The sequence below is a fragment of the Mustela nivalis genome (assembly GCF_964662115.1).
Source record: "Mustela nivalis genome assembly, chromosome: 5".
NCBI classification, from domain to species: Eukaryota; Metazoa; Chordata; class Mammalia; order Carnivora; family Mustelidae; genus Mustela; species Mustela nivalis.
This window is the reverse complement of record NC_139024.1, coordinates 147991110-148279467: the sequence shown is the minus strand read 5'-3', so window position 1 is coordinate 148279467 and position 288358 is coordinate 147991110. Positions and strand designations below refer to the sequence as shown.

The window sequence follows — 288358 nt, the reverse complement described above, 5'->3', positions numbered from 1 at the left end:
TTTTTTTAAGATTTTATTTATTCATTTGACAGAGAGAGAGAGAGATCACAAGTAGGCAGAGCAGCAGGCAGAGAGAGGGGGAAGCAGGCTCCCTGCCAAGCAGAGAGCCCGATGTAGGGCTCGATCTCAGGACTCTGAGATCATGACTTGAGCTGAAGGCAGAGGCTTAACCCACTGAGCCACTCATTTTAAAATTTTAATTAAATAACTAATTATTTAATTAACTATTTAATTAATAATAATTTAATTAAAATAATTTTATTTTAAAATTTAAAAATATTTTATTTATTTATTTGACAGACATCACAAGTAGGCAGAGAGGCAGGCAGAGAGAGAGGAGGAAGCAGGTTCCCTGCTGAGCAGAGAGCCCGATGCTGGGCTCGATCCCAGGACCCTAGGATCATGACCTGAGCCGAAGGCTTTAACCCACTGAGCCTCCCAGGCGCCCCTATTTTTAAATTTTTAATTTTATTTATTTTTTTGGAGATTTTACCCATCTATTTTTTTATTTAAAATTTTAAAATAGTTTTTTAAAAATTTTATTTATTTATTTGACCAAGAGAGAGATCACAAGTAGGCAGAGCAGCACGCAGAGAGAGAGAGGGGGAAGCAGACTCCCTGCCAAGCAGAGAGCCCAATGTAGGGCTCGATCTCAGGACCCTGAGATCATGACCTGAGCTGAAGGCAGAGGCTTAACCCACTGAGCCATTCATTTTTAAATTTTAAATAATTTAATTATTTAACTAATTTAATTAATAATAATTTAATTAAAATCATTTAATTTTAAATTAAAAATATGTATTTATTTGACAGAGATCCCAAGGAGGCAGAGGGGCAGGCAGAGAGAGAGGAGGAAACAGGCTCCTCATGGAGCAGAGAGCCCGATGCAGGGCTCGATCCCAGGACCCTGGGATCATGACCTGAGCTGAAGGCAGAGGCTTTAACCCACTGAGCCACCCAGGCGCCCCTATTTAAAAATTTTAATTTTGTTTATTTTTTTAGAGATTTTACTCATCTATTCTTTTATTTTTTTAAATTTTTAAAATATTTTTTAAAAATTTTATTTATTTATTTGAGAGAGATCACAGGTAGGCAGAGCAGCAGGCAGAGAGAGAGAGGGGGAAGCAGGCTCCCTGCCAAGCAGAGAGCCTGATGTGGGGCTCTATCTCAGGACCCTGCGATCATGACCTGAGCTGAAGGCAGAGGCTTTAACCCATTGAGCCACCAAGGCACCCTTACCCATCTATTTTGACAGAGAGTGTGTGCACTAACGGCGGAGTGGCAGGCAGAGGGAGAAGCAGTCTTCCCGCCATGTCAGGAGCCCAATACACGACTTGATCCCAGGACCCTGGGATCATGACCTGAGCCAGAGGCAGACGCTTAACTGAAGGAACCACCCAGACGTCCCTAGAGTATACATTTTTTTTTTAAGACTTTAAGTAATCTCTACACCCAATGTGGGGCTTGAACTCACATGCCTAAGATCAAGAGTCACATACATGCTTTAACTGAGCCAGCCAGGTGCCCCTACAGTACCTTCATTTAAACTTTTTAGAATTTATTTACATCTAAAGAAAGCAATGACACCCTCAAGTTGTATTCCAGTCCCCTGGTTGAATGTCCTGATCATTTTCCACTGAGCCAGGGTTGGGGGACAAGGCTGGTCAATGTTCAATTTTCATCTGCCTGGCAAGGTGTTTAAAATCGGAGGGGGAGACAAACCATGAGAGAGTGGACTCCGAGAAACAAACTGAGGGTTTTGGAGGGGAGGGGAGTGGGGGGTTGGGGGAGCCTGGTGGTGGGTATTAAGGAGGGCACGGATTGCATGGAGCCCTGGGTGTGGTGCATAAACAAGGAAATCTTGGAACACTGAAAAAAGAATAAAATTAAAAAAATAAAAGTACAACAAAACATAAAACAATGTAGAACATAAACTTAAAACGATTTAGGTAGTGTACATTTTCCAAAGGAAATTTATCCGCATCAGTACATATTCAAAATACTTAAAAATAAGTAACAGTACAGCCGTCATCCCTAATGGCTGGACATAAATCATCACCACGTTCCTACCTGCCGAATGTGTGCCCCAGGATAAAATAAATATGTGTCGAAGAGCATCCCGAAGTTTAGGGTATATATCTTTGTCCCTTTGGTTCACACTTCCTGTTTTGGTATAACCCCTCAGGGGAGACACCATTTGCATCAGATTGTGGAAATTGTGGAAATGCGATTTTTTTCTGTTTCCCTCCAACACCTTAATTAGTCCACGGTCTGTGGTGAGTTTTATGTAAAAGGAAAGAGGGAGATTAAAGGTGGTTTAGCCATATAAGAGTATTTAAAAAAAAACCATTTTAAAGTATTTTTGAAACACACAGAAAAAAAAAATTCCATAACATAAAAGTTGTTGAGAGGAATAACAAAATGCAAAACCTATGAGTATGCCCTCATCCAATCAGTAAAACACTTCTCCAATTTGTGCCCGGATAGGAGAGGTTAGGATACCGTGAAGTGGCCCTAAGGAGGGTCTTTTCTTTCGAATGTATTATTCATCCGTCATTCATTATTTAGGGCATTAGTAAGTGATACTCGTCCCTTCTGCACCACGATTCCTGCAAGGTATCCGTCATCTTCCCTTCGTTTATTTTCACAGCTTTTTAAGTTCAGTCAACGAGGAGCCAATCTGGACTGAGAAGACTGACCTATGGAGAGTGAACACACCAAAGGTGAGTCCAGGTCAGCTGTGGACCCGGCGGAAATTTCAACCGAGTTCTCCGAAATGGCTAGTTGTGACTATTTGTCAGAATTGAGCACTTTCTCTCCCCTTCCTCCTCTCAGCGCCCCCTTCTCTCTTACACACTCATTAAACAGCTCCCCTTTTTCTTATTGCTCACGTGGATAGAAGTGTTTAGTAAAGGTTGCTGAAAAATCCAAACGATCTGACCTGTCTTGTTCAGACGACATGGCAACGGCCACGGGGCGTTTCTTTTCCTTCGCTTGAAAAGAGGACAGAGAGCTTCTAAGAACTATTGAATTTCCTTTTTCCATCTCCGTTTTTAATACTTTTCAAAGGATCCAGTTCTAAAGTTAGTGATGGAACAAAGGAAGGGGAGAAGTCTGCTCCCTTTTGTTTGTAAACCCAACCCAGTCCTTAAGAGAAGGAAGATGCTGGTCCCCAAGGATGCCTAGGTCCAGAAGGGTCAGCCCGTGGGATGAGGAATTAAGGGAGAGGCGTACTCATAATGGCCAAGAGTAAAAACAGAAAAACGGCTTTTCCTTCCCGATCTCATCAACTCCCAGTGCCCCTTTATAGATTCGTCTCCTTACCACCCAGCTGCAAACCTTACCTGTTGGCAGTCCCTGCAGCTCTCCCTGGCCCGGTCTGGTTGCAGAGAGATGCTTGTTAGCAAGCATTAAGCTAAGATCTCAGCACTTCGGTTGCAAGGGATGGGCCTAAAAACAGGTGCTTCTTGTAGGAAGTGCTTATGAGTCACCGCTGACTCACAGCGGGGGCAAGATTTTATGAGCAAACAAGTGAAAGAGAGCTGGTTTAACTGTTACTAATTTAAAGCATCTAAGTTAGGGCTTGGATTTAATTGTGGCTGGCAGAAGCTGTTTGTTGCTTGGTTCCGGGCCGTGTGGAGACCTAGGTTCTGCTTTGATGTTTTAATTCTGTGCACGGTATACGTGCTGAACTTAAACCTTCCGGTGCGAGGTGGTTTTCCTTCCCCGGGGGTGGCGTGTTTAAGCAGACTTTGCTCCATGTCTGCGGGGTTGGTTTTTGTTTGTATGATAATACTGCCTACTTAGTATTGAATGTAGTAGCATGGTGAACGTCACTTGCATTTGCACTGGAGAATATTTGAAAAGTTCTTTTTTGGCTTTTGGATTTGAAGGACTGTATGTTTGGTAGCCCACGATATTCTATTGTCTCTGTAATGGATCCAGACAAGGTGAGATACGTTGAGGACAGAGGCCATGGGTTACACATACCAGCTTCCAATTCATCTTGTTAACCAAGCATTCTGTCTGTTAGATCAACTTGGCTACCCAGGATACTGGAGAATAAGGATGCATTAAATCTAGAACATCATTTCAGGTGGCATCTAGATTCCTTTGGAAAAAGAAGCCAATGAAAATAAAAAGAAAAAAAATGTGTAATTCTGTTTTGCTGTGGAGTAAGGTGAAACGTACCAAATATTAAATAAGGGGGGGAAAGATCTATATGCTCTATAAGCTGCTGGTTCATCAACTCTTAAAATTGTTGGTTGTTGTAGACTAAGGACGAAGGGGAATTCCTAAGCCTGCTCCTTAAAGAAACCTTGGATAGCTCATTGCCTTGATGCCTTGATCCATAAATGTTCAAAGGAGCAAATGTGTTCATGTTTGGCTTCCAGGACGGAAGGTGTATGTGAGTCTTTTAAAAATGATTTATTTCTTGTATTTCGTGTTTTATGCCTTCCTTATTGTAGGACGAAATAACTCTAGGTGTGGGGGAGGAGGAGAGAATTTTTGATGACCAGCTGCAGAAAATCTTTAGACTAAAGGATCCATTATGATTAATTTTTTTCCAGAAGTAATTTTTGGAGAAATTCCTGCATCTGAATATTGTATTGATTTCATAGCACTTACATAAGGGCTCGAGCTATTAGAAGTAGGTAATCTACTGAATTGTTTTTGTGATTGGTCAAATGGAAAGCTGTTATTTCTGTTACAGTTTAGGAAAGGTGAAAGCTATACATTTGACTCCAAGTTGCCTGACTTCTTTGCCTGCATTTTAGATACTGGATGCCAATGCAGTACTGTGAATCTTTGCTCTTAGGGTTTATTCCTGCTTGCTTTTCTACCTTAACAGTGATATTGTGAGTGCTTTGGGAAGAGGAAAGTCAGCAACTCTAAGGGAAGTAGTCTGGCATTTCTTTCTTGGCTCCTAGCTTCTTGGATTATGAGTGGATTTATTCTACATCCACATTCCTTGTTTCTCATGAGTTAACTCTAGAAAGAAAACTTGTACAGATAAGGATATTTGGGAATTAGCAAAATGTTCTTTAAATATCTATGCACAAGTATATTTCCTAACTAAGGTTTAGTTTCAGACACTTAACATTTCAGATGTGCTTTATAAATTCCAGTGCATAGTTAATTCTCAAATGGGATGTACGTACAAGTCACCTGGTACCTTGTTAAAATGCAGATTCTGACTGAGTAGGCCTGGGGTGGGCGGAAGTCCTTTACCAGCTTCCAGGGGCTAGTGCTGCTAGTCCATGAGTAGCAAGGGGCCCAAAGACACATTTCAACCCGGTAGGTTATGCCTTTCTTGTGGTGGTGGTGAGATGATGTGCACATTAGAGCTGTTAACATGTCAATTCACAGAATGCTCTTGAAAAGAAACATCATCATGAATCAGGATCTGATAAATCCAAGAATTCTCTACAAATGCTTTAAAAAAGACAAAAAATGAAAAAGTTTAGTCCAAGCAAATTGAGTTTTGCAGACATTATAGTTGTACACAGCTTGCAACCTTAATGATGAGTTTAGTTTTTTTAATGTAACTGGTTAATTATATTTTAAAAATGAAACTAAGCCAGTAGATTTATATTCAGTAAATGAATTTAGTAGCACGTGTTTAGAATTTAGAATGTAGAATTTTGGGGGTGAGTTATTAGTGTGAAGTTCTAGTGGTTAATAGATCATAATGCACTAAACTTTAAGAGAACTCAGGAAAATAGTCAAGTGTAATGCCCTCTATGAACAGAGGTTGTTTTGTTATTTGGCATACTGACATATACTAGAAACTACCATATAGTATGTCCTCAATAAATGTTTTTTAATATTTAGATTATGTTTATAAATGGCTTATAGCTATCCACATCTTCCTTTAGCCCTGGTCTCAATTGTTTATACTTAATACGAGTGTATATTTGAATATTAGACAAAAATGTTTAATCCTAGTTGATTCATTAACTGTCTTGTTAGGATGGAACTAGTCTTCCTGAATTTGGTTCTTATTCCATCCAATAGAACTGAACTTCTATTTAGAATTGCTAAGTTTAAAACATGCCTTAAACTGTAAAAGGATCTATGTAAACACATATATGCCAAAGGCTAGACTACATTGACATAAGTAGGAAGAGGAAAAAATTTTATATGAGATGTTAGAATTAAGTGATATATGTAGTTAATCAAAATTTGATATTAGTTGGTTCATTTAGTCTTTTTTTTTTTTTTGGTTCATTTAGTCTTAAGTATAACTTTATTCCCCAAAGAGAGAGAACACAGTAAGTTAATGAGAGCAATAATGAGATGCATCTTGAAATAGTCTCCCAATGTTACTGCCCTTCTTCCTTAAATATAAACAAACAAACAAAAAAAACCCAGTTAACTTTCTAGAATCTCAGCCCCACGTTGGATTTTCTCCAGTTAAGACTGAAGTGTATAATGAATTAAACAAAAGAAATGAATTTCACCTTATTTTCCTACACAATGAAATGCTTGATAATAATTAGCACATGAAAATGTGTGTGGAGATCTATCCAAAATTCTCAAAAAATAATAATTTGTTTCAATAGACATCACAGTGGATACTTCATTTTATGTTAAGATAAAATAAACACATAGTTTTCTAACTTCCTATAATTGTCATCTCTAAATACTCCCTTGGCCAGAATTGACTACCTTTTGAAGAATATACAAAGACTGTTTTCAATCCAGATTGGGCTTAGACTAAATTGTATTTCATTTGAAATGAGTGGGTATTTCTTATCTCTTAGAGCAGGGTCAGCAGCCTCCCTGTGTGTTCTTGTAATGGGCAGACAGTTACCATATCATATGGGGGGGGGGTAAGTTTTTTTAGGGGTGGGGCAGGGGCCCTGGTCGGAACAGGCTTTTCATAAATTGCCATCTCTCCCATAATATAACCAACCATTCTGGCTGATAAAACTGGGTCCAGTTTTAAGAAAAGTTTAGTTGGGCTAATCTTTGTTGGAAACTTGGTTATTGGGAAGGAATTCCTGTGTTTTTTCTGAGGTTCTGCTATTTGGTCTGAATATAAATAACTTTTAGTTTTTCTACTCATCCTTCACAGTAATCTTTTGTTTTTATAATATATTTTGAATTCTGTTGATCTTGTTTATGTGGCTTCTCTCTGAATTTGGAAGCCTGATATATGACATCCCTTCCACCCAAATGGCCCAGCTGATATAATATGCTTCCATCCTACTCCATATCCTCATGTCCCCATGCCATGGTGAGGATCAGTGCATTCCCATGTGATCCTAAGCCAGATATTTGAGTCTGGTCTTTCCAGTGCTATCATACCTTAAAGTTGGCAAACATCCATTCTCCCTACGCGGTAAGACAGAACAAATATCTAAACATTTTAGTTGGTGTAGAGGCCATTGGACAGAGAGAGAGAGAGAGCAAGAGAAAGGGAGAGGTTTCTAAGGTATGCTAGTCTCCATTAAAGTGGAAAATCATCTTTTCAAAGAAAAATGTTTTAAATGGTAGATGGGTTTCTAAATTGGCTAAAAAAATGACAAAGTGAGGGCAACAGGATGGGCTTTGCAGTTAGGAGGAGGAGAAATCACTCAAATATTGGCTCTGCCATTATTTAAAAAAATTTTTTTTAAAGATTTTTAATTAATTTATTTGACAGAGATCACAAGGAGGCAGAGAGGCAGGCAGAGAGAGAGGAGGAAGCAGGCTCCCTGCTGAGCATAGAGCCCGATGTGGGGCTCCATCCCAGGACCCTGGGATCATGACCTGAGCCAAAGGCAGAGCCTTTAACCCACTGAGCCACCCAGGCGCCCCTAAAAATATTTTTAAAAGATTTTTTAATCCCCTTAATACCCAGTTTCCTTATTTGTAAAATGATAATAGTTTCTCTAAGGATTGTTAGGATTACACAAGAGTCTCTCTAGTATATTATCATAGGGATTTGTTCATGGTACTCCGGAATGCTTCATCATCGAATAAATAAATGAATTTGAGAAATAACTTGTTACACAATATAGAAAACAAATGCGCAGACTCAGAAAGCTTATATAAAGCAGTTTAGCTATATTCATGAGTGTATTACTTATTATAATAAAATAGAAACAGCCAAAATTGGTAGTGATTAGCTGTAGTATATACAAAGTGATTGCTATGTAACGCTTTTCTGTGTGTTCAGGATATGGAAGTGAGGGGGAAAAATCCTGTCTTCATGGAGTAAGGGAGAAATGAGTTTCTATTAAAATACACTCAATGAAACAACCCAAAACTTAAGATAACTTCTTAGAGGTCTAAAGATTGATGGGAAGAGAAATTAATAATAAGGAAAAGAATGAATAAAAAAGATAGCTAGTTCATAACACTAAATTTCTAAGGGATATCCTCCAATTCTGTGAACTACAGAATCTTACTAGTTTTTAAGGGATTAAATTAATCATCTATAGGAATTGGCTAATTATAAGCACTAAATAATAATTATTCCCTTCCTCAAGAACCTGTTAATTCCTAATACGGCGGGGATGATTTTAAGAATCCCTATTATCGCTCCATGTCATTTGATACTTTTTTTTCTAATTTATATATGGTATCTGTTAGAGAAATGTTCATTGTGTTTGAATGTAGGCAGATTCTTTAAATTTTATAATCAGAATAACTTGGTTAAAATTCATTCTATTACTAGTAATTCCTAACTGAAGAACGAGTCCTGTACCAAAAATGTATGAGGAACTCTAGGTTTGGTGATTTGTAACTCCAAACTGAATTTCAGCATAGAAACAATGTTATTTTTGAATCCCAAACTATGCACAAGAAGTAATTTCATCCCACAGTAAGGCTGATACTATTTCAGGGTAAAATTAGGCTGTAGGAAGTTTTGAATGCGAATTTCTTCTTGCCTTTTATTTCTTCTCTGCTGTTAAGCCTGGTAACATTTCCAATAACTCAGTAACATGAATTTGGGACAAATGTATTATTCTTCTCGCAAATACTGTTTCACGTCAAAGAAATAGCTGTAAAAAGGGGTAAATAATTGAGATCAAGGCTAAAGGAGGATGTGGATTTTTTCATACTTCCTCAATTCCTACCACTTTTTTTTAAAAAAAAGATTTTATTTATTTGAGAGCGAGAGAGCAATAGCACGAGCGAGTGGCAGAGGGAGACGAAGACTCAGGGATGCAGACGCAGGCAGGGAGCCTGACATGGGGCTCCATCCCAGGACCCTGGGATCATGACCTGAGCCAAATGCACATGCTTAACTGGCTGAGCCACCCAGGTGCCCCAGTTCTTAACAGTTTGGTTGGCTTAGCTCTTTTTTACATGTTCATTTCAAATAGTTTTTTTTTTTTTTTTAACATGTTCATTTCAAAGCCTGGATATGAAGGTTGTCCTCCATACACATCAAATAATAAATCACCAAGAAAGGGATGACTTTTTGAGTCCCAGCCAGTTCATTCTCCTGTGCCGGAAATTCTGAATCTGGTAGGGTGAAAAGGGAAAATGAGATAGGGCTACAGTTCCAGCTTCCATATATGCAGCCCAGTGAAAGATTCAGGTACAGATCTTCCCCATGTGTTAGCTTATTAGGAACTACTTTGCTCTGCTTGTCAAAAACCTAGCTAAGAGCTGTGAAAGAGAAACAGTTGTATTTAAAAAGGATGAGGGAAAGTACGTACACCTGAGCGGTCTAGTGGGGCATTGCTGGTAGAGCCTAGGCATGGGGGTAGAAGACCAGGAAAACAGAGGAGGAAGTAGATTAATTTTGTCTGTCATAATTGGCAACTCCTTATAATCTTGGTGGTTATTGTCAGAGGCACCACGGAAAGCCCTTTGCTCTGTAAACCAATGCTTGATACAGCATGTTTCCTTAGGTGCTGAAAAGCATTACAAAATCCCAGGTACTGTACGTTTGGTTTGCTTTGAATGGTGCAGTTTGGTGGCAGAGACAGTATGAATGTCTTAAGGGTCCATTTGTATCTGATAGCTGGATATTACATGCTTCCCCTCTGAGCAGTTCTTATGAGCTATACATTTATTCATGCTTTGGTTGGAACCAACACTCTGTTGAGGTAAATATTCATTCTATTTGCAGATGAGGAAGCTGAAGCTTAGAAAGAGGATCAGTAACTTCCCCAAGGCCACACAGCTAGTAAGTGATCTGAAATTAAGTCTGAGTGCAAAGATACCATTAAGCTTTAAAATCAATTGTCTCAAATGGAACACTAGCCCATGTGTAGTGTTTGTTTTTTGTTTTTTTTTTCCAACAGGCTTCCCCCCGCGACTCATTTGGGCACTTGTTTCTACTGTTAAAAGAAAAACTGGGTTGTAGCCGTGGCTTTGACTGCCTGGCGTGAAGGCGCCACCTGAATTCTCTGAACCCCTCTCCGGTCCGTTGAATGGAAAGGCAGGACCATGAGACCACCAGGCCCTTTCTAACGGGTCAATGCCTACAACCTCTGTACTTTGTGGGTTCAGTGTTTGATCCCAGCTTACTTACTTTCCTAAATATAATGTTTTCTATTCGGAGCAAATATATTTACACTTGAATGACTGGCAACCTACCACTTACCTCTGATGGGAGCTGACTGCGTAATAATTGTAGCCACTTAGTCCCTGTCCTGGTAGACAAGAAATGCACTAAGTACTCTACCGAAATGAGCACAACAGCTCTGTCCCCCGGATTTTATGGTTCCCATCTGAGAGAGGAAGAAGCCAAGGCTCAGAAAGTTTTGACTTGTCCAAGGTCAAGCTAGAGAAGGGTGGAACCAGAATCCCATCCCCTCGTGTTGGGACAGCAAAGCCCTTACATGTTAGCGGGACGTTAATGAAACTGGATGCATTTTCTAATTCCGCTTTGGGCTTCACGATCTCGGACGTTGTTTTTTAACCATTAAAAAAAAAAACCCCAAACGGTTCTATATTAGCTTCTGTTTTTGATTTCAGTATCTATCCGTTTTACCAACCGATGGCGAAGCAGAGCGAACGGAGGTTAGTGTTTACGTTGAACGCCTCTTTCACAGTCTAAGTTTACCGCTAAGCGCCGCGGAAAGAATGGAGCCCCTGGCTTTGTGCCTCTGCGCGGGCGCGTGGATCTCCTTCCGCGTCCTCCTTTCCGAGAACTCGCCTTCTTCCGCTGAACTACTCTTCCCAGCGTGCCGCGCGCCGAGAGCGCGGGCTCGACCGGCCCTCCCTTCCTCTTGGCCTATCACTCGGTCGCAGTATGATGATGCAAGCGCGTCGGGCGCTGACGAGTGACGGCGTTCTGGCTCGCGACCGCGGCGGCGGCCTTAGCAGCGGCAATAGGCGCAATAGCGGCGGCGACTGCAGGGACGACGACGACGGCGGGGCGGGCGCTGTGCGCAGAGGGGAGGGGTAGGCGGGCGGCGCCGGCGGCTTCAACTGCGGCAGCTACGGCTAGGGCGACGGAAGAATCCCCATCAGCCGGCGGTCGGGTTAGGCCTAAGCAGCGCCTGGAGCGGCTCGCTCTGTCCTCTGCGGGGGATCTCCATAGAGACCGTGACATACACAGAGGCGGGGGTCCGCGGGAGGCTGCCGGACCGGAGCCAGCTCCTCGGCCTCTGTCGCCGCCACCGCCGTCCCTGGTGCCAGCGCGCATTTTCTCTTCACTCCTGCTCGAAACCTCGCGCCTCCTGGTGTGGCCGTGCTCCCGTGTGTGGGCAGCGAAGGCGGACTTTTGGGCCGGGGCCGGGCGGGGGGGGCTCTAAGGCCTCCACCTCTGCCTCTCCCGCCCCCTTACCCGCCCCGAAGCGGGAAGCCGCGGAGGCTCCGCCATGGCCTCGGGAGCCGGAGGAATAGGAGGGGGCGGTGGCGGCAAGATCCGGACGCGGCGTTGCCACCAGGGGCCAATTAAGCCTTACCAGCAGGGGCGACAGCAGCACCAGGTATGGGACCCCGACGCGGTGGCGTCTCAGCGGGTCGGGAACTCAGCGGGAGGGAACAGGCGGCGAGGGGCCCTGGCGCCCCACGTGGAGCGGACGGTGGGGCCTGAGGAAAGGCCCGAGCCAGGCGGCGGGATCTCAGGCCGCTGGGGTGGCGACGGGAAGTGGGCTGAGACAGGCCCATCTTTGCGGCACACACGTGTGGTTCAGGCCGCCTCCCTCCCCCCCAGCCCCCCCGCCTCCGGGCCAGGGGCTTCCCCAGACTGGCGTAGGGCGGGAACGGAAATTCTAGGCCTACGATGCGTATTTCTTTCGTTTTTGGCGGGGACTGGGAGGTTTGAGCGTATTACTCAACCTTCTCTCGAGGGAGAAAGGAGAAGATGTGGCTGGAGGTTCGTACGCTCGCTGTTTTCTACTCTCCCGCGTTTCAGTTTGTGTGGGGAGGGGGCTGTCCTAGGCAGTCTGCTTCCGAGGCGCCCGGGGGTGGGGATGGGGCGCTGTTAAACAGAAAGTGGAATAACTTTGTTTTCATCCTGTTCGTTCCGCGTCTCCCCCGCCGGTGTCTTTCGATCTGAGAGCATCTGCTTTGATTTTTTTTTTTTTTCCCCCGAAACCCCCGTTACCTGGTTGTAGTTACCTAGGCCCTGGGGCATTTTGAAAGTCCCTCTCCACCCTTACGTCTTTTCTCCGCTGCGAGACTCTTTCCTCTCTTCCTCTATCCTCCCCCCACCCCCATCTTATTTTAGAGGCTAGAATTGGCTATTCAGTACAGTTGACCGGGACTCCAGTTCTGATCTCATGCACGAAATATTTTAATTTTACGGGACGTATTCTAGACGTTTAGGTACTTTTGACACCCAGGAATGTTGGAGAGGAGGTCTTTTTTTTTTTTTTTTAAAGATTTTATTTATTTATTTGACAGACGGAGAGACAAGCAGGCAGAGAGGCAGGCAGAGAGAGAGAGCAAGGGAAGCAGGCTCCCCGCTGAGCAGAGAGCCCGATGCGATGCGAGGCTCCATCCCAGGACCCTGAGATCATGACCTGAGCCGAAGGCAGAGGCCCCAACCCACTGAGCCACCCAGGCGCCCCTGGAGAGGAGGTCTTAAATAATGAACCACCTTGCGTACTTAGGGGTGTTTAAAATTATGAAAAGGAGTTTATCCTGACTGTAAATGAGACATTTTGAGAAAATCCGATTTTAAAAAAACCTTTTTTGTTATGGGAATTGAGTAGGAAACTGTTAAAAATTTATTTTAATAAAGTCACTTACAAAACTTCTCAGTGAGACTAAGGTGCAGATATGTATGTGTCTTAAACTTGTTAAAAAAACAAAAGTATAGCAAAAGGGTCTGATAACTTGTTGCATCCTGTTAAAGGTAGAATTCCTAGATTACTTTATTCTGGATGGTGATGGTTTTTGAATAACATGTTTGGTGATGGTGTTAAATTGTATCATTAAAAACAAAACTTCTAAAGTGAAAATTTGGGGGGATTTTTTTAAATAGTAAAAATGGTGATTTACAGTATTAAGTAGCTCTCTGCTAATGGTTGGAAGTCTTGACATTACTTTCACCTCTCCCCCTAGTTTTCCCCCAGATATAAACAGAAAATGATTGTTTTTCAGGTTTCTTTGTGAGGAACCAGGGGTACTTGCAGGCTAGTTTAAGATTAGAATTCAGGTCACACGCCTGGCCATTTAACCTAATCCTTTTGTAGAGGGGAAGTTAGACACACATGCTTTCTGTTTCCCCTGAAGAATAAATGTCTTTGAGTGCTTTCTTAGATCTTAAAAGGAAGTTACTATATAAAAAGTGAACTGTTTTAAATACATGTATTGGATGGTCTGGACAGAGTTTAGAAAACACCTAATATATTCCAGGTGACAAAAGGTACAATCACAGCTTATTTTTAAATGTACTTACCTAAAAATCTAATTTTAGGGAGATGATGCTTTAACATCATAGTACCTACGATCAAGTTGTCTTAGAGCTGATAAGATTTTGGGCTGTTTAGTTTTGTTTTAGAGTTTGATAATTTATCATTTCTCCCTATTTAAAATAGTTTTAGCTTCTTGTCCTAGGCATTTAACTGAAGAAGAAAATACATTTTAGCTTTTGGACTGTGATTAAAGGGGTTTGGGGTTTCTTGATAACACTGCCAGTGTTACTTAATATTGGCAGAGGCTACTAAAGTGTCCAGGAGTATACCAAAAAAATGTTCAATTTTTAAAATCTTAAAATAAAGACTGTCTTTAGTCCTGGCTGGAACTTTGGTGGACTTGTAGACTACCTGCTTGCTGTCTACTGTCTTATGCTGTCACCTCTATGTTTTGCAGCAGCTGCTGAGTCATCATGAATAGCAAGGAGCTTCATGACATAGCATGTTTTAGACTAATGTTATTTGATTAAGTTCCAAGGGTTTCTGGGCAAAAATGAAGTTTTTTGGTTGTGTGGTAGAGGGTTGGAATAAGAATGAGCGGTCTGGCACTGTTCATGGGTGTTTGCCATTGCCTGTCAGGCCAGTTAGCTTGGGCAGTCATGCAGTACCTGCAATTTTTGCATGTGTTCCTCTGACTTGTAATTTCCTGTTTTGACTTCTGGTTTAGCTCTGCTGAGATACATCTAAAGATTACATTTTTTCTTTTAACTTCTGATCTTTAAAATGTCATCTTGCTTGGAAGTTTGGAGACAAATCCATTGTCTTATTCAACTAACTGAAGGGGGTAGTAACTTAAAGAATTGTAGAAGCAAAAATGAAGAACAGCCCTGAATAATGTAAGTTGATCATTTTCCCTTGCCTTCTGTACTACCCCCTAACTCAGCCCAGATGCCTTTAGGGAATGGTATCGTTTTCCTAGCTGGTAGTGAACATGACACTAAAGAAGATGTGGTTTTTTTCACTGTTTCAGTTTCCTTTCCCATTTCTTACGCAGATTGTCAGGTCCAGGAAGTCAGCTCTGGCTCTTAAGCTTTTCTTAATAGTCACCACAAAAAACTGGAGTCCGTGGGGAAACCAAAACCTTGCCTGGGAAAGAGTCTACTGCCACCTCCTGGTGAATTACTCATTTTTGCCCTTTTTTGGGGGGGTGTGTTTAAGAGGTTTTTGTCTTCTGGCTTGGAGCTGATGGAATCCACTCATTTTATCTGCCTGGTTGTGGTCTATCTTACACCAGGTCAGTTTTTGCATTTAGCTATTTTAGAAAAAGGAGGGAACCCCTTTTTTGAGTAGCCATATTAGATCAGGAATCAGCACACTTTTTTTGTAGATGGCCGGATAAGAAATATTTTAGGCTTTGTTGCTGCAAGTTTGTTGTTTTGTTTTTACAACCCTTTAAAAAATGTAAAAATTGTTTTTAGCCTGAGGCTTTTATAAAAACAGGCTGAGGGCTAAAATTGGCCCATAGGCCATGGTTTGCCTAACCCTGGTTTATATGTTAGTTTAGGATTTTTTTTTTTTTTTTTGCTTTGGTAGTTTCTATATGATACTGTCTCCCAATATGCCCCACTTGGGATCTGATGGGGAAAAACTATTCGCAGTTTTGTAAAGTAATGATATTCAGACATGGAATATTTAAGTCATTCCAGAGGTCACTAAGTAGTTTTGTCTTTATTTTTACCTTTTTTTTTGCTTTATTTTATTTTATTATTTTTAAAAGGTTTATTTATTTCAGAGAGCAAGTGAGCACGGGCAGGAGGGACACATGGAGGGGGAGAGAGTGAATGTCAAGCAGGTTCTGTGCTGTGCAAGGAGCCCAACTTGTGGCTTGATCTGCTGACCCTGAGATCAGGACCTGAGCTGAAACCAAAAGTCAGGTACTCAATCGACTGAGCCATGCAGGGTCGCTATTTGTTTTATTTTAGATGTTAAATACTATCAGTGGAAACAGAACTGGAAATAGTTGGTAGGGAAAAAATGGACTATAATGCAGTTAGAGCGTCCAGGTTTGAATCCTGTTCTGCCAGCACTTAGGGAAGCTGTTTAAATTCTCTCTGCTTAATTTATGCATCTGTGAAATGGGAATGGTTGGGAGGGTTAAATGAGATGAGTAAATCTCTTACAACAGGATCTGGCATATGTATAGTAAGAACTCATTTGAAATTGTTGGATTAAATACAACCTTTTGTTTGTTTTTATTTATTTTTATTTTTTATTTTTTTGAATTTTTTTAAAAGATTTTATTTATTTGACAGAGGGGGAGAACAAGCAAAGGGAGTGGGAGAAGGGAGAAGTAGGCTTCTTGCCCCCGTGCAGGGCTCCATGCCAGGACCCTGGAATCATGACCTGAGCCTAAGCAGAGGCTTAACTGACTGAGCCACCCAGGCACCCCTGTTTGTTTTTAAAGATTTTATTTATTTATTTAAAAAATTTTTTTAAAAGGATTTTATTTATTTATTTGACTGAGATCACAAGTAGGCAGAGAGGCAGGCAGAGATAGGAAGGGAAGCAGGCTTCTTGCTGAGCAGAGAGCCCGATGCGGGGCTCCATCCCAGGACCCTGGGATCATGACCTGAGCTGAAGGCAGAGGCTTTGACCCACTGAGCCATCCAGGTGTTCCAAGATGTTATTTATTTATTTATTTGAAAGAGAGAGAGAGAGAGAGAACACGGACAAGCAGGGGAGAGCAGCATGCTGAGGGAGAGGGAGAAGCAGGCTTCCTGCAGAGCAGGGGGAGTCCAATGTGGGACTCGATCCGAGGATGCTGGGATCACAATCTGAGTGGAAGGCAGTTGCTTAACTATCTGAACTACCCAGGTGCCCTAAATACAGCCTTTTGATTTACATGTTTGTCTCTGAATTTTGCTGCCTCTTAGAGATTTCTTTCCCTTTATGTACTCAAGCTCAATCTTTTATAGGCCTGTATTGGATTTAGGGACTTGTTTAACTGGGTGATGAGGTGGGACTTTAAACTGTTACCCTCTTAAGTACCTATTTTCAAATACATTGTCTTCATAGAAATGTCAGTTATGGAGTGTATCGAGGAAAATAAATCAAATTTTAAGTTCAGTGCATAGTAGTTTTTTTTTTGTTTGTGATGAGAGGCCCTTGTGTGTGATATTTTAGCAATTCCCTTATCAATGTTTTTAATAAAATAAATGACAACAAAGCCCAGGGATTGTCTCCATATCCCAGAAAGTCCCCTGGTGAGGCCAGTATATATTAGTTTGAAATAAAATCAAGACTTTGGTCTGAGGTCATTAATTAAAACCGTTTTCTTTAGGCACAGAATATTATTAGGACGATGTAATGACCTCGTGTTTTTAGAAATGTTTTGTAGCTACTTGATGTAATATATTTATTTTTAAGATTCTTCATGTTAGGAACCCTGATATAAAATCTTGCCACAAGATACAATTTACTTTGTTTGCTATCAGAAACAGGATGGTAGATGGGCGCCTGGGTGGCTCAGTGGGTTAAACTGCTGCCTTCGGCTCAGGTCATGATCTCAGGATCCTGGGATCGAGTCCCGCATCGGGCTATCTGCTCAGCAGGGAGCCTGCTTCCCTCTCTCTCTCTCTCTGCCTGCCTCTCTGACTACTTGTGATTTCTCTCTGTCAAATAAATAAATAAAATCTTAAAAAAAAAAAAAAAAAGAAACAGGATGGTAGAATGCCTTTCCTGTGTATACATGTTTCAGTTTGCTTGATTTTGCTGCTTTTCTTCATAGTGTGATTTGAAAAATAAACTCTTAAATCCAGTTTCAAATAGATTATTTAAGAAAAGTGACAATATCTTGCAGGTAACTTTTAGTCGGTTAAAAACTGCTTTGGTTAAAAACTGCTTTCGGCTTTATTTGGTCCCTATGGCTAGTTTGAAAGGATTTAGGGATTTCTTGTCCTTGTTTGATTACTTCTAATTGTTAATACTGGCTCTATAATACAGATAACTAAAAATAAGAGACTAAGTCAGGTCATGTTTCTCCTTATTGCATTAGGGCAGAGTTTTGAGGGATGTTGAAATTTGTGGCCAGTTGTAGTTTAAAATTTTTTTAGCCAGCATAATTTGTATGAGGTTTTTTTTTTCTTCATCTCTTGAGGTGGAGCAGAGCAATAAAAATTACGGATTTTAAGTGGCTAGCAGGATTTGGAATGTGGATAGGGGAACCTTGGCTGCTGAATGACTATTGGTAGGTTGTAAAATAAGACAAAGTAGCTTCGGTTTGGAAGTTAAATTCAGATGATTGAAAACAGATTCAGTATGACCACATTAGAATTTGAATACTTCATTACTTTTTTCGCTCATGGAAATAGCTGTGAGTTAAAGTTATAATAGAGATGCACTATTAAAATCGATGGTAGAATAGATACATTTTAAAACTGGAAATAACTGAAAGGTTATGATGGCATCTTGATTTTTATTATTTAGCATTTAAGATTTTTTATAATTGGATATTCTTTAAGTCTCATGTGAAGTCTTGGGTTCTTAGCCCTTATTCTTCGCTTGGGCTTGGAGGGAGCCAGGAGGAAAACTCATTAGGGAAACTCGGAAGTAAGACTTTCAAAAAAAGGGGCGCCTGGGTGGCTCAGTGGGTTAAGCCTCTGCCTTTGGCTCAGGTCATGATCTCAGGGTCCTGGGATTGAGCCCCACATCAGGCTCACTGCTTGGCAGGGAGCCTGCTTCCTCCTCTCTCTCTGCCTGCCTACTCGTGATCTCTGTCTGTCAAATAAATAAATAAAAATCTTAAAAAAAAAAAAAAAAGACTTTCAAAAAAAGTTTGGAAAGGAGAACCTAGCAACACAGGAGTTCAGTGGCTAAAGAGAGTGTTGCACAGAACATTGGAAGAAAAGGAAGTGACAGGTCTCAACAAAATAAAGGCATCCAAAGAGCAGATAGAAGTCAAAACAGAAGATGAATTGGGATGCCTGGGTGGCTCAGTCAGTTAAGCATCTGCCTTTGATTCAGGTCATGATTTCAGGGTCCTGGGATCAAGCCCCCTTTCGGGCTCCCTGCCCAGTGTGGAGACCGCTTCTCCCTCTCCCTCTGCCCCCTTTTTTCACTTGTGCTCTCTGGCTGCTGCGTGCACTCACTCGCTCTCTCTTAAATTAAAAAAAAAAAAATCTTTAAAAAAAGAACTGAAGACGGATTATATTTGATATTTATAGTTAGAGAGCCAGTGAAGTTATTTGAGAGAGGAGATTTTATAATCTGAATACTACTATTTAGTAGAGGATAATGTGGAGAAAAGAGTTGAACAGAAGTCAAGAAAACTAAAAACTAATAGAAATAGTTACATAAGGAGAGGGAAGACCATATACCCTTGGTAAGGTGTTGGCCATGTGGGAGAGATGTCTTTGGTAATTCTGAGATTACGAATTGGTGAAAAGATACACAAGAAAAGAATGTCTTTTTCATTACAAAAGAGTTCTGAGTTAGGATTGGGGAAAAGCCTTGCCCCTCCTCCACCCTCTTTCATTAATCATTGAATTCTGATTAAAAGTAATTTGAAAAGCTAATATAGTCACAGTGTCTTACACACTGATTGTGCTTAATATCTATTTAGTGTTGAATTGCATTTACTTCTGGTCCCAGATTATTTATTGTAAGTATCAGTGGTATTTCTGATACTTTGCCATGTTTGGCCAAATGAAGAACCCTGAGTTCTTGGAAAGAAAGAAAAGACACAGTTTAACTCATCCACATTTAAAGATTCACTCTTAATCCTTAAAATTAACATCGTTGTTTATGATTACCTAGTGTAGATTTTGCTTTAGGGTTAAAAAATTTTAATGCCGGGGGCGCCTGGGTGGCTCAGTGGGTTAAGCCTCTGCCTTCGGCTCAGGTCATGATCTCAGGGTCCTGGGATCAAGCCCCGCATCGGGCGCTCTGCTCAGCAGAGAGCCTGCTTCCTCCTCTCTCTCTGCTTGCCTCTCTGCCTACTTGTGATCTCTCTCTCTCTGTCAATAAATAAAATATAAAAAAAAAAAATTTTTTAATGCCGAATTTGTTTTGTTGATTTTTCTAAGCCCTTCATTAATTTGCTTTCTTTGGCCACCTTTCTTCATTTACTTGGCTATATTTGTCATTCCAGAGGATGGTTTTCCCATATTCTTGGACTGCTTTCACAAGTTGTTTTTTTGGAGGAAGGGGTATTAGTGTGACAACAAAAATTATTTTTTCTTAAGGTGAAAGTATTACATCAAGAAAATACATGGTTTATTTTCAAATTCTAGATTTGCCGAAGTCCTTTTTAGCAGTTAGTCACAGAATATTTTTATGTGGACATAAGAGATTGGTTGAGCAGTGCTGTTGTGGATACATTTTTTTTTCTTTTATTGCAGTTGTAGATAAATTAAAAGAGTGCGTCTACTTATCTGTGCACAGTGCAGTTCGGTGCCTGTCCTCACAGAGGTGATGCCCTAGTGGAGCTGATGGACAGGTTGCCTGTCATCCTGCTTGACAGTGTGCCATCGTGTGGGAAGTACAGGGGGTGCCTGTTCCAGACTGGAGGATCAGAGAATGTCTTCTGTGGAAAACTGACATCAAGTTACAGTGGTGGCAGTTTGGCTTACCACAGAAGCCTCTGAAAGTAGAGAAGTTAATCTTGTGTAAAGTAGGACTTCAGTATTCACACCGTAGTAGACCTTTACTCCATGTACCTCTCTTTCCCTGTTAGAGGTATTCCCCCCCACCCTCACTTAATATCATAAAGTGGTTTTCCTTCAGGTCCATATAGGAGGCTGGTTTGTCTCATTCCCATAAAGACTGGAAACATTGTCTCTAAAGAACTGAAAACGTAGACCTTCTTTAGTATTAGCGTCAGAAGAGCTTTCTCTTTCGTAAGAAAACTGCTTTTCCCCTTTTCTAGTTTCCTCACTCTCACTTTTCCATTTAGTGGCTGAAGTATCCTTTGGTAACAAGTAACTCTCCCAAGTATACTAGATAGACAGAGTCCCTTCCCTGGTTATAGTCTGCCCAGTTCTGTGCATAATCAGATTTCTATTTTCCTTAGCAATTTTTAAAAATTCTAACATCTGGGGCGCCTGGGCCTTCAGCTCGGGTCATGATCCCAGGGTCCTGGGATTGAGCCCTGTTATCGGGCTCTCTGCTCAGCAAGAAGCCTGCTTCCCTTCCTCTCTCTGCCTGCCTCTCTGCCTACTTGTGATCTCTGTCTAATAAATAAATTAAAAAAAAAAAACCTCTAACATCTGGTAGTTATTTACTGTAATGAAGTGTGTTAACTAAGTCTTTTTACACTGGAAATAGGTTCAAAAGTAGGCTTTTATGTTTACTGCTGGTTTCATTTTCAGAGTTGATATTATAAAGTAGGTATTTACGAAATTGATAAAATGGTATGATGTATTCGATAATAAGATAATCATGGAAATAGGATAGTTTTTTAGGCAAAAGTTTATATTGTAGTTAAACTTGTACGACAGTTAACGTTTACCATGGCCTTAATTGGGAAATGGGTCTCTTGAGTTTTAGATGATTTTAGTGCACTGGTTCTCAAACTTTAATTTGCATGAGAATCACCTCGTGAGCTCTTGTTAAAACAAATTTGCATTTTTCACTTGCTCAAAGGTGACATCAATGCTGCTGATTTGAAGACTTTAATTTTTTTTTTTTTTAAGATTTTATTTATTTATTTGACAGAGAGAGATTACAAGTAGGCAGAGAGGCAGGCAGAGAGAGAGAGAGGAGAAAGCAGGCTCCCTGCCAAGCAGAGAGCCCGATGCGGGACTCGATCCCAGGACCCTGAGATCATGACCTGAGCCGAAGGCAGCGGCTTAACCCACTGAGCCACCCAGGCGCCCTGAAGACTTTAATTTTGAGATCACCGGTTTAGTCCCATAATGGTGATGAGATAGGTATAAAACAAAAGATTACACATAGATTCACACATATGCACACACATGATTAAAGAGGAATTTTGAAAGCTATAAGTATTTATTTAAAGCTTATTAGATTTTGTATTTATTAATTAGTTTACAGAACCTTAGACAGCATGTGCCAAGGACAGTCCTATATTTAAGACTTTGCACTTTTTGTTCCTTCAGTCTATAATAGTTCAGTAGAAATTTGCATGGCTAGGTCTTTGCTTATATAAAATAACTATCCCATTTTGCTCTGCTGCTTTATTTTTGTTCATAGCATTGAATCACCATATTATGTGTTCCTATTATATTTACTGGTGTGTTTGCTCCCAGAGAGCAGGAACTTGTTTCTGCTGTCTCCCACTGTTCCTTGCCTGACATGTGTGTGATCAGTAAGTGTTGATTGAATAACTTGAATGGACAAAATAATGTCTGTGTTTACCTTTTTTTTTTTTTTTTTAAAGATTTTATTTATTTATTTGACAGAGATTACAAGTAGGCAGAAAGGCAGGCAGAGAGAGAGGAGGAAGCAGGCCCCCCGCTGAGCAGAGAGCCCGATGCGGGACTCCATCCCAGGACCCTGAGATCATGACCTGAGCCAAAGGCAGCGGCTTAACCCACTGAGCCACCCAGGCGTCCTGTCTGTGTTTACCTTTATAAGTTAGACAAGATTCTAAAATATTTTACAGAGATAAAGATTGAATGTAGCTTCTGAGTAACATGAGTGCTTCCCCACCTGTTGTATGTGTTTTCCTTTGTTGATAAAGCTACGGACTGACTCTTTAATTTTCATGTTCATTAGAAAAAAAAACTAACATGTAGCACTGCTTTATCAGCTAGGGACCCTGCAAGAAACGTGTTCACTTGAGATGGTTCATCTGAAATTATCTATAAGGAAGAGTCTACATAGAAATATGCTGGTGGTTAAAGGAGTAAATACTGGATAGTAAATACTGGATGCCCAGAAATTAGTAGTAGTGGGAAGCTGCTATTCTTCTAGGACTGGAAGGATAAGGAAGAAATGGTCTAGCTGGAGTGGAGGAATGGCCGCCTGGCTGGAGCAGGGTTTTAGAGGTGGGATCCTTGATCAGAGAGGAAGCCCAAGAACAACTTCTCTTTCCTCCCTTCCATGATCTCTAGTATCCCCTGGTATCTTATGGGCCAGTCCTACCTTCTGGTAAGAATCCAGTTTGGTGGGATGGCCTGTCAAGGATGGAATGAGGGAAGAGCAAGTGAAGACCAAGACGGCATCAAATCTGTGATTTCGTAGATTTCATTCTGTAGGAAGAGCTAAATTCATTGAGAGAAATGAATAAAAGAAAACCATTAATAATAGTACAGGTAAAAACCATGGCTAAAGTGTGGGATCATGGGAAGATATTTCTGTAAGCTGTATTATATTCAGCACAGTCCACTGTAAGATTTGTTTTTCTGATTAATTGTAGAGTATCTTACATATATCTTAATTACTGTCTGACTAATGTTCCACATACATATGTTTTCCAGAAAACTCTTAGAACTTAAGTATAATTTGTATTTGCCTGTTTCAGAGGGACCTTTTCCCTGAAATGTATTGTAATTTCCTGAAATGTATCTAATTTCCTAATATCTTTTACTAGAATGGTCATTCTCAAACTTAAGCTTACATAGGACTCACATGAGGTTTGTTAAAACAGGTGAGCCCTGTTTTTCTGAGTCTAGTAGGGCTGCGAGAGGGCTTGAGGGGAAGCTGACATTACCAGTAAAGGGATCACACTTTGGGAACCATTACATGAGAGTCCACTGAGCTTAATTTTCGTGGTTGCCGTAGGATCATTTACTGTCCAGAGGTATCCTGAAGTTAGGGATGTTGGTTTTTTATAATGGTTACAGGTCAGTTTAAACAGTGTTTCTTTTTACTGTCAAGATCTTTATGCTGCCCTTCCAGTGCCCCCAGCAACTCCTCTCTCGCTGTCCTTTTCTTGTGCTAGAGCAGCTGTGGGCCATGATCAGGTACATTGGTTAAATTTTAGTTGAGAAAAGAGAAGGATCCAAGCAAAGTTCATGAACTTTAGAACTAGAGTGAGCTTTATTTTACCCATTTTGACTCTTCAGTTTTGTTCACTGATTATTCTCCATAATTCCTAATGCTGCCCCATAAGTGACTTTTGGTGAAGTATGGTATTACTTTTAAGTTGTTCTGTACTTGCCTCCTCCTTTTTTTTTTTTAAATAATTTTTATTTATTTTTTAAATTTCTTTTCAGTATTCCAGAATTCATTGTTTATGTACCACACCCAGTGCTCCATGCAATATGTGCCCTCCCTAATACCCACCACCAGGCTCACCCAACCTCCCCCACCACCCCTGCTTCTCCAAAACCCTCAGATTGTTTTTCAGAGTCCATACTCTCTCATGGTTCGTCTCCCCCTCCAATTTCCCCCAGACCTCTCTTTCTTTTTTTTTTTTTTAAAGATTTATTTATTAGAGAGAGAAAGTATAAGCCATGAGGGGAGCAGAGGGAGAAGCTGGCTCCCCTCTGAGCAGGGAGCCCGGTGCAGGGTTCAATCCCAGGGTCCTGGGATCATGACTTGAGCCAAAGGCAGACGCTTAACTGACTGAGCTACCTAGGTGTCCCTAGAGATTTTTTATTTATTTGTTTGAGAGAGAGCAAGCAAGTGAAAGCAAGGGGAAGAGGCAAACAGAGAGGGAGAAGCAGACTCCCTGCTGAGCAGCCCCCCTACCCCCTGTGGGGCTCAATCCCAGAACCCTGGGATCATGATCTGAGCCACCCAGGTGCCCTGGACTTGCCCCCTTAAGTGAGTAGGGATCACAGGGAATCTCTGATACTTTTCATAGCCTAACACCTTAGAAGTTCACCAAAGAATTTATTTTACCTTAAATTCTTGCTGTCGTGCTTTAGCTAACTTATTGCTTCCTAGCAAGTTACTTTTTTTCAAGTCTTATTTAAATAATGTTATATCTTATAAGCACTTTCCAATCTTTTTTGAAATATATAGGAAGGGGTAAATAAATCTTTAAGTATAAATAATAAGTAAAAGTAATGAATATTATATTTTATAAATACTAAATTATGGATATAGTTATATAATCTTTCTTTCCAGAGGAACTAATACTGTGTAACATTAGCATTGAGGAGGGGAACAGTGAATTTGTGCTTTTCAGTAGGGAGTCTTTTTTATAGGCCTGCTGGCTTCCTGTGTTGCTGGAGAGCTCACATCGTTATAGTTGGGTTCAAAGTTTCTGTTTGGAGAATAGGTGGAAAAATAACTACATATTTCCCAATTGATACCTACACCTTTCAAATAGTGGAGAAAAATACTATTCAAGTGCCAGTATCAGAAGTGTGTTCTGTCTTTTCTGTTGACAGGGTATTTCAAGGGCCTCTTTGTCTTGGGTTAGCTTTTGGAGTAGATTTATATATTCTGCCTTGATTTTTTTTTTTTTTTAATATTCTGTCTGTTTATTTGACAAAGAGAGATATTGAAAGAGGGGAACACAAGCAGGGGGCGTGGGAGAGGGGGAAGCAGGCTTCTTGCTGAGCAGGGAGCCCGATGTGGGGCTCCATCCCAGGACCCTGGGATCATGACCTGATCCGAAGGCAGACGCTTAACCGACTGAGCCACCCAGGTGCCCCAGTGTCTTGATTTTTATCTGTTGTTTTTTGTACCTGTCAATTCATGTTTTTCCTCCTGTGATTCTTTCTTTGAAATATTACTAATGCTACTTTATGAAGGAAATCATTCCCTAAACTTGGTTATCTCACCCCAGCTTGTTTCTGCTAATTTTTTTTCTCCTCATTAGTAATAAAATTATCGGTATGGTTCTGTTCAATTTTGGAAATTGTGAGGTGCTTTCACCTTTTTTCATTTGGTCTTCATTATGGTTCTCTCAGGTTGGAGTGGATGTTACTGTTTTACCTAGAGTAAATCAAAGTACAGGGAGGTACTCAAACTTTTCCTAGATCCTACCAGTCCCAAAGCCCTTCCCTTAACTCTGTCCCTAGGTAAACCACAGTAGTTGTGTTTGTACCTTAGACAAATTACTTAAAACTTCACTGTCTCTCTTCATCCATAAAGTGACATTATTAATATCAATTTCATTAAAATTATTGTGAGGATTCAATTTAATATGTATAAACTACTTAGAACAGTGCCTGGCACATAGCAAAGCCACAATAAATGTTAAGAGCACTGATAGTTGTAACACATTTTTTTTCCTCCCCTTAACAGTTGTCATAATAAAATTAATTCCTTGGATTTTCAGACAACATGTGATGTAACAAAATTTTCCCATCAAAAAAACTTAGGTTATTTATTGAGTTTATTATGTTGGATTGTTATCTGTCTTAAAAAACCTCATTTTTAATTGTCCAGGTTTTTTCTTTATTAGTGTGCAGTAAAATAATTAAGGAAGCTGTTGAAGGTATTATTTATATTGCCTTTTTTTTTTTTTTTGGCAGTTCTATGCCTTTATTTGACAATCAGCGATTGGTTCTCATCCATATTAAGTAGATTTTTTTGAAAGTGGTGATGGGTACATAGGGAACCAAAGTGTAGAGCACGTCTGGTGAATCTTCATCCCCATTACAGCTTTCTGGGCAATGGTGCATGGGTATGGAACGGAACATTCCTTATTCCTTTGGTCCAGACAGCTTTTTTGAGCCTGGTGTCAGTGTGTACATCTGGAGTTCCCATCTCCTTTATGGGAAATTTCTGGATCTCTTGGAGTGCCTGAGGGGCACACCTGCTTCCCGAAACCCACTCCATGGTTGGGCTTGTGAATGTGGGTAACGCGTTCTCCAGTCACTGTCTCGTTGATGGCAGAAAGGCCCTTCTTCTTGCCACCCTTCTTTGTAGGAGCCATTCTGCTGGGTCCTGGTTGGAAAGAAAATGTTGCTTCTTTTAATATTCTAGAATCAAAATAGAGACTTCCTTTTCTTTGATACTATAGTATTTTAGTGCATTATTTTATTATTCAATCAAAAAAGTGTATGGCTTATTGGATGGTCTGTTGGAGTTTTTAAGGGTTAGAACATAGGCCATTTGGGGCAATTACTGACTCATGGATGTATGCATATGGAAGAAAGAAAGTAGTTATTTCATAATGTCTACAGAATTTGTAAAATACCAGCATGTCAGCATTAACTCAAATAATTGAACTTTAGGAAACTTTGTTGCAAGTAGTCATGATTTGCTTGATACGATTTCTGTAATTAGGTACATATTTAAAGAGATAAATTTCTAAAACTGTCTTATGTGTTTCTTCCTCCAATAGGGCATTCTTAGCAGAGTTACAGAATCTGTTAAGAATATTGTGCCAGGATGGTTACAAAGATACTTTAACAAGAATGAAGATGTATGTGGCTGCTCATCAGACACAAGAGAGGTTCCACAATGGCCAGAAAATAGAGAAGATGATCATCTGGTCTATGCTGATGAGGAGAACTCTAATATTCATGATGGGAGAATCACTCCTGAGCCAACAGTCAGTAATGCAGAAGGTATGTAGAATGTGAATATTTTGTTAGGTGTGATAGGTTTTCATAAATCTTTTCACATTCCCTTGCTGTAGTTAAATCTCATTGGGTAGTACATAAGCTGTATAGGAGGAGGGTGATCAGGTTCAAATGAGTTCTTTATCAGCTTTTAGTTTAGTAAGTTGATATATCAGTTAGAAATGCAAGCTCTGGGATTAGACTTGGGTTTTGAATTTTCAGACCATCAACTGTCATGTGGCTTTTTGGACAGGAGATTGTGTTTCACCCTCAGTATCCTCATAATTGTTTTGTATAGGTCGTGGCACTAAGGCAACACTATATAAGTGTGAACTCTTAGAGTGAAACTGTGATAATGCTCCCCCAACACTAGAATTTAGATGTAGTATAACGGCAGTTGGCGCCTGTCCTTTCCGCAGCACGCTCAGCTGGGTCATTTCATTAGTCTTAGAATTAAGTGAGCCTGCATTTTAATGGCTTGAACGTTTTTGGATCCTCTTACAGCATTTTGATGGGGTTTACAAATATTCAGTAGCTTCAGATAATCCATGAACATGGCATATTTGGAAATATTTTTCTGTTATTTCACTGTATATAGTTTTTACAGCTTTATTGAGATATACTGTTTCACATACCCATTTAAAGTGTACAGTTCAACGCAAAAGAATGAAACCAGACCACTTACACCATACACAAAAATAAACTCAAAGTCGATTAAAGATCGAGATGTGAGATTTACAACCATAAAAATCATAGAAGAGAGCATAGGCAATAATTTCTCTGACATTGGCCATAGCTACATTTTTCTAGCCATGTCCCCTTAGGCAGGGGAAACAAAAGGAAAAATAAGCTGTTAGGGCTACATCAAAATAAAAAGCCTTTGCACAGCAAAGGAAACCTTAACAAAACAAAAAGGTAACCTACTTGAATGGGAGAAGGTATTTGCAAATGATATATCCAATAAGGGGTTAATGTCCAAAATATGTAAAAAACTTTAGCAACTCAACACCAAAAAACTCCACAAACATTCCGCCTAAAACATGGACGTAGGACCTGAGTAGACACTTTTCCAAAGAAGATGTAAAGGTAGCCAACAGACATATGAAAAGATTCTCATTATCAATCATCACCAGAAAAATGAAAATCAAAACCACTATGAGGTATCACCTCACACCTGTCAGAATGACTAAAATCAAAAAGACAAATAATAAGTGTTGGCAAGAATTTGGAGATAAAGGAATTCTTGTATACTGTTGGTGGGAGTGTAAATTGGTACAGCCACTGTGGAAAACATTGTGGGGGTGGAAGTTCCTCAGAAAATTAAAAGTAGAATTACCACAGGATCCAGCAGATCCACTACCGGGTATTTAAAGAAAAAGAAAACACTAATCTAAAAAGATAAATGCACTGCTGTGTTTATTATAGCACTGTTTATAACAGCCAAGTTACAGAAGCAATACAATTGTCCATCGATAGAGAATGGGTGCGGAAGATGTGGAACGAACACACACACACACACACACACACACACAGAGGAATAGTATGTGACCATAAGAAAAGATGAGATCGTGCCATTTGTGACAACATGCATGGACCTAGAGGGTATTGTGCTAAGCTAAATAAGTCAGAGAAGTGAAGACAAAGCCATATGATTTCAGTCATGTGGAATCTAAAAAAACCAGATGAATAAATAAACAGAAAGCAGAGTCAGAATGATAACTAGAGTGAACAAACTGATGGTTGCCAGAGGGGAGGGTGTATGGAGGTGGGCAAATAGGTGAAGGTGGGCCGGAGATACAGGCTTCTAATTTAGGGAGAAAAGAAGTCACAGGCGTGAAAGGCACAGCATAGAGACAGTGTTGTTGTCATAGTGTCGTGTGGCAACAGATGGAAGCCGCACTTGAGAGCATCCCTTTATGTACAAACTTGTTGAATCATATGTTGTACACCTGAAACTAATGTCATGTTGTGTGTGAACCTGTACTCCCAAATTTAAAAAGATAAAGTGTCCAATTCAGTGGTTTTAAATATATTCACAGCGTTGTTAAACCGTCACCACAGTTCGTTTTAGAGCATTTTCATTACCATCCCTGTCACCACCCCCAAACCCTAGACCCATTAGTAGTCATTCCCCATCCCAGGCAACCACTGATTTGTCTTTGTCTCTCTGTAGATTTTCCTAGACTGGACATTTCATATAAATGAAGTCACAGAATATATGGTCCTTTGTTGACTGGCTTACTTCACTTAGCATGTTTTCAAGGTTCATCCAGGTCGTGGCATGCATCAGAGCTTCTTTTTATTGCCAGGCAGTATTCCATGGTAGGGATAAAACTCCCATTCTTTTTATCCATTCATTAGTTACTAGACATTTGGGTTTTTCCACTTCTTGAACATTATGAATACTGCCGCCCTGAATATTCATGTGTGCAAAGTTTTGTGTGGCTATGTTTTTTCTTGTGTGTATACCTAGGAGTAGAATTGCTAGAGCACATAGTAATTCTGACATTTTGAGGGATAGATGTTTTCCAAAGCGGATATATCATCTTGCCTTCTCACCCACAGTGTATGAAGATTACAATTTCTTTAATCCTCACTAGCCTTTTCCATCTCTAAATGTTTTTTTTAAAGTTAATTTTTTGTGGGTTTTTTTTTGTAATCTCTACACCCAGCATGGGGCTTGAACTCATGACCGGGAGATCAAGAGCCCGGGCTGACCCAGCCAGGCATCCCTTTAATTTTTTTTTATAGCTCTTTTAGTGGGTCGAAGTGGCATCTTGTGGTTTTGATTTGCATTTCCATGATGACGAGTAATACTGAGCATCTTACCATATGCTCATTGGCTGTTTGTATATCTTTGGAGAAATAACTATTCGCATCTCCTTTTTCCATTTTTAATTGGATTATTTGTCTTTCTGTTGTTGAATTGGATGAGGTCTTTGTATATTCTGGGTGTAAGTCCCTTATCAGTGTAGGATTTACAAATATTTTCCCTCTTCTATGGATTGTCTTTTTTACTTTCTTGATAGTGTTCTTTGAAGCATAAAAGTTCTTAAATTTTTTTAAAAGATTTTATTTATTTATTTGGCAGAGAGAGAGATCGCAAGTAGGCAGAGAAGCAGGTGGGGAGGGGAGCAGGCCCCCCGCTGAGCAGAGAGCCGGATGCAATGCAGGACTCAGTCCCAGGACGCTAAGACCATGACCTGAGCCAAAGGCAAAGGCTTAACCCACCAAGCCATGCACACGCCCTAAAAGTTTTTAATTTTGATGAAGTCCTGTTTATCTCTCCATATGTTTCCTTATATTTATTTTCTTTCACTATGTTTTAGCTTATAAAAGTTTTCTGACTATGTGTTGAAGTCTTGTCTTGCCTAAATAATTGAGGTGGGTGTATGGCCTGTTAATTTTGTTGGATATAGTAACATCTTTTCTTGCCTGATTTGCTTGTCATGAAACCCAGTGAGAATGAAGTGGGCCTGAAAAAGTGATTCCCAGTGTGGACAAATGGCTTCCCTAAGTGTTCTTAATAATTCTCAGTTTGGCTTAGTCTTTAAATGTTTGCTTATTTTTTTGTTAGAATAACTTGGGAAGTTCTATTATCTATACTTTGGACAGATTTCTTTCAGATACATTACCAACAACCGCCTTGAGGCTTTATCTAGTAGGTCTATGCTGACTGACTTCATGTCATTTTTTTTCCTGGGCACTTAAGGGGGACCCTGGCTTCTCCTTTCCGTTAGAGACTTCCAGTGTTCCCCGGCCAATATCCACAGTGACTGACACTATTTTCCATCTTAATGAGCATGCTTTTGAGGATTAACTATCTTGAAGATTTAATTTAGTTCAGGGGTGAAATAAATGGAGTGTTTCTTATTTCACATCTGTAAAGTTCTTTTTTGTGTGTGTTTGTATTTTCAGTAAAATAATGGAATTAATTCGGTGGTTTGCCGAGGTCATTTCCAACTTGGATTTTATGCATTATGTCACTAAGGTTATATCATAGCTTTTCTGTTACATGTACAGTATACATACCTTTGTGATTTAGTGTCTAAAATTACCATGGAAGATTTCAAACTGCGCAGGTAAGGAGGATAGTGCAGTGAAACTCCCACGTACCCATTACCCGGCTTCAAAGACAACCCACTGATGGCTGATCTTGTTTTCTCTGTTTGCACACTTACTCACCCTAACTTCTCTAATTATGTAGAAGCAAATTATGAGCTGCTTCTTTATAGTAATTTCAGGAACTTGATAGCATTTCCCACCTCATTATTACCTTAAATCTGAATCCTGCTCCTATCTTTTTCTTTCTTTTCTTTTCTTTTTTTTTTAAGATTTTATGTATTTATTTGAGAGTGAGCATGAGTGTTGGGAGGGGCAGAGGGTGAGGGGAAAGCAGTCTCCCCACTGAGCAGGGAGCCCAATGAGAGGTTGTTGGATCATGACCTGAGCCAAATGCAGACGCTTAACCAACGGAGCCACCCATCTGCCCCAATCCTGCTCTTATCTTAAATTTTTAGTCCCAGGGACACCTGGGTGGCTTAGTGGGTTAAGCCTCTGCCTTCCGCTCAGGTCATGATCCCAGGGTCCTGGGATCGAGTCCCCCATCGGGCTCTTTGCTCGCAGGGAGCCTGCTTCTTCTTCTCTCTCTTTCAGCCTGCCTCTCTGCCTACTTGTGATCTCTGTCTGTCAAATAAATGAATAAAATCTTTAAAGGAAAAAAAAAAAAAACTTTTAGTCCCATATAGTTCTTTTCTGGGTATTGGATTATTCAGTAGTTGTAATCACATAATATGTAATTTAAAATACCATTGATAACTCCCCAGTGTGATGAATATAGCTCTTACTAGAGAAAGAACTGTTTACTCTGAAACACTACATTTAAATTTGACAGTGCATTCTCAAAAAACAACTTAGACCTCTCTGCTCTTAAAGTGGTGTCAGATTATTCGAAGCTTAAAATAATGGAAAGCTTAAAGCAGTCCTGAATGTTGTTTACTCAATATTAATTTTGCCAGTGTAACTTTTGTATTAATAGTAACTGGAGCTGGAGGGGATTGTGCATTCTTCAAATAGTACAGGGCAGTACGAACAGTTACAGAATCTGTGGCCCATTTAAAATCTGTTCTCTGCAGCTTTCTGCCTGTGTACTCTGTTGTGTTGACTATCTTAATGATGGTGAGCCTTTGGGTGTCTGGATTTCTTCTGCTAGGTTAGTGGAATCTGAAATAATGTACAGGTTTCATTGAGTTAGTTATGAGTTCAGGCCTCCGAAAGACTCCACAATGGCATATCTAGTACACTAGTCAGCAGTAGATTGAAGTTGTGGACTGCTTTGTCTAATTGATACCATGTGATTATAGGTATATTCTTAGAAACTGAGCATTTGTGGCTGATAGAAATCTATAGATGACATTGCCTTATTTACTCACATTATCCCAAACTGTCTTTGGGCTTGGTTTTGGGGGTAAAGTAGTCCTGTAGGTATTAAAAAGTAACACTGCTTTTAGCATCATGCCTTCAAGGAGACATAGGTCATAGTAGATTTCTTTTTTCTTTATAATTTCTGTGTAGACTAGATCTAGCAGATGTCTGCCCATAGCTAGAAAATTGTCCCCTTGCTTTTCCTCCTATAGGATAAACTGCTGCAAGGATGAGAGAACGAGATAAGTAAAAAAACAGTTTCATGGTATAGTATACTACAAAATGAGAATACTAAATACCCCAAGAAACATTTCAGCCTTTATGTATGTGCATCCTGACTGCAGAAAAATTGAAATAATGTGTAAATGCCAAAAGGTTTAACTGTCAGTACCAGTAGATTTTCAGACTCGAGCCATTATCTATCTTGAGTGAACTTGATAAGAAATTATTACATAAAACAATTTAAATGTTCTATTGGATTTTTAAAATATGGCTTTTTGTGAATAGTGATTTTTTAAAAAGATTTTATTTATTTGACAGAGAAAGAGAGTGAGTGAGACAGCACAAGCAGGGGGAGCAGTGGAGGGAGAGGGAAAAGCAGGCTCTCCTTTGAGCAAGGAGCCCAACATGGGTTTCGATCTCAGGACCCTGGGATCATGACCAGAGCCGAAGGCAAATGCTTAACTGACTGAGCCACCCAGATGTCCCTCTTTTGGTTAAATTCTAAGTGTTTTATTCTTTCTGATGCCATTGTTAATGGAGTTTTTTGTTTTCTTTACTTTACTTTTCTTCTTTCTTTTTCCTTTTCCTTTTTTTTTTTTTTTTTTTTTTGATTTTAGTTATTTATTTGAGAGAGAGCAGGAGAGTCGGGGTGAGGGAGAAGCAGACTCCCCACTGAGCAGGGAGTTTAATGCAGGGCTTGATTCTGGGTCTCCAGGATCATGACCTGAGCCAAGGGCAGACGCTTAACCCACTGGGCCACCCAGGCACCTCTGGAATTGTTTTCTTATTTTCTTTTCAGAATGTGCATTGTTAGTGTGTAAAAACAGGTCACTTTTGTGTAATCTGCTATTTTGCTGAATTTGTTTATTCCAGCAGGGTGTGTGTGTGTGTGTTTATGTATGTGTGCAATATTTAGGAGTTTCTGCATATAAGCTGTATCATTTGTGAATAGAGATATTTTACTACTTCTTTTCCAATTTGGATATCTTTCTTCTGCTTGCCTTACAACTCTGTCCAGAGCTTCAAGTACTGGTTCAATAGAAGTCGGTAGAGCAGGTGTCCTTGTCTTGTTCCTGATTTTAGAGGAAAATCTCTTTTACCACTGGGTTTGATATTAGCTGTGAGTTTTTCATATATGGCTTTTATTAAGTTGATGTTTCTTTCTAGTCCTAGTTAAGTGTTTTTATCTGCATCTTATTTTTTGCATAATAGTATTCTGAAACTAATCCAGAATTGTTTTGTATTGCCTATGCTGTTAAGTTATTTGAAGACCTACTTTGGGAAGAAAATTACAGCATAGCAAATACGGTTCAGCAGTACATTAAAGAATAGTAGAATCTTCTTACTGGGAAGAATTAATCTTGGGATGTTAGGAATCATTCATCGTGAGGGTTTTAATATAATCAGCATATTTAATTTTTTTTTTAAGATTTTATTTATTTATTTGACAGATCATAAGTAGGCAGAGAGGCAGGCAGAGAGAGAGGAGGAAGCAGGCTCCCCGCTGAGCAGAGAGCCTGATGCGGGACTCGATCCCAGGACCCTGAGATCATGACCCGAGCCGAAGGCAGCGGCTTAACCCACTGAGCCACTCAGGTGCCCCTATAATCAGCATATTTATAGGTGAAGTGATCTTACAATTTTTTTCTTTCTGGTAGATATTTAATAGGCATTTACTAAAACTTAAAATCCATTCTTTATTTCATTTAGAAATTGGATTCCACCACTTCTATAACATGTTAGTCAGTCGTCCGAAGGCCACAATCACATGTAATGTTAAACATTAGAAACATTCCCATTAAAATCAGATGTAAAATGGAAGCCCATTGTTACTACTTCTAGATATTAAAGCTATAATTATAGAGGATGTCTGTATATGTGTAAGTATTGGGAAGAAGGAGGCAAAATGATCCTTGCCTGCCAGTAATAGCCAGAAGACCTAAGCCAGTTGATTAAACAAAACAAAACTTGTTAGACTAAGAGAATTGTAGAAGAGAAATTAATCACAAAATTAATACAGGAAAAAACCCCAATAACTCTTACTTACTTTCTACTATCAAGTACCCTTAATTCTGGTTTCTGCCTGCATGTTCTGCTTGGACTCCAGTTTTCTCTTCCAGGTCCAGAAATGTGCCTAGGTAGAGAGCGGGATAGCGATAGGGCTCGCTTTTTGAGTTTTCTATTTATTTTGAGTTTTTCTATTTTTGAGTGATGTTTTTTATTGTCCGAAAGATGTCCATTTTGTCTAGTTTAATTATTATTTAAAATACATAGAAGGGCTAGTCTGGAGGCCTAGTTATTCTAGCCTGTCTTTTTGTAAACTTGAAAAACGATTTTTTAAAAAATTTTTTTTAAAGATTTTATTTATTTATTTGACAGAGATCACAAGTAGGCAGAGAGGCAGGCAGAGAGAGGAGAAAGCAGGCTCCCCGCTGAGCAGAGAGCCTGATGTGGGGCTCCATCCCAGGACCCTGGGATCATGACCTGAGCCGACGGCAGAGGCTTTAACCCACTGAGCCACCCAGGCGCCCCTTGAAAAGTGATTTTAAAGTTCTTGAAAATATACCTGAAGATGAATAGAGAGATTCTGAAAAAGAATAAGGGGAATGTGGGGGGTAGGTTGGAGTAACTTCTACAGTTACTAAATGTGTTCTAAAGTTCAAGAGTAAGTAAAACATTGTCCTGCTAGTACAGATACATCACTGGGGAAAGGAGTGAAAAGCCTTTTGGAACTTAGTATTGTGGTAGTGGTGGCTTTTCAATCAGTGATTAAGAGATAGCTTGTTTAAGAAGGTTATTTTAGAATATGAACAGGCTAACCGTTTGGAAAACAATGAAGCCTGAATCATTCTTTCACTACTACATCATAACTGATTCCAGATGGACTCAAGATTAAAGATTATATTGAAATAAAAGTGACAGTGCAGTACCAAAAAAAAATGAGTAAAATTTTTAATTTCTTACAGTCTTGGAATGGTAAAAGTCTTTGTAAATAAGGTGCAGGTTATTTTCTGTACTGTAAAAGACACCCATCAACAAAATGAATAGGTTCAACCAATGGTGAAAAATTATTTCAGATCGTATCACAGGATCTTACTGATCAAAAATTAGATTTTAGCTTATTTTATTAGTAAGAGGGACTATATCAGTAAGCAATTAATAGAAGAAATGTAAATGACCAATGAATATAGAGAAGGATGCTCAGTAGCCCTCTCATTTAAGTAAATGTAAGTAAGATAATGATGCCATTTGACATAGTAGATTGACGGAAATCAAAAAAGGTTAATACCCAGGGTTAGGATGGCGGAAATGTACTTTGTCATTTGCTCTTTGTGGGAGGTTAGCTTGATAAGATCACAGTATGTCTCATAAGCAGAAACGAGCTCACACTCTGATCAGTCCCCAGAGCAGTACCAATGTAACTGTTTATCCCACGGAATCTCATACCTTGGTTCCTCAGGCAGCTCTAGGGGCTCAACCCAGGCTTACAGAATCAGATATTTCTTTTGAGTAGCTTAAGAGTATTAGTTTAATAATTTCATGTTTTTGTTATAGTTTTAGAGAATTGTGGATTAATCCAAAAGAATATTCTGAAAAGTACGCAGGTATCAGTGCATATGTTTGATGGAGCATTGGGGAAATAATCACATAAATATAATCAATGCCTGTGATAAAATACAACGTGGTCTTTAAAGCGAATGCTTTGTATATAGAGGAGTTATATTGGTAAACAGAAAAACAAGTCCTAGAACTGGATGCATCGTGTGATCATGTAATTAGGGACAGCATTTATGTGTGCATATAAAATATCTGGGAGGGATACACAAATTTAATAGTGGTTGTGCCCGGAGGAAGACATTCTTTTTGTTTCATGGCTTTCTTTTTTGTTGTTGTTGTTTTTTTTTTTAATTTTTTTATTTTTTATAAACATATATTTTTATCCTCAGGGGTACAGGTCTGTGAATCACCAGGTTTACACACTTCACAGCACTCACCAAAGCACATACCCTCCCCAATGTCCATAATCCTACCCCCTTCTCCCAACCCCCCTCCCCCCAGCAACCCTCAGTTTGTTTTGTGAGATTAAGAGTCACTTATGGTTTGTCTCCCTCCCAATTCCATCTTGTTTCATTGATTCTTCTTCTACCCACTTAAGCCCCCATGTTGCATCACCACTTCCTCATATCAGGGAGATCATATGATAGTTGTCTTTCTCTGCTTGACTTATTTCGCTAAGCATGATACGCTCTAGTTCTATCCATGTTGTCGAAAATGGCAAGATTTCGTTTCTTTTGATGGCTGCATAGTATTCCATTGTGTATACATACCACATCTTCTCGATCCATTCATCTGTTGATGGACATCTAGGTTCTTTCCATAGTTTGGCTATTGTGGACATTGCTGCTATAAACTTGTTTCATGGCTTTCTGAATAGCTTCTTTGATTTTGTTTTTTACAAGCAGGTTTTACAATAGCAATTCAAGGAAAAGAAAAGGACCATGCACTTTTAGAAGTTGTATGTGAACCCTGAAACATGGTTTGATACTCACTTAAGTAAATTCATTGCAGTGAGATGAAATCTTGTTTAGCTAAAGAATTGCCTAAATTGGGCTTATCATGGGAGGCTTCAGTGACTTGCATTGAACATATATTTATTATATAGTATTTTTTTTTCTTTTTAGACTCTATTTGTTGTGATACTGTATTGCTTTTTCTAAGCTGTGTATTCATAATATATTATATATTTTTTTAAAGAACCCTCAACAACTAGTACTTCTTCAAATTACCCAGATGTATTAACAAGGCCTTCTCTTCATCGGAGCCATATGAATTTCTCCATGTTGGAATCTCCTACGTTACACTGTCAGCCCTCCACATCCTCGGCATTCCCAATTGGCAGTTCTGGATTTTCCCTTGTAAAGGAAATTAAAGATTCTACCTCTCAGCATGATGATGATAACATCTCTACTACCAGTGGTTTTTCTTCAAGAGCTTCTGATAAAGGTATTCTTGGCATTTGGTAGTAAAGTTAAATTTCATGGGATAGGTTTTCTTCTGACTTGTAATTTCCATTTTCTTGTAATTAGTGCTCTTACTATGCAGTGCATATTTTTGTTTCAGATATAGCTGTTACGAAGAACACTTCAGTGCCACCTCTGTGGTCCCCAGAGGCTGAACGTACTCCTTCTCTCTCACAGCACACTGCCACCAGCTCGAAAAAACCAGCATTCAACTTGGCTGCCTTTGGAACACTTTCCCCTGTGAGTGTACTAATAGGATTTGATTTAATCACATTAGTTTTGAGTGTTCATTGCTCATAATTTATTGTTGTGTTTCTGTGCAGTCACTTGGGAATTCTTCAGTCCTTAAAACAAGTCAACTTGGAGATTCTCCGTTTTATCCTGGAAAAACAGTGTATGGTGGGGCAGCAGCTGCTGTAAGACAGCCTAAACTACGAAACACAGCGTATCAGGTTGGTTTGAATAGAAGGACCGAGAACTTAAAAATAGTAATAATAATTGACAAGTAACTCATGGACCTCAAGTGGAGTTGTGGTTTGGCTATTTGTTTTGGTAAAGTGATAGAGCTGTGGGTTAGAAACATTCTTTTTATTTAGGGACTATCTGAACATTATTTTGACCCAAGTGAATATTTATTCATTACATTTGTGAGTGTGTTCTATGCATCTGTGCTTTAGAAATTAATTTGGGAGTTAATATTCCTCTTAAAAAAAATTGAGGTGTAAATTATGTTTAGTGAAACTTACCCTTATTAGAGTAATTGAATTATAACAGAATATTTACAGTCGTGTGCCCACTCTGCAAAGTATTGAATAAACACTTCCATCACCCCAAATGTTACCTTATGCCTGTCTATAGTTGACCCCTCTTTCTGCTTTCCACCCTTTGGCAACCACTGATCTGTTTTCTTTCCCTGTAGTTTTGATATTTCCAGAATGTCATTTAAATATGATCCGTATAATTTCTAGCCTTTTGAATATGGCTCATTCTACTCAGTGTAATGCATCTGAGATTAATATATATTTTTGCCTGTATCAGTAGTTCTTTTATTGCTGAGGTGTAATTTGTTTATCTGTTCCCTAGTGAAAGGACACTTGGGTTGCTTCTGATTTGGGGCATTTCTGATTAAAGTGGTTATGAACATTTTGTGTGAACATTAATTTTCATTTCTCTTGAGTAAATACCTAGAAGTTGGCTGCTGGGTCTTATGTTAAGTATAGATTAAACTTTTTTTTTTTTTTAATATTTTATTTATTTATTTGACAGAGATCACAAGTAGGCAGAGAGGCAGGCAGAGAGAGGAGGAAGCAGGCTCCCTGCTGAGCAGAGAGCCCGATGCGGGGCTCGATCCCAGGACCCTGGGATCATGACCTGAGCTGAAGGCAGAGGCTTTAACCCACTGAGCCACCCAGGCACCCCACATTAAACTTTATAATAAATTGCCAGACTGTTTTCCAGAATGACTGGCACCACTTTGCATTCAGTTCATCTAGTTTCTTTGGTTTTTCTTTTCTTTCCTTTTCTTTTTTTTTTTTTAATTTTAGTCATTCTGATAGGCATGTGGTGGTAACTCCACATTGCTCTGGTTTTTATTTATGAAACTGAGCATCGTTTTGTGTGCTTAATTGCCATAAATGTATCATCTTTGGTGAAACATCTGTTCAGATCTTTTGCCCGTTTTTTTGTTTTAAAGATTTATTTATTTATTTTTAGAGTGTGTGTGCACACATGTGAAATAGGGGAGGGGCAGGGAGAGGGATTCTCAAGCAGACTGCCAGCTGAGCTGGGAGCCCAAGTGGGCTTCCATCTCATGACCCGGAGATCATGTCCTGAGCCGACATCAAGAGTCAGACACTCAACCAGCTGAATAACCCATGCTCCCCTTGCCTGTTATTTAATAGGGCTGTTTTCTTATTAATGAGTTTTGAGAGTATGTTCTTCCTTTATTAAGTCCTTTGTTAGATATATGTTGTGGAAACCTGGCTTAAGTCTTTTGAAGAGAAGGTTTTTACTTTTGATGGCATTTAGTATATTGGTTTTTTTTTTAAATTTTCTTAAATGGTTCATGCTTTTGGTGTAGTATGTAAGACATTTTTGTCTAAGCTGGGGTCACAGATTTTCTTCTATGTTTTCTAGAGTCTTTATAGTTTGAGGTTTTTTTTTTTTTTAAAGATTTTATTTATTTATTTGTCAGAGAGAGAGGGAGAGAAAGCGAGTACAGGTGGACAGAATGGCAGGCAGAGGCAGAGGGAGAAGCAGGCTCCCTGCCAAGCAAGGAGCCCGACGCGGGACTCGATTCCAGGACACTGGGATTGTGACCCGAGCCGAAGGCAGCTGCCCAACCAACTGAGCCACCCAGGCGTCCCTATAGTTTGAGGTTTTAATTTAGACTTCTGATCTGTTTTGAGTTAATTTTTTTTCTGTGGTATGTATCATGTCAGGGATCAAGATTTTTTTTTTTTTGACATAAGGGCTGTCCAGTTTTTCTAGTACCATTTGCTAAAAAGTTTATACAGTCTACATTGCTTTGCCTTGGCCTCTTTTTTTTTTTTTTTTTTTTTTTTTAATTTTTAATTTATTTGGCAGAGAGAGACACAGCGAGAGAGGGAAGAAGAGAGACAGAAGCAGGGGGAGTGGGAGAGGGAGAAGCAGGCTTCCCAATAAGCAGGGAACCTGATGTGGGACTCGATCCCAGGATCCTGGGATCACAACCTGAGCCGAAGGCAGACGCTTAACAACTGCGCCACCCAGGCTTCCCTTGGCTTGCCTCTTTATTTGAAAATCAGTTAACCATATATGTGGCTCTGTTTCTTGACTTGCTATTATTTTCATTTCATGTATCCTTTGGCCAACTCGAAATTCTCTTGACTACTGTAGCCTTACAATAATCTTGAAATCACTAATGTGAGTCCTCCAGCTTTATTCTTTTACAAGTTTTTTTGGGTTTCCTAGATCTTTTGCTTTTTCGTAATTTTAGAATCACATTACTAGTTTCTGCAATCTACTGGAATATTGATTAGGATTGCATTGAATCTAAAGGTGAATTTAGGGGAGAATATACATCTTAATAAACTTGAATCTCCCAATCCTTGAACATAACATGGCTCTCCATTTACTTGTCTTTTTGAAATTTCTTTGATCAGTGTTTTATAGTATTCATCATACAGAACTTGCACATATTTTGTTAGATTTATACTTAAGTTTTCATGTTGTTTGATACTAGTTGAGATATAATAGCCCAAATAGTCTGTTTAGTAAATTGAATATGTAAAGATATCTTCCAGCAAAGAAAACTTCAGGCTCAGATAACTACCTTGGTGAATTCTACCAAATATTTCAAGAAAGAAAGAATACCAATTCTACACAAACTTTTTCATATAATAGGGCACCCTTCCCATCGTATTTGTGAGAGCAGCATTACTCTGATACTGAAACAAACTCAAGAATAAAAACCATGAACATCTCCACAGATGCATAAAACACATTTGACAAAATTCAGTGTCCAGACATGATAAAAATTTTCTGTAGCCTGGGGAGTAAATGGAGATCTCCTCAACCTGTTAAAGGGTGTATCTATAGAAAATCTTCAGTTAGCATCATACTAGTGGTGAAAGACTGAGTACTCTTTTCATCAGGTCAGGAAGAGAACGAGGATATTTAATGCCACGCTGCAGGTCTAGCCAACGCAGGAAGAAGAAATGCAAGGCATAGACATTGTGCTTATCTACATAGACAAGCCCAAGAAATAAAAAAACAATTATCAGAACTTATAATTGAGTTTAGCAAGATCACAGAAGACAAGGTCAATATACAAAATCACTTGTATTTACATAAGTATTAGCAAAGAACAAGTGGAAATTGATAACTTTAAAAAAAATAAATTCAAGGTGAATTCCATGATTCTGTGTTGCCCTTAAGAGTTTTTTGAAGCTCATAAAAATGGTTTTGTTGTGTATATTACTGTGCTTGCTTTTACAGATTTTGACATTTTAAAGATGGAGAAATAATTATACTTGCAGTGTGTAGGCTTTTCGAGAAGGGAGTCTATGTGAAGATGACAGTCCATAACAAATACAGCAATGGTATAGAAACAAGTATATATATACATATATATATATTTTTTTAAATTTAATTTAATTTTTTCAGTGTTCCAAGATTCATTGTTTATGCACAACATGCAGTGCTCCACGCAATAACATGCCCTTCAAGATTTTTTTTGTCTTTAGTTTCTTGCTTTCCTAATTGGAGGATGATTTCATGTATATAGTTAACAGTAATTAGGAGTTTTATATCTGAAAGTGTTCATGAAGGGCAATATTTTGTTATTTTAGGAAGTGTTAACTGGATGTTAGAGTTACATGGGGAGCTTTTTCTAGAGCTTAACTGGATCATAGATAGTATTCCTTTAAACATTTTTTTTTTTAAGTTAAAAGAATAATTAAGCGTCTTAGAAGATAGGATGATGCAAGCCTATGATTCATAGAATAGTCCAAGTGAGAGTGTCCTCTTGCTATTTCTTCCTTTCTTACATTGAATCTTAACACTTTTTAATGCTAAGTTGTTTTTTACCTTTAAAATCCTTCTCAGCACAGGCTTCCAAATGTTCTATCATTGATATTTGGGATGAGTCTATTACTCCTTTCCCTAGAGTGTTAGAGCTGGGAGATACATTAAAGATCTCTAACTCAGTTCTGTTCTGTTGATTAGCGAATCGAGGCCTTGAGTGACCCTTGGCAAGTAGAATCCAGTGACAGGACAGACTATCATAATTTCTTAGAGGATTTTAATGTTGACCTCGTGTTTGCCAAAGATTTTGGCCTGAACAGCAGTCTTTAATGGGCATCCAGTTCTTAATAAAACTGTTAAAGAATACTTGAGGCTACTCTGAAAATGTCATTAAATGTTTGGTATCAGAGAAACATTATTTATAAATAATTATTATGACTCAATTTTTCGGATGTTATAGCTATTTGTAGAAACTGCGTTATGTTTCGATTGTGATAATATCTTTATATCAAGCATTGCCAAATTGTTTTGTGGCAGTCACTTGGTTATTGGATTGTTGTAATGGATTCTTGAGCAAAGAAACTGTTTTAATTGGAATTTGAAAACATTGTTTGTACATTAAAGGATACTTATCTATTCTTTTATAAGGGGTTTTCCTTAACTCCAATTTTTTTTCAAGATTTTAATTATTTATTTGATAGAGAGAGAGATCACAAGCAGGCAGACAGGCAAGCAGAGAGAGAGAGAGGGAAGCAGGCTCCCCGCCGAGCAGAGAGCTGAGATCATGACCTGAGCAAAAGCAGAGGCTTAACCCACTGAGCCACCCAGGCTTCCCTTTAACTCCAATTTTAAGAAGGTTAAAGATCATGAAGAAATAGCCCGAGTGTTTAAAATTTTTCTTATGTCAAAATTTGAAAAAGTTAGTTTAAAAAATTTAAATTTCCTTTACAATAGCTACCATAGCCTCGTTTAGTTATCTTGGAATTTAATTAACTAATACCTAGAGTAATATTTCAATATAGTTCTCATTAATTTAGTTCTCTCTTTCACTTATTTATGTATTTTTTATTGAATTACAGTTGCCACAATGTTGTGTTAGTTTTAGGTGTACAGCATAGTGATGGCATAGTGATTGAACAGGAAGTGTTCTTTGATGTAAATATCAGGGATAAATGGCTCAAGGTAACGGTAAAACTTTATAACAATGATCTCACTTTTCCTACTTAAATTAACATAGCTGCAGATCTGTAGGTGTGGTGCGTGCTTATTTGTTTCTGATTGTAAAAGTAATTGGCTTTTCAGTAAAGGTATAAAGAAAAAAAGTTGAACTTCATGCTTGATGACACCACCCAGAGATAAATTGTTTTTACCACATTAATTCAGTTTCTCTTTGAATATCTATTCTGTTTTGTAAATATTTTCATCTCCTGAAATATGGGCTTTAGAGTTAAGGGTCCAGAAAAATAATACAGTGTTCACTTTATAGGCACCAGTCAGAAGACAGATGAAAGCTAAGCAGCTCAATGCACAATCCTATGGTGTGACCAGTTCAACAGCTCGGCGAATATTGCAGTCTTTAGAGAAGATGTCAAGCCCTCTAGCGGTAAATTTTTAGAATCACAATTAAACGTGGGTGTGTGACAATTGGATAGTTTCGTGAAAAATCTTAAATTTTGTTACTGTTTCAATATTAACAGGATGCAAAAAGAATTCCATCTGTTGTTTCTTCTCCCCTGAATTCTGTAAGTTGACTTTTAAACCTCTTTTAGAGATACATTTTTATATATTGGTGATGAAAGTCATACTTTTCAAATTTCCAATTTATTCTAATAGTATTTTTACTTTTTCAGCCTCTGGATAGGAGTGGAATAGATACTACTGCGGACTTTCAGGCCAAAAGGGAAAGGGTAAACCTTCTTCTGCATTTATTAAAGTTTCAGCAGTTTTGTTATATTTAAGTTAGTAAATATCCAAATTGAATTTGATAGTCATTAGGGAACATGTTTGAAAGATAAGACTGTTTTGCTTGGACCTTGTAGCTTCTTATGAGGGCCTGCCTTAGTACAGATCTGTAAGTGCAGTAAATGCTCAGTCATAACTTTTTGGTTAATTGGCATTTCCGTTTTCAGCATCTTGGTAGTCTACCTTCCGATAAATAAAAGTAGGAGTAAACAGTGCATGAAGTGTTTAGTAATCATAGAAGTTCAGTGAACTAAAACCCACATCGAGCATAGTTAGTGTTGTAAACTTTCCTCATTAACAAACAAATCAAATTTGTGGTGTGTAATAGAATTTCAGACTGCTAGATCTTTCATTAGTCAGCCCAAAATACTGTTTCAAGGTATGGGAACTACTACAAACTGTAAGTTAGTATCTTGATAACACTTCTTGTGTTCTATTTGGTAAAAATTAGCTTTGGAGGTTACTCTGGGGGAAAATGAAATGCTTTAGAGTTAAAGAGGTGTATTTTTTGTTAGTTATACTTGTGGCTAGTTAAGTATCCTTCAAGAAAGCAGATTCCCAGATCTTATTTGTGAAAGCATATATTGCAACACCAGTTTCCCCCAGAAGTAACTGATAGCAAGAATCATAGTTTTCTGACTTAACTGTGGGAACTGTGTATAAGATATTGGTAAATTATAATTATTTTCACTGAAACTTTGCAGAGAAGGGGTAAAATTGAGGGGTATTGGGCGAATAGTGTTGCTTTACAGGTTTTAGATGTCTGTAATCAAGCAAGAGGGAATCCATTATTAGCCATTGTGATAGGATTAAATTATGGTATTAGCTGCTTTTCTCAAACTCCTGGTTTATATCAGATTGTCTAAAAATAAGTAAATGTAAAAAAACTGTGCTGTAATACAAGTTCTCATTGATTAAATTATTAAAGGTTGAGTATAGTAGCAATAGAATTTTATTAATGGGTGTTAGGATATATAAAGGCCAGAATATAATATCGTAGTTCATGTTTCACAGATGTGATCAGAGCAGTCTGCAGAATAGACTCTCTCATTGAGTTGAAGGATCACAGTTGTGATGAGGATTTAGGGAAGAGCTAGAATACAGAGGCTTTGCCTTGGAAACCAATGTTGCACACAGCTGCTTCAGAGTGAAAGGACTGTATTCATAGCATCACAGTGTTTGGACAGAGTAGAAGTTTTTGGCTTTATAGTCATCTTACACCAATAGGACTTTTACTGTGTTTCCTTTTTGCAAAGGACTGTTGACAAAACACTTGTGTGCTTAGATAATAATGCCAGTTTATTTTAGGATTTGAAATTCTTAACAGAGTTTTATACTCTGTTTGCTTTAGTTTTTTGATAATAATAGAGGAAAATAAACTTGGAGAGAGGTTTCTCATTTTTTGGGCAACTATTTTCATAGCTAGTTTAAAAATAATCTTATTTCCAGTTGAAGGATATCTAAAAAGTAATTTGGGGAAAACATGGCAAAATCAGTTTTAGTTTCTGTATTCAAAATTCAACTTGTAAAAGCTTAGATTTGTAGAATAGTTTTGAATATAGTTTCCATTTTGTGAATGTGCACATACATATGAAAAGTCATTCAGTCTAGAAAAAAATGGTCTGTGAAACCCATTTGGAATTTTTTATATAGGTTTATAAATATATATACCTTTGGTTCTGTTACTGTCAGTTTTTCCTTTTAGTGTTTGTTTGCATTCTCTGGGTATTTCTCTAAGAAGTGCTCGTAGTCTCTAGGTGACATAAGCTATTGCCAGATAAGTTTTAGATATGTGCGGATACATATTTGAAAGTAAAGGTTTGTCTTTGATTTCTGATTACCTATTAGGTGGACTCTCCGTATCCTCCTGTTCAGAGACTCTTGACCCCAAAGCCAGTTTCCATAGCAAATCGAACTGTTTATTTTAAACCATCTCTGACTCCGTCTGGTGAATTAAGGAAGACTAATCAAAGAATAGATAAAAAGCACAGTGTGAGTATGTGTTTATTTTCACTCGTCTTTGAATATTGATTAAAATGAGTAAGAATAAGATACAAGTACTCTACCATTGCAGTGTAACAACTAGATAATGCATAAAGTCTGTGTTAGTGATTACAAATTGGTATGCCTTTCAGATGGCTAGCACCTTGATCAAATCCATAGTATTTACTAGTAACACCATTTTATGTACTTATGATTTAGATTAAATAATTTTGCTCAGAATTGCTTTATCTGTGTGTTTTGTTTGGATTATTGTTGAACTGTTTGAAAATAAAATGTCATATATCTGTTCATCCCTAAAAGTACTTTGATGTGCATTTCCCAAGTACTTTTTTCTGTATTTATCATATCTGAAGAAACTGATGTCTGTTCCTTCCTAATATTATATAATATGTAGACCACACTCCAGTGTTGTTTGTAGTTTTTTGAATCAGAAGCTAAGCAGATTTCACACATTGCTCTGGTTTTGTCTTTCTAGATCTCAGGCCTTGACCCTCACCACATTGTTTTTGTTTTAAAATAACTGCTTTATTTAGATGCGATTCACATACTGTACCCTTCACCTGTTCGAAGAGTACTGTGGTGCAGTGGTTTTTAGCATATTCAGAGTTGTTCTGTCATCAGCACAGTCGATTTTAGACCCTTGTCCTCCCTGTTCCCCCTCCCCTCTCCAAAGCTACACCTGTTTGTAGTCACTCCCCACCCCCTCCTCACCAGCCCCAAGCAACCACTGATGTGTCTCTGGATTTGCTTCTTCCGGACATTTCGTATAAGTGGAGTTTTAAAATATGTGGTCCTTTGTGACTGACGGATTGCACTCAGCATAATGTTTCAAAGGTTCATCCATGTCATCAGAACTTTATTCCTTTTTTATGTGGCTGAATAATACTTCCTTGTTTGGATAGACTAGATTTTGTTTATCCTTACTTCAGTTGAGGGACCTTGGGTTCTTTTTATTTTTTGATTGTAATGAATAATACTGCTGTGAATGTTTGTCTACAGGTATTCTGTAGTCCTATGTTGTCATTTTTCTGGGGTTCATACCTAAGAGTGGAATTGCTAGGCAAAATTGGTTTTTGAAGAGACCAGGACAGTTACCTAAAATGTCCTGTGTTTGGGTTTGTTTTCTTGGGCTGTTTAGCTAGAGTGTATTTTTTATATTTATTGTATTTATATAGTATCTTATGTTTATGCCTTTACTTTAGTTTCATTTGGTCTTCATAACCTAATTTATTAAAAATTTTCAAACTGAAGTTGAGAGAATAGTACAGTGTTTACCGATTACTCCTGCATTCACCAGTCATTAACACTTTGTCATATTTGCTGTATTAAAATTTTAAAAATGTTTTGAATATAATTTTGAACTTACAGACTCTGTAAGAACAATTATAAGGCTTCACGGTTTACTATATTTGTTCTTCCTTTACTGTGTATTTCTTATAGATAGGAAATTCCCATAATGTAATAAATACAGAATAATTATCAAAACCAGGAACTTAATATTTTACGATACTATTATCTAATGTACAGATTTTATTTAGATGTTGCTAGTGTCCCAGAGGAAAAAAATTCAAGATTATGTATGCATTTAGTTTTCTTTCTTCCTTTCTTTTTTCTTTTTCTTTCCTTCCGTCTTTCATTTCTTAGAAAATAAACTTTTTTTTTTTTTTTTTTAATTTGAGAGACAGAGAGAGTGAGAGAGAGAGCATGAGCAGGGCAGAGGGAGAGGGACAAGCAGACTCGGAGATGAGCAGGGAGCCTGTCGTGGGGCTTGATCCCAGGACTCTGGGATCATGACCTGAGATAAAGGCAGATGCATAACCCACTGAGCCCCCAAGGTACCCTTGCATTTAGTTTTCATATCTCTTCATCTCCTTTAGTCTAAAATAGTTCCTTAGGGTTTTTAGTTTGTTTTTTGTATTTTGTAACGTCGGTATTTCTAAAGTACAAATAAGTTACTGTGTAGAATGTCCTGCAGAATGTGTAATGTTTCCTCATAATTAGATTCCAGTTACATCCTTTTTATTTTATTTTTTATTTTAGAGGGTGTGCAAGCATGGGGAGGGGCCGAGGGAGAGGGAGAGAATCTCAAGCAGACTACGCACGGAGTGCGGAGCTTGAGGTGGGAATTGATCTCAATGACCCTGAGATCATGACATGAGCTGAAACCAAGAGTCAGGTGCTTAACAAGCTGAGCCGCCCAGCGGTCCCCCAGTTATGTACTTTGGTAATAATATCAAAGAACAGATGCTGAGCTCTTCTCAGCCTGTCCTCTCAAAAAGCACATGCTACCAGTTGATCTCAGTACCAGCAGTAGTGTTATTAAGGTGGTGGTAGTAGGATTTCTCCAGTGTAGAGTTACTCTTTTTTTTTATCTTTTGTAATTAATAGGTATATTGTGGGTAGATAACTTTGAAAGGATAAATATCCTTTTAGTAGTTAATATTATTGGTGATTTTTGCCTAAATCTATTGTTTATAGATTGCCAAAGGGGGGTTTTCTAACTCCCCCATTCTTTCTACATTTATTAGTTGACATCCTCCTGGAGGAGAAGTTTTTCTTTTTTCTCATTTATGTGCCTATCTGTGTATGTGTTTAAGTCAGCCTTATTTCTCACACTCTATAGATTATAGTTCTTTATTGGTATTATTATGATGTTCATATTGTGCCATTTGGCCTTTGAACTGGCTCCTATGTCCTTTTTGTATTTCCCTTAAGTTTTTGAACACTTAGTTGCTTTTGATATAAAAGAATCAAGGCTCCAGGTATCTGAGTGGTTCCGTCAATTAAGTATCCAACTCTTGGTTTTGGCTCAAGTAGTCGTGATCCTCGGCCTCGTGGGATTGAGCCAATAGTGGGGCTCCGCAATCAGCAGGGGGTCTGCCTGAGGTTCTTTCCCTCTCCCCCTCCCCCTCCCCTCTCCCTCTCTCTCTTGCTCTCAAATAAAAAATGTTGAAGAAAAAATTCAAATTCATCTTACAAGTTTCAGGTCCCTGCCTTGTATTTTGCTGTTTCTCCAAAGAGCCATGATATCCTTTCAATGGAGGAACTTAAATTGTAGAGAATCATTTCATAGAGAATATCCTTATAAACTTGCTTATACCTTTAATAGGCCATCATGAGAGATGGGGAGCAAAAGTATTTCTGTGATTTCTAAGTATATTAACTTTGTACACTTACTACCTTTTTGGTGAAAGGGCAGTGACCTTTTATGAGTGTAATCCTGTTGTAATTCAGTTACCATTCAGAAAGCAGAGTATAGGTCACAAGTTTTAGGATTCACTAACTAAAAACCCATCAAATTCCTGATTGCAAATATTAAAATGGACGGACAAAAGGGAAGTATTCATAAAATTAAAATGAAGAAGCAGGCATATAAATTTGGTGTGCTCATTTTGTTCTAGACCGGGTGTGAAAGACCTGTGACGCCAGGACAAAGTAGAGAACAGCGAGAAAGGTAATGTCGTCTTGTAGCTAAAGCTTCTTTATATTTCATTTGTAAGGCCTGTTTTTATGTGTTTTTCTTTTTTGACATTTAAGAAGGTTAAAAAACAAACTTCATGCACAGAAATCTGTCACCTTCTAAAATCACATTCAGCTGTATATTTCTTTTCTTGTTAGCAGTTCTAATTTTTAGGTATTCAATTAGTTAATAAGTTATGAACCAGAGTAATATATCATTTGTTTTAATTTTCTTTTTCTTTGCCTAGTGGCTTTTCTTATCCAAATTTCAGTATGTCTGCAGCCAATGGTTTATCTTCTGGAGTAGGTAGTGGAGGCGGCAAGATGAGACGAGAGAGAACGCGCTTTGTTGCATCTAAGCCTCCGGAGGAGGAGGTAAGGTTCTGTCCTTCATATTCTTGAAGTATATGGGAAACTTTGGTGTGGTGGTGTGGGGAGACCCTCAGGGGTGGGGCTTGGGGGAGACCCAGCACAAGAACGACTACTCTGCCATTGGAGCAGTCCGTTGCCAGTGTGAGTGTGCATGCACGTACGTGTGTTCAGTACCCCTTTTACTGTGATGACACAGAAAACCTAACCTAGGTTTTTAAACCCCATGGATGCCGCTAAAAAGCCATATAAGAGAATTACAATTGAAATTATTTGACCTTGGGAATGTTATTGTATCATTAGGTAGGTTTTGCCTGTTTCATAAATGGATTAACTGTGCTCTGCTCCCTTGTCATTTTCTTCATATTATTTGTGAAGCTTATCAGTGTTGTGAAAGGTAATTCAAGTTGTGTAATTTCATTGTTACAGGTTATCCAATCTGAAAATTTACCCCACCCTGTTCCGCAGGGTGCCTGTGGGTTGATTCCTGATATGTGCTGAGGTGAATGTGTATGCACTTCTGCTTCGGCGCGTGTAGTGTATTCTCTAGGCTTTTTCTAGATTGGCCTCGTTGGGTTCTAGGGGATGATACACATCTTCACACGTGTTAGATGTTGCCCTGTTGCTCCTGAAGGTAGTTTAAATACTTCCTTGCACATGACAGTTGGTGGATATGCTTTTTCTTCTATCTTATGGGTACTTTTTTTTTTTTCTCCAAAGTCTTTGCCAAGGTGATGGGTTTGAAGTGTTATGCCATTGGACTTTCATTTTGCATTTCCTGTTTACAAGGGAGGGAACCCTCTTGTTAGTCTCTTGGTCATTTGGGGTTTCTCTTTATTCACTTTTTATTGGATTATTTATTTATTTATTATTTATTGGGAAGATTTTTTGGGAAAGATTTCTGTATATATTCTGCAAATGAAAGTTAGAAAAAGAGGGACGCCTGGGTGGCTCAGTTGGTTAAGCAGCTGTCTTCGGCTCAGGTCATGATCCCAGGGTTCTGGGATTGAGTCCCACATTGGGCTCCTTGCTCGGCAGGGAGCCTGCTTCTCCCTCTGCCACTGCTGCTCCCCTCCCTACTGCTCATGCTCTCTGTCACCCACTCTCTCTCAAATAAATAAATAAAAAATCTTTAAAAAAAAAAAAAAGAAAGTTAGAAAAAGATAAGGACTAGTTGAAGATTGGGTAAATTAATCTTTCTACAGGCTATATTTTCTAACTACTTGGAATTGAATGCAGGCCTTCTTTCAATCTTTTTACAAGTGAATTTCAGCCTAACTGGATCATTTAAGTTTTGATACATAATGCTTTATTTTTTGTTTGTTTCTAATTAAAATTTCATTTGTAACTTCTTCATTGACTCATGAGTTTTTAAGGAATTTTTAAACAGGAGATCTTCTATAACAGTTTCTGTTGACTCTAAAGTCATGTTTTGGTTGAAACTGTACAAGTCAGTATTGCTTTCCTTCTTATCTCTTGGTGTGTTTTCCAAGGTTATTTAGAGTAGGCAGTCTATTTTGTTTTCATTTCCTTCATCATCCCTTTTCCCAGTGGGCAGTTTGGTAGTTGTGCCTCTCTGAAGGTACCAGAACCGTGACTGCTTTGGTCACTTGGACTTTCTGCCCCCTGGGCTGTCTCACGGTATATGGCATTATGCTGGGGGCTCCGCTCCTGGACTGGTCTAGGGGTTCTACGTGTTGCTCTCCTGCTGGAGTGTTGTGAAGGGAAGGAATGTATTAATGTATTCTCTTATTTTGAGAGCAAAAGTATTGAAGGCCATTAATGACACAGTATAACAATATTTGTAGCTTTCTTAACCGATTTTCTTTTAAATGAAGCTCTTTATGTAAACTTACCTTTAAGAAATGGGTTGTCTTGCTTTATGTACATAAGGAAATTAGTATCCGAGGATAATATAGCTCATTATATATCCTGTTCTTTACATGAGCTTTTATATTTCTCAGTAGAATTTGTGTTTCTAGCTTTCTAAAGTTTATCCCTTGATGAGGAAAACATCTTGGTTTGGTGTTTGCCAGATAACAGATTTGTGAATTTTGCTTATTTCTGTTCAGTTTCAACTTTTTAAGAATATATTCCCACGATCTTTAGCTGAAGTTCAGGTTGCTATCTGTAGTTCGGTTTTGGCTGTCTTACAGGTGTGTGTTTATGTGACTTTGCTATATCAAGATGTTGGGAGGGGGATGAAAATTTATTGATTTACTTTTACTCTTACTTGGTATACTGTGAGGAGCTTTATGAAAGTCTAACCCTGCAGACCTTTATCACCTCCCCCTTCTCTGCCCCCTCTCCATTCCGGCCAACTGCCAACTGCCAACTTTGCATCCCAGGATGCCTCACCCAACTCCTGTCCCTAGTTCTGGTTCTGTTCTACATTGGAGTTAGTCTCCACGTTTCTGAGGAAAGAGGTACCAATGGGTGGCTGCCCCAAATTTCTGCCCACCCTGTGTTTTTTTAATCTAGGTAGAAGGGGTTTGGGGTGGATGCTTTTTACTTTGTTTTCAGTGCTGGTTTTGTTTCAGATAACGAATATGTTTAGACCACTAGTTGTTCTTAATTCAGAGTTAATAGGAACTTTTGATTAAGGATGGAACACTCATTTTTTATGGCTATTTTAATGGGCTTTTGGGATAGGTCAAATGAAAGAAATTTTATTTTTAGTGGAGTGTAAACAAACTATGCTAATTTTAGGTACTGTTGGTATGTAACAGAGAGTGCTGGTACATTTTGATTCACTTCAACAACCAGGTTAAACAGAACTTTATATTGTAAATAACCCATTTTGCATTATGAGATAGTAGAAGTATGGTTTTGCTCTCATTTCTTGTTAGATCTCAAAATGTGTAAGGGTTGTGTGTTAGTCACTGAACATTTTGGCATTTTGCCTCTACTGTGATACTGGTTTGATTTTTATAATGAAAAAGCTTATTGATACAGAGCAATGAGTATGTAATACTGCTGAGCTGCGGAGATTTAATTGCTTAATATCGTCATGTCAGGTACAGGCCTGCTACTGACTGACTGTGAATGATGTTGGTCAGATTAATTCTTTTGTACATCAGCTTATCTGTAAAATGGGGATAAGAAAAATAAGTAGATTGAGTTTGTGTCTATGGGATGTGTGCCATTTAATGCTATATGAGCTTAGACCATACATCTCCCAGTAGAAACTTCCTTATGGGAGATAACCCGTGTAAAGATACTACAAAGGTAATACATAGTAAGTCACATATTTGGTGATTGTTGTGTTCAACTTGAAGTACCTGGAAGCATCTAATTATAATTTTTAACTGTCTTGTAGACTTGGTGGCCCCACTTCTGATCAACTGAGTCAAAATTTTGGTGAATAGGAATCAAATTTAGAATTTGTTCTAGGTCGGTGATATCAAGAACCAGTATAGCCAAGTCTGTGACTTAATGAGTTGGCATAAGTAAGACACAGGTTATTCAGTTGATGTGCCCAGGTGTTGTATGGGTCTAAAAGGAAGATCAGATGAAACTTCCCTATGGAAAGAGCCAAATGTGTCTTTGTTTGCTTCTGCTCCCCTCTCCCAATTTTGATATGTACCCCAAATACTTCAGCACAGACTACCGTCAAATATCTGTTGTTTTGTAATTTAGCAAAAATTTCTGTGTAGTAAAATGTTAAATTCTTAGGTATACCATTTAATGAATTTTACAAATGGTTATGCCTGTGTAACCCTAACCCTTTTCAAAGTGTCACACTTCACTCGTGCTCCTTCCCAGTCAGTACTCATCTCCTACTCCAGAGGCAATCACTCCTCTCATTTTTTCTGTCCTGTGTTGGTGTTGCTTGTTCTGGAACTTCGTATCAATACAGTTGTCCAGTGTGTGTGTGCTTTTGTGCCTGGCTGTTATGAATAAAGCTGCTGTGAACATTCTTATAGGGATTTTTAGACATGTGTGTATTTTTCTTGGGGTAAATAACCTAAAAGTGGAGGTGCTAGGTTGTATGATACGTGTTTCACTTTTTTATAAAAAGGTTTATTTGTTTAAGTAATCCCCAAGCCCAACGTGGAGCTTGAACTCAGAACCCCAAGATCAAGAGTTGCATCCTTTTTCAGCTGAGCCAGCCAGCTCCCCCCAATATGTGTTTAACTTGAAACTGCCAAACTATTTTCCAAGATGAATAATATTTTACACTCTCCCCAACAATGTGTGAACATTTCTTTCACTTGTCATCCTTATTAAGTTGTCATCTTTTTAATATTATCCATTTTGCTTTGTATATGGTGCTGTTTCGTTGTAATTTTAATTTGCATTTCCCTGATGCAATAATGTTATATTCTAGTTTATGTGCCTATGGGCTGTGTGCTTATTACCAATCCTTTCTTAGGTGTCTTCAGGTCTTTTGCCCTTTTAAAAATTGGGTTTTCTTACTGAGTTGTGGAAGTTCTTTATAAATTTGGATCCAAGTACTTTGTCAGATACATGTCTTATATTTTCTCTCAGTCTGGCTTGCATATTCATTTTTTTAACAGTATCTTTTGATTAGCAGGTGTTCTGAATTTATCCTTTTTTTAAAAAATCATTTTTTAAAGATTTTATTTTTAAGTTATCTCTACCTCCAATGTGGGGCTCAAACTCACAACCCTGAGATTAAGAGTTCCATGTTCTCCCACTGAGCCAGCCACGTGCCGCCTTATTTTTACTGTTCTTTCTGTCCTAAGAAACCTTTGTCTATCTCCAGGCCGCAAAGTAATTTTATGTTTTCTTCTAAAGGACTTATAGTAGTGTTTTTATGCATCTTTCTGATTTCCTTTTTGATTTATTATATGATCTGTGGGTTATTTAGAACTGGGTTTAGCTGTGATATTAATGTTTTCAAATGTATTGACACTTGTTTTGTAGCCCAGCATATGGTCTGCTTGATGAACCTTGAAGCCTGTATTTTAGGTTTTCGGGTACAGTGTTTTATAAGGTGTCCGATGACTGATGGTATTTCTTAGATCTTCTTTGTCTTTGCTGAAGGTTTTTTCAGCGTATGGGGTGTGTTGTTTTAGTCTATCAAGTTGTTGAGAGATAGGAGTTAAAATTGTCCATTTCCATTTGGTGAACTTGTCTTTTCCTGTTATGTCCATTTTTACTTTACATGTTTTGAAGCCCTCATTAAAGTGTGTGCCTTACATGTTGTGGTTCCTCAGTTTCCTCTTAATATTACTAAATGTTCTTTAAAAAAAAAAGAAAGAAAAGACTGTGCAAGTATTCTTTGTCTAGAAAATCTCCTATATCTGGTATTACTATAGCCAGCCACTCTGTTAGTAGAATAAGACTTCTTAAGCTTATGAATTGTAGGTTGTTATCTTTTTCCATCCATTTGCTTTTAACCTATATCTTTTTAAGTGAGTTTTTTGAAAATGATATATGGGTATCTTGCCTTTTATGTATTTTTTTTTTTTTTTGGCTTTTTTTTTTAACAGACAGAGATCACAAGTAGGCAGAGAGGCAGAGGGAGAGAGGGAGTGGGGGGGGGAGCAGGCTCCCTGCTGAGCAGAGAGCCCGATGCGGGGCTCGATCCCAGGAGCCCAGGATCACGACCCGAGCCGAAAGCAGAGGCCCCAACCTACTGAGCCACCCAGGCACCTTGGAATATTTATAATGTCATTATTTATATGATTGGATTATGTCTCCCATTTTTCTCTGGTTTTCCCATTTGTCTTTTGTTCCTTTTGAAAGCTGTCCTTTTGGTTAGTTGACTATTTGTTAGAATTATATTTTAATTACTTTGATCTTTACCTCTTCATGTTACCTAGTGGTTCCTTTTGAGATTATATTATGTCCTTAACTTTCACATTCTGCTTTGTGTTCATACTGTACCACTTCCTTTCATATTTAGGAATCTTGCAACTTTACATAGTTTGATTTGCCTCCCCTCTTCTTTGGTATTTTAGATTATACTTGTTGTCATCTGTATTAAAATTAGATAGGCTATAAACTCACAGCATCTAATTTTCACTTTCTTTGGTTGTATGTATTTTCAAGAAATTAAGAGGAATACAAGTATTTTTGTGTTTGCTCACATACCGTTCATTTCTTCCAGAAACTTGAGATCTATTTGGTATCCTATCCCTTCACCCTGGAGAACTTGTAGAACAGGTTTTATGGCAATAGATTATCTTAGTTTTCTTTTATCTGAAAGCATCTTTTTTATTCCTTTGGGGAGAGGAGGGCTTGACTTTACAGAGGTGTGATTGATGTACTGTAAAAGACATCCATTTGAAATATTCAGATAGTTTTAGCCAGCAGGAACTTTCTTCAAGTCACACTCTCTCCCAGTTGTGGTGGGTGGCAGCTGGAACTCTTCAGTCTCAGTTGGCTGCTTGGTGTGTGCCTTACATGCGAGCAACTTACACATCTGCTAGAAATTTGCACAATTTACATGCAGATTTATCTGCTCCTCATTGCTGCATTTCTCCCTCATTTTCTCTATCTATGGTCACTTACTCCGTCCTCTTAATTCCTCCATGAACAGATTTGCTTTTCTCTCAGAATTTCAACTATGCAGTGGCACCAATTCACAGTGCAGGAAACTCACTCAGTGCCCCCCTCTTCTTCCACGTGTTTTTTTATCTCTATAGTTCCTGCTGCTTCTGGTTGCCCTCCAGTGTTTCCACATGGTTGTTTCTTTTTATTCTGTTCAGATTTTAAAATTGTCAGGTCATTTAAAATGTCAGGTCATTGGTCAGATAACAAACTATTCCACCATTAGCAAAAGCAGAGCTCTCTTTGTTTGCCCTTAACCTGGGTTGTTTGAGATTTGGGGTGGTCTTTATTATATTGGAGTAAAAAACCCAAGGCATTTCACCAAACTCACCAGTACTGATGTTTATTAAATGTTTATTCTCTCTGCTGAGCCCATATATAACTTTATGTTTTAAATTAATACTACAACTATGTGGTTTTTTGTGTATGTGTGTGGTTTTTGTTTTGCTTTTTTTCTCAGTTTGAGCCATCAGGAAATTGGTACTGAGGGCAGTTAGGTTTACAAAGCCACCATATCTGGTAGCACAGCTGGGATTCAGATCTTTTCAATTCTTTTGATTCAGGAGCCCACACTGGTAACCATATATGGTTCTACCTTCACCCCATTCCCAGTTTACCTGTAACTATAGCAGTTCTTCCTGAAAATAAGTAGGGATAGAACACTGACATGAAAGTTGAAATCTATCATTATGAAATCTGTTGTGTTTTAGGAAATGGAAGTACCAGTATTGCCGAAAATCTCTCTACCCATCACCAGTTCTTCACTGCCTACCTTCAATTTTAGTTCCTCTGTGATCACAACGTCCTCTCCATCACCCATTAGTCCTTCACAATCATTAACAAACAAGGTACAGAACCATTATACAAGTAGAGGTGATTTTTGTTCTTTAAAAAAATGTAATATTCTGTTAAAAGCAATGTTAAGTTCCCACTCTGGAAATTAATAACTCAGACTAAGAAGAGAAAAATGGAAACGATGCTTTGCTTTTTTAAATGTATGTTATAAAAGGATACATTATAATGGAGTGTTTTTTAATTCTGATTTCATGCCTTAGAGACTGATGATTTTAAGTTTGTTTCCAAACACTGTTTTCAATTAAGATGCTATTTTGGGGGGTAAGAATGAGGTTATTGTTTTTATTTCTCTGGTAGGATTAACTGCTCCTGAAATGTTTCATGCTTTTGCCTTGGCTTTTTTTTCTGAAAGTATTCTCATAGATGTTTTTTTTTTTTTCCTTAGGCAGGTACTCATTTCTGAGATAGAGTATATTCCTTTCCCAAGGAGAAGCCAGATTTTCTAGCAGTTACAGTTTATTTTTCAGAAATTTTAACAATTGATTTTTTTTTTTTAAGATTTTATTTATTTATTTGACAGAGAGAAATCGCAAGTAGATGGAGAGGCAGGCAGAGAGATAGGGAAGCAGGCTCCCTGCTAAGCAGAGAGCCCGATGTGGGACTCGATCCCAGGACCCTGAGATCATGACCTGAGCTGAAGGCAGCAGCTTAATCCACTGAGCCACCCAGGCGCCCCAACAATTGATTTTTATTTTTATTCATTTTTTTTAGAAGATTTTATTTTAAAGTAATCTCTGTGGCCAACATAGGGCTAGAACTCAGAACCCCAAGATCAAGACTTGCTTGCTCTACTGACTGAGCCAGCCAGGCACCCCTTAACAAGTGATTTTTAAATCTAAAAGGAAGTTGTGTTTGGGTTCTTTAAAATAATTAATTTACAGTTATTTTGTTGTCAATTTCTCTAAAAAATGAAAAGTTTTTTGTATTTTAATAATTTGGAAAACCAGGTACAAATGACCTCTCCAAACAGCACTGGCAGCCCCTTGTTTCGATTTTCATCTCCAATTGTAAAATCTACTGAGGCAGATCTACTACCTCCATCATCTGTAAGTAGCAAGCAAGGAATGTTTCATATTTATTTTTTATCAAAACCGAGATGCCATTGGGATAAGAAATAACACCGTTTTTCTTTAAACTTAAAAAAAAAAATCAGTGTACAGAGAACTTGAATGAACACCTATTTATTTTCCACTACCTATATATACACATAAGCATATATGTTTTCTCATGACCATTTGAAGGTTAAGATACGAACCTCTTGACACCCTTACAGCTCTTCCATATTTCCCCTAAGAAAAAGGACATTCCTCTGCATACCTGCAGTACAGTTATCATATCCATTACAGTTAAGATGATAGAATAACAACAACGTAGGCCATATTCAGATTTTCCCCCATTGCCCTATACTGTCCTTTAATTACTATTTTGTTTCTCTTGGGCCTACATCCATTTAAGATCAGGACCTAATCAACTAAATTGCGATTGCATTTGGTAAACCTGTTTCTTGAATTGCCTTTAATCTGGAGAAGTTTTGGGTTTTTGTGCCTCAGAGTATATATTTGTTTGTTTCTTTGTAGTTAAATATTTTGGGGAGATAATAAGTTTAATGTTTGAGTTGCCCCATACATCTTTGGCATGCATATCATTTTTACATGTTGCCTTCTCTTTTTCACTATGCTCTCATTTTCTGTCACAGCTGGATGTTCCAGATCATTGTGTAAATTTGCCTGTCGCATGCCTGAGACCTGTTCCATTGTCCATAAAGTCTCCTGCTTTTTATTAGAAAATGGTATTTAGAAATCCAGAAATGAGCTTTAGGAGCACATAATTATTTTATGTACTGCTTTGAAGGAAAAAAAAATGCCTAAGAAATGAAAAATGCTGTTTGATAGAACATACCATTCATCCTAAGAAGCATCTCAATTTTAGAGATTGTAAAATATGAAAACCTGGAATACATGAAATTCAGTGTTGTTGTTGTTGTTGTTGTTTTTTTGACTTGGGATAAGAAGAAGCTACTTGATATTCATTTAAAATTAAATAGACTCTTAAAGGATATGTTTTCTTCTTTACAGTTTGGATTTATATTCAGTGTGCCTGTTGCAAAAACAACAGAACTTTCTGGCTCTAGTAGTATTTCAGAATCAATTACAAGTAGTAGTTCAGGTAAGTAAGAATTTCTAAGTTTTTATGTAAAAATAGTTGCATTACATTACATTAGTATTTTAAATTCTTTAATCTTTAGCAATTTTTTTTTTTTAGATTTTTATTTATTTGACAGATCACAAGTAGGCAGAGAGGCAGGCAGAGAGAGAAGAGGAGGCAGGCTCCCTGCTGAGCAGAGAGCCCGATGTGAGGCTCCATCCCTGGACCCTGGGATCATGACCTGAGCTGAAGGCAGAGGCCTTAACCACTGAGCCACCCAGGCGCTTCATCTTCAGCAATTCTTATAAATGGTTTAATTTGAATGAAGTTAGCTGTAAAAAGCAAACAGGAGCTAATACCAAACCTTGACAATATTTTTAGTCTCTATTTTCAGAAATACTTAGCTCACTAAATGGAAATGTTACAGGGATTTTTATGTCAGCACATATATTCATTGTCTTTGTTTAATTAAAATAAGGTGATAGTTTAGTATAAATGAAGTATTAAGAAATTGAAGAGTTGTCTGCATTGTTATTGAGGTGAAGTATAATTGGCAGTAGATTCTATCTCTAGGTTTAGTGTTCAGTTCACAAACATTTTTATGTGTTAAGGGTTATGCCAGCCTATGCCGATAGTGATTCATAATTTCAAGGAATGGGTGTAATTGAGGGAAAGAAATGAGTCATCAGAAAATTAAATCCTAGCCTTTTGTTGAGGTAGTGGTGGTTTTCCTTGCAAGTATTTGCTGTTTAGGAAGTGGGGAATCATCTGGGCTAAAGATACTCAGGTCAAGAATTTTTAAGCAAGGGCATTTTACTCAAGAGATGACAGCAAATGCGAGGGTGTAGGAATTAGAGAAAAAAACATGATGGTCTTTGAAATCTGTAGGTAATTTGTCATGCAGTTAAAAAATAGCTTTAAACTATAAAAATTCTTGAATTTACACTAAGGAATTGGAATTTAATCTGAATGTAGTAGGAAGACATTGAGTGATTTTAAATGGGGTGAGCTCAGGGCACCTGGGTGGCTCAGTGGGTTGGGCCTCTGCCTTCAGCTCAGGTCATGATCCCAAGGTCCTGGGATCGAGTCCTGCATCGGGCTCTCTGCTCGGCGGGGAGCCTGCTTCTTCCTCTCTGTTTCAGCTCTGTGCCTACTTATGATCTCTGTCAAATAAATAAAATCTTTAAAAATAAATAAATAAATGAATGGGGTGAGCTGGGTGTCATGGACTGACAGCAGTGCCCATTGCAGGGGGGGCATGGTTGGGAGTGGGGTTTTATAGGCTGAAATACCAGTTAAGTTCTTTTGCCCTATCCAGAAGCGTTTATTTGACTCTCTCAGTTGTTTTTTGTTTTTTGTTTTTGTTTTTTTTTTTAATCTCATAGTTTTAGAATTAAAACAAACTAGATCCTCCCTCAAAGGATAGAGTAAAAAAATCAACAAAGCGAAAGAGCTAGGACATAGAAGCTGGACGTTCTAGCTTTGGTGGTGCTGGAAGATAAGAGTGAAGATAGTGAGAGTGGCACAGCATAGGGATTTGTATGTTGCAGTCCTGTGTTTTATTGATTAAAACAGCCTTGTGTAAGAGAAAGAAGTAACAAGCACATTTCAGGTGTACTTTCTACCACAAGATTTTTTTCTTTAATGTTACTAAGAATTCATTGAGGAATAAACTTTTGCAAATTACCATTATCCTGCCTGGTTAATTTTTTATGCCAGTTTTTATTAATGCGATACTAATGGTAACTGGATGAGCAGGAATTTGTTAAAACAACTTTCGTGTCATTACATTTGGGGGAGTTATCCAGATTTTTAGGGCATTTTTTAGGAGTGGCATCCTAGAATTGAGAGTGATTCTCACCACTTCTCTCATTAAGAAGCTGATTGAAAATGTGTAAGTCATGATTAATTACTTTGTGGCAGGAGCTGATTTTTCCAATCAATTTGAGTACACTGCAGGGTATCTTTAAAATTGCCTTAAGTTACTAAAAGCATGTCAGTTTTTTTTTTTTTAAAGATTTTATTTATTTATTTGACAGAAATTACAAGCAGATGGAGAGGCAGGCAGAGAGAGAGAGAGAGGGAAGCAGGCTCCCTGCCGAGCAGAGAGCCCGATGCGGGACTCGATCCCAGGACCCTGAGATCATGACCTGAGCCAAAGGCAGTGGCTTAACCCACTGAGCCACCCAGGCGCCCCAGCATGTCAGTTTTGATTCTAAAGGAGGATAGACTATGACTAAGTGCTACAAGCATATGTTTTGTTTAGTCCTCCCCCGCCCCCCCCCCCTTTTTTAAATATTTTATTTATTAGAGAGAGAGCAGCAGAGACTACAAGCAAGGTGGAGAGGGAGAAGCAGGCTTCCCACTGAGCAGGGAGCCCAATGCGGGGCTCTATCCCAGGACCCTGGGATCATAACTTGAGCTGAAGGCAGCGGCTTACTGCTTTCACTCAGGTGCCTGCATATGTTTTGTTTTGACACAGTTATGAGGTAGGCACAATGTTTTGTTGTATATTTTTTTTGTTCCTGAGGTGAAATTGAGATAAGGTAAAATGAATCCTTTTAAAGGGAACAGACTCAGTTGTGTTTAGTACGCTGGCTGTGTGCAGCGAGTCACTGCAGTCTGTCTCGTTCCAAATAGTTTTATCCCTGCTCCCGCAGAAGAGACCTGTACCTGCTAAACAGCCCTTCCGATCTCTCCACTGCCAGTCGCTGTTTTGTTTCGTTGTATGTGCCCATTCTGGAGTCCTATAATACGACTTTTTGTGTCTAGCTTCTTTTACTTACTGTTTTCAGGGTTTATGTGTATGACAGTATGTATCAGGACTTAGCTCCTTTTTTTTTCCTTTTTTATTTATTTTTAGAATTTATTATTTATTTATTTGCTTCTTTAAGTGGGTTCCATGCCCAGGGTGGGGCGGGGCTTAAACTAATGATACTGAGTTTGAGTCACATGCTCTCCTGACTGAGCCAGCCAGGCACCCCAGTACTTCACTCCTTTTGTGGCTGAACGATATTCGTTGTCTGGATATACTATAGTTTTCTCTTCATCCATTGATGGATATTTGGGCTATTTGCAGCTTTTGGCTGTTGTACATAGCGCTAGTGTGAATATTCGTACGCACTTGTATGTTTGAATGCTGGTTTTCGTGCTCTGGGATATATACCCAAATGGTAGTTCTATGTGTAATTTTTTGAGGAACCACGATGCTGTTTTTTTACACTCCTCCTAGCAGTGTATGAGGCTTCGGATTTCTCCACATTCTCACTGTGCTGCCTTTTCATTTGTTCATACCCATCCTTAGCCAATTTGAAGTGATACTTCCGTTGTGGTTTTGATTTGCATTTCTCTAATGACTAATGGTGTCAAGCATATTTTCATGTGCTTCTTGGTCCTTTATCCTCTTGGGAGAAATGTCTATTCAAGTCCTTTCCCCATTTCTAAGTTGGTTTACCTTTCTGTTGCTAAGATGTAACCATTTTTATATAGTCTGGATACTAGATCCTTATCAGATACATGATTTGCAAATAACTTATCCCATTAAGTAGATTGTGTTTTCACTTTTTTGATAATGTCCTCCACAAAGGTTTTAATGTGGTGGTGGTCAGTTTTTTTCTTTGCTTATGCTTTTTATGGTGCATCTAAGAATTCATTGCCAAATCCATTGTCCTGAAAATACCTTCTTGGTTTTCATCTTAAGAGTTTTATTGTTTTAGTTCTCACATTTAGATCATTGATCCATTTTGGGTTAATTTTTGTTTTATGACATGTGGTAGGATTTTTCGAAACTACTTGATCCACTCCTTTTAAATTGGCAAATGCTTATGAAAAACCTGGTTATTTATATTTTTTTACGAAAAATTTCAAACATTTTCAGAAGTAGTAGACTGAATTCCCATGTACTCTTTACCCAGCTTTGGCACCTAGCATTTGATAACCGTCTTGTTTCTCTTTTCTCTCATTCCTCCCTCTCCTGCCTGGAAACACACCTATTAGTCGTACTGAAACAATCCCACACGTACTTCATTTGTGAAACTTTCTTCCTTAGAAATAGAACCACAAAGCCAGTATCGTCACAGATTTCTTATTTTAAGTATAAGAATATGTTTATTTTGGAAAGTTTAGGAAACCTAAAAAGAATCAGCAATAAAAGTCAGTCATCACTATCAGCCACTATTAGTCTTTTGATGTATCATTCAAAGTCTTTTGGACTTTATAGTCTTTACCTATAACTGCATTTAAGAATGATTTTTGTGGCCACACAGCATGGCACCCTGCTGCTCTGTGATCACTGTTCTGTAATTGATGTTCTCAGACAGTTAGCATCTGTTATCCAGGTTTTCAATATGAAAACTGAAGGATCCTTTCTTTTTTTCTTTTTAAAGATTTTATTTATTTATTTATTTATTTGCGAGAGTGAGCAGGAGCAGAGGGAGAAGCAGACTCCCTGTTGAGCGGGGAGGCCAGTATAGGACTGGATCCTGGGACCCTGAGATCATGACCTGAGCTGAAGGCAGATGCTTAACTGACTGAGCCCCCCGGGCGCCGGAAAACTGAAGGATACTTTGAATCATAGGATGAATTTCTAGAGATGAAAGAACTGGCTCAGTTTGGGAATTTATTGTTAAGGTTTTTTGATTAATCTTGTAAATTGTTGTGTAATCAGAAACACATTTCATGCAGTTTCTGAGCTTGCTCCCGCTGCCGTCTCTTTTTCAGCGTGTCAGTGCGGTTTTCTTGATTACCTTTTAGTTCCCTGGGTGAGGGATGGTCTTATGTACAGTTTATACTTTCTGCCCTTTTGGGGGAGAAAAATACCCAGAGTATAGAATGGGATATACTGTCTCTACTGTCTTATAATGGTTAACCCTTAAATTATAAGTAAATTTATTCATTACCTTTGAGTTGCAGTGACTTTTTCATGATACTTTAGCAGTTGGTCCAAATTGGCTTTGAAGGATCTTTTTAATACATTTAACTCAATCCAGTGCTTTTTCTTAGCATAATGTCTTTTACATTTAAAAAAAATTGCAGCTCAAGATATCAGTGCAGTGAATAGTACAAGCTGTAAGAAGAAGCCAGATGAAGATTGTGAGGGCCCTTTTAGACCTGCAAAAACCCTGAAAGAGGGAAGTGTCCTAGATGTTCTCAAAAGCCCCGGTAAGTTAACAGCTGCCTTTGAAAATACTCTAAAATCTTAAGTACAAATTTGTGGTCTTATTTTAATGCTGTCTATGGTATGCTTTAGGTGTTTAAAAAATTATGGCTAGTTTGATAGGAGATTGACTTGAAAGTAGTCATAGTCAGATGTAAGTCTTTTATGTATTTATTTTTAAAGATTTATTTATTTATTTGAGAGAGGGAGACAGAGCACGAGAGGGGAGAAGTCAGAGGGAGAAGCTGGGAACCCAGTGCGGGACTTGATCCCGGTACTTTGGGATCATGACCTGAGCTGAAGGCAGTTGCTTAACCAACTGAGCCACCCAGGCGCCCCAGATGTAAGTCTTTTAAAGTAAGTTTCTTAGAAACTCTCCTTTAGAATTCAGATCTCTCTTTTTTTTTTTTTTTTTTTTTTTAATTTTATTTATTTATTTGACAGAGAGAGAGATCACAAGTAGGCAGAGAGGCAGGCAGAGAGAGAGGAGGAAGCAGGCTCCCTGCGAGCAGAGAACCTGATGCGGGGCTCGATCCCAGGGACCTGGGATCATGACCTGAGCCGAAGGCAGAGGCTTTAACCCACTGAGATACCCAGGCACCCTAGAATTCAGATCTCTTAAGAGGCAAGTATAGCAGGAGAAGAAGAGGGAAGTGTAGAAGGAGAAAATGAATTGCCTTTTAGTAGCGATAGACCAATATGAGGGGAAAAAGAGTAAATGAACCTGATTATACACCTGGGCATATCTTTCTCTGATGGTAATGTTGAATTGCCTCGTTCTCAGATCATTGCCTAGTTCTTTCTGGGCAATGAAGGAAAGAAAACATTTGCTGATCCCAACATAGGTATACGTAAGGGACTGTGCTCACTTGAAAAGAAATTCGAGAGCTCATAGAAATAACTTGAAGGCAGTGACTAGAAGTCCTCCGTAAGTTTTCAGTTTGGGAATCAGGACAGCTACGACTGCGATTATGATGTCTGCTATAGAGATGTAAACATGTTTATAACATGATGTGGTTGCTCAGAGAGAATTTGGATTTACTGAGCAGATAGACATGTCTAATTGAATAAGAATTTGCAGATAAGGTTGGCTTCCACAGCAAAATTTAGGAGGATTAGGTTTTTTTGGTCTGGCTTTGTCATTTTTAGAGATGAGGGTACTGCCTTCAGGAGTCCTGGTGACTTAGACGATGTGGCACAGTTGGGGAGAGCTGCAGAGCGCCTGGGCTAGCAGCAGCTGAGGGGTGGTAGAGCGGCGGCGCATTCCTACAGTCCGTCCTCATGTAGCTTCTGCTCTGCATTCAGGGTGCCCAGCCCTCCTCCCTTTCAGTTTTCTTTAGCAAGATTTGGAGGAGTCCTATGTTCTGTGAGGGAAATTAGGAAAACCTGAGAAAGAGGAAGGAAAGGAAATCTATAACACCTTAAGATGGTTACTGTTAAAATCGCACCAAACTTAGTGACTCAGATTAATCATTAACAAGATGGTACATTTTAGACCACTGGGAGTAACTAAAGTATGTTTGCCTTTTTGCTAAAACTAGCTCGAGGTTGGATTAATCGTAGCCTTAGAAAATCTCTAAACAGTCTTCTGTATCCTCTTACCCTCCAATTTTATTTTCCTTTTGTGTTAAAAGCTGGAAAAACAGGTCACTGGGTTTGTTGGTACATGTACAACAAAGGGTAATGGGTCCAAAGTAAAGGATTGGAAGGTCATTCCCATGAGTAAAGCTGGAATGAATCGATTCAATTCGATGACAGCAGTTTTGGTAGTACCAAGACTTTCTCAACTCCTGTTACTCCATGGTTCTCTGTGAATAACTGAATTGTCTGAGTACATTCATTGGTTACGGAAAAGGTATACTTACAATGGGAAAGGTTCTGTGATTATATTGGAGAACTATGTGAGGCAATTTATTTGAATTAGGATTTGGTAATGTTCCACGGGCGTCTTTGAGTAGCATGAGCTCATCCTCCACAAGGGTAGACTGGGTCTTCCTTTCTGTAGTTCTAGACCTTACCAGATGGTTTGGTTTTTTGTTCATTGGTTTTGTTTTGGTTTTTTTTTGCTTACACTTTCCTCTTTCCCTCATTATAGGTTTCGCATCACCGAAGGCAGATTCTCTTGCTGCTCAGCCTCCTACCACAAGCCCAGTTGTTTATACAAGACCAGCAATAAGTAGCTTTTCTTCTAGTGGCATCGGGTTTGGGGAAAGTTTAAAAGCTGGACCGTCGTGGCAGTGCGATACTTGTCTACTCCAGAACAAACTTACAGACAGCAAGTGTATCGCCTGTCAGGCTGCAAAGCTGCCGCCCAAAGAGACTGTGAAACAAACTGGAATTGGAACACCGAATAAAAGTGACAGATCGGCTCTTCCCTCCTCAGGGACGGGGTTCGGAGACAAATTTAAACCGGCAGCAGGCACTTGGGATTGTGATACCTGCCTAGTGCAGAATAAACCTGAGGCGATAAAATGCGTGGCCTGTGAAACCCCGAAGCCCGGGACCGGTGTGAAGCGAGTCCTTACGCTGCCCACGGCTCCGGAGAGCGCGGTGACTGCGACTGTGGCTGCCGCCTCTGCCACGTGCACTGTGACCACTGCCGCCTTAGGGTTTGCTGAGCAGTTTAAAAGGCCCGTGGGCTCTTGGGAGTGTCCAGTATGCTGTGTTTTTAATAATGGCGAAGACAGTAAATGTGTGTCCTGTGTGTCTGAGAAACCAGGTACGTGTGTGGCTCTTTGGGAAAATTTTATTCATTGTTTGAGTAGGACATTTAAATTCATTGTGTGCTAACAGCCACCTCCGTGTAATGCGGCTGGTTGAGCCTTTCCTCGTCCACCTTCATTTCTCTGAGCCGTCCTGAAGTACAGTGACTTGCCTGGGGCTGGAGCTGCGTCTTTCCGGGGCGGTGCGTTAACCAGCCCAGTACGGGCTTAGACGCTTTCTTTGCATCCGTTTCTATCAGAACCTTCCTGCTCGTCACGGTCATTTTCGAAGTTGACTAGTACAGATGCTGAAAGATCTTAGAAGGGGCAGCCTTCAGCCTTTCTCAGACTGTTCTCCAGAACGAAATAGCACTTCATCTCTTTCCCTCTTAGAAGTGAGGATGGCAATTGGTCATTTCCAGAGAAGTTTTCACAGAAGGTAGTCAGTATCACTTTATGAGAGGCTGACTGTTAATGGTGATACCTGTACCTCTGTTCTCTGCTAGAGAGATTGCAGTGAGAGCAAATTACTGAATCATGAATGAAAAAAATTCTAACCTGGCAGTGAGAAAAAAGGAGTCAGGTTTGAGTTTTTCCTGTGTCTCTGTTCAAATTTGAAGAAGTTACTGAGATTCACAACTGGAAATGACTTCTTGCTGTTTTTGTAATAATGTTATAGAATTGTTTGGTCTAGGTATATGGCAACCTGGATACTAAGTAAAACCTTTTATGGATGCCCTGGGAATTATGCTTTCCTTTTTATTGCATTATTCATGGATATGAAGTTTTAGGTCTGCAACGGGAAGTTCTGTATTTGTTAGCCTCTACCCTATGTCTGAACATAAGGAGTGAGCCATAATTTCTCATTCTTACTGCACATCTCCACAAGAATAAGATTTCAGAGTCTTCATTCTGAAATAACTTTCCTTTTCCATCTGTCATTCCTCCTCCTCCCCTAAAGGGGAAAAAGAAAAAAAGGGCAAGTCTTTGATCAAACAAGAAACCAGAATTAATTCTGAGTTGATTAGGAGAATAAAACTGAGTTAGGAAGTAAAGTAATGTTAGGAAGTAAAAGTAATGTCAGCTATGGATAAAGGAAGCTCATACATTTATTAAAGAAATCCCAGCTTCATCCTATAAATGATGAGCCATCATTTTAAGCAGAGGAGTGATACAGTTAAAGTTGTGTGTTTGACAGATTTCTTGGTGGCTTTTTGGAGGGTAGATCTGAAGACAACAAAAGTTGGAGGGATACCGGAGGACAGATCAGGTTGTTGTATCAGTAGTACATGTGGGCAAAGGTAACGGCGACGGATACTAATGGAGTCACACCAGGATGTCAAATAATGTACAGTTGAAGCCCTGTGGGTTTTGAAGTTGTGAAGTTGAAGCTGTGAAATTGACAAATAATGTGAGGACTTTGGAGATCCTAGAATGGGCGCTCCAGGCTGGAAATACAGATTTGGGAGTCATTAGGTTATAGTTTTCCAAGAGGCTACATAAACTGAGGGGTTGGTGGGAATAGAGAAGATGGCTCGAAACTGAACTCTTTTAACTTAAGGGAGTGGCAGGAACGAAATTTTGGAACAGTTAATCTTTATTTATTTATTAAGATTTTATTTATTTGACACAGAGAGCAGAAGTAGGCAGAGAGGCAGGCGGGGCAGGGGGTGGGGGTTCTGGCTCCCTGCCAAGCAGAGAGCCCGATGCGGGGCTCGATCCCAGGACCCTGGGATCATGACCTGAGCTGAAGGCAGAGGCTTAACCCACTGAGCTACTCAGGTGCCCCTGGAACAGTTAATCTTCTAGAGGAGGAAATCCCAAAACTACATGGCACTGGTTGCTTCTTAGAAGAATGAACCTTGGGGAACAAGAGCAGAGGTTGCAGTAAGAAGACCGTTACTCAAGCAAGAGCTGAGGGCTGCTCGACTCTGGGGAGCAGTAGGAGGCTCAGAAAAGGTGAAGGAAACAGGAGAAACAGGAAGACGCTTCTAGCCGTGCTGCCCAGCTGGCCGGGGGCACTGCCCCCAGGAAGGAGACCACAGAGCTGCGACTGCAGGTACTGCTTCGTTGCTCATGAGACTTTTGAGGACGGTGGACCAACGATGCAACCTCGGGGGGCAGTTTTCGTGGCAAGATGGAGGAGAACCTAATGGTAGAACAGATGCCAGGTGCCTGGGAGAGGCGACAGGACAGGAGGTGGAGACGCCGGAGTCAGTGACTCCCCTCATCACACACATGCTTCACGATGGCTTCGCGGGGCCATCCTTCCCGTGCCCCCTCTGCTCCCCACGGACTTGCCAGTTCTGCTGAAGATTTAAATGACCCCTCTGCGAATCCGTTCTTCTCCTGCTCCTTAGTCAGCTCTTTCTTCATTCATCACTTTCCATCTTGGCGATGGTGCTACTACACATTATGTTGTACTTTTCCCCTTGTAGACCGTTAGCACTTTGAGAAGTTAAGCGGCATTTCATTCATCCCCATGTCCTTAGAACTGTGGTATATTATGGTACTTAATAAATGTCTGTTAAATAGCTAGGTTCTAACCAATGCCATGAACTTCTGTGTAAAAATTTCAAAGGCAGAGACCTGGGTTTTGAAATCGTGCAGTTGATGCGGTCTGTGGCTATGTATTTTATGTGTTAGACTATTGCCTACAATTTATATCTTAGATTTCAAAATGCTATGCTGTTCGAAGAGATTTGATAAAGATTCTTAAGGACATTTTAGTCTTTCAGTCTCTGATTACTGAGTACGTGGTTTTTTTTTTTAAACCATGATTATTCAAAACTCGGGTTAAGAGAGCTCATCACTGGGCAAGGTGAGTGTGAGCTGCTTATTTGTAAGATTAAAAGAATTCTGATATGTCTATATTGTTTTTAACAGTGTAAAGTCTATATTTCTGGCACTTTACACTAATTGAACATTTAGACTTAGTGGTATCTTAAGATATTGACATAATGTGAATTAGAATTTGTTTCCTTACTGTTTTTTAGGAAGTTCGGTACCTGCTTCAAGTAGCAGCACTGTCCCCACCTCTCTGTCTTCTGGAAGCTGCTTGGGGTTAGACAAGTTCAAGAAACCCGAGGGCAGCTGGGACTGTGAAGTGTGCCTGGTACAGAATAAAGCAGATGCTACTAAATGTGTGGCGTGCGAAAGTGCAAAGCCAGGCACAAAATCTGAGTTTAAAGGTAAGGCATCGGTGCAGTGCCTCCTTGTACTGCCATTTTAAAGTGAAATATTTGCAGATAACTTCAGTCTCACATCTGAGTTACTGTAAAGCTGGGTGACTGCCTGGTCAGCAGTGAGGGTTTGTTTTGGTTTGTTTGTTTGTTTGTTTGTTTGTTTTTGTTTTGCTATATTTATTTATTTATTTTTTCCCTGCAACTGTTAAGGGACTGACTATTCTATCTTGTGTTGAGTCTGAGAGAATTGCAGATACTTGTTTCTAACTGTTAACAGCCCTTTGGGATTTAGGTGAGTTTACTGATTCTGGGGATTTACACCCTGAGAACCAAGTAATCTGGACTTGGGCTTTGGTTTCCCAGAGAATGTTCCAGAGAAAGGAGTCTCTTAATAATTTTGTTTTGTAAATACAAAGGAAGAACCTCTAAAAACAATTTATGCTGAACTGTCACCGAAGGCCACATTTTCAAGTCTTTATTATCCTTTGTGACTTAATATTTCATATGAGATACATTTCAGTAAAAAGGTTGATAAAGCTGGGAAAGAGTAGAAATTTTAGATCTGAAATAGCAGTCAGGGAGAGTTGAGAAAGATTGTTACCAGTAAGGGAGAGGGCCTCAAAGGCGAGACCATGAGGGCATTAAAGAAAGAATGCCAAGTTTAATTAGCTTGTACCCGTGTCTTGGACTAATGACTTCCAGACTCTTGACTGGAAACCAAGCAGGAAGCTTTTACATTGTGACCCACCACATGTATAGCATATTTGTATGATTGATTGAAAAGTGTCACAAACCAATACTTACTCTTTAGTTTAAGTTACCCTATTTCCATTCTTTTTCATTTTAGAAGAAAAATGCTGGTTGCAACCCACCAAATTAATTACATGGCTAAAGGGACGCAGCTGGTTTGAAAAACACTGCCTTTGGGGGGTGCCTGGGTGGCTCAGTTGATCTGACTCTTGGTTTCGCTCAGGGTCGTGAGATCGAGCCCAGTGTTGGGCTCCACAGTCAGTGTGGAGTTAGCTTGAAACTGAGTGTCTCTCCCTCTTTCTTTCTTTCTCTTTGTCTGCCCCACCCCTACTCGCTATCTCTCAAATAGATCAAATAAATAAAATCCCAGACTCTGCATTTGGGTGTTTTAGGTCACTATTTTCCAGTCCACTTGAGGTTGTTGTGTAGCTGTGAACCTCGTGGTCCTCTTTCCGTACCCTCTCCCTGTTGTGCTATAATCATCAAATCTTCAAGTCTGTGCCTTTGAGGCAGAAGTGAGAACGAGTTAATTATTGTCTTTAGCACCTCAAGTTTTAGCTTTCCGTCTAATATCACTTGAGGTATTTACAGACCATGTGGAATGCTGCTTGCTTCTCAGATTTTGATAATTTTTAAGGTAAGTTTCTCAGCGAAAGAAAGAAATGGGTCATCATTAAAGGGAGATTTGAAGATAAGAGGGCTTTGTCTCTATACATGGGTAAGCGGGGTTGATGGATAAATATCTTGGCATGCCAGTGATTCCTGTTCATTTCTAGTTTCTAAGCTACAGAAAAGCATTATGAAACCAAGACTTTGATCTTGTCAACATGGTACTATTTGTTTGTAAGCAAACCAATAGTTTGCTTCTGCTTATGCAGGTCTTCTGGTGTTCTGAGGTTGAACTTCTTTTTAATGTTTGATTGATAACGAATTTATTCACAAGATGTCAAACTCTGGCTATAACAGGATTCCTAGTGAAAAGTCTGTCTTTTGTCCCCGTTGGTTCATTTTCCATCCTTCCTCACCCACCAGAGGGAATAACTGGTGGTTAGTTCCTCAGAATTCTTCCAGAGTTTCTTCATAACACATGATAAGCAAATATACTCTTATTCTGTGTGTTCTTATTTCCTCTGTTTTGTTAGAAAATGTTGTGTACCATACTGTCTTTCTGCCCCCTTGATTTTATCCTGGATTAGCTTGGACACAGCTTTGCTCTTCGTTCACAACTGCCTGGGACTGCATATGACATTTTGCATGTCTGTGAGTTTATCTTTAAAAATAAAGACTTAGGGGGAATAAAAGAAAGTAAAATAAAGACCTAGGATGTGAAGGTGATCTGGCTGTGCGCTCACCCCATTGATCACCGGGGTGGCTTCCCCTGATCCGGCTGGCTGGCGCTCCCTTCCTCCCTACGGCTCCACGTACATCCGTCCCAAAGTTGCGTGCTCTGGTCAAAGAGGACGACCTTCCCAGATAGAGGAGGGCCCTTCTCAACTCAAGCTTGTATATAGAGCAGCTGCACTCCCCTGCTAGAACCTCCAGGCAAGCTCTCAAGGTCCATTCTTAGGAGCGTGTAGGGTAGTGAAGCTTCAAGACTCCAGATGTATCCAAGTGACGTGCTGCATGCATCAGTCTGCCTTTCTTTACAGAATAAATAAATACTTAGCTGTAGAATCCTTGGGTCAAAGGATACATGTGTTTGTAATTTCTAGTAAATACAGTTGCCTTCCATGGATTGTGTGCTAATTTACCCATCCACCTGTCCTGTAGAAAGTGTCTGTTCCTCCTCGACTCCTCACCAACACTGCCTTACCAGGTTTGTTGGATCCCGGCCGGTGTCACGGATGAAAGGTGGCGTGTCCGTGTAGTTGGGAGGAGCGAGATGGAATTCTCTTGCCGAACATGGGGCTGCTGCGTCGTGTTCACTGCCTTTCACTCTTCAAAGGAGGCCTTTCCAGAGTTAGTCCTTTTTTTTTTTAAAGATTTTATTCGTGTATTAGATAGTGGGCACGTACGAGCAGAGGGAGAAGGAGAGACAAACCCCCGCTGAGCAGGGAGCCCGACGCGGGGCTCGGTCCCAGGACCCTGGGATCATGACCTGAGCTGAAGGCAGACGCTTAACCAACTGAAGCCACCCCGGTGCCCCTCCAGAGGTATTCGTTTGTTTTTCAGGGGGACATTTTATTTGCGAGGATAGCGTTAACTCAGTGACTTGTGTTTTATATTTTGAAGGCTTTGGCACATCTTCCTCATCTTCAAACCCAGCAGCCTCATCCTTCAAATTTGGTATCCCATCATCCTCTTCTGGACCTTCTCAGACCTTAACAAGCACTGGAAATTTTAAGTTTGGAGATCAGGGAGGCTTCAAAATCGGAGTGTCCTCAGATTCTGAGTCTCCAAACTCCGTGAGTGAAGGCTTTAAATTTCCTAAACCATTAGGAGATTTTAAATTTGGAGTTTCGTCTGAAACTAAACCTGAGGAAGCTAAAAAAGACAGTAAGAGTGAGAACGATTTTAAGTTTGGACTTCCTTCGGGCGTAAGTAACACGGCTTCGTTAGCTCCATTTCAGTTTGGCGTGTCTAATCTCGGGCAGCAGGAGAAGAAAGAGGAACTACCTAAGTCTTCGTCTGCGGGCTTCAGCTTTGGTCCCGGTGTTATTAACCCCACCCCTGCTGCTGCCAACACCGCAGTGGCCGCTGAGAGCAAGAGCAGCTTCAGCTTTGGAACCCTAGAAACCAAGAGTGTTTCCGTGGCTCCTTTCACGTGTAAGACGTCAGAGGCCAAAAAAGAAGAAACGCCTGCCGCCAAAGGAGGGTTCACGTTTGGCAGCATAGAGCCCGCCCCTCCGCCGTCTGCCTCGTTGTTCGTGCCGGGAAGGACAGAAGAGAAGCAGCAGGAACAGGTCACTTCCACTTCTCTGGTGTTTGGGAAGAAAGCTGACAGTGAAGAGCCAAAGTGTCCATCAGTGTTTTCCTTTGGAAATTCAGAGCAGACCAAAGAGGAGAGTTCTTCAAAGTCCACCTTTAGTTTCAGCGTGGCGAAACCAGCTGAGAAGGAATCGGAACAGCCAACAAAGGCCGCTTTCACATTTGGAACGCCAACCAATACTACGGCTGGTAAGGATTAAACTTGTTTTTTTTTTTTAAATAACGAGGCGTCTCTGATCTCTGGACAAATGCAGCAGGTCAGGGAGTGGTTTACACTGAACAGAGCTGAGCGAGACCAGGAACAGCTCTCTGGAAAGGAGCATAGGATTTTCAGTTTTCACTGCTCCATACCCCAAGAGGTGAAGAGGTTATCTACAGCTGTGATGGTAAGCCCGCAGGGTTGCACGTCTGTCCACGCTCCTCCCTTCTGTTTGAGCTTTGACAGTTGGGATTGGCCGCCTGTTCAGGAGCCTAGGCCTGCCTTCGTAAGCTCATGAAATATTTCTAACTCACTCTTTATGTACAGGCCTTCATTCACAAATACAGTTAACGAGTCGTCATCAGGCATTTAAGGAGCATAGACAACAAATATAATTTGTCTCTAAACAGGGGATTATGAAAACTAGTATCCTGAAGGAAAAATGAAAGAGTATTTTAAAAACTTTCAGAAAACGTGCTTGGTGAAATGAAATCCTTCTGTGGGCTGAGCAGCAGAAAAACCTTAGATGATGGATTAGTGAACTAGGATTTCACAGAACTCAGTTTCACTGGGTCCAGCCAGCCCACAAGTGCCGTTGCAGAAGGGGTGCTTAGCAGATGAGAACAGGACGGAAGAAGTATGAAAGCAGTGACAGAAGAACATTTTCTTTGTGCAGAGAAAACCTCTCCTTAAAAATGAAAACGGCCCACTCATTAGCCAGGACCAGTGAGGTTGTAGGACACTAAAGCCAAAATTTTGAATGCTTTCAGAGAGAGGAAAGCTCTTTGCCATCAGACTTTGAATTTGTAAGACCATGTGCTTGAAACAGTAGAGCAGCGTCCTAAAAGTGAAAATGGTCTTGATCTTACAATTTTATATCTAGCTGAAGGGCAAAATAGAGATGTTTTCAGACAGGCAAAAAAATAGAATGCCTGTGAACACTTCTGAACATACACTGGAAACACGAAATGAAAATTTACTTTGGAAAAAAAAAAAGGAAATTAGTGGATTTTTTTTTTTTTTTAAAGTCCATTGTCTGGACATTCAAAACACCCTCCAAAAAAGAAAAAGAAAGTAAATACTCCATTATATACAATTTGGAAAGGAGTAAAAACACAATTAGGTCTAATTAGATGTAATCGTGGTATCACTGTACTTTTTCCACTGAAACAGACTCTCAGTCTCCCATTAATGGACTTGAAAGTGAGCCAGCATGCTCCACTTTCTTTTTTTTTTTTTTTTTAAGATTTTATTTATTTATTTGACAGAGAGAGATCACAGTAGACAGAGAGGCAGGCAGAGAGAGAGAGAGGGAAGCAGGCTCCCTGCTGAGCAGAGAGCCCGATGCAGGACTCGATCCCAGGACCCTGAGATCACGACCCGAGCCGAAGGCAGCGGCTTAACCACTGAGCCACCCAGGCGCCCATGCTCCACTTTCTGTAAATCACACTAATACCCATACCATATCGCGGCTGGCCTGTACAGAGAGCGTATTGGAACTGAGACCTCATTGGGAGAGTTAAAAAAAAAAAAAAATCTTCAGGAAGGTGGGTGATTTCAGGCTCATATACAACCAGTAGCTTTCCTCTAAATCAGCAAGACATAGCTGCACAAATGACCTATTTCAGACCTGTTCCCGAGTGAGAGCACTGTCCCTCCCAATGTCCTCCGTGTCTTCTCGCTCTGTGTGTAGTTGACTCTGTGAGTTTCAGGTGTGCAGCATAGCGATCGGGCGGCTGCGTGTGGTAGTCCGTGCCCAGTGCCGGGACAGCACTGTAGACTGTCTTCTGGTGCTGGGCCGTGTCAGCTGTGACGGATTCCTTCCAGAGCTGGAAGCCTTCGTTTCAGTTCTGAGAGGAATTTCGATGGAGTGTGACAAGCTAAGCTCATTTTAAAATTCACCTGGAAGGGAGAATGCATGAGAGATTTTGGAGAAAAGGGCAGGCATGCAGACAGGTTTGCTCCGCTCGTATCAGACCATACCGTGAAGCCACAGGAATTAAAACAGTCTAGGAGAGGTAACTGCAGAGGGAATAAATGGACACGTACTTGGAAATTTAGTGTGTCCTAAGGGGGGAGTTATAAACGAGTGAGTGAGGACGACCTGGTCAGTAAGTGATGCAATGGGACAGATGAGGGTCTTGTTAACATTTCTTGCAAAATCAAGGGGAGAGCCGTCTCCCGCCGTCTGAACAGGTGTCCAGATGTAGCCTCCAGTTTGGGGTGTGGGATTGAAGGGATATTTTTTATTCTTACTAATCTGAATGCTGAAAGTTATCTGATCTGAGACTCAGTCCAAAAGCCATAAAAGAAAAGATGGACATACTTGCTTACATCAAAATTCAATATAGCACGTCCATTTGATGAATTTATATAAAAAAAACTTTAGTGGTTCTGTGTTCCAATGACTGGCTAGACTGCACGGTAGGAAGAAGTGCCTTTCTGTGGTTCCGAGTCCTCAGAGTTTTGTGTGTCCCGTCACCCGTGTCTGCAGATCCGGGGGCCGCGAAGCCGGCGTTCACCTTCTTGAACAGCAGCGCCCCCACGTCCAGCGCGCCGGCCCCGGCCGCCGCGGGGGGCATGTTCGGGAGCTCCGCCGCCGCCTCCAGCGCGCCCGGGACTGCCTTTGTATTCGGACAGGCCGGCAACCCTGGGAGCGGCCCTGCCTTCGGGAGCTCGGCCGAGTCGGGCGCATCTCAGTCGCTGCTGTTTTCTCAAGAGAGCAAACCAGCAACCACGTCGAGCGCGGCCGCGGCCGTCACCCCGTTCGTCTTTGGGCCGGGAGCCAGCAGCCACAGCACCGCCAGCTCCGGCTTCAGTTTCGGAGCCACGACCACATCCAGCTCTGCAGGTACGGTGACGCGAGGAAAGTGGACGTGTTGCAGCCGGACGGGCTGGGACTGTCCTCTCCCGGCAGGTAACTAGCGGGGACCTGAGAAGTGACAGGTGCCGCTAGGCCGGCTGCCCCCAGCGTGCTGTCACACGTTCGCTGCCTGGAATCACGTCCATTTGGTGGTTCGGTTTAATATCATGAACTCGTGGCGGGGAGCTTTCTAGTGTGAGTGTCCGCTTTAGATTTTCCAGGTGTTCTTTTTGAAACGTTGGGTGGTTGAGTAACCAGAAACTGGGGACTCTCTCATTCGGCGTGAGCCCGCGGTTGGTAGCACGTACGTGGGACAGCGCTGGTGGCCTCTGCTGCGGGTTAGGTAGTCAGGCGAGAGATCGCTTGTCCTCGATCGCTCTCTCTGCCTGACAAAAAATGTGGCTGCGAAGGTGGGGACGCTGGCTCGTCAGCCACTTTGCTGATGCGAATTCTGTATGGTCTCACTGAGTAATGGGCGAGGACTGTGCTCCTCGTGATTATCGAAACTGGCCTTGCTGGGGTTTGCTCCAAGACAAGTGTCTGAAAGGAAGCTTCAGGTTTGCTGCTGACTTGCTAGCAGTTTCTTGAGGATTATCTCGTGGTGGCTCTCAGGTGACATTGGTGTTTCTCTGGGCTTCTAGGATCCTCCTTTGTATTTGGCACGGGGCCTTCGGCGCCATCTGCCAGTCCGGCATTTGGTGTTAACCAAACCCCGACGTTCGGGCAGAGTCAAGGTGCCAGCCAGCCCACTCCCCCAGGCTTTGGAGCTCTGTCCTCGTCGGCGGCGTTGTTTTCTGCTGCCCCTCAGCCCACACCGCCTACTTTCGGGACCGTGTCCAGCAGCAGCCAGCCTCCGGTGTTCGGACAGCAGCCGGGTCAGTCCGCCTTTGGCTCCGCAGCAGCTCCAAGTTCCGGTGAGTGCGCCCCGCTCATGGGGCCCGTGTCTGCTCTGCCCCTGGGCTCTGCGTGTCTTCAGACAGAATGGTTTCTCAATTCTGAAACTGTGCCTGTGTCTTCTTTCTTTTATTTTTATTTTTATGTCTTTTTCTTTTTTAAGGATTTTAGTTGAGAGAGAGATAATGTGCATAAGCGGGGGGAGGGGCAGGGAGAGGGGGGAGCAGAGGGAGCCCAGTACGCGGCTCGACCTCAGGACTCGGATCGTGGCCCGGGCTGAGGGCAGACACTTCAGCGACTGAGCTACCAGGCACCCCTGTCGTATTTCTTTAAATGTCTCTTGTACTTGGCAGAATAGAAAAGTATGTGTTGGGACTTCCCTAGAAACAACATTCCCAACTTTCATACAGTGAAGCACTTTAAGGCATTAACCATGCAGTTAAAATGTAGTTATTTCTTATTCTTTGAGGTGCGGTATCGGTTCTGTCCCATTTCTCCCATCTGAGCTTAGGGGCACCCCAGCCTAGATTTCAGCCGCATTTTCTAGTCCTCGTTGTGATTGGATTTCCTTCGGGAGGTCCTCCCCGCCGCTGCAGCGGTCTCCTGGAACAGAACCCCCCCAGGTGCCCAGGACACTGCTTGATGATCCTTGACTTGCATATTTAAACGAACATTCCCGTGTGTGTGCGCGCGCGCGCGTGCATGCACACATCTACTTAATACGGCTAATCACATTGTACTCTGAGGATATATTTCCTCAAAACTGTAGGATGTGTGGTTTTCTGACCGTGGAATACGACTTCATACAGAAAAGCCTGGGACAGAAATGAGCAGAAGCGAGCAGCTCGCCCTCCACCAGCAGCCCCCGCCCCCGCCCCCGGCTCCCTGCTCCTTCACGCGCCTCTTTCCTTTGCTCTGACGTGTCTGGGCTTTCGTGGCGATCCCTTTCCTGGGGTTTTATTTAAAGCTAACTGCTGACCTGTGAAGCTCTACAGAACATCATTTTGCCTTATTTTTAACTCTGTGTAAATGGAATCCACACTGTGTTCAGTCTCTGGATTCGCGTGGCTTTCACTCTGGCAGAGCGCACCCGTGCTGGCGCATGTGCTGTGCTCAGTCACTGCCACACTGTCCGTCAGTTCATCCATACGCTGCTGCTGACTGTGTCCCAGTTGTTTCTATTACCAGTCGGGAAATGCACCTCTGCTCATTCTTGTATATGTGCCTGGAGGCACACGTGCATACTTTTCGAGGGTACATACCTGGGAGAGGGATTGCCAAACTAAAAGGGCATATCTTAGACTTCAAAAAATAATGCAGGCATATCCTGACGGAGTGTGCCTGTTCGCATCCTACTACATTGTATGAAGATTCTCATATTTTGAGTCTACTGGATTTCATTTTCTGTGAATTTATTTTTTTTAAGATTTTGTTTATTTGACAGAAAAATCGCAAGTAGGCAGAGAGGCAGGCAGAGAGAAAGGGGGAAGCAGGCTCCCTGCTGAGCAGAGATTTCCCCATGCGGGGCTCGATCCCAGGACCCTGAGACCGTGACCTGAGCCGAAGGCAGAGGCTTAACCCACTGAGCCACCCATGTGCCTCTGTGAATTGTTTTTTAAGGATTTTTTTGGCCTTTTTTTTTGGAGGGCGGGAGGTTTCACTTTTGCTTAGTGATTTGCAGGAATTTTTTATGTATCTTGGATATTAGTACTTGGCCAATTAGTACAGGTAGCAGAATTTCCGCTGGGACCTGTGTTAGCCATTTTAATCAGGACGTATGGGTTCTTCTCAGCACATGGGGTGGCACAGTGCAGCCTCCCTTCGGACTCCCTTCGGAAGGGGCGCCCCTCCCCACAGTCCTCCTCCGCCAGGGACCGCTGTGTGCTTAGATCAGTTCTGAGTATGCAGGTGCTGTATGGTACAGTGCACTTTGCTTTTCTATACAAAATTTTGTTTTCTCCAGCACCAGTGATGCCGGTCTGTGTTAGGAATTTCTTTGTACCTGTCATTAGTTATAACTTTAGCTCTTCTCCCAGTCATACAGATTGCTTCTCAATCTTTCCTTATCCGTTGGCTGCTTGTTATAAATAACAATACTAAAGTATTGGAAGGAAATTTTTCACAGAATCTTTTCACCCTTTCCTTCTACCAGGCTTTCTAGGCTTGCTGTTGAACTGTGGTCTTGGTGTCTCTCTTCACCGTTCTGGAGATGGCCCTTCACTTCCTCTCTTTGCTGGAGGATGCCAGTGTCTTGTTCTTTCTTATTCCTCTGTTTTGAGAGAGCAGATCTTCCAGTGATTTATTAAGTCCTCAGGGAAGAGAATTTTGAGACCTTACATTTCTGGAAGTATCTTTATTCTGTGCCTGTGTTTGGTAAGATTTTGGTTGAATGAAGGTTTCATTTGGAGATAATTTTCATAGCTGTGAAAGGATTTCTCCATGCTGGACTTTCTGGATCTCAGAGTTGCTCTGGAAGTCTTTCTTGATGTTTGCTTTTGTATGTGTGCTGCTGAAGTAAGCACTTGATCTTTGCTTTTGGACCCATTTCTTCTTTCTGAATCTCACTGGATCTTTTCTTTGGCTCCGGTGTTCTGACTTAACCAGGAGGATGTTCCTTAATCTGGATCCATTTTTATCCATTGACTGTGTGAAGAATTTAGTTTGTCTTTTTGTGAATGTCCATTGTTGGGAACTTTCTGGAATTACTTCTTTGAAGATTTTTGTGCCTCATTCTTTTACTTCTGTTCTTTTTTCATTTTTGTCCCTTCTGTCCTTTCTGGAAAGATTTCTTCCATTTATCTTTTATTTCCCCTTTGGTCAGGATTTTACTTTTGCTAATTTCAGATGTTCTTTTTTGTTCTGTGGGGGTGTCCTTTTTATATTCTTAATGTTCTTATTTCAGAATTGTTACCTGTTATCTCTTTAGGATATTAATGATGAGATGTGGGGTTTTCTTTTCTCCCCTTTACATTGTGGTTCAATCCATTTTCTACAAATTGTTTTTCTCTTATTCTTTGGCTCTTGGTGTTTCTTAGGAAATACTTTCCTCAACTGTCTGGGGCTTCTTGGCTATCCACTCAACAGTTGTTTTTTTAAATGGTAGTAGGAATAATTAACATGAGATCCATCGTTTCAGCAAATTAAGTGCACGATGCAGTGTTGTTAACTACAGGCCCCTGTCGTACTGCTAACGGCTGCACTCCGCCTCTGGTGTAACTGCGCTCCGTACCCGCTGGCGAGCCCCTCTCCATTCCTTCAGTTCCTCTCTCTCTTCTCTCTCTCACACACACCCCAAACCCACCCCCCGACCCCCCACCCCACAACCATCCTTCTCTCTGCTTCTGTGGTTTGGCAGTTTGGATTCCTCATGTAAGAGAAGTCATGCAGTACCTGTCGTGGGTCCGGCTTATTCCACTTAGCAGGACGTCCTCCCGCTTCAGCCAGGCGCTTGCATATTGTTTAAAGGCTGAACAGTGTTCCTGCGTACGAACCGCCTGTTTCATCTCCTCGGTCGCCGGACATTTAGGTTGCATCTACATCTTGGCTCTAGTAAATAATGGTGCGGTGAACTCGGGAGTTTGGATGGCTCCTTGAGGCCCTGATTTTAAATGTTTGGGAGAAATACCCAGAACAGGGTTGCTGGATCATAGGGTAATTTCTGTTTTTAGTTATTTTCTGAGGCGCCTCCGCACTGTTCTCCACGGTGGCTGCCCCAGTTTGCATCCCCACCAGCAGAGCACGGGGTTGTTTTCCTTCACGCTCTCACCAAGCACCTGTTGTTTCTTGTGTTGCTGATTTTAGCCCTTCTGACAGGTATGAGGTGGCACTTCGCTGTGGTTCTGATGCGCACGTCCCTGACGATGAGTGATGTTGAGCGTCTTTGCACGTGTCTCTTGGCTGTTTGTGTCATCTTTGGAGAAATGTCTGCTCATGTCCTTGGTCCATTTTTTAAATCCAGTTATTTGGGCTTTTTGACTACCAAGTTGTAGAAGTTATGTATTTTGGATATCAGCTCTTCATCAGATACATGGTTTACAAACATCTTTTCCTGTCCAACTCTTAATTTTAGGAGTGTGGGATACCTCAGTACCACTTGATAATTCTTCATGCATGGAGAAGCTCATAGATCTTGAATCTCACTGTAGGTTCATCTGATGGGCCTGCTTCCTTAGGAAGACCTGGATCTTGGTATCAGTAGATCTTTCCTTCAGAAGGTCAGACTCCCCGGAGGTTACTCCCAGTGTCCTGCCAGTGTGCAAACTCCCTGTGGCCTGTGCTCTGGGAGCCGAGTCAGGGAGGAAGGCTGCAGCTCTCCGTAGTCCCAACGTCAGCTTACTTTTGATCCTTCTGTGTTCAGTAGGATGTTCGGGCCTTTGTGGCCACCTAGTCCAGAGACTGAAGTTCTGTCCTGTTGGGGTAGAGGAGAAAAGTCTCGTTTGGTATTGGGGAGGAGTGACCTGGGTTCCTGCTTCTCACACAGATACTCTCCCATCCTCCTCCTCCTCCTCCTCCTCCTTTTTCTTTTTTTATAGTCACACCTCATTCTCCCTTCCAGAGGCCCCTGGCACCCAAGCCTTTGGGTATGTCTAGAGTAAATGAACTACGCCTGTGCTTTCCCGGCTGCCAGCTTAGTACTTGGCTCCAGTCAGCCCTCCGGCGTCTCCATTTTGTCGCTGTTGTCTCCTCTCTGTCCCCCATCTTCGTAAAACAACCTTTACTCTTATTTTAACATAATTTTTGAAGAAGTTAGCGCTAAATGTGGGTGTGGATTCGGCTGTCCTTCCCCCGAAGTCTCTTCTACCCTGTTCTCCTTGGTCGCGGCTAAGTTGGGTCCCTCGTCCGAGGGTGTCGGAGTGTGTTCGGTGTGTCGGTGGAGCGAACGGCTCACTTTAACTTTCTGTTGGGTGACGGTAAGACCGCTTAGTCCTTCCCCGAGGCCTTACCAGAAAACCAGCATTTTGACCTTAGTGAAGTGTTTCTGCTTTAACCGCCGCAGGTTCTTCAGTTTTCCAGTTCGGCAGCAGCAGCACCACCAATTTCAACTTCGCGAACAACAACCCGTCGGGCGTGTTCACGTTCGGGGCGAACCCCGGCACCCCCGCCGCCTCGGCGCAGCCCTCCGGCTCCGCGGCCTTCGCCTTCGGCCAGTCTTCGGCCGCGTTCACTGTGGGGTAAGGCCGCGCGGCGGGGGCGGGGCTGCGGCGGGCGTGGAGCGGGGCTGCGGCGTGGCGGGCGCGCGCCTGCACGGAGCGGGGCTGGGGTGCTCGGCGCGGCCCCCGGGCGGGCGCTGTCGCCTTGTTTGGATGCTGAAGTGTCCCGGAGCACCGGGTAACGTAACGCAGTCCCTCTTTCACAGGTCAAACGGGAAAAATATGTTCTCTTCTTCCGGAACTTCGGTTCCTGGTCGCAAGATAAAGACTGCTGTCAGGCGCAGGAAATAAAGGTCGCGGTGTGTCCCACACCACGTTGGCAACTGCTGGTGCCCTGCTTCTCAGATCCCGGCCGTACTGTGCGTGGGGCTGGCTGTGGCCGGACCTGCCTGACGAGTTCCTGAGTTCGCCCCCCCAGCCCCGCCCTCCCCTCCTCCTCCCCCGTTCGAGAAACAATAATCGCTAGATCGGCGGCTGATTCTGCCCCAGAAATAGGATCCAGCACATGACCCCTGATTGGGCGCCGCGGCCGCGCGCCCGGGCGGGTGGCTTTGTAGGGAGCCTCCGTGCGCGCCGCCGTGCTGCGCTGCGCTCGCGGGGGGACGCGTCGACGTTGTAATTATATGGGAGGAATTCTGTATAGATTAGAGAATGTGGAAGTGAATGATTTCTATGCTGAGTTTGTGCTGGTGTATGTGTGAAGTGAGTGAGTTGGGTGTATTGTGCACTAAAATTTTCTGATAGAGGAAGCCTGATTAAAGAATGGTCCATGCTAAGGACTTATTAGATCTAGTGCGTTCTCCATTTAATAATTATATGCTATTTCTATATTTTCATTCTCCTATCACCTGTCTTGCCTTTTTCATTATTTTATTATGAAACTGGTGTAAATACAATTTTGTTTCTGTACTTTTTTGGCATAACATAAATCTGTGAACTTGAAATTTTAATTTTGTGTTAGAAAATTTGTTTGTTCTTTGTTTAGTCTTGTCTCAGATTTTATTATGTAAATCCCATTATTCAAAGTTGCCTAAATCCATTTAGAAATCTTTAAAAAAAAATTGGGGATTCTTAAAGTGAATTTATTGGCTTTTCTGATCCAGTTTTGTTTGGACCAAAAACCAGTATTGTACAAAGTATTAAGCATATATTTTTATATTTACTGAAATGGACTGTGGTGACTTTGGATAATAAGGAAAAGTTTAATATTAAAGCCATGTTTATTACAGTATAATTAACATGTTAAACCATGGGATAAATGCCATCAATAAAAAATTATGAAATATTTTTTGTTCTAGTGTTAACTTATAATGAAGGTACCAGTGTTAATGGAAGGGAACCTTTTTTTGTAAAGGTTCGCCATGGTCAGAGAAATTCCAAAGAATACATTTAAGTGATTTGGACAACTCCTACGTGAAGGGGAAGTGTCTGGAGGTAAAACATAGAGAAGGTGCCCTGCTTTTCTTCTGGTGCTAGGAATCACGCCTACTTTGCATATAAAATGACATATCTTTTTAAAAGTTGAAAATAAACACACGTAACCATTTGCTTGTATCTGTATCTTCCTTGAGAGGCGACTAGACAGTGTTTACTGATCAGGCCTTGGAGACACATGCCGAAAGCAGCCTAAGAAATCACGTGGTCCTTCTTACAGATTCTTTTACTAATTTTTCCCCCCAACTGGATCTCGTCCGTGGTCCATAAAAGACCTGTTGGGACAGCATTTGCTTGGTTTTAGACTTAATTTGAGCACATGGTGATTTTGTACGGACTTTTATTTTGCTTAACTTCTGGTTAAAATCCAAATTCAGAACTTTAAAATGTTTACGAGCTGTTTTGTGTTTCCAATTTTGCAAAGGTATTTTTTGTTTTGAAAACATCTTAGGTCATTATCTGGTGCTGGTTTGGGGAGAGACATTTTATAATTCTCACTTTATTAATAATATACATTTGACACAGGCCTGTTTGGGGGCAAATGATGGTGAATACCGGAAACCTGGTTTTAATGTGGAGATGTTAATGCCTAACTAAGTGGCAGGTTTGTTCATTATCTGCCATCCTCTGGGCCCATAATGAGTGGGAGTATGGGGCTTTCTGCTCTGGGAAAAATTTTCATAAGAAATGTGCTAGAAATAGTTATTTAGTATTCTTTAAAACAAGTTGACTGAAAATCAAGGTGGCTTAAAAATGAAATCTGGCACCAAAGCTGTAGTCTATAGAGCTGTAATCAGGGCTTGGGACTTGGATTTTCTGTCTCCATTGTCGTTATTCCCAGGCTGCGCATGTGGCTCCAGACGACATTCGTGAACGCAGCTCCAGCGGCAACCCTGCCCCTCCCGACTCGGTCCAGCAGAGGGAATCTCCTTCCTGGACTGGCTCCGCCGGCAGACGTACTTCGCAGCCACTCTCTGTGACTCTAACAGCGGTCTTGGACAGGCCTCGGTCCTACCTTCCCTACACAAGTGAAAACTGAGGGCAGTTCATAGAAGGGGGGAAATACCATGGAAAGAAGCTACTTCTAGTGCTGGAAGACTTCGAATGCCTGAGGTCCAGGCCTGAGGATGGCACTTCAGGTACCAGGTTGTTTCAAGTAATTTATGATTTGGGGCATTAAGAAGAAGTGTAATTTAGACCATTGAAAAATGTCTTCAAGCTAGCTGCTTATTAATAGTTAAATTCTCTCCCAAAATTGTTCGTGTATTTGGGATTTGAAATTAAAGTGGTAGACTAATTTTAAGTTTGTAACCAGGCTATAAATTAGTCTACCACTTTAATTTCAAATAACAAAATCCAAATTTTAAAATTTTTATTATTCAAGTACTCATTATTCATGTAACTCATGTTACAGTCGTTTCAGGCGTACAGCGGGATTCGGCAGTTCTGTACGTTACTTAGTGCTCACCACCGTTAAGTGTGGTCACCATACGTGATTATAGAATTAGTGACTCCTTCCTGTGCTGTCCTTTCATCTCCATGACTTCATTTGTTTCCTGGGTCTATTTAAAGTTTGAAACTCAATGAAAATGTTTACAAAGGTTAGCCTGCGTGTTGAATGGAAACTGACACTTGATGTGGTAGAACTGGGAAAATACGTGTATTGGGTCTAGTGACACATGGCAACTGAATGGACGCTTACCTCGACGTCCACTGTCGTTCGTAGTTCCAGAAATGTAGGTTGTGCCTCAGCTCCGAATAGCACATTGTCTGTAGAACTCAGACCCGGCCATTGTTTAGCTACATTGAGTTGATCTGCGTTCTTCTTGAGGAACCTGTTTTGTATCCTGTCCTCCTCTAGATGTGTTAGAATAGGAAGTGCTTGTAAGATCAGAATGAGGTTTAAACTGTCCAGCTCAGTCATTTACCAGCTATGAGCCTTTGAACTTCCGGTTCCCCATGTGTAACATGGGTCCTTAGTATCTTGCTTAGTAGTTGGGGGAGTTAACCATTTTAAGGACAGAATTAGTTGAACATTAAGCATAGTCATCTGTGGGTAACTTCTGAGTGACTTGCCTAAAGAATATACCCCAAAAGGTAGACTCTTTTTTTTTGGGGGGGGGGTAGACCTCTTATTTCTGAAAGCAGAAACTCAATGAAAATGTTTACAAAGGTAAACTAGCTGACTGCCATTCTCCTAAAGGCCGCGAATGCTAGAAATTTGTATTTGGAAGCAAGGGTTCCCTTAAGCAGGAGATTCTAGAGCAAACTTCAATTAACAGTCAGAAAACAAAAGCATTGGTGATCAAGTATTTATTGAGATAAAGAATACAAAGGTGGCATACAAAGTATTAAAAATAGAATGCTGAATTTTTTTTATAGGCAGGCCATCAGATACTGTTTGTGGGTCAAGCCCTACTTTAATGAACTGTGAGGATATACACATAATAACATAGTTTGGAATGAGGAACTTCACCCAGGCAAGCACATAGTGTGAAGATTTTGGCCTTTGGTACAGGGGACGGGGAATGGCAAGTACCTGAAACGGTACTTGTCAGATTTTAGGAATACTGGTATTATTTGGGCATATTTTTCAAAAGAAACAACAGCCTGTTTTAATAGGGCTAAGTGTGGACTGAAAATATTTAATATCCCTGTTTCTCTCACAAAGCCCAGTACTCGCAAGTATTTTCAACTCCTTTCTCCCTTCCTGTTGCTGGAAATACTGATGCATGAGTAAAACCCCCACACAAGTCACTTAAGGGAACAAGTCCTTTTAAAGCAGAGTTAAAACAACTTATACTTGTCATGTAAAGCAATAATCACTAAAGACCTAGTAGTGTTATTTAAATAAGAGGGCCCTCAAATATGTATTTTTTCCCCAATCCTAAATAGTGGGGCAAAACTGGAAAGTAAGTGTTTAGGTGGAAACAAGTGACTTCTGCACCAGTGCGATACAAGCAGCAGCTGGGTAATACTTTATAACGCGTTACTGTCCAAAAAGTTGTTGGCTTTATTTTTATAGTCATAGCTTGGTCTAAAAATCAAGGCTTACTATCCTCCCATTTACTTCCCTAAACCCAGCATGGACTTAGTGCGTCAGACTTTTCTCAAGGTGCACCAGCCGTCCGGAGGCCTGGGTATGGAGATTTTCTAGATGTCCACGCTAACTGCCTGTTCTGCGGTTTTATTCAGGCCATATTCACTGCAAGTGGTCTTACTTGGCTTGACTTCTAATATTTGTTCCCTTATGACTTATCTTGTAAAAGTGATGAATAATGTTTGTACTATGAAAACAACTCTTTTTGCCTTTTTAGGCTAGAGTTTCAGCATGAGAATTATACTTGGACACAGAAAATCAGCATTTCTAGAAATGAAAAAAATAAAGTGTTTTTGAAAAGACGGAGGCTCAACCCCCCTCACAACCCTAAGAGAAAAAAAGTGACTCTCCCTTCTTCCCCACTATTTTGTCATTTTCCCCCCAATGATTTGGAAATCAAAATCTCTTTTCCTGTGTGCCGAATTCAAAATACAAACACACTTCATTTTGTTAGAAAGGTAGAACAGCAGTAACAGAACTTGTATTTATTTTATCAGGGTATATAACTTGGATCCCAAGATGGATCTAAATGAACCTACATCCAGCTAGGATTCTAAATAACTCATATATAGCAAATGTGCAATATTGTAAGAATTAAACTGGGCTACTTGCTTTTGTTTGGCAATAGAAATAAAAATAGCCTAGATGGTGAACCTTCTAATTATCTGAGAGGAAATTCTACATTAAAGATCTATTCCAGAGCTACATGGCTGAAGGACACTTCAAGTTGAATTCTCCATCAGTGGCCAAGAGAGCGGTATCCACTGATGCTAACGTATACACTACTGAGTGAGTTTACGTAACTTTTCCTACTGTGTCTTTCTACTGTGAAGGGCCAAACACTTTAAACATCTTCTCAGGGGCTACAAGTGAGTGATCTGTTGAGTACTTTGACACACTTAATAGGCTTTCTGTGATGTTGATTTAATAAAAAATTTTGAAAAACATGGTTTATGAAATTTTACAATAAAGATTAATAAGGGTGCTGTTCAGGTTTCTATAGACATCAAATGTGAATATTTTCAGTTTTAAAGTCAAAGAAAAAACCCACATGTCATGTGTTTGCTATTTGAGACCAAAAATAAAGTCCAGATTGATCTTTTAAGCAATCTAATTATGAAGTATCCAAGACAGGCTAGTGTTTTTGGGGAAAACAATGTCAGGATTGGAAAAAATGCCAAAGAAATTTCTCCGATAAATCTCAACACTGTTAACTGGGCCATTTAACAAAAGCATGCACACACATTTAAAACACTAAGCTTTGCTTCAGTAGAAGAATAAATTAAAATGTAATACACAAAGTGTTACTTAACAATTCCCTCAAAACATCATCCCTGGCAGGCCCCCAAAACTTAGAAAAATGTATGGAAATGGTAAGTGTCTTTGTTGTAGAAAGAACAGTTCATAATGGGAAAACTGCTAATATTTCACAGGCTACTAGTATTTTATCATGAAATACTAAGATTAATATTTAACTCCTTGATGTTTCAAAAGTCATGGAACTATATAAAATATAATAAAAAGAAACTAGCTAGTATGTGACTACCTGGTGTAGAAATAGAAGGTACATTCAGGACACTGAACAGCACTAACACCTGCTTCATGCCACACACATACTGGGAATATTGTTTTACAGTAAATATGCAACAATTTGATGAAGTCCTTCCCCCCACATACTTCTCGTTTGATTTAGGGCACTAAAAACACTTGCACATGAATTTCAACTTAAATTTACGGTGAAAATTTAGGTGACCCTCCCCTCCCCCTTTAAAAGCAATCACTAACTTACCTTTTCTTTAAAAATAATCAATGATAATAGAGCAGTAGGGCTGAATACTTTTCATCGTCATGCAAAACTTGCCCCAAACACGTGTTGAACAGGAACAGTACTTGTAAAGTGACATCATTCCCACAATACACTGTAGTCCAGATCTGCAAACTTCAGGTGCGGGAACTGCTAGGCCTGCCCCGTCCGCCCCTTTGTCTTGCAGCTAACATACTTCCTCCTAGGCCGGGGGCCAAGTGCATTACCAGATTTGTGTCTCCACTCCGTCTCCCCAAAAGCAAACACAATTACCCCAAGAAGTGTTAACTAAAGATGAGTTAATGTGTTTACAAAACACAACTGGACTTTTTCCATCATTTTGGGATAAACCAAAATAAATTTTTGAAAGTTTCATCTGGCGATTTCACAGCTGAAAATGCTTTCAGGAAATTCTAAGCCTTAGATCTTAAGAAAGTATATATTGTCCATTGTTGATTATAAAACCACTTGCTGCCTTTTCGATCTGAAAATTTTTAACACTTGAATTTAACAGGTTTTTCTTCTGGAAAAGTTCTTTGGCATTCAAGTAAAATCAATACTTTCAGAATAGTCACCTGCATCACACTGGAGCGACTGCTTTAATTTCTAAATCATCAATTAGTGTAACTCAGGGATACCGATGGCCTTGACACATAATTTAGTCTTGTTACTCCAGAGAGTATGGAATTCAGGGCTTTTGGAGGCATCATCTGACCCCATTTCTTTTTACCACAATGGTTCCTGCCACAATGTCATAGGCTGTTCGATTATGCTGAAAAAACAGCAGTGTGATGAAAGCAGGAAAAAAAGAAGCAATAGAAAAATTCTTGATCAAAGCTCGTATAGTAGACCTAAAAAATTAAGGTAAAAAATACCAGATAAATTACATACCAACCACTTAGAGGTTAATACTATCCTACACCAAGTTTAAAATATATATATTTAAAATATACATTCAAAGTATTGAGCGTTTTTACCTTCGATATCGGAGTTACTTTGAAATAATAGCATTATATTCTGATCAAACCACCTGGGCTCTAAAGACAACAACAGAAGAGTAAGACTAAGACTTCAGAACCTCCACCTGAAGAGCACTGATGAGTACTCTCAGAATGCGAACTAAAGGTTTAGAGTATTTTCTCGGATATTTGGCTAGAAGAATAGCTGTTCCCTTTACTTACCTTTTGAATATTCACTCGTGTGGGTTTAGTACCTTCTACACTCATGCCTCCTGCAGTCCCCTCTTCTACCTTCTGTGAGGCTCTGACAGCTTAAATTACTGTGTATTCTTTCTTTGGGGGATGCTGTGATTAAAGAAAGCTTTACAAAGCTTCCAAGTGTGGCTCAGAGTGGAGAATTCTCCTATCCGTGTTAGATTTCTGCCTCTCTGTGCACGGCAAGGCTATAGAGAAAGTGCGTGGCTGAGTGCGGCTCTGAACGCAGACTGGCTGCTGTCAGATCCATTTTCAACCACTCACTCGCACTCCACATCTGTAAAAAGGGGATAACGCTACGGATGGTACCTGGCTTATTAATACGTATTGTTTTAAACAAGGCCCGTTACGTAAGAGGTGCTCAATAAACAGCCATTACTGACTCTCATTAAAAGTAGCAACCAGGATTATAATAATCACAAAACTGTAAGGAAACTTGAGGATATCTGCAAAATGGAGGCTTCCAGAGTCTCTCCTGTTCCTTTACATAACACCCCAGCTCTGAATCATTCTGGCAGCAATTCCAGCCTGTATCTTGTTTTTGCTCAGCTGACTGCCACCTACTTAAGTCTCTACAACTCCCATGAGCACAAGGTGTACCTCTCCCCAGAGCCAGCCGCCGCCGGCCAGCCCCGTGTCCTGCCGGCGGGACAAGCGCGCTCGTGCGGTGTGAGAGCCGGAGCTGCGGGGTGCGCGCGTTTCCGCCCGAACCCCTGCTGCCCATTCACGATGGGATGAGGACACGGATTACTACCACGTGGAAACTGGAGGCGCGAGGCAGATTAGTAACTGGCCCAACAGCCACTGATTTAGAGAAAAAACGAACTAGGTACGGAGCACTGATCAGACACCGCCACCACCCAAACCCCCTCGCAACTTTTATTCCATAAAATGATTATCTTGAAATTGTACACTGAAGAGGGGTCTACAATTCCACAACAGTTGAAAACCTCCACCTTTTCCGTTTTAAACTTAACACAGGTTAATACCATTACATGCCATGGGAAAAAAATACCAACATCCTAAAAATACTTATCAAATGGTATAACTTAGGACCAACATTGAATTCTACACTTAATTATTTTCGTATGTATGTAGGAAATTAAGCCAAGAAAAGAACTTACGTTGTAATGCTAACATTTGAGGAAGGAATCACTAAAACCCGACTCGGTGCAATAAGCACTGATGTGTCACATGTCACCACGCGAAGGCCGAGCAGGAACTTCCCTGGGGTAGCTCCACCTGCTCCCCAAATGCAAATTATCTAAGGAAAGAAGGAGAGTTTAAAGATTATTTATTTATTTGACAGAGGGAGAAGTCAGAAGTAGGCAGGGAGGCAGACGGGGGGGTTGCGGGGGGGAAGAAGGCTCCCCGATGAGCAGAGAGCCCAATGCAGATGCGGGGCTTGATCCCAGGACCCTGGGATCATGACCTGAGCCTATGGCAGAGGCTTAACCAGCTGAGACCCCCAAGTACCCCGAGAGAAGGAGAGTTTAAAAATAATTTACTAGCTCAACTCTATCAATTTTAAAGATGTTTTTTTGCCATGTTATTCATGTTTTAAAATTTTAAGTTGAAAGAATCTCAGAATATTGGGAGGTCAACGCTGTAAGGCTTCTCCGCAAGTCTTTTATACCCTCAGTACCACAAGAGGTCTACTGTAAGATTTCTCTGTGACCCATTTTCTTTTTTTGTTTAGCAATTTGTTTCTATGGAAAATACATTTCAAGTTCCACAACCAACTTACAAGTATATTTTTGGACCACAAGGCTCAAATATGTTATAAAGAAATTGTCTCCACTCAAAAGTTCTGCTTTTTGACTTGAAGAATACTACGTTAAAGAACATGTGGAAAAAGTTAAAGAGATATTTGACAGAAACATGCATAATTATAAATTTCCATTACTTTTTATGTTGGGCTGATCATCTAAAATTAGATTGTTAAAAAATAAATAAATAAAATAACTTGTTAAATGTGAATATTTGCTGAGTCAGTAGCTTACCTCATAGAAACAAACTAACAATCTGTATATAAGAGCCACAATCATCATTTTCTGCAAGTCTTCCATTGATGTGTCTTCATCTATTTCTTCTATTATATAGTGCATAGCAAACTTAGAGATATCCCTACACAAAACAATAGTTTGGGGTTATAAAGAATTATTTACCAGAGCAATTTGCATTGGTATTTTTTCCAGCAGTGTCACAAACTAAAACTGAAATTCTAAATTAATCTTTAGGTTTCCACACATTTTAGCTTCACAGAACATTCATTAGCTTGTTCAACAAACAAGCAGCATCGAACTAGCCTCAGGGACTCAACCTGATCTCTGCTCTCACAGAGACTCTTACCTACCAGACAAAGCACAACAAAGTACCAATGAAGTGGGATGGGGGTGATGACGGAGAACCACAGGGTAGTAGGGAGACATATTCCAGGTACATTTCACTTAGGGAGTGAAGGCTTCCCAGAAAGGACGTTTGAGTTTGAGCTGAGATCTTGCGTAGGAAGAGAAGTTAGCCAGACAGAAGAAGGGGGCGGGGGGAGTTTCAGGAGAGAGAGACTAGGGAGAGAGCGTGCCTAGGAACAGAACAAGGCTGTGATGGAGGCTGTAAGCAGGACAGTGTGGCTCAAATATTAAGCACAGCAGGTCAGAAATAAGAGCATCTGTTAAGTGATAGGAAGACAAGCCTTTATCCTAATGGCAGTAAGAAATCGCTGAAGAGTTTTAAGGTGGGAGAGGGGCAGAATCCGAATTTATGATCTCCTTGGTTTTACTATCAGAGACTGGGCTGAGATAGAGCAGGAGATGGCAGACCGAGATACCAGTCAGGAGGTTTTTGCTATGATCCAGATAAGAGATGACAGCCACTGGACTGGGGAGAAGCAGTGACAATGAAACAGTACAGGGACAATGGTCTGAGCCAGAGGCTGCGGAATGGGAGCCTGAAAAGAAAGGAGCTGGTACCTGGTTGGCTGTGTGGGAGGTGGGAGAGCAGAGTCAGCGGAATCAAAGTAACACTCAGGTTCCTAGCAAGGACCCTGAAATTTCACCAAAGGGTTTGTATCTTGACACACTTGCTACCTTTGTATTTGTAAGTTCTGGGCTTCACTTCTTGAAGTAAACCCAAACTTCAGTCTACAAAAAGGAAGTATGAAGCTCTGCATCTCATGTTGGTGATACAACTGAAGACTTCGTATGAAATGAGCTCAGCGCTTAGCATATATAGAAAGGGCTGAGCAAGTGGTCACTGTTCTATAATTATTAATGTGAAAGGAGGATCATTCAAATAAACGGCTCACTTTGCAGTTCTCTTGGGACTTCCCCCGAAATATAAGCTATAAGCTATCCCATTTGGAAAAGCCGTCTAACTGATTACCAACACTTCATCTACCCAAAGCTCTTTATGTTTTTGTTTTTACTCTGAATGGGATAGTAAGAGGGAAATTAATGCCTAGTCTAATAAAATGGTTGAATAAAAATCAAATGTTTACCCTCTTTTGATAAGTGAGATTCCCACAGATCTTTCAGAACTCATTGTTTTTTCTTTTTTGTACTTATTTCTTAAAAGCAAGAAAACAAAATATGACCAAGCTCCTTGGAGCAGCTCCCTGTAGGAGAAATCATGACACTGGCACACTGACTGTCCACACAGTCACCTGCGGCCATGACCAGAACTACAGAAAACAAGACTTCTATGCAGTAGACATTAAAACCTTTCTGCAAATAACCTTAACTTACTTTATTCCACTGAGGTGCATAATGCTTAAGACAATGGTTGCTTTTATAAAGAAGAGAATAAAGAAATCCACCATCTCTGCCATAAATCTGTGGGCCAAGGATGGAATAACATACTCTCTGCCTGTAAATTAAAAAAAAAAAAAAAAAAAAAAAAGAGGAAAACTAGTTATTTCACAAAGGCCTTAGAACCCAAGCTAGGTAATAAATGGAGAACACAAAGTCAAGGTATAACCAGCTAATAAAAAAACAAGTTAAAACCTCACAACAGTTCATGGTATTGACTCTATCTCTATCAGTACCACATGCTATTTATTCCACTATTTACTGAACAGCTTAAAGTTTGCTTTCACCACCTTACGGTTTAAAAACGATTTCACAGATACTAAGTTATTTAAGGCACTCAATACATTTCACTAGGGACTCAAAAGCATACCCTGGTGATCACCAAGCCTGTGACACAAAATAAAACATTTTTAGTAAGAACCCAGGTTAAGTATAGACAATTACAAAGTAAACACCTGCGTTCCTCATACTACCCCCTCTTCATTAAGATTGTCTTGCTTCTCTGTGTAATAAATCCAATGATTATCAATCTGACAGCGCAAGTTCTGAGTGGGATCAAATTCAGGAAAACTAGATCTTGTCTCCTATATGGCTGAACAAAGTAAACAAAGTCTAACTAATAAACTAAAAAGTGTAACTAGTGTTCCAATTCCCATACAGAAGTAAACAGACAATATTACAAAGAACATCAGGTAGGGCTCAACGGTTCGTAACAACGTCTGCATTCACGTCAATCTCCGTTCATATCCGTCAGCTTCATTAATTCCCCGATCAAGGATACCGATACTACCATTTGCCATCATAGACCGCATCATACATCATAAGTCCACGTCTGGATTATTCCCAGCACGACCCGCACCCCCGACCCCGACCCCGCCCCTGCCCTCAGAGTGGGTTTGCCACCCGAGAACGAAGCTCTGAGCTCGGTCTCCACAGCACAGAGATCAAGCGGCCAGTCTCCTGAGCAAACATCAACTTTCACGTGGAGACGACTAGTCCCAGGAATAAGGGAATCAGGTCGGAGGACCGGGTCTAAAGGAAAAGGAACCCGTACAGCCTCGCCGCACACTTCAGGAACCTCCAGCCTGGGCGAACGACCGCCGCGGAACGCCGACAAACACAACCCGCGCGGCTGCAGCGGTTCCGGAAGTCGCAAGCGCGGCCGCTCTACCCCCCGCAGAGCGCCCCTGAGACCCTCCCGCTCCGCCCCGCCCCGCCTCTCCGTCGCGCTGCTCACCTGCCTGCCGCCCGGTCTCGCTCGGGCTTCGCGAAGGGGCCCCGGGTCCCACTCTGGTCACTGGGGCTGTCCGGACGGGTCCCTGCCCGTGCGGAGCCCGGGCTCCCAGGCCCGCGACCGGAGCAGCGGCGGTGATGCCGGTGGCCGCTCTCGGGTCAGGCCCGGCGGCCGCGGCGCTCAGGAAGTAGAAGGGGTTGTAATAGCCCAGCTGGAGGGGCGGCAGCGCCGCGGCCTGGGGGGCGGCGGCGCCACCGCCCGAGGGGTAGCTCGGCGGGGGCGGCTGGGGGCTGCAGTAGGCGGGGAAGGCGGCCAGGCCGCTGTGCCAGGTGAGGTAGCCGCAGTAGGACTGCCACAGCCACTCGTGCACCTGCCGGGAATACTCGCGGGCGCTCAGCCGCGCCGGCCTCTCTCGCGGCGCCGCGGCCTCGGGCGCCTCGCGGCCTGCCGGCTCCTGCAGCCCCGCGCGAGGGCCCGGGGCCGCCTCCCCGCACTTCCCGGGCTCGCGCAGCGGCTCCGACTCCTCAGTGGTGCCCGCGGCGGGCGCGAGGCCCGGGACGGGGGGCCTGCCCGGGGCCTGGGGTTCGGCCTGCGGCCCGTCCCGGGGCCGTGGGGCGGCGGCGGCAGGAGAGCCTCTCAGGGAAGGGACGGGCTCGGCGTCTCCTCCGCCGTCGTCCTGCCCAGGAGGGCGGCCTCGGGCTTCCTCCGGCCCCTCTGCCATCGTCGCCTCAGCAGCACCCTCGGCGGTCCTGTCACTGCGCCGTCTCCCTCCCCCACTAGCCCCTCCCCAACGGCCGGGTCGCCACCGCAGCAGCCGCAGGCGTCAACAATCCGCCACCGGAAGCGGAAACCCCGCCTCTCCTCGGCGTCGCAGGCCGCTGGGCGGAGCCGGGGAGGGCGGGCGTGGAGGAGGGGCAGCGTGCAGCGGCGCGGGCGTCCGGCGTCGGGCGTCTCAGCTGACCCGAGCTCTTGGCTCCTCGGTTGTTCGGACCAGGTTGCCCGTTCCCTCGCCAACTCTCACGGTCTTCACGAAGTCTAGGGCCCGTGGCTTCCCCACATCATCCCCTGGGAGGTGGACTCAGGCTGTCCCAGGAGAAACTGCGGAGGGAGGAGGAGGATTTCCGAGGGAGGTCCGGGGTCCCGGTTTCGGTGACGAGCCGCGACCGCGGGTCTCCAGGCACGGGGCTTGTTGCTTACTCCGCCTGCGTTCTTTCTAGTAATCAGCCCTGGCCGTGTGGACTCAAGACGGTGACGCAAGGCCTGTCCCCGGGGTTAAGGGTTAAGAAATGAATCACCAAACTACAGTATGGCTCGGCTGCAGGGATTTTCAGTGCAAAGGACGGGAAGTGGGATTATAGGGATTATGTTGATTTAAGATCGAACCTCGTCCTTATGCCGGAGCTAACCTGTGTCGCTAAAATCTTACTTTCCACGGCTGTCGACTAGCAACACTGCCTTTCCTCAAGCCATCGTCTCGGCCTTTAGTGTATCTATTCCTTTATACTCTGTTACGGCGAGACCCGTTCGTATCCCAGGGCTTTGGAGCCTTCTCTGAATACTGGGGCCCAGGCATGATTTCCCCTTCCTCTGAACTGTATATAGCACCTTATATTTTTATATTTTAATATACTTCCAAATGTCATGAAGTTGATTAAGTGATAAGAGTATGTTTTTGTATCGCGGTACCATTCTGAAGACCTTTAGGGGCTAAGTACTGTGGTTACACTTGTTGCTAGTGATGTCCAGAAACATTCTTGACTGCCCTGGGAACTAGAATAGTAAAAGGGTGGACTTTTGCCCTTAAAAGGTTCAGTAGCTCATATGATTAAAGGGAAGGACCTTTCATGAAACACTCGAAGACCTATTTAAGACAGTATTAGTATAAGAATCCAAAGTAAGGGAGGGATCATGGTGGTCTATAGCTAGCAAGGTTACTCTTAACATGTTTGGTTTTAAGAATTGTGAGGAAGTTGGAGCATTTACGCAAATAAGCATTCCAACTCTGGAGGGTTCTGGGACTGGGGGTGGCAGGAGAAGCAGGAAGAAATGACGGTGATATGGAATGAGTGTGAAATATTGCAGTTATTAGGGGCATGGACTTCGTTTTCAATATCATTGATTAGCACATGGCACAGTGCCACCTGCATAGTAGACATTTATAGTAATCAGGACTCTTGCTTGCAATTGGCTTGTAACTGATTTAAGAGAAAAACTAAGTGAATTCATGACTTGCATAACTAAAAAGTTCAGGAGGAGTTCAGGTTTCACGGATATCTGGCTACAGGTGATTACTTCAGGAATCACTTATTTTTTGGTTTATTTTCTGACTTGCCTTTTGAGTAAAGTAAGAGTGTTTCTGTTTCAGTGATTAAAACAAAACAAAACCAGAATTCTAACTAGCTTGAATGAAAGAAATTTTTGGCTTACGTAAATCAACAAGTTTGGGGGGTTCTACATAATATGAGAACATTCAACAGGACATCCAATAGGCATCCCAAAAGAGAGAAGAAAGGCAAAATTCAAAGCAGTAATAGCCCCAAATTTCCTAGAATTGAAGAAAGATTATGCTTTAGAATGAAAGATCAAGTCTTAAGAAAATAACACATACATCATGATGAATTTAAGCAAAGGGAAAAGTTTAACAATAGTAATCAAAACATAAACTACTGACAAAAAATGACATTTAGACTGGAAGCCAAGTTTTCAAAAGTAAAAATAGGTGCTGAAGAGAGTAGAATGAATATATGTAGTACTGAAGAGAAATTACTGACAACCTAGAATGTTAGAACCAAGTAAACAATGCTCAAGAATGGAGATGTGCCAATCCAAATAACATACTGATCAACCCTATCCCCTTCCCATGTCATTCAGCTAAGGATTGAAATCCCAGGGATGTAGAAAGAGAAGTATTTATGACTCAAAAATATAAATGGCTTCTGGAAAACTGGTAGTACATGAGTTTTGAATCTCCATGGGCCCCTACAGAGAAACAGACTAGGTAGTGAAACCAAAAATGCATGAAATGTTTACAGCAAAACTAACTAACAGATAACACCACAAGCCCCAGAATGTAAGAGGATGAGGTCAGACCACAAATGCAAAACAGGCACAGTGGTCAATGCCCAAAAAATCAGATCAAAATTGTAAAGATGTTAAAATGATAAAAGAAATAAAAAGCAAAAATAAATCAGAGTAAGAAGAACTCAGAAATGAAGTAATAGAACTTAGGAAAGAATTAGAAATTTGAAAAGAGAAAAGATCTGAAAAGAGTACCCAACTAGGAGGAACACAGACACAGACACAACACAAACTAGGAGGAACAAACCCAACAGATAGTGTCCAAAGAGAACTAGAATTTGAAAATGAGATTTTTTTTTTTAAGTCCAAAAGAAGTATAGAGAAAGAAATGATGGACACTGAAGATTAGCAAAGAGGATCCAGTATATGGATAAAGAAGTCCCCCCCAACCCCATAAAGAACACCAGAGCCAGTTAACAGAACAAATACAACGCGTGGTAATTTAAGAGAACTTTTCCTGAAATACAAATATATTTTTGTATGTATATATATTCACACATGTCCTGTAATATATATTCATATGTATATTCACATATCTTTTTAAAGCCTCATACTGAAAAAGCATACTGTGAAAACAATGAATAGCAAGGTATATTCTAGTAAAAATGACCACACCTCACGTTTTGGTCATTTGGGGCAACATTATTTTTTTAAAGATTTTATTTATTTATTTGACAAAGAATAAGCAGGGGGAGCAGCAGGCAGAGGGAGAGGAAGAACAGGCTCCCCACTGAGCCCAAAGTGGGATTCCAACGCAGGACGCTGGGATCATGACCTGAGCCAAAGGCAGGCGCTTAACCAACTGAGCTACCCAGGTGCCTCTAAGGCCAACATTTATTAGAGAAAGAGAAAGAAAACTGGATTATCATAGGACTTCAACATTACCACTTCATAAGAGGAGAAAATGGTAAATAAAGCATTTAAAGTATTCAAAGAAAGAAAACAAGAACTGAGGACTTTATATTCAACAAAACTGATTTTCAAGTATAAAAACAGGCAATAAAAACAAAGGCAGGACAGTGATGAACATTAAATCTTTAATTACATGTAGCTCTAAGACTAAATGAGGGTGCATTTCAGTCAGGGTGCGTTCAAGTGACAGAAACCGCAGAGTAATCGGAATGGAGAACGTTTGCTATAAAGCATTATTAATGGAATGGGAGTGAAGGGAAGTTGGAGGGTAAGAAGCAAAGAGAAGTCCTACCATGTAGGAGCAGTAGATCTGGGGAGCGGCCACCACTCCCAGCACTGAAGCTGAATGCCCGAGGAAGGGCTCCTCACCCCCACCCCGGGGCTGAGGTCTGGACCTTGTTGGGGAGGGCATGACTGGGGCTCACTTCTGGACACAAGCTCACAGAAGTGTGGCCTCAGTGGGACTTATTAGAAATCTCCCACGGTCCAGAGAGAGCGTCTTCCTGTAAGGGGTTTCTCTGGAAGGCGCTTGGCCAGCAGCTTGCCACTCTGAAGCCACCCAAGAGAGGGGGTGGCTTGGGCAGCTGCTACGTGTTGGCCCCCCGGCAGTACCGGAAGGAACCCTGCCTTCTGTGGGAGCCCAAGGAGGTTAGCACATGAAAACCCTAAGGGGAAGCCTTAGGCTCCCCTTAGGCTCTCCAGTGCCTTCTACTAACCAAACCTAACATCTGACCAACTGGCATGGAAGGAGTATTTACAGAGTTCAGCCCCATTATTGCAGAGCAAGTAAAGGTTTGGAGCCCAGAGTCCAAAAACAGACATCTAATACAGGGTTGAGAGAGTGTCATCTGAGATGGATATATATTCTGAAATATTGATACAAAATTTCTATAAAACTGGAGGAGAGTATGGGAAGAACACAGGCAAAAAATTTTAAACTTTTCAGTATAATGATGGTGGTAATGTTTGTATTTTGAGAATGTGTGTGGAATGTTGCATAAAATGAGTAATTATTATTAGTCTGAACTCTTACCTATCTCTTGTCTGATTTTCTGATTCTTTTCAGGAAGTCATTGTCCTTATCACCTGCACGGTGGTCTTCAAGTGTCATGTTCCACTAAAAGAAATGGGCTTATTGGAGGGTTGGATGATTCTATATCTGGGGCAGGAAATGCATAGAATGAACATGATATGTCTTGTAATACCAGAGAGCAGAGGAACTATTAAAGCCTTCTAAGGTCATGTCCAACGGACCCAGAAGCCAACTTCAAGAGGTTCCCTTTGGCCAAAGATGGGATAATTTGAGTTTCAATAAAGGTAATAATTAGAATGAACAGTAACACGTCACTTATGTCTAAATACAGAAACTAAACTGGAGTCTGATCAAGTGTCTGGATCTAACTGCCGATTTATAGGAAACAAAAGACAAAAAAGCATGTTGAAATACACCCTTGGTATGCAATCTGCAGAATCCAGACTGAGGAACTGTACAAGTCAAACCGTTGAGTTCGGCAAGAGATACATTGTAGGAAAACAAAGAGATGGGAAGAACCATTAGATTAAAAGAGGCTGAAAAGGCACCTGATTAAAGAGCAAGACTAGGGCACCTGGGTGGCTCAGTGGGTTAAAGCCTCTGCCTTCGGCTCAGGTCATGATCCCAGGGGTCCTGGGATCGAGCCCTGCATCGGGCCCTCTGCTCTGCAGGGAGCCTGCTTCCCCCCCCCCCCCCCGCCTGCCTCTCTGCCTACTTGTGGTCTCTGTCTGTCAAATAAATAAAATCTTAAAAAAAAAAATAAAAGAGCAAGACTAAAATATAATGTCTAGGGGGATTCACTGAAAGAAATACTGAAAAAGTGATCAAAGTCAAGGGAGAGGGAGGGGCTGGTAATTGGGAGGGGGCTCACAGACAGGCTTCAAAATTCTGTTTCTTGATTTGGGAAGGGATTACAGGGACGTTCCCCTTCTAATAAACCATCACATAGAAATGGAATGTTTTACATTCACACCTAAACACCGAAGGGTATACTTCAGCAAAAAGGAAATGTAACACAGAAACAAGGAAGGCAATGCGAAAAAGAAATGGCTTTAAAAACCTTAGATCCGGGGCGCCTGGGTGGCTCAGTGGGTTAAGCCACTGCCTTCGGCTCAGGTCATGATCTCGGGTCCTGAGATCGAGTCCTGCACCGGGCTCTCTGCTCAGCGGGGAGCCTGCTTCCCTCTCTCTCTCTCTCTCTGCCTGCCTCTCTGCCAACTTGTGATCTCTCTCTGTCAAATAAATAAATAAAATCTTAAAAAAAAAACAAAAAACCTTAGATCCTCGCACAGGTCTAACTGCTGAGTTAAATGAGATTGAGAAAAATCATCTTAAGCATGGTGAACTGACCCCACGTACTCATCTCTTTTCCAGAACACCTGTTGAAATGAAACAAAGGAATAAAAATTATAAACTGACAAGATAGAGGTAGTTTTGCAAAAAGGTCACTGACTTAAGGAGGAAGGCTTGGAACAGGAGGTACAAGGTACTTTGCGTAGTGGAAGTGAACACAGCGCTGACAGGAGTAAAAGTCTATCAGTGACTCCTCATTCCCAGTTTTTCCCCCACCCCCATTTTTGAAATTCCCATCAGCTAAACCTATGCCTCCCAAGCTAGATATAGCAATATTCTTTCAAGAAACGACATGGTCCCAGAGAAAGCCTCTCTGTTGCCATTCACGGGTCCAAGAACAAGAAGTTTGGTTTACCAGCTTATTACTTTATCCTGAAGCCTACCAGAAGATAAAAATAAAAGTAGAAGATTAGGGAAAGAGCTTTCCAAAAACAAATCTATTAATATGTTAGAGTTGTGGAGAATAATATTGATGAACACTTGGCAGTTAAAAAAAATAGCTGGATACGTATAAAACCAAATATTTTAACCCACTGACCCACCCAGGCGCCCCTAAAACCAAATGTTTTAAAAAGAAAGGCCACCTCGGGACGCCTGGGTGGCTCAGTTGGTTAAGCAGCTGCCTTCGGCTCAGGTCATGATCCCAGCGTCCTGGGATCGAGTCCCACATCGGGCTCCTTGCTCAGCAGGGAGCCTGCTTCTCCCTCTGCGTCTGCCTGCCATTCTGTCTGCCTGTGCTCGCTCTCCCTCCCCCTCTCTCTGATAAATAAAAATCTTTAAAAAAAAAAAAAAAAAAAAAGAAAGGCCACCTTAACTACCAGGAAAAGCAAGCCTTTCCTTGCTACCCAGAACGAGGTCTGTATGCTGGTGTTCTGAGTGCCAGTCGTAAGTTAAAGAGAAATGTTTACAATGTCTGGAGCTCTTGCTGACCTACAGAAAAAGGAGATGTTCTCAATTCCTTGTGGAAGTACAACTTGGATGGCACTGACCTTGATTTTCAAATGGAGCGGTACATCTACAGAAGAAAATGAGAGGATTGCATCACGAATCTGAAGAGAACAAGATAGAAGCTTCTGCTTGGCAGTTCCAGCCACTGTTTCCATTGAAAACCCAGCTGATGTCATGTCATATCCTTTAGGAATCCTGGCCGGCGAGCTGGGCAGAAGGGTGCTGCTGCCACAGGGGCCACTCCTGTTCCTGGCTGCTTCCCTCCTGGAACCCTCCCCAGCTAGATCTGGGTCGCTGTCTGGGAGTCATTCCTTCTGGAAGATACTGATCCCAGGGCTGACCACGAGCCTCTCAGAGAACTGTCTTCAGGGAACCTGTCTCCATTGTTCTGTGAAACACAGACTCTCCTCTGTGCCGTGTGGACGCCGCCATCCCAGCACCAACAAGGAGCTCCCTGAGCGGGTTTGATGCAGATGCTGGCCCTGGAGGTTCTGCGCGCACACGTAACATCTCCTGTGAACTCCCATGGCAGATCACGCCTCGTCTCTACTCCAGAGATCCTGTAGAGATCGAGAAGAGCTTGGAAGTCACACTGCTGCCAGGAAGACTGTGGCCTGGGAGGAATTCCAGCGTAAGTGGACTGCTGCATGTCCCAAGTTTACTGCCACTCTGCCTGAGGTTAGAGGCGAGCAAGGAGGCCCTCTCTGCCCACGCACCTGTTCCCTACTGAGGCCTGGCACGCTCAGCTTGCCAGGCAATGCTGGTCTGGGCTCCCCCTACGCACACTACCGGATGTGTAGAAATGATCGTTGAGTAGTCTCCAGCTGTTCTTTTACAGACTTCCAAGCAGGAAATGGAAATAAGGGTGATGGAAAATGAACAGTTAAAAAAAAAAAAAAAAGGAAAAAAAAAAAAAAGCTCAAGAAAGGAAAGGAAACACAGTCATAATTGCAACTTGGCTCATCTTTGAGGAATATTTACAAGAGTCCTAAAAGCAGTACTGTTGTTTTAACCCAAACTGTGGCATATATAACTTTGAGAGGAGGAGAAACAGAGGAGGTGGGAGAGGGCATGAGGAAGCTAAACATGGATCTCCTACACGGAAGAGCTGACAGACTCCTAAATGACATGACCTCTAAAGCTGAGCTATAAAGAAGTTGAAGTAAACGTATTTAGAAATACAGAAGCAAATGTCAGACGAAACAGCTGAAAGCATTGGAAGTACTCACGGTTACCTTCATGGAAATTAAGTGGAGGCTCCCTTTTTTCAAGACACATAAACCTGTTAGGAAGTTAATGTAATATTCTGATTTTGTAAAAGCAAAAACAAAAAACACCGCTGCCAGCAAGAAAATAAACACTATCTGTGTTGTGAACACATCTGCGAGTTTGTGCAGTGCACACCCTAGACTCCAGTGAGCTTGCTTCCAGGGAGCAGGACAGGGTGCCCAGAGTGGGGAAAGGTGGGGCAGAATTTTGCTGTTTTTCTTCTACTGTTTGATTTAAAAAAAAAAAAAAAACACGATATTACTCTGATGGCAAGGAAGGAAGGGTGGACGAGAAAGAAAAGAAGAAAGAAGGCAGGGGGCTGACTTCATGATTCAAAAGAGAAGGTTCAAATAATATCCCCGGGATCTGGCTTCCGTGTCAGCAAAGCACACTCTGCTGTTAGAGTAAAAAAAAAAAAAAAAAGTCTTCTGCCTTCACATTCCATATTCCTAGTATGTAGTATGTAGCGGCAGCTGTACACTTTCTGTGGGTGAAAAGTGCTAACACAAGTTGTGTGCACATCAGTCAAGGGACAGGAGAGTCAGCGAAAGAAGACAATAGTAGTGGGAAAGAACTTTTATAGAATCAAACAAGAGCAGAAGGTTAGGAAAGAAAATGTCTGAAATAGAACAGAAGAGTCACGGAAGACAGACAGAGATGGAGAAAGAGAACTGAACTGAAGAGGACATGGCTGACTATGAGAGGACGGTACCATGGAGAGCCGTGGAAGCCGAATCCATTGCCGTGATTTACAAGGTCTGGTTCCTGGACCAGAAATAGAAGCAGCACCTGGGAATGTGCTAGAAATGCAAATTCTTGGGTTGCACATGAGACCTCCTGAATCAGAGGCTCTGGACCTGAGGGCTTACCAAGCTGTGTTTTAGTAAGATTTCCAATCGGTTCTGAGACACACTAAAATTTGTTGGCAGGGTACGATCCCTGCGGGATTGATACCCAAAAAGACGTACCCCCTTTTCCCTGCACAGAACAGGTATTTGAAAGCTCAGTAAGACCTGCGGTAGCTGACATCATAGAGTCGTGCACATCTAGTGTCCAGGGGGCCATTTTCATGTTATTTCTTCTGTATTTGGTATGAAATGTTTTGGATTTCAGATCCAGACTAGAAAATTTTACTTTAAACACAGTCGATAGTTTTAGTTGCTGTAAGTAACAAGATGGCGGAAAAGTGCCTTTATCTGATCCTTCCTCTGGCCTCCGAGGTTTGGGAGGACAGCTGGTGTTTGGCTGTGTGTGTGTGTGTGTGTGTGTGTGTGTGTGGCAAGAACACTTGACATGAGATCTGTTCTCATAACAGATTTGTAAGTGTACAATACGGTATTGTTAACTGTGGACGCTATATCGTACAGTGGGTCTCTAGAACTATGCATCCTGCCTAACAAACTTTATATCCATTAGCTTTTGGGTTTTACTACCAAGGGCCCTTTTCTCCTTTGAGCAACAGCATCCTGCTCATGATTTGGAAAACCGTCCCACCCCCATTCTTTCGATACTTGTGGCAATGGGACTGTCAAGCATCATTCTACCAACCTGCCCCACAGCTGGGCCAACGGGTTTTTGTCTCAGTAGAACCTGAGTCTTGAACGGTGACTGCAGTGGCCGGGTACCCATCAGTCCAAACAGATCGTCCGTGAGCTTGTTACTGGATCCTTGGAGTGTCCCTGGTTCCTAATCGCTTTACAGTCGGCTCACCTTTCCCTTTGATTCTGTGAATCACCCATTATTCTCGTCATCCTCCCCAGCCCCTTGTTAGCCAGAGTCAGAGTCTTTGGATTATAACCCAGAAATAGTAACCATCACAGGATAATAGTCACAAAACCCTGTACCAGTTGAACCACACAAAATATACTTATTTTTCATTATTCAGCGTCTCACGGGAGAACCATGCCTTCGCCCATTCTTAATCTGATGAGACTGACTGTGGCCTCTGGTCCTACACCTCAGAGTATCCGCCAGCCACAGGGTCAGGAATAGGGTCGTCTCTGGGATTTTGCCATCTAAAAGGAGGTGCCCAAGGTTCGCTGGATGCCAGCTGCATGCAAGGATGGTTCCTGCCATCCCTGTAGCTGTCGGTGGCCATTTTTGATGCCACGTGAATGACTTTGCCTGAAAGTGAAACCAACGTAGAGAAAGGTAGGACTGAGAGGTAGAGAAACACAGAAAATACTCTTGTGACCTGTTTCTCTCTCGGATCCAGCGATGTCTGCAACCATCTCCTTGAATTTTAGAGTCGCTCGAGCTAGTAAGTCCCTTTTCCCTTTGTGTCTGTTACTCCTAACCAAAAGAATCCTAAACCAGGTGGGATTCCAGAGTTCCTCACATTCCCTTTTTCGTTCTTGTCTGCGAACTAAATAGCTTACAGTTTCTCTCCTGCAACGTCTTCTAGGAGGAGAAGGAAGGTCGATCCCTGTTTATAGCTTTTTACAAGTGTTCATTTTCTTTTCTTTTTTTTTTTAAGATTTTGTTTATTTATTTGACAGAGAGAGATCACAAGTAGGCAGAGAGGCAGGCAGAGAGAGAGGAGGAAGCAGGCTCCCCGCTGAGCAGAGAGCCCGATGCGGGACTCGATCCCAGGACCCTGAGATCATGACCTGAGCCGAAGGCAGTGGCTTAACCCACTGAGCCACCCAGGTGCCCAACAAGTATTCATTTTCAACAAACTTCCTTAGAGCTGGGTCATAAAACACTTCAAGTGGTACATATAAGAGTCAAGTTGCTCTTGAAAGCATTTCTCCTCACTGATGACGAACCAGTGCCCAGGTCAGAGGCCAGCGATGCCGATGTTCTTTCCTGGGTGGGTAGCCCCTAGTTACCTGGGCATTCCACTCCTCTTGTTCGTGCAGTCTGGCTATAGTCGTTTCAGGAATGCTGTGCACCAGTGGGTCCCAATTCTGGCTGCACACTATGGTCTCTGAGGAGCCTTTAAAAGCCACCCGTGTCGCGTCCCACCCCTAAGGATTCTAATCTAACGGGTCTCAATTAGGCTCTAGCCATCTATGTTTTCTAAAAACTGCAAAGGCAATTCTACTGTGCAAGTAGATTTGGAAGAGTCGCTGATACACAGTGCATCTCTCGACTGGCCTCGCTGATTCTAGCTAGAAGGTATTGGGGATTCTGTTCTCCGTGGGTTCTTCAAGTGAGTATGTCGATTTTCTCCACTGCATCGATGGGGTTAGGTCCCAAGAAACCCAGCCTCAGTGGGGGAAAAACATTTAATACTTATAATCTACAGAATATCATACTCAGTCTACCTTACATGGGCTTAGAATTATCCTTTAGCTGGGCAAAATCTCGTGTAGTTGGTGGAACACTGTACTGACAGTGAAAACGGAACAGCTATATGGGACGGAGTGGTTGGTTGTGGGTGCGTTGGTGGTTCACCCTGGGGGTCGCTGGGCCGGCCAGGAGCCGCCACCGCACTGCCTCATGGGACAGGATCACACCCCACATTGCTAGTCCCCGAAGGAGCCGAATTCAAAATTCAAAGTATGGTTTCTATTGAATGCCTGTGACTTCCGCACCACTGTAAAGTCAAAAAGTCCCACCATCCTAAGTCAGGAATTGTTTATAGTCCTTTCCTGAGCGTTTTAAGGTACTGATACTATGCCTTGTCCGAGGAGTACAAAGGTGAGTTAAGTCCTGTCTTTGCAGTTCAGGGGATGTAGTAGGTGAGGAAAATTGACAAGTACTAGGCAAAATAAGCGTGAGCCTGAAGAAGGGGGTGGCCAGTTCTATTTGCTGGGGAGATAGAGGTGTGACCTGGGGAGGGCTTTATATAGGAGGTGACTTTGGGCTGAGCTAAGTCTTAAAGTATTTATTATAAGATGACTAAGGAAGGCTCCAGGGAGAGGATGCGAGAGGAACAAAGTTCATGGAAATAGCGAAGCTGGTGTTTATGGTCTGGGATGGCCTGAGTAGTGATAAATCTGGACAAGTAGGGAGGGGCCAGGGTAGGAAGGGCTTTTGTCCCTCATAAGAGAGTTTAGGACTTTATCTGGGGGACAGCAGAAGTTATCAAAGGGACAGAAACTTGGGGAGATAAACTCAGTCATATTTGTTTCTTTAGATTCATCTCTCCGTGGCCATGTGTGCGGGGTGGGGGACATGGGATGGTGTAAGATTGAAGGCAGGGACTCCAGCAGGAGACTGGCATTTTTAAATGCGCGGACAGAGCCTCAGCCAGGACAGCAGCAGGGGGATGTAGAGGAGAGGAGGCATTCGAGGGACAGTAAGGAAGGTCCGCTTCTGGAATCTGGCGACTGCATGGATTTGCCGAGAGTGAGAGAAGCTGCAGAGTCTCTGGCTTGGATGCCTGAGCGAGTGGACGGTGACGCCATCCATGGGAAATAAAAGAAGGCGGAAGGAAGCACAAGATGGTGAAAGGCAGGACCATGAGATGGCCCTGCGATGTCCGAGGGGTACTGGCTGTTGGCTGTCGTGTGTCTGGAAGAATACAGACTGTGGACTCCTAAGCCTGCAGGTGATGAGTAGGTGGAAAACTCTGAAATGACAAGAAAAGAAAGCCAAGAACAGAGGCCAGGGTCCTACTGAAGAAGGGGGGGAAAAAAAAAAAAAGAGAAGGTGGGATTGATTGAGCAGCAGAGACTTTCCACGGGAGGGAGCTACGCCTGGTGCTGAAGCCGTGAAGGAAACCAAGGAGAATGACAATGGTGGTGGGCCCCGCTCCTGATTTCTCCCTCCTTTGGAAACAGCAGCACGCCAGTCTCCCCTTCCTGATGCCCCTCTCCCACTCTGTGCAGCTGAGGTGGGGGTGTCAGGGCCTTCTGCTGGTGGGGTGGCAGCACACCCACGCTCAGCCGATTGAGCACTTGGGACTTGGAACAAGTATGCACTTCTTATCAGCATCAACCCCTGATAAGACCGCTGATTATCTCTTGCTATCTATACTTCTTCCTTTAATTTTAGAGGTTGTGAAAGCCTTCATATATATATACATATATATATATATATGTATATATATATATATATATATATTTTTTTTTTAGAAGATTTTTAGTATTAAGTACCCTTTGCACCCCACATGGGGCTCACGTCTACAACCCGGAGATCGAGTCACGCGCTCTACCGACGGAGCCAGCCCGCGCCCTCCCCATAAATTCTTCTTCTGTATAGCTTAGCAAGGGCTGGTTTATTGTCTTTTTAGCTAAAGAGCTTTCACTGGATATGGCCAGTAGGAGGTCCCTGAGGGTTTGGAAAGGTGAAAGTTGATGGCGGAGAGAAGGGAAGGGAAGGGAGTAGAGAGAAGCTAATTCTTCCAGGAGTTTGAGACTGCGTTAGGAGAGTAGCTAACTGCTTCTGCTATGCCTGAATCCACGTTTTGCTAGGACCATGGAAAAGAGTTCTTGAAAACTGAGCAGCCACGAATCTGTTGTTTTAATACTGATTTCTCTCATTTTTAGTGAGATTTAGTCTATCAATGTATTTCACCTGTTCATACTGATGGTATATGACGGAATCACCCCATGATGGGCAAACTGCTCTTTAAAATGTCCACTTCAGGAATAAAGTTTGGCTGATTTGATACAGGGGTAGAAAACAATTTGAAAAAAATGATAAAACCACCACCACCGAAGTTTTCTTCCCGAAAGATGTGTAGTATACCAAATAAAATATGACATTTAAAAATACTTTGCTTTTTGGGGCACCTAGGTGGCTCAGTTGGTTAAGCATCTGACCTTGATTTTGGCTCAGATAATGACTGAGATTGAGCCCCAGGTCTGGCTCTGCTCTGAACCTGGGTGTGTGGAGCCTGTTTAGGATTCTCTTTCTGCCCCTCCCCCCTAAAATTAATAATAATAATAATAATTTGATATTAGTACTAAATTCTAGAAATACACATAAAATAAGGCATCCTTTTTCTCTAGCTAAACTTGGAGCAAATATGATGCTTTTCTGCCCTCTAGTGGTTGTGAAAAAGGCACTGAGAAACGTATCCTCTGCTTTTAAATATTTTAGAATATATTTTCTTTATAACAGAATTTTTGATTTTAGGAATTCAAAGCGATTTATAAACACATCAGCATCTGCAAGACGCACATGTTCTTGAAAGCAGGCAGAACTCAGAAAGCAACCCAAGTCTTACATAATGGAAACTGACTTTAGGCAACCAGTAGGTGGAGGAATTTCCAAAGCTAAAAACTCTACCACACCGTCCAAACGCAACTCCAGAACCTGGGGATCGTAAAAATAATAGATCTGGTCTTCATCTGATCCTAATGGAAACCAAGGACTGCTGACAATCTCAGGTTATAGGTACGTATACACCTGGTGCCCTTGAGATGCCTGAAACGGAGGACTGTTTTAGGGCTAGAATTATGTTTTACTTGGAAATTCGAGAACTGGGGGAGAAATAAAAGCTTTTAAGGTATGGATAGCATGAGGTAAAAAGCTGGAAATAAGTAGATGTGTGCAGGAAGCGACATCAGGAGGGAAGGAGCCGACAGGTGCCCCAGCCACAGGTCAGAGAGCAGTGTGGTACCCAGAAGGGTCCAGGTGGGGAGGCAGAGCGTGGCTGCATTGCACTGCAAAGCTATTCTGAAAGACAGAGGACAAATGTTTTCAAAGTGTTAGTACAAATGAATGTTGGAAACATCCATTGTTTGCCTCTGCTCGCTGGGCCTTCATTTACTGGGCCCACAGAAGCTCGTGGGCAGCCAGTTCCAACCAGCCCTTCGGTGCTCAACTCACAGCCTTCCCTTAGAGTTCACTCCTTGGCCACAGCACCGCTCCTTCCAGATTTCTCCCTGAACTCCCTCCAGGATGGAGCCAACTAGCCTAGGGCTCCTGTCTCCCTCCTCATTATCACTTACTTTATTTACATGATTTCTCCCCACTGTACAATCACCTATCATTAAGCCGGACGTGAACTGAAACTTCAACCCAACTCCATCCAGTTCCCACTCTGCTCTTGGCCTACTTGCTCTTGGGGGTCAAAAGAATGAAAAAGTTCTCAGTTCTGGTTGCTTCTCCACTTTCTCTTCGTCTACGGAGTTTTGTTGACTTGTATGCTCTTCTAAATTTAATATCCTGACTCACTTTATCTATCTATCTATCTATCTATCTATCTATCATCAGTTATCTATCTATAAAAGATTTTGTTTATTTGGGGGCTGAGCAGGGAGCCTGACTCAGGCTCAATCCCAGTCACAAGGTCATGACCTCAAGGTCATGACCTGACTCAGGCTCAATCCCAGTCACGAGGTCATGACCTCAAGGTCATGACCTGAGCTGATGTCACAAGTCCGATCTCCAACCAACTGAGCTACCCAGGCACCTCATTTATCTTCTCGTTATATAGTAATTTCTGCCACCCCCCCTCACCTCTAATCAATTTTGTGTACTCAAATAGGCCATGTCCTGTTTTTGCCTATCAGACTGGAAAATTAAGAAGATTGAGGGTACCCCGTGCTGATGAGGTGTGGAGAAATAGGTTCACTCCTGCAGGGTTGAAGGGAGTGTGCGTTTGCACGACTTTTTTGCAGGAAATTTTGGTAGCACCCACCAACATTCAGAATGTCTCAGTTTGGGATTCCTGAATTCCGCTCTTAGGAATCTGCCTTTCAGAAATATGAGCACTACGGTATAAAGATAGAAGGCAGGCATATTTCCTGTAGGATTATTTGTAAAAGTAAACCAATGAAAATAAATGAGGTAGCCATCAAAAATTAAAAGCTAGAAATCAAGAACAGTAGAGTAATTTGTCACATTCAATAACTAGTATTTTGAAGAAAAAAACAGTACAATGAAAACTCTGGCAATGTTAATTAAGAAAAAAAGAAACTAGTTATAGAACATTACAGAAGAATATATAATTGAAAACACTGAAACAATTAAAAAAATCCCACAATATGACATTTAATTTCATTCTAAATAATCCAAATGGATTTTTAAAAAGATTTTATTTATTTATTTATTTGAGAGAGAGGGAAAGAGAGAGAGAATGGTGGAGAAGGACAGAGGGAGAGGGAGAAGCAGACTCCCTGCTCAAGCTGATCCCAGGACTCGGGGATCATGACTTGGGTCAAAGGCAGATGCTTAAATGACTGAGCTACCCAGGCACCCCTTAAATGGATTAGTTTTTAGGGGAAAAAAGCTGCTAAAATTGACTCAAGAACACAAAAACCTAAAGATATTTATACCTGAAGAAATTAAAAAATCAAAGAACTGACTAATAGCTAATCTTTCTGTTATTTTAAAATTCTAGTTTTCTAGCCTCATTGTTTTGAGCTCAGAAACAATGCCTGTGTATTTTTTGCGTTTTGGAATTTGATGCTAATTTTGAATTACTGAATGATCAATTTTTAAATGTTTCGTAAGATACTGGAAAAATAGTCAATATAATTAGCACTTTCTAGCTAACCTGCGGAAGTCAGAATATTCCTACTTTGCCTACCTCTCATCTGTTTTTAATTGCAAAAGTAAAATCTGCCGGTTATAATGAATTCAAGCCACAAAGAAATATCTTTGCACTCCAAAGGATTGTCACATTGTCTCTATAGATCTTTCTACATTTTCTTTTACTTTTTCAAATGCAAAAAAATATTGTTATGATTCTTTAATATCTGCTTTATTAATTTATGCCTACACTATTCCTTTAATAAGCTTTGTGTCCTTTTTCTAACTTTTTTGCCAGTATGCTAATCATTCTAAAATCTTTCATACTCGGTGCTTCTGTTGTCACTAATTTGCTATTGCAATATTGCTTTCTTCTTCAATTCAAGCATTAGATTAAAATTTCTCAGTGGTTAGAATAGAGAAAAAAATTTTTTTTCCCATTTTGGCTTGACTACCTTGCCCTCAAATACTACGGCCCATATAATAATTACTTTTTAGGCTCTTAAATTTTCTTTTCACCCTAATAAAGGATTAAGTCCACAAAAAACTGGAAAAACACCTATTTCCTCTATTTTTGGACTTCTAAAGATCTTTCAAATCAATCTCATTAATAATATAATTTAGATTTTTTTTTTAAGATTTTATTTATTTATTTGACAGAGAGAGATCACAGTAGACAGAGGCAGGCAGAGAGAGAGAGATAGAGGGAATCAGGCTCCCTGCTGAGCAGAGAGCCCCATGCGGGACTCGATCCCAGGACCCTGAAATCATGACCTGAGCCGAAGGCAGTGGCTTAACCAACCCACTGAGCCACCCAGGCGCCCTAATTTAGATTTTTTTTTTATATCAGGGTCACAGTAATTTTGCCTGCCCAATCTGTCCAAGAGAGAAATACACATTAGAGCCCGCCTCTTTTGTATTTTATAAAATTCGTCTTTTTGCATTTTTAAGTTATTGCTGAACACATTTTCATGAAAAACAATTCCACGTTGTGGCAGGCAGAACCTCTAAGAATGTTTCCAAAAATCCCCGCCTCCTGGTGTACATACTGGGTGTAATTTCTCCCTTGAGTGTGAGAGAGATCTGTGAATATGACGAGTTATTCCTCCCAAGATTAGGCGGCATTATATGCAAAGGGGAAGGGATTTTGCAGATAATATGAACGTACCTGCGCAGCCAACTTTAATCGAAAGGTAGCTTATCCTGGGTGGGTCTGACCAAATCAGGTGAACTTTTTTTTTTTTTTTTTAAAGATTTTATTTATTTATTTGACAGAGAGAAATTACAAGTACACCGAGAGGCAGGCAGAGAGAGAGAGAGAAGGAAGCAGGCTCCCCGCTGAGCAGAGAGCCCGATGCGGGACTCGATCCCAGGACCCTGAGATCATGACCTGAGCCGAAGGCAGCGGCTTAACCCACTGAGCCACCCAGGCGCCCAAATCAGGTGAACCTTAAAAGAGAGTTTAAAGGTCAGAGATGGAAGCTGTTAAGATATGTGGAGAGTGGGGGCGACTGGGTGGCTCGGTGGGTTAAAGCCTCCGCCTTCAGCTCAGGTCATGATCCGAGTCCTGAATTGAGCCCCACATCGGGCTCTCTGCTCAGCAGGGAGCCTGCTTCCCCCTCTCTCTCTGCCTGCCTCTCTGCCTACTTGTGATCTCTCTCTGTCCAATAAATAAATAAAATCTTAAAAAAAAAAAAAGTGGAGAGTGATCCTCACTCTGGCCTTAAAGAGGGAAATGGCCCTGTTGTGAACCATCTATGGAAGGGGCCCTGCGGCAAGGACTTGAGGGCAGCTTCTGGAAGCTAGGAAGGATCCCCAGCCAATCTCCAACAAGGGAACAGAGACTTCAGTCCTACAGCTTCAAGGAATGGAATCCCGTTAATAATCTGAATGAGCTTAGAAGACGACCCCAAGTGTTGGATGAGTGCTAGATGAGAACACAGCTCTAGGACATCTTGATGTGGTTTCAGTTTTGTTAGACCCTGATCGGAGCCCTTACCATGTCATGCTCAGACTTCCAGCTGCAGAATCTGTGGGATAACAGTTAAGTCTGAGGTAATGTGCTGTGCAGTAATAGAAAATTGACACAACCACAGAAAGACTTCTGAGAGTTATGTTTTCTTTTGGATTTATTTATTTTTAGAGGGGCAGGGGATAAGGGCAGAGAAGAGGGAGAGAGAAAATCCACAAGCAGTCTCCCCACTGAGTGGGGAGCCCTACACTGGGACTCAATCTCACGACCCTGAGATCATGACCTGAGCAAAAATCCAGAGCCAAAAGTCAGGCGCTTAACTGACGGGCACCCTGACAGGCCCCTGAGAGTTGTATTTTAACTGTGAATTCTATCCATCATCATTATAAAGTGAGTTACTTTATAGAGCAACTTTATAAATTTTTTAACTTTATAACTCTACTTAATAGAGTTACTTTGAATTTTATTATATAGAATTAGTATTGTGACTCCTTTCTTGTTTGCATTCATTTAATTTCCTTTACCCATCCTCCTAGTTCTCACATTTGTGGATGCTTTCTCAAATTAAAAAAAAAAAAACTTTTTAAAAAGGTTTTATTTATTTGAGAGAATGGTGCATGAGAGAGAGAGCTAGACAGAGCATAAGCAGGGGAAGGGACAGAGGGAGAGACAGGCTCCTTGCAGAGCAGAGAGCTGGACATGGAGCTCGATCCCAGGACCCCAGGACCCCAGGACCACGACCTGAGCCAAAGGCAGATTCTTAACTGACTGAGCCACCCAGGTGTCCTGAGATGCCTTGTTTTAGATGTGCTTTTAAAAACTGTGTGTAGGGGGCCTGGGTGGCTCAGTGGGTTGAGCTGCTGCCTTCGACTCAGATCATGGTCTCACGGTCCTGGGATCAAGCCCCGCATCAGGCTCTCTGCTCAGCAGGGAGCCTGCTTCCTCCTCTCTCTCTGCCTGCCTCTCTGCCTGCTTGTCATCTCTCTCTGTCAAATAAATAAATAAAATCTTAAAAATAAAATAAAATAAAAACTGTGTGTATATTTGTTGAATAGAGTTTCTATATTCTTGTGCTATAATGTATCACATTTATACCTATTTCTGTAATACCTTTGGTCTTAGGTTTCATCTTGCTCTATTCTGTCTCATATCTTTTATTTGCTGTACTTTGGTGTATGACTTTTTTCCCTTTCTCCTCATGTTTTAGAAAGCATGCGTTATTTTTAAATAATCCTTTTAGGAGTTAAAACAATTTAAAGTTTTTCTAAAGAATTTATATTTTTTCTTGAGGTAGGGACTGTGACACTTGTCCCCTTATATACTCAGTACCATCACATAGAAGTGTTTAATAAATATTTAGGGGCACCTGGGTGGCTCAGTTTATTGTCTGCCCTCAGCTCAGGTCATGACCTCAGAGTCCTGGGATCAAGCCCCGCATCAGGCTCCCTGCTAGCAGGGAACTGCTTCTCCCTCTCCTCCCTGCTTGTTTTCTCTCTCTCTCTCTAATAAATCTTTAAAAAATGTTTAATTTGCTGAATCGAAATCACCAGGTTCTGAGCAATTGTGTTGGTTAATTAGCCTTTACCTCTTTTTAAATAATAAGCACTGAAAACAATTAGATTTTTCCATTTGGGTTATAGTTTTTCATATTGATTACAAAACATTTTCTTCATGTGTACTCTTTTGGAACCGAAACCTCTAATATGTAGCAGACCAAAGGAAACTGATAAAGCAAAATGTAGGTATCTTCTTTTGAATGTGTTTTAAAAATTATTGGGTGTTGGGGGAGGACCAAGATGGGGATGTAGTAAGAGACCTAAATATTGTCGGGTCCCAGGAGTTCAGCTAGACAGTTATAAAACGGTTCTGAACACCTACAAACTCAACAGGAGATAGAGGAGAAGAAGAGCACCAATTCTAGAAGCAGAAACGCGACCACTTTCTGGAAGGTAGGACCTGCGGAGAAGTGAGTCCCAGGCGACAAATGGGAAGACAGACTGCTGGGGGGAGGGGCCAGTGGTGGAGCAGCAGAGCACAAAATCGGGACTGTTAGAAGTCTGCTCGACTGAGGGACATCACTCCAGAGACTAAGAGAAGATGGAGCCCTCGCAGGGACAGTGCGGTCTCAGGTCCTGCAGAGTCACAGAAGGGTCGGGGACGTCTGAGTGCAGCAGAGCCCCCAGGTATCGGAGTGGGGGAGCCGTGGCAGAGATGGAGCTGAGGAGTGAGCTCTCAGCTCGGGGTTACCTTAAAACAGTAACCTGAGGCACAGTTTGGGTCACTGTGCTTCAAGCAGGGACCCCACAAGTGGCAGATCTGGGGAGATTCACCTTCCTCTGGGAGGAGCATGGCAGGAATCTGCTGGGTTTGGAGACTCCAAACAGGGCCGAGCGCCAGAGACAGAAACGCTGGGTCACAGGCTGGGTGAGCTTGGAGCGTGGCCGGAGACCAGGGAGACGGGAGGGATTGATGGCTTTTCTCCGAGGGCGCACTGAGGAGTGGGGCCCCAAGCTCTCAGCTCCTCCAGCCAGAGACTGGGCGCCGCCATCTTCCTTCCCGCCCCCCAGAGCTCTACGGAAAGCGCTCAGGGAACAAAACCTCCCAGCGAGAACTGCTTAGTCCGGCTCCTGGCAAGGGCGGTGCAATTCCGCCTCTGGGCAGAGACAGTTGAGAATCACGGCAACAGGCCCCTCCCCCAGAAGATCAGCAAGAACATCCAGCCAAGACCAAGTTCACTGATCAATGAGAACTGCGGAACTCAAGAGGTAGGGCAACGCAACCCATAGAATTCATGCTCTTTTCCTCATGGTTCTTTAGTTTTTCAAAGTTAAATTTTTTTAATTTTTTTTTTTGTTCTATTTTAAAAATTTTTCCCCTTTCCTATTTTAAAGTTTTTAAAAACTATTTTATCTTATCAACATATTTTTAAAAATCTTTTAAATTTTTCATTGTTATAGTCATATTCTATCTGTCCCTTCAATGTATTTAAACTTATTTTTTGTATACATATAGATTTTTCTTTCTTTAAATATATATATATATATATATATATTTACCATATATATATAGTGTTTCTTCTATTAGGTCAAAAATATACCTTAAATCCAGCACATGGCTTTGTTCTAGTCTCCAGCCTGATCACATTCTTTCCTCTTTTTTTTTTTTTCTTTTTTTCAAACAACTTTTAACTTATCAATTCCTTTTTTTAGAATCTTTTAAAATTTTCATCTTTACAGTCATATACCATCCCTTCATCATGTTTGACCTTATTTTTGTGTATATAGGTTTTTCTTTCTTTAAAATTTTGGGAGGCAGCTTCTTCTAACAGACCAAAATCCATCCAAAATCAAGTGTGTGACTCTGTTATATTCACCAGTCTAATATATCTATATATCTATATCTATATATCTATATCTATGTCTTTATCTATATCTATATCATTTTTTTCTTTTTTTTCCCTCCTTTCTTCTCTCCCCAGTTTCAGGTCTCTCCTGATTTGGTTAGTGTATATCTTTCTGGGGTTGTTGGTACCTTTTTAGTATTTTGTTCCCTCATTCATCTATTATTATCTGGATAAAATGACAAGGCAGAAAAACTCACTTCAAAAAAAAAAAAAAAAGAACAAGAGGCAGTACCGAAGGCTAAGGACCTAACCAATACAACCTTAGTAAGATGTCAGAACTAGAGTTCAGAATGAGGATTATCAAGTCGCTAGCTGGGCTTGAAAAAAGCCTGGAAGGTACTAGAGAACGAAAAGAACGAAAATCTAACCAAGTTGAAATAAAAAAAAGCTATTAATGAGGTGCAACAAAAAATGGCAGAAGAGAGAATTAGAGATATAGAAGACCAAATGACAGAGAATAAAGAAATAAAGAAGCTGAGCAAGATAGAGACAAAGAACTACTGGGCCACGAGGGGAGAATTTGAGAGATAAGTGATACCATAAGATGAAACAGTATTAGAATACTTGGGATTCCAGAAGAAGAAGAAAGAGAGAGGGGGCAGAAGGTACATTGGAAAAAATTATAATAGAGAATTTGTCTAAATATGACAAAGGGAACCAGCATCAAAACCCAGGAGGTACAGAGAATCCCCCCCAAAATTAGTAAAAATAGGTCCACACCCCGTCATCTAACAGTAAAACTTACAAGTCTTAGTGACAAAGAGAAAATCCTGAAAGCAGCTTGGGACAAGAAATCTGTAACATACAATGGTAAAAATATTAGATTGGTAGCAGACTTATCCACAGAGACCTGGCAGACCAGAAAGGACTGGCATGATATATTCAGAGCATGAAATGACAAAAACATGCAGCCAAGAATACTATATCCATCTAGGCTCTCATTGAAAATAGAAGGAGAGATAAAAAGCTTCCAGGACATACAGCATCCTTTCTTGATCAAAACTCTTCACAGTGTAGAGATGGAGGGTACATACCTCAATATCATCAATGCCATCTATGAAAATCCACAACGAATAACATTCTCAATGGGGAAAAACAGAGCTTTTCCTCTAAGGTCAGGAACATAGCAGGGATGTCCATTATCACCACTGCTATTCAACATAGTACTAGAAGTCCTAGCCTTGGCAATCAGACGACAAAAAGAAATAAAGGCATCTAAATTGGCAAAGAAGAAGTCAAACCCTCACTCTTTGCAGATGATAAGATACTTTATGTGGAAAACCCAAAAGACTCCACTCCATATCTGCTAGAACTTGTATATTCATTACAATGAATATACTTGTATATTCATTACAATGCCAGGATATAAAATCAATGCACAGAAATCAGTTGCATTTCTATATACCAACAGCAAGACAGAAGAAAGAGAAATTAAGGAGTCGATCCCATTTACAAATGCACTCAAAACCATAAGATACCTAGGAATAAACCTAACCAAAGAAGCAAAGAATCTGTACTCAGAAAACTATAAAGTACTCATGAAAGAAACTGAAGAGGGCACAAAGAAATGGAAAAATGTTCCATGTTTCCATGCTCATGTTCCATGCTCATGGATTGGAAGAACAAATATTGTGAAAATGTCTATGCTATCTACAACAATCTACACATTTAATGCAATCCCTACCAAAATACCATCAATGTTTTTCAAGGCCATGGAACAAATAATCCTAAAATTTATATGGAACCAGAAAAGACCCCAAATAGCCAGAGGAATGTTGAAAAAGAAATTGTGGCATCACAATTCCAGACTTTAAGCTCTATTACAAAGCTGTCATCATTAAGACAGTAAGGTACTGGCACAAAAACAGACACATAGATCAGTGGAACAGAATAGAGAGCCCAGAAACAGACCCTCAACTCTATGGTCAACTAATCTTTGAGAAAGCAGAAAAGAATGTCCAATGGAAAAAAGTCAGTCTCTTCAACAGTGGTGTTGGGAAAATTTGACAGCCACATGCAGAGGAATGAAACTGGACCATTTCCTTACACCGCACACAAAAATAGACTCAAAATGGATGAAAGACCTCAATGTGAGACAGGAATCCATCAAGTCTTGAGGAAAATAAATAAAATCTTAAAAAAAAAAAAAGCCTTGAAGAGAACACAGGCAGCAATCTCTTCGACCTCACCACAGCAAGGTCTTCCTAGAAACATCGCCAAAGGCAAGGGAAGCAGGGGCAAAAATGAACTATTGGGACTTCATCAAGATAAAAAACTTTTGCACAGTGAAGGAAACAGTCAACAAAACCAAAAGACAACTGACAGAATGGGAGAGGATATTTGGAAATGACATATCAGATAAAGGGCCAATATCCAAAATATATATAGAACTTATCAAACTCAACACCCAAAGAACAAATAATCCAGTCAAGAAACAGGCAGAAGACATGAACAGATATTTCTTGCAAAGAAGACTTCCAAATGGTAAGGAGACAGATGAAAAAGTGCTCAACATCACTCAGCATCAGGGAAATACAAATCAAAACCATAGTGAGATACCACCTCACACCAGTCAGAATGGCTAAAATTAACAAGTCAGGAAATGACAGATGTTGGAGAGGATGCAGAGAAAGGGGAACCCTCCTACACTGTTGATGGGAATGGAAGCTGGTGCAGCCACTCTGGAAAACAATATAGAGATTCCTCAGAAATTTGAAAATAGGGGCGCATGGGTGGCTCAGTGGGTTAAAGCCTCTGCCTCCAGCTCAGGTCATGATCCCAGAGTCCTGGGATCGAGTCCTGCATTGGCTCTCTGCTCACTGGGGAGCCTGCTTCCTCTCGAGATCTCTCTCTCTCTCTCTGGATGCCTCTCTGCCTACTTGTGATCTCTGTCAAATAAATAAATGAAAATATATTAAAAAAAAAAGAAATTTGAAAATAGAGCTACCCTATGACCCAGCAATCACACTACTGGGTATTTACCCTAAAGATACAAATATAATGAACTGAAGGGGCATATGCACCCGAATGTTTATAGCAGCAATGTCCACAATAGTCAAACTATGGAAAGAACCTAGATGTCCATCAACAGATGAGTATATATAATGAAATACTATGCAGCCATCAACCGCCCCCCCCCCCAATCTTGCCATTTGCAATGACGTGGATGGAGCTAGAGGGTATTATGCTGAGTGAGATAAGTCAATCAGAGAAAGACAATTATCACACGATCTGTCTGATATGAGGAATTTGAGAGGCAGGGCGAATGGTCGTGGGAGGGTAGGGATGGAAAAAATGAAACAAGATGGGATCGGGAGGGAGATAAACCATAAGAGACTCTTGATCTCAGGAAACAAGTTGAGGTTTGCTGGGGGGTAGGGGAGTAGGGATAGGGTAGTTGGGTTATGGACATTGGGGAGGGTATGGGCTATGGTGAATGCTGTGAAATGTGTAAGACTGATGATTCACAGACTTGTACCCCTGAAGCAAATAATACATTAAACGTTAATAAAAAAAAATTATTGGGTGTTTAGAGGCACCCAGCTGGCTCAGTCAGTGGAAGCTGTGACTCTTCATCTCAGGATAATGAATTTAAGCCCCACATTGGGTGGAGAGATTACTCAAGAATAAAATTCTGAAAAAATTAGTCTTTAATAATAGAGAATTATGGGAATTTTAGTAATGAAATGCATATAAGCTTATTGTGAAAATTCAAACAATAAAGAAGAATAGAAAGAGAAAATGTCTTTTCCTTCAACTCCTTACTCAGATAACCATTGCTGCCATTTTGGTATCTTTCCATATTTGTCTCAATGCTATAATGATGATGATAATATTAACTAACACTTATATAACCTTTATTATGTGCTATATCAATATTAATTTAATCCTAAAAACAATCTGGTGAGTAAATACTGTTATTATCATCATCTCTCTATTAAAGATGAACAAACTGAAGTGCAGAGAAGTAATTAAAAAAATTTTAGAAAGTTATAAAATTATGATCCAGTTTTAAACACTATACTAAATGATTTATTGTCATATATATTTATATACCTCTCTATAGGAACTAAACATAGTTCTTTTTTTAAAGATTTAATTTATTTATTTGACATAGAGAGAGAGATCACAAGTAGGCAGAGGTAGGCAGGGTTTGTGGGGGGGAAGCAGGCTCCCTGCCGAGCAAAGAGCCTGATGTGGGGCTCAATCCCAGGACCCTGAGATCATGACCTGAGCCAAAGGCAGAGGCTTAACCCACTGAGCCACCCAGGCGCCCCTTAAACATAGCTCTTTTAATGAGCATACATTTTTAGTTTTTAAGATTTTAAAACTGATTTTACATTGTTTTAGCTGGGCTGTCAAAAGATCCTTCAGGTACCTTTGTTTTGTTATTTAATTTTTTAAGTTGAAGTATAATTACATACAGTGCTTTATTAGTTTCAGCTGTACAATGTAATGATTCAACACTTTTTTTTTTTTGAAAAGATTATTTATTTATTTATTTGACAGAGAGAGAGTATAAGCAGGGAAACAGCAGTGGGAGAGGGAGAAGCAGGGAGCTGGACGTGGGGGGTTTCATGACCTGAGCCGAAAGCAGAGGCTTAACCAACTGAGCCACCCAGATGCCCCCGACAGTTCTATACATTGCCCAGTGTTCGCTGTAATAGATGTAGCCACTATTTGTCACCAAGCAACCTTATTACAGCACTATTGACTGTATTCCCTGGTTTTTCATCTCTGTGGCTTATTCATTTTATAACATTTTAATAAAAATGTTCTTACAATCTGTTTTTTTTGATATATGCTCACTTGACTTAATGTGCACATCTTTCCAAATTACTAGAAGGTGTTTCTGGTGCTTGAACTAGTAAATCAAAGGGTTCATTAGGTGGCATGTAAGTTTTGGTAGGCAAATTTTGTGATAAGTAAATTCAAATATGTAATAGTTAAGCACAATATAAACATTGCTTTTTTAAAACCATTGGCACGAATTATTTTATTCCTTAATTCACCACATATATATTTATATATATAAGTAATTAAATATATAGCTAATATATAAATAATATATACATTTATTTATATAAACATATAAATAATATATACAAATATATAAATAATATATAATATATATAAAATTTTAAGTATACTTATATATATATATATTTTTTTAAAAGATTTTATTTATTTATTTGACAGAGAGAAATCACAAGTAGATGGAGAGGCAGGCAGAGAGAGAGAGGGAAGCAGGCTCCCTGCCGAGCAGAGAGCCCGATGCGGGACTCGATCCCAAGACCCTGAGATCATGACCTGAGCCGAAGGCAGCAGCTTAACCCACTGAGCCACCCAGGCGCCCGATACTTATATATATTTTAAGTATATATATATATATATACTTAGAATTTTATATATATTATATATATACACACACTTAAGTATATATAGTTAAGTATATATAGTTAAGTGTGTGTGTGTGTGTGTATATATATATATATATCTATATACTTAAAATTTTAATCCTAGTAGAGTTAACATACAGTGTTATATTAGTTTCAGGCAAACAATATAGTGAGTCAACACTTCTACACATTATTCAGTGCGCATCCTAGTGAAGGGCACTCCTTAATCTTCATCCTCCCCACCTACTGGCCCTCGGGTAAAAACAGTTTCTATAGTTTTTTTTTTTTTTTTAAGATTTTATTTATTTGACAGATAGAAATCTTAAGTAGGCAAAGAGGCAGGCAGATAGAGGAGGAAGCAGACTCCCCACAGAGCAGAGAGCCTGATGCGGGGCTTGATCCCAGGGTCCTGAGATCATGACCCGAGCTGAAGGCAGAGGCTTTAACCCACTGAGCCACCCAGGCGCCCAACAGTTTCTATACTTGTGTCTGTTTTTTTGTTTGTCTCTGTTTGTTTATTTTGTTTCTTAAACTCCACACATGAATGGAATCATATGGTATTTGTCTTTCTCTGACTGACGTTTCGCTTGGCATGATACCCTCTAGATCCATCCATGTTGCTGCAAATGGCAAGAGTTCATTCTTTTTTTTACGGCTGAGTAATAGTCCATTGTGTACACATACCACATCTTCTTTATCCGTGCATCTATCAGTGGACACCTGGGCTGAAATTTCTCATTTAACTACCTCAAACAGGTTTGCATCAGTGAGCGGCTGAATTCCATATTGTGGCTCAGGGACACAACTTTCTAACTTGGTGTTTTTGACTTGTTCAGAGTGTATTGTCATCGGCATTATGGAGGCTGGCTGCTGTGTCCAGGATCTGACTGGTGGAAGGTAAAGGGAACGCTGAGAAAATACGCTGTCTTAGAAGACCGAGTCCTGAAGTGGGATTTACACTACTCACCTTCCTTCAAAGAGAACCTGGTCACGTGACCACTGGACTGCAAGAGAGGCTGGGAAATGTAGTCTACTAATGAAAGAATAGATTTTGGAGGGCAGCTAGAGATTTTATCACCGGCAGTTTTGTTGTATATTTGTTTAATCCTGCCTGAAAAAAATGTTAACACATTGATCTCATTTTAAAAGAATGACATGGCAATAATACATTATATATTAAAAAATAAAAATTAAAAAAAAATGACACGTCATTAAAAGTGTCACCAGAGTTTTCAAATGGACACACCTCAGTTTAGTAGCAGATCCCAAATGGAAACCAGATCTGATTCCCATTCCAAAGTTCCTTCTAATTAGTGTCAGACCTACTTTACTATCTTGAAGAGTTAACGAAATTGGAGCTTTTTTCTTCCACAGAAGATAAGCCCTACTGGAAATATGCCTATCTGGTGAGATGTTGAGGAGAGAATTATTTCTGAAAACTAGAGTATGGAATTAATTTGATAAAATAGTTGTGTAGCCATTTGGAAGAAGCAGCATGCAGAATGTAGACCATATTGCTGTTGTAGTTATTTTAGATGCTAGCAAATGAGAGAACATTTTGATGACTCTCTCAAGAGCTAGATTTTAGTTAATGATGGGACACCATTCCCTGAATTCCACATCCACTGAATGGGCTTACATTAAAATATTCCCTCTTTCTTCTTCAGATACTGGCATATCAGCGTGACTGAGGATGTATAGGTCAGTTTCGGCCACTTATTTAGTGAATGTGGACAGATAATTTGGATAACTTAGGCTTTTAAATATGATTTTTTTCAATAGGCTTAACCAATTGTTTTGTCTCAATTCAATAAATATAAAAATTTCTGTTTCAATTCATCATTGCAGTCAGAGCTAAAGAAATAAGATCTGTAATAGGAAGGAAAATCCCTGATGATTCCCTCCAGCTTCTCTTTATCCTAGGATATGGGGAATACATGTGACTTACGGCTCCCATAAATACCATATTGCCACACACTTAGGTCCTTTTCCTGAAAATACATATTATACGTGGCTCTTGTAAAATCTTTCTCTAGATCTCTGGACGTCTTTCAGTAATGCTGTAGGACTGTGTCTCTAAATATCCATAAAGGATCATGAATTCTATTGTGCTTGATGGCAGAAGGCAGTCACTTCCCTGGAAACTAGCAGTCTGCACCTCCGTAACTGGGATATTTCCTCCATGGCTCTTAAAGTGAAGAAGAATGCCTAAAGCAGAGGTTTCATGATACTGGCTCCCTGCAGGACAGGCTGCTGGGGGACATGTGTCATTGGCTCCCCCTGCTAGAAGATGTGAACCACTCATGATGCGTAAACATGACTCTGCCCCACAGGGACAGTGAGCGGGGGAGGGGGGGGTCTTCCCAAACAAATCTCACTTTCCCAAATAAATCTGCAAAACTGTTATGTTCATGGGAAGACTTTCCATGGTAAGGTTATTGACTTACAAGTTGAAGAAATGAGGCCATACGGTTATTAAAAAATAACAAAAAATACTTATTAAATGCACACCTTTTGATTAGTTTCAAAGATGAATTATTGACATCATGGGAAATTGTAAACTGAATGTGACTGAAAGAAACCTTTGTGACACTGGCGAACGGGACTTAAAAATATGTATCATGGTTCATTAAGTGTTGTCAAGAATGCATTTCTTTCATCTGGATCTTCATGTGAGTATGTGACATCATTTTTTGACCATGGTGGCCTTAAAAAGCAAGATATTGAAATAAAGTGGCCGTCTGTACCCCAATGTTTATAGCAGCAATGGCCACGGTCACCAAACTGTGGAAAGAACCAAGATGCCCTTCAACGGACGAATGGATAAGGAAGATGTGGTCCATATACACTATGGAGTATTATGCCTCCATCAGAAAGAATGAATACCCAACTTTTGTAGCAACATGGACGGGACTGGAAGAGATTATGCTGAGTGAAATAGGCCAAGCAGAGAGAGTCAATTATCATATGGTTTCACTTATTTGTGGAGTATAACAAATATCATGGAGGACAAGGGGAGTTGGAGAGGAGAAGGGAGTTGAGGGAAATTGGAAGGGGAGGTGAATCATGAGAGACTATGGACTCTGAAATACAATCTGAGGGTTTTAAAAGGGCGGGGGGTGGGAGGTTGGGGTACCAGGTGGTGGGTATTATAGAGGGCACGGATTGCATGGAGCACTGGGTGTGGTGCAGAAACAATGAATACTGTTATGCTGAAAATAAATTTTAAAAATTTTTTAAAAAGATGCAAAAATAAAAAAAATTCTTTGGAAATAAAGTGGACTTAGAACTCAAATATTCAAAGTTGTTCCTTTGGGCAAAAATCACCTTTTAAAAATTTTTAAAAAAGACTATTTATTTGAGAGAGAGAGAGGGCAAGAATGAGAAGGAGAGAGCATCCAAAGCCAACTCCAGCACGGAGCGCAGAGCCCCACTCAGGGCTTGGTCCCAGCACCACGAGATCAGGACCTGAGCTGAAACTAAGCGTAGGACGCTCAACCAACTGAGCCACCCACGTGTCCCTGGGCCAAAATCATTTTTTAAATATAAAGTGATAGATTGTACTAGAGGGAAACATGAAAGTGATTCTCTACTGATAGGCAACTGTTACCCTCTGTTAATTGCATATTCTCTGCCAAGTCACTAAATAAACAATAAAAGAACAAAAACCATTTGGAGAAATCTGGTTGGATTATCACTGGCTAATTTGAGCTGGCTTACATTTCCCTTGTAGTACAGATATAAGCTGCATCACACACAGAAACACTGAAATGGTTAAACTTGCCAAAGACGTCTGTGAATGCTATTAAATTGACTTGTCTCAGTCAGAGCAATTAAAGCCCTTAAGTTGTTTCTGTATCTGAAATGGTACCGAAAGTGCCAATGGTTTAAAAATAATTGTTTTGAAACGAACATGTTTAATGGAAGTCATTTTTGGAATATGAAACTTAGAAATGCTTCCTAAAGATTTCATGTCAGAGGCAATGGAAGAGACCACATCCAACGGCGCACTCTTCTTCCAATTAAATGTCACAAAGATATCCTGAATTAAACACGTTCAGACTAAAACATGGTTCCCTCCAGATCTGGTTCTCTTTCAGCGGTTCCCATCAAGGGAAATGTCTGGCTGTAGATCCAGGATGACAACTGACAGCAGCTAGAAAGGCCGATGAAGAAAACATGGATATGTTCGGCAAATGTGTGTTCATTTTCACCATGTGGAATGCAGTGGGGACAGGCAGGTAGAAATACTGTCTGGGCAACTGGGAGTGAAGACTGGGGAGATGGATTCCGACTAGGTATGTGGATTTGGCAGTCAGCTACATAAGAGTGATAGATGAAGGGAGATAAGTGAGCCTTTGACAGGGGGAGAAAAAAAGGGAGAGGAGTCAGAGAACTTTACTGTGCATCGCAAAATCAAATGGAGTTGAACCAGAAAACAGCAGTGTCCAAATCTCAGCGGATGAGGAATGACAGAAAGCCACTAGATTTATGTCCTTGAGTTTCAGAAACATGGTGCGACTCAATGCCAAATTACAGTAGTTATAAAAACGTGCATGTGTGTTCTAGTCCTTGCTTTATCTCTAACTAGTTGCTTTATGCAAGTTGTTAATGTCACTAGACTTCAGCTCTGTCGTATTTAAAATGAAGGGATTCTTTAGAGAAACTCATCCAGACTCTAAGAAGTTGAAGTAGACATTTTCAATGAATGAAATAATAAATGAATAACACTGTATCTACTTCCTACCAGTTCTAGAAAGAATTTCTGTAGATAAAAGTGGTTAATATCCATCCTTCACTCTAAGATGTCTTATTGTGAAAGGAAATTAATCAGTAATAGATTATTTGGTGGAAACTGTATTATCAAGAAAAGGTTTTTCAAAACAACAGATTCTTGATTATTTTATCATTCGATCCTATAAAATGATACTTTGTAACATTGCAAAGCAGACAGGTACAGGAGACCCTTGGCACTTAATGCTCTGACACGTCTGTTTTGATTTTTAGTCAATGTACAAGACATGCAATTCTGCTCATATGGATTTCTTATCTTTTTTTTTTTTTAAAGGTCATAGCATTGGTTACTTTGGAATTCCATAATGTGCAAGAAGGAAAGCATACTGCATTTCCAGCATTGTCTGGTTAATCATTTTCTTATACATTGCCAAAGCTGGTTTCCCCACCCCACCCCATTTTTCAACAAAGTCAACCTACTACTCATAAAACCAGTTAGGTGACTTAAGGACCCAGGGGTGAGAAAGTAATTGAACCTCAAGTTCAGATTTTCAGTATCTGCGATGAAGCACTTTGAAAGCCTGATGCAAGCCCAAGGACAGTCGACAGAGTCTATGAATTTTGAGTGAACTTCTTCAATATAAAATTATTACTATTTAATGGGTATGTAGCATGTCCTTTTTAGGGTCTTTTCGTCCCACTTAAAATCTTTCTTCTGGAAGTTTATTTACAAATTTATTATAAGTTATTTTTATTGTACATTAAAACACATAGTATACATACTGTATCCTATTAAAAACTAGGGGAACCTGGGTGGCTCAGTGATTGAGTGTCTGCCTTTGGCTCCCATCACCCCCCTGCTTGTGCTCCCTCTCTCGCTGTCAAGTAAATAAAATCTTAACAACAACAACAAAAAGCTAAATTGATTTTCTGGGATATTTACATTAATGAAGATCTATGCAGAGCATTTTCTCAGTGGACTTGAATTATGCAACTGGATTCCAGAATTTTCTGACAGTCATGCCAACTGCAAATGGCTTTATCTGGTATCTAAAAGAAGCTATTCTTCGAGGAAGCTGAAGGCACGCTGGATACATTCTTCAAGCCAACCAGAAGGGTTCAGCTGTCTTTCCTAAATGTAATATATCTGACATACGATCAGGGGACAAATCAGAGTGGAAAAAAATAATTTTAACAAGCAGAATTCATCCCAGTATTTAAACAATTAGAATTTTACTTTATTTCAGAATGTTTACAGTTGAAAAAAAAGATATTTACTAAAGCCACATTATTCATATGAACAAAACTTTTATAGCAAAACCTTGGTACATGAGCATTAGTAATCTGAATACTATATGGATATAGAAGATATTTAAAAAACGGAAATGACGTATTCCAAAGGCTGTAGTAGGCACAATATATATGCTTGTATTGGGTCTGCAAGCATTACACTAAAATTCATTACATGTGATCCAATAAGTTGCAGATTTTTCAGCACTATGTACTGAAAAGGTACAAAGGAATATCTTATTTCTCTTATGTTGAAAAAGCAGGTACTCAATACTACAAAATAGGAGCAGCAAGTCAAACCAAGAAAGAATTCAGGTTTTGAAAGAAGTATTACAGCTATGGCTTTTTAACATTCATTCGTTTTTTTTTGTTGTTGTTGTTGTTTTTTGAGACTGGTTAGAAGTCTGGCAAGTGAAAAAGAAAAGTCTATAATACAACATTAATGACATAATTTACAAGGCATCTGATATTCAACGGGTTCAAAATTGGGAAACAAAGAATTGAGCTTGGTCTTTGAGAAAAATTTCGAGGTACTACATACATCTGCTTCCTCCCACCCATGTTTTGGCATAAAAACCTTTCTGCAGAGAAGTAAAAGTTTTCCGTGTGACACGGCAGAAGAATATTTTAGGATAAATCATTAGAATCTACTTTCAGTGTTTAGTAACTATAAAGAAAACAAGTCTTGTAAAGACCAGGTAACTGGATATTGTCCTTGGGATGGAATTTTCTCATGTTTTGTAAAAAATGGGTTGAAATATGTATTCATGCTGATGATGTATCCGTGCTGATAAAGGCGAACATTTGGTAAAAGTGAGAAAAAAATGTTAGATTTTTCAGAGCACAACTAGTACTACGTCATATAGAAATTGCCTAAAGGTAAAAATGTACATCTTAGATTCTCAGAGGTTTTATTTTCCAAGTAGCAATTAAACCTAAGTGTCAAATTGAATCATGCAGTATTTTTACCTATCAGCTACCGTGTTAATACTATCAGGGGGACAGAATACTATTTTTACCCCCTTTAAATGTGTAATGCTCACAAGTCATCATGTGGAACTCAAATCACACACAAAGGCAAATCATGAAGACACGTTAAATACTTCGAAATGCCCATGAAGACATGCCAGAAATGATACCGTTTCTAGAACACAGAATTGTTAGAGGCCAAAACTAAAGCCGTAGGTGTTACTGCCACTTCTAGGTGTTTAATGCTGCCTTTTTTTTTTTTTTTTTTTTTTTTTTTAAGTTGATGCAGGTCAGGGGGTTCGGTCTCTCTGGAGGTTAGCCCATAATTTCTGCAGGTTCAGTGACCAACTTGGATCCATCCCAGGCTGTCTTGAACTGTTCTGGAACAGGAAATTCTCTCTGGAAAAAATGCAGAAGAACGAATTTACTTAAACAGACAGAGGAAAGGCTGATTTGTATCACATGGTGGACAAAGACATTTTATGGAATCCAAACCTGTGTTGTGGCGAGGTCTTCCGGGTCCCGTGGAGATTTGCATCATTGCGTGTTGGGTCTGTGACTGTCTGCTAGCATCATCATTAAAGCTAGAATCTACTAAGAACCAGGCATTCTAACTACGAGATCTATATGGGCTCCGTTAGTCTATAGCCCCAGAAGCTGGGTGTTCCTGAGATGCCATCTACGGGGCGCAGGTCTGAGAAGTTGAACAGATGGCCGAAGATGGTAATGGCCAGAAGCAGCCAGACTTGAAGCCAGACAGCCTCTCAACCCACTCTCCGCCACATGCAAACTTGCACAGGATCATCTGGGGGAGCCTGTTAAAATGCAGATTCTGGGGTGCCTGAGTGGCTCAGTGGGTTAAGCCGCTGCCTTCGGCTCGGGTCATGGTCTCAGGGTCCTGGGATCGAGTCCCGCATTGGGCTCTCTGCTCAGCAGGGAGCCTGCTTCCTTCTCTCTCTCTCTGCCTGCCTCTCAGTGTACTTGTAATTTCTCTCTGTCAAATAAATAAATAAAATCTTTAAAAAAATGCAGATTCTGATTCCATAGATCTGGGGAAGAGAATGGCAATCTGCATTTCCAACCAGTTCCGAGGGAACACTGAGGCTGCGGATCCCAGTCACACTGACTAGAAAGGCTTTGCTCTGGCGTTCTCTGTAGACTCTCCAATGAACTATGAAGATGTGCTTTGGGTTGTATACCAATGTGTTACCCTGAACCCTACCACTTCATTCCTCCCACTGGAGTAAGACACGCATGAGCGTCACAGAGGGAGAGAGAGGGTGGGGGTTGGCGGGGGGGGGGCGAGCCAAAGTAAAAGTAGTTTGGAATCTCTCCAGTCCCCAGAAAGTGGTTCTGCAGTCATTTAAGAAAAGGATCCCCGAGGAAGCTGGGAGGCAGTCCCCTTGGCCCCGGCTTCTGGGCCCTCCTGGGATGTTATGTGCACACAGCACGGCTGAAACCCCAAGTGTCTGATAAGCCGTGTCTCTGCTCCTCTATCAGAGCGACGCCATCTTGCCGTGGAACCCACCCACGAGTACGTATTTTCTTAGATGTGGGATCCACCTGCCTCTTCTGGAAGTAATCAAGGCTTGGTGCTTGCTGTCAAGTACCAGGTAGAGAATGCCCCAGAGTGAAGGTATTTCTTTGACAGCTAACCATACTACAGATAGCCGTTCCCCATCTCTTTTGGCGGTGAAGTAATATGATGACAGTAATATGACGACATTCTTCTCTGGGCGACGGACTTCCTTCAGGATGAGTCCTCCCCACCACCCACTCCCAGATTACAAGGTCCATGGTAGGACCTCTGCCTGCTCCCTACTAGCTCCCACTAGAAAATGTATCAAGAGGACCATGGGATGAGGGCACAGGATAACCTACTCACGGGGGAAGACTCCTTTTTCAGCATAAAAGCTCGGGTGTTGACCCATACTCCCACCTTCGGTCCGGGGATCTGGAGCTTGGCCCTACAGTGGAATGCCCTGAGAAGCTCTACCGAGCACAGATGCCTGGGACTGCGCCCAGGGAGGCTAGCCGACTTAGTCTGGAATGCTGGTCCGGACCCACGGCTTCTCTCAGCGGATCCAGCTCCCATGTAGCGGAGCCTTCTGCTGGAACAGCTGCAAAGGCCAGGGACCAGCCTAACATTTGGCTCTCCCGTGCAAAGCTGCTCTGTATCAGCTCTAGCCGCTCAGTAATTTTTAGGTAGAGAAGGTGAGAGGGCTCTTCCCAAGCTCGGGGTTAGGTTAAGCAAATAGCTGCGAAGCGTGGCTCAGTGTTGGCAGACTTTTGCTTTTCAGCCTTATGTGATGGATTCTAGGCTGCATCCCGTAGCACGAGGGTAATGCGGAGGAATTTACGGACAGGTGAGAGAACATTCAAGCACGGTTGCTGTCTGTCTAAGGACGTGGATGGTGACTGGGCCACAGGCTGATGGATGTGTCTTCGAAGTCGCTTCCACAGTCAGAATCAGAGGGAATCACCTCTGGGTTTATCTGCACGTCCAAGAAAGGGCAGCGAGTGGGAAGCAACGACTTGCTTCCAGAGAGCCGCAGCTAGCAAGTCCGACACACTGCGTGATGTAGAAGATGGATTCATTTGGACTTCCTTCTCTTTCTTTCTTTCTTTCTTTTTTTTGTTTGCTGTTCAAAGATTTTGTTCATTTATTTGCGAGAGAGCGAGAGTAGGAGAGCACAAGTGGAGGGGCAGTAGCAGAGGGAGAGGGAGAAGCAGGCTCCCCACAGGGAAGGGAGCCCAACAGGGGGCTCCATCCCAGGACCCTGGGATCATGACCTGAACCAAAGGCAGACGTTTAACCCACTGAGCCACCCAGGTGCCCCTGGATTTCCTTTTCAGCGTGAGAGACTATCTGCATGCTTCTCTTAGAAGCTGCTTTGTTGCAGGAGAGGAGGCCCAGAAAACAAGTGGTGGCCGAATGACTTAGGCTGGGGGTCTCAGAAGGGCTGGGTGGCCTGCTAGCGTCGGGATCCTCCAGGAGGCCTATTAAAATACCGATTCCCGGGACGCCTGGGTGGCTCAGTTGGTTAAGCAGCTGCCTTCGGCTCAGGTCATGATTCCAGCGTCCTGGGATCGAGTCCCACATCGGGCTCCTTGTTCCGCAGGGAGCCTGCTTCTCCCTCTGACTCTGCCTTCCACTCTGTCTGCCTGTGCTCGCTCTCGCTCGCTCTCTCTCTGACAAATAAATAAATAAAATCTTAAAAAAAAAAAAATACCGATTCCCCAGACCCCACCCGCAGCCTCCTGAATCCAGCCCCTAAGGCACAGACTCTGGGAGTTGGCATTTCCTTGGAGCTTCTTCCGCTGAGTTTGAGAACCCCTGACCCAAGCAGACCTACAGAAATAGGTCGACTTACTATCACCCCCTCCCTCGGACTTCTCCCTCATGTTTGCCTCCACCATAGCAAGGGACAATCTTCAGTCCTAAATACCGTGAACTCAGATGCGGGAGGTCCTATCTGACCAAGGCTAGCCCGTGTAGGTCAGTTATGAGGACAATCACAAATCGAATTCCTCTCCTGCCTGCGCATCAACCCACCAACGAAGCTCCCAGGCTTTGAAAAGGTACTTACGTAATCCCCATCCTGAGGAATAAGGACATTCATTTCAGAAGACTTGGCACTCACGATCTCACAGCCCAGCGCATGCTCACTGAGGTAAATGTGGCAGCCTTCCGTCTTATTGATGGAGATGGTTGGCACTTTCCCCATTACCTGAAACAGGCAAAAGGAAAGCCTGGCACCACCATACAGAAAAACAGCACAGTCCGCGGGCTGCCCGCGGCTCTAGGAAGGGCGCGGTCAGCGCTGGAAAAGCTGGTGAGTAGCATCGTCTCCAGGCTGAACCGGTGGGTGTCATTTGGGGACAGAATGAAAGGACCACACAAAGGGATTCTCAAGCCTCAGGGTCTCCTTCCCTGAGACCAAGGGAAGGGATTAATGCGAAAACAGCAGCTAAGTGTTCCGAAAAAGTCTCACAACCCTCTAGTGGATTTGAAACATATATTTGATTTCACGGATAAAAGTAACAAGACGCATTTGCTTTTCTTTGCTGAAAATGTTAGTTCTGACAAATCTATGAATCTTAGGTTAAAACAAATCCTAATACTGTCATTTCAGAGTAAATACATTATTCTGTAATTGAGTAGATTTTTTTTTCTTGAACCTAAATAAGGAACAGTACGGTTCTTTTCATAGAAATCTTTCGCCAGATAAAAATCTCACTCACTGGCTCAATGTGAAGCTTGAGTAAGACAATGAGTGTCTAGGTATTTTGAAATGTATTAATTGCAGGAGCCAGAAGTGGGGACTTGGTTCACGCCACTCATTGCATGGATAAACAGGACCATAGACAAATATAGACACAGACAAAGAATAACCTCCTTTCTATTGTTTACAAATATCTATGCTATAAAAATTCAGTCCTGTTTCACATTTCTCTTTGAACAGGTTTCAGACATTCCTCTCTCCCCCAGTCTCTATAGGGGCCGACTGTTCCCCCAATGACCATATTACAACGCTATGATTTTCCTTCTTGTTATGGTAATTGACGTGATAAAGACCTCTCCTCTTTCACCCCAAAGAAAAGGCTGGTTTGCAAACCCAAGGGGCAACTCCCGTTGATGGGGCAGATGATGTAAGGAATTCCTTAGGGGGAGCCTAGCCAGATTGCCACACTTCTCTGTTTTCTCCTCTCTCCATAGAAACTGGACACTGAGTTAGAAATGAGCCCCAGGGCCCCCGCCCCAAAAAAAAGGCAAAGGTAGTTCAAGGTCAGGTAAGCCCAGGGCTTTGCCATAAATACACGACTACAGTAATAATACATGTAGCTGTATTACAAGAATGTGTCAGCAGTAATGTTTTGGTAATTTCTAGATTTGTTTATCTTAGAGTGAGGAAGAGCATCTACACGCTGCCCAGAGCGGTAAGGGGAGGGAGGCAAGAGAAGAGAAAGGATAAACTGCCTTGGGTGATTTGTTCGTGAGGCAGAACGGGGACACGTGAGGCAAGTGCATGATGCTAATACACTTTATTTATATTTATATACTGCTGTGCTATATTAAAAATGCCTCAATATCCCACGGATCTGAAAGTCTGAAAAAGCAAGGGCAGATCTTAAAACAATCGCCCTGATAAACGGTGAGAATGGTGTTTTCCACAGCACTTCGGTCAGTGCTGCACGAGAGGAGCTTATCTCCATGCTCTTTGCCCCTGGTGGTCTAGAAACACTTTGCGAACAGAACTGGTTTCTTGTCAAGAGAACTGGGCCAAAGAGTATCTTCTCTGCTGAGTGACAGCTGATGTGTGACCTTGCCCAAGCCAATGCTCTAGCATGTGATATGCTTCTAGTTTAGTTAGGGTTTTCAGAAATTTGTTTCTCTATAACAAGCTTTTCTTAGGGGACGCCTGGGTGGCTCAGTTGGGTAAGCGTCTGCCTTCGGCTCAGGTCATGACCCCAGGGTCCTGGGATGGAGTCCTGTGTTGGGCTCCCGGCTCGGCGGGGAGTCTGCTGCTTCCTCTCCCTCTGCTGCTCACCCTGTTTGTGCTTTCTCTCTCTGTGTCAAATAAATAAATACATCTTTTAAAAAAGTGGTTTTCTAAAAATACTTTATCTTTAAGTAACTCGACACTCAATGTGGGGCTCGAACCCACAATGTAATGATCAAAAGTCGCATGCTCCAACGACTGGGCCACCACGCGCCCCTATTTCTCTATAAAAATTTAAAGAATTTCCGGGGCGCCTGGGTGGCTCAGTTGGTTGGACGACTGCCTTCGGTCAGGTCATGATCCTGGAGTCCTGGGATCGAGTCCCGCATCGGGCTCCCAGCTCCATGGGGAGTCTGCTTCTCCCTCTGACCTTCTCCTCGTTCACGCTCTCTCTTACTGTCTCTCTCTCAAATAAAATATTTATAAAAAAATTTAAAGAATTTCCATGTTATACTTTGTCTCTTCTCCTCATCATTTGTCCTTTTTTCTGAGGGTAGTTTGCCAAGAACAGAAGAACTGGCCCAAATCATGTGAACTTTGGTGCAGGCCCTTTTCCTCCTTTCAATCTTTTAAGTAATTGAGGTAAAATCTGCAAACATAAAATTCACTTTTTTTTCTTAAAGATTTTATTTATTTATTTGAGAGAGTGAGCAAGAAAGTAGGAGCAGGGGAGGGGCAGAGGCAGAAGCAGGTTCCCTGCTCCGCCGATGAGGAGAGGCTCAATCCCAGGACCCTGGGATCATGACCTGAGCAGAAGGCAGATGCTTAACCCACTGAGCCACCCAGGCGCCCCTACAATTCACTTGTTCTACGTGTACAATTTAATGATACTTAGTAGGTTTACGGTTCTACGGTTCTAGAATATTTCCATCACTCCCCAGATATCCCTAATGCCCACTTACAGTGAATATCTGTCCTCACCCCGAGGGCACTGATTTCTGTTGTGAGCAGCCCTTTTGAAACAATGTATGAAATGTCTTAAACAGGCAATGACATTCACTTGGTTTGAACACCCCAAACCTTGAAAAGTATTCAGTAAAATACCTCTCTCACCTCTGAACCCTGCAGTCAAGTTCCTCTCCCTCTTGGACAGATAACCACGGCATATCCTTCCAGATTGTTTTTATTTATTTATTATTATTATTTTTTAACCAGATTGTTTTTAGAACACATGCCCATCCTTAAGAAAATGAGGATGTATTTCAAACTTAGAAACATAAGAAATACACCAAATACTTAAACACGTATGTCAAACAGCTTTATCAGAGTTTAACATTTTGGCTTATTGGCCTTTTTTTTTTAGGACAATTATCTTACAGCATGGTCAAGTCCTCCCTGTACAATCCGGCACCTCATGCACTCCCTCCTCCTTTCCTAGATGAAACCGCTCTTCTGAATTTTGTGCTGACTATTCACACCCAGGACTACCCCTGAGTCAAGTGACCTGGAGCCCTCAGAAGTGTAATTTCTTTCTTTTTAAGTTTTTATTTAAATTGTAGTTAGTTAACAGACAGCGTGATATTCGTTCGGGTCCTCACAAGTATACTTAACAGGTGTGTATTGTTTTCCACGTTTTCAATCTTTACATAAAGGGACACATTGTCTAGTGCCTGCCATTCTGTCATCTGTCTTCATTGCTCAGTGCTACTTTTTGAGATCTACCTATTATTATTCATAAAACTACAGTCATTTTTGTACATAAAACTATAGTTATTTTATCTTATTTATTTCTTTTTTTAGAGCAAGAACATGCAAGTGCCCCGGGGCAGGAGGGGCAGAGGAAGAGGGAGAATCTTTTTTTTTTTTTTTTTTAAGATTTTATTTATTTATTCGTTAGAGAGAGAGAGAGAGAAAGTGAGGCAGAGGGAGAAGCAGGCTCCTCGCTGAGCAGGGAGCCCCATGCGGGACTCGACCCCAGGACCCCAGGACCATGACCAGAGCGAAGGCAGATGCTTAACCATCTCAGCCACCCAGGAGCCCGGAGAGGGAGAATCCGATGCGGGGGTCGATCTCCCGATCCTGAGCCAAAACTGAGTTGGATGCTTAACCAACTAAGCCACCCAGGTGCCCCTCTTTTTAGATCGCTTTTAAAAATGGTTACATAGTAACTATTTTTGTCTAGAATTTAGAATTTTTAAGTAGACATATCTTTTTGGATAATTTCTATTACTTCTCAATTTAGAATTATTTTTCCCTCCAGAAATCTGATGAATATTTAGAACTGTTTTCTTCTACTTCTGTATAGCTTCATATTTTATACGTCATTCAACTGGTTTTTAATTTTGAATGTGATGTATTTTCATTGAAAAATGCTGACTCCTGGGGCACCTGGATGGATCACATGAGAGTATGTCTAGGATACTTTTCACCTGCCTAAATAAACAGGTGTTCTCACCTTGGTCACAGAATATGATTTCTGTGACTTTGCTGGTGGGGTGGGGGAGATGTTGGTTAAAAATAATGTGAAGTGGGAGAAAGCGCGGATCTTTGATGCAGGAACTTCCAGTATCCAAAAGAGTTCTTCAGAAATTGTGGCTTCATTATTAGGCCTAGGTAAGCTATACTTCTCCTTGAGAAACTGGACTTTTTCTGATGAGTGATATCCTTAAAATTTTCAGGCATGATACTCCAGGAGAAGCAGGACTGTCCAATTAGTGAATATATGTGGTTGGCAGACATGCTAAGTTGGGAGCTGGTATTACGGAACACAAGCTTCATGAGGGTGAGGATGTTTATCTCGTTTGCTTCCTGCTATTTGTAGAGATGAGAGCAGGACCCCGCACATCAGCTGCGTTCAGTAAACATCTGGCAAATGAATGACTGAGGGCGTGCTCTATGCTATGGCTCACATTTTAGGACCTAAAGCAGGAGCCCAGGATGGTCTGGTTTCCACCGCGAAGACAATGATATGGTAAAGGCCTGGGTGGGCTTGCTTGGCTACCCTCTCCCAAAGTGGCTCTCTGTCCAGGAGGGGGATTTGGGGAGCAGCGGGAGCAGAACGGTGAGGGGGCAGAGCAATACGCAGGTGCGCCGCAGAGAACACAAGCAACTGGAATGGGAAAGCGTCACAGGGCCCCTCAGAGCCTGTGCGGCAAGACCACTGGGAATCTGGGCTGCAGGGGACTGAGACCCCCACCCCCAGCTAACCTTGTGTTTCAGGGCAGGGAACTCGGGGTCAGAGGTGAAGCCAGCCGCCCAAGTGCACGTGGTGGGTGAGGACAGAGCCGGGGCTTGCCTGCCCAGTGCATTAACCGGACACACAAACCAACATCTTAACTAGCAGCGAGTGCAATGTAAAATGTCCACTCGAACACACTCTAGTTAAAAGTGACAGCCGTAAAAAGCCCGATGAAACAAGAGGGAGAGATCTGTAAAACCAGAATCCAGTTTTAACCAATGTTATCAGGAAACATGGGATCGTAAGGGGTTAGTTAACAATACGAAGAGAGGAGCACCCGGCTGACTCAGTGGGTAGAGCACGGGACTCTTGATCTCAGGGTTGTGAGTTTGAGTCTCACGGTGGGTATAGAGATTACTTTTAAAAAATCTTAAAAAAAGAAAAAAAAAAAAACAGTACAAAGAGAGTGTAATCAAAGGCCAAAGGCAGGAGGTCCTTTAGCTTTTGGCATATTGTAAAATCCACTGGGTTAAACAAAAATTAACTAAAGGAATGCACGTTTTTCCCTAGTTTGCAAGTTCAGTTCCAAACCTACTTTCCAGGTTGTTTGGTCTGATTACCTCACTGACTTCAGACAAACTCCTCCTCCTCCTTACCCGGAGCCAATGCTCCCTGAGCAAAGAAAATTCTCTTCAGGACGGTGTTGTTAGGCTGAGAGCATCTCTTAGTATCTGTGTTCATTCATTAGTGGACGCCTCCCGATCACCACCTCCCCAAACATTTATTGGACACCGGCTGTGTGCAGGGGTGCTGTGCCAGTTTCTGTGGCCGTAAAGACAAATTATGTGCTCCTGGAACAGGCATGGTAAACAGCGACTGCGGTGCAAGATAGGATGTGTTGTAAGAGATTGAAGAGAAGGAATTCACACCGTCCAAGAGCGGGCCGGATGACAGACGATGGGAAGGAAGAGGAACTCTCTAGGTGGACATGGCCAGTCCTGTGCAGGCAGCTGGATGGTCTGAATAAAGCTGCAAAGGGGGCATAAGGCAGGGTTGAAAAGGCCACTAATATGGGGACGCCTGGGTGGCTCAGTTGGCTGAGCATCTGACTCTTGGTTTTTGCTCAGGTCATGGTTATCAGGGTTGTGAGATCGAGCCCCGCCTCAGGCTCATGCTCAGCAAACACTCTCCTTAACATTCTCTCTCTGCCCCTCCCCCAACTCACTTGTGAGGAAATAAGTAAATAACAATAAATAAATAAAATCTTTGGAAGGAAAGAAAAGGCTCTGTACCTGCATTTGAATATCCTTGGAATTAATCACCTCCACGATGCCTACCACGTTGTCAAACACGAGGCCGAACTTCTTACAGTTGTCTAGGAGAAACAAAACAAAGCAAAGCTCCATTCAACGCCCACAGGATGTTTATGCAAAGCGACCACAGTGACCAGAGGGGGCCCACTGTGACCACCCGCGCCCCCCCGCCCCCCCACTCACTGCCATACCAATTGTAATGGAGTTGATTTTTCCTTTTATCCGCAGAGTGGACTTGTTGCATTTGAAAATGTAAGCCACTTGTTTCAGTTCCGTCTCTGAAATCACCAGGTCATTCCTGTCCTCTTGGTACTCCTAAAATGAAAACACACGCACATACGGAATCTAAGGACGAACAGACGGATCGGGTCCCTGACAAGCTGAAATGACCATGTGGTTCAACAGTCATTACAGCTTTCTGACATGTTCTTTCCAAATCACTCCCCCCCCCCCCCTTTTTTTTTTAACAGAGCAAACCTAGGTCTTCCTCTGTTATTGTAATGATGGGGATGGATGGAACCACGGCCTAGAAAGGGGTCAGGGTCTGTTTGCAAACAGTCAAATATCAGGCACCCAGGCTGGTGGGGCAGGGGGGAAGGTGGGACCTTTCCGTTCAGTCTCTACGCTGAATCTGGACTTCACGCTGCAGCTTCAAAAACGAGCTGGGCAAACGGGCTGGGACGATGTTGGTGTAAGCCTGTGTGTACTGTCACTGCACTGGGGACTCTGGCCCTCCAACTTCGGGGAAGCTCCCCGGCCTGGCAGGAGGCACCAGCTTTCATGCACATTTGAAGGGTCTCGGTCCTGTTCGCACAAAGGTTGGAAGTGCTGGGTGGCGCGGTAGGTTCTGTTCTTTCTTTGTCAGCGGGACAGACGTCCTCCAACCAGAATGGGGCACAGGTTAGAAGTTGATGGAAAGAGTGGTCAAGGAGAGACAGAAATAGAAAGGTGGGTGCCGGGCTGAGGTGAGGAGGGAACAGGGAGTGGTTACTTGAGGGGCACAAGGGTCCCGTTTTCTAAGATGGGAGAAGTTCTCCGGCCGGACGGGCTGATGGCCACACAGCCATGTCAATGCACTTCATGTCCAAGGTCATTAGATACACTTAGATGTTAAGATGGAAAGTTAAACATTTTGTGATTTTACCACAACTTAAAAAGTAATTTAAAAACACTGCGGAAAACAATGTACAAAAAATAAGCAAAATACACCAAAAACAAGTCGATGGAAGCTTTCAGACATGCCCTGGTTTCTACTGTAGCCGGTGGCTTGCGTCTTTGTCGCGTCTCTCAGAAACCCCTAAGACCTCAGTCAACGGTTCAGCCTCGGTAACCCTTCCACCTTAGTCCACGGTTTAGCAACGGTCCTGTGCCGGGAGCACGTCGGGAATAAAGAAGAAAGGGCTTCACTCACTACTCTCCATTTCTTTCCTTCCAACTCGAACACAGGAGCATGCTTCTGAGAAGAATGGGAGTGGGGGGTCCTGGGGCCTGGAGCGTGGCTTTTGGTAGGAGATGGAGTTTGTCCTCCTTGAGCCCGTAGACTGGGATTCTTGTACGTCTTCTGGTCATCTGTGACGTGCCGGAGCCCTGGGAAGGTAACACACAGTCACGTGTCTTTGTGTTTTATGCAAAGGGAAATGCTCCTCACTCCTTAGATCAATGTGATGCAAAGAGCACAAGGAATTTTGATAATTTCCTAATAGTCTAGTGTTCTCTCAAGGTTAATGACAGGCAGAGTCTAAGACCTTATAAACATAGTATTCATTAGAAGCTCTGCAAACACTTTTTTAAATTGGAGGAACCTCTTCTTTAAGGAGATCACAGATACAAATCCTACAAAAAGCAAAGCACATGGACAAAAGGGATGACATGATTTACTTCTTTTCTCATGGCTAAATCATTCCCCAGGCATAACCTGCAAGGATACAGCATCCCAGCCAGTATGTCAGAGTACGGAATTGACTTTAGGGTTATGAATCCATTCTCTTACTTTGCAGATAAGGGAACAGCCCAGCCAATTGGAGTCAGAGAAAAATTTAGAATTTGGTGCTCTTAGCTCCTAGCCCAGTGCACAAGGACAACTGTAAAATAGCTCCTATTACCTGTCTAAAGCAAAAATGCATTTGTATAAACCTTATTGTATAGAATGCATATACATCCTGACATATTTTAAATGTTGTATGATTTAAAACAAAACTGTTCATGGTGAGAACAGAAGTACTTTAGTGATAGAATTATTTGGCAAGCCTGTACACTGCCTGAGGACAGAGATGTGATTGTTTGACATTTTATTTCACTTCATCTTTTTATTTTATTTCATTTTTTTATTTCACTTCATCTTAATGCCTTGGTTGTAGATGGGGCGGGAGCGTTGGAGGCTTAAGTGGTGATGCAGTGCAGTGGTCCACTTAGAACCCAGAGTCTCTGAGTTTTTCTTTCTGGTCCATGCAACAGCCCATCTGCCTCAAGGTGAAGAAGGCTGCAGGCTTCTGCTTTCCCAGCAGCAGCTCCCTGTGTGTTGGGACCGGGATGGGCTGATGCATTATGGGCTCTGGGGATCTGTGTGCTTGGAGCCAGAGGGAGACAGCATCAAGGTCCGGTTTTCTCACCTTTTGTAATTCCTTCTCCTTGGTTAAGCTGGGCGAAGAGAGCAGAGCGTGAAGGGGAGGGCTCCTCTCTTTTGCCTTCATTCTCAAAGAGTGGCGGTGGCCCGGGGGGAGGTGGAGGAGGAGGGGGTGGAGGAAGGCCGGGCCCAGGGGAGAGGACTGACAATGCGGATGCTGTCGAGGCCACTGGACCCTGCGGGAGAGAGAAAAGGGGAAGCGTTGCCTTCAGACTGATGCCCTCACTTGAGTTGGGATTTTGCTAACGTCACTCAGAACCTGTTACGGGTGAGGAAACGGGGTTCAACATTCACAAACGGGCACTGAGGGGGCACATCTGCGCATCCTGGGTCTGTTTGGGAGCTCTGGGACCGAGGTGGGGATCTACCCTGGGAGTGGAGATGACTGAGAGGTACAGCCCTGTTGGTGGAAATGGGGTTCATGCCGCCAACGCAGGGGCAAGCCAAGCCTCATTCCCAGGGCCATGTCCAAAGCTCAGGACGTGAAACAAACCAGCCTTGGCCAGTTGAGAATTGTAAGAAGAATGTAGTCCGACTGACAAGAGGATCTGACTTTCTGGGCCCCTGGGAACTGCAAACACCAATGAGAGAGAGAGAGTCGTGGAAAATACTCAGTGGTTATTAGGTGTTTTTTTGGAGCAGCCTAAGAAAGAGATACTCCAACTCTTCCTCTGGAGCTCATTTTTTCGTGCCTCGAACTGACCTTCAAGGAAGGGCGTTGTATGACCTGGACGCCCATCAGATCTGAAGGTGATCAGCGTCCAGGACCCACCTGATGGCTTCGTTCATCTGATGCTGACAGTGAACTGACTAGAACCCAAATCCTTTCTGAGCAAGAGCTATGCTTACTCTCAGTTTCGCTGCTGTGTGACATTCAAATTTTTTAAAAATATATTTAATTATTTTAGAGAGAGAGAGAGGGAGAGCATGAGCAGGGGAAGGAGCAGAGCAAGAGAATCTCCAGCAGACTCCCTGCTGGGCAGGGAGCCCGACACGGGTGCTAGTTGGGCTCGGTCCCATGACCCTGCGATCACGACCTGAGCCCAAACCAAGATGCTTGACCGACTGAGCCACCCAGGTGTCCCATGAAATTCAAATACTGTTTTCAGTAGGAAGTTCTAATAAAGCTTACATGACAGTAAAAGGTGCTCGACAATAGAGGAACTTAAAACTAGTAGGATAGAAGCACACGTATGCCACAAACTTGGGTGAAACAGCATTTATTTTACAACCTGAAGTAGAACAGTAGACCTAGGATAAGGAATTATAAGTTAGATCAAGTAAAAAATGGTCAGGAAAATTAGGGGCACCTGGGAGGCTCAGTTGGTTAAGTGTCTGAATTAAAAAAAAAATTTTTTTTTTTGAGATTTTATTTATTTATTTGATGGAGAGAGAGATCACAAGTAGGCAGAGAGAGAGAGGGAAGCAGGCTCCCCACTGAGCAGAGAACCCAATGCGGGGCTCAATCCCAGGACCTTGAGATCATGACCTGAGTCGAAGACAGAGGCTTAACCCACTGAGCCACGCAGGCGCCTCCAAGTGTCCGACTCTTGGTTTCGGCTAAGGTCATGATCTCAGGGTTGTGAGATCGAGTCCCACGTCAGGCTCTGTGCTCAGGAGGAAGTCTGCTTGTGTGCTCTCTCTCTCTCTCTCTCCCTCTCTCAAATAAATACAAATCTTTCAACAAAAGTCAGGAAAATTGAAAAAATTCAGAGTGACGGAAATGTGGTTTAGGTTCATATATTTCCAACACCAAGTACAAAATATAAAACATGTAAGTGCTAAATATTAACAAAGATGGCATATTCTTAATTTGAATGAGCAACTCAGTGTTTCAAAGTATCAATATCAGGAGGTTTTAATCTATAGTAGTTTCCAGTTCAAATAAAAAAAGTGCTATTTTCAAAGTACTTATTTAATCCTTATTACGTGTAGAATTACTCGTATTAAAGATAAAAGATTCTTCTCTCCTTCAGAATGCACGTCTTAAAAATGGAGTAGGCTGGAGGTCTTGTCTCCTGAAGCGATAATTTGTGATGTTTTCTTGTTTCTAAGAAGATTAGCCTCAGCCTGACTCCAATAGGATCCTTGGGTCATGCAGAGAACCACTACCCAATTCCTGAGACTGGCCATTTTTTTTTTTTTTTCAAAGTCTCTTAAATGTTCATTGTTATGTCACTGGGGTGAAATCTGAGAATTTGCTCTGAATCAAGAACAGCGTATAATCTAAGTTTTGCACACCAAACGTGTTCTGGTGCTCCGTTCCAGATGCTAGGAGCCCCCAAATATTACTTTTACCCCTAAACACGTAATACAGGGAGTGAAAGGCCAGACCCTCTCCTCACATCTGAAGCACCACAGCTTTCTAGTCCTCCTATTTTGAGGAAAGGAGAGAGCATACTGGCTTCTACATCTTAGAATGATTGGGATGGTGCCCTGTTCTCAGAATTCAGTCTCCTTCCCAGAGCCATTAGGGGACACTGAAACCAATATGCCCCATATTCAACTTTCGGGAACTTCGATACCTTCAGAGGGCTGACCCGGGAACCAAACAAAGGATTTACTACAACAATGGTTGGATATAAAAGCCAAAAACGAAGAGAACTCAGGAGCAGCTGAAACTCTCCACTGATTCTTCGTAGCTTCTGGCACATTCCTGCTGCCCGCCCAGTGAGGGCACAGAATGAGGCTCTGGTTTCCAAGAGGCTTAACAGTGAGTGCTCAGCCCCTCACTGCAGACAGCATCTTCAAAAGCAAACGGGTTAGCCCTTGCCTTGACAGGGCTCCGGGGGCTGTCCCTTGCAGTGCAACCTGTCTTTGCCTCTTGCTCCTCTTCTCCTCGCTCCCTGGATGTCCCAGAACAGGGAACCAGAGACTTCTGCACCCTCCCGAGGGCCAGCCACACCCACTGGAATCACAGCCCAGCACGGATCTTCAGGCGTCCCAAATGGAAAGAGAGGGAAGATGGTCGGGGAAGGGAAGGGAGCCAAGAACTCTGCAAAGTCTAGTGTGTGCCAAGTGCTGACTGTTTCCATTCATTTAACAGATATAGGACATAGGACAGGCTCTATGCCAGAGGTTCCCAAACCTGTGGGAACGTTAGAATCATTGAGGGGATCTGTTAGAAATTTGAAAGCCCAGCCCTCATCCCAGAAACACGCTCTGGGGAGGTGCGACACGGGCATGTCTATCGTTTGAAGCTCCCGAGGCGATTCCAATAGGCAGTCAAGTGTGGGAAGAATCATTCCAGGCTACCTGCTGAGATTAATCTTAGTCCTCATAATAATATTACTAGGACGGTCTTGAAATCCCTATTTAACTGAAGACAAAGCAGGAAATGAGGAAGACTGACCCAACAGTAAAAGGCCAGTAAACGGCAGAGACAGAATTCGAGCACATATCTGCTTGATTCCAAAGTCTTCTTCAGCAAAATCCTGTATATTATTTCCAGGATTAAAGAAAAAAGTCAATAGTGTAATTTAAGAACCAGAGACATAGGCTACCTCAGCACATATGTAGTGTGTTGCTCTTGGGGCTTTGGCTCGAAGACACATAAGGGAAGTATGGGGGGTGTTGTTGTAACTGGGTTAATTTTTATCTCCACTATGCCTTGCTCTGGAAGCCTTGGGTGTTGGACCCCATATCTCAGCATCAAGTCATTCTTGGTACGGGTTTGTTGTGACTCTATGCCGTTGGTTCGAGAAACTGGCCTCTTGCCTTATTCATCTTTCCCGAGTACCTGGTTCCATTAATGGGGCATCTGCACCCAAGTCTTGGTTCCTTGCCTAATGGTCAAGTTTTTCTGGCATGGGAACCTGACCTCTCTCTCTACTCTTCCCCCCACTCGCTCACTCTCTCTCTAAAATAAATAAAATCTTTAAAAAAAATACTATTTTGATATGTTGATGAACCAAGTCTCAAATAACTTAGAGCCCCAGACTGGAAACAAATGAAAACACATTTTACTAAAGTCATTGTTAAAAATGACCTGCAACTTAAAAAAAAAAAAAGAAAAAAAGAAAGAAAAGCAGCATATTTATGACTTTAAAGGGCCACATTCAAGGTGCAAAAGTTCGCTTCTGTTGCAGCAGGAGCACAGCACAAAACCTAGAAATGCTGGTTTTTGAGAGCTATTAAGATTAATTTTGAGAGCAGATGTTTGATTTATACTTTTTTTGGGGGGGTGGACAATGACTATCTGTGAATCTCTTCCTCTAAATTAATTTCAACTGTCCTGGGAACAGCTGCTTCCTCTGATTTTAAATATACAAACTATAAAATAATGAAACCATTGTATGCAGCATGTGGAAGGCTTGTAATGTTTTGGATATATATGCCATATATATAACATGCAATACAGTTATGAACTAATATACACTGCATTTTTTTCATTAAATGTTACTTGAAATTAGCTACTAATCATTTTATTACTTTACAATTTAGATTTTATTCTGTAGAAGAAACTACTTCTGGTTCTTAAATGAAACCTCCTTATTGTTTTGCTGGTGGCAATTACGATGTCATTAACAACCCATTTTTATCCCCAATGGCAAACCATTGCTGTAGTGATCTAGTTAGTTAGGTTACAGTCTAGCTTTGGATCTAAATAATTTATAAAAAAGATTCCACTCCAATTATCCATTTTGCTAAATTTGTAGAAAGTGGGTCTAATGGGGGTACTTTTAGACAGAGGTTTTCTATCTTTGTGAAAAATTAGGCAAAAAAGTGAAACATAGCTGCTTAAGTAAAAAAAAAAAAAACAAAAAACAAAAAACAAACTACCAACATCGTCTCTGTTTGTCTGTCTCTTGGCCCTAAGTTTTCCATCTAAGATTTCTCTGCTTCATAATTGATTTGTTTGGGGATGCCAGGGTGGCTCAGTTGGTTAGGAATCTGCCTTTGGCTCAAGTCATGATCTCAGGGTCCTGGGATTGAGTCCTGCATTGGGCTCCCTGCTCAGCAAGGAGTCTGCTCTCCCTCTGCCCCTCCCCCTACTCATGTGTTCTCTCTCTCTCATATAAATAAATAAAACTAAAATAAAATTAATAATCCATATTAATAAAAATAAAATTAATAATCCGTATTAAATAACGGATTTGGAAATCTTCAAATCTTACACTTTAAATTCCAAGCTTTTTCAAAGCCAACAATAATAGTAGCAGATGGTTTGGTCTCCATAGAACCTAACTCTGTAACGGATAGATTGAAAGTGAATTAGGCTGAGTAGCCTCATCGGTCAGTCCACTCAGCACACATTTCCCGAGTGCCCCCTTGCAAGGAACTGGGTATACGGTAAAGTCAGCATGCACCCTGTTATTAAGAAACACGTAATCTAGCAGGGGTGTCACATGCACAAGTCAGTCATCACAGACGACGCAGCTGGACGCGGGCCGTGTGTAACAGGAACTGGGGCGTGAAAGGCACAAGCGAGGGCATGACCGACTCTCCCCAGGACAGTGCGGTTACGGGAGCCAGAGAAGGGCTGTTGTGGCCTATGCCTGGGCTGCACCATCCCATGTGTGGGAGAGGATGGGTTCCTATAAAGAGAGACGCCGAGGGAGAAACACACAAGCAGGTAACATTAAAGTGGATAACATCTACCTTTAAGAACAGGTCAGCCAACCTACATCTTGGCCCGTGTTTTTATCAGTTTTTTAAAAAGCAGAGACTAAGAAAATAAAAATACCACGCAACAGACTCTTGGAACCAGTGGACTATGTCCCATACAACACAGTTTCTGCTACAATGTCTCCTCTATGAAACTAGCTTAGTGATTGTAATAATCTGACCCACCTGTCTGGCCAAGTATTTGTGAAGATCACAGATAAAGCTACAAAATGAAACATCTGCCATACAGTGGTACTATTTATGCCCCCCCCATCCCTTGCCAGCCATCCTTTCTTTATGGTCCCCACCCCAGGTCCCCTTCACACTTACACACAGCTGCCTTCTGATTCTGGATCAGATTCTTTCTCTAGCTGCCCTCCTTGGAGCCAATCTGACCCATCCATCCCCTGGTTTATAGTCAGTGACCTCTAGGTAGCAGTGACAAGGTACATGCGCCTAATTACACACTTCAGAAGCAGTTTAAAAATCGCAAAGCCATTTTAGTCACAAATACGCTTACATTAACGTGCCACAGTTGCAGGAATTCTAATTGTTTTACAACTGAAATTCTTGTTCAAATGCTGTTTGTTAATTTCCTAATATAGCATCTAAAATTCAAAGGTGATGGGGTGCCTGTGTGGCTCAGTCGGTTAAACATCTGGTCATGACCTTGAAGTTCTGGGATGGAGCCATGTTGGGCTCCCTGCTCAGGGGGGAGTCTGCTTCTCCCTTTGCTCCTCCTTCATCCCCCCTGCTTGTGCCCTTGCTCTCTCTCTCTCTCTCTCAAATAAATAAGATTTTTTAAAAAAATTTTAAAGATTTTATTTATTTGACACAGAGAGAGAAATCACAAGTAGGCAGAGAGGCAGGCAGAGAGAGAGAGAGGAGGAAGCAGGCTCCCCACTGAGCAGAGAGCCCGATGCGGGACTCGATCCCAGGACCCTGGGATCATGACCTGAGCCGAAATCAGAGGCTTTAACCCCCTGAGCTACCCAGGTGCCCCAAATAAATAAGATCTTAATAGAATAAAACAAAATAAAATTAGATACGAGGGTGAAGAGCCACTCCTATACCACGATAGGAGGGAGGGGTTAAATGAAGGAAATACCAGTTTGAGAACTAAAGACTTTCTATACACATGACCAACTGTTCTTGTTGCAAAAAAAAAAAAATACTTCACAAATTCATGATTTAGGGTTTGTTTATATTTTAGAATCAAAACTAATTTCTTTCTATTTTTTGCAAGATGTACTTTGATCAAGAACTTAGTGAATTGATACATTTCCAAATTTGTCAATTTCTATACGTGCTTGTGAATTTTACTTTCATATTTATATCACGCTTTCATTGGCAGACAACTATAATCAAGAAAAAAGATTGCACATAAACTAACAGATGATCATCCTGCACAACATAAGTAGAAGCCAAAGGGAATTATGACTTTCGTCTCTATTTTCTTATTTTTATCACTTCCTATAATTCTGAGACTTCTTCTGCCAATGAAAACAAAGTTTCTGGGGGCCCTTCCAAAAAACAGTTAAAAATATTACAATGAAGTGCTGCATAATATTTTAGGCATATGTTTATTAATAATTTTTTAAAAAGTCAATTTTGGGACTATTTCCTATTTCATTTTTGGTAACAGAACACTACTTGAATTTTAGGGATGAAATACAAAGATGGTCCCACAATTCTAAAGGAAATGTGGGGCCTGTTGTGATCACTTTTCTGCAGAGGCAAGGTTCCAAACACCCTCATCTCAAGAAGCACCAGAAGGGTCATGAAGATACATCGCAGAGTTTCGTCAATGACGTCTGATGGTCTCTGTCTTGCCCACCCTTCCCGCCTCACGTGACTTATGTGAGCTATGGAAGCCGATGAAGAAGAAACAGAACAGAAGAAAGTCCCTTCAGAGGAGGAGTAACAGGGTTAAGTTGGAACACAGCCTGGGAATAACATGCACAGTCTATATTAGTTTGTGGAAACCAGTAACTTACGGTGTTTATGCCTGTTGCACTCCTAACTTATGTATCTGGATGTGGCCCTTCAAAAAGGTGATGATTTCTGCTTTACACATGCCAAGCAGAAATGCTTTAGTGAAAGCAGACCAAGCCTTCGGAGCAGCAGAGTCTAGAAGGATCTATTGAGCACCATCTAATTTGCTCAACTGATGCAGCTATTTTGCACAAATTGTCTTGGTAAGTAGCCTTAATTATTAGTTTGCCCTTGCTTTGCTACTGCTATCTGGAACAAATCTGGCATTTCCAGATTGTCTTGTCTTCTTGTTTGCCAGCACTGGCAGCTTGAAAATATAATTTCTCATCAAACAAAAAAAAAAAAAAAAAAAAAGGAAAGATAAATTTTCCATGGGAAAATTTTCCAGAGTTAAAGATAGCAGAGTATACCCATCAAAGAGGCAAACTATAGATAGCCAATAGTTATAGGAAGACTGAGAGTGACATGTGGCTTGAATTATCTGTTCAACTATTTCATTTGGCCAGAAAATCCTAGGTCTGAACTCTCATCAAAATAAAGTGTTTGCTTTTCTTTCAGATGTTAGGGTCTTGATGAAATGATAATATTTCTTATAACTTCTTATATTTCTTAAATATAAGAATTTAATTTTCTTAATTTTCTTAAATTTATATAAATTTAAGTTAATTTTCTTAAATTTCTTAAATTTATTATATTTCTTAAATTTCTTATATTTCTATATCAAGCCTATAGTATATGCTTGGTAAATGATGGGGTGAAGGAAATAACAGTTGTTAGAAAAATGATTGACGTTTGGCTCTATGAAAGAGTTTTTTTTTTTTTAAAAGAAGCTTTAGCATCTCCTGAACTTTATCATTGAAACACACGAAGAGTAGCTTTTGTCTCAACTGCAGGCTCCAAAATTCACAGGGAAGTTTAATTGATGCTCAAGTCTGGGAAGAGGTCTGTGGGGAGCTCAGCTTGCATCATGAGATGCAACCCAGACCAGTGAACTGTGGTCTGGGTGGGGCTCTGTGCTACATTTGCTACATTCAGGGCAGGGTTTGTCCTACCTGCATCTTCCTCCCTTCCCTTAAGAAATCCTCTGGCTTCATCTAATATTAGCATGCATTTATTGAGTTTACACCAGCTGGGAATTAGTGGCGAGCAGGTGGCAAGGGACAGGTGCAGGGGAGGCGTTTGGGACCAATAGTCTGCTGCCTGTTATAAAATGCATTGTCCATTTTGGTTACCACCCTTGGAGAGAAGAAGTAAAGAGATATTACTTATGCAGCTCTTGCACAAGGAACAGAGTCTGTGGCTAATGGAGTTACATGCTGGGAATTTCATCCTGAAGGACTGTGATTACAAATTAATGTGTTCAATGTAGCCAATGCCACCGGGCATGGCATGGCGTTTAAGGTCCCGTACCAGTCCCTACTGCAGATTCCAGGCTGAATCAGGGCGGGGTGGCAGGGTGGGTAGAAAGCCCTGCTTTCATGAGCTCCTGGCCTCGGAAAAGAGGGGAAAGAGAGAAGCACTTCGGTGTTCCCAAACGGCAGGCTCTCAGCTCTCAGCCTTTGTGTCTTTGCTCAGGCTGTGCCTTTGTTTGGAAGACTTCCCCAATTTACAGTCTGGAAAACCCTTGCCTATCCTTCAAGGCTCACCTCAAACGTCTCCTCTTTTTCGTAGGTTTTTCTCTCCCAAGTGCAGATTTCCTCTTTCTCTATTGCGAGCCCCCGTTAGGAACCCCCGTGTTAGGGTTGTTCCTGGTATACGGCAGTTATCTGCCAATCTGTCAGTGAGTTCAGATTTGGTCATGAGCCTGAGCACAGGAGAGCCACTCATTCTTCATCTGCAGGTCCCCGGTAATGTGGCCCAGTGCCTGAAACACGGCAGGTGCTTCATAAATATTTACTGAAGTGAATAAGGAACTGCTTCACAACGCAGAAAGTGCTAGGCATCATAAAAGCAGCACAAATTTTAAGGGGTGCTGTGGAGGTTCTGTGGGGCAAAGGGGAACTTCCAGCTTGGGACACAAGCAGAGGAGACGGGAGAGGATCTTGGAGAGACCATTTGAAGTAGGCTTTGAAGGTTGGCTGGACTGGATTTGGCACAAGGAAGCAAGAGGAAGGGGGAGGTGACACAAGCCTTGTCATTACAACATCTATTTGCAACTTGAGTGTTAGCATCATGCAAGAATTTATAGACCCACGTGAGTGATGTCTTTCTAGGCATTACCTCCTTTTTTATTTTTTAAGATTTTATTTATTTATTTCAGAAATAGCAAGCGAGTGAGCAAGTCAGGGGGAGGAGCAGAGGGGGAGAGAATGAGAAGCTGAAGCAGACTCCAGCTCAGGATGAGGCCAGACGTGGGGCTCGATCCCACCATCGCGAGATCATGACCTGAGCCCAAACCAAGAGTCAGATGCTTCCCCCACGGGGTCACCCAGGCGCCCCTGTAGGCATTACCTTCTTATGTGGCACATTTGTTTAATCAAACTACCACTGCTTGAAACTATCTTTGAAGATTGCCTTCAGATCTATTTACAAAAACATACAAACCAAGCAATCACTCATGCTCTAAACTCTGTTCCTTTTGATTGAAAAGAGTATTACTTGAATTAATCCCCCCCCCCCCCCAAAAAAGGGGGTCTTAATGGCTTTTGGCCATTTGAAAAGATAAAATTCACTTTTAAAGAAGGAGGATTTGCTATCATTTAATACCCTAAAAGAGATGGGCTGAAGGAAGGCTTTACTGGCTCTTGCCCTGGCCGGGAAGGACAGGGAGATGGACAAAAAATACAACCACGGTCATGATTAATGCGGGGCCCGGTCTCAGTAAGTGGACAAGTCCCCCCGGGGGAACGATGAGGGCTGAACTTGGACCCAGAGGAGTGGCTCCTCAGCGATGAATGTGAGCCCCGGGGTACCCAGCGTTGTTCAGCTCTGACTGGAGTGACAGCTGAGCTCACTCAACGTCTCCTCTGGTTCAGGCACCCCCGGTTCTGTTCTGGGGAGCACCTCTGCCTGCAAGCCTAAACCACCACCTTCTCATTTTCCTAAGAGTTGCTGCAGGAGAGGGTAAGGAACAGGACATTGTCAGTTGCACCACTGCCTTCAACGTTACACACAAAAGAATTTTAAAAGCACACACCTTAATTAAAATATTCCCAAGGCGATGGTTTAAATAAATTAGGAAGGTGTATTAACTTGCTAGCCCTCAGGTTAAGAGAGTTCAAAGTTCTTGTTGAGAAAAAGTGCTAGTAAATAAAATAACCTTTTAAAATTTTAATTAATTAATTAATTTGACAGACAGAGAGCACAGGCAGGGGGAATGGCAGGGGGAGAGGGAGAAGCAGGCTCTCTGCTGAGAAGGGAGCCCCATGTGGGTTTTGATTCCAAGACCCAAGGATCAAGATCTGAATTAAAGGCAGATGCTTGGGGCGCCTGGGTGGCTCAGTGGGTTAAGCCGCTGCCTTCGGCTCAGGTCATGATCTCAGGGTCCTGGGATCGAGTCCCGCATCGGGCTCTCTGCTCAGCAGGGAGCCTGCTTCCCTCTCTCTCTCTCTCTGCCTGCCTATCCGACTACTTGTGATTTCTCTCTGTCAAATAAATAAATAAATAAATCTTTTAAAAAAAAAAAAAAAAAAAGGCAGATGCTTAACTCAGTGAATCACCCAGGCACCCCTAAAATAATCTTGATTGTTAAGGTTGGCACTTTTAAAAGCTATTACTCTTTTGATTTAGGAAGGGAAAAATTTAAAAACTCTAAAAAATTTACATATTTTTATTAACCACTAATAAAACTCAGGTATTTGACATAATAAACATGGTTTCAAATATAAAACATGTAGAGTGTTAAAGTGTAGCTAACTCTGAGCCACTGTGTATGAAATTGTAGATATTTATTTATCTATTTTATTTTTTTATTTAAATAGGCTCCATACCCAGCGTGGAGACCAATATGGGGCTTGATCTCATGACCCTGAGATCAACTCCTGAGCTGAGATCAAGAGTTGGACACTTACCTGAGCTGCCCAGGTGCTCCTGTAGATGTTTATTTTTAACCTATACTTACTCCACCGAAGATATAGCTCGAGTACAAATAAAATCCTCAAATAATCCCCAAGCGTCAAAAGGCAGAAATCGAAGTTAGAAGCAATAATTCATCCAATCAGACAACTGGTCTACAAACGATCCAGAGTTCATAACACAAAGTCAAGCATACTCCTTCCTTCTATGAAACTGTAGCTACCTCCAACCCCCAGCAGCTGTTTTCTAGAGATCACTGATTCACTGCCACATTCTCGAGGATAGCCAAGATATGGAAGCAACCTGACTGTTCACTGGTAGACAAATGGATGAGGAATGTGTGGTACACACACACACACACACACACACACACACACACACAGGAATATCACTCACTGAGCCATAAAAAAATGAGAGCTTACCATTTGTGACAATATGGATGGACCTAGATGGTATTTAACTAAATGAAGTAAGTCAGACAGAGAAAGAAAAATGCCACATGATCTCACTTACATGTGGAATCTAAGGAACAAACCAAAAGAAACAGATTCATAAATACAGAAAACAATAAATAAAATAAAATAAAATACATACATACAGAAGAAACTGACGGGTGTGGGCACGAGATCAGGAGAACAAGTGAAGGGGACTAGGAGGTACAGGCTTCCGGTTATAAAACAAGTAAGTCTTGGGAATGAAAAGCACAGCAGGGAATACGGTCACTAATGTCGTTAACTCTGTGGGACAGCAGGTGGTCACTGGACATGGTGGTGATCACTTCCTAATGTACATAAACACTGAATCACCGCGTTGTATACCCGAAACCAAGAGAGGACTGTGTGTCAACTACGCTTCAATAAAATAATAACATGAAGGCCACCAATAAGGTGGACGATGGCAGCCTCTTCCCATGTCCCCAGACAATGCTGCCCCCCAGGGTTTCTCCTCCATCAGGTCCTCTTTTTTTTGGTCCCTGCATCCATTTAACTGTGGTCCTCAGACCCTACCCCTGCTTAGTGACTCCACCCGCCTGCTACAACCCTCCACGCAGAGCATCTCACCTGCCCTGAAAAGACAAATTGAAGGCTCCCATCAAGGTTTCCTTGCTCCTCTCCTGGGTCCTCGTGTGGATTTCCCCGTCTGTACTAATGTTGCTGGGATTCTCCCAGATTTCCAGATTGGAAACTTCGTGTTTAGGTTTGATCTCTCTCTCTCAGCTTTGTCCTCAACTTGGTGTCCACTCTCTTTCTTTACACTTTTGCCCCCACTCACCAGGTCACAAAGTGATTGCCACAGCCCCAGCCATCCATTAAAGCTTCCCAACATGGATCGGGGCCTCTGATCTCTTCTCTTTCCCATCTGTCTTTCACAACTCCTGAATCACCATCTATGGTGTGCTTGCTTTTTGCTCAAAAACCTGTGGTGAAGGAAAAAACCCTGCATACTACATATGGACTTATCTTCTTAGGGTTATGACATGCAGACAGACTTCACCACCTGGCCCCCACCTGCCTTTCTGGTCTCAACTCTTGCCATGTTCAGCTCTGCAAAATTCACAGGTTTTCTCTCAAAGTATTTTGTTCATGTCCTATGCGCATAAGCCAAATTCCCTGTTAAGAACTGCCCTTTCCTTTACTATCTTTCTAGGGCTCTGCGAACTCCTACTCATCCTTCAAGACCCAAACCAAACGTCAGCCCTTTTGTTGTCCATTCCTCTCACCTAGGAAGTCTAATTAGCAAGGTTTAGTTTCCAACAGAGCCTTATATTATTGTTACTTATTTTCACATCATAATTGGAACCTGCCGCTTGCCAGCAGAGACTGTAACATAAATAGAATGTCTGATGTGTGCCTTGTCCCTGGTAGGTAGCCAATACATGGCTATTAAGTAAATGAGTTGCTAAATAAATGGAAGAGTAAAAATGAAAGATCTCTCCTGAGTCTCCCTCCAGTTGGACTCCTCGGGTCCAACTTGAATATCCTACAGCAGTGTTTTTCAAATCTTATCACGCAGGTAAGGCACCTGGGGCAATCTTGTTAAATGCAGTTTCTGATTTGGGGGGCCTGGGGTGGGGCCTGAATTCTGCCCCCCCCCACGTTCTGTGTGAGCGCCGCGCTTTGTGCTTACTTCCAGCGGGGCTGCATCCGTTCATACGTCCTTCAGCAAGAATGTGAGTTTCAGGGGACAGGAACGGTGTCGACCGCGTCTTATATCCGCTTCTGCATTCTCGGCACCTTGCCCAGAACCTGGGTCATGGTAGGTGCGTAAGCTATGTTTGTTTAATTACTAGTTTCTTTGAGGCTGTTCAAAGCCAATGCCTGGCTTCCTTCATTATCTGTGCATTTGGAACGCCTCTGCTAGTCCATGCTACTCCTGACTCCCTCGGAGCAGTCTGGATCTTCTCCGTAGGAGAACAAAAGTAATTGGTTACCCAAAGCCCCAAAAGGGAGCTAAAAACCCAGGAGCAATTAAGTCGACTGAACACAGCTGTGGTCAGGTAGGCTGGAAGGAGCCACTCTCCGAGGCCCGGAGCCCCGCGGAGGAGATCAAGGAGCTCTGTGACCCAGGCGAGTGACACACCGTGTCACGGTAGTGAATGACACTACCGACTCACTTTGATCAGTAAACCTAAGGCACAGGTTGGATACAAGCTCTCGATGAAAATTTTGATATAAAAGATTGAGAACAGTTTCCTTCTGTAAGAATCAAGAGGGAGCCAGAGAGGCCAGAAGTCGGGAAAACTTACAAGACATACATATTTAATGACATGCGACAGGGCCTACATTATTTATAAGTCAGAATGCCCTCTGGCTGAGTTTTAATTTGCTCACAGCGAACTGTTACGCTTGCGTTTTGTTAACGGACGTTTGGTCTTTACACTGAGGAAGAGGATCAAGAGAAAGCTCGGCGCCCAGAAAAGGGAGTGATGGCAAAATGTTTTGCTTTGAGAAAAATAAAAGCCCCCTCGTCTGTCACTGGGCCACTCCCAACTACTTGTGTTTTTCTGGAGGTTCGATGCCTGGCAACTGGTGTAGAGCACAGATGGGTTAAAGGCACATTCCTAACAGAAGGAGTCCTGTCCCTGTTACGTAAGGCTTCATGCACGGTCACTTACGTGCACTTTTATTCCTCTCCACGACTCATTACACCCCACTGGTTCCCAAAACTAAAGGAACCCAGGGAGACCTACAAAAGGACCGAAAGAAGTCAACACGTTTAATATCAAAAAGTTAAGACGACAAACAGGTTTTGTCCGGTTCACGGAATCCTTTCCATGACCTCTTCCTGGCCAGGGCCACACAGAACACAGTAACTGTCTCCAAGTCGATCTGGCCAATTCATAGAAAAAAATAAGTTATTTTGGTAGTTTTCAGTGTGAGGACAAGGCCTTGGCTGTTCAGCGCTTATTATCTGACCTACAGGAACTGCCAACGATATTACAAATCTGACCAACTGCGAGGGATGACAAGTAACAGGGTCTCCCCTGGGCTCCTGCCAAAGGGCCGATTTATTCGACAAAGTGCGTGTGAGACGCAGCGCTGAGGACACCACATGAATTAATACTGTAAAGGGTCGCCAGTAATTAAATGGAGAACTGCAGGTTGCTTCTGGCGCCGGGTCCTTCTGGATCACGGTCCTGGAAAGGGACAGTTTGCAGAAATGAGATGTCATTTCCCGCAGTAAACGTCACAGGACGTTCCACAGAGATGAGCCCACAGCTGCTGCTCGCCCCCGCCGCGCCCACACACTTGTTCACAGACCCTTGCGCCGGGCTCGGGCCCCAAGAATCGCCAGCCTCCAAGTCTGACATTTCGCCCTGACAACTGAAGGGAACAACAGTTGCCTGACACAGCTGTGGTCTGAGGGCGAATGTCAGGAGGTGGGAGCTGGCAAGGCCGGTCCCAGCCGTGAACTCAGGAGGAGCGATGACTTCGGAGAGCCCGGAGCCTCAAGCAGCCTGCTGCTGGGCCCCCAAACCCCCAGACGGCTCAACCCTCAACACCTGATTTGAAAATGGAGAAAACACAAGGGTTGCTCCAAACACCGAGATGTTAAGTCACCCTAAGCTTTCTGACTGTGTCCCTTACAATGGAACGTGTCTCTTCAACCTTCTGAGCACGGAGGGGTCAGTGAGCCCCAACACCCCGTCGTGCTACGTCCTCTCGGATCCCCGTCGTCTCATAAATACATTCTGTCTGTGTGGCTGTGATCAGCGGGCAAAGGCGTGAAGTTACTCCTACTTATTTTTTCTTCCCAAAGGCCATCTGATCAGAGCATTCGAACAGCCCTCGCAAGAGCGCCGTGATTCTGGCTGTGGACGTTTTTCGTTCACTTTGCCGCTATGTTGATAGACTACGGTCTGTCCGAGCTTACTTCGGACTATGGGATCTTTTAAATAGTTTTTAGTCATTTGGATTTAAAAACTTTTTTTTTGTTGTTTAAGGTTTTATTTGTCTGTCAGAAAGAAAGAGAGAGAGAGAGAGAGAGAGGGAGCACAAGCAGGGGGAGGATGTGGGGGGGAGGGAGAAGCAGGCTCCCCCTGGACCAGGTCCCCCTGATCCCGGGACCCAGAGATCATGACTTGAGCTGAAGGTGGATGTTTAACTGACTGAGCCCCCCGGGCATCCCCAAATCTTTGGTTTTTATAATATACTTTGTAATACATGTGTGGGTTATTTTTTTTTTTAACCCCAAACCTTAGAAGAGGAGGACTAAAATATTAGGAAATGTATTTCTATATGTATGTCTTAAAGCTTGTTAAAGTATTTTGCAGGGGCACCTGGATGGTTTAGTCATTAAGTGTCTGCCTTTGGCTCAGGCCATGATCCCAGGGTCCTGGGATTGAGCCCCGTATGGGCTCCCTGCTCAGCAGGGAGCCTGCCTCTCCCTCTCCCACTCCCCCTGCTTGTGTTCCCTCTCTCACTGTCTCTTTCTGTCAAATAGATAAATAAAATATTTATTTAAAAAGAAGATTTTACATATAGGATGTTCACTGAACCAATACTTTCTTACCATAATCCTTCTCCACTTTTAATATCTGGGCACAACCTTCCCATTAAAGAAGTGAAGCAGGTGCTCTGGTTTATAACAATTACCATTTTATTTATCTATCTATCTATCTATCTATCTATTTATTTATTTATTTTTGAGGGTGAGAGAGAGAGAGAGAGCACCGGTGTGCACACACAGGCGCACAGGGGGAGAGGGGCAGAGGAGAGAGAACCTTAATTAAGCAGGCTCCGCACCCAGCTCAGAGCCCGACACGGTGCTCGATCCCACCACCTTGAGATCACATCCTGAGTCAAAATTAAGAGTTGGACGCTTAGCTGACTGAGCTACTTAGGTGCCCCTACAATTACTATTTTATTTTATTTTTTTACAATTACCATCTTAAATCATATTCTCCCATTAGCATAACATGTGCTCCATACATAATAGCTGCCACTACTCTTAGGCAATCCATGCCACCCAATGCCTGCTCGAAGGATTATATTTTATGTAAAACATATACACACATGTATAAATATGCCATTTATGTTTTATAACATGTTTTTAAAAATGTACCATGTGTCAGGTCATGAAATCGGTTCAGTGGGTCTCAGCCAGAATTTTATAAGAAATGAAATAAAATAGAAAAAAATATTTGAATACATTTCACTTGTTAAGAGACAGAAGTGTTCTGTAAAACTTGTTTTAGTGTTGTGAACTGGTTGTGTCTGGTGTGTACGTAGTAATGAACTGTATTTCTCACTGTTAGTTGCCTTTAAAAATTTGAAAGCTATTGTTACAAGGCTTATATTTCTAATGAAAATAATGAAAACATAAGTATTCACTCTAGAATAAAGGGAAACAACGATGCTTATTTTTCTATAACTAATATTTGATTCTTTTTTTAGAGGGGGCAGGAGCAGAAGGAGAGAGGGAGAATCTTAAGCAGGCCCCACGTTCAGCCTGGAGCCGAAATGGGGCTCGTGCTCATGACCCTGAGATCATGATAGGAGCGGAAATCAAGAGTCAGACGCTCAACCAACTGACCCCAGGTGCCCCTAATATTTGATTCTTATCTTATATATTCAAAACACCATTACTCAGCTTTGTACAGTGTGGTAAAAGGTACTGAAACCATTTAAAAGTAATTTTTTTCTATGGGTGCCATTAGAAAATTAATTGCCAAAAAAAAAAAAAAAAAGAAAATTAATTGCCTAGCTTTTGGCAACATGACTATTTCCCACAAGTGGGTTCTCTTTCCTTTTCCATTTATTTACTATGAGTATAATAAGAAGACATCCAGGGACTCTTGCTGTTTAGTTTACTACTCTCTAGTGATGACCTATTTCCACGGCAAACACATGACAATTCCCCTTTATGACAAACTGGTCTGTAACAAGACAGTATCTCATTGGAAGTGTAAAAAAAATAATTCTAATCCATCCACCCAAACACACACCTGCATCCCCATTATAACTTTCTATATTAAAACACTTAAAGTGTTTATGAACTCTTCTCAAAAATCGTAATATCTGGGGTGCCTGGGTGGCTCAAGTGGGTTAAGCCTCTGCCTTTGGCTCAGGTCATGATCTCAGGGTCCTGGAATCGAGCCTCGTATCGGGCGCTCTGCTCAGCGGGGAGCCTGCTTCCTCCTCTCTCTCTGCCTGCCTCTCTGCCTACTTGTGATCTCTGTCAAGTAAGTGGAATCTTTAAAAAAAAATCATAATATGATAGGCAGATGAAAAATAATCAATTTAGTTGTATTTTGCAACTGTGCATTTTTGCTTATGGAGAAAACAGAGTAGAAAATAAAAGGAAGTGTTAGTCTATGGAGGCCAATGTTAATGTTTGTACAAGTGTTGGGGAGCAAAGGCAGAAGTCCCATGCTCCTTTGAAAAGTCACAGACTTGGTATTGGTATTAAGCCAACCTCACAGACATCAATATTCCAGATGAGAGTTAGGACCTAGACCACGACCACTGGGAGAACGAGAGCTCTACCCTTGAATGGAATTCACAAGTTTGCCACTTTGTTCTCTCAATATTAACTCCAGTCGGACCATCCGCTTTGACCATTTAAAGGTAACATTCATTTCTAACAGAAGGAAGTTTCCATGGAAAGGCTTTCTACAACAAGTGCAGACACACTGCAGAGGAAGAATCTAAGAGTCCCCGACCTCCAAAATTTTTAAAGATTATATTTCTTTATTTTAGAGGGAGAGAGAATGCATGTGCGCCTGAGGGCGGGGGAAGGGGGGCATGGAGAGGAGAGAGAGAGAATCACGATCAGACTGCCCTGCGTGTGGAGCCCCACCTGGGGCTCGATCTCACGACCCTGAGATCATGACCTGAGCCGAAATCAAGAGTGAGATGCTTAACTGACTGCGCCACCCAGGCGCCTCTCAAACCATTTCAAACCATATACTGAGTACTTGCTCTGTGCCAGGTACTATGTTAGGGGCTGGAGACAGAGATGAGTTTCCAACTGAGTGGGAGAGCCTCCAAAACACACGCATACAAACGACAACTGTATGAGCTCATGGCTATGGCTGAGCTATACTCAAGTACGAAGGAAGCACGGAGAAGAGGCATCCATCCCCGGGAAGGTCATCAGCACGACATATGTTTGGGACATTGCAAAAAGGGCTAAACCATCTGAGATCTGCAGACTTTAAAACGACGACAATCTGATTTGATCTGCGTGTATTCAGGGTTCCATAATTGTCTGGCAGTGCTGGGAAGCAGTGAGAGGCGGGAAGAGAGGACAGTCGAGGCTGGAGATGAGGGCAGGGCCAAGGTCATGGGCAACATCTCAAAGGCTGGGACTTTATTTTATGACCAAGATACTACTCAAAGCACCAAGACTGCCCAAGTAATATTCAAAAATATTATTCAAAAAATCTTGAATGCCAAAAGAGAAATTTAAAACATACAAAAGGCCATTTTTATTAGTCATTCTATCTCCTTAAAAATTTTCAAACCTTTTTCAAAACCTTCCTCTATCCTTTAATTTTTTTTTTTTTTAAAGATTTATTTTATTTGACAGAGAGAGAGATCACAAGTAGGCAGAGAGGCAGGCAGAGACAGAGGGGGAAGCAGGCTCCCTGCTGAGCAGAGGGCCCGATGTGGGGCTCGATCCCAGGACACCGAGATCATGGCCTGAGCCGAAGGCAGCGGCTTAATCCACTGAGCCACCCAGGCGCCCCTATCCTTTAATTTTTAATCACAGTTTCTTAATATACATGCCATCTTAGTGCTCAAAACCTTTTGCGTTCTATCACACTGGCTGGTCGATCATTTCCCATGTAGACATCATACATAATAGATTTTATTTATTTATTTTATTTATTTTTTATTTTTTTAAGATTTTATTTATTTATTTGACGGACAGAAATCACAAGTAGGCAGAGAGGCAGGCAGAGAGAGAGGAGGAGAAAGCAGGCTCCATGCTGAGCAGAGAGCCCGATGCGGGGCTCGATCCCAGGACCCTGGGATCATGACCTGAGCCGAAGGCAGAGTCTTTAACTCACTGAGCCATCCAGGCACCCCTAGATTTTAAATGTTTATTTACTTAAGTAATCTCCACACCCAACACAGGGCTTAAACTCATGAGCCCAAGATCGAGAGTCTACTGATTCTACCGACTGAGCCAGCCAGGTGCCTTTCCTATATGTTACCTTCAACGACTGAAGAATGTTGGGTTCTTACCATAGACAACTTAACAACTTTCTTTCTGCTATCCTATAGGCAATCTCCAGACTGCTCTATGACAAATGACACTTGCACAGTTTCCACATACCTATTTTATCTTATGCTTTCCTTGAGGTCAATTCTAAGGTGTGACATTTCCAGGCAACCAGAAATGAATATTTCTACAGAGTTTCTTTCCCTGGGCAGCAGAAGGTGTGGCACTTACGGTTTTGCTCCAAGTAAGGCCAGTGGTGTGGTGTTCCTTGATGTACGCTTGCAGCTCGCTCCAAATGCTCAAATACGACTTCACCCAGTCCACGTGGCGCAAATCACTTTGTTGTAAAAGAGGGTGGAAGAGAGTAGAGTTAGGATCGAAAATAAAATTTAAAAAAGATTGGTGGGAACATGGTAATCCAGTAACTAAGACCCTGGAGGATGCTGGGCCAATAGTCCTTCTGGTTCAGTCCCTGTGAACCAATTCTAAAAAGGACCCGACAGGCCGGTGACCCAGGTCTCTCCTGAGATGAGCCAAGTGTCCTTTCTGAGCTCCAGGCGTGGGGCAGAGAGGACCACTGGGAGTGGACCCGGCAATTCAGGCCATGCGTCCTCACGTGATCTCTAACAGGGAGATGAATGCGGAGGGAGGCCACTTCCTTCTGTACTGTTTCTGATGCAAAATGAAAAGCAAAGTGCTTTCAGAAAGGAGAATGGTATTGGAAAAAAAAAAAGTCCCTTGGCTGTTTTTCTAATAATCTGAATTATTTAGCCAAGAGAGTCATGAAATCAGAGTATTTTAGAGTGGTGAGGAGGGTGCTGTTGCAAGGAGAAGGTTTCCTACAAACAGGGAACACCCAGTCCCTAATTCAACATGGAGTTGTAGGGCTGGGCACAATCGCTCAAACGCGTGTTTCCCAAACACAGAATGACTGAACTCTAGGAGGGGAGCTCAGCATTGTGGCTGTGTGTTTTTTGTTGTTGTTGTTGTTTGTTTGTTTGTTTGCTTTCATAATAGCTTTATTGAGATATAATTCAAATCCCATACAATTTACCCATTTAAAGTGTATAATCCAATAGATTAGGTCAACAGAGTCATGCAACAGATGCCATGGCCAACTCTCTAGAGGGTCCACTGAGTGAAAGTAGAAAGTCAAGCTTCCCTTTTCAATCCTCCAAGGCTCCTTGGAATCCTTTCAATTTTATAACATTACATCACCTCAAAAAAGAAATCTCATATCCATCAGCTGTTACTTCACATTTTCCCCAAACTTTCCCAGCCCCAGACAGGTGCTAAGCTACTTTCTGTCTCTCTAGATTTGCCTGTTCTGGAATTTCATATAAATGAAATCATTCAATATGTGTTTTTTTTGCATTTGACTTCTTTTACTTAGGATATTTTAAGGTATATCCATGTTGCTCTTGTATCAATACTTCATTTTCTTAATGACTGAATAACATACCATTTTATGGATACACATTTTATCTATCTGTTGCCATTGACTAACAGTTGGATTGTTTCCACTTTTTGGCTATCATAAATAAAGCTGCTATGAACATTTGTGTCCAAGGTTTTGTGTGAACATGTTTCATTTCTTTTGGAAATACACCTGGGAGTAGAACTGCTGAGTGTGTCTGCTTTTTGCAGTAAAAAATATCAGTACATATTTCTTAAACTGAGTGGTGGGCATAGAAGTCTTTTTTTGCATTTCAACGGTATCTTTTGTATATTTTACAAATATTCTTTCACAACTACTCTGTGTTTATTAAAATAAAACATAACCTAGGGGCGTCTGGGTGGCTCAGTGGGTTAAGCCTCTGCCTTTGGCTCAGGTCATGATCTCAGGGTCCTGGGATCGAGTCCCGCATCGGGCTCTCTGCTCAGCGGGGAGCCTGCTTCCCCTCATTTCTCTCTGTTTGCCTCTCTGCCTACTTGTGATCTCTGTCAAATAAATAAATAAAATCTTAAAAAAAATAAAACATAACCTAAAAGAGAAATAGTCAAGTTTCCTTCAACCTGGGCCAGCGAGTGAGATGCAGGAGCCCGTGCATTTGCTGGACGAGGAGCACTTCCGCTTCTACCACCAAGGGCTCAAAGGGGAATCCACTCGTGAGCCCGGCACCCAGGGGATGAAACTTTATTGCTTTTATTTTTGTCCCATTCCTTCCCAGAGTGACTAGCCATCAGCCACATCACATTTAGCTAGGTGTTCACAGGGCCAGCCATGACATTACGTAGGAGAGGGGAAGAAATCCCATGACGTCCCCTGAGTAGTTGAGAGACACAGCACAGGTCTCTACTTGATCCCATTTTCCATTCCAATACCAGTTTAAGTGTCTCTAGGATCTATTATTCGTACTGTAGAATGTGAGGTCTTTTTAAGCTGGTTCTCCAGCTTGGTTTGGACTCATCTGCACTGCTTTTTTTATAGACGTCTCTCTGTCCACCCCAATTGTATTTCGTTTTAACGCACTCACTGGTCTCCCTTCCAGGGGCCTGGTTAATTGTCACATCTCCTTTCTGCTGCTCATTTACACTTCCTTTCCTGATGTCTCCTTTCTTCTCTCCGCACTCACCAACCCTGTCTTGGGCAGCATAAAGAGTTGTGACCCTCTAGGGCGGGTCCCTCCCTGAGCCATCACAGAGCTCTGTGGCTGTTGCAGAAACACACATGGGGAGACACGGACTCAAGTAGGGAGTTTATCATCACAAGAGAACTGAGCCAGACTTTCTAATGCGCATACATTATCTGGATAACGACCTCACTTCCCACTTGGCTTCGGCCAAAGATGGAATATTTCCTTAACATTTCCCATCAACTCACCTTAGAAAGGAATCAGGGGTGAACTACATGAAGCTTTGGGACAAATGTCTGACAAGCAAGCACCTGAGAATTTGGCTAGTAAAGGAAGGTACGTACCTGTGTTTGTAGTCCTTTAGGACCCTGTTAGTGTAAAAGGTGGCGGCGTCATTCATCTCCTTGACATAAGGACCGGGCTTAGGGGACTGAGAGAACAGGACCATCACCCAAGCATAGAAGGAAAAAGAAAAATAGGATAAGAAAGAACATGCCTTCAAGATGAAGAAAAGCCATGGAAATATTGAGAGTCAGGAGGCAAACATTTTGCTCTGTAAAGGGGTGGCGGTGAGACATTTCCGCATCTCAGAACACAAAGTTCTGAACTGTAACATGGTAAGAAAGGTCTGGGGCATTCACCCCGAGAGGAATTCCTTGCAGTGTAACAGACAGAAGGAGCCCGAAGGTAGCTAGGAGTTCTCCGAAACACCGCACTTTGGAATGGGGTGCCATTCCACGGGGACAGGACTCACCACAGCTATCCAGCCGAGGGCAGGGATGCTTTCGCTGACGGCTGAGAGATGATTGAACATTTTACTCCCCCGGTTTCTCTCTCGGAAAGTCTGGATTTCCTGAATCTTTTCGGATATCGGTTTCAGAAGCGCAGCCACGTCCTTCTGCAAGCAAACATTGAGCACTGTGACTAAGGGCAGAACAGAAGCTCGGGCGTCTACCCAGCATGGCCTCAGCAGGAGTGCTTGGGACCTGTCATCTAGGGGGGCTTCCAGAATAGGACGGGCTGTTGTTGTTGTTGTTAGGGGGAAGACGATTTTCATTCTCAGAAGTACGAAAATGGTGCATATTTTTAAGATTATTACAACTGTCCTCTGGAGACATGGACGAAGCCCAGCCCTATGAGACGGCCCCTGTTTTAGAGAATCCGGGAGGGACCACAGGGACACGGAGCATGGTCAGTCATATTTCCAAATGAAATGCACAGATCACATGCTGGAATGACACGGGTCTAAAACCAGGGTGGGTGAGAGGTTAGTCAAAAGGTGTGTTCTCGTTCCTGTGGGCACCGATGTGAGGGAGGGTCCTCGGTTTGACCACAGTTCCTGTAATCCATGTGAAAAACTGGAAATCTTCCATGAGGATCTTTTCAAGAAAATGGATTTGCTTATATTTACTGTTATCTGGGTCTGGTTTGGCTTTCTACATTGTGCCCCATGAACGTGGCCAACGACCACTGGTTACTCTGGCTTCTGATTAATTAATTCAAAAACTAACTTCCTTAGTCATATAAAAACCAATTTTCAAAATTATGTGAGCTGAGGTAAAGAGGTGACTGGAACACCTCCCCATCCGTCCTTCTAGCAAATATATATATATAATATATATATATATTATATATACATACATATATATATATAATTATTATTTTTTAACGTGCTCCAAAGAACTAGAAACGGTCTGTACTTCAGCTTCGTAAAAGTCACTGAAGACGTTCTGGCAATATTTCACTAAATCTCGTTTGCAGGAAGAAAAGTGGAAAATGTCCTTAAAACTCCTTCCTTTCTTTAATTGAGAATTCAGAGCAAAGGTTTTCAACCTCGGCCACACACTGAAATTACCTGAGAGCTTTGAAAAACAGAGGCCTGGGTCCCACCCCCGCCCCAGACTGTGACTTAACAGGTCTGGAGGTAGCCTGGGGCGGGGGGGCAGGGGTACGGTGCTGGGAAAGTGCCCCAGGTGTAGATTTTAATCACTGCTATGGTGGTGGCTTAGGACCTCAAAGACAGTTGTTTCTGCCAGGGACAGCAGGGAAGAAATCGCTTTCAGCCACAGCCGTTTCCAGACCTCACTTTCCTTCTGTACCCCTTTCCCTATAAGAAATGCATGTAAGGGCTTTGGAATTAGAATGACATCAGTTCAAATCTCAGCTCTTCCACTTACTACCCAAGCGACCTTGATCAAATTCCTTAATCTGAGTCTTGGTCTCCTCATCTGTAAGTCAGAGATAGTAATACCTATAGCCCATAGCTACAGGAGATACAGCATTTTAAGCTTCTGGCACATGGGAGGCACACAATAAATGGATATGATTATTATTACTATTATGCAATTCGCTCAGACTGGAGGCAAAAGGGCTGTCCTCTCTCTAATAGGTAACACTCAAATAATGTCTGTGCATTCAAGATAATAGAGGCTCCAAAGAAATATCCACCTAAGCTAACGGGGTTTTAGGATTATGGAAGTCCAAACCGGGTCATCTAGTTCAGCTTTGGACCAACCCATTCAAGTAGGTCACAGTCAGTGTTTCCCTGGGGCCGTGTGTGTGTGTGCGTGTACTGGTGTGTGTGCATGTGTGTACTGAACCACACAGTACAATGTATTTCTCGTTATGAATTTCAGTCTGAAAGTTTCAGAAGCATGGATCGAATCCAATTCCCCAATCTCACATAACTAGGAGACAAGATTAGCTAGCAAGCGTTGGCTGAGCTGAAGCTGGAACCCAGGTCTTCTAAGAAGCCCTGAGAAAATTCTCTGCATTGCGTGCTCAGAAAAATATGGTTCGCTCCCCCAACACAAGTTTCTTCTCTGCCAGCAAGACTAGGGAAAGGTATTGTGAAGATATTAAGGGCTCAGGTCTGGAATGAGACTACTGGGGTTCAAGTCCTTGCTGGCCAGGGTATTAGGCTTTTCTTTCCACACATGTGATTCCATGGTCTCCTCTGCAAAACAGTCTTGGGAATGGTCCCTACTTCACAAGACTGTTAGAAGTAAATGAGAGGACACGTCAGCACCTGGTACAGAGTTAGGCATGTTGGGTGTTCAGCAAACGGGGTGGGGGGTGATCCTGGGTATCTGCCAGTGAAGCCTCTGACTGACCAGATTCACTGACCAGCTCCTTCCTATCACTTATATGCAAACACAGGGAGAGAGATTTCCTAGCTGGGATATGCACTTTTTAAATTTATCCATGTTGAAGGAGGAGAAAAACAAAAAAGGTTGCCGTAGAAGCTAGCCAGGTCTTGTGGAAAATTCAAGAATACCTTTCTACTTTCTTGCTTACCCTTAGAACCATTCAAAAGAAAAGATTTTATAGATTTGGCAGGGAGACCCTGACTCAGAGTTGTTAGTGGCTGAACTGTGTCCTTCACAAATCCAGATGTTTAAGTCCTAACCCTGGTACTTCAGGACATGTCTGTATTTGGAGGTAAGGTTTTTTTGTTGTTGTTGTTGTTTTTTAAGATTTTATTTATTTGTTTGACAAAGAGATCACAAGCAGGCAGAGAGGCAGGCAGAGGGGTGGTGGGAGCAGGCTACCTGCTGAGCAGAGAGCCTGACTCAGGGCTTGATCCCAGAACCCTGAGATCATGACCTGAGCAGAAGGCAGAGGCTTAATGCACTGAGCCACCCAGGCACTCCTGGAGGTGAGGTCTTAAAAGAGGTAATTAGGTTAAAATGAGGTCACTAGGGTGGACCCTAACCCAAAAGGACATAGACGTGTATGAGGGAAGATCATGAGAAGACACAGGGAGATGCCCCCCTTCCATAAGCTGAGGAGAGAAGCTTTAGAAGAAATCAACCGCCATCTTGATTTCCCACTTCCAGCTTCCAGAAGTGGGAGAAAGTAAATTTCTATTGTTTAAGCCACCCAGTCTGTGGTACTTCATTCTGGCAGTTCTAGCAAACTAGTGTAAGGGGATAACGGCTCTACAGGAGAGGAAAACAGGTACTCTGAACCCTCAACAGCAAACAAACGTCTCCATGAAACAACCCCCTCCCAAACATTCCCTGCCCAAACACAACTCTTCCATGTTTGCTTTTTAATGGCTGCCAAAAGTCAGGTTTGAAAGCTCTCCTTGGAATTTCACTTTTTATTTATTTATTACAACATTTAAAAAATTAAGTACACACTACCCCCGACGTGGGGCTCCAACTCACAACTTCAAGATCAGCAGCTGCACACTCTATAAAGTGAGCCAGGCAGGTGCCCCTGGAAATCCACTCTGAGAAGGGAAATATTTTCCTCTTCAAGGGCTTCTTTTTAGTCCAAATTCAATACCCGTTTGAAGGTGTGTTATAGGTACTTCCAGAAGGTAGCTGATTTTTATTTGTGGCATAACTACTAAAAAGCATTATTCTGATTTTGTCTAACAGTTTGCTAAGTTATGATATTCTTGCTGCAATGACAATTTTGAGAAAGGCCAGAAAATCTGAATCATTGGTGATAACTGGCTTATTACCTCAAGGGGAAAAATAACCAGAATCACTGTATTTACAATGTTAGATAGATTTATTAAGGCCATCTTCGTTTATCTTCAACTTCCCAAGAACAAACTCTAAGGTCTGAGGAGACAGGGTATTCTGGAAGATATTTTATATTGCTTATCTGATGAAAGCATCATAAAGATTGAGAAAGTTTTCTTGTGCCTTAGTTTGGGAATTGCTCTAAGAACTGTCCTCATTAAAAAGAAAAAAAAAAAAAAAACAAAAAACAAAAAAGAAAGAAAGAAAGAAAAGAAGAGGAAAAAAGCCAGGCTCAGAGATCTAAGTACGACAGCTATTTGCACAACCTCAATAAACAGTATAGCTTTCATTCTGTGCCAGTAGATTTCTCCCCTACTTCAAACTAGGCTTACATTCTCCAGCTCATCCTGAACTTTCACAGCTGGAATCAAACACAGAGAGAATATTCGGGTGATGGTGTAGATTTCTGTCAAGGCTGATCATGTGGGGATGTCAGAGGAAATGCAAACAGGAGAGGTGATTAATTAGAGGTATTTCCACCTGTTTAGGGAGTGAGCCTGTATCAGGCACACTTGATAGATACAGGTTGAAAGGCAGATGTCAATCAGCACTGCAAAAGGGCTTTCCACTCACAGGAGGAGATACATTTACCAGGCGTCCTCGTTTTGTTTTATTTTTTTTTTTTTAAATGGGTGTCCTGGCGATGGCCCCTCAGAAACATCTAGCAATTACTGCGCTGCAAGGAGGACCTCGGAAAGAAAGGAAACCATTTTGCAAGACTCAAAGGAAGAGTAAGTGGAAAGTCCTGCCTGCCCTTCCCCTTGGTTCGCTGGGCTTCCACAGAAGGAGAGAACATTTCAAGATTCAATGTCTTTATGACCCTAGTGTCTGCTTTAAGGTTGAAGAATTGAGACCCATTATCTGCTTCATCTCAGTTTAGCTCCAGAAATAATTGTTTTGCAGAAAGTAAAATTAAAGAGCTTTATCAGCAAGCGCCGGAGAAACTTTACCCAAAAAGGAAAACCAAATTTCCACGCACGCTGTTTTGTAAGAGAATGAGTAAACTCTGGGACTTTGACCTCAAAGAAGTGTCACTGAGTGAAAGGAAATAAGCCTGTTTCTGGAATCCAGGGTTTTTATGTGGTTCTAAATCAGGTAGAGAATGGATCAATCCATCGTTACTTCTTTAATTTTTTTTTTTTTTTTTTGGATTATAAAACATAGCGATGCTGTTTGTGAAACACTGGAGAAAAAATCAGATGGAAGAACGTAAGTGACAATAAACATAATTAATTCCACCACATGAAAAAAAGCATGCTAAATGTTTATTTTTTCCTGGTAGATATGCTTATTAGAGATTTCTTCAAAAATAAGAATAATTTACTTTAAAAACACTGGTTATTAAGAACATAAACAAGAGTCCTTGAATTCGAGCAGTTCAATTAAAACAAGCAAGCATTTAAACAAATAAAATCCCATTAATATATATTCTTGGCAAGTACTATGAGAACTCTGTAATTTTAGAAAGAATGTTTTAAATGTAAATACTGCAAAAGCATTACTGTTATGACTCAGGCAAACTCAACAGCATCAAAGAAAAAATTGGATTTTAAATATTCGAATCCCACTTACATTTAAAAAATTCAAGAAAACTCGGGGCGCCTGGGTGGCTCAGTGAGTTAAGCCTCTGCCTTCGGCTCAGGTCATGATCTCAGGGTCCTGGGATCGAGCCCTGCATCGGGCTCCCCGCTCAGTGGGGAGCCTGCTTCTCCCTCTCTCTCTGCCTGCCTCTCTGCCTGCTTGTGATCTCTCTCTCCATCAAATAAATAAATAAAATCTTTAAAAAAAAAATTCAAGAAAACTCACACCAAACAGTAATTCTTAGCCAACCATACTGCCAATTATCAATCATTATTACTGGCTAATGTGCTCTTGTGCAGAGTTTTACCAGTTGGTTCTACATGTGTATGAATTATAGCCCAGAAGATATTTATGGAAAGATATATATCAAAGAGGTAACAAAGATATTTTATCAAATTTTCTTGGCTTATTCATATATTCTACATTTTTCAATCCATACATGCATTTCTTCTGTGATGAAAGGAAACATTTTAAAACATATTATCCACTTTTGTACCTTCAGTGATAGAAAAAAATTTTAATAGGGACTATTAAATTGGGGGCGCCTGGGTGGCTCAGTGGGTTAAGCCTCTGCCTTCAGCTCAGGTCATGATCTCAGGCTCTGAGATCAAGTCCCGCATTGGGCTCTCTGCTCAGCAGGGAGCCTGCTTCTCCCTCTCTCTGTGCATGCCTCTCTGCCTAATAAATAAATGAAATATTAAAAAAAAATAGGGACTATTAAATTTACACATATCAGAAAGTATTTGGCCTCTTCCTTCCTAGGAGAAAAGCAGCTTCAGGAAAACATTATCAGAAATTACCAGAATGAATTATGCAGATGAAGAATAGGCAAAAGTTAACCAAACCAGAACAGTATTTGCTTCTAAAAATATATTTATTTGGAATGTGCTAATATAAATGAAGTGATTGTTTTCATCATTTTAAGTTAGGAGCAAGTATTTTTTTCTCAGAAACATCAATTCAACCTAACCTGCTTTGGTGCAATTATAGACATTTCCCTTCCTGTTCCTCTTACATGAAAGTTTCCCACTGTCCAGGAACACTTTGGAGGTTCAAGTATATACCTCATGGAAAGACTTTAGAAATGTCTGTACATTTAAGACAACTTGTACATTTAAAACATCTGCAAAACTGTCACAGGAGTGAACCTCAATAAACAAAACTCATGAAGCCCGCAAATGTACCCGATGCCGTGTTAGCTGTCATTATATTATTGTCATTTGTCATTATATTGCACTATAATGGAATATATTGCATTATATTCCTTGGAAAATATATATTTTTTTAAGATTTTATTTATTTATTTGACAGAGAGAGATCACAAGTAGGCAGAGAGGCAGGCAGAGAGAGAGGAGGAAGCAGGCTCCCTGCTGAGCAGAGAGCCCGATGTGGGACTCGATCCCAGGACCCTGAGATCATGACCTGAGCCAAAGGCAGCGGCTTAACCCACTGAGCCACCCAGGCGCCCCGGAAAATATTTTTTTATATGCTCATAAGGACTTACATTCCACATGTATATCTCATTTTAGGGTTTACTAAACTCTCTTTAAAAATATACCTAAGAATCCCAAGGGCTTTTTTGCTTGTATTTCTTAAAAATCATTTTTAAAGAGTAAAACCATAAAGACTTGGTTTCCTTGGGGGAATTAATTGTTTTGGAGAGTTGCATTGTTGTGATACCTAAGAGAGAAGCTTCCAACGTTTGAAAACTCCTACTTAAATTTTTAATGCGAATCTTTCAACATCCATTATACTCATCAGCACTTTCTTTTTCAGTAGTTTTTTTTTTTAAAAGCAAACAATTTCAGACATACATAATAGCATAGAGACTAAAAGAAAGGCATCCATGTATATGAAACATAATTTAATATTGCACAGCGGGGAGCCTGGATGGCTGAGTTCGTTAAGCACCTGCCTTTGGCTCAGGTCATGATCCCAGGGTCCTGGGATCGAGTCCCACGTCAGGCTGCCTGCTCCCTCTCCCCATGTCCCTGCTCTCTCTCTCCTTTTCTCTCTCTCAAATAAATAAATAAATAAAATCTTTTTAAAAATATTGCATCAGGGGCCAGGATCATCACCATGCTCTTCCTTTACTGACATTTGCTAGGGAACAGCTGCAAATACAGAGTTCTGGAGCCTGGGACAAACTACTTAGACTGAACCCCAGGGAAGGCACTGAAGCTTGATGTCAAACTTTCTATTTTTCTCATAAAGGTAGAACAGTGCATTTGAGGTTGCAAACTGCACATTTTTTAAACAGAGGTATAATGGACGTGAAACATCATATTAGTTTCAGGTGTGTAACAATGATATGATACTTCTGTATATTGCTAAAAAAAATCACCCCAAGTCAGGTTCGTAACCATCACCATATATAGTTACGAAATATTTTTCTTGTGATGAGAGGTTTTAAGATTACTCTCCTAGCAACATTCAAATATGCAATGCGGTATTATTAACTGTAGTCACCATGCTGTTTGTTACATTCTCAGGACTTACTTATAATAGAGCTGGAAGTTTCTACCTTTTAATCCCCTTCACTGGTTTTGCCCCCCTCCTCCCCTCTCCCACTGGCAACTCCCAGTGTGTCTTCTCTATGAGCTTCGTGTTTCGGTTTTGTGTGGTTTTTTTGTTTTGTTTTGTTTTGTTTTTTGATTCTACATATAAGTGAGATCATCTGGTATTTCTCTCTCCCTGATTTATTTCACTTAGCCTACGGGCTCAAGGTCCATTCATGTTGTCACAAACATCAGAATTTCATTCCTGTTTATGGCCGAATAATACTCCATTGTGTACAGATTCCCATTTGCTCATCTGTCCTCATTGACACTCAGGCTGTTTCCAAGCCTTGACTATTGTAAATAATGCTGCAATGAACACGAGGGGTGCAGCTTTCTCTTCACATTAATAAACTAATTAATTTTTCTCTTCACATTTCGTTTTCGTTTCGTTTCATGAGAATTGGCCGGCAAACGCCCGGCCAACTCGCTTCGGGCGCCACATGTCTGCAGGGCCGCCCCCTGGGGCTGGCCCGGCATCGGTAGTGCTCCAGTCCGAACCCCGCCAGAAACCGATCCCGGTTTTAAATAAGGCTTTGAGTGTTAAAATATATAATTTTAAAATATATAATTTTAACACTCAAAGCCTTATTTACGATTTCAGGGCCACTGACACTGGGCGATAGATACATTGTCAATCTCCACTTAGAGTTTCTGTCTTTAGCACCGTTCACGCGTGTGAGCCTTAGCTCTCATCATCTCTAGTTCGTGTGTGCAGTAGCTGAAGGAGTCTTCACTTTAAAACCTACAATTGATTCATCAGAACAAGAGCACAGTTCTGCTGGCACGATACGCGGGCCGCAGTTTTCGTTAAGCTCTCAGTGTTTGACACGTCTCAGAAGAGGAGCTACGCCATACAAAAAGCAGAGTTCGGTAGAAATCTCACTGTTTACACAATGACCCACAACAACTTGTGTCCTTATAATACCTTAGATATCCTGAATGCCGCTGCAACAGTGGGAGTCAGGAGAGGGAAACAACAGCAAAACAAAACAACCAACCAACCAAAAAATGCTGTAACATTAACTGTTCCCTCAGGTTGAGATTTATTGTTTTCATTATAGCTGTTCTGATAGATAGTCTTTCTTTCACTGGTAGTGCAAAAAGAGATCAGTGGAGCCAGAGAAAACACGTCTTTGCGTTTATGCATGGGTATGCAGGCTGAAAAACGAACGTGGGATACCCAGGAAGCTCTAAGTGTATCTCTCCTGTTTGATCGGATTTGACAAAACGGGTTCCTCGAAAATGCTGGGTTCATGGCAGGGATGTGGGATTAGCTGGATTATTTGAGATCCAGAAAGAAAGTAGAGGGTCAACAATGGGCAGTGACATACTAAATCATGGCAGAGAGAAACCAGAAAAACACACTAAGTTGAAAAGCAACAACCTAAGCTGGTTATCCACAACAAGCTTGAGAGAGTAGACCGGGTGACCAGGAACCATCTCATCTTGCACTTTGTCATGTTTTCAGCTTATTTTATGGGCCCAGTTGAGAAGATACCAGCTCTTAACCTATCTGGGGAGGCATCACCTGGCTTGTGACAGTGACGACTTTTGTAATCACCTATAATTTTACTGTACAGGATACTGAACATCAATGCTGAACAGCAGAACTCATTTTGTGCTCTACTTAAAAGCACAGGGACTTCACCAACAATCTCTAAGGGGTATAAAACCTGGAGAAAATCGCCAAAACTGTTAGAATTCACCAGCTTTATAAAATCTAAAATACAAGGTGACCAGAAATTCGTTCTTTGAAATGCAAAAAACAAAAACATAAACATACAATACTCTACTGCCATTAGTTTCTCTACCAACGTTTATTGAGCACTGACTGTATGCCAACACCATACAGTCACCACTTGGGTCTACTCTGGAGAGGCAGGCAGAGAGAGAGAGAGAGGGAAGCAGGCTCCCCGCCGAGCAGAGAGCCCGATGTGGGATTCGATCCCAGGACCCTGAGATCATGACCTGAGCTGAAGGCAGCGGCCCAACCCACTGAGCCACCCGGGCGCCCCCCCCTTTTTTTTTAAAGATTTATTTATTTGATGAGAGAGAGCACTGAGCAGGGAGCCTGATGTGGGGCTCAATCCCAGGACCCTGGGATCATAACCTGACGCGTAACTGACTGAGCCACCCAGGGCCACTAACTCTCAGTTTAAACTACCAAAGCTCTATGTGAAAAATCCTAGCCCAGTCAGCAGCAACTCCTGGGTCACTGTCTTCCCCCTGGATAAGTGGCCCATGGTAGAAGGCTGGCCAGATCTCCCTGAGATTCATTTATGCAGAATGTTGCTGAGATGACATAAACCCATTGTTTCCATTTCAAACTCAAGAGATGCAAAGTCTTTCAACAACTACCCAGGAAGTCTTAAGGTAACCCATCTGGTAAGTGAACCATTACTGTATCAGGGTACTGATGCTCAGTTCCAATCATTCTTTTTTTTTTTTTTTTTAAATTTTTATTTATTTGACAGAGAGAGAGAGAGAGAGAGAGATCACAAGTAGGTAGAGAGGCAGGCAGAGAGAGAGAAGGGGGAGGAAGCAGGCTCCCTGCTGAGCAGAGAGCCCGATGCAGGGCTTGATCCCAGGACCCTGAGATCACGACCTGAGCTGAAGGCAGAGACTTTAACCCACTGAGCCACCCAGGCGCCCCAGTTCCAATCATTCTTAATTAGAAACCAGCTTTTTCTTTAAGATTAACACAATCTCCGTAAGATTCTACTGTCTGCTTTTATCAAGAATTATGCTTCCCGCTGGGAATCCAACAGACCACTGGCCCCAGTTTGGGGAACAGCCCCGCACCAAGTGCTTCTTGGTCCAGGGAGGTTGGGAGAATTCCACATATGGTATCCCCCTTTGGGCACTTCATGACTCCTCAGGATACTAAAGGAGGTACTGAAGGAATCTATTTAGCTTTGTTTAACCTGATGCTCCTAAAGCTTTTTTTTTTTTTTTTGGCCACGGAACCTTTGCTCTCCCCCATGCCCTCTTCTAGGGAATCTGATATTCTGTGGGACAGAGCGTGGGAAATCCTGCTCCCGGAAGTCTGGGTGGGAGGCTTCCAGGACTCCCAGAAGTCTGCGGGGCTGCTCACTGGGTAGCCACGGTCCCCTCCTCTCCAGTCAGCCTTGCTCATTACCATGGGAACACTTCCCAGGGCATTTAACGGAGGTGAAGAAGCCTCTTCTCATCTCCCTCACATGCACACGCGCAGGCGCGCACACACACACACACACACACACACACACACACACACCCCGTCTTCAGGAGCTAGAATAATCTCTGGGAGGGCTGTTGATGCAGCCTGCCCCCTCTGCACGGAGCCGCTGTCTTCGGCTGCCGTCCCCCCCGCCCAGGCCTTTTTTGACCAGCCCCACGCCCACTTCTAATCGCTCCCACCAGTCTCACCCCTCTCCCTTCTCCTCATCGTCTTTCCCCTCCTTCTTCCCTTGCCCACGAAACCATGGTGCACAAAGGCAGACTATTTACAAACAAAGCATTCTTTTCCTTCTGCAGAGCAAAATGATGGCGAATGACGTTTGCTTCTAGTCTTCATGTCTCGAGCTGTCATTTTCTCCCTGTGCTGCCCCACGGCCATGGGAAGCTTCTTGGTATCCAGGACAGGTTTCTGGCTACTTCCAGGTCCAGAGAAGACCCCGAGCTTTTCCTCATTTAAGGTTTCCTTATACCACACATCTCCTGGGTTCAGTTTTACCCGTGCTTGGAGATTGCTGAGCCTGGTTTTTCACACTGACGCCCAAGGGAAAGTGTGTGAAGCTAGCATAAAACTATACAGCCAGGATGGCTTTCTATGAAACATGTGCAGGAAAACCATTCTTTTCAATTAGCAATAATTGCGCCTTGGATAAACCTCATTGGCTATGATACTGCCACTGCGCAAAGCTAGGAAGACCATTCTTCTACCTTTGACTCAGTTGGAAGGTATAAAGCCCATAGATCTTGACTAGGAGATACGGAGATGATTGTATTCATTATACTTCTAGAGAGAGTCCCCTTGTTACGTGTCTGTTTCTTCATTTATTCAACAAATGTATGAGGAGTGCCCTCTACGTGCTAGGGCTGGTCAGACATGTCGGGGTGAGGCAACAGATACAACGGACCATGTGCAGCAGCGAACGATACAGACTTTTCTGTCCCTGCCCTCTTTTGTTCAAGCGGGGTGGGGAAGGAACTGGCTCACACAATGTTGGAGGCGGACACGTCCCAGGATCTGCAGGGTGGGCTGGCAGGCTTGAGACACAGAAGAGCTCATGTTAAGTTCGAGTCCAAAGGCAGAGAAAAGCTGATGTCCCAGTTTGAAGGAAGGCAGACAGGGGGAATTCTTCCTTACTCAAGAGAGGGTCACGATTTTTGTTCCATTTAAGCCTTCAACTCGTGGATGGGGCCCACCCACACTAGGGTGCTTTATTCAATCTACTGATTTACATGTTAATCTCATCCAGAAACACCCTCACAGAAACAGCTAGAATAATGTTTGACCGAATATCTGAGCACCCTATGGCCTAGTGAAGCTGACACATACAATTAACCATAACGAGAGGAGACAGACAACAGTAAGCGCTGCAGGGGGCAAATACACTCCGTGGGAAGCAGATTTCTGATTAAGGACGATTGGAGAAAGTATCAGTAAGAACAAAGAGTAATAAATGACTAAATTATATAGCATGTTAGGTATTAAAAGCCACTGGGGGAAAAAGTGGAGTCAAGTCAGGGGGATCTGAAATACACGTGAAGAGGAGTTTCAGTCTAAAATAGGACGGCCGGCGTGCCTGGGTGATTCAGGAGTCAAGTGGCTGCCCTCCGCTCAGGTTAGGATATCAGGGTCCTCGGAATGGAGCCCCAAGGCCAGCTACTTGTTCACCAGGGAGTCTGCTTCTTCCTCTGCCTGCTGCTCCCCCCTCTCCTGACCTTGTGCTTGCCCCCCCTCAAATAAATAAAATATTTAAAAATTTTAAAAGAAAATAAAATAGGGCGACCAGAGTTGGTCTCATGAGGAAGGTGACATTTGAATAAATACTTGTAGGAGTCATCAGCCATGGGGCTGTCTGGGAGAAGCAGATACAACCGTCGCCAGAGGAAACCACCGCTGCGGGGGGTCCCAAGGCTGGGATGTGTCTGTAGTGTTCAAGGAACAGCCAGCGGACTAGAGGGGCTGGAAAGAGTAGGAGGAAGGTGTGGAGCAAGAGGTTGAAGAGGAAATAGTGGGGCGCAGGAGAGCAATTCACACAGGCTGTTGAAAGGACTGTGGCTTCTATCTCGAATGAAGTGGAAATCACCACAGAGTTTTGATTGGGGGGATGACATGATGTGATTTTTCTTTTCTAAGGATCACTCTGGCCGCTGTGCTGAGAATAGAAGGCCGGAGGGTTGGGGAGGGCGGGAGCAGGGAGATCCTGTTTGCAGCAGTGTGGATGAGAGATGGAAGCAGCTGGGGCCAGGGTGGCTGTAGGGGTGACTGTGAGAACTAGATTCCGGGAGGGATGTGGGCTGCCTGGGCGCAGGAGGAGTCAAGAATAACTCCTTGGTTTTTGACCTGAGCAACTAGGATGACGTGGTCACTTGAGAAGCAGACACTGAGAAGGAAAAGATGTTGGGAGGAAGACCCGAAGTTCAAATCTGACACACTGTTGGTCTGCCCTTAACCATGCTTTCCCAGGGGTCACAATTCACTGATATGGTCTGCAAAGTGGCTCCTGATGTCCTTAACTCCCCTCCCCACTCCCAAGCTCGGTCCCCTTCTGTTTTCCGTTCTTCAACTTGCCTTTGGTTGGAAGCATGTCCTTCCATCTCAGGTCAGGGCAACACGGGGTACAACGGTGCTGCTGCTCAGAAATAAGGATGGTGCCCTTGGTTCACAATCAGCAGGAGGTGAGCTCTGTGCCATTTCTCTCTTGGAGATGGCTTGTCTGAGTCATCCACTCTGACCAGCAGCAAATGTTTGTGACACAATTAGCCTGGATAATGGGTACGCTCTGTGGTTGGTGGAAAGATTATTAATTTCCCAGGTCAATTACTCATTACATCCTGAAACTAGCTGGCCCACAGAGAGATTAAACCTTTGGACTTGGCTGCATCTGTACTGTATTTTACTTATTTATTTATTTAAAATTTTATTTATTTATTTGACAGTCAGAGATCACAAGTAGACAAAGAGGCAGGCAGAGAGAGAAGGGGAAGCAGGCTCCCTGCTGAGCAGAGAGCCCAATCTGGGGCTCGATCCCAGGACCCTGGGATCATGACCCGAGCCGAAGGCAGAGGCTTAACCCACTGAGCCACCCAGGCGCCCCTGTACTGTATTTTAACTAATCAAAGTAATGGATGGAGACCTACTGTTAAGTATGGCTGATTTAGGGGCAGACCCAATCATGTTGTAGGAGTGTGTGCTGATGATCTAGCTTGCTATTTTTAAAAAGATTTTATTTTTAAGTAGTCTCAACACCCAACATGGGGCTTGATCTCACAACCCTGAGATCAACAGGTGCACCTTCGACCAACTGAGCCAGCCAGGCGCCCCTCACATTTTTATGTCACAGCACTTGTCACATTATGAATGAACAGACAAATTAATGCTGTAATAATAACGAACCTTCTGAGACGTGAGATGTGATCTGGATAGTAGAAATAAACATATCTACCTAACGTGGCAATAGTTTATCCTATTTTGATATTTTTTTAAATTCATAAGTGAACAAAATTATCAGATATTTTCTTTCATGTCTTCTTCCTCTTTTTCTTGCATGGCATCTGTCTTGACCTTATCAAGCTTTTTTGTCCTTATTATCCATTAAAATATATCTCAAGCCCCTGATAAGGGCCAGTTATAATCCTAGCTATTTGGAATACATTAGTGGACAAGAAAGACTTCCTCTAGGTTTATAAGTAGTAAACTGGGCTCCTGGGTGGCTCAGTTGATTAAGCGACTGCCTTCAGCTCGGGTCATGATCCTGGAGTCCAGGGATTGAGTCCCACATCAGGCTCCCTGCTCAGCGGGGAGTCTGCTTCTCTCTCTGACCTCTCTCCTCTCATGCTCATTCTCTATCTCTCAAATAAATAAATAAAATCTTAAAAAAAAAGATTAAAAAAATTGGTAAACTGATCATACAAATACACGTAATCAACATCTCGTACTATGAAAAAAAGGAATAAAGCAGTAAAAAGGAATAGGGTTGGTGCTGGGGAGTTTTATTAACGTAAAAAGGCTTGGATGAGACTATTTGGCTGATTGAGATATATGACTGAGAATCTGGTTAATTCTGCTTGTTCTAGTCAGTTGCTCACAAGGTAGCAGCCGATCAGAGTGGAATATGAAATATCAATGAGAAGAAAACAGGAATTGGAAGGGGATAAAAGTTGCCACCACCACCCCCCACTCCACCCGACTGGCTAACCTGACTTCAGCTGCTCGTAAGCTACACTCATAAGCTCCAGTTCACTTTCAGTGCCAGACACCCTTGACCTTGGCACGCAGTAGAGCACAGCACGCTTGCTACTGATGAGTATTACAGAATAGAATATGCGAGTTATAGTCCCACTTGCTTAACCACCTTGTGTTAACACTGGTGTGTTACCAATCGTCGTTATTTTCATTATTAAAGTACATTTGGTCAGCTCTAGGCCCTTCTGACTTCCAGCATTACTTTATCATGTTAAATATACTCAGGGGTTTTTTGGGGGACGACCCTCAACATGCAAAATTAAAATGTGAATATATGTATCCTTACCACGGGGCAACATCATAAGATGCTGGTAAATTTACAGAGAGGGAAAACATGCAAACATTTCCCTTGGCTGGTTTTAGGAGATTTCTCTCTCCAACATCACACATTCCCATTGCAAACTACAAAATGCAATTTCTGCAAATGAAAGGTTCTTTCTTTGGGATATTTCTTTCCTTCCTGCACATTCAATGCTCCTTCTAGAATAAAGATAGGGACAGGCTGAAGCCAAGAGCAGCTGAGCTAGACAGCCAATGGGACTTGTTCCTCCTCATCAGGAGGCCATGTTAGGAACCCCACAAAAGTCTGCATAAGACCTTGGTGGTGAGCATCTTCTGGAGACCAGTTTCAGGGGGACACAGACCACGACTTATTGATTGCCTCCTATCGATTAGGCACTGTACTCTGCATTCCACCTCTCATTTAAAAAACACCACAAAAACTTGGAAAAGCTGGCATGATTATTCCTGTTTTATGAATGAGGGAATAAGGTCAATAAATACTTAGCGACTCGCTCACAGTCATCTGGCTAGAGGTGGGATCTGAACACAGATATATATGGCGCTCAAAGCTTGTCATTAGGCATAACAAAAAAAGCACTGGCTTTGGAGCGGAACACATCTGGGTTTAAACCGCATCTTTCACACCAGTTGGGGTTAACTCCCTTCTGTGAGCCCCAGAATCCTTCTAGGAAAGGAGTAAGAAAGACTCATCCATGAAGCTCTGATGACGCCCGTATAAGACAGTGTGTGTAGAACATTGGACAGACCACAGAAGCCGAAACACGGGAGCTGCTGCCATTTTCACAGTCATCTGAACATTTTACGGACTTCAGACACCGAAGAAATGGTAGGTCACTGATGGCCCCATGGGATGGTGCGGCTCCGTTAAACCTCAGGACTGGTGAAAGGACAGAGTGCAGTGCCCACGAGACACAGTCAAGAGCTTCTAGGACAGGCCCCCTGGATGGGGTCTTCTCTTCTGGAGCCTCCCAGGAAATTGGCTCTCGTGCGCCCGGTACCGACTCCACACGCTGGAGCACAGACGGGGCACCCTGACAATCTCGGGAGCACGGAGCAACAGTCGTTGGGAGAAACCACCCAAGCTCAATGCCAGGCGTGACCGTACCACCTCTCAGCGGTTGGCGCCGCGCCGGACTCTGAGAACTCCCTGCTGTCAGCGCTGATGGGTCGTTACTGTCTTGCTTATTCTCTTTAAGATGATTTCTCTCATGGCCTTCGGTTTTATAAATTTTAGAATTAATGTCATTTCTAGACTTTTTGGCACCTGTATTTTTCTGTGTTTGCAGGAGTGGGCCACGGGCAGAGGATGGAGGTCCGCCTCCAGGGGCTGAAGGCCCCGTTTGCTTCGGACCCATCGGACAGTGGAGTTCCCACACGCCGCTGGCACCAGAGTCAGTCTTGGATTTTAGTCCTGACTCCACCCCTTCTTAAGCTAGTGACACTTCTGGAAGGTATAATTTGAGACCAACTGCACTAACTCGGAGTGCAAACTCCGATGACCAACATGAGCTACTCTTTAGTGAGATGCCACCGAGTGACCCGTACTATGGCTTCTGCCTTGATAGAGGCTCATTCTCGTAATGACTTTGAAGCGAAGTACTATTATCCCATGTTTCAGCAGACAAGACTGACCGAGGCACACTTCATATTTTATCTCTGAAGTTAATGTTGGCCCGTATCAAAAATGATTTTTTTAAAAAAGGGAATGAAATTCACTGAACAATTACCAGTAATTGCCTCAAAGACCACATTCCCACCACCGTACTGTTAACAGCGGTGAGACGGTGCCTTGAATGCACAGTTACACGCAGTGAGATGTGGTCCATGGTGGGGTTGGGGAGGAGTGGGTCTGAGGCAGGTGGGGGGCAGGTGGGACAATCCAGAAGGGCCCTGTTTGCTTGTTCTTTAAGAAAGAGAAGAGGGGCACCTGGGCGGCTCAGTGGGTTAAAGCCTCTGCCTTCGGCTCAGGCCATGATCTCAGGGTCCTGAGGGCATGGGGCTTTCTGCTCAGCGGGGAGCCTGCTTCCTCCTCTCTCTGTCTGCCTCTCTGCCTACTTGTGATCTCTGTCTGTCAAATAAATAAATAAATCTTAAAAAAAAAAAAAAGGAGAAGAAATGGGAGGGGTGAAGGCATTCTAAAGACTGGGAGAACAGCAGGCAAAAGCAAACAAGCCCAAAAAACAAAACAACCCCTCCCCAAAACCAAAAACAGAGGCATTCAAAGTCACAGTGCGCAGGGAACAGCAAATTTTCCAGGGTGGCATGGAACACGAATCGAGTGGGGGCGTTGGGGTGATGAGGCTGTCCAGCCACACAAGGAGGGATCTGCTCCTGGGGAGCCCCACATGGGGTGCTGAGAAATGCGGATTTTGTGAGGATCCTTGGGAGGATTTTAGGCAAAGCAGGTCCCCAACAGGAAGCTTGGAATAACCCACCTGACAGGGAGGAGAGGTTCAGAGCAAGACTGGGGGTGGTGAGGGCAGAGCCAAGGCAGACGCAGCACGGCCAGTAGGGGGCGCTTATAAGGTACTGATAAGGGAAGGAGGAAGGCAGGAGCTGGGGCCACCAGGAGAAGGGGACACATCTGAGACGAATGTCAGACAGGATGGATTCTGTCTCTTTTCTGCCATCTCGGAAGCAGCCGGCACACAGTAGGCGCTCAATTACTGAGCTGACGGATGAGATGAAACGAGAAGTGGGGCCAGAGGGAGAATGGAGGCGGCTTCCGAGGCTCCCTCCTGGGGGATGCTATTTAAAACCGCAGCTGCCTCCAGCTGATCAAATCAAGGGAAACTGCTGGATCCCATGAGCACCACAGACACGGCACCCTCCGACCACAGCAGCGCATCCTGCAAGTCAGACGTGACCACGACAATATGGCCCATAAGGCCTTCCAGACACGCTGGGCTTTCTGCACAACCCGGAATGAGAATTCAAGCCCATCTTGCCTGAAACCTAAGGGGCAGAGTGACTTGAGCTAGCCTCTGGGTTATGGTCAAGAGTTGATAAGGGAAAATATTTTTAGATCCCGAGCCTTTCATCTTCCCATGTGATGGAATTTGGGATCTTTTTTTTTTCTTTAAGATTTTATTTATTTATTAGAGAGAGAGAGAGAGAGAGAGAGAGCAAGAGCACAAGCGGGGGGGGGGGGGAGGGGCAGAAGGAAAGGGAGAAACAGACTCCCCGCTGAACAGGGAGCCTGACTCAGGGCTCGATCCCAGGACCCTGGGGTCATGACCTGAGCTGAAGGCAGATGTTCAACTGCCTGAGGCCCCCAGGTACCCCCTCAATTAGGGATCTTTTATAAGCAGTCTATAGTGTTTTTATGATATCCTTGGCCATGCTCAAATATTATGTTATTTACTTAGATTTCTCACCTGAAGAAATTTAAATTACAAACACTCACACATTCCTAGAGTTTTACTTCTTATTGTTTTGTAGGGTTTGTTTGTTTGTTTGTTTGTTTTTGCTTCTTAGAACATGTTTGGCCATAAACATGGCACATTGCTGTAAGAGGAGGAATTTTATGTTCTCAGAACTGGTACGCCCCACCTCTACTCCCTCACTCTCTGAGCGGTGTGGCACTGTGGATGGTGGCAAGATGCAGAGCTCACCCTCCCCCATCCCTTCTTCCTTTCTCCTTCTTCATTGCCAGAAGCCCCGCACTACAACAGAAGAGCCTGTCATGGAGGTGGGGTTTGTGGGCTACTTCAATAGAGGGTTCTAGAAGTCTCCGATTCCTGACAGTGAAGAGAAAGAGCATTTGGAACAGGGAATAGGAGGCAAGACTGGGGAGACATGGCTGTCTCCTGTTGTTCTTTCAAAATACATATGCTTTTTGGAAGAGTATGACTTTGTTAATAATTATTAGCCCCTTGGGGCATCCGGGTGGGTCAGTCGGGGAAGCATCTGACCCTTGATTTCGGCTCAGGACATGATCTCAGGGTCCCGAGATCAAGCCCCGAGTCGGGCTCTACTCTCAGCATGACGCTGGCTTGAGATTCTCTCTCTCGCAAATAAATAAATAAAATCTTTTTAAAAAGTAATTACTAACCCTCTTAGTTATCAATTAGCCCTTTTTCAGGGTTCCTGCAAATCAACCAAGAGCAATGAAAGGGTTGACAAGAAAAGAGGACAAGCAGACGGGAGGTGGGAGCTTCTGGCGGGGAAAGGGTAATGATGGGAGCCGAGAGACTGAGACCCACACTCACTGTTCCTGCTGTACCCGGGGCTAGCCCTGGGCCCAGTTCTCACGACCAGCTCCCTTGCCGTCTTGGGCCAGAGTGTCCCTGGCTATCAAGCCTGGCTGGGGGAAGCTGGTGGCACTGGTGACCAGAAACCTGTGCCCTAGGCTGGTAAAAGCCTCATCGATCACTGCAGGTCTCTGGCAAGTTCTGTGATAGGACATCTGTGGGCTCTGGTGTCTCCATCTGTGGATGGTGTGCAACACGACTGTGCATGTGCTCCGGCGGGACATTACGCAAACTAAGAGGAGATAAAAGCATTCTGAGATCCTTGAATTGAAAGGTTCTTTCTCCACAGCCACATAGCACGCCATCAGTATTTATGCCGTTTATATTAGGACTGGGGAAGGGGAGTTCCTCAGGACTGGGAAATCTGTGTATTTTACTATTTCTATTTGCTGTTCTACTTCTCTCCAACTCTTTCCCTGCTGAACTCCTCCACAAAATGGGTACTGTCCCTGCTGTATCTGCGCTCTCACGGTGAGCAGAGATATGGGACAATAGCATTTGGTCTTGCATTTTTGATTCATTTAGAAGAATCTTCACACTAGAAAATCAGAAAGAATGATTTTCAAAGGCAGCGAAAGAAAGCTGGTTTTGGCTAAGAACCGTGTGTGTCCTGGGGCACCTGGGTGGCTTAGCTGGTTAACAGTCCTACTCATGAGGGGACCTGGGTGGCTCAGTCTGTTAGGCGTCTGCTTTCAGCTCAGGTCATGATCCCAGGGTCCTGGGATCGAGTCCTGCATCGGGCTCCCAGCTCAGCAGGGAGTCTGCTTCTCCCTCTGTCTTCTCTCCTCTGCTCATGTTCATGCTCTCTCTCTCTCTCAAATAAATAAAACCTTAAAAAAAAAAAATCCAGTCTGACTCATGATCTTAGCTCAGGTCTGAATCTCGGGGTCATGAGTTCAAGCCCCACACTGGGCTCCACGCTAGACATGGAGCCTATTAAAAAAAAATGTCCAAGCAAAGAAACAAACAAAAAAAAGAACAGTCTGTGTCCAGAGAAACAATGGGGACGTGGATCCCGAGACAATGACATAATCTTCCTTCCCCTGTACTAGGGAAAACCCCAGGCGTCTACAGGCAGCTGGGGTGGTCTCAGAACCACTTGCCTACTGAGTTTTCTGACTCAAAAGGCAATTCTCCGGTACTGTTACGGTCAGACCTCCTGGTCAGGCACCTGTGTGTTGCATGCGCGGGACCTAGTTCCCCATAACGCTACCCACACACGTGACGGATACTTACAAAACACACCCTCAGCCCCATATGTATTCTGTTCAGTTTTCCCATTGGTAAAGCACCTGGGAACATGTTAGATCCAGATAAAAAGCAAGGTGTTTACAAACTAGTAAAGAAATATGATATTTATCCTGTCAGCTGAAATGAGCCCGACAGATGTATTTTTGGTTAAAATTAAAATTGTGAGCCGGATCACATTACCCCCGGCGAGGCCGCCAGATGCACAGTGTGTGTCTGACAAAGAGGCAGCCCGTGGTCATTTGAGCCAGGCTGAGGGTTCCAACAATTCAGACAGAGGGAGCTCATTACCAGGGCTTGCCTGAGAGGGAGGGGTCGAATGCACGGGAGCCGACTCTTGGACGTGCTACAGAAAGGATTCTCTTCTACCGTTCCCTGCCCACCACCATCTTCACTGTCAGGGCAGAGTTCTGGGAAGAAAACAAATGCATCATGCTCTTGGATCTGGGTTTGCAAAAATGGTACTTGTCTCGGACGAGCAGACGATCTATGTCCCCAGGGACATAAACACGGAAACGGTCAGTTCCTCCTACTGGACTCACGAGACTTCTCTTCCCACAACTCCAAATAAGAGTGACTTGTATGCGTCCGGACGGCACAGAGGGGAGACACAGGAGAGAACCCAGAGGGTGACAGCCTAGGGCAAGCGCCTCTGGTTCTTTCCAGGGTCCCCTTGTCCATAGTTAATGAGCCTGGCCCACTTCTCTTACTGACCAATGAGCTGGTGGTTCCTGAAACATGAAATGTACAGGAAAAATCTCTAACCTGCTTGGAGGGGTGGCCTTCTTGAGGGTTTCGAGCTCCAGGGGCAAGAGCTGGGGATGTGACAAAGGCTATATCAGAGGGCCCCAGCGTTCCACATAGGCTTGAATTTCCATCTTTCCATGCCCTCCCATTACGGAGTAGTATTTGGTTCTTCCACACAGAAGCCCAAGCCTAACCATATCCATGGTAATGATGAATCCCAGTCAAACTGGATCTTTTATCTCTGCCTTATCTGCACTCCACCGGAGCTGGTCTGCTGTGGGCTGTGTCTCCGTGGGGTGTGGCCACCAGCACAGCAGTGGGATCTTTCCTGCACATTTCCAAGTGTTTCATGTGTACACATAACATCTTAGAGGAGTCACAAAGATTCTTACAGAACCGTCCAGAAAAATTGGAAAAGAAACCATGGAGGGGGGAAAAAATGAAAGAGCTGCTTACTAAGTACCCTGCACTCTCGACAAGGAATTTTGGGGATGGTAGCATCCCCCACCCCAATAAAATGATTTAAAATAGAGAAACAAGATACAACCACTGCAATATAACAGGCTTCATAAATAATAAGTAAGTCAAACAGATAGAATTCACTGATTAGCAGCCCGAGTCCTACGTAACAGTTTAAAGGGGGACCTGGGGCCATCCACCTAAAGACGTCTGAGTGAGCCAATGACAACAGCCACCGAGAGGCAGAAGATACAGTTGTTACTACAAAGGGATCAGGAGCGATACGAAGCTCGGCAAAACTTGGAAATCTTATAAATGAATAAAAACCCAAAGAGGAGCACTGGCACAGCCCCAGTGGTGAGTGTTACCACCTGACATGCCGGAACAATGGGCCCACGTCACGGCTGCATTACACAGACGGTAACAAGGGAGCCGTACCTACCAACCTGGTGTTAACCACTGAACTGTCTCCTCTACATTCAGATGTTGAAGTCCTAACCATGAGTACCACAGCACATGACCGTATCTGGAAGCAGGGGTGTTGCTGATGTAACTGGTTAAGACGAGGTCACATTGGAGTAGGGTGGGCTCCTAATCCGTTCTGACTGGGGTCCTCATGAGAAGGGGAAATTTGGATACTGGGAGACACACATCCTGGGAGAATGCCATGTGAACACGAAGACTTCGAGGGGATGTGTCGACTAGCTAAGGAGGACCAGGTCGCCGGCGAATCACTGGAAGCCAGCAGAGAGGTCTGGCGAAGACCCTTCCCTAGTGTGGCTCTGCTGACATCTTGATTCTGGACTTCTAGCCTCCAGGACTGTGAGACAATAAATTTCTGCTCTTTAAGCCACTCAGTCTGTGGTATTTGTTACGGCTGCCCTAGCCGACTCACACCTAGAAGATCGGAGAGAGAGAATTTCAAGCTTTGAAGAACAGGCCCACAGTGAAGTCAGGAGAGGACGGAATGAGCACAAAATTAGGAACAGAGATAACAAAATTTCCTGACTGGAAAGACCCTTGGCATGGATATGATGAGAATCCAGACAGATCTGCTCAGTCGTGAGTGACCTGCTGTGCCCAAATTTCCCTTCACAGGCTTGCCTATCAATTAAAAAAATATATGAAGACAAAGGCAAAGTATCAGAGTGACCACAAATAAGGAAATTAGTACTTAACGCTGTAAGGATAACAAGCAATTTGATTTCTCTCCTTAGACTTTGGGAGAGAATAGACCTGGGTGGAGAAACTATGACAAAGCCGAGAAAAAATACTTGACCAGGGTCACCTTGCTCTTTGAGGGCAGAAGAGAATATTTTAAGATTTCATGGACTTGAAACAATTGGTCACCTAAAAATAGAAACAGTGGGTCACAAAGACTCATACCCATTATGTCACTGCAGGGGATAATTAAGGCTAGACAGAGATTTAAAGATCTCTTTGAGAAACAAATGAACTGGAGTATTAAGCAAGGTTTAATTAATACTCCTTTCACTAATAATGAAAACATTTGGTAAGTTAGCAAATACATTCTTGGAGCAATCAGGTATTAGCAGAACCTCAAAAGGATCTCAGATAATAACTACAAAGTAGGAGGGGGAACAAAAAGTCTCCTTCTGATTCCTAAAAGGGAATCAAAGTTTATTTAGTTAATAGTAGGAATAAATAGAAGCAATTAAAATGGTTTCTCTGAAATGCATTAATGTTAAGATGTTCACAAACAGACCACTTAAGGTTAGCCTTTGGCCGAGCTCAAAAAGAAACAAAGAATGTAAAATCCATGATAGAAAATGAAGCAATGAAAAGAGAAAGCAGTAAATGACCACAATAAAAGACAAAGTGACTTGGGCTTAAGGATACATCATGTCTCAAAGATAAATATGAACAGCCTGAACTTGCTTATAAAAACAAAAAAATGAGATAAAAAAATAAAATTGAGCAATCTGTTGCTGAAAAGAAATATATTTAGCACCAAGTCATTTTGATCAATGGGGTGCGGGGGGACGGTCTGAGATTTAACCCACTTAACCACAAGAGCAGAAATACTCTGGGCTTTTCCATTCATTAGATGCAGTTTCACACACTCAAATCCTGCCTATCTTGCAAGACTGGGTCCAAGGGCCCCTTCTCCATGACCCCACCCCTAGGGAGTGCTCAAGTCTGCTACTGAGGGGCCCCATCAGCTCAGCATTGATTACAGTGCATCACATCAGACGGATCTTTGGCTTTCATGAGACCTTGAGCTCCTGGAGAAAGACACTCTTGGTGTTTGTAAGTAGAGCAGTCAAATGATGGAAACATAAATGAATCAGGAAGAGAAAGATGGACTTTTTGGGCCTCTCCTTGCTTTAACACAGACATGAAAGTATACTGTTCTGGAGAATTTTGGTTTCCCAGTGTGATGGGGGTATTACATTTGTTCAGGAAAAGGGCTTGGGGAGGGGAGGCGACTCAGATGCTGAAACAGTAAGCTGCAAGGGGCCCCGAATGAATCCTATGGGGTTGACTGCAATCTATGGGATTAACTATTTCTTTCCTGTGTGTTGGCTTTGTCACAGTACCTACAATGAGAGAGTGGGGCACAGACAGGGAGACTAGCTCGGACAGTCCATTCCTATATTGTGTGTCAGTGAGCAACGGCATTTCTCTCCTCTGTCCTTTATTCACAACTGTTTAAAGAGCAAGCTTGGAATACATTTATATTAAAAATTTTAAACCCTCTTCTCTGCACCTGCACCACCTCCCCCCTCCCCACCCCCCTCCCCACCCCCCTCCCATCCTTTCTTCCTCTCTGCACTGGGGCAATGGGAAAGGAGCAAAGGTTTCAGATCCTGTAGACTCTTGTGGTCAGGGTATTGTCATAGGGTAGACGTGGGGGCTGAAGGAAAAGAAGAGTCCAGGAGCTAGGAATTTCGAGTTCAAACGACAGATGGTTCATGGTTCTATCATTTGAGAGAAAGAACTGCGGTGGGGCACAGTTTGGTTAAAGTGTATATGTGTGGTTCTGGACTGGGTGCACTGAGGTCCACATGCAGCATCCAGGCCTGGAGTTAAGGATTAAGGGCCCAAGTCTGGAGGTGCCAAGTCTGGTGCCATTACCACAGAGGTGATGGGTACCACCATGGCAACTGACAATACTGATCAGGGCAAGAGTAGGTTCTAGAAAATCCTCTTCTGATGATAAAGAATGAAATCTTGTGGGAATACATGCAATTCAGAGGTAGAGTTAGAAAGAGAAGTCAGAAAAGAACTTAAACAAAGTAGACAACTTACAAAGAATAGAGTTTCATCTGTGAGGGAAGAAAGTACTTTGAGGAGGGTGATGGCCAGTGGTAAAATTTCCTCCAGGAAGTTGAATGGACTGAAGACAATCAGGAAGATACCAGGGCACTGAGAGTCTTTTTTTGGTAAAATGATAAGGAGGGAAGACAGATGACAGGAGACTGAAGAGTGACAGGGAAGTGAGGACACGAAATCAGGGAGCACAGAGTTCCCAAGAAGTTTGGCGACAAAGGGAAGGAAAGAGATGGTTTAGGTGGTCCAGGATTTTGGCAGGTTTTTTTGTTTGCTTGTTTTAAAGGAGAAAGAATCCTGATCTGATTTGTAGACCAAACAGAAGGAGCCAGTAGGGAGAAGGAGGGAATGACTGATTAGATAAGCTTCCAGAGAAATTAGGAGGTGGTCACACAGATGGGGTACTTATGATGTTACCAGATTAAAAAGAGGATTCTGAACAAAAATGAGAGGTTGCCATAGGATTGCCACAGACACAACCTACCTAAAATAGTTAATGTTTATGTCCTTAAGGAACATAAAAAAAGTATGTAAGAGAAGTCGGTGGGGGGGGGGGTGGAGCAAGGAGAAATAAATGAATGAGTAATTGCATAAACAAACTATATTCAAGACATGCCTGGACAAAGGATAGAGACAAAATCAAAATTTGCAAAAGTTAAGGAAAAACTAACAGACCTAGGAAACAACCTAAATGACAGAATTAAAAATATTTTTTTCACTAAAAACAGATGTCTCCCGCCACTTGTTAAATAAGGGAGAGAAGTCACTTTTAATAAACACATGCCTACTGAATCTTCATACAATTAGAAAAATTTTTCTTAGCAATAATATCAATAAAGAAGCAAGCCACAGCCCAACCCCTGTGCGCTTACATTTCTTCTATTTTAATTTTTTATTATTTTTTTTCCTGTCCCTACATTTCTTCTAGAACCTGATTCCTTAAATTTTTTTTTTTGTCCCAATTCTTCAGGATTTCTCCCCATGCTTGGCTGAGGGCACTGGGTGGTGTTTGCTCTTTTTAAAGGCTGATCTGTTTGATGGTCTTCTCTAGTCAATCTTCTTTAAAAATGTAAATTATGTTTTATATACATGGGCTCAGATTTCTTTCTCAAATCAAAAAAGGAAGATACAGATCATAACAGATCTTTTGGTTATGATTAACCAAAAGTAACTCAAAAATAGAATGCCTAATCAAATCACGTCATATATAATTAATACAGAATGTCTACTATAATGACAAATACATAGATTAGGGTGATAAGAGAAAATGGAAATTTTTAGTTATGTTATATACAAAGAGCAAAAAAAGTACTTTGACACAGAACTGAGGAGAATGTCAAGTGCTGTTAAGTCCTTACAGCATGGTGTTTGAAAATTGACAGGTTCTAGAAAAAGTCAGCAAAAGTACTCTTTTTAAGTGGAAAAAATCGATCTCTAGGTCCCATCGATAGTAAAATAAATGTTCCACTTAGACAATCCAAACAAGATTAAAACCACATAAAGCATCTCAGAGCAACTGAATAGCTCACTGGTGAAATTTGTAGTGATATCTACTGGGAAAACCATAGAAGCCAGTTATCTTGATGTTCAGGTCGGAAGAATAAAATTTAATCGGCATTTAAAGAAACAACACAAAACAAAACAAAAATAAAACAAACCAAAGAGAGATTGGGATGATACAGTCATGCTCAGAACTGGAAAACCTTGGCTTTCTACTTTTTGGCTCTCACTGAAGGATACCAGACAAGTAATCATTCTGTGTTTTATTCCTTATCTACATGGGAATAAGTGTATTTGTTCATAACCAATCCACAGGCAGGGATAATCACGCTAAGGCCTTTCACGATGGTCTTGATGAGTGTGAATCTCCTTTTTGCTAGAAAACACACCTTCCATAAATATGGAAAGAAAAATCTGTAAAAAGTGACTAGGGTTGACTTTCTATGTATTTTTTCCACAAACACAAAGATAAGAGAAGGCTCTCAGAGAGGAAGGTTTTAAAGCTCTGAATATCCAGGGCCTAGGTGGTTTTACGTGGTTTACTCACTCTGCCCTACAGAACACCTACTATCAGCACTGGGCACTGGGAGCCGGGGGTGGTCATTGCTCAGAACCCCACGATATTCACATGCTACTATCTTAGACCCTCTCTGGGACTAAGCGATTACTCACTACCTATATCAACAATGAAACAGATTTTGCGCCAGGGACAACGTAAGAACATGAAGACTCCATGAATATAGGGAAAACCACTAAGTGGGGGGTAACCCGACTCAAAATAAAGACATTAAAAACAAATCAAAGGAAGTTAAAGGGTTTCGATGACACCTTGGAACAGCACAGGTGGCCCCATATCTTACAGCAACACCCCTGCCTTCTTATTGAGTAACACCAACGATTTCCTTCCCCCCATGTTGGAGGCTACAGATGGTAGACAAAGGTACAAAGAAGAAAATGAGAGCCAAGTGGTTCAGAGGCATCATGGGCTACAAAGTTCTAAGGTGTACAGCCTCATGCTCAGCTCCCAGCTCCATCCCCAGCTTTTAACTGATCAACCACAGGGATATTGTTCTTTCTCTCTCCTCTTTCTTCACGTCCGTCCCATTGCTCTTCTTGGACTCCTTTCCCACCTTAAAATCTTTTTCTCTTTTATAGAAAGTTTTTGAAGATTTTATTTATTTATTTATTTATTTGGAGCGCATGAGCAGAGGGAGAAGCAGACTCCCCACAGAGCAGGGAGCCCGATGGGGGACTCGCATGGGATCATAACATGAGCTGAAGGCAGATGCTTAACCGACTGAGCCACCCAGGTGCCTCCCCCTGCTTCAATCTGGGGAGATGGAAGAACAAAGAAAAGTTGACTGAGAAAACCAGGGTCCGAAGAATGGTCCCAAATGGATTTCTTGGTAAGCTCTCTGAAGGCTGTGATTCTTTGTTTGCTATTTTTGAAAAGGAAACTTCAATCTCAAGGATCGTCCTAGAGAATTACAGAAGGTTTCTGCATGTCTTTGGGCCAGAGAAATGCTGTCAAGAAAGGAAAAGAAAAGGCAAGACCTTTCATTTTCCCACACAATGTCCTTTAAAGATGTGGATTATCCAGCATATTTCTACCAAAAAAGCAAGACCCTCCAAATTCTATAAAGTCAAGCAAGATCATTACTGATGAATCTCTACTACAGCTACCGTCAATTTCAGATAGGTAAGTTATGATATGGACTTTTTTATGAGCTGTCTATGCAGTTAGAATTCATTTGGGACTTGTAATTAAAGTGAACAGTATATTTATGACCACTCGACAGGACTTGGAGCCACATTTTCCCTTTTTAAATAATTCTAATGTTTTAGTTGTATCTGGGCTTTTATGATGTACAGTTTGTCCTGTCTGTGGTTTATTTGCTGTCAAGTTTGTAAAATATGAAGTTGCAAATGATATCCCTGTTCCTATGGGAAAACAGAATCCAATTTATGACCTTCCAAGAGGAATCCTGCACACAGTCTACCATAGGCTGTCCAGCCAAAGCAAATGATGGGACTCCTGTTGTCCGAATCACTTAAATCCAATTTGTGGGATGTTTAGCCCATTATTCTGTAGAGAGAATCCTTCGGGGCAGAGATAGGATAAAGCTGGAAATTCTGCACTGCAGCCTTCGGTTCCAAATGCATCGTGACCAGCTTCAGAGGGCTGACCGTGGACACTTAGGACGACTTCACAGCCTCAAGAGAGGACCGTTTTTCACAATTACATGAAAACTCTGAACTGAGAAGAAGCCATCTAATTGGAACATTTTTCACCAGCATTTAAATATCAGGCCAGCTGGGTCTCCACGGCCTCTGTGAATTTAATCAGCTCATTCTTCCCAGAACCTGTATTCTAGAATCATCGAATGCCTGAGCTACATCTGTCACCCAAATCTGGTTGTGATCATTTCTTGTCATTAAATGCTCCACACAGCCCAAGAACGAACCACTCTGTGGTAGGCCTCAAAGGCACTCATTTTGTGAAAGGGTAGATAAAGGAAGTGGTTATTTTTGAAATAAAATGCCTTACCGACACCGTATCACCTGCTCTTTCTCTAACTTACGTTCCCCCCAAATCCGTTAGGAATACTTTTTTCAAGGCTAATTCTACATGGTTGACCCATGACTTATATTTTCCCAGTTATACCCTTCAGTGGTATCTCAATCCCCACCGAACAGACCTCCACATATCAGGCTCTTTTTGGGCCTCCCTTCTGAGCAAATTAGACCTCAAATAAAATACGGTTAGGACTGGGTGCCTGGGTGGCTCAGTCGGTTAAGCCACTGCCTTCGGCTCTCATGATCCCAGGGTCCTGGGATCGAGTCCCGCATCGGGTTCCCTGCTCAGCCTCTTTCTGCCTCTGCCTGCCTCTCTGCCCGCTTGTGCTCTCTCTCTCTCTGACAAATAAATAAGTAAAATATTAAAAAAAAAAAGAAGAAGACATAGTAAGTATCTTCATAGAGGAGAGTGGGCAGGGAACCTGGAATGGTGGTCGTAGTGGGGTCAGGAGTGTGGTAACAGCTGAGACCTGCGTGAATGACAGGAATCCGTGAATCAGGACAAACAGCAGCACTCACAACGTGCTTTTCCAAAATACATTTTCACATAGAAATGAGCTGATGGTAGGTACAGAAGTGCCAAATGCTATGATGGCTAGATAGCTGGTATTCAGTAAATGTTGGGCTTAAAAAAAAAGGGGGGGGGGACCAAAGAAATAAAAATGAAAGAAGGCCCAAGTACGTTAGGTGAATGGGCCGTGATGAAGATCTGAAGCAACTACTCACAGGCCACCTGATGGAGTAAGTGATTCAGGATGCGAACACACGGGTTCTCGCAGCAGCCAAGCTGCCAAAACCTGACAAGAACATCTTCTTCGTGTTTAACTTATAAAAAGAAATAATCATTAAAGAAGAAGTACATTCTTTTTTTTTTTTTTTTTAAAGATTTTATTTATTTGAGAGAGAGCATGAGTAAGGGAAGGGGACAGAGGGAAGCAGGCTCCCTGTGCAGCAGGGAACCCGATGCGGGGCTCGATCCCAGGACCCTGGGATCATGACCTGAGCCAAAGCAGACACTTACCCAAAAGAGCCCCCCAGGCGCCCTGGAAGAAGTACATTCTCTAGGTGTTTGCCACTGCAAACCCAGGTATGAAGCTACAGCTCGGGAAACAATGTGGGAAAGAAAAGGAAAAAAGCGTGTGTGTGTTCTTCTCTCTCCATGTCTGGGAAATGCATCTCCTTCAAAATAAACTGCCATTCATGAGATGCTCTCTTGCTCCAGTTAGGAGAGGGGCTAGAAGATGCAAATCGGTGAATTTTTAGCTTATTTTTCCAGCAGGGTTGACTTGCTCATGTTCAAAATTTAAGTTTTACAACCTCTGGAAAGCACTGGGCATTTCAGAAAGGATGGTGGTAACCTGTCTTCCAGGGACGACTACGTCAACTTTATTCTGGATTATCTGTAGTGTTAGTATTTAGGGAAGCCCCTGCGTTTTCAATTAAGAGCCAACTGCACAAATTAAAAGTACTGCACAGTGAAGCTTACATCTGGCCCTCTCGCTTGTCGGTGCACATAAACACTAATATCAAATGATGGTTTTATCATGTGATCCGTCCCCCGGCACATACAAATATAGAACATGACCATAAAAAGTAATGGCCCATGCCCTCTGCAGAGTAATTTATGACGGCACGCCCAAACTGGAATGCCAGCTGCAGTTACCTTCTCCCTGTCTGCTCTGTCCACACACACAGCCTGGGACACGCTGACAGAAGCAGGGTCTTGCAAAGGGGGCTCCCGCCCAGACTCCCAAAACCGTGAGCAATGGCAAATCTGCAGGCCAAGACACTTGTGGTTTTTTAAAAGGTCTGTCGAATGACTCAACCACTTGTTTTTAAATTAATTTCTGATTCAAGTACTGTAAGAAAAGCCTGCAAGGTTTTTTGTTTTTGTTTTTTTCCCCAGCAGATTTATGGTGACTAGCAACCAAATATTTATTTATTTGACAGAGAGAAAGAGAGCAAGAGAAGGAACACAAGCAGGGGGAGTGGGGGAGGGAGAAGCAGGCCTCCCGCTGAGCAGGGAGCCCAATGCGGGGCTCGATCCCAGGATCCTGAGATCATGACCTGAGCCAAAGGCAGACACTTAAGGACTGAGCCACCCAGGCGCCCCAGCAACCAAATATTTAGCTTCACAATGGAGAATGGTAAATAGTAACTATTTCATTAAAGATGCAAAGGGATCCCAACACTGGACAGAAGGAGAAAGAAACATTTCCCTGGACATACACAGAGTTCTGGCCTTGATGGAGAATTTGCCTTCAAGGCAGTCTGGAATGGCACAAACTTCATATGAAATAGTTGATAAAACAAAGGACTGTTATCCTTCTTTATTAACCTTTACCCCCCAGATAATCCCCCAAATCCCCTGTGTGTGATAACCACCTCACTTCCTTTGGGCAGCCATTCATTATCTAATTCATGTCTTACAAAAAGAGAGATGAGCTAATGTGCCTTATCAGATTAAAAAAAAAAAAAAAAAGTCACCATGAGTGATGTCCAACAGGACAGGATCTTAGCAAATCCTTTCTGCCTGCAAAGTCCTGGGTTTCTAAATACCTTTAAAGCTACTAACTCACAGGCCCATTCACAGCTTTATGTTGCTAAAATAAACAGTCTGGGCGGAAGAATGACAGAATTACTCTCCTTTCTGATTATCCTCCTCTCTGCATCCTGATAACTAATGATTAGCTTTCCTGTGGGCATTCAGCACTGACTGGGTAGCTTCAGGCTGTCAGCTCAAGCAGACCCTGATGATATCACACAAACCTCTTCCTCCCCTTCCTTCCCTGGTGCTCTATTTCTTGTGAACCGGCATCCATGTCCAGACTTCACACACGCTGGTTGGATTGGGAGGGGCAGTGGTGCTAATTACCGGGTTAATTTTCTTGCCATGGAAAGGCTCACACGGAAAGCAAAGGCTTCTTTTTGCCCCCACTTCTCCAGCTACAACACAAAATGCAACTCAGAAAGCTGCTGGTTACAAGAAAGCAACCTGGAGGGTGCCAGCAAGCAATGAAGTTTTTAGTTGGAAGATTTTAGTTGGACTTACGTCTACATGCTCCTCCAGAGATTAAAAGCATATATTGCCTATGGTTGCCTTTGAGTTCGTAGTGAAGAGAGAACTGGTCCATTTAGCAACATCAGAAAGAGCAGAAACTTATGCATATTTATCAAGTGTGAATATAGAGTTAATTTGGAAAAGGCTATAGGGTAAGCCGCTGATTAGATTCTGAAGTGTTCCTCTGCCCAGGTCACAAGGGGAGACACCACTACTCAATGAAAACATAGCTGAGTTTGATACAAAGAACAGAAACTTTTTATATCTTTTATTTCTCTTCTGGCTTTTTTTCTATTTTCAAGATAAATGTAGAATTGTATATTAAAAGTCCATTGGAAATACTTGCTTGGCACATATATTAACAATGGTTACTCAGCAGAATATTTTCTTGATGTCTTGATTTCTAAATGTCCTCGGGGTGGGGGGAGCTTTATAGCAATATTTTAAAGCAGGCATTCATTTTACATTAGGGCCAGAATTACTTTATTGCATTATGTTATCTGTCATATGCCCCCTAACAATAGAACTTAGCAGCATTAATCATAGCCAAATCTCTCAAGAAAATCAAGCAACTTCGATTGAGCAACGCGGTGACATTTTCTGGGCATGGACTTAGGGAACACTTGTGAGCTTGGCATTGTTCACTCGTTTGCTTTTCTTTTACAATTTCTAGACTTGCCACCAGTACCACCTAATTCACCCAAGGCATGCTCTGAGATCAAAGTCACGTAACTGTTTTGTTTGGCCTGTTAGAATATCGGACCATAATTTGACACCTTGTAGTTAGGTTAAAACACTACAGAGGAAAAAGGATGAAATCAGTCTAATAAAAAAAACCTTTAAGATATTTATGTACATGTATCTACATCTTTAGCTCTCTCTCTATATATATCCAGATACAATAAAACCATCTGAAAGTTTACTTGTCCTTCTTTGGATGGTTACTGGGGGATTAATTTGGAAAAACCCAAATGAGTGTTTAGGAAGACAATGTTTTCCCACTGAGCTAGACTTCATGTTAGCCAAACCAAGATACTCATGCTGGCTGATTGGCTAGACAACCCCCAAACCTAAGAATTCTTCCTTCCTGGCATATAGGGTGATGACATTTCCCCAGCATCCCTTGGAGCGGGAATGGTCAGGGAACTGAATGAAGGTGGAGGTGACATATGCTCCTTCCAGGCCTGGCCCATCAAACCTTCCCAGGAATGGTCCAGCTTTCTCCTTTCCAATTTAATGGCTGAGGACCTATAGGACGTGGGACCACAAGATAAAAGAAACTTGGATCCCTGAATGACCGTGTAGAAAACTGTCAGCCAAAACCACCAGAGTAGATCTCTCATGAGCAAGAAAAAAATGTCCACTATAGTATGTCTCTGAGATTTGGGGACTATTTCCTAAAGTGGTTGGACTCCCTTGACTAACACCAAATTCTTCTACTCAGTCCCCTGACACTCTCATGCTTTTTCTCATTTAATTCTCACAATTCCTCTCTGAAGTAGCAATTGTCATCCCCATTTTCTTTCTTTCTTTTTTTTTTTTTTTAAGTAGGCTCCACACCCAGTGTGGGGCTCGAACTCATGACCCTGAGATCAAGAGTCCACATGTTCTACAATGGAGCCAGCCAGAAGCTCCCCGCATTTTAAAGAGAAGGAAACATGGGCCGAATTTAACTTTCTCTTCCCTCAGGTGGGCAACTTAACACGCTGGTTTGGTTAGAATGGCTCAGCATAAACATAATGTAGGCTCTACCAGATTAGTTTGCTGGTGGTCACTCAGAAAGAGAGAGTAGATTCTCCAATTTAAGGAGATGCTGATGAATTTGTTTATCTTGAATTTGGATTTTTGTTTTTAGCATTTGGATTTAGATTGCTATTGAGTAGATCCACATCCAAAGTTTCTACTGCTGATGACCCTCACAAATTAATATGTTTTATGAAAGCCTCAAATGTATTTATACCCGCTAGCAGTCTGGATCTGTCATGCACCATGTAATTTAGTCTAAAGTCCTAAGGTTACTACACAAAGCTTTCTTGCTTAGTTTAAGATGAACAAGTTATTAATAAATTAGATTCCTTCTTCATGTGTTAAAAAATACGTTAAGTGACAGGTACCTGCCTGGCTCAGTTGGTTAAGTGCCTGCCTTTGGCTCGTGTTGTGACCTCAAGGTCCTCTCCCTCTGCCCCTCCCCCTGCTCATGCTCACTCTCTCTGTCTCTCTCTCTCAAATAAATAAATACAATCTTTAAAAAAAAAAAAAAAAGAAAAGAAAACCCATTAAATGAGTGCTTTAAGCAGAACACCAGGTGGGTCCATGCATATTCACTCATAGATGGAGGAGTGGCCAGAAGAGTCTCTCATCTCCCTTTCCTTCTAATTTTCAGACTGTATAAACAATGAAAGGACAAACCATCAGTTCTAGATTCCTGCTCTATACATATTTCCTTTCAAAGTGCAAGTCCAAATAGAGATAGAAAAGAAAAGCAATCAGAATAAATTCTCTCTCTCTCTCTCTCTTACTTCCAGAGGCACAAAAAAAAACAGACTTTCTGGTCTTTTCCATAGAATAAAGTCCATAGTGGCAGCCAATGACTATAAGCCATGTTCCCTTACCTTGGAATCTTAGAGTTAATTTTTTCCCTATGTACTGATGGGGGGATTAATGTACTGATGGACATTAATTCCATTTGAGTGTGCGTGCACGCACGCGCGCGCACGCACACACACACACACACACACACACACACACACCCCATTTCATTGTCCGGTCTTAGTAGCATGAGAAATGTTAGAGAAAATAAGGAAAGTATATCTGGGAGGGAACAAGAATGCCTACTGTAGTTACCCACAGCAGCTACAGTTCATCACCCCACTGCTTACCAAATGCTCCTGCAAGTTAACCAGGCCTATAGGGGGTGAGCTGGGAGGGCAACCTCCTGTGTGGTGATAGCCTTCCTTGGGGGTGATACCTATGCATGGCTTCAGAGGCACTGGTCTACTGGAGATTATATCTTCAGTTCAGGACAGAGTTTTGGGGTCACCCAGAGTGGAGATGATTAAATTTAGCTCATGTTTCACATCTCTCCCAGGTAATGTGAGATGTTTCAACCCCACATCTCCCAATTCAAGTTGATGTCTTCTAAGGTTTTATTTTGACACACATCTCCTATAAATGATTGTGCAGGGTGGTTCTTCTTGCATGTGGTGTCTGTGAAAAGGGCTTTGTATGGTGAGTAAGGGAATAGGCCCACGACTAGGTCTGGTGGCCTGGTTATTAATGTGTCCCTGAACTTTGTTTTTTATGCTTGTGAGTTAGAAATCACATATTTTCCCTTGGACATCTACATCCAGAAGAATGGAAATCAACCATTCTCTGACACCATACACAAAGATAAACTCAGAATGGATGAAAGACTTCAGTAGGAGACAGGAATCCATCAAACTCCTAGATGAGTACATGGGCCTCTTCAACATTAGCCACAGCAACTTCTTTCAAGATGCATCTCCAAAGGCAAGGGAAACAAAAGTGAAAATGAACTTTTGGGACTTCTTCAAGATAAAAAGTTTCTGCACAGAAAAGGAAACAGTCAACAAAACAAAGAATGGGAGAAGATATTTGCAAATGACACTACAGACAAAGGGCTGATAGGCACAAGATCTATAAAGAACTTCTCAAACTCAAATAACACAAATAACTCAAATAACACAAAACAAATAATCAAGTCAAAAAATGGGCAGAAGATATGAACAGACACTTCTCCAATGAAGACATACAAATGGCTATCAGACACATGAAAAAATGTTCATCATCATTAGCCATCAGGGAGATTCAAATCAAAAGCACATTGAGATACCACCTTACACCAGTTAGAATGGCAAAAATTGACAAGGCAAGAAACAACAAGTGTTGGCAAGGATGTGAAGAAAGGGAAACCCTCTTACGCTGTTGGTGGGAATGCAAGTTGGTGCAACCACTTTGGAAAACAGTGTGGAGTTTGCTCAAAAAATTAAAAATAGAGCTACCCTATGAGCCTGCAATTGCACTACTGGGTATTTACCCCAAAGGTTCAGATGGAGTGAAAAGAAGGGCCATATGCACCCCAGTGTTCATAGCAGCAATGGCCACAAGAGCCAAACTGTGGAAAAAGCTGAGATGCCCTTCAACAGATGAATGGTTAAAGAAGATGTGGTCCATATATACAATGGAATATTAGACAGCCATCAGAAAGGACGAATACCCAACTTTTGCATCAACATGGATGGGACTGGAGGAGACTATGCTAACTGAAATAAGTCAAGCAGAGAAAGTCAATTATACGGTTTCACTTATTTGTGGAACATAAGTAATAGTACGGAGGACATTAGAAGGAAGGGAAAAATGAAGACGGGGGTAGAAATTGGAGGGGGAGAAGAACCATAAGAGACTATGAACTTCAGGAAACACATTGAAGTTTTAGAGGGGAGAGGGGTTGGGAGATGGGTTAGCCCAGTGGTGGGTATTAAGGAGGGCACGGATTGCAGGGAGCACTGGGTTTTATATGCAAACAAAGAATCATGGAACACTATATCAAAAACTAATGATGTACTGTATGGTGACTAACATAACACAATAAAATATATATATACACACACACATACACACATATATAAACATAAAAAAATAGTACTAATCAACTATGATGCCCCTGGAGATATGCTACAGGGAGTCCATAGTATTCTTTCCTCAAATAATAAAGTAGTTAATTATGTACACACACACACACACACATGAAATAACATACCTTCCCTTCCCAATGCCTGAAACTCCTACTAAAGATTCATTCTCTACCATTTTCTCCTGGATCCCTATTACAACTCTAAGGAAATAAATATAGGAGTCATTACTTAGTAATTCAGCCAGTAGAAAGTAAGCCACCTTGTAACAGCCATGTAGTGGGGGTAAGAGATAAGCCACTGCTATTGTGAGTCACTAGGATTTTGAAGATGTCTGTTACTGCCGCATAACCCTGCCTGCTTTGATACGGAAATGTCAGGAGGAAAGAGCCAAGGTTGGATATTTGACTACTACAGGATTTTGTGCTTGTGAGGATGTCAGGTGGTGAGGTCTACATTCTTGCTGTTCACAGTTTAGCGACAAACGACCAGTATTACCATTACCCAGGAGCTGGCTAGAAATGGCAGGTGATTCCAAGGAAGATTAAAGTTGAGAATTAGTGACCAAGAGGCAACTAGAAATGAGAGCCTGAAGCATCTAAAATAAATTTGCAACCCACCTTCCACAGGTTTCTCGGGTGTGTGATCCCTGGACAGGCCACCTCGCCATCACACAGGAACTTTTTTTTTTTCCTTTTCTTAAAGATTTTATTTATTTGACAGAGAGAAATCACAAGTAGACGGAGAGGCAGGCAGAGAAAGAAAGGGAAGCAGGCTCCCTGCTGAGCAGAGAGCCCGATGCGGGACTCGATCCCAGGACCCTGAGATCATGACCTGAGCCGAAGGCAGCGGCCCAACCCACTGAGCCACCCAGGCGCCCCCACACAGGAACTTTTTAAAGAAATGCAGATGCTTGGGTCTCGCGACCAAGAGCTCCTGAATCAGACACTATGAAAGGGGCCCAGAAATCTGTGTTTTAACAACCCCAGATGTGATTCTCATACACACTAATGTTTTGGAGCTACTGCCACAAACCAGCTAATTAAAATTACAGGAGTTATTATTCTCCTAAAAGAAGGAAGAGAGGAAGATGTGGATGGTTATAACACATCATTGTTATGAGAAATTCCACCTGTTCACGGTGATTTCCTTTGTGCTGTATCTTCTAGAACGCACACGGGGAAAATCAAGGCCTGGCTGTGGACTACGATATTTACCACTGCGCTGATGACCTCTCCAGTCTGCTTTTCTGTCTAGTGAACGTGCTAGGACAGTGCTGTGGATAAAGATGCAGGGGATAACAATAGCCAAACTATGGAAAGAACCTAGATTTCCATCAATAGATGAATGGATAAAGAAGATGTGTATATATATATGTATATATATGTATATATATATGGATATATATATATTCCATATATATATATATATGGAACACTATGCAGCCATCAAAAGAAATGAAATCTTGCCATTTGAGACAACTTGGATGGAACTAGAGGGTATTATGCTTAGCGAAATAAGTCAATCGGAGAAAGACAACTATCATATGATCTCCCTGATATGAGGAAGTGGTGATGCAACATGGGGTGCTTGGAGGGTAGGAAAAGAATAAATGAAACAAGAAGGGATTGGGAAGGAGATAAATCATAATAGATTCTTAATCTCACAAAACAAACTGAGGGTTGCCAGGGGGAGGGGGTAAGGAGAGGGTAGTGGGGGTATGGACATTGGGGAGGGTATGTGCTATGGTGAGTGCTGTGAAGTGTGTAAACCTGGCGATTCACAGACCTGTACCCCTAATTAGTCTAAGGGCTAATAATACATTATATGCTTATAAAAAATAAAATAATAAAAAAATTATTAAAAAAAAAAAGAGATGTAGGGGACAGAAATGGAGGTGGACATCCAAAAATGGCTTTGCATTGTGCCACCCTGGGCCTGCTGGAGCACTGTGGTGAGCGCTATAGAAAACACTTCCTGGATGCGACCCCCTTTTACCAAGAAAGCAATAGGGTAAGAAGGGGGAACTACAGTGGCTACACCCAGGAATCTGCACAGCCACACGTGTCCCCAACTACAGCTCATTTGAAGAAGCCACGATTCCACTGCATTCATTTGTGTGCTTACTTGTCCTCATTCACTCAATATTTAATGAGTGACTTCTTTTTTTTTTTTTTTTTAAAGATTTTATTTATTTATTTGACAGAGATCACAAGCAGGCAGAGAGGCAGGCAGAGAGAGAGGAGGAAGCAGACTCCGTGGTGCAGAGAGCCCGATGTGGGGCTCCATTCCAGGACGCTGGGATCACGACCTGGGCCAAAGGCAGAGGGTTTAACCCACTGAGCCACGCAGGCGCCCCTAATGAGTGACTTCCATGTGCAAGGCCTGCAAGGCCAATGGAGAGGTCTCTTGTGTTTAGCAAAGAGATCGAGTGGGCGGGCCATCAGCAAGGAAAGTCATGGTTCTCCCCTCCATCTAAGACTCCCAGTGATGCACTGAAGTCACGTCTCCCACTTTAATCACAGGAAAGCTGCGCTAAGGCTGTACCTAGAATGCACTGCATTGTGATTTTCCAGTTTCACTTTTCTCTTTTGCAAAGAGGGGAGAAAAAGCAGAGATTGAGAAGGCCAGGGAGGGAAAAGAAGCCACAGCAGAGTACACGATCTCGCCATCCTTACAAAGCTGCCTGCCTGGGCCGCGTGCTGACTCCCCATGTCACACGAGGGAAGTGACAGACCCACGGAAGCTCTGGCTACAAGTAGGAATTTCCCAAGAAACCCACAAACCCCTCAAGGCCAAGATCACACCTCAGACCAATCAAACCAGACCCTTCCGAAGTGAGATCCACGAGTTGCTATTTTAAAAAAATGTTCTGGGTGATTCCACTGCACAACAGCTGTTCCAGGGAGGGCTGGGGGTCTCGGGTCTTGCCCCTTGATGGAGCTGAGCTTCCTCCCCTGAAAGTCAAAGTTTCTCAAGATCCTCGGCAAAACTTTTTCATTTCGGGAGTTTGTTTCAGAATTTAAAGGGAGCTAGTCAACTTAAGCTATTATATTATAATGAATATCCAACTATCTTTTTTTTTTTTCCACTAATTTTTTTCCCAAAGAAAATGTACTAATTTATCGCCCATCACCAGCATAGCATGAGACCTCCCGTCTTCCCCATCCTTAGCATATGACATTGTCAGACTTTTCAGTGTTTGCCATCCCAGTGAGAATGCTGCCGTATTTCCCTGGGGCTTACAGTTTCTATTACGGTGCAAGAAATTAACCACAAATGTAGTGGCTTTGTAACAACACAAGTATATGATTTTCCGGTTCTGAAAGACAGAGGTCCAAAATGGGTCTCAAATCAAGGGGTCAACAAGGCTCCATTCCTTTGAGGGGTTCTACAGGTGAATGTCTTTCCTTGCTTTTTCTAGCTTCTACAGTGTCCTTATTCCTTGCCTTGTGGTCCCTTCCTCCATCTCCAAAGCCAGCAGCATGACATCAGATTTCTCTCTCTGACTCTTCTGCTTGTTCTCTTCCACATGGTAGGACCCTTACGATTACATAAAGCCCACACCAATAATCCAGGATAATCTCCCTATCTCAAGGTCAGCTGATGAGCAAACTTAATTTCTCCATTGCATTGTAACAAACATAACTGCAATTTCTGGGGACTCCAATGATCTTTTAGATAGTTTGTCACCAAACTTCAGAATATTTAGTCAAAACGAGAATTCTTTTTTTTTTTTTCTTGTTTAGCAATGTATGCTGGTCATAGATCCACTTTTTAATGGGTAATTTCATTTACAACCCAATCGGCAAGGTCAAAATATTGTTATGAAGCCTTGGTAGAGAGCATGATGGGATTATTTACACAATGTGATGTCTGTAGTTTGGGCCAGGTGGGGAGTGGGGGGCACTGGTTTAGAAAGTGGGAAGTACCCCTGCCAACCACCACTTTGCTCTTAATACCCACCACTATGTTTATATTCAAGTTTACTCTGGGCCTTATGTGGCAATGTGATAGTAGGTAGTAGTAAAAGTAGTAAAAGTTGTTAGAAACTGCATGGACTCTCTCTAGATGACCCACATACACAATACATTTAAGAAGCACTGGCTTAGCCTACCCACTCTACGAAATAGTAGCTAACCAAATTCGTACATGCAGTTTACAGATGATGAGAGATGTGAATAGGTTTTGATGACAAAATAGCACAAAATGTGAACTGAAAAGTAGTAAATACTTCCTTGGTTATAAAATGGTTGTGAGACTAGTAAAAAGAACAGGCTACATTCTCTTTTATGGCTAGTACTCCATGGTGTCTGTCCGTCCGTCTGTCCATCCACCCATCCATCCATCCATCCATCCATCCATCCATCTATCTCATCACATCTTCTTTATCATGGTGCCGGAGGGAAACTACACTTAATCGTGGTGATCACTGCATAATGCACAGAACTGTCAAGTCACTGGGTCCTATACGTGAAACCAATATAACACCGTATACGTCAACTATATTTCAATAAAAGAATAATAATAGGCTGCAGATGACATAAATGAATTGACCTTTTAAAAAGGTGATGTTACAGTAGGAATTTGACCACAATAAGAGGACGAAGCAGAAGGAATGTTCCACACCATGACTTCGATTAGAAACATATCTACATGCTACAGAACTCATCTTGGGCATGACTCTCAGACTGAATGGTTCTGCTGCCTCCTTGTTGTCTGTCTTACACTACTGCCCTTTTTCTAGGCAGCCCTGTCTCTCCAAATGCACTCTTACCTCCTGGGGTTGTTGGAACTGTGAGGCCATCAGAAGGAACGCCCGCTGGGCCTGGAAAGCGCTGTGTACCATCTCCGCCTGGGAACAAAGAAGACGACGGAGGTTTAGATGTTTGAGCTTCAGAACAAAGCATGACCATATGATCCAGCAAATCTATCCCTAGGTATACACCCCAAACTGAAAACATACGTCCACACAAAGCCTTGCTATTGGATATTGGCAGCAGCATTATTCACGATAGTTGAGATGGAGAGACAACCAGAATGTTCATCCAGGGATGAATGGATAAACAAAATGATATATCCATACAATGGGATGTTACGCCGCATTAAAAAGAGGCGAAGTGCTGATCCGTGCTACCATACGGGTGACCCTTGAAAACATGCTGAGTGAAGGAAGCCGGTCAAAAAAGACCACATGTGTATGAGTCCATTGATATGAAATGTCCAGAATAAGCAAATCTACAGAGACAGAAAGGACACTCGTGTTTGCCTGGGGCTGGTGGGAGAGAGGAATGGAGTATGAGGTTTCTTTTGGGGGTGAGGCGGGAAGCAGAGACTGATGATGGTTTTACAGCTTGGGGCACCTACTAAAATACCACTGAACTGTTCACTTTAAAAGAGTGAATGTTATCTGTGGGAATGATATCTCAGTAAAGCTGCTGAAAAATGCCTGAGCCCCAAACGCGGTTGTTTTCAAAGGGTATTTCTCCTGTCTCTGTTTGCAGTGTGCCCAAACCTCTTCTATGCCTTCTGCTGGAAAGGAAGTGGTCCCTTAAATCGTCCCCAGACACTGTGTTCATTTTGAGCCAGTGGCTTCTCCAATTATTAAGACAGATCTAGAGATTTCAGCACTACCTGGACTGAACCCTCCCCCCTCCCCAAGAAAGGAGCCAGGCGGGAGAGTGTGTTTCAAATACACGGTGCTTTCACTATTAATGCTTTACTTTTTCAAGTTTAAAAAGTTACAGAAGAGGACCAAGAAGAAAAGGATTCCAGATGTTTGTATCACACACAAGTGACCATTTTGGCACCCTTTTTCTAGTTCTTAAGAAAATTCACATAGCTATTTTCATAAGACAAAGCACAAGGATTTAGTATAATTTTTAAAAGCAGAAAGTTACAAACATTAAGGTTTAAAAAAAGTCTCACATCTATCATCTTTATTAAAAATAGATGAACACCACTGTGCCATCTTTTAAGATATATATGCACAGAGAGCTTTAAAAGATGGGACCATACCAAGGTACTATTTTTTAAAATAAAAAGTATACATTTTAATTGTGGTTGAATAGTAGAGATGAAAGAGACAGAATTGGTAAATTAGAAGTTTCTGCAATATAATAATTATTAAGTTCTAAATGATCATTCCAAGGGAAAAAATTTATATAAAAAAATATATATATAAGTATGTAAATATATATAATATTAAGAGATTGGAATAATTATGTATTTGCATTTTAAATTACATGGTATCATTTTAGACAGTATTTTAGACAGTATTGATTGGCTCCTTACTGGCAAAGATAAGAATACAAGTACACTCCTATGTCTTTCCGTATTTCTGATATTCTATCTTCCATATTTTTGAGTTATTTTTATTTTGCTCAATTAAATAGCATTCATAGTCTAGCTGGAACATGAATCCACAGACTCTAGGACAGAGGCTACATTTAAATACACCTCGTGGTTCTTACCATTTTACCACGATTTCTCCATTTCCGGATTATTCTGAGATTTTTTATTGGCCGAACCTCATTATCAATTCTTTTTTTTCCAAGAAAATCTCAAAGTTGCTTTTAGTTCTTCAGGTCTGGACACGTCTCCCTGTCGTCTTTCTATTTTAACAGCATCTGCGCTGAATGGAACCTCCTTGGTAACATTCTTCATCCATTTTCAGATAACACGGCACTAACTGTACCAACAGAGAAATCTGAAGCCAGATGGGTTTTTTTTTTTTTTTTCCTCTCTCTTGCAGAAAATTGGCTGTTTCTAGTTTGACACCTGAAGAATTATTTCTTTATCCTTGGGGTTTAACAGCCTAGCCATGATGTGTTTGGATTTTGAGCGTTCTATGTTATATCTGCTGGAGTAGGTTTGGCCCTCATTCATTTCTAGGAAAATTTTTCTTTTATCTTTCAAGATACCTCTGTTGCGCTTGTTAGAATCTCTCTTCAGGGACTCCAATTATTATCTTCAGATCGTGTGATGTTTGAGTGTCTTCGTATCTTCTACATTCTCTCTCTGCCTTCAATTTCTTTGTCTTCATCTGTATTTACTGCGATCACATGAATACGGTTTTCTACTGTGAGTGAACAGATTTCCAACAGGATCTCTTATACATACATTCACTTAATCTATGTATCATTTCTGTATGGATGTCATTTTTGTTCTTCATTTGTTAGACCTTCAACTTCTCTTGCATTTCACTCCCACCAAAGTTTTATCACCTTGTCTTTAAGCTATTTATTTATTTATTAAAGATTTTATTTATTTGCTTGACGGACAGAGATCACAAGCAGGCAGAGGCAGGAAGAGAGAGAGAGAGGAGGAAGCAGGCTCCCTGCTGAGCAGAGAGCCCGATGAGGGGCTCGATTCCAGGACCCCGGGATCATGACCTGAGCCGAAGGCAGAGGCTTTAACCCACTGAACCACCCCATCTTTAAGCTATTTAAAAATACATTTATACTCTCATTAATTCTAAGAGTGTAAGTTATGCTCTAATTAAGCCATTTTGAGGAATCTGTTTCTGTTTCTTATGTTCCATTTTCTCTGAGCGTAAGCCGATGCCTTCCCTTCGCATGCAACGTTCCTTTCCGACACACTATTTCTGGCTGCCATGAAGGTGTGTCCATGAGTCCTTCGCTACCATATTGTGGGTTTCTTTATTTTCCCTTTCAATCAAGGGTTTGTGCTCTATCAAACTCTTTAAGGGCCTGATGGACTGGGACAGGAGAGGGATGGCTCAGTGAGGAGATGTCCGGCCTTTGAGAATTTGGATGCTACTCAATCTTCTGGTTTTATTTTGAATATCCTAAACCACGATTCACTCCACATCTTGGCTATTGTAAATAACGCTGTGATGAACATAGGGGTGAATGTGACTTTTTGAATTACTGTCTTCATTTCCTTTGGATAGATACCTAGAAGGGAAGTTGCTGGATCATATGACAGTTCTATTTTTAATTTTTTGAGGAATCGCCATACTGTTTTCCACAGTGGCTACACCAATTTACATTCCCATCAACAGCGCACAAGGGTTCCCTTTATATCCACATCCTTGCCAACACCTCTTATTTCTTGTTTTTTTGGATAACAGACATTTTGACAGGTGTGAGGTGATATCTGGTGGTTTTGATTTGCATTTTATTCGTGGCTAGTAATGCCGAACATCTTTTCATATGCCTGTTGGCCATCTGTATTTCTTTAGAAAATTACTGTATTCAAGACCTCCATTTTTTTAATCAGATGTTTTTTGATAGTGGGTTGCATGAGTTTTTTTCATATATTTTGGGCATGAACCCCTTATTTGATACATCATTTGTGAAAACCTCCCATTCAGTAGGTTGCTTCTCATTTTATTGATGGTTTCCTTCACTGTGCAAACCTTTTTAGTTTGACATAGTCCCACTTGTTTATTTTTGCTTTTGTTGTCCTTTCCTGAGGAGCCAAATCCGAAATCCATTGCTACCACTAATGTCAGAGTTCAGTACTTTTGTTTTCTCCTAGGAGTTTTATGGCATTAGGTCTTACATCTAGGTCTTTAATCCATTTTGAATTTATTTTTGTGTAGTGTGTGAGGAAGTGGTCCAGTTTCATTCTTTTGCATGTGGCTGTCCAGTTTTCCCAGCACCACTTATTGAAGAGACTGTCTTTCCCCATGGTATGTTCTTGCCTCCTTTGTCATAGATTAACTGACCATATAAGTGTGGGTTTATTTGTGGGCTCCCCATTCTTTTCCACTGATCTACGTGTCTGGTTTTGTGTCAGTACCATCCTGTTTTGACTACGACAGCTTTGTGCTATAGTTTGAAATCTGGGGCTGGGATGCCTCCATTTATGTTCTTTCTCCAGATCACTTTGGTTATTCAGGATATTTTGTGGTTCCATAAGAATTTTAGAATTATTTGTTCTTGTTCTGTGAAAAATGTCATTGGTATTCTGATAGAAGCTGCACCGAATCTGTAGATTGCTTGAGGTAGTATGAATATTTTAACAATATTAATTATTCCAATCCATGAAAACAGTATCACTTTCCATTGATTCATGTCATCTTCAATTTCCTTCATCAATGTCTTATAGTTTTCAGAGTACAGGAATTTCACCTCCTTGGTTAAATTTATTCCCAAGTATTTTATTCTTTTTGGTGCAGTTGTAAATGAAATTATTTTCTTAATTTCTCTTTCTGCTATTTCATTATTAGTATATAGAAAAGCAACAGATTTCCGTATATTGATTTTGTGTCCTCAACTTTACTGAATTCATTTATAGTTTTTGGTGAAGTCTTTAGTGTTTTTAATATAGTATAACATCATCTGCCAACACTGATAGTGCTATTTATTCCTTTTCATTTTGGATGACTTTTTTTTCTTTTTCTTGCCTAACTGCTGTGGCTAGGATTTCCAAAACTATGTTGAAGAAAAGTAGGGGGAAGTGACTAGTTTTTGTCATTCCACTTCATTAACATGTTCTGACATTTGACAAATTTTCTAAAATTTTTACTGACATGAGCACCTGATTCTTGTTTCTAATTTTTCTTGTTATTTCTCATTCAAGGATTTTTTTTTCTGAGATACAAAGCTTCAGCTCAAACCAAGATCCTTAGACCATTTCAATAAAACAACAAATTCAATTATCAGCATAATAGAACGTCTCATGAATATTTTTTTTTGCCTTTTCTTCCACTTCATTTCATATTCCCACCACAATAATGACTCCTTTAATTTAAACTAAAAACCATAGAGGGATCCTGAAAGGGTAGCAGCAAAGGATCAGAGGTCAAAGACTGAAGGTCAGGTGGGATGGGGAATCAGCAAATTGTCTTGACTGGGCTCTTGAAGTTGCTGGCGGCTTGGAGCTGCAGTTGGTAGGCCATTGGATGGATCTTGAAACTGTAAAGCCTGGGTACAAACTGGTTGGCGGGCCGCTTGGGCTGGTACTCTGGGTGCACCATGAAGAGCATGTGAGGGAAACCGGTGCCGAAGTAGGCGCCGTCCGTGTGATGGTGCCTTGATGACTTGGGTGTGTACACGTCCATGCACTTGGGGCAGTAGAGCTTCACCATGGCCTCACCTGGGATGTCCGAAAGGCTGATGGGAAGCACTGGCTGGTTCTCACAGTACACACGGGGACAGTAGCCAAAGTCTCCCTGCTGGTACTTTTCCAACATCTGGGCGATGCCACGGTTGGTGAGGATAGAGCGGGCATGGATCAATCCATAAAGTATCTCGGCTGCCTGCTCAATCAGGTCACTCTGGTTGGGGTTGTCTTCCAGCTCTTCATTAGGCTCTAGGTCTAAGATCATGTCTAGAGCTTGTTGATAGTAAGGCACCTGCTCATTGAGTCCAGTGAGATTGAATTTGTCCTGTATGTAGTCCTCATCCACTTCACAGAAAAATTCATTGCCACGGAGCCCACAGAACCAGGAAATCGAGGACACCTCTTCTGAGCTGCTCATCTTCACGTCAGTAGCTGGACGGGGACCGGGAACAGGGTCGGGGAGGGGAGTTGCCGCTTCCAAGGAACCGCAAGGGCTACAACGCAGGCCACAGACCCGACCTCGGCAGCCGAAGTCGGTCTCATGAATATTTAAATGAAGATATATTTTCCATTTTGGAGTATACCATCTCCTATTATTTGTCCTGGTACTCTGAATGCTGGGATTATATTGCTCAAAATCTCAAAATTTTGGATGTTCCTTAGGGAGGAACAGAGGATTTTCAATATTTACTCTTCTGGAGGCCATTATGATCTTATGAATGTCAAGTTCTGAGCTGCATGAAAGTTCACCCATGTATCAAAATGTGTATTTTCAGTAGGACTTCTGTCAGTCTCTAATGACCACATTTCCAAAAATAAAACTATGTTGAACAACAGTGGTTAGAGAGGGCATCCTTGTCATTTTCCTGATCTCAAAGGGAAGGCTGTCAGTTCTTCCCCATTGAGGATGATATTTGCTTTGGGTTTTTCATAGATAGATTTTATGAAGTTGAGGAATGTTCCCTCTATTCCTATACTTCAAATCGTTTTAATCAGGAATGGATGCTGTATCTTGTCAAAAGTTTTTTCTACATCAATTGAGAGGACCATGTGGTTCTTCTCTCTTCTCTTAACTGATCTGTTCTATCACATTGACTGATTTACAAATGTTGAACCAACCCTGCATCTCAGGGATAAATTCCACCTGGTCATGGTGGATAATCTTTTTAATGTACTGTAGGATCCTATTAGCTAGGATCTTGTTGAGAATCTTGGCATCCATATTCATTAGGGATATTGGTCTGAAATTCTCCTTTTTAGTGGGGTCTATGCCTGGTTTGGGGATCAGGATAATGTTGGCTTCATAAAAAGAGTCTGTAAGTTTTCCTTCTGTTTCTATTTTTTGAAAGAGCTTCAGGAGACTAGGTATTATTTCTTCTTTAAATATTTGGTAGAATTCTCCAGAGAATCCGACAGGTCCTGGGCTCTTGTTTTTTGGAATATTTTTGATCACTGTTTCAATCTCATTACTAGATATTTCCAGGAATGCATCCATTTCATCTAGGTTGTGTAACTTATTGGCATATAACTATTGACAATAATTTCTGATGATTGTTCCTATTTCCTTGGTGTTAGTCGTGACCTCTCCCTTTTTATTCATAATTTTATTAATTTGGGTCCTCTCTCTTTTATTTTGGATTAGTTTGGCCAACAGTTTATCGATCTCATTGATTCTTTCAAAAAAACCAGCTTCTAGTTTCATTGATGTGTTCTACTATACCTCTAGTTTCTATCTCATCGATCTCTGCTCTAATCTTTATTATTTCCCTTCTTGTATGTGGGGTTGGCTTAATTTGTTGTTGATTCTCCAGTTCTTTAAGGTGTAAAGAGAGCTGGTGTATTCTGGATTTTTCAATTTTTTTGAGGGAGGCTTGGATGGCTATGTATTTCCCCTTAGGACCACCTTTGCTGAAACCCCGAATTGCTAAGGAAATGTTGAAAAAGAAAAACAAAACTGGGGACATCATGTTGCCTGATTTCAAGCTTTACTACAAAGTTGTGATCACCAAGACAGCATGGTACTGGCACAAAAACAGACACACAGACCAGTGGAACAGAGTAGAGAGCCCAGATATGGACCCTCAACTCTATGGTCAAATAATCTCCAACAAAGCAGGAAAAAATATACAGTGGAAAAAAGACAGTCTCTTCAATAAATGGTGCTGGAAAAATTGGACAGCCATTCTCCTACCCCATACACAAAGATAAACTTGAAATGGATAAAAGATCTCAACGTGAGGCAGGAATTTATCAAAATCCTAGAGGATAACATAGGTGGTAACCTCTTTGACATTGGCCACAGCAACTTTTTTCAAGATACGACTCCAAAGGCAAAGGAAACAAAAGAGAAATTGAACTTTTGGGACTTCATCAAGATCAAAAGCTTCTGCACAGCAAAGGAAGCAGTCAACAAAACAAAGAGGCAACCCACGGAATGGGAGAAGATATTCGCAAATGACACTTCAGATAAAGGGCTGATATCCAAGATCTATAAAGAACTCCTCAAACTCAACACACACAAAACAGATAATCAGGGGCGCCTGGGTGGCTCAGTGGTTTGGGCTGCTGCCTTCGGCTCGGGTCATGATCTCAGGGTCCTGCATCGAGCTCTCTGCTCCGCAGGAAGCCTGCTTCTCTCTCTCTCTCTGCCTGCCTCTCTGCCTACTTGTGATCTCTGTCTGTCAAATAAATATATAAAATCTTTAAAAAAAAACAGATAATCACATCAAAAAATAGTCAGAAGACATGAACAGACAATTCTCAAAAGACGACATACAAATGGCTAACAGACACATGAAAAAATGTTCATCATCACTAGTCATCAGGGAGATTCAAATCAAATCCACATTGAGGTACCACCTTACACCAGTTAGATGGCAAAAATTAACAAGACAGTAAACAACATGTGTTGGAGAGGATGCAGAAAAAGGTGGAACCCTCTTACGCTGTTGGTGGGAATGCAAGTTGGTGCAGCTACTTTGGAAAACAGTATGGAGTTTCCTCAAAAAATTAAAAATCGAGCTATCCTATGACCCTGCAATTGCACTACTGGGTATTTATCCCAAAGATACAGATGGCGTGAAAAGAAGGACCCCAATGTTCATAGCAGCAATGGCCACAGTCGCCAAACTGTGGAAAGAACCAAGATGCCCTTCAACAGACGAATGGATAAAGAAGATGTGGTCCATATATACAATGGAATATTATGCCTCCATCAGAAAGGATAAATACCCAACTTCAATATCAACGTGGACGGAAGAGATTATGCTGAGTGAAATAAGTCAAGCAAAGAGAGTCAATTATCATATGGTTTCACATGGAGGACATTGGGAGTTGGAGAGGAGAAGTGAGTTGGGGGAAATCGTAGGGGGAAAGGAACCATGAGAGACTGAGGGTTTTGGAGGGAAGGGGGGGGGTGGGTGTGCCTGGTGGTGGATATTATGGAAGGCATGTATTGCATGGAGCAGTGGGTGTGGTGCATAAACAATGAGTTTTGGAACAATGGAAAGTAATAAAATAAAATGAAATGAAAAAAAGGAAAGAAAACTATGAGATACAGCTTTCCACAGTTTGGATATAAATAAAATAATTGTACTTCTCCTGGCCACAATAACACAGAGGTATTGTTCTCATCTATGACAAAGCTGGCAGAGTTGACTGAATTGTAGTTGCTGTGGAACAGTAATTTAGGATTACCTGCCTTCTGTAGTTAAAGCTGCTAGCTCTGAGGGGCATTGACAATATTTTTGTAGTTATTCTAAGATGAACACTATCAGTAGCATTTTTTACTTTCCCTAGAAAGAATGTTTAGCCTGGTGTAGTAATTTTCTGGTGGTCTGATTAGCAAAATGGTCAATTTAATTAATTAGAGTTCTTCCCTAAACAGCCTTTCACAACAAAAGGGGTGGAGGTTGGAGCAGAGAATGGCTCAATACCTAGATTCTTGCTTCAACTCTCTTCAACTTTCACTTTGCTTATGCAGAGAAATCTACAGAATCCACAGAATCTTCAGAAAGATTTCTCCCTCTAGTTCCTTGGAACTCTGGGCATAATTAGCAGATTGTAAACCACATTCATGCTTAACCACATTCATGTTTAACCTCATGAAAATCCATGTTTCAAAGGATTTTCATTCCGCACTTGAGATATCCTGGTCCACCTGCTTCTACAGGAAAGTTCCGTGAGTTCCCTCGACCAGAGAGCATCCTATTTAGGAGCAATTTTACTAAACCTGCTGAGTTCTGATAACTTGAAAGGGAGAATTTGGCTCACTCAGGCAGTTCGAAGCATTGTGAAAGAAAAAGCCAAACGTAGGGATTTTCAGTAACAACAAATAATTGAGGGTTTTTGCTGAGTTTGTCCATCACATGTGTGCCGGGCTCAAGAGCCTCAGTGACCTTTGTGGGTGTCTATGTGCATCTATCTTCCTGCGAGCACGTGTGTGCAGAGAGAAGAGGGAGATTTTGGTAAGAGTCAAGGCTACACATTTTATTTAAACTCAATCAATTATCATCTAGGTAACTGGGATTCTTGGATAGATGGAATGGTGGACCATCTTGTTTTGTGCTCCTAGGGGACAGAGTAGGAGAATGAATTTTGTTAGTCAGTTTAAAGCAGACCTTGGGACTAGAAGATCTGGGCAAATATGACTTATTTCCATTGAATCTCTTCAAAAGAGAGCTGGCTCCTGGGGGAAGCCCAAGTGATCTCTAGTCATCAGATCTTTGCATTGCTTCACTGGGAATGCTACAGGCTGCAAAGTACTATGTGGATGAAAAAGGGGAGGCACAACTGGGGGAAAATGTGTAAGAGACACAGAGAGATGAAAAAGTATCCAGCAAGGGTACCTGTAATGAAGGGATTTCCAGATCTTCTGAAACAGTATTATCCTTCTTGAGACCTGACAGTGAAGGGAAGAGGGTTCTCCTCTTCTAAGGTCAAGGGAATGAGCACCTGCTCTTTGGGAGCAATATGCTGGCTGAGAAGGTCATGGTCAATGCTATCCCTATATTCCTCCCTAATTAATCTGCCAATGCCCTATATTTTACAATAAGAGATAATGTATTTTTAGATCTTATTCCTTAGGGACCTCTAATCAGGGGCCTCGAACTCTAAAGGGGAAGTTCCTTGAGTTTCAGCCAATGAAGAGCCTTTAAAGAGGGACCTGAGAGACGAAAGAAAAACAAGAAAATGAAATGATGACAAGACGTCATAGGATAATGAAGACAAAATATCACCACTTCATAATTTTGCTGGAAACAAATCGGAGATGTCTAATTTTGTAAAAATGAACAAAGGCACCAACTCTATAAAGTCAGATTATGAAAGGCATCTGGGTTGACATATTAAGAACCATAAAGAGGGTGTACACCGTGCTTCTCAATCTTAAGTGTGCATTATATTCACCTGGATGTTTTTTTTTTTTTAAGATTTATTTATTTATTTGACAGAGAGAGATCACAAGCAAGCAGAGTGGCAGGCAGAGAGAGAGAGAGAGAGAACGAAGCAGGCTCCTGGCTGAGCAGAGAGCCCGATGTGGGGCTCGATCCCAGGACCCTGGGATCATGACCTGAGCCAAAGGCAGCGGCTTAACCCACTGAGCCACCCAGGCGCCCCTGGATGGTTTTTTTAAAAAGATTTTATTATTTATTTGACAGAGAGATCACAAGTAGGCAGAGAGGCAGGCAGAGAGAGAGGGAAGCAGACTACCTGCAGAGCAGAGAGCCTGATGCGGGGCTCGATCCCAGGACCCCGGAATCATGACCTGAGCTAAAGGCAGAGGCTTTAACCCATTGAGCCACCCAGGCACCCCATCACCTGGATGGTTTGTTAAAACAGATTGTTGAGCCTTACAACCAAGTTTCAGATTTGATAGGTTTAAGTGAGCCCGAGAACTTAGATTTGTAACACAAAAGGAAACACATAATTTGAATAGGTCTTTATCTGTTAAAAAATTCAATTAATAATTAATAACCTTTTGAAAATGGAAACCACCAGGCCCAATGCGTTCATTGGTGAATTCCACCAAACAAGTATATCAATTTCCTACAATCTCTCTTAAAAGATTGAATCAGAGGAAACACTTCCTAAATCATTCCAGGAGGCCAGTACTACCCTAATACCATTAATTTTTTTAAAGATTTATTTATTTTAGAGAGAATGCATGCACAAGTCGGGAGAAAATCTTCAAGCAGACTCCCATTGAGTGTGGAGCTTGACATGGGGCTGGATCTCCCTATCCTAAGGTCATGACCTGAGCCTAAACCAAGAGCCAGACACTGAACTGACTGAGCCACCCAGGTGCCCCACATTAACTGGTTTTTCAATATTGAACCAGCCTTGTAGATCCTGGAAAAATTACACTTGACCATGGTGTATAATTCTTTCTATACTTTTTTGGATTTGATTTGCTAATATTTTTTGAGGTTTTCTGCACTTATGTTCATGTAGTTTTCTTGTCTTATAATACCTTTTATCACTACACAATGCCCTTCCTTATCCCTGGCAACTTCCCTTACTTGGAAGTATGCTCTTCTGAAATTAATACAGGTACTCTTACTTTCTTCTGATTAATGTTAGCATGGTATATTTTCTGCATCCATTTATTTTTAATCTGTATGTGTCTTTACATTTAAAATGGCTTTCCTGTAGACAGCATGTAGTTGGGACAGGTTTTTTGACCCACTGTGACAATCTCTATCTTTTAATTTGTATATTTAGACCACTGACATTCAAAGTGATTACAGCTATCACTGGATTAATATCTACCATATTCATTGCTGTTTTCCATTTGTTGCCCTTGTTATTTGTTCCTATTTTTTTTGTCTTCTACTCTTTTTTCTGCCTTTTGTGGTTTTAACTGAGCATTTTAGATGATTTCACTTTCTCTCCTTTCTTAGCATATCAGTTACATATTTTTTTTCCTTTTAAGTGGTTGGCCGAGAGGTTGCAATATACAACTAATCCAAAATCACTTTCAAACAACATTACACCACAGTAGCATAAATACCTTATAATAACAAAATAATCTTAATCTCTTCATCTTGTCCTGAGTATCACTGCTGTCTTTTCATTTCACTTATATACATATATATACGATACATACGCATATTGATGATATATACAGAAGTGTAGTAATTCAATATACTGTTCCTGTTATTATTATTATTATTTTGAATGAATTGTTACACATTAGATCAATCAAGAATATGAAAAAAAAGATTTAATTTTACCTTCATTTATTTCTTTTTTAATGTTAGTCTTTATATAGATACAGGTTTCTGAGCTAATTATATTATACTCCTTTTCTTGGAAGAGCTTGTTTTAACATTTCCTGCAAGGCAAGTCTACTGGAAACAAGTTTCCTCAAGTTTTGTCTGAGAAAGTACTTCTTCACTTTTGAAGAATAATTTTTCAGAGTACAAAATTCTAGATTGGTAGGTTTCTTCTCTTAACACTTTAAATATTTCCCTGTACTCTCTTCTTGCCTGTGGGTTTCTGAGGAAAGGTCATACGTATCTTATCTTTGTTCCTCTATAGAAAATGTGTTTTCATCTGGCTTCTTGCAGGATTGTTCCATTATTTTTTATTTCCTATAATTTGAGAATGATACACTGGGGTGTAGTTTTGGCGTATTTATCCTGCTTGGTATTCTTTAAGATTTAAGCTGGATCTGTGGTTTGGTTTCTGATATCAATTTGGGGGAAATTCTTGGTAACCATTGTTTCAAATATTTTTTAAAAAAGATGTTATTTATTTGACAGAGAGAGAGATCACAAGTAGGCAGAGAGGCAGGCAGAGAGAGAGAGGGAAGCAGGCTCAGTCCCTGCTGAGCAGAGAGCCCGATGTGGGACTTGATCCCAGGATCCCGAGATCATGACCTGAGCCAAAGGCAGAGACTTAACCCACTGAGCCACCCAGGTGCCCTCAAGTAATTTTTTCTATTCCTTTCTCTCTTTGGTCTCCTGATACTCCCATTAAACATATGATACACCTTTCATAGTTGTCCCACAGCCCTTGGATATTCTGTTCTGTTTTGTTTGGTCTTTGTTCTCTCTGTTTTTTGAAGATTCTACTGATGTATCTTTTAGCTCAGAGATTTCTTCCTCAGTGGTGTGCAGTCTACTAATAAGACCATTAAAGCCATTTTTTGCCTCTGTTACAGTACTTTTAATCTTCGGAATTTCTTTTTGATTGCTTCTTAGGATTTCTGTCTCTCTGTTTATTACCCACCTGTTTTTGCATGCTGTCTACTTTTTCCATTATTGTCCTTTACAAATTAATCACAGTTATTTTAAATTCCCAATTTGATAGTTCTAACATTGCTACTACATTTGGTTCCAGTGAGTGCTCTGTCTCTTCAAATTCTGGTTTTTGTCTAATGGTATGCCTTGTAATTTTTTTGACACACATATATATATATATATATATATATATATATATATATATATATATTTTTTTTTTTTTTTTTTGGGGGGATAGCCAGATATGATGTACTGAGTGAAAGAAACTGCTGTCAATAAGACTTTAGTAATGGAGTGGTGAGGCAAGATGAGGAAGTGTACTTTAATCCTACAATTAGGTCCCGATCTTTTAGTGAGCCTATGCCTCTGGACTGTGAATTTCCTGTGCCTCTCACTTTTTCCCCTTCCTCCTGAGATGGGACAGGGTGGCTATAGTCAGCTAGACTTGATTTCTCTTTCCTATGTGGAAGACTAGAGCCAGCTGGAGTTGAGGATTTCTCTTTCTGAGGTCAGCAGGGCTCTGACAATACCCTGCACCAGGGTATACCCTGATTAGTTCCCACTGAGGACAGGCCTTATTGAGAACAGAGTGCTCTGGCTAATTTCAAAATGCTTACTTCCCCCCTCCCCTTGCCAGGAGTCTGGGGATACTTTTCTTCCACATTTACGATGGGAACCTGGTTGAAATGCTATGGGTATATCTCCCAGTGTTGTGAGGGACCCCAACAACTGGGTCCTCCTGGAGTTCTTAACTCCCAGAGTTGTCTGCACTGAGCTTGCAACAATCCACCAATTACAGTTCACGTTGTTTTCCTACCCAAGCACTGGTGGCAGTTTCACCTCCTGAGTCTTTGCTCCAATACACCGGCATTCCGTGTATCATCTGCAGTTTGCCCTATGTCCTCCCTTCTCTTATAGATCCAAAAAGAGTTGCTGTTCTTTTAATCTGTTCAGCTTTTTACTTGTTCAAGATGGTGTGGTGATTTTTAAGCTCCTAATACAAGGAATCAGAAACTAGAAGTCCTTCCACTTTTTTTTTTTTTAAACAAGAAAAAACTTATTCTATTTAAATTTTCAGATATTTTTGAACTTCATCCCACTTCATCCTCTTGGTGACAGAGCATCTCCTCATCACCTGCTATATTGATATTTACATGGGATTGCAGGTAAGGTGTGTGTGTGGGGTTATGAACACAGAGGTGTTATGAACTCCTACATGGGAAATGCTTGGGGACAGTTATCTGGTGGCAAGGGTGGCAGAACGATGATGATGATTGGGGGAGGGGTCACTAAGAGACCATAATAAAAACTCTATTTTTACTTGGATTGTTTCTGTTTGTTAAAATAACACAGTTGTATGCTTTTGTCCTCATTACATGAGATTTTATTCTTTGTGCTTATGGTTATTTTTATCACAATTATCTTAGAGTACTTGGAGGTACACGAAAGCGACACTCAAACTGCCCCTTTATGTTGTCACAGGCAAGAATAAAGCATGCGAGGAAGGGCTGTTTCTTCATTGTGACTTCTCGAGTTCCCACGGACCTTTGGCTATTCTATATAAGTTTGGGGAACAGCCTTGTCTCTTCCCAGTGTGCCATCAGGAAGAGGAATAAAGCAAGCCAGCCGAGTTGCCATTAATAAGGAAACATGCATATCTGTGTATGTTAAAACCTGCTCTGAGGGCAAATTTGCTTGGCGAGGGATGTCATCTCAAGCTACAAATGAAGACTTGAGAAATCAGATCGACTATTTGTTGTTGAACCTCAAACTGCCACAGTGACATGGGAGAGGGGCCAAGCTTTGCTCGGACTATGGCTGGTCCCATCATTTCAGTCAATATCCTAATGTCTCACCCGGACTACCTGTGCACGTCGGGGCCTGGCATGTGTCATTTGTCCTTATACATACGGCTGTCACAGATTACAGTGCTGATTCCAACTTACTGAGGAGAAAACAGGACTTTGAACAAAGTCCTTATGAAATAATTATGCCATGATATCAATGGCAGTTATCTCTGAGTAGTGAAATTGTGAGTGGATTTTGTTCTCTTCTTTATACATTTGTTGTCAAACTTTTCTTGAACAAACATTAAAATTTTATTATCGGGAAAATATGTAACAGATATAACTGAGTAAGACTGAAATTTATTATCAAATGTCACAATCAAATGTATTTTCTGGGGGCACCTGGGTGGCTCAGTGGGTTAAAACCTCTGCCTTCGGCTCGGGTCCTGATCCCAGGGTCCTGGGATGGAGCCCTGCATCTGGCTCTCTGCTCCGCGGGGAGCCTGCTTCCTCCTCTCTCTCTGCCTGCCTCTCTGCCTACTTGTGATTTCTGTCTGTCAAATAAATAAATAAAATCTTTAAAAAAATATATTTTCTGAGTACCTACTAGGTGCCTGGGTGCTACCAAGTTTAAATCAGGGACACGGATCATGAATACAGAGAATGGTTAATGAACACGAGTGGTAAGTGTTAAGGTGGTAGTGGTACGGAACAGAAAACAAACATCCAGTCTTGAAAGGAATGAACTGTTGATATCACCAACCCACAACCGAAAAGGTAAGCTTGACAACATTTGGTTAGCTCGACAACACACAAGAAGCATTCTCATTGAAAGGGAATGTATTCTTTTCTGAAGAAAAGATTTCCTTCTCTCTAGAACCCAAGAAGCACACTGCCTCAAATTCACTCATTTCTAGGTATCATTCCCGTTCCCCTTAATGTGGTTCTCTGGCCCTTCAGGACAACAGAGTTCCCTATGACTCACCCGCAGCTGCCTTTTTCAAGTATCCAGTGTGCATGCAATAAAATGGAGTCTAAATTTACAGTCTGACTAGGGGAAGGAAGCAGTAATGTCACACTCCACTTATTTAAAAATATGTTGGCAATGCTCTGTTAAATCATAGAGACAAGTTAATTTAAAGACTGGCCCACTCAAATACCAAACAAGTTCAGTCAATTTTAGGCTCTACTTTTGTCAAAGTATATATCAAAAGGGCAATAATTTTAGATTAGATAATTGTTATAAATTAGTATTTTTACTGCCCTTACAGTCAGCTAATTTTTTTCCCCCAATAATTCCACTTCTATTGGCAGAGAAAGAAGGCATGCTTATTGACTAGAGCTAAATAGTTCTGCAGTCTGGAAAGCAAAGATGAGTAGGTAGATTAAGAATGTCAATGTTAGACTACCAGGCACAGTTTATAAAAAAAGTAATCATTCAGGCACTGATAATAAAAGAGGTTTATTCTTCATTAATAGGATTGTTGCCTTGGCAACTCCAACTCACATAAGTATTTACATAAACCATGGTGCACAGTTCTGATGCTAGGGAACAGCTCCAACGTGTCCCTTCTTACATCCATGCCTGAAATCTTTTATTATATGGTTCCGCTGCCTTAGTGGTCTCAGTTCAAGTGACTCAACACTCAACCAACCCCACCCAAAACACGTCATATATCCAGTCCCAAAGAGGGAAGTTAAATAAATTGCTTGGTACGTCAAATACTATGTAAAAGAACTGAGAGATGGTTTTCTTTTGCAAAAAAAGATGATTTATATGGGGAAGAAGAGCTCTGCTTTTATCTCCCTGCACATCCAGCAGGGGGCAAAGCATTTTTAAAGAGCCAATATCATGAATATTAATGTGCGTTCAAATCATCCCTAAAATTCTTATTTTCCTAGTTTGTAACTACCACCGAATTTCATAAAGCACGTTAGGACACCACGAGAGTATGAATCAGAACCATGTGTGTGGTGGCGGGGGGAGGGGGGAGAAAGGGTAAAGCGGAACAGGAAGTATTAGGGAATGCTTGCCGTTGACCTGGGACTTCCAACTGCAGGAATTTTCTTTCAGAAAATAATATCCACTGAAATTTTGTTTCTAATGGGGAAAAACTGAAAACAAGTCAAACGTCACTACTTTTTAAAATGACGACAAATGATGAGACTGGATGCCCAGCCTTGCAGGGATGGGACATGGGTGACACTGGTGAGGAGCGCCGGCACGTTCCCGCCTCACTTGCATCTTGCCTGGGTCACCTTAGTCCAGGCCCTGCATTCTTGTAGGTACATTATTTCACCTAGATATGATTTTGATTGTTTAAATCAATTATGGTGTAGCCGTATAATGAAATACTACACAGTCGTTAAAAATGAAAACGGCATGGAAAGAGGTCCAGAACATGTGGTCTAAATTAAACAAGAAGTGTACAAAAATAGATTGTGCAGAAGACTTTGCAAAATCTCTAATATAAAAACAATCGCTGTAGTTAAAAAAAAAAAAACACAACAACAAAAAGTCCTCTAAATAATCCACTGTTGCAGTTTATATTTAAAAAGGCCAAAGATTGGAAAGAAAAACATTCAGTATTTCTCGAGGCATGGGAATAGGGGAAAAAAGAAAACACCATTGTATGTTTAAATCCATTTGCTTTTCTGACAGGTATGAATATTGTTCCAAGTTTGTATCCTGCACAGAACCATTCTCCTAAATTAACTTTATTTTCAAATTCAATCATTGTATAGCTAAAAAATACTTGGCAGATTGGCTCTTCTCCAAATTTTCTTTTTTTATTTTTTAAAAGTTTTATTTATTTATTTGACAGACAGAGATCACAAGTAAGCAGAGAAGTAGGCAGAGAGAGAGAGGAAGGGAAGCAGGCTCCCTGCTGAGCAGAGAGCCCAATGTGGGACTCGATCCCAGGACTCTGGGATCATGACCCGAGCCGAAGGCAGAGGCTTTAACCCACTGAGCCACCCAGGTGCCCTTCTCCAAATTTTCTAAATTTTTTTCCTAACACTTAAGGAATCCAATGCATTGTATCAACATGTTTAAACCAAATCTTTCGACTTGGTAAGCCAGAACTGCTTCATGGTTAACGAACTTTGGGTCTACACAATTGTGAAGGACACTTGGTTGCTCTAAGATCGCTCCAAAAAATTATCCTTATTCTAGAATGCACTGTGACACTAAGCATTGTCCCCTCACTCATGTTATGTAAGCCATATTCTTATTTAACTTCCACGCATGTGTTTATGCCTTGGGTCTCCGAGTAGGTCTTGAAGATGAGGCCCATGGGTACCTACATAAATGGTACAGAAGCTCAGTGACTACTGCTTAATAATGAATGATTTAAATTACTGGATAGTGGGTTGGTGTAGTGCAGAGATCATGAGCTTTAGACCTTTAGACAGGCCTGAGATAGAACCCAACTCTATCCTTTCCTAGATGCATGGCCATAAGCAAGTTATCCAATCTTTTTCCTTCTTAAATGGTTCTCCTACTGACCAAGGAATGTTTGTCAGTCACTACTCAAAGAGCCCTCACCTAGTAGGCTCTCAACGAATGCTAGTTCTTGTTTCCCTTCTTTACACTGCCTAGCTCACTAATATGGAAAATGAAAATAAGTCAGGAAGTAAGATTGATTTCTAGCAACTACAAAATTTAGCTAAGAATCAGATTTTGTTCATTCATCAACCCTATCTAGCCAACATCAATCTAGACTGAGCTCTTATTAGGAACACTCAATCCATGCATGGTCTTTGATTGACACCTGTTCCCAACTCCCCATGGATTCCCAGGCACCCTGGACCCTTGACCACAGGGTGCTCTGCAGCCAAGGGCTCAGGATCAGGGGGGTCACCTGGTGCCTGCATTTTCTCTTCATTCGTCTTTTGCAGCTCAGTGAAGTCCCTTTCACGCAAAACCTTCATTCCAAGATTTTTTCCCATTACTGTCAAATATTCCTTTTCCTCTCTTTTGATGATAACAGTAACACACACATGATGTAAAAAGTTCAAAAGATTTGAATGTTTAGGAAGTAAAAGTTTTCATTAAGTCCAGACCCCCTCAGCCCAATGACCATCGTCAGCAATTCAATGAATATCCTTTCAGACTTTATTTTTAATAAGACAAATCTTTCTTAAAGTGTACATACCACTTCTTTTATCTCCCCTCAATTTCGGCTCAATTATCCTCAGAAAATTTACTTTTCTGCCTTTGAAAATACTAACCATTTTGCAGTTTATATTACTGTTTTCCTGCTTCATTTAACTAAAAGCACAGGGGAAGAATTTTTTTCTTTTTTCTAGCATTTTGCATTACATAAGTGCCGCTCAAAAAACATTTGGTTAAAGGTTTTTCTTTTTAATTTCTCATCTGTCACAGACTGATACTTTTGTAAAATAAAAGAGCCTTACTAGAAAAATAAAAAAGAAGAACCAGACAAAGTACAAGTCCTAGTTTTTTAAATTACCGGATTTAGCAGACTTAAAATTACTCTGTGGGATTGCTAGCAAAAGTGTTCAAATCTTACAATTTCTGTCCTTTCTCATGACAGACAGTTAGCAACGAGACTGTAGATCTCAGTGGTCTGAGTACTGCACATGGAAGAATGTTCTTTCATGTCTTTGAGCAGGAACTGAACCCCCTTTGCTTACAATAGGCCTATGGGCAAATGTCTTCCAAGTTTCTATGAACTAATTTAAAAGTGAACTCTGGGGTGAGAGTCCCCATTTCAAAGTTTGGGATGGTCATTATTTTGATACATTGAGACAATCCAGTCAGTTTTTTACTTTTCATCCAGATGTTTAAAAATTATAAAAAGACAGCTAAAGACTCTTGGAACCTGGGAGAGTTGATTATTGGGAATTATATGATGAAGTACCATACAAAAACTTAATGTCCCAACTGCCCCCTTAGGACTCTACAAAGTTACTTCTCACCCGATCGCTATCACTGCGAATGTTCATGATCAAAGGGGAAAGTAATATGCCAAAACCCAATCCAAACAGAGAACACAAACAACATTCTATTGGTTTTTAAAAAATCTGGGCTTTAGTTTAAAATACAGTAAAGTTCACAAAAAGATCTTGTCTCAGAGCTCATGGGATTTCTACTGGCAGTGACTACAAGTCACTACATTGATGGATTTTTGCATGTTCATAAATTCTCATTTAGACCTTACACCTGTCAGAATGGCTAAAATAAAAAAGACAAGAAACAACAAGTGTTGGTGAGGATGTGGAGAAAAGGGAGCCCTTGCACACTGCTGGTGGGAATGTAAATTGGGGTAGCCACTTGTGAAGAGAGTATGGAGGTTCTTCAAAAAATTAAAAATAAAAATACTATGTGCTCCAATAAATCTGTCACTGGGTATTTACCCAACGAAAACAAAAACACGAATTCAAAAAGATACACGCACCCCTATGTCTACTGCAGCATTTACAATAAATAGCTAAGATATGGAGGCAACCTCTGTCTACTGATAGATGAATGGACCAAGAAGGTACACACACATAGCAATATCACACAGCCATAAAAAGGGGTGAGATCTTGCCATTGGTGATGCGGTGGACCCAGAAGGCACTATGCTAAATGAAATAAGTCAGACTGAGAAAAATGAGTGCCATATGAGCTCACTCATATAGGGAACCCAAAAAGCAAAACAAATGAATAAACAAACAAAAACCAGAAGCAGACCTATAAAGCCGGAGAACAAACTGATGGTTGCCGGAAGGAAGGCCAGTGAGGGGATGGGCAAAATGGGTGAAGGGAAGTGGGAGATACCGGCTACCAGGTATGGAATGAGTTAAGTCACTGGAAGAAAAAGCACAGCACAGGGAGTATAGTCAATGGCATTCCAATGGATCAGGACAGATGGCAGGGGCGCTTGTGGTGAGCACAGCGTAACCAGCAGAGATGCTGAATCACTAGGCCGCACACCTAAAACTATGTAGCATGTGAGTCAACTATCCTCAAATAAATTACAGGAAATTCTCATTTAGCTTTTCTTAATGAGAATGAAGGGAATGAGGGAGGTACCAGATAAACTGTCAGGTCTTTGAGAAATTCAGGGTACAAGCGTGTGTGTGTGAGATAAACAAAAATCTATGGAGTCTATGTTTCTCCAAATTTCACATGATTCATGACTTTAAACTTGGCCTTGATCTCTTTTCAACTATTAGTCTGGGATATTATTTTATCTACACTTTCAGCCACGGTATGTTCGTCCATGCATTGGTTCAATAATTCATTAATGATTTGATTTGTTTATCAAACATTCATTTTCATTCATTCACTTAGCAAGCGCAGATGAGCCTGTGGGTACAGTGCTAGGTAGGAGCTGAGAGGGTCAGAGGGAAGCAGCGTACTTCTAGAACCTTGTCCTAAACCCCAGCACCAAATTATCAGTAAACCATACGACCTTTCCTGTATATTAACTGGTTTTAATAAAATTAACTAACCGAAAGTCAAATATCAATACTCCAATTGCCTTAGGAAAGTGTTTTTCTGGGGCGCCTGGCTGGCTTGGTCAGTAGAGCATGTGACTCTTGATTTTGGGGTTATGAGTTTGAGCCCCCTGTTGGGCATAGAGATCACTTAAAAATAAAATCTTAGAGGGGCGCCTGGGTGGCTCAGTGGGTTAAGCCTTTGCCTTTGGCTCGGGTGGTGATTTCAGGGTCCTGGGATCGAGCCCCGCATCCGGCTCTCTGCTCAGCGGGGAGTCTGCTTCCCCCCTCTCTCTGCCTGCCTCTCTGCCTACTTGTGATCTCTCTCTCTGTCAAATAAATAAATAAAATCTTCAAAAAAAAATAAGTAAACAAAAAAATAAAATAAAATCTTAGAAAAAAAGAAAAAGAAAAAGAGTTTTCTGAAAGGGAAAAGATTTCTATTGCAAACACATGAGTGATTAATGATTATTTTTTTGAAGGACAATGGAAATAGAATATTGTATTAGTTTCAGGTATACAGCATAGTGATTTGGTATCTATACACGAGGAAACGGTCACTGCAATAAATTAGTTAGCTGTATTCCCTAAGTTGTGCATCGTAATCCCATGTCTTATTTGTTTTCTTTTTTTTTTTTAAAGATTTTATTTATTTATTTGACAGAGAGAGATCACAAGTAGGCAGAGAGAGAGAGAGGAGGAAACAGGCTCCCTGCTGAGCAGACAGCCCGATGCGGGACTCGTTCCCAGGACTCTGAGATCATGACCTGAGCCGAAGGCAGCAGCTTAACCTACTGAGCCACCCAGGCGCCCCTCTTATTTATTTTCTAACTGGAAGTTTGTACCTCTTAATCCCCCCTTCACTCAGTTTGCTTACCTCCCCACGCCTGTCCTCGCTGGCAACCACCAGTTTGTTCTCAGCATTTGTCAGTCTGTTTCTCTTCTGCTTAGTTTGTTTTCCTTTTAAATTTCACATGTAAGTGAAATCCTATGGTATTTGTCCTTCCATCTGACTTCTTTAGCTTTCGCTTTTTTTTTTTAATGGCTGAGTATATATATGTATATGCACACACATACAATGGATTATTTTATATATATGCATCTCCTTTAATGGACAATAAATTATTAATTCATTGAGAACGTTCTTTTCTTTTACATCACTAAAAGATCTTACATTTGACACATTAAAAAGAATTGGGTTGTAATATGTTATAAAATGTATAAGCTCTCATGTTTTTTTAAACCCTCATATTTTGAGACTTATACTGGTAAACCACAACCTAACTATACTAATAAAATATACTAAATATACTAATAAAAATAATAGAAATACTACTACTAAAGGCAAGAAAGCACATTTTGTATTTGCCTTCCACACAACTGACAAAGCTGCAAACATTTCCTACAACCTGAGGGAGTCTTGGGCCTGACATCTGATATATTTGCCCGAGACTGTTTTTTTCTCTTACGTAGCTAATACAGCGTGACGAGGAATTCTTAGGCACGTAGTGGACATGCACGTGTGCGCATGCATGTGCTTTGTGGGGATGGAGCATGGATAGAAATAACAAGATAATCTAAATGAAATCAGGCCATTACTTCTAGACAAAGTATTAATTTTCAGATTCTGAAGCAGCCTCTGGGCGGACAATTAAGTTAAAACAAACAACAAATGTTTCAGCTATTGGCAGAGTTTTAGGAAGAAGGAAGGGCAGGGAAAGAGAAGGGTGATGACAAGGACATGAATTTTTGTGCCTCTAGGTACCATGATTCCATTCTGACATGGCAAGAATCCTCGGAGAGGGCGCTGCCCGGGAGAAAAAAGACCGGAGAGAAGTTGCTGGTTACCCTGGGGAACTCCTGACAAAGCGACCTGAGCTGCACACTCTTGCTAGGCTTTAACACAGGGTAGTGCCGTTCGTGTGAGACTCAGTCATCTACTTTGTCTCCAGGTAGGGGCCAAGAGCAGCCAGCTGCTGGGGGACAGGTCTGCCCACACCACCCCCCCAGCCTGTGCCCCAGCCCACCCACCAGCTACAGCAGGCCTGGGCAGGCTCAGAAGGTATCCCTGCTCTTTATGTGGTTCGTACTAGCAAACACAGAACAGACAGGGATAACCAGTGTAGCATTCCATGGTTCTCCTTCAAGAAAAAGAAGAAAAAAAAAATTCAGGCAAAAGTTTAGTGAAAGCAAATTTACTGTTTACTGTTCAGGAAGGAAAAAAGAAAGGCAGAGAAAAATCTTTATCTGCAAGATTCACGGCACCTAATTCATTGTTTCAGCAAAAACTTAGGGTGGCGTTTTATTTTTGGTAGATGGGGAGATCCCGGGGGTTAGCGATGCCTGGGGGCCCTTCAGGAGATTGTCTGGATTCTAAGACCAGTTTCTCACCAGCTGGTCCCCAAAGCCTTCAGTGCACCATGAAACGAGAATGTGCAAAGGGAAGAGACAGGGGTTTACGCTCCAAACAACAAGGTCCTTACATTGAAAAGGGGTCCCAGGGAGGTCCCACTAAGGCTAGCGACCTAGCAGGAGTGGGCTGTGCGTCAGAGCATGGGCTGGGTTGCAAAGTATGTGTCCAATGCTGAGAATAAAAATTCTTCACATTCTTGGGAAGAAATGAGGACAGAAACGGATCTATCTGTGACCTTCTGGAATGCTGCACATTTGATGCCCAACAGCACAGTGAGTGAGGACCAGGCCGAGACCGGGCTGGTGTGATGGGGCGGAAGCCAAGACCCTCGAGGGACACCACGCATCTGTCCTGCAGGCCACCATCTGCCCTGTCGCCTCACTCAGCACTGCTCTGAGGAGAAGCCTGAAGTACATGAGCAGTGGCGGTGTGCCGCCCCCTCCTAAGCCCTCGCCGGAGTCAGCTGTCTGACCACCCTTTCCTCGCACAGTGGGCACCGGGTAGGGGAAGTGGGAACCACTATGGAGTGCAGAGGCTGGGAGGAAGAGGGCAGTCAGTGCCACGTGCTTCTCACTAGGGCTCATTTCCCCCAAAGATGATGGGGGACACAGCAGCCGAGAGCCAAAGACGGGTGTCTCCCCACCCAAAGGATTGCAACTGGGGAGACCAGAACTCCACTCCGCACCAGATCAAGGCTCATCACTCAGCCTATCACTGATGTCACCTAACCTCTCCAGGGTGTGGAGGGAGGGAGGGAAGGAAGGAAGAAAGGTGAGAGGGAGTGAGAAGGGAAAAGGAAAGGGATATATATTAGAAGCGATAATTTTAATGCATCTCCTTCTCTAATAATTCTGATAATCGTAACTGGCTAAGCCAGTAAGAAAGAAAAGTCCCAACTCGAAGTCTGTATGATATCTGGGGGCAGAATTCTTGCCACAAGTCATTTTTTGGATCTCTGCCATTTGGAGAATGTGAAAGACCTACAGATCCTTCGGGCTTGGAATTGCCAAAGTACTCTATGTCTAGTTACTGTAAAAATAAATGTTTCAAATGAAGCAATTAGCAGGGAACTAGAAATTAGTGGGAGAAACGACTTGGCTGAAGGTAAGCAGGAGAGTAAAGGAGGTTTGCGTAGAATGGGGTGTTGGTGGAGTCCACCCCTAACCTCTGCTTCTGATGATTTTGGGGGTGACGGGAGTGAGGGCAGAAGGGTTCCTATATTGACCCAGGTTATAAAGCATTTAAAATGCAAAAAAATATGTATTTTTTAAAGTAGGCTCCATGCCCCACATGGGCTTGAATTCAGGACCCTGAGATCAAGACCTGAGCTTGAGATCAAGAGACAGATGTTTAGGGGCACCTGGGTGGCTCAGTGGGTTAGGCCTCTGCCTTCAGCTCAGGTCATGATCCCCGGGTCCTGGGATCGAGCCCCACATCAGGCTCTCTGCTCAGCAAGGAGCCTGCTTCTCCTTCCCTCCTCTCTGCTTGCCTCTCTGCCTACTTGTGATCTCTGTATGTCAAATAAATAAATAAAACCTTTAAAAAATTTATTAAAAAAAAAAGAGACAGATGTTTAACCAACCGAGCAACCTGGGCAGCCCAAAAGATCACTTTTTTTTTTTTTTAAGATTATTATTTATTTATTTGACAGAGAGACATCACAAGTAGGCAGAGAGGCAGGCAGAGAGAGAGAGAGGAGGAAGCAGGCTCCCTGCTGAGCAGAGAGCCCGATGCGGGACTCAATCCCAGGACCCTGAGATCACGACCTGAGAGGCGCCCCAAAAGATCACTTTTTAAATGAGTATGAATTAAGGAAGAAAAGGATACAATTAGAAACATAACTATGCACACATTTTGTATTATTTAATCCAAAGACAGTTATTATTTTCAAAGAACAGGTCCAATAAAGGAGTAAGTGACAACCTGTACGACCAAGAAGGACAGACTCAGGGAGGCCTCAAGGTCTCTTCCAATGAAGGCGTCTGAGTGTCTTCTGTAGCATAGGAAAGCAGGATGACAGTTTGTCTTTTAGTGTTCTGTGTGTCCTTTTCCTGACATGTTTCCTTCTGTTTGTTTCAGATGTTGAGATGACTGAAGTACTTTCCCTGGCATGGCCCAAGATGCTTTTATATTTGTGATGATGTCCTGTGGCAAGCTCCGTCTGGAAACCAACCAGCCCCTCCCTCCTGCTCTAATGCCGACACAACAGGTGGTCACTCCCACCGGCTGCCAGAAAGGAAAGGCCACTGGGAGTGAGGTCATCCAGCCTCATTACTGAGGAGGGTAAGGGACGAGCTCAAGGTTACGCTGTAAAAAGGTGAGCCAGCTCTAAGACCCAGATACAGACTGCTAGTCCTCGTCAGGCTCTCTTTGAACACGTGACTCCACCAGCACAGCTTAAAATGAACACAAGGTTTTATAGATGACTCGCATCAATGACAAAGACTAGACACATCTAGAGCCGTGATGGTGACCCCAGAGTTCAGCTACCACAACTGGCTAAAAATGTGCATCCTTTATGATGGCAGAGAAGGCAAGGTCCTAACATTGTGCGGTGTGAGTTAATCACACGATGCTTAAATGTGTTATACTTCTTAATTGAATTTTATTGCCTTTTTGTTCAAATTATGGTTCTTTCATTTTTATGAAACGATGAATAAAAGAGTGTTTCTTTCTTATCCATTTTAATCAAGGGCAGAAAATAAATGTTCCAGACTTCTAGAGACATTTTAAAAATGTAAATTCCATAAAATCTCCAAAAAGGGTTTGCATTATGAGGATCTACATGGCTTGTAGCTGTTTCGTGACTGTCAAGTCATTTAGAACTAGCCCGAGGTTGGGTCCGTAGACCATGAATAACAACAGGACAGCTTTGTAAGAAAAATCACATTACTCCAGTTAAAGATAAATGACGTCTGACGAAGGGCTTGGTATTACGGATGACCCTTTCCTTTGACGCTGAAGACCCCATTTAATCTAACCCTCTATTATAAAATTATACCTTTTTCTTAAAAGGGGTGCAAGCTGCATCAGTGTCTCTGGATTGAAGAGCAGTTTAAATAAGCCCGTGGGTTTATGTTGCTTCCAAGAAGGCTTTACAAGACCTAATCTTCTCTAAACCTGTTATGCTCTCTGGTTCAGCAGAGCTTCCTAATTGTAGCTATTAGTTCCCCTTTTTTGTGGTCTGTTCTGTCAATAGAGTATTGAGTGATCAGTAAATTAAGCCCAACCAGCAGCCGACACATCGAAGCAGACGTTAAATCATAGCTCGGCTGCCCTTATTCATCATTAGTATCTGTGGGACAGCTTCTAAACACAGGGCTAGGATTTAGCGTGACGCACATTTGTGTCATTCTCAAATTTCCATACTGTACAATCAGGTATGTGAGGGTTTTTTCCTTTTTTTCTTTTCTAGGCAACAGGTGTGTTCTTGGAACAAAGTTCAACCCCCCACTTCTGGCTTATGTGAGAGGCAGCAGCTGCAAGCTCAATGTCAATGACACATGGTTCCATAAGAGAGAAAAAATAAACCATTTGCTCAGTGTATGAAAGTCATAGGCAGATGGACAACGGCTGCCTGGGCTCTCTTTGTGTTGTAGAATCGGAGGCTGAACTTTTGGATGATAAGCTTTGTTTCCCTTCCATCCTTCCTTCCTAACCTCCTTCCTTTTCTTTTCTCTCTTTTCTTCTTTTCTCTTCCTTTCCTCTCTCCCCCCCCCCTTTCTTTTCCTCCTCTCTCTCCCTCTCTTTTTTCTTTCCTTCTTTCTCTCCTTACCTTCCTTCTTTCACTTAAAAAAAACCCACTAGTGAAAAATAATTTTTTAAAGCATTTTGCATCCGTTATCGAGAACAGTCCCACTGAGTCCTACTGTGTTCAGGCTGATGAGTGGAGAGAAGAAAAAGCTTAATATGAATGAAGCGACACTTTATTTATAACTTGCTTTGTTCTGAAAGGAATCGAAAGGAACTGTTTACTATGGAATTTGGAGAGACTTACTTAGTATGCAAACTCTACATGTTTTCTAATGCAAAATTAAATATATCTATTAATAGGCCTCTTTATTCTTTAGTAAAACACTTCTCTACATGGTTCTGGGAGCTATTACTAATGAGAGTTATAATGCACTCTGTATCTCAGAAACACAATGTCAATGTGAATTAATAGTAATAATAATGAGGGGCACCTGGGTGGTGCAGTTGGTTAAGTGGCTGACTCTTGATTTTGGCTCAGGTCATGATCTCGGGGTCGTGGGACTGAACCCTGCGTTGGGCTCCACGCTCGGTGCAGTCAGCTTGGGGTCCGCCATTTCCCTCTGCCTCTGCCCCTCCCACTCATGCTCTTTCTTTTCAAATACCTAAATAAATAAGATCTTAAAAAAATAATAACAAATAAAATCTTAAAAAAATAGTGACAATAATGACCCAATTGTAATAGAGTTCAAGACAATAAAGGTCTGTCAGTCACTCGAGAATCTCTTTTAGTGTATTGGCAGCAATAGTCCATTTTATGTGTGGTTTTCAGGTACCGTCACTCCTCAGAACAGAAGCAGCTCAGCCACTATCTTACTGTGTACACCGTTTCTTACGAACAAACCCATTAAAGTTTGAGAGCAGGCCAGAGCAATTACTGAGCTCTATGACACATCTGAAGCAAACACGTCTTATTACTCAGACTTTTCTAGAACTCATGGACATCAGAGCTTCCCCTCTTTTGCCAATGGCATTTCAATAGGCATATTTAATAAAAACGGAGGTCATGAGGAGAATCTTCATTTTTCTCAGATGTGATGAACAAATGCATTGCAAATGTGATGAGAGAAGCACCTGTTAATTACAATTCTGGAAACTCTGGTATAACCCGAGTCACCAGATCGTGTGGAAGACTGGTGTTGGGTGTTGCAGGTAATGTCTAATTGGGGGACAAGTAAGAGAGAGTCCCTTTTTATGTTTTTCTTTTTTTTCCCTTTACCGCAAACCACAGCTTTATTCAAGAATCAGATTTTCTGTGAATCTACACTGAAAATGGTTTTGCCATTGCTGAGAAATCCACAGGCAGATGGATTTGGAATTTAATCCTCTGTGAGAAACAAAGGCAAATAAAAAAGAAGAACCTGGTGATAGATTTCTTTTAGGTTTCTAATTGGTTTGGCTATTACATTGGATTTTCACTCAATGCATGTAAATAATGACTGCTCTCAAGGATGATGCTAAACATTTTAAATGTAAAAAAGAAATGTCTAAAACTGGGAAGATGGCCGAGATATCATTATAGGTCTTTCCCAATCCAAAGATTTTTAAATTCTATGGCTTTGCTTTTCCTCAGGCTGCACTTTTTCACTGTAGTAAACACATATAATACAAAAGCTTCCATCTTAACCATTTTTAAACATACAGTTCAGTAGTGTTATGTATATTCATGCTGTTTCACAACAGATCTCCAGAACTTTTTCTGGAGTTTAGTTTTCACTGCAAAATGAAAACTCCGTCCCCATTAAACAAGTTCCCATTTCTCCTGTCCCCCAACCCCAAGGAGCTACCATTCTACTTTCTGCATTTATGAGTTTGACTAATCAGATAGCTCAAATAAATCATAGATACCTCATGGAAGTAGAACCATACAGCATTTGTCCTTCTGCGACTGGCTTATTTCACTGAGCATAACATCCTTGGTATATCCACATGATAGCACATGTCAGAATTTCCTTCCTTTTCAAAGCTGAATAATATTCCCTTGTACATACAGACCGCATTGTGTTTACTCTTCCTCCACCAACAGACATTCGGGTAGCTTCCACCTCTTGGCTATTGTGAACAATGCTGCTTTGAACTTGGGTGTACAAACACCTCTTCAAGATCTTGCTTTCAATTTCTCTGGGTCTATGCCCAGCAGTGGGATATTCCATCCTGGTTGCACCATTTTTCATTCCCGCCAGCAGTGCACCAGGGTCCCAGTTTCCCCATATCTTCACCCGCCTCTGTCATTTTGCGTTTTTTTAAATAGTAATCATAGTAGTCATCTTCTCCACAGACAACAAGAGAGGAAAGTACTCACCTGAGTCTCCACATCACCAGCAAGGATCCTACTCTTCTTTAAAAACTCCGCCACCATGTTGTTCATCAGCTTATCAAAGGCTTCCACCGAGGGTGCCACACCTTTGGAAGAAGCACATTTGTCAGTTCCCAAGAGTTTAAAGAAAAGCTAGTACTGCTTTGCCATAGGAACTATGGAAGCTTAATATCACTCATGCCGTTCTCATTCTTTTCACTAGGGCATTCATTCACTCAGTACTTAGGAAACGTTTCTCAACGGCTCCAGGCTCAAGAAAACAATGCTTTGCTATTTTTCATCCACTTGAGTAAGCACTTTCACTTACATACTAATTTATTTCTGCCTCAAACTCATGAGGTAGGTAGCATCACACTTTTACCCATAAAGAAGTGGAGATACAATCAGGGCACGTGACTTGACCAAAGCTATAGGTCAAACTGAGCGGCGAACCAAGAACTGACACAAGCCTTATTGATACGACCTTGTAAACTATTACCAAGATCGCCCACGACAATGAAAAGGCAGTAACACTCCGGGCAAATAAATGGGAAAAGAACACCAGTGTCACATGTTCCGTTCTGCCCTGTCCTCACTTTCTGGGGGGTAGGAAGTGGAGTTGGAGGCATGGAAAGGACTGCTGAGCTAACTCACATTAAGTTTTTTTTTTCTCCTTTTTTTTTTTTTTTTTTTAAGATTTTATTTATTTATTTGACAGACAGAGATCACAAGTAGGCAGAGAGGTAGGCAGAGAGAGAGGAGGAAGCAGGCTCCCTGCTGAACAGAGAGCCTAACGCGGGACTCGATCCCAGGACCCTGGGATCATGACCTGAGCCGAAGGCAGAGCCTTTAACCCACTGAGCCACCCAGGCGCCCCTCACATTAAGTTTTGATCTGACAACTTATTGTCAAAACCAAGTGACATCAGCCCAACCTGGCATGCTCTGTTTCTCTTCTCCCACCTTTAAACTGACAGAAAAACTGTGTCTTAGTCCCAGATTTCAGGACCCTAATATTGAGAAACTCAACCCCACAGACAATTAAAATTCCAACCAGGGGTGCCCAGGTGGCTCAGTCAGTTAAGCATCTGCCTTCAGCTCAGGGCACGATCCGGGGGTGCTGGAATGGAGCTCGGCATCAGCTCCCTGCTCAGTGGGCGGTCTGGTTCTCCCTCTCCCTCTGCCTCCCCACCCATGCTCTCTCTTTCTTTCAAGTAAGTAAGTAAATAAATAAATTAAGTAAAATCTTAAAAAAATATCCAAACTGGGGCGCCTGGGTGGCTCAGTGGTTAAGCCGCTGCCTTCGGCTCAGGTCATGATCTCAGGGTCCTGGGATCGAGCCCCGCATCGGGCTCTCTGCTCGGCAGGGAGCCTGCTTCCTCCTCTCTCTCTGCCTGCCTCTCTACCTACTTGTGATTTCTCTCTGTCAAATAAATAAATAAAATCTTTAAAAAAAAAAAAAAATATCCAAACCAAAACCTAAGATTCCCTTCTCATACTCTACTGAAGTATCCCTCCTGATAAACGTGTAGGATAAAGCTTCCTTGCTTTCCCAGAGGCCCAGAGGGTGATGAAAACAGGTTTTGACAGCGCTATCTAACAGCAGCGCACCTGCGATCTAACATCTAAGGAGGCTATTGAAGCTGAGTTACCTTAATGTTCACAATATAGTACGTTATCAACTACTGAACATAAAAGGGGAGATATGCCCAAAGATTCCTTATGGATCCATCTGGAAACAGATCAATCCATTTGTTGCTGGGGGAGACGCCTCAGAGGACTCTGTTACGTGTCTAAAGTGGGAGAGTTTTAGGAACACGACAAAGCACTCTACCTAGCAGAAGGAATGTCCTTTCATCACTCGGCTCTGCTCAGACCTCCTCTGGGCAGCCTTTAACGACCTGTCTTTCCCTACAACATGCACCTTGTGAGCACCTTAATCAAAGCATCTGTGGCCATGAATGGCAATGCACAGAGACTAAAGAGTCTGGAGGATTCTGACTGTATGTAATTCATCTTAAGATTTCCTCGCACGTAACACATAGGACTTGTCACTTGGCGGGCATGCAGAAATACTTCTTCAGCGGTTGAACCAAACTTACCTGATTGTCAGGGGGAAAAAAAAGAAAGAAAACACATCGTAAAACCCAACAGAGCCGCAGGCTCATGCGGAGGCAGTCCTCTGATCTGTGCACATTGCAGATGTGTAATGGATGGGATTTCATCTAAAAGTTTCTTTTTACCTTCAAATGTTTCCCTAAACTTTAGTTACAACATCACTGTTATAATGATGTTTATGTTTAAAGCAAGAGGTTGTCCTCAAGGATTTGTTAAAAACAGAGTTTAGGAGATCATCAAGGCTCACGAAATTAAGAAGAAATGAAACCAGTGCTGCTGAGGATGAGCGAACTTTAAAGGACGGGTATCTTCCAGGTATTTATTTCGCTACTTATCCTTCTTCCGAAATGACCCTACTCCATTTCAAACAGAATAATAAATTACTGGCTAAGTTGTTTTGAAACACCTAACTTTAATAAATGGTTTAGAATGATTTGCTGTATCAGAACGTACCTGTTTAAATACCTAAGTAATTTAATTACCTGCCTTCTGATTTTGTTGACCTATTAATTTCCCCCCAAAATTATTTCTTTAACAAAGAAAATACAAAGTGCAGCCCAGCACCTCTTTAAGTCATGTGAGGTTCAAACTACGGAGGGATTTCTTTCCCCCTTCATTCAACAACACTACATGGTCTCCTGAGAGTTGGAGTTTAACTTTATTTTCTGCATTCACAGGCTCTACATTTGTGGTCAGCACTTGTAAAGAAATGTCTTTTGATCACTTATGTCAAAGACATAAGAAAACCAAGTTACTGAAGGGAACATGAAAATATTTTCTTACAAAGGAGGTTGACTGGATCTCATATACCAACCATACCGTTAACAAAAAGAGGCTTAAAATGAAATCATAGATGTATCTCAGTTGATGTGGAAGAAACTTGCAGGCCCCTGGCAGCCTCCCTTTAAACAACACCCCCTTTCAACTCATTCAAAGCATTTTAATTTTCATTCTGTTTCAGGGGGGTGAGGAGGGGACCAGCCCCTACATTTGTGCTCACACAGTCATTTTTGTCCCAAGGCGTGCAACACAAGGCAAGGTTCCAAATATGCCTGAAATTCTAAAAGCACCAATGGGAACCTTGCCTGGTGAAAGCTTTTTTTTTTTTTTTTTTTTTTTTTTTTTAAGCCCCCATTCCCCAAGGCTTTTCCCAGCCCCCAAAGCCTGATAGGATTCAAAATGGGTCAGATAAGGAGGAAATGTACTTGACACAAGAATAGAGCTGCCAGATGAAATGCAGAACCCCCAGTTACATTTGAATTTCAAATAAACAATGAATACATTTTTAGGATAAGTGTGTAACCATGCAGTATATCCCATGCAATATTTGGAACACACTTATGCCAAAAAAAAAAAAAAAAAGTAGTTCATCTAAAATTCAAATGTAACTGGGTGTCCTGTATTTTAATTTTGCTAAGTCTATGACCTCAGACAAGAAGGAACTGAAAAAATGACTGTGGATAACTTAGAGAGTTTGCCATATATGGTGTCCTTAGAGTTAACTTCTTATGTTATGTAGTTAACTTTTTATGTTTGATCATATAATATTTTTAAATCTTTTTTTTTTTTCAAATGTGGCATTGGCACACAAGGTTAAAGGCACATTTGATTAGAAATAAGCACAAGTAAAATAATGCGATGTAATCATGTTACTTGAAACCAATGTTTGCCTTCACCTCAGACTCCTTTCCTTCCCAATTATAGTTCTTAAATTTAATGACTTGTTCTCTTTAAAATTAAAATTGACAGAATGATAATTCCTTCCCATTGACACTGTAATTGAGAACGTTAATTTCTCTTTGATAATTACTCAGATAATATATTTATAGTCACTATGGAATGCGGAACATTATAAACACTAAAACAAAAGAATAATGGTATTTGGCATATAGATCATGCTCTTAATAGGCACAGATAACTGGTTAATTCTTGTGGATTGTGGGTTGGAACATTCTGCCTTTCCCTTTTTCAGGGGTGGCTTGCATCTGGTTAATGTCATGGTCACATATAAGGGAAGGGGTACAGAAGCTGAAGGAAGTTGGCAAAAATATTTCTGGAGAACTAAGTGATGGGGACAACATTAAGCGACCCTCACGGAGACCAGTAATGACAACAGTTTGTGTCCCTACCTCCAATGACACCATTAATCTCCCCGCAGTCCCCAGGAGGCCGGTAAGACCCCGCAGACAGCAGCTCCAGTCGGCCGACCACCCGCTCCAGCCTCTCCATCAGTGCCTGCATCTCTGCCATTCTAGAAAAACACAGGCGCAAACGGGAGTCCGTGTGAATGTCAGGGAGGATTAGCAAGCCGACGCCAGTAAACTTAACAGCAGCAAGAAGGAAAATAAAAATTGCTCGGGATGGCTTTAATTACCTAGACAGTATTTCTACACAGCAGGAAAACAGGTGAAATTCCAAAAAACATAGAACTTGGAACAAAAAACCCCCGCCAAGTATACTGATCTTATATTCAATTTAATGAAAATATTCTTATTATTCATTCAATTCAATGGCATTTATAAGCCCCATATGTAATGCACAAGAAATTCACTCCCTATGCCATTAACAAGTGTCTGGTTGGATGCTTCCTGTGCTATGATACAATCTATGTCTAGCATATACTTAAAAGCCTGTGAACATGTATCTCACGGTTAATGTTGCCAACTTTTATCCTACTAAATGGTAGGAACATATTTTAACTACTTCCAGTGACTCTTTCTGTGCAAGTATAACTCTCCAGGGGATACTAAACCTACTGATAATTGTTTATTTACTCAATTAGCTTCAGTCAAACAGCCCAGTGCGGAACTCTGAGTTTATAAAATTACATCGTTTAGCAGGCAAATGGGTTTTTACCTCCAAGAGCTACCTGTTTTCTATATACCACTACCTTTAGCATTTCTGTTGCTGGATTATTTCAGATTACAATTATTTTGAAGGGTGGAGGTTTTAAATTAAAATATCAAGAATGTTTATTTCCTTGGACAAAATTTAGGTCCAGGGGCAGGGGGTGGTTTCTGGAGACAGGGAGCTTCAGTGACCCAGCAGTCTCAGTGGGGAGCACCTGGGTTTGACACTGAATAAGGGAACGGACACTGGATAAGAGTGGGGTTGGGTATCTATCCTTCCTACTTCCAAACACTCCTTCAAGAGCTACACTGAGTGTACACAGGTAGTACCTTGAAATTTTGTTTTAAAGATTTTATTTATTTATTTGACAGAGATCACAAGTAGAGAGGGAGGCAGGTGGTGGGGGAAGCAGGCTCCCTGCTGAGCAGAGAGCCCGATGCAGGGCTCAATGCCAGGACCCTGAGATCATGACCTGAGCCGAAATCAGAGGCTTAGCCCACTGAGCCACCCAGCTGCCCCAGTACCTTGAAATTTGTTGGCCCTATAACATAACGCTATGGAGGCGACCCCTGAGGAATGGAACCCAATTTTAATTTGGCCGGGCTCATGAGATCCAATGTTGAGGTACCACAGCTCCCACTGTACACCTTGTAACTATTTTTGGCAAAATCAGTTTCCTGCCCCAGAGAGAATAAACCATGCCTCATCTTAATCAGTGTCTGTCGTTCTCACTCTTGCAAACTTTCCAAGCATCATCTTGAGCCAAGGAGGACTGGCATGCTCCCATATCAGAGACAGTGCTGCCCCAGAGGGTGCCTAAATATTATCGCTCTAAGACGTGCAACATTTCTTATTTCTGCAAGGAACCAGGTAATGCATTTTTTTTTCTTTTTTGCATTTTGTATTTCACTAGTTTTGAGCTTAAACATAATGACTTGCCATGGCCATATTTAAAAACAAGGTTATATTCCTCAAAACACGTGGATAGCTCTGTTACTCTGCATCTAAATGTCAGACGGTCATCAGATACGGATGGGGGAGTTCACTGTCTATTTTGGAAGTCATCTCTAAAGCTGCCAGCAGCTATTCCTTCAAAATATGGGGCAGTATTCTCTGCACAGCTGAGATCAGCATCTAATCCCAAGGGGATTCAAAATTAGCAGTTTCTCATCTATTCTTTTCCTCTTAACGTCAGAACTTTTGATTCTATTGCAATTGAAGAAGAAAAAAAGGGGAGAAGAAATTTAATTGAGCCCTTTACGTAATCTTGCAAGGGAACTGGGTATCCTGTAGGTGGGTGAAGGCCATTTGAGAGATGATAAAAGCCCCTCAAATCTTTTAATAGTTGTCCATCTGTTCACAGTTATCTATGTTCCCTGTTACTCAACTTGCCAAATGTTACTGTCATAGACCTAGCCCATACTAGGGGGAAAAATTTGTTTGCTTTGTTTGCGAACCTCCCGATGCCCCAACAGAGAGGCACCAACCACCTCCAGAGGCTCCCAGCGCCGTCTCGGAGGGCCTGTTACATTTCACACTTAGGACGACTGTCCCCGACTGTGGCTTAATCAGCCTCCCTGACAAGACTCCAACTCACACTATCTAATAGCACTCCATATGTTGAGAGACAACAGGAGTTAGTCCACAAACCGCAGGGCTGGGCTGATTGGTATGGAATGCAGTCTAAAAGCAAATCAGATGTCACTTCGTGTAAAATCACCATGGACTGTGGAGTCTGGTCACAGCCTCTTAAGAGACCAAAACACAGCTCATGCACGGAAGCTGTAAAGATACCTCTAGATTTAAAATTTGAGAACCGTTTCTAAGAGAAACAGAAGAACGTATCAATGAAAGGACGCTCTAGGATGTCGGAAACATACACAATAGCATTTCCAGGGAGAAGGACGGGGCCCGAGATGGCTGTCCCCTCCTCTCCCAAGACACACGCACGTGCTTCTCCCCACATGCGCCCTCAGCTGCTATCCTGGCTCTCAAGAATGAAGAAAGAACAAGGCAGCAGATTCTCCACATTCTTCCCAGGCAGTTCCATTTGCCTTGGTTTTTCAAAGTAGATTGAGCCAAGTTTTCATGAAGAGGTGGGGGCCGGGAATTAAGAATTAGGCTGAGGAAAGGGACAGGGCAGGGGCTGGAGACAGTAAGGTCAGGGTAAGGAATGAGTCGAAGCCAGGCCCACGGACAGATGAGCTCGGACCAGGAAGCCAACGGAAGAGGCGGATACAAGAGAGCTGCACATAAGATGTTCTAAGAATCAGATGAGAAGCAGAGAGAAGCCAGACACACAGCTGGACAATCAAGAACTTAGGTCAAGGGCACCTGGAGGGTTCAGTTGGTTGTCTGACTTTGGGTTTCAGCTCAGGTCTTGATCTCAGGGCCATGAGGTCGAGCCCTGTGTTGCGATCCATTGGAGCTCAGCAGGAAGTCTGCTTGGGATTCTCTCTCCCTCTTTCTCTGCTCTCCCCCTCCCTGCTCTCTGTCTCTCAAATAGACAACATTTTTTTAAAAGAGCCTAGGGGAGACGATGAGCCCCAACTTGGCCCCCACTGTCCAGTCCTCCTATTCAGGCAAAAGCCAACGCCAATCTGAGGTCTCCTACAACCTCTGGCTTACAGCAGATAAACACAATCATCTGGTCAGGTGTGAGGGTATCTGGAAAGGAAAAAGGAGAGGAACACAAAAGTCCACAACTTTCTCTTCTGAATGATCTGTTGTTGGAAATTACACTTGACGTGAATCTCAGTTCCTTGTTTTCTATTAATTTGGGAGTACTCTTTTTTGCGCTCCCTTAGAATAGGACGTGTAACTCATCTTACTTACCATTTTTTTTCCTCATTTGAATTCTCCCCTCCCTTTTCCCCTTTTAAAGTTTAACTTTTTAAACATGCACAGAATTTAAAGAATCACCAGTTCTACAAGGCTTATTACAAAAACACAACAGTCCCCCCGCTGCCCCCTTCCACTTTTGTAGTGAGACTCAACCGATCTCCAGTAGCTGAGCTATTGCTTTTACTAATTACCTCTTATGTATGCAACATGCTCCTCTCTTTACGTCTTGTTTTTCTTCCGTTCTAGGCATTATTCACTGAGTTCCCACCAAAACCAAGAGGGTTCACATTCTGCTTGCCTAATCCCCACCATCACATGCGCGCATACTTCCCTGTGCCCCAGGACTATTGTGTCACAATGTCTGTGTGACCAATCATCGGTGTCAACACAATTATGACCATTCACAGCTGAGTCATGACGTCTCTTAAGGTCAGTCTTCATTTTTTGTTTTGTTTTGCTTTCACAACCTGCTTTCCTATAGCCATGTGGTTCAGCTTCTCTGTTTTCTACATACTTAATCCTGATTCATCTCTGAACACTTCCCCCAGTTGTGGAAATCTCCTTTTGAGCGGGCTGAACACATCTGGAATGCTATTAGGTCCTTCTTCTCAGAGGTTTTCTGGAGAGTCACTCTGAGGGCTCGGGCGCTCTGTAGGCTCTGTGACCAGAGATCTGCTTATACCTTCCCCCATGAGGCATCTCCCCCTCTCTCTTATGTAGTATTGCCTGCTTTTTGGATTCTGTATCCTCCTATTTCTTGTACTTCCTTAACTGTCTTCTTAATTTCAGAGCACTGTCTTCTGAAAAAGTACATGAAAGCACAATTGTTTATTGGAGAACACGCAAGTTGGAAATTATCTTTATTTTTCCTTCACACCTGATTGATGGTTTGTAGAACTCCAGGCTGGAAGGCTTCCTCAGAATTTTCAAGAGGTTGCTCCACCAGGTTCTAGCTTCCTAGGTTACTGTGGACGGGTCTAAAGCTGTTCTGGTTTTCTGATTCTTCATCCTTTTGACACAACCTTTGTTTTCCCTTCTGGAGGGAGTTTCTGGGGTCTTTGTCCTCAGGGGTTTGGGCTTTCACAGCAAATATACCTTGTGGTTGACCAGATGTTTTTTGTCTTTTTTTTAAAGATTTTTTATTTATCTATTTGACAGAGATCACAAGTAGGCAGAGAGGCAGGAAGAGAGAGGAAGGGAAACAGGCTCTCTGCTGAGCGGAAAGCCCTATGCGGGGCTCAGTCCCAGGACCCTGGGATCACGACCCAAGCCAAAGGCAGAGGCTCTAACACACTGAGCCACGCAGGCGCCCCTGTTTTTTGTTTTTTAAGTAGGCTCCATGCCCAACATGGAGTCCAATGTGGGGCCCAAACTCATGACCCTGAGATCCAGACCTGAGCTGAAATCAAGTCAGATGTTTAACCGACTGAGCCACCCAGATACCCCTCAAATGTTTTCTTTAAACATGATTTTCCAGAGGTGTGGGAAAGATAGGACGATGGGCACTGCATATTGTACCTCTGGGTGAGTTTAAAAACTACATTTTGGGGTGGCTTTTTTTTTTTTTTCAAATAAAGTAGTTAGGATTCTAAATATTTAAACAATTTAAACTCCTTTCACAGCAATGGCACACATTTACAAATATTTCATGCACTTCAGTAAGAACATAGCCGGTGAATTTTCTCTCATATATTGTCTTGGAAGGCTAAGGCGTTCTGGAGGCATTTTCCTAGGAGAAAAGATAGTTGTCATCATTTAAAAAATTATTTTTGCCTCCTTGGTCATTTTATAAGACCCATCCTTAAAGCATAGATATTCAGTTCCTGATACTAGTTTTATGTCCAGTGTTCTGTCAATAGGCAATGACTACTCTAACACAGTAAGAGATAGCATTCCTATTCTTTCCCACAGTAGTTTCCAGAAAGGGAGAATTCCCCACACTTGCAAACATTTTATAAGGTCTCAATCATTTTGCCCCCCTCCTTTTAAAGTAGACGTCATGCTCATCGTGGAGCCCAAAGTGGAGCCCAAACCCAAGATCCAGAGATCAAGACTTGAGGTGAGATCAAGAGCCAGATGCTTAACCAACTGAGCCACCCAGGTGCCCCCATTTAGTCCATTTTTAACCAGGGCTGTTCATAGGGGACCCTGGTTTTGGAATCACCAGCTGCAGGTCTTTGGGGAAGAGCTTAGTTTTGCTATGCTTTAGTTACTACCCGTCCATCGAGTTGCTAGAACATGGGTAGAAAGGCATACAAAGTCTGTCACATGGTCGGTGACAAACGTGTCAGCTACTGTTATGAAGTCATCCCATCTGTTTTGCTCTCAGTGGAAACAGATCTACAAACCACTAGATCAAGTCTTTGTTTATTTTAAATGCTGCGCAATCACCTAAAAGACTGGTCAATAGAGTTGTTAAATCATTAGGGTGTATACCTGAAGCTAACTATGCTTCAGTAAAAAATTAAAAAAAAAATAAGTAAAGTAAAATAACATAACATTAAAAAAAAAACAAACCTGGTCAATGGAAATGACTAGCTAAAAATTTCAGGTATACGTTATAATTATACCCTTAACGTTTTTTTTTTTCAGTGTTTCATTTTCCTCTGTTCCCATACTTACTCTACCAAGGATTTTTTGTTCGTTTGTTTGTTTTCCTTTCAGAAAGGGACAGAAAGAAAGAGACACAGGGAGGGGCAGAGGAAGAGGGAGAGAGAATCGTAAGCAGGCTCCACGCCTAACTTGGAGCCGGACATGGGGCTTGATCTCACCACCCTAAGATCATGACCTGAGCTGAAATCAAAAGTCAGACACTTAACTGACTGAGCCACCCAAGTGCCCCTTCACTGAGATTTCTAACGTGTCATGATTTCTAATGCGTAATGGTTACTATAAAATGAAAATTTAGGGGCGCCTAGGTGGTTCGGATGGTTGAGTCGGCCTAGGCTCAGGTCATGATCCTGGCGTCCTGGGATCCAGCTGGGTATCAGGGTCCCTGCTCAGCATGGAGCCTACTTCTCCTTCTCCTTACATCCCCTCCATCTTCCCCTATGCTCCCGCCAAAATAAATCAGCAAAATCTTAAAATAAACAAAACAAAAATTGGGGTACGTAATCAGTAGTTTTGTAGTCACAAATATTCCCCCAAGCATTCAAATATTCAGAAATAATCAACAGATCGTGTACCAGTTTTAGGCGCATTGCATAATGATCTGATGTATGGACCCTGCAGTCCTCCTCTACCCACCGGGTTACAGTCCTCCACCCTCAGTGGAAGCCTGGAACCACAGATAGTGCCAAACCTTATACATACCATGCTTTTCCCTAGAGGTACATACTTATGACCAAGTTTACTATATATCTGATATATATATCAGAGATATATATATCTCTGATATACATATCAAAGTAAGAGATTAAGAACAATAGCTAAGGGGCGCCTGGGTGGCTCAGTGGGTTAAAGCCTCTGCCTTCGGCTCAGGTCATGATCTCAGGGTCCTGGGATCGAGCCCTGCATCGGACTCTCTGCTCCGCGGGGAACCTGCTTCCTCCTCTCTCTGCCTGCGTCTCTGCCTACTTGTGATTTCTCTTTGTCAAATAAATAAATAAAATCTTTAAAACAATAAAAAGTGCTCATTTAAAAAAAAAGAACAATAGCTAATAATAAAATACAATAATAGCTAATAATAAATAGAACAATTACAACAATATACTGTACTATAATACAAGTTAGGTAACTATGACCTTTCTCTGTCTCGGATGGTACCCACCCTCCTTCCTGTGACGACGCGAGGTGTCCAAGTGCCAGCACGATGAGATGAAGGGAGGTGAGTGATGCAGGCGCCGTGACGACAGCCCGAGGTTACCGAGACCTTGTAGCATCAGAAAGAGGATCACCTGCTTCCCCACCGCGACTGACCACAGGCAACCGACAGCCGCAGGTGAGGGGTGACCACTGTCCGCTGCACGATGGCCCCCCCGAGAGGCTCAATGAACCCTCGACACACACAGGTACAAGTTTGTGTCTTGCAGTAAGAACTTTTGGCATCTCCTCTCTTAGCAACTTTCAAAAATACAACACTGGACTGTTAATCCCAATCACCCTGCTGTACGTGACACCCCCAGGACTTACTGATCCTATAACCGAAGGCCCCTACGCATTTTTATAATGACTCATTTGCTTTTACACCGTCCTCTGCTAAGGACACAAACCCAAACTCTGCAGAAGCATGTTTCGAAGACAACACTCCTTCATCCCTCATCCAGATCACCTTGTGCTCCGTGGCAAGGGGCCTGCTAAGACCCAGCTACTTCGTTATAAAAAGTTATAAAAAGCAATTCTCAAAGCTGCCTTGAAAACTGACTCCCCAGGGTATGGAGTATGTGGTGATAAGCCCAGAATAACGCCTCTTTGTCTGGGTCACATTCCCAGCATCCGTAAGACACCCAGCTCAATTAAAACACCGTCTCTCTCTCTGGGGCGCCTGGGTGGCTCAGGGGGTTAAAACTTCTGCCTTCAGTTCAGGTCATGATCTCAGGGTCCTGGGATCGAGCCCCGCATTGGACTCTCTGCTCAGCGGGGAGTCTGCTTTCTCCTCTTTCTCTCTCTGCCTGCTTCTCTGCCTACTTGTGATCTCCGTCTGTCAAATAAATAAAGTCTTTAAAAAAAACAAAAAACAAAAAACAGTCTCAGGCCATGCTTTCTGCTAGCACGTGCACACCATGCCTCCCAAGGAGACGAGTCTGAGCCCTTCACGGGCTGACATCTCACCTTTTACTCTTCCTGCATCGCCCGCGAAGTCCTGCCTGCTGCCATGTACACAGGGAATTCTATAAATATTTTTTGATTGACTAATTAATTGGCTACCACTCCCCGCCTTCCCTTGCCCGCCCACTCACTGGCATAATCCCAGATCAGGTGGCAAGCCAGATTTTCACAGGAGCAGTTTCCATTTTGAAGAAGACACTGGCTTAGTTTTCCCCACTGAACACCACAGTGGCTTCCTCCCATGGTTCACACGAGCGCCCCTGTTCTCTGGAATGTGAACCCTGCGTTTTCCATTAGCACCTGTTTTCTTCAGGGCTTCAGGAATGTTTAAAAGTCCACATTGTCGGGGCGCCTGGGTAGCTCAGTGGGTTCAGCCGCTGCCTTCAGCTTGGGTCATGATCTCAGGGTCCTGGGATCGAGCCCCACATCGGGCTCTCTGCTCAGCAGGGAGCCTGCTTCCTCCTCTCTCTCTCTGCCTGCCTCTCTGCCTACTTGTGATCTCTGTCAAATAAATAAATAAAATCTTAAAAAAAAAAAAAAGTCCACATTGTTCGAAAGGTTTTGTAAATGCCTCACAGCAAGTTCATAAAACAAGCAGGGGAGAACCCTACTATGATAATATTTTCATGTTCACAATGGCTGTGTTTTCCAGGTTCTAGCTTGCTGGTTGAGGTCAACCTCACTAGGCTGAAGGTACAGAAATAACTGTGGTGAGCGTTTTTCCTCAGACTCTATAAGGAAGACCTAGATCCAAGGGCTTCCAAAGATCATGAGTCTAAGCTTAAACAGAAAGTGGACTTGAACTAACAGGAGGAGATGACTTTTTAACCTTCTCCCATGTTGAGACTGGGCTGCTGGTTATATGTGAGCTCTCCCGAGCCAGTAAAGTCACAATGGATTACTTTCTCTATAAATCCGCCCAGATTAAAAAAATACATATATTTGTTGAACCACCATCAAACCAGGCTGCCCTAGGTGTTAATTTCTCTTTATCATGAGTGTAACAATGACCTTCTTTCCTTTCTCCAGAAGCTCCCAATCACTGGGAGAAGAACTGTGTGGTTAACCATCATGTAACCATGGGATAATAGTTACGCGTAGAAGGAAAAAGCCATGGTCTTCCCTCCTTCATTCATTGATTGGCTCACTCAATATGCTGGTTTCGTTCAGTTAGTTCCCACTATCTGCCAAACACAAGGGGCATGGGTAGAAAATAAAGTGGGATCAAAATGCAATTCTTGCCCAGCTGCCTTGCGATGGGGCGGCAGTAGACCTTGCTCAGTCAAGCTGGGAAATTGTTTTTCTAAGAAGATATGTTCGTGTTGCCAAGATGCCTGCCTTTATATTTTTGCTTACTCTCCTACTGGGCATTTTTGGAGCCTGTTTCTCACCAAACAGGGGAAAAAAAAAAAAAAAAGCCATCATTTTCTCTTCATTGCTAAGAAGTTTCAAGAGTCTCGGAATTTTGAAACAGTAAAACCAGAATAGGAAAGATCAGAGAGTTACATAAATAAAAGAACACCTTAAATGTTTCATAGAACTGGAGAAAACACAAGATCCTGAATGGCTAATGGATTCCTCCAAAACCTCTAATAAAGTTCCAGTGCAGAGAAAAAAGGCAAAGTGTCTTCTGCTGGACTTGGGAAAGGACCTCACCCCAGCCCCCTCCATCTCAGCGGGTTCCAAAGACCCACTCACAGAGACAAGCCATACCTCCCCAAACATGCCCCCCCCCCACCGTGCTGTTCCCAACTGCCTCGGGGTCCTTCCCAACACTGCTGCACCAATACTCTGCAACTCAACTCCTTCGCGAGGCCACCCACGGCCTCACAGGTCAGGGGTAACCTCTCTTCACCACCTGCCATTCACTTCCTGTCATCACAACCAAATCCAGAGTGGGGCAGAGAAGGGCAAAACCACCATGTGTAGAAAGGACCTCCCCTTTCCATTTGTCCTCTCTGCTCTGGTGGTCTCACTTCTCAGCAGGGTCCCTGATCAGTCTTGTGATAGAAATATCTTTCCTCTAAGTTGGAATCTCTAAAGATTAGGGGCGAGAACTCATAGCTTGATCTCGTGGAAAAAGTATTTTGGCATCAGAGATCCTTGATTTCAGATTCCAGCCCCTTACCTGGCAGCTTCCATAACTCCGGGCAGACGCCTTAACCCATGTGAGTCTCAATGTATTCATGTCTGATATATGAATTCCTTCCTTCTTCTCCATTGACCAGTTTAAGAGAATTGTATGCAAATGTGTTTTTGAGATGTGTCCCGTGCTGGCTGCTGGGGCTACACAGACGGAGAAGACACGGATTCCTCAGGGGGTCATGATCTCCTTCAGGAACGGACGGTTTGGCTGCTGGGGACAGTCCAGCACTCCAGGATGCCAGGCAGCAGGGAACGGGGCCATCTCGGCAGGTTCCAGCGGGAACCGAGGCCATGGGGGAGGTCTAAGTATATCTTGAAGGCTGGCTCTGCGCCCTGACTTGGGGTGGTGCTGTTTACGGGTAAGGACAGAGCCATAAAATGCTAGAGTCTGAACACTGAGTGGGACCAGGACAGATCCCTATTTCATTCTCCTATCATGAAATGGGAACTACTCTCTTAGCGAAATGTGAGGCAAAGACCCTTCACTGAAGAGAAGTTCCCTCCTCAGCTCACTCCAGGCCCTTTCTAAGCTCCTGTGGTGCTGGGCAAACAAACGGGTGCTGCTCATTTGCTCTTGGTTAGGCCATGGGGCAAGTGTAGTTCAAAAAGGTGTTTCTAGGAGGACTTCAAGGGCCATATCGTGGCACTGGGAAAAGAGGAACCTTGGAGACCCCACTAGACTACCACAGCCTGGGAAGGGTTTCTAGGGACCTTCCGTCCCTCCATAAAACAAAATGAATTGTTCTCCCTGTGCGCAGTTGTAAGAACTCTTACAACTCAAAAATAAAACAAAAACTCCAACTTAAAAGTGGTCAAAATATTTGAATAGACATTTTTCCAAAGAAAACAGGCACACAGCCAACAGTGTAAGTGAACACGGTCGACATCAAGAGCCATCAGGGAAATGCAAACCAAACCCACAATGAGATACCACTTTGCACCCGCTAGGATGGCTGTGACCAGGAAGACAGATGATAACAAGTGCCAGTGAGGACGCGGGCAAATCTGAACCTTCCTACACCTCCAGGGGGAATGCAAAATGGTGCAGCAGCTATCGAAATGGTTTGGAAGTTTCTTCAAGAGTCAAGTATCCATTTGCTATAAGACCCAGCCATTGCACTCGTTGTTAGTGACTCAAGAGCAGTGAAAACGTATGTCCACACGCACAAAGACTTGCACACCGCTGTTCGTGGCATCATCACTCGTAATAGCGAAACATGAAAGGAAACAGCCCATCAGATGACAGACAGATAAAAAAATGTAGCCACACACCAGAGTATCATTTAGCAAGAAAAAGGAAAGAAGTACTTGCACATTCTACAATAGGGATGAATACTGAAACATTACGCTAAGTCAAAAAGCCAGACACGGAAGAGCAGATATTCCACTTATATGAATATCCAGAATTCAATTCCACTTATATGAGTATCCAGAAAAGGCAAATGTCTAGAGACTGAATGAAGATTAGCAGTTGCCTAAGCTGGGGATGGGAACAGGAAGGGAGTACTAACAGGCACAAAATCTCTATGTGACGTGAGGGAAAGGACTTAAGACAGGATCATGGTGGCAGTGCTGGGAATACACTAATAACATTGAATTGTGCACTTAAAATGGGTGAATTTTATGCAAAATTGTACCTCGATAAAGCTTTCAAAAACAAACAAGTACAATGGAACCAAGCAAGTTCAAACCAACAAGTACAATTGAACTATGCAGAGGTTAGGGGCGCCAACACCTCCGTGCTATCAAAAATCTGCATATACCTTTTGAGTCCCCCCCAAAATTTCACTACTAATAGCCCACTACCAATTGGAAGCCTTATGAATAACATACACAGTCGATGAACTTATATTTTGTATGCTATCTGCATTATATACTGTATTCTTACAATAATGTAAGCTAGAGAAAAGAAAACCTTAAAAAAACTGTGAAGAGGGGCACCTGGGTGGTTCAGTGAGTTAAGCCTCTACCTTCGGCTCAGGTCATGATCTCAGGGTCCTGGGATAGAACCCCACATTGCTCTCTGCTCAGCAGGCAGACTGCTTCCCCCCTCCCCCGAACCCCTGCCTCCTGCTCTGCCTACTTGTGGTATCTCTCTCTCTGTCAAAGAAATAAAATTTAAAAAAGAAAAGAAAAGAAAAGAAAAAACCGTGAAGAGAAATACAGTCACAGCAGTGTAGGTATTTATTTAAAAAAATCTTCACCAAGTGGCCCTGCAAGGTTCAAACCTATGCCATTCAAGGGTCAGGGGCACTGCTCCTCTTTACAAAGATATAGCTGAAAACCAGTTAAATCTGAATGACTTTGCTGCTCTCATCTCCCAGAGAAGACCTAGGTGGCAATGAACCTTAACCAAAGACTGCTCTGAGAGGCCACAGCTAGGGGCCATGATAGGGGGCAAAGGAGAACAGTGGTTTCACTGCCTCAGAATAATGGGGGAGGGGGAACCTGGGTGGCTCAGTCATTAAGCGGCCTTCAGCTCAGGTCATGGTTCCAGGGTCCTGGGATCGAGCCCCGCATCAGGCTCCCTGCTCAGCCAGAAGCCTGTTCTTCCCTCTCCCACTCCCCCTGCTTGTGTTCCTTCTCTCGCTGTGTGTCTCTCTCTGTCTAATAAATAAATAAAATCTTAAAAAAAAAAATCACTGAGGAGAAGCAGTGGGGGTGGGTGGGGGCGCAGAGAGTGCTTCAAAATGCAGGTTCCTGGGCCCCGCGCTCAGCAATCCTAACTCAGCTGTTCCGGATACTCCCAGCAATCCGCATTTCTCAGAAGCACACTTCAGAGTAAAAGGAGCCGCACGTTGAAAAATCCTGTAATAGAAGCGCAGAGGAATGCTGCGGGAGCATATGTGCACGGGGTTGGGGTAGAGAAGGGCAGGTACTCACGTGAGCCCTGGGAAGTCAGGAAGCTCTTAACGTTCAGTTAGGCGCTAAGCTGAATCTCAGAGGATGAGGAGGCATTACTGCCTTCTCAACGCATAGTTCGGAAGAAGAGAGGTAAGTGAGGGTAAAAGCATCTTTGGGCTGATGCACGTGCCAAGGCCCTGAGGCCTTACAGCTAGAAAACATCTCCGGAGCACTCACTCTGTGCCAGAAGGTAAGAGCACAGGGGAAAACCCAGGATGGACGGTAGCTGGCCAGAGCAGCGGATGCGGCTGAGGGGAGATGTGGGAACTCACTACAAGGGGGCAGTGGACTGGAGAAGGTCAGACCAGGTCTGGGGTGCGGGAGATCTGAGACAGCGCCACGCGGATCCGCAGGGCGGGGAGGGGAAGAGAGAAGGCAGGATGTCTTGGCTGCCTTCCCTCCCGGTCTGGTGGTGCAGGCGCTAACCCAGAGAAGGCTTGCAGGTGGCCGGCTAAGGGGAGGACCTCAGTTTTCGACACCGAGTTCCAAGTGCCTCCCGGGCTGACAGCTGGTGGCTGCAAGTAGGGAAAGGGAAAGCCCAGAGGGGCTTCTGGGATGGAATTATACAAGCTTTACCTTACCTAATAATAACAACTGCCACGGGAGTTTTGGAGAACTCGGAGGAGATGATGAAGGGGAGCTTTGAGAACTAGAAAATGACGCCTGAGTGTCACTGTTATAATTTATCTCTGAACGTGCCCCAGCACCCCTCACAGGGATGTGTTCATGATTGCACAGGTCAGCGCATCTCCGATCCCCCAAACACGGCGACCAAGGACATTTGCGCACCACAGTTCTAAGGGGAGGCCATAGGGCATCTCAACGGCGGGGACACTAGTGACAGGAAGCAGAAAAGGGGCTCGCATCTTATATGGTCAGTTATTTCTCACCACCTGACAAAAACTCCCTCACTCCTGAAACCCCGCCGTTTCGGTGTTAAGAATACCTTGTCTCTCAGGAATAATGAAGGCAAGAAGGTTTGCTGACACTCCTTCTGATCTCAAAACTTTCTAGCCTTCACTGGGAGATTTATAGATGGTCGAAGAGCAGATTCGGCAGCTCTCTTAAAAGGAAAACCCCCAAGGACCAGTTCTCAAGAAAAGGGCCAGTTTTGTGCGTGGACATTTGTAACAAATGTGAACATGATGGTTTGGCTTGCAACAGCCCAGTGATGGACTTGGCCCCAGGCCCCTTCGCTTCTTCATGAGTCTCCAGGCCCAGGACTACTTCCATTCTTGACTTTGATTTATTACTTGTAACAAAATTGGTGTTTTCAAATAGAGCGGTGGACCACCAAAAGATTGCAGGTTCTTTTTTTTTTTTTTTTCCTCTTTGGACTAGGAAGCCCAAAGTAAAGGGGATACAAAGAGAGCGGTGGGGCGTGGGGTCACGGGGAATGGGGCCACAGGAAAGCATCAAAAGGAGGAGGGAGCTACCAGTGTGGGTCAAGAGGGAATCACCCACTCCAGCCTCTCTCTAGATGGCGTTCAAAACTCAAGAAGCAAAAAAAAAAAAACAAAAACAAAAACAAAACTCAAGAAGCAACTTCCAGACTCAGAAAGACAAATGACAGTTGGGTGAACCGAGGAAAGTAATCAAAACTGGAAAAGGAGACTTATTTGGGAATGTGTTCCTGGGTGTTTTTTTTTTTTCTCTTTTCTCCCCAGGGTTGACCCAAAGTTGGAACTATGCAGGGGGTTCAGGCAACCAAATCTCTGAGAGAACCCTCCTCTTTTTGGCCAGAAGACCTGGAAAGGAGACTCTGTAATGGAAAAATGAACAGAAAGTCCAGGGGGTTGTGGGGGACCGGGGGGGGGGGGTCTATTTTCCTCTCCCAAGTGTGGCTCTGGGCATAGAGCTGCTCCTCAGACCAGCAGCAAAATAAGCACCTGAAAGCTTCTCCGGAGTTGCTACGTGGGGAGCAGGGGAAAGAGCTCCCTGTGGTCCAGGGTACAGGGAGAATCCCTATGAGCGGTTTCCCCATCCTTTCTTCTCACTGCTCAACCCTGAGGATGGCCCTGGTCTTAGGGGACTAGACCACAGCAGTATGAGCAGCTAAAACTACCAGAGAAACCCAGTCTTTCTGGCTAGAAGCCCAGGTGGGGGGAAGGTCTTTTAGGGGCAGGACCCAGTGAGAGGAATCCCAGAGAAGACAGAGCCGGAGAAGGAGATCTCTTTCTTCTGTGCAAGAGGCAGCACAAGCCCCAGTCTCGCTCGGAGCTGCGCATGTGTGGGACGGATCCAGAGGCTTTGAGATCTGAGCTGTGGGAGAATCCACTGCTCAAGCCCAGACTAAACCCTAAAAAGTACTTCCATGCGACCCAAAGCAGCACAGCAAAACTGCACTGATGCTGGAACCATTGCCCACAGAACGCAAGCTAGAACTGGGCTGACTGCCTGGTAAACAAAAGAAAACAAACCCACAAACAAACAAACAAAATATATAGATAGGCATTTCAAAATGACTCAGAGTCTCACAATGCAATGCCCCAAATGCCCAGAGTCCAACCCAAAAATATTTGGCATGCAAGGGACTGGGAAAACGTGTTCAATTCTCAAGAGAAAAGACGGTCCGTTGATGGCAACCCCCGCCCCCACCAGTGACACAGATGTTGGAATTACTAGGTAGATTTCTTTTTTTTTTTTAATGGTTTGTTTGTTTTTTAAGATTTTCTTTATTTATTTGACAGACAGAGATCACAAGTAGGCAGAGAGGCAGGCAGAGAGAGGAAGAAGCAAGCTCCCCACTGAGCAGAGAGCCCGATGTGGGGCTCAATCCCAGGACCCTGGGATCATGACCTGAGCTGAAGGCAGAGGCTTTAACCCACTGAGCCACCCAGGTGCCCCACCAGATAGATTTCTAGGACCTGTTTTAACTGTGCCCTGGGAGATAAAGGCAAACACCCTTAAAATGAATGGAACGACAGACATTCTCAACAGAGGCAGAGATCCTATAAAAAAGAAATAAGTGAGTATTTTAGAGCTGAAAAATACAATGCAAAACAATGCATGGATGAAGCCAACAGCAGGATGGCAACTGCCCTGGGAAGTCACTGTGTACTTGGTGGTAGCGATATTTGATCTAAGAACAGACAGAAAAGGAACTGAAGGAAAAAATGAACAGAGCTTCAGAGGTCTGTGGGGGTGATATTAAATAATCTCACTATATATATATATATATATATATATATATATATATATATATATATAATATTATAATTAAATATGGTGTCCTTGGGATCCCAGGCGAGGACAAAGAGATTGAGATGAGAAATATACCCAAAGAAATAATGAGCAAACATTTCCCAAACTTGGTGAAAGCCACACGTTGACAGATCCAAACAATACGATCTGTTTGGTTATTAAACACAGGCACACACACACATCATTGACACTGAGGGCCTCCAAAGGGGAGATCAAGAAAGACCAGTAAAGTGAAGACGTAACTGCTTAAAAAGAAATAAAACCTGATGGGCTATCCATCATTCCCTTTTGAGAGGTGTCACAAGCATCAAGACCTTTCACTCTGAAATGTCTTCCCTGAATCTAGCAGAACCAGGAGTCCCTAGAACTCTGTCAGTCAGCAAATTGTTTCCTTTACCAACACTGAACGTGCAGAAAGGTTTGCCATATTACTGACCCCTTGATTTTTGGTCTGAAAACAGAGGAAGGATAGGTTATAAAAGGGATTTTCAAATTTTCACTAGTAAATATCCAGAAAGCATTTTTGTAAAACCCTCCTGCCCATTTCTAGATTGACATGTAAAAAATGTCACCAAAATGTGAATGGCTGCAAAGAATGTAACGTTTAGCATTGTTACCACTGATGCATAAAAATAAAATTGTTTCTCATTCTCAGCCACTGAAATTCACACTCACTGCAAAAAAATATATATATATATACTGGAACAGGCTGCTTTTTGACAATCACAAATTTTGCATAATTACATTTTCTCCTCCAACTTATATTTCCATTCTTCTTGCCCTGTAGAAATGTATCCCAGTATTATTTATTTTATGCCTTAATGTCTTTTATTCATTATTCTATCATACTTCTCTGCAGCAAAACTATGTTTATAAACTTCAATTTAAATTCAAAGTCAAGGGGTACCTGGGTGGTTCAGTGGGTTAAACCTCTGCCTTCAGCTCAGGTCATGATCTCAGGGTCCTGGGATCAAGCCCCACATAGGGCTCTGCAGGGAGTCTGCTTCCCCCTATCTCTCTGCCTGCTGCTCTGCCTACTTGTGATCTCTCTCTGTGTCAAATAAATAAAATCTTTAAATTCAATGGCAAAAGAAAAAAGCTCTTCTGATTGCTACCATCATAACTCTGAATGCCACTTATCTAGACAACACACATATTACAAATGGTGACAAATAATTACTAAATGTACGTAAAAAGTAATTTTTATTGGAAAACCCTCTCTCTCGAGCACTTTCATTTTTCAGTGTTTTTTTTTTTCATGCATCTGTGGATGAATAAATTTATTACCAGAATGAGTCAAGGTTGAACATCAATTTCTCAATTTTTGTTTTTATCAAAGTACATGCTTGGGAAACTATGTTCACATAAATGAGAAGATGGGTAGGGGTGACATTTTGTCATAGAAATGTCACTCCGTTCTTTGAACTCCTGAGTGTACTAACATCACACGGTGAAGAAATATCAAAAATTATTTGAGTCACCAGTGTACGGAGAAGCCACTCACTGATGAGTGAGCTTCCTCCCCACTCATCCCTCTGCCTTTTCTCAGCCCGTCGCTGTCTTGGACGAGGGCCAGTTACAACTCTGCAGACATAGCAGTTAACTTGTAGAAAACTGATGGGAAAGCAGGTAATTATTGTCTATAAGCACATAAAGAGTTTTGCCTTGTAAAGGTTGGACTGACTTCCTTCTCCCACCGCGGAAGAAGCCGCTTTAACACCAATTAAGCAAAATCATTTCAACCTTCCCATAAATGATCTCCTTTGAACTGACTACAGACCTTTCCGGCTCTCTCATTTTTTAGTATGTTTAAAAATGTTCATTTTGGGGCTCCTGGGTGGCTCAGTCAGTTGAGTGTCTGCCTTGGCTCAGGTCATGATCCCAGGGTCCTGGGATCCAGCCCCTTGCACGCGGGCTCCCCGCTCAGCAGGGAGTCGGCTTCTCCCTCAACTTCTGCCCCCACCCCTTCCTTGTGCATACTCTCTCTCTCTCTCAAATAAATAAAATCTTTCAAAAAAGTTCATTTTTCATTTGTATGAGAGTCCTGATTTCATCCTTTTCTAAATTTGTCCTTTAATATCAGTTTACAATTTGATTAGATCGATCTTCAATATGTGTGTGTGTGTGTGTGGTTTTTGTTTGTTTGTTTTAATTATTTTCATTAACATATACTGTGTTATTTGCCCCAGGGGAACAGGTCTGTGAATCATCAGGCTTACACGTTTCACAGCACTCAGCATAACACAGACCCTCCAGAGATTTAGAAAACACATGATTTGAGATGTTGGGCGTTGGAATCATTCACTTTCACACCCCTAAGGCTGAGATTCTGAAATGTCCCCCTTTTCTTCCTTCCCCACTCCCTAGATGACATCCTTGGATAGTGGAGTTTAGTAAAAAATAGGTTAGAAATAGGACTTCTTAGTCAAATGAATTAGGAAGATGGATTAGAGATACAGGATTTTCTTAGGCAGAATGAGAGAAAGGTGCTTATGGAAAAGAAGGCGGGAGACAGAAGCTCATCTCTGGGGCAGGCCGGCTCTCAAGAAGACTCCTCTGGAAAAAGGACACAGGGAAGAGGAGGACTTGAAAATTTACTTCCTCAAAACACTTGTGTGCGGGTACCTCGGGGAAAGTCTCTGAATACAGTTCATGTACACAGTTTGAAGACTTTTGGCCTAAAGAAGCACAATACTGAGCCCCACCCCTAATGCCAGCCCCACCTAGACTCATGGGCACGAGAAAACCTCTTTTTCCAAGTTGTCAGTGGCTGGAGAACTTTCATTAGATAATCGTCCACCTTCCACGCAGACGAGACACTGAGGGAAGGACGAAGGGAGAGACTCTTGTGAAGTAGGACAGAAGAAGGGGGGCCGGAGGGCCGTGCACAGAGGGAACTTGGAACAGGGGAGCACACCGCGAGAGCACCGAGAGACAAAGAAGCGAAATGGAAATGAACGGGGAATCCGAATCACAGCTTTAAGGATTTTGGCTCAACACTTGTGAACCTGCATGGGACCCCCGACGATCTCCAGCCACAGCTTCCAGCATGCTAGAAGATGATACCAGGAGAAACTGTGCGGGGTCAGCCGAAAGCCAAGCTACCAACTGGATGGAGTCTTCTTCCAGCAGCCTACTCGCCACCTGACGCTGGATGGGAGTGAGCACAGGCCCCAAATAGTGTTCAGTAGATGAAAAGACCACCCTCCTATCTCACCAGCCCCCTACCTACACGCTCCGGGCTTCTAAACTGAGGATACACAGAATGGACAGCCTCCACGACACATCAGACTGTAATCAGACAGAAATATGCTCTCGCCACTACAAAGCCTATTGCACCTGATTCTGGAAAAATTCAATCCGCTAGTTGTCTTACCGTGGTCCATTTTGACTGCTTCTTATTGTTTTAAAATACTCAATTTATCTCATAAAAATCCAGTGACTCTGAGGTGCCTGGGTGGCTCAGTGGGTTAAAGCCTCAGCCTTCGGCTCAGGTCATGATCCTAGGGTCCTGGGATGGAGCCCTGCATCGGGCTCTCTGCTCAGCAGGGAGCCTGCTTCCCCCTCTCTCTCTGCCTGCTTCTCTGCCTACTTGTGATCTCTCTGTCAGATAAATAAATAAAATCTTTAAAAAAACAAAATCCAGAGACTCTGAACACCTGGGACGCACAGTCAGGTTAAGCGTCTGACTCTTGGTTTCGGCCCAGGTCATGACCTCAGGGTCATGAGACTGAGCCCCACGTCAGGCTCCAGGTTGAGCACGGAGTCTGCTAGAGTTTCTCTCTCCCTTTCACTCTGCCCCTCCTTGTGCTCATCTATGTGCTACTATGTTTGTCTCAGCTGTCTCCAGCATCTAGCTTCTCCAGGGACCACCTGCCTCTTTAAAACTACATGGAGATCACCTAACTTCAATCTCCAGACTCCCAGAACTCTCCTGTTCCTCTCTTTTTTTTTTTTTTTTAAGATTTTATTTATTTGAGAGAGAGAGAACACGAGAAAGGGGGAGGGGCAGAGGGAGACACAAACTCCCTGCTGAGCAGCGAACCCAACGTGGGACTTGATCTGGGGGCCCTGAGATCATGACCTGAGCCGAAGGCAGACACTTAGCCAACTGAACCACCCAGGTGCCCCTCTCCTGCTCTTTAATACCCTATTAAACTCGAATGATTTTGGATCAGACTTGTATATTGTAGAATGGCCTTTAAATTCTGAGAAGCTGGGGACTATGGGAACTTCAAGTTACCTAATTTATCCTCTCATTAGATAGACGTGAGTTTCCATCTTGGGACTACTGGACCTCCTTCACTTGCTTAAGTGGTCAATGAGAAGCTAGGATGATTAGATGTCTAACTGATGAGACGGGTCAGGTGAAATTATTATTACTAATCCATAATAATCAGAAGTTCTTCTTCTGGTTTTAGAACACTTGCTATGTCAATTCCTACACAAGGCTGTATCCTGCTGTCAAATACTCTACCCCTGGGCTATACCCCCACAAGGCTGTATCCTGAAAAGGAAACTGTCCTCTTTACATAACTGCTCAGTAGAAGAAGATGTTTTCCATAAGTGAGAAAAGGGTCTACTTAGGAAAAACAAAACAACATGAAATTCCCCTGATATAAAAGCTCATGTGAAAAGATAAATATTGCGTGATTTCACGGACATGAGGCACTGAGAACAGGCAAATCCCTAGAGACAGAGAGTGGAATGGTGGTTACTAGGGGCTGGAAAGGGAGGAATGGGAGTTATCATTTGATGGGAGCAGAATTTCAGTCTGAGGTGATTAAAAAGTTCTGGAGACGGACAGTGGTGACAGTCACACAACTTTGTGAATGTACTCAATGCTGCTGAATTGTACACTTAAAAATGTACACTTAAAATGTACAAACAGTACATTTTAAGTTGTTTACTTTACCATAATTAAAACAGGAAAAGAAAACCCTAGTAAAATCCCTTATAATGGCCTGCTCTGACCTGCTTCCTCTCTTCCTAAGTAAAAGTAGAAATAGCCAGGATGAAATCCTAAAGCTCACAGCCCGAGTCAGGGCAGGCTTCGAAAGTGCCCAGGGCTAACATGCCAGGTTTCCAATTGGCTCCTTGTTACTAGAATAACCAAACTAAGTCATGTCAGAAATACTGGCCTGCGCAGCAGGAATACACATCCAAGGAAAATGTTAGTAAGGTTTAGAAACCACTTAGGACCTTGCTGAAAGTCTTGTCCCTCTGACTTAATAAAATTGCTCTCTGTCCCATCCTAAATCCAAGTGATAAAAGGGAATGAAGATGCTCGTGGGGTATGGGGTCCTGCTGTGAAATTAGCTGTACAGTTTCAGACCCACGCTTTTCCACACTTCTTGGGATATCACATAATAGATATTGCTATTAGAATCTAAATGGAACAAGAAACTAGGATCCCAGCTCTTTTCACTTCGTTTGGGGGAATGAGGAAGATGGAGACATGCCATTAACGTACAAGTCAGAAGAAGAATCAACTTCTTCTCTTCTTTTTGTCATTAAAATATATGATATAGTCACATTCACAAAGAAGAGCTCCTGCACATCTGTGCCAAGACACAGAGAAAAAGTCTTCACAGCAATGCACTTTGCAAAACATGGGAACTATCCCAAATGCTCGCCAGTAAGAGAATGGATAAATGACTTGTGGAATGTTTGCCAACAAGGGCTACGTAGCTACCTGCAGCAATACGGATAATTCTTAAAAGCTTAAGGTTGAATTTTTTTCTAAGTGAGAATATATACACCCCTTTCATAAGTCAAACACCAAGAAAACCTAAACAGCCCATTGTTCAGGAATACATACATATGTCATAAAGCAGTTTTACAATAAAACTAGGGATTAATTGACACAAAATTCAGGGTTGGAGGGACCTGGAGAATGGCACAGGAGAGGAGCGCGAAGATGCAACAGGACAGGTAACAATATAGAAGGTTTTTGTTTTGCCTACTTTCTGTTTGTTCTCTTTAACAGCTTTACTGAGATGTAACACATAGGAGACAATTCACCCATTTGAAGTGTACAGTTCATTGATATGTGTAATCATCACCACAGTCAATCTTAGAACATTTTCATCAGCTCAAAGGAAAACCCTGTAGCCTATAACTATCACCACCACTAATTTACTTCCTGTCTCCACAGATTGCCCTGTTCTGGACATTTTCATAGGAACAGAGTTAAACAAACTGTGATCTTTTGTGATTCGCTTCTTTCACTTAGAATATTTTTTTAAAAGATTTATTTATTTATTTGATAGACAGAGATCACAAGTAGGCAGAGAGGCAGGCAGAGAGAGAGAGGGAGGAAGCAGACTCCCCGCTGAGCAGAGAGCCCGATGTGGGGCTCGATCCCAGGACCCTGGGATCATGACCTGAGCCAAAGGCAGAGGCTTAACCCACGGAGCCATCCAGGCACCCCTCACTTCCTTCTATGGCTAACTACTATCCCACTCCGTGGGTAGACCACATCGTATACATTCATTCATCAGTCGATGGACATTTTTAGCTTTTAGTTATTATGAATGGTGCTGGCATAAATATTTGTGCATAGGATTTTGTGCACATATAGACTTTCATTTCTCTTGGATGTATATACCGCGAAGTGAAATTGCTCTATCATATGGTAATTCAGCTGAACTTTCGAGGAACTGCCAAACTGTTTTCCAAAGCAGCTGCACCATTTGACATTCCACCATCAATGAGTAGAAGAGTTCCAGTTCCTCCACATCCTCACCCACACTTACCAGCTGATTTTTTTATTCTAGCCATCCTATTGGGTATGAAATGGTATCTCAGTGTGATTTGGTTTGTACTTCTCCGATGAATAATAATGTTGAGCATCTTTTCCTTACTTACTGGCTATCTGTTTATGTTCTTTGGAGAAATGTCTATCCAGATCCTTTGACAATTTTTATATCGGTTATTTATCTTTTTATTACTGAACTGTAAGAGCTTGCTACATATTTTGGATACAAGCCCTTTATCAGATTCATAATTCTAAAATATTTTCTCCTACTCTGTAGGTTATCTTTTCACAATTATCTAGCTCTTAAACCCTAGTTTTTAATGAGGTAATGGTGGCCATTTGAACACAATGGTTATAGCTTATATATGCTTAGCCTGTTATTTTTATGTATAAAATATTATGTAGCTAATAAAAAAACAGAACTTCACATACAAAGATGTCTGTTAGGAAATATTCAAGACAAAATGAAACACTCTAATACCCAAATCAGTTAATGCTACTTTTGAAGGTATGTAAAAACTCTTGGGTATGACTCAGACACTCAAATAATCTGGCCCATGAATCCCTTCAAAAGCTCTTCCTCAAACTATCACTAGGCTCGTGGAAGTAGCAAAGTCCTACCAACAGAACGAACCTGCCTCAATTTCCTGCTGTCTTTATGTCTCCCCTTCCTTTCTCAGGCTAAAAATTATTTTTACATGTTTAAATGCCTGGAAAAAAAAAAAAAAAGACTTTCTTTCCTGGTGAAAATTATATGAACTTCAAATTTGTTGAAGTTGAAAAAATTTGAACTTCAAATTTTTTGAGCCAAGGGCTAGAGTGTAAATATGGAAGTTTTGCTGGCCATGTGATCTCTTCAGAAGCTACTTAACTCTACTGTTGCAGTGAAAAAAGGCAGCCGTAGACAATACACAAAGGAATGGTGCGGCTGAAACTTATGGACTCTGAAATTTGAAGTTCATACAATTTTCACCACGTCAACAACAAGCACCAAAAACCTCTTTTCTGCAAGTCATGGCCACTTTGATGGTCACCCACCTGACTTCTCAATGTCTTTTTCTCTTGAATAAATATGATACCTTGATTCTAATTCTATTAAGGATTTTTACATATGGGAATTCACGGAATAGCTTTTCTTTGCAAAATACACTTTATCTTCAACAAGTCGTGATTCAGCCACACTCAAGCTATTGAGTCAATTACTTTGAAAAACTCTGACTCCCTGCTCAGGACAGGCTGTGAGTCAAATACTGTTCCCGCCTGAAAGAAGTTCCAAAAACCCCACCCCTGCCCTCAAAAGGCTTATAGCCTAGTTAGACTTTAGTAACTTAAGAACAATTTCCTTAATCTTACATTAAGTGAGCTCAGGTATTTTACCAATAATTCTAAGGCACGTTCCTTAAATTAAAAGAAACCTACATAGGCAGTAAAGGAATAGTACCTGCCAACAATTCTGGTAAACCATGGTGCCTGAGTCCCATAGGCTTCTGCATTGCCAAGACTCAACAGAACCAAAGGTTCTTGATGTTTCGCTAAACGTTCAAGCTCCAATGTGGCAGTTTGGACCCAATCCTAGCTCCATGTCCTAAATGCTGTCACCCATATCTACTCTACAGAATGCATCAGTTCAAATACAGCTAAAAGTTGCAGCCTGTTTGTGATGCCGGACAGCACTCCGAGGAGAATAAAGGAAAGGCCATCTGCATATGCAATCATTAGCCCTGAAAGTGCTGCTTGCCGGACAGCCTTCGACCCAAAGCGGTCAGGGACCCAGCTGGAGAGAGGCCCTATTCCGGGCTGTCCCCTCAATGCCTCAGTTGCCTTTGCATTTTTTCAAAGTGACTCATTGCCTCTAGACAGGTTCTGCAGACTAGCCAGGTCCTTTTCTTTCCAGCACTTTCCAGTCGCGGTGCCGGGGTCGGATCCAGCCCGGTCACGGTCTCCCCCATCTCCCCCCACGCCCCACCCCCCCGTGCGGCTCGCAGCCCAGCGGGCGAGGACCCCCAAAGTTCAGGCGGGCCTGGGGCGGCAGCGCGGGGCGGGTAGGCCCCGGCCGGCTCCCGCGCGCTCCCCGCCTCCCCGCGCCCGCCCCGGGGCGCCCGCAGCGGGGACAGGGCGGGGGCAGGGCGCCGCGGCGCTGACCCAGATGGGGCGGCCGCCCCCGCCCCGCCCCCCCGGCCCCCCGGCCCCGAAGGCTCCCGCGCCGCCTCCCCGCCCGCGCGCCGCCGCCGCGTCCCGGCCCCCTCCCTACCCCAGCCCGGGGGCGCAACTTCCGAGCGGCCGGCCGCGGGGCGCCCCCCGCACCTGCCCCCGGCCCTCCCCGCCCGCGCCGGCCCGCAGCTCCCGGTTACCTGCCGGGTGTCCCGGGGTCCCGTCCCCGGCGCCGCAAATCCGAGTCCGGCCACTCGCGCCCTCCTCCCGCGCCCTCCTCCCCCCGGAGTCGGAGCCGGTGTCAGTCACGCCGCTCCCGGGCAGAGTCGCCGGCGGCTTCCGGGAGCTCCAAATACAGACGAGCGCGGGGGAGAGCGAGGGAGGGCAGAGCCCCGCGGGTGCGGGTGGGAATAAAGGCGAGCCGGGAGGAGAGGGGGCTGCAGGGAAGGAGGGGCAGATGGGCCGTGGGAGACGAGGAGGGACGCGGGGAAGGCAGGGGAAGGGGGAGAGAGCCTGCCAAGCGCCCGGCTACGGAAGAAATGGATTCACCGCGTCAGGCAGCCTCGCGAAGAAGTCTGGAAAGATCCGGGAGACTCCGGGCCGAAGAGCCGCAAATAGGCTGGCTCCGCCAAGACTTTGCAGAGATAGGACGGGTACTTCGGAAGCAAGAGACGGGCCTGTGTGCCCCCACACCCCCATATGTCAAAAAGGGTCCTGGCTGGACAGGGAGGTGGACGTCTGACGCACTAGCTAGCCATCAGGCTCAGATGCATTCAGGTCTTGTCAAGACATTTTCTAGCATATTTTAGAAAATGCATCTAACATACAGCATCTTTAAAAGAATAAATGCCCAATTATTTAAAAGCAAACCTATCCCAAAGCACTCTACTTTTATGTCTATTTGTGGCCATTTCCCCTTTATATATCGATTGATTATAAGTATAAAATTAGAGGCCTCTCACATTTCTGTTAACATGAGTAGAAGGAAAACATTGATTTTCAATTTTCATCATTTATTTCAATCTGAGAAAGTGGACTTGAAGCTCTTCACTGAATAAATGCCAGGAAAATAATTACAGAGGAGAGAAGGAGGGGGGTGGAAATTGATACTTCTTAAAGCAAAAATTTTCAAACAAATAAGAGGATGAATGTCTAAAAACCTAGTGTTTTCTGTCAGTGGTAAAATCACATTTAGTTTGGTTCTGAGCCTTACCAGGCTTATTCTGACCCGATAGTCACAACTTACATAAAGGTCATTGCTATTACACATTGCTTTTAGTCTACAGGGAGATGCCTCTTTGGTTCCCTTTGTCTGAAAAGAAGGGAAACAAAATGGCATAAACATTGGTGTGTGATGGGGCGCCTGGGTGGCTCACTGGGTTAAGCCTCTGCCTTCGGCTCAGGTCATGATTTCAGGGTCCTGGGTCCTGGGATGGAGCCCCACATCAGGCTCTCTGCTCAGAAGGGAGCCTGCTTCCCCCTCTCTCTGCCTACTTATGATCTCTGTCAAATAAATAAATAAAATCTTTAGAAACAAAACAAAACATTGACATGTGAATGTGTACACTGTGTATATCCAAGAGCCAGCACCCTCCCTATCATGCCTGTGCCTTGCATTTGGTAGGTATCTGATACTGAGTAATGAATAAATGAACAAATGGATGAATGAAGTATATTTGTATTTAGAATATTGATGTTCCAAGAAACTACATATATTACTATATAAAAAGTAATACATCTGTGAGAACCAGTTTGTAAAGGTTTATAGGAAACATCCAAGGTTCCTATCTGATATGATCTTTTTCTCCCTAACATTAACGTCAACAAATACCAATAGAACATTTGCTTTAGCTGAGTATATTTTGCATTTGAGTGTAACGTATTATGGAATATAAAGGTGAATAAGGCACAAATCCTGCCCTTAGTTTCATGATATAGTAGGAAGAAGAGAGTACACAAATAACCACAATGTAAAGAAGACTGTAAAAAATCCCAAGAGAAATACAATGGAAGATCTGTGGTCCTGCGGAAAAGAGGGAGGTTGCTTCTAGTACTGGGATCAGAGACTTCATCCTGGTGGAACTGAAGTTGAACTTTCAAGCAGAAATAAAACAATACAAGTGGAGGGTCTGGGGAGGACACTCACATTGAAAGAAACTGCAGGGACAAAAGTGAAGAAGTGATAAAGGACAGGACAGGTCTGAAGGACAGGCAGTGACTTCAGCTGGGAGGGAGAGCTGCAGGCGTCGGAGAGAGGAGGAAGGATAGATTCTAGCTGGTGGAGGCCTTCAATCATAACCTAAAATGATTGATCCCCACGGGGGCAGGCATCGGGGAACTATTCACAGATTTGGAGCTGAGCCTTGATAATGGTTAATTTGGTGTCATCTAGGATTGGAAAGAGATAAGAAGCAGGGAATCCTCTAAGAAATCATTCACTAGTTTAAAAGGAAAAATAAATAGTCTTAACCTGGTGCCTGAATTCTTCCTAGAACTAATTTCACCAACAGCGTAGGTCTGTGGATCTGTGTCCCAACAGGGGTAATCCCCAGTGAACTCATTTTCCTAAATAACTCCCTAATTTTACTGTCTATAGTTTCCAGCTAGAACAGAAAGTTCCAAGAAAGCAAGGGTCACGTCTATTCCAATGTTTAAGGCTATGTCCCCAAGGCTGACACAGAAAGGCCATTGCGCCCATATTTGCCGATACATTTTTTCTTTTGCAGGACTTGTTCTGAAGGTTGTGGAGTTGGAAGGAAGAGAATGGCAGCTAGGCTCATCTAAATCTTTTCAGTCCTTCGAGATTCCAAACCAAACCTGCCATTCTCCTTAGCCAACGATCTCATTATCGGCTATACCACCAGGCGGATGCCATGTGAGCTCCCTTCTGCCCCCAAATTTCTCCCCTCCTCTTCTCTGCTCATTATATTTCACTTGAATTAACGTCCCCTTCCTTGCCAAAGCTAATAACTCTCTTGTCTTATTCCACTTTGGGATCGTACTCTTGTACCTGAGCCTCCTCCTATCGGTTTAGTCCCCTGGATCAACACTCCTATTGCCACCAGCCATGTCTATATCCGAGAGCTGATAACATGGTAGACACACGGCCAAGTGGAGGGGCCCCATTGTTGGAATGATTCTACTGTTCTTCTGCCGTTCTGTATATAGTGTAAAATCTTGAAATTAAGTACTTCAAGTGAAGGAATTTGCTAGAATCTTGATGGTAAGTAGGTGACTCAGGATGTCAAAATCCATAGTCTATACAACTCAGACAAATATCAGGCAGAATCCAGACTTCCGTGCTCCTCTGCTAGAACCTACTCGCGAGGTCCAAGCATACCTGTGTGTCAGTCTGACATATAGGAGGCCACCGGTCTCTGAGCTGGCTTGACGACGTTTCCCCTAAAGGGGCATCATGAATGGAAACAAAGGAACCCAAAGGGACCCTCCTTTCTAAGCAGTACCCAGGCTGGTGCATGAAAGAGATGGGTCTCTGGATTCCAAGTGGTACCCTACATGAGGTTATGCAAGGGCCCCAGGTCTCTGTGAGCCCCTCTCCACCCACATGGCTGCTGAGACCCCTAAGACGAGATTATCGCCCCCATGCTCTTCTGCCCTCATACCCTTTCCTTGACTGGCAAATGGAGAGCATCCAGTGAACACAATGTCCTTTTGGGGAGCGTTCCGTGGTCCATGGCTAACTCTGAACACATACCATGGTCCAAGATCTGTTCTAAGCATTTTATACAGACTAACTCCCCAGTCTTGTGAAGTGGGTATGTTCTTATCTGCACTTTATAAATAAAGAACCAAGCACAGAGAGCTTTCGCCATTTGCTCGGGATCCCAACACAACATTGATAGCGGGATTTTTGAATTCGGGAATCTGGCTTGACCTTGTGCCCTTCACCACTATGCTTTACACGAATGAACAGGAATAAATGGGAATGAATGGGAAATTACCAGTGGACGGGGGGAGGCTTGGCTGTCTCAGTTGAAAGAACCTTCGACTCTTGATCTCAGGGTTGTGAGTTCGAGCCCCACATTAGGTATAGAGATTACTAAATAAGTAAATAAACAAATAAAAAGAAAAGTAGCAGTGGATAATAACACAAATGCTTACTATAAGACTAGATATCTAAAGAGTTGTGACAGAAATTAATGTCTATGCATCATCAAGAATATCTAGGAATAAAACTGATACCCCACTTCCACTGAGCTCATGTATCAGGAATGAATAAACCCTACGAAGGAAACGATGGAGCTTTCTAGTATCACGGAGTGAGCCGTGCAGACAAAGGGGCAGGTGAGTAATACTCCCTCAAGTTCGTGAGCTATGGACAAAGAAATTATGTAAGTTAAATGTCGCCCCATTTCTGTGATACGAACTCCCTTGGCAAGGTAACGGTGTGTCATCGGCTGCTTTGGATGAATGGATTCTTTATCCTTTCTTCTCAAAGAGGAAACCAGGGTAGCTCAGCTCTGTCATCCTGACCTTCTGTCTTTGCACTGACGCATTGGGAGCTTGTGCCAGAGAAGTAAAAGACCCTGGAAACAAATTTTAAATATTCCCATCTTTCACCATGTGAAGATCCTTAGTAAGGATTCCTCTCTCATCTCCCTCCATATGCCCCCACCCAGCATCTATGAAAGAGAGAACTCTTGGATGGCTATGCTACATGGTCTGATTTTCTCTGATACAGAGGAGTTATACTGAACTTGCCTTTGATTGAGCAGCTGCAAGATACGGAAGAGCTGGCCACATCACATAGCCTCTGAGACACCCCCTCCACGCCACCTTCCCCTCCATGCTCCCACCTCCTTTGGCCACACCTTGCTCTTGGTCACATAGTTCTAGCACCTGGAAACAAATTAGAAGGTAGATGGCACACAGCCATCCTTTTTCCAATGTGAGGATCCTTAGTCATGACTTTGTTGGTCTGTCCACCCACAAATGGGGGGGGGGGGCGGTGAGGGAAGGTGAGCATGGAAGAGGAGTGATGAACTATAAATAGAAGAAAGGGTGGGTGAACAGTATCAGTTTCGTCAGCACCGCAGACACCCAAAATGACACTTGTTATGTGTTCAGTGAATAGAGATTTTTAACTTGGGTTCTCCAGACAGGCTTCAGGCCTCCGTGAGCCCCATGAACTAGATGCGATGTTTCAGGCTACCGCATCTATCTGAGAAGGTGATCCATTCCTTTTACGCTATTTTGTTTTTGGAGTCAGCTCTGAAAAAAATTCAGATCCATGTCTAATCATTGATCAAGAGATCAGGGATCTACAGAAGTGCAAAATAGAGAGAAATGATTCCTCTCCGCCTTTGCTACCTGAGTCCCCCACAGCAAAGTCAGCATCTCAGTGTCAGGTGAATACAGGCTCTGGTTCTCTCCAGAGCCCAGGCACAGGGCTGCTTTGTTTTAGCAGAATCATCCATACAGATTATATTGGGTAGGTTTAACCTTCTGGGAATAGCTTTTTCTTTTTTTTTTTAAAGAGCATCTTGTGATGGTCAGACCTTAACTCAAAAGGATAATTTGCTAATCCCAGGCAATGAGGTGGGTGTGGAGTGAGGTTCAGATGCATTTGAGAGGATGAAGGGGGCTGGTGGACACCACTCAAACCACAGGGCATGCCTCTAAGAACCCACTTTGCGGATAAGATGACTCTGCATGAAAATTTTATGTAACTAGAAATAGAGAAGACCGCTGGTCTTAAATGTAAAGATTCTTTTTATATTCCACTGAGCTATTCCCAAACACTCCAGTCCACATTAATCTCTTCCTTCATTGAATATCTTTGAAATCGATAGTTTATGCATTAAAGTAGAAAGAAATTTCCCTCTTAAAAATTGTTTTCTGCTTTCTACTTTCCAAGTCTTCTCTATCTGTATTTTAATGCTTAAAAGTGGAACTCTACATATTTCAAATTTATTTTACATCATTATGCAATGCTAAGGAAAAGGCTGCCCATAGTCTATTCTCCTGAAACATGTTAACAAACAACCTCTATTTACCTGTTATCCAGGTACCCTCATGCTGGGCACACCTGCGCAGCTATACACAGCGGCCCTAACTGAGGACCATGCATCACATGTAATCAGTGGTCAGAACATGATTTCATTGCTTTGCTTACTGAAACAAATCTAGACCTAAAGTCAGAGCTCAGAGAAATAGGTAAGTTTGTCCAGAAAAGTGTGTGTGTGTGTGGGGAAATAACCAAACTTTTGCAAAAAAAAATTTTTTTAAATTCCTATTATTTTAAAATGTTTTAATATTAAGAATTCCTATTATTATGAAGAAATAAGATAATGACTTTGAAAACAGAGTAAGAGAAAAGCCTGATTCAAAAGTTTAGAGACAGCCTAAGGGAGAGAGACTACCCAAGAGAATTTAAGAGTCTGGGAGGCCCATTTGAATCCAGAGTGAACAGGAAAAAAATCACAATATTGCATTTAAGCCTATACTCTGAGTATAAAGAAGGTTTGGGAAGGTGAAATTGCCAGATGCCAATGGTTAGACAAGAGTTTATTAGTAAGATGACAAGCTTATTTATTCTTCATTTTGGTGTAGTATCTTAAAATAATAAAAATAGAGAACAGATAAAAATAATTACATCATTCTAACACAATATGCAAGTATTTTTCTATCTTCTAATTTCTTTTCCTATCTTCTTTGTGATATATTTTGCAGTTGTAAGTTAAAAGCAAAGCCATAATATATAGCTACAATAGAGAATTAGATTTCAGGTTGTTTTTAAAATGTATAATACATTTTTTTAAAAGATTTTATTTATTTGTTTGACAGACAGAGATCACAAGTAGGCAGAGAGGCAGGCAGAGAGAGAGGAGGAAGCAGGCTCCCTGCTGAGCAGAGAGCCCGATGTGGGGCTCGATCCAAGGACCCTGAGATCATGACCTGAGCCGAAGGCTGAGGCTTAACCAACTGAGGCACCCAGGAGCCCCTAGATTTCAGTTTTTAAAATAAGATTTTGTTTATTAAGTGGAATACTCCTGCCTCTCTCTTTTAATTATGGCAGAAGTAAGTACTTACACTATTGCTACACAAGGCTGTGAACAATGGCAAAGTAAGAAAAACTGAGGCATATGGAAAAGTCTAGCCAGGACTTTGTCAAAATTAACAACGACCTGTTAAATAAAAGAAATGTTGGGCGTCTGGGTGGTTCAGTGGGTTGAGCCTCTGCCTTCGGCTCAGGTCATGATCTCAGGTCCCGCATCGGGCTCTCTGCTCAGCGAGGAGCCTGCTTCCCTCTCTCTCTCTCTGCCTGCTTGTGATCTCTCTGTCAAGTAAATAAATAAAATCTTAAAAAAAAAAAAAAAAAAAGAAATGTTAATCTCTCCATCCACCGGGCACATGGAAGGCTCTCGCTGGATACTGGTTGGACCGCATATTGTGACACCCAGTGCTAAGGGAACAATCTCGAAAATATGCAGTCATCTAGAAGAAACTTTCCTTGTTCAAAATAATTTTAAACAAGAAAATAATCATCAATGGTCTCTTATGAATTTAATGTGATATATATGTATGTAATGTATATTTAGTGTGTATTAAATAAAGAATGTGTTTAATACCTACAAATAAAGAGTGCGTTGACCCACCATTTCATGGAATCTCTAAGTCTGGCAAGTGGAAAATTCCAAAAGAATAACTTTCCTTCCAAGAAGGCATATTCCTAGTCAGGGCAGCTGAAAGGGTTTTTTTTTTTTTTTTTTTTTTAAGGTCCTATTTATTTATTTTAGAGAGTGAGCATGGGTAGGGTTGGGTCGAAGAGGGGAGAGAGGCAGAGGCAGAAGCAGGCTCCCCACTGAGCAGGGAGACTGCCAACGGGCTCAATCCCAGAACCCTGGGATCGTGACCTGAGCCAAAGGCAGGTGCTTAACTGACTGAGCCACACACTCATCCTGGAAAACTCTTTACAATGAACAACTGTAGATGTCCAAGTTTCTGCCTGTTTTAGTTCACCTCTCATCAACAAAACAGGAAGGATTAACTTCAAATAATTTCCCTGGCCAGAACGCATACTTGGAAAATAGTGTTCTATTGGTTTTCACGCATTCTTGAGGTTTGGTTGGTTGGTTGGTTTTTGGAAACAATGCAATCCGGATTAGGTGTGTTGTAATGATCCCGAGAAGAATAATAAGGCTGGTTTAAGATCTGACCCTTCTTTCCGACACCTCCAATGTCTGATATCGACAAAAATGCGATCCCATTGGTCCTCCTCAGATGTAAGGGATAGAGTCATGAGTTATTTAGGTGTCTGATCTCCACGAAAGGAAGATCTATGAGCCATCTTTCCCAATTCTGCTCCGAGCAGGGAGCATTTGTCTCCTCCTCCTCTCCCCCACACTTCCCATCCTAGATTATCTCCATCATCCTGTGACTGGAGGAGAAAATAACTCCCCAGCTGTCAGCGGCTTGCTCAGCTGCCAACACAAGAACCTGATCACACAGAGGGAAATTCCTGAATTAAGGAAACAGAGTCACCATGCACACTTTCGGTTACACCATCTGGTGGTAGTAGTGGGGGGGGGGGCACCTCGCCTGCACTCACCAGTGCTCCCGGAAGGATGCCTGAACCTTTAGTAAAGGCTTGGCTTTCTTAGCTTTTTCTTTGAGCTCCTGCATTACTGTTCTTTTGAATGAGATATCATGTGGGACGAAACCATTAGCATCTGGGTTTCATATGAGAGAGAGAAAGCGTACCTTGCTCATCTTAACACCATTTCAGAAATTCTCTGCATCCTGTTGAATCGGTTAATAGTCATCTGGTGGAAGGAGGAAGGGGGCAGCTCTAAGTGAGGTGTGGGACCTTGCTCAGTCTGGGCTCTTTTCCCAGCTTCTCCTTTTGGGGGATCAGTAGGGCTAGGGGCTGGAGAAAGTAGAGATGCAGTGAATGACAGGGAGTGGCCAGGATACCCACGGATCCATCTGGCAGTGTGTGTATGCAGGGACGCTCTGGAGGGGACAGCAGGAAAGGGGTGGGGTGCTGTGCGGGGAGGAGGATTGGCAGAGCCAGAGCCGGGGCCAGCCCATGCGGCTGGCATTGGTGGGAAAAGTGGCTGGCTGGGCTGCAAGTGCCACGGGGGGTGTGGAACCAACACCTGGCTAGAAGAAACCCTTTCCGGTCTACCATCCGTGACCACAGGGCAGGTCTCACTGAAAGTTGTCCTGAATCGAAACCAAAGGAGCCTAGACAGGCTAGGCTAGGCTAGACAGGCTAGGCTCCTTTACTTTAGATTTCCTGTTTTAAGAATAATAAAAGCATTCATGGGTGAAAGTCTGCATTTTTGGAAACTTTAAAAAATTATCTCATGACTATTTTGTGAATTTCTCCTAGTTGTAATGAAATAATAGCAGATGAAAAAAAAAATCAACCTCACCTCTGCACATGCCATGAATGGGAAGGGAAGAATTCTACAGCACAGAGTAGGGCAGAGTGTCTATTTCCAGTTTCTGACATGATGAGGAAGAAGGAGAAGACTGAGGGCTTAAATCTAAGTTGACTTTGGGAACAAAAGGGATGAATACCTTAGATCTCACAGATGCAACGATGAAAATTCATCCTTCATTTAACAAACCTGATCTTCAGACAAGTCTTGAATGATTTACTATAACCTCATAAAAAGTGTCAAGGAGATCTATAAAATAAGACCAGGCTGCCCACATTTTTAAAAAAGTAACTACAGAAATTCTGAATAATGGTGCAGAGCCATCCAAACATATCTGATGGTCAATAAGCGTTCTGAAATTGTAATTACACTCTTCAAATTTGCTTGTTTGGATTAGGCACATTTCTTTAAATGACTCAATTACAGAATGAAGCTTCTTTTAGAGGCATGAAAACCCGTCTTTTAAAATGTGATAACCATTCTTTATTCTAAACTTTTTAAAACTAGCTTTACTTATTTATTTATTGTTTAAGATTTTATTTATTTATTTGACAGATAGAGAACACAAGTAGGCAGAGAGGCAGGCAGGGAGAGAGGGGGAAGCAGCCTCCCTGCTGAGCAGAGAGCCCAATGCGGGGCTTGATCCCAAGATGCTGGGATCATGACCTGAGCCAAAAGCAGAGGCTTTAACCCACTAAGCCACCCAGGCACCCCAGCTTTATTTATTTTAGAGAGAGAGCCTACACCTGCCCAGAGGGGAGGGGCAGAGGGAGAGGGAGAGAGGGAATCTCAAGCAGATACCACACTGAGCCCTGATCCCAATGCTGGGTTCGATCTCATAACCCTAAGGTCATGACCTGCGCCCAAACCAAGAGTTGGTCACCTAACCCGCTGCACCACCCAGGTGCCCCTCTTTCTTCTAACTTCTGTAACTCAGAAGACATTCCTATATCTGATTTTTCCTGTATTCAGAAATTCTTCATGAAGTCCGATGTGGTCATTAATGAGAATTGTAATGAAAAGTAACTCTAGTCATAACCCTCTTACAGTCTAAAAACAATTGATGTCAGGAAGTCGCTGGTTGCTGACATGTTTAGTCATCGTCTTCCGGATTACATCTAAACCAGAACCTGAATAAAACTTGCTAAGTACAGCAACACCACAAGCCTTTCATTTATTCTGATCTAATTCCAAATACCCATTGAGAGATTTGTGCTCTCCCATCTCCCCAAAGACAGAAAACTGGTTGCAAATTGGAGCAAGTCCTGACATAGATTTGCATTTTCCAGGATTCTTCAAAGCACCAGTAAGAGCTCCATGGCCTCCCACAGAGTGGCCAAAAATAGCCAATTTTCCATGGTCCACTGGAAAATTGGCATTTATCAGTGGTGAAGCTTATTCATTATGTAAGAGTACATTCTGTAGATAGTTTTTCAACCATCCACATAAAATCCAGCTCTAGCAGCCAAAGTCCCAGAGCTCATCTTTCTCTCGTGTCTGGAGCAGTGATGACTAGGCTATGTGCTGAGCCCATCTGATGAAGTCTGGTTCACTACAGCGTTTGCTCTGTGCATCTGAAGACCTGTAGCCAGTGACTGTCTCTGTCCCTGGCTTTAGAAGCAAGCAGACAGCAAATTTCATTTTGCCTGTGAGTTCAAACCTGTCATGTTCAAACAGCTTTAGCAGCCCTCCAGGGAGCAGAGCTGTCTGGAAGAACTTTCTGTCATGTTGCAGGTGTTCATCTAAGTTCGATTTGAAACGTTTAGGTGTTTAACACGGAGGGCATGGGGAGATAGAGAGGAGAAGGAGCTGAGGGAAACTGGAAGGGGAGGTGAACCATGAGAGACTATGGACTCGGAAAAACAACCTGAGGGTTTTGAAGGGGCCGGGGGTGGGAGGCTGGGGTACCAGGTGGTGGGTATTAGGGAAGGCACGGATTGCAGGGAGCACTGGGTGTGGTGCAAAAACAATGAATTCTGTTACGCTGAAAAGAAATTTTAAAAAAAGAAGGAAAGAAAAGTTTAGGTGTTCCTCCCTGCTTCTGGCTTCCTGCTTCACCTCCCAGAGCAGAAGCCTCCACCACCATTGCCAGGAATCATCTTGATATTAACAGCTACCTTTTGTGAGGACAGAAGAACACAGATGGTGCTCAGACGGGGAAAGAATGACAAGGAAACAGATTTCTAGCCACAAGTGTTCTAGAGCTGCTCTGGCCTGTATGTAGCCACTAGACACATGTGCTATTATAATTTAAATCTGTTAACTAAATTTATGATTTAATGAAAATAAAATAAAATAAACGGTGTAGTTCTTCACTAGATCCATTTCAAGTGCTCAACAACCACATGTGGCCAGGAGCTACTGTTTTTTTGTTTTGTTTTGTTTTGTTTTTTAAAGATTTTATTTATTTATTTGTCAGGCATAGAGGGAGAGCGAGCGAGCGAGCGAGCACAGGCAGACAGAGAGGCAGGCAGAGGCAGAGGGAGAAGCAGGCTCCCTGCTGAGCAAGGAGCCCGATGCGGGACTTGATCCCAGGACGCTGGGATCATGACCTGAGCCGAAGGCAGCCGCTTAACCAACTGAGCCACCCAGGTGTCCCCAGGAGCTACTGTTTTGACAGTGCAGCATTTGGCCATTCAGCAGGAGAAAAAGAGTCGAGAGGAGAAAACCCCATCCCTGATGACTTAAATGGCACATCTCTGAGACCCTTTCTCATCGTCACCATCATCTGATGCCTCTAAGTCTTAAAATCCACAGGTCTGCAGACTAAACTCATCAACATGGCTTCTTTTCTACATAATATGTTTATATGATAAAGAGGCAAAATGCTTTTCAGATATTGTTAGGGTTCAATTTTGCTAACAGCTTTTACCAACAAATAATTGACACAAATTAAATAGCACATATTTAAACTGGATAATTTGATACATTTGGACATCTCTTTGTACTTACAAAACCATCCCCACAGTCAAGATAATGAATGATCTATCCATCATTCCCATGAGTTCCCTCACCCAAATGAGATAAAACTTGCATTTACACAAACACCTAAACATGGATGTTTACAATTTACATGGACGTTTATTTCTAAGTACTAAAATCTGAAACATCCAAAGTCCTTCAACTAGAGAATGGATACACAAAGTGTAGTCTTTCTATATCATGAAATATTACTGAATGATTAAAAAGGAACTACTGTTATACCTAGCAACGGGGTAGATCTAAATACGCAATGATAGCTTAAAGGAACCAAATTCGAGAAGCTGTCTACTGCATAGTTTCATTCGTACAACATTCTGGTGAAGATAAAAGTATGTAAAAAAAAAAAAAATACATCACTGGTGGCCAGAGGTTGAGGGTGACAATTGGAGTGGACCATATATGGCACAGGCGAGATTTTTGGACTGACACAACTATTCCATATCTCCACTATGAGGGGATCACACAATTGTACGTCTTTGTCAAAAACACTCAGAACTATACACTAAAAAGCATAAATCTTACTGTAATGTAAATTATATTTTTATTTTTTAATGGTGAAAAATATATTACAAAAAGTGCCTATGTATATATAAGTATGTGTGCTTACGTATGTATCTTTTTGTGGTTTTGTTATGCAAAATAAAATAATAGTATGAGTTTAATCTCATCACTTACTTTTTTCATGAAAAGAGTATCTTAGATAACTTACATCCAGAATCAGTGAGTGGGGGACATTTAGCTTGTTTCCAATTTTTTCCTACTTGACAACATTGAAATAAACATACCTATATGTGTAAGTCTTTCTTCAGGTGTTTAAGAAAAATTATGTGATAAATTCTTTTAAATATAATTTTTGAGCCAAAGAACATGCACATGAAAATATGTAATAGATATTGCCAATCGCCCACCAAAAAAGTGAATCAAGAGATTAAAGGGACACTCAGCAAAATTAAGTGATTATGTACAGAGGGCAAATAGCCAAATAATTTAAAAACAAAAGAAAATCGTGTTTGTTTGTTTGTTTTTAATTCTGAAATTTGAAGGACTGAGAAAATTGGGACACTGTTCACGGAAATAGAAAAAGTCATGAGGGCATGGAGGGGGCTTAGTAACAGGAAGGGAAGGAAATGAGTTGACTTTTAGACCTGTTGGATTTGTGTTGAGTGGAGAATAGCTAAATGGACATGTTTAATGGGTGATTAGAAAATCATGTCTGAGCTCAAAGGAGTGTTCTGGGACATAAACAGAAGTCCCTTAGCTATTGCTGAAGAGATGTGATAATTAACATAACACCATATCAGATCTGGGTTTCTAGGATCAATGAACTCTTTAAGCATAAACGGAAGACATGTAAATAACTGAGAGTTGAACCTCAAGGATTCAAGTCTGGCAGGTCAACGAGGGAAAGCAAAAGGAAAGACAAAGTTACAAGAAAAAAAGAACCGGAGGAGAACAGCCTTATAGGAACCAAGGACAGAGAATTTCAAGGAAAAAGGAAGTAGTCCCCAGTACCTTAGGCAGAGCTGCATTCAGAATGAGAAAGTTGCACAAGCATTCCTATAACCGAACAAGTCCTGGGAGGGAGGAACGAGGTCATTGCTTCACAACAGAATAGGTCTGTTCGGGATGGGGGCTGTGTGGAAAAAAGTCCTGTGATTTGTTCATTAATAGGTCACTTAATCACTCTGTGGCAAAGGTGAGATGAGGTGGTGGTGGAATCCAGCTTCGAGGGGGTTATGGAAAGTGAATTGTGAGAATGTTGCAATAGGAGGCAAGAACTCTGAAAAGAGGAAGGGGGTTTGAGTGGTAAAAGGTGATGATCTCAGATCGGCTATGCCTTTCCTGCTTTGAGGCGGTCCAGAGCCTTGGCTCATCTATGTCTTACTCAGGGAGAAGAGTAGCACTGACAGAAGTCACAGAGGTGAAGGCTAAAACTTGGACTACCAAGATCTAGACCCATTAGATGTTAAAATTATAATCCCCAGGGCAACTACAGGAAATAACTGCAAATATATAGTTTAAAAAGTACTAAAGTAGGGGCGCCTGGGTGGCTCAGTGGGTTAAAGCCTCTGCCTTCGGCTCGGGTCATATCCCAGGATCCTGGGATCGAGCCTCACGTAGGCCTCTCCGCTCTGCAGGGAGCCTGCTTCCCGCTCTCTCTCTCTGCCTGCCTCTCTGCCTACTTGTGATCTCTGTCTGTCAAATAAATAAATAAAATTTTAAAAAAGAAGTACTAAAATAAAACACAAGAAAATGTCTATTTCATGCAAAGGCAGGCAACAGGGGATGGATATAGGAACCAAAAATGACATAAGGCATATACTGATGAAGGCAAATTGGCAGCCATAAGTCCTATCTTATCAGTTAATTACATTAAATATATATGGAGCAAATATTCTAATCGAAAGAGAGATATTGGAAAACGTGGTTTTTTTTTTAAGATTGTATTTATTTACTTGAGATTGAGACAGAGCATGAGCAGAGAGCAGAGGGAGGAGCAGAGGGAGAGGGAGAAGCAGACTCTCCATTAAGCAGGGAGCCTAACCAGGGGGTTCCATCCCAGGACCCTGAGATCATGACCTGAGCCAAAGGCAGACATTTAACCGACAGAGCTACCCAGGTGTCACTGGAAAAATGGGTTTTATAAACATAATCCAAGTACCTGTTTTCCACAAGAGGAACATTCAGATTCAAATACACAAGTAATTTGAAAATAAAAGAATGGAAAAAATAATATTGTGTGAACGTAACCAAATGAGAGCTGTCATTGTTATACTAATAACAGGTAAAATGGACTTCAAGACAAACATAGTTACTAAAGACAAAGAAGGGAATTTTCTAAAGAGGAAAGCGTCAATCTAGAAAGAAGATTATAACCAATAAAAACATACAATACTGGGGTGCCTGGGTGGTTCAGTGGGTTAAAGCCTCTGCCTTCGGCTCAGGTCATGATTCCAGGGTCCTGGGATTGAACCCCACTCGGGCTCTCTGCTCAGCAGGGAGTCTGCTTCCCTTCCTCTCTCTCTGCCTGCCTTTCTGCCTACTTGTGATCTCTGTCTGTCAAATAAATAAATAAAATCTTAAAAAAAAAATACAAAACTGGCAACAGAGCACCAATACACAAGAAGAAAAACTAACGTTTTTTTTCTAGAATGGAAGGGAGCAGATAATTCAACAGCAGTTGGAGACTTCAATATTCCACTTCCAATAGCAGAGAGAACTAGAGAACAAGGAAACAGAAGATTTGAACTGTACATAAACCAACTTGAGGGGTGCCTGGGTGACTGTCAGTTAAGCATTTGCCTTCAGCTCAGGACATGATCCCAGGGTCCTGGGATTGAGCCCTATGACAGGCTCCCTCCTCGACAGAGAATCTGATCTCCCTTTCCCTCTGGCCCTCCTCCTGCTTGTGCTCTTGCACTTTCTCTGTCTCTCTCTCAAATGAATTAAAAAAAAAAGAGAAAAGAAAAGAAAGAAAACAAAAACAACAACCTGATCTAACAAATACCTATAGAACACTCTACCCAAAACCAGGAGAATAGAATGCACATACTTTTCAATTATACTTGGAATGTGTTTCTAGAGAAGATATTTTATCTAGGATAGAACATATGTTAGGCAAAAAAAAAAAAAAAAAAAAAAACGAAAAACCAAGCTTGATGAATTTAAATAGACTGAAATTATATAATCTATGTTTTCTGGCCACAATGGAATGAAATTAGAAATTAATAGCAGAAGAAATTTGTCACATATACATGAAAATTAAACATTCTGCTCCTTAATAACCAATGAGTCAAAGAAGAAGTCGTGAGGGAAATTAGAAAATACTTTGGGATGAAAGACAGAAAACACAAGACCAAAGTTAAAGGATGTAGCCAATGAAATTCTTCAAAGGAAATTTATAGTAGTAAATGTCCATATTAAAAAAAAAATAAATAATCAAATCTCTACCTTAAGAAAGTTAAAAAAAAAATCTAAATGTAAAATAAGAAGAGAAGAAAATAATAAAGATTAGAGCAGAAATAAACAAAATGGGGCACCTCAATGGAGCATTCAACTCGATTTTTGGCTCAGGGTGGTGAGATCAAGCCCTGCATGTGGCTCTCCACTCAGCAGGGAGTCTGCTTGAAATTCCCTCTCCCTCTGACTGTCCCTCTGCTCTCTCTCTTTCTCTCCCTTGCTCTCTCTCTGTCAAATAAATAAATAAACAAAATCCCTTTGTAAAAAAGAAAGAAAACAAAGAATAGAAAAATAAGAGAGGAAATCAACAAATCCAAAAATAACTTCCTTGGAAAGATTAAAAAAAAGACTCAAATTACTCAATTTATTCAAATTACTAAAATTAGGAAGGGAAGATGTTATTATCAACCTTACAGAAATAAAAAGGATTATACAGGACTCATGTGAACAATTTTATACCAACCGATTAAATAACCTAGGTGAAATGGACAAGTTCCAAGAAAGACACAAACAACCAAAGCTGACATAAGAAAAAAATATAAATAGATCTATAAAAAGAGATATTGAATTAGTATGTAAAATCCTTCCCACAAAGAAAAGTCTGAGTCCTGATGGCTCCAACTGTGAATTTTATCAGATAGTTGCAAATACATATACAATATAAACACGCACAATATAAATTCTTCACAAACTCTTTTAGAAAATAGTGCTAGGTAGAAAAAGTTACTCAACTCATCCTATGAAGCCAGTTATGAACTCAACACCAAAAGCAGAGAAAGACATTATCCTCAAAAAGAAAAAAACTAAAGCATATAATCCTCTTTATAGATGAAAAAAAATAAATCTGACTAAATCCAACTCCTCTGTGATAAAAAACAAAAACAAAAACAAAAACACTCAACAAACTAAGAATAGAAGAAAATTTTCCCAACCTGATAAAGGGCTTCTACAAAAACAAACAACAAATAAACACAAACAACACCTAGCATCATACCTCGTGATGAAAGACTGAAAGCTTCTCTAAGACCTAAAAAAGGACAAAGATGTCTGTTCTCACCATTTCTGCTCAATATTGTACTGGGAATTTTAACCAGGGCAACAAGACAAAAATGCATCTAGATTGATGGGAAGGAGTAGAAGAAAGAAAGGAAGTAGCTGTATCTCTACTTGAACTATCTCTACTTGAAGATGACATGATCTTGTATATAGAAAATCCCAAGAAAGGTACACACAAAAAGCTATTATAACTAATAAATAAGTTCAGTATGATTGAAAGATACAGTATTAACACACACACATACCCAAATCTATTTTATTTTTTAACACTGGAAATTCTGAAAATGAAATTAAGGAATTAATTCTATTTACAATAGCATCAAAAACAATGAAATATTTAGAAGTAAATTTAACCAAAAAAGTGCAAGATTTGTATGCTTAAAACCACAAAACATTATTGAAAGAAATTACAGAGCATTTTGGTAAATGGAAAGACATCCCATATTCATGGATTAAAAAACTCAATATTGTTGAGATACAATACTCCCAAATCAATCTACAGATTTAACATAATGAAAACTACTCTGGAAAATAGTTTGGCAGTTCCTCAAAATGCTAATTTTAGTTTCCTGTATGCCCAGCCATTCCACATTTAGGTATCTACTCCAGGGGTATGAAGACCTATGGTCGTATAAAAAGTTGCATGCTTATGTTCATGACAATATTATTCATAATATCCAAAAAAATGGAAATGACCGAAATATCCATTAATAGATGAATGGATACACAAAATGTTGTGTATACATACAATAGAATATTATTCAGCCCTAAAAATAAATGAAGTACAGATACAGGACACAACATGGATAAACCTTGAAGATACTATGCTGAGTGAAAGAATCCAGACACAAAGAAAATCACATACATAGTGGGACGCCTGGGTGGCTCAGTTGGTTGAGCAGCTGCCTTCGGCTCAGGTCATGATCCCAGCGTCCTGGGATCGAGTCCCACATCGGGCTCCTTGCTCCGCAGGGAGCCTGCTTCTCCGTCTGACTCTGCCTTCCGCTCTGTCTGCCTGTGCTCACTCTCGCTCGCTCTCTGACAAATAAATAAAATCTTTAAAAAAAAAAAAAAGAAAAAAGAAAATCACATAGTGTACAATCACATTAATGTGAAATGTTCAGAAAAGGCAAATCCATAGAGACATCTAGATACTAGATTGGTAGTTGCCAGCGACTGGAGAAGGGCAAAATGGGGAATGATTGTTAATGGCTATAGAGTTTATTTGGGGGTTTTCTAGGATTCAATTTTCTTGAGTTAATTTTTGTATATGGATCAATGCCAAGATTTAACTTTATTTTTTTCTTCTTCTGGATATCCAATTTTCCCAGCACCCTCTGCTTAAAAGACTCGTCTTTCCCCATTAAATGGTCTTGGTACACATTTTGAAATCATTTGATATTATATATAATTTATTTCTGGGCTTTCTGTTCTCTTTCATTTATCTAGATGTCTGTCTTTATGTCAGTGCTACCCTGATATTTTTTTAACCTTTTTTTTTTTTTTTAAAGCAATCTGTACACCCAATGTGTGGCTCAAACTTATGACCCTAAGATCAAGAGTTGAGTGCTCTCCCCAAGTGAGCCAGCCAGATGCCCCCACACTATTTTGATTACCGTAGCTTTATAATAAGTTTGGAAACCAGAAAATGTGAGATCAACTGTGTTTTTCAAGATGGTTTTGGTTATTTTAGCTCTCTTTGAGGTTTCATACAAATTTTGGGGTGGATTTTTCTATTTCTAGAAAAAATA

General features: G+C 42.1%; 4 protein-coding genes, 1 long non-coding RNA gene and 2 pseudogenes across 20 annotated transcripts in view; 1 reads left to right on the top strand and 6 right to left on the bottom strand.

The window, feature by feature from the left end:
• NUP153 (nucleoporin 153) overlaps positions 1 to 84790 on the top strand; it is an 87875-nt gene extending 3085 nt beyond the window's left edge. The window contains exons 2-25 of one of the 5 annotated variants that reach the window (XM_082731803.1): positions 2651 to 2723; positions 10076 to 10132; positions 10927 to 10971; positions 26971 to 27196; positions 37592 to 37840; positions 37958 to 38097; positions 38181 to 38309; positions 43850 to 43966; positions 44061 to 44105; positions 44214 to 44270; positions 46174 to 46317; positions 49731 to 49783; positions 50037 to 50163; positions 57390 to 57527; positions 58482 to 58580; positions 59610 to 59700; positions 64714 to 64839; positions 66930 to 67553; positions 70533 to 70727; positions 73704 to 74588; positions 77093 to 77449; positions 78103 to 78375; positions 83352 to 83526; positions 83712 to 84790. In XM_082731803.1, coding sequence (XP_082587929.1) covers positions 10076 to 10132; positions 10927 to 10971; positions 26971 to 27196; positions 37592 to 37840; positions 37958 to 38097; positions 38181 to 38309; positions 43850 to 43966; positions 44061 to 44105; positions 44214 to 44270; positions 46174 to 46317; positions 49731 to 49783; positions 50037 to 50163; positions 57390 to 57527; positions 58482 to 58580; positions 59610 to 59700; positions 64714 to 64839; positions 66930 to 67553; positions 70533 to 70727; positions 73704 to 74588; positions 77093 to 77449; positions 78103 to 78375; positions 83352 to 83526; positions 83712 to 83796 — 4437 coding nt within the window. In that variant the 5' untranslated portion in view covers positions 2651 to 2723 and the 3' untranslated portion in view covers positions 83797 to 84790. Of the gene's footprint in view, positions 1 to 2650; positions 2724 to 10075; positions 10133 to 10926; positions 10972 to 11198; positions 11886 to 12123; positions 12275 to 26970; positions 27197 to 37591; positions 37841 to 37957; positions 38098 to 38180; positions 38310 to 43849; positions 43967 to 44060; positions 44106 to 44213; positions 44271 to 46173; positions 46318 to 49730; positions 49784 to 50036; positions 50164 to 57389; positions 57528 to 58481; positions 58581 to 59609; positions 59701 to 64713; positions 64840 to 66929; positions 67554 to 70532; positions 70728 to 73703; positions 74589 to 77092; positions 77450 to 78102; positions 78376 to 83351; positions 83527 to 83711 lie in introns of those variants that run through there. The other 4 variants (XM_082731799.1, XM_082731801.1, XM_082731800.1 and 1 more) reach the window with 4 other exon arrangements.
• Positions 1924 to 11599, bottom strand: LOC309865463 (uncharacterized protein; the record flags this gene model as incomplete). Of its 8 annotated transcripts, XM_082731852.1 has the most annotated exons (4): positions 1924 to 2699; positions 5233 to 5436; positions 10553 to 10679; positions 10947 to 11599. In XM_082731852.1, the coding sequence occupies one exon, from the start codon at positions 11597 to 11599 to the stop codon at positions 11189 to 11191; it is 411 nt and encodes a 136-aa protein (XP_082587978.1). In that variant the 3' UTR covers positions 1924 to 2699; positions 5233 to 5436; positions 10553 to 10679; positions 10947 to 11188. The 8 variants fall into 8 exon arrangements, with proteins under 8 accessions (XP_082587978.1, XP_082587977.1, XP_082587976.1 ...); XM_082731851.1 differs by having other exon boundaries at positions 5177 to 5436; positions 10553 to 11599; XM_082731850.1 differs by having other exon boundaries at positions 10553 to 11599.
• On the bottom strand, positions 26142 to 26597 carry LOC309865466 (large ribosomal subunit protein eL31 pseudogene; annotated as a pseudogene). Its single transcript has one exon. The product of its transcript is annotated as a large ribosomal subunit protein eL31 pseudogene (transcript).
• Positions 73846 to 77982, bottom strand: LOC309865468. The gene is made up of 2 exons (XR_014312112.1): positions 76033 to 77982; positions 73846 to 75819 (listed from the first exon to the last, which is right to left on the bottom strand). It is a non-coding gene; the product is annotated as an uncharacterized lncRNA (long non-coding RNA).
• Positions 84791 to 87237: 2447 nt separating the features above from the next.
• FAM8A1 (family with sequence similarity 8 member A1) lies at positions 87238 to 96917 on the bottom strand. 2 transcript variants are annotated; one of them, XM_082731834.1, is made up of 5 exons: positions 96101 to 96917; positions 94801 to 94921; positions 93061 to 93184; positions 92182 to 92321; positions 87238 to 90694 (listed from the first exon to the last, which is right to left on the bottom strand). In XM_082731834.1, the coding sequence occupies exons 1-5, from the start codon at positions 96816 to 96818 to the stop codon at positions 90550 to 90552; spliced, it is 1248 nt and encodes a 415-aa protein (XP_082587960.1). In that variant the 5' UTR covers positions 96819 to 96917; the 3' UTR covers positions 87238 to 90549. The 2 variants fall into 2 exon arrangements, with proteins under 2 accessions (XP_082587960.1, XP_082587961.1); XM_082731835.1 differs by lacking the exon at positions 92182 to 92321.
• A 32870-nt stretch (positions 96918 to 129787) lies between these two features.
• CAP2 (cyclase associated actin cytoskeleton regulatory protein 2) lies at positions 129788 to 269535 on the bottom strand. 2 transcript variants are annotated; one of them, XM_082731831.1, is made up of 13 exons: positions 269400 to 269535; positions 243704 to 243825; positions 239464 to 239564; positions 209261 to 209338; positions 167008 to 167151; positions 166598 to 166683; positions 163909 to 164014; positions 143375 to 143564; positions 142177 to 142352; positions 140957 to 141080; positions 140745 to 140827; positions 134421 to 134561; positions 129788 to 131229 (listed from the first exon to the last, which is right to left on the bottom strand). In XM_082731831.1, the coding sequence occupies exons 2-13, from the start codon at positions 243822 to 243824 to the stop codon at positions 131146 to 131148; spliced, it is 1434 nt and encodes a 477-aa protein (XP_082587957.1). In that variant the 5' UTR covers position 243825; positions 269400 to 269535; the 3' UTR covers positions 129788 to 131145. The 2 variants fall into 2 exon arrangements, with proteins under 2 accessions (XP_082587957.1, XP_082587956.1); XM_082731830.1 differs by lacking the exon at positions 269400 to 269535 and adding an exon at positions 247460 to 247595.
• LOC309865460 (casein kinase II subunit beta pseudogene) lies at positions 214147 to 215049 on the bottom strand (annotated as a pseudogene). Its single transcript has one exon. The product of its transcript is annotated as a casein kinase II subunit beta pseudogene (transcript).
• Positions 269536 to 288358: the final 18823 nt, after the last annotated feature.

Coding starts and splice junctions, on each gene's coding strand:
- FAM8A1 (XM_082731834.1), bottom strand. CDS start 96,818: ATGGCAGAGGGGCCGGAGGAAGCCCGAGGCCGCCCTCCTGGGCAGGAC. Junction 94,922..96,100: donor CGAGACCGGGCGGCAGGCAG/GTGAGCAGCGCG, acceptor TTTAATTTACAG/GCAGAGAGTATGTTATTCCA. Junction 90,695..92,181: donor TCAAATGTTAGCATTACAAC/GTAAGTTCTTTT, acceptor TTAATTTTTTAG/GTCTACTATACGAGCTTTGA.
- CAP2 (XM_082731830.1), bottom strand. CDS start 247,518: ATGCCTAGAACGGAAGAAAAACAAGACGTAAAGAGAGGAGCATGTTGC. Junction 142,353..143,374: donor AGGAGAAGGAATTACAAAAG/GTGAGAAAACCG, acceptor TTACCTTCCCAG/GGCTCCGGCACGTCACAGAT. Junction 134,562..140,744: donor CCAAGGATATTCAAATGCAG/GTACAGAGCCTT, acceptor TGCCTGTTTCAG/GTAATGGGGAAAGTGCCAAC.